The following is a 288358-nucleotide window of genomic DNA, read 5'->3' on the forward strand; positions in this document are numbered from 1 at the left end:
TCCATCAGTGTTTGTTGTACATGCATGAGTACTTGGATTGGAATCAGATTCCCAGAACTCATATAAAAAACTACATATGACAGTATATGTCTGTGATACCAATGTTGTGAAGACAGAGTAGGCAGATCTCAGTAGCTCTCTTGCTAGTCAATGTAGCCAAGTCAATGGCCTACAGGATGAGTGAGAGACCATGTCTAAAAAAAAAATCAAGAAAAACAGGAAAGGCCTTTGGTCCTGTGAAGGTTTAACTGCCCCAGTATAGGGAAATGTCAGGGCAGGAAGAAAGGAGTGGATTGAGATAGGGGGTTTCTAGAAGGGAAACCAGGAAAGGGGATAACATTTGAAATGTGAATAAAATATCCAATAAAAAAACTTTGCTTAAATTTCTAGATGGTATTTCTTTCCTAAAGTGAAATTGAGCCAATTAACAATACTTTAAAATCAAAAAAAAGAAGAGGAGGAGGAGGAGGAGGAGGAGGAAGAGGAGGAAGAGGAGGAAGAGGAAGAGGAGGAAGAGGAAGAGGAGGAAGAGGAGGAGGGGAAAGAAAAAAAAACAGGAAAAACACTAGAGACACCTAATACTAACCTCTAGGCTTCCACAACACTCCTGAATATGCATGTTTACAAGCATGCACATGCACAAACTACTGAACATGTGTATATGCATCTACACGCAAGCCACATGCATGCACATACACACACACACACACACACACACACAGACCAAACAAAAAACCTTGTGTGCTGCTGAATTGAGCACTGCACAACACATAGTTACAGGGGAAAAGGGCAGAATGTTTGCCATGTGTGCAATATCAAGCTTTTGTAATAAAATGGGAGGAGAATTTTTGTGCTTTCCTTTGTGTTGTCAGATCAACTGCTAAAAGTATGGGTACTGATAATTTAATTTTGTCCCAAATAAGAAGTTCCACTCAGCTCTTTCTCATGTTCATTACCATTCCATCACTTTCAACATATGTATAATTTCCTATACATATTCAGAATGTTTCCTTCATCAGAACTGTTTCTCCATCCTCTAACATCTAGAGAATGTTCATTCTTTATAGCTCTTTGGTAAAGATAGTTTATTGCTTCATAATATAACCTCTATTTACCTAATGAACGTTTGTTGCTGCACTTGTTACTTTCTGCCTTTCTCTGTAGACTGTTTTCCTTACAACTAGGAGGTTTTAAGGAAATCTGGTGTCTGCCATATTGCTGATATTTCATGAACTCTTACTATGTGGTGGTTTAAAACGAATGGTACTTCCTGATACCAGCATAATTGGTTTATGAACTTACCAGGCAAAGTATGGTAAACTTACATGCATGCAGTGGGTAGAGTGCTAGTGTTCAGATAGGGCTTCTCTATCTAGTATTCTTGTACTGCCTTGGTCCCCAGGATAGCATATGGAAGTAGTAAAATCTTTTAAGAGATGGGGCCCAGTGGGAGATGACCAGGTCTTAAGAGGGATTGATGCCTTTGTCATGAGTGTATATGCTTCCTCTCACAGGGAGCTGACAAGAAAGCAGGTACTCCTATTTCTTTATGGTGCTGCTGGTCAATCTTGAATGTTCTTCCACCAATTTTATGCTATCTACTGTGATACTCCCTAGAAGCAAGTAAAGGCCAATCATACTCTTGAGTTTCCTTAAGTGTGATCTAAATAAAACTTTTTTATAAAGTACTCTCTGCCTTGTGTATTTTATTATAGCAACACAGATGAACTAAGAGGACAGTATTTTTTATTCAACATGCAGGCTTCATTCAGTTTGAGTAACCCTTCAAATTGTTATAGATCTAGTTTTTAGTTTGTTTCATTTTTCTTTTTTTCCCTTAGTGCAAAGTACTTTTAATTATACTCTTATAAGGATTAACAACTGCTTGGATAGGGATTGTCTCACATTTTTTAGCAATAGAAAATCTCCCATACAATGTAAATTGGTTTGGTTGGTAAATTGGTCTCAGCAAAAATATTCACTTTTGGAAATCTAGACCTTAAAACACAAAATTTGAAAACAAAAAAGCAGAGACTTCTACATAGGTATTGTTTTATTTTCCAGACTTGTGTGAAAGTTCCTTAAAGGGGAAGAAAATTATATCTCTTCAACAACAGAGAGGAATGCATACACTTGTGATAGCCAGTGAATGATTAAGATGTGTCATTAGAAATTGAATAAAGATTTAATTTTTAATGTTTGCATATAACCTACACATGTTGTGTACAGTTCAATCTCTGACTTCTAATATCTACTGTAATGTAAATGTAAATAATTGTTAAACAGTTTGGAGCTAATGACAAGGACATTATATTTTCCACATCACATGACTTTGAAAGCATTCTGACCCATGGTTGCTTGAATCAATGAATGTAAAAAATAAGGATATAGAGGGCTGACCATTCTTTATGCACCAGTATATAACAGATATTGTTATATATGTAACATTGTTGTCTTAGTTGGGGCTTCTAGTACTGCAACAAAGTACCATGACCAGAAAGCAAATTGAGGAGGAAAGGGTTTATTCTACATTTCTAATCATCACTGAAGGAAGTCAGGACAGGAATTCAAACGAGAGAAAACAGGAGGCAGAAGTTGAAGCAGAGGCTATGGAGGAATGCTGCTTTCTGGCTTGCTTCCCATAGCTTTCTCACCCTGCTTTCTTATAGAACCAAGGACCATCAGCCCTAGAATGTAACTACCCACAGTACACTGGGCCCTCCCCCATCAATCACTAAGAAGATGCCTTACAACTGGATCCCATGGAGACATTTTCTCAATTAAGATTCTCTCCTTTTAGATAAGTCTAGTTTTTGTGCCACGTTAACATAAGACTAGCCAGCACAACTGCAAAGTGAAAATTTATAAAAATTATACTTGTATTTATTTCTTTGGGTTGGGGGATATAAGCCCTGGTGTGTGTGTGTGTGTGTGTGTGTGTGTGTGTGTGTGTGTGTAAGTCAGAGAACAATGTTTGGAAGTCAGTTCTCTTCTTACACCTGTGGATTTCAGAGACTGACCTCAGGTCATTATGCTTGGTGACAAGTACCCTAACCCACTGAGCCATCTCATTTACAGGTAAAATTTAATAGAACACAGTCAGTAGATAAACATTATTTCATCTGTGGTAGTTTGAATGAGAATGTCCTACACAGGTTCATATATTTGAGTGTTTGATTCCCAGTTAATGGAACTATTTGAGTAGAATTAGGAAGTGTGGCCCTATTGAAAAAGGTGTGCTGGTTTCAAATGCCCACATCTCTCTCTCTCTCTCTCTCTCTCTCTCTCTCTCTCTCTCTCTCTCTCTCTCTCTCTCTCTCTCTCCCCATATTGCCAATCAGATGTGATCTCTTAACTACTTCTGTAGCAACATGCCTGCCTACCTCAACAGCCATCATGTTTATAATGGACTAACTCTTTGAAACTATAAGCAAGTTCCAAACTAAATACTTTCTTTTAAAGGCTGACTTGGTAAGGTCACCTCACAGCAATAGAACAGTAGCTAAGACATTGCCTATGTCAAAACATATTTCTATAAAAGAGGTATTTTGGGTGAAATGCCATAACTTGATCTTCTGTGCTAGAGAAAACAAGTAAAATAAACATACCATTGTAGGTTTGATTGTGGGATCTCATGTCTGCTCCGCCACAGGGCTCAGGCCACTCGGGGAGGCTGGACACAGGAAGTTTGACCATGGCTTACCCCATGCCACCACTGGTTGGGCTGTGGGAAACCATGGGACACCATTCTGGATTCATGAGACCCCAGCATTCATCCTACAAATGGTGCCTAATGTGGGGCAAACTCAACTAAAGAGTACCCCAGCTGGGTGCCTTTCACTGTCCTACACACCATTTTTATTTCATAATGGTAAAAGAATAAATTCATCAAGAGAATACTAAGTGTGAATTACCTAATAATTTGGCCTCAAAACAGATGAAGAAAAACAAATTCTTTAAATAAATGGACAATCCATGATTATGAAAGTTTATGAAGGTTATGAAATCTCTCTCAAGGCAAAGAACAAGTAGACAGAAAAACAGTAGTGTTGTAAGAACTAGAAAATAATCTCCCCTTAATAACCTAGAGCACTACAATAAACAGCAGGCTACATAAAGAACACTTACCAAGATAGGCAGACACTGAGCTATAAAACAAGATTAAATAAACTTATAGTATCAAATCAGACATCAAGATGAATCACCGGGTAAAAGCATTTGCTGTGTAAGTCTAATAACCTTAGTCTTGATCTCCAGAACCTATGTATAGACAGACAGAAAGTACAGATACCTCTACATGTGCTTGATGACACCCATGTTCATAGCTTAGCAGATCAAGAAGCAGAGAAAGGAAGGCACTGGCCTGCAGATGACTTCCTTTTTATTATTTAGTCCAAGTTCCAACCCCTCAAGATGGTATCATCACTTTGCTTCTTTCTTTCATAGACATCCTCACAGACACACCCAAAGGTGTGCTTCACTACTGCCCAAGGTGCTTTTTTTTTAATTCATTCAGTCATTTAAGATTTATTGATTTGTACTTGTGGTACATGGATGCTTTGCCTACATGTATGTCTATGTACCACATGTGTGCCTTGTGCCTAAGGGGGTCAGGAAAAAACATCAGATTCTCTGGAGTTATAGACCATTATAAACTGCAATGTGAGTACTGGGAATTAAAAACCACTGAGCTCCCCAGCCTGTTGTTGTTGTTGCTGCTGCTGCTACTGCTGTTGCTGCTGCTACTGCTGCTGCTCTTCTTCTTCTTCTTCTTCTTCTTCTTCTTCTTCTTCTTCTTCTTCTTCTTCTTCTTCTTCTTCTTCTTCTTCTTCTTCTTCTTCTTCTTCTTCTCCTTCTCCTTCCTCCTCGTCCTCCTCCTCGTCCTCGTCCTCGTCCTCGTCCTCGTCCTCGTCCTCGTCCTCCTCCTCCTCCTCCTCCTCCTCCTCCTCTTCTTCTTCTTCTTCTTCTTCTCTTCTTCTTTCTTCTTCCTTGTTCTTCCTCCTCCCCTCTCTCCTCGTGGTCCCTACCAGAGACCCCAGTCCATTAACTGAAACCCCACTGTCGTAGTTAGGGTTTTATTGCTGTGAACAGACACCATGATCAATGCAAGCTTTACAAAGGACACCATTTAGAGTTGGGGCTGGCTTACAGGTTCAAAGGTTCAATCCATTATCATCAAGGCAGGAGCATGGCAGCATCCAGGCAGGCATGGTGCAGGAGGAACTGAGTTCTACATCTTCATCTGAAGGAAACCAGGAACAGCCTCAGCATCCTAGTGGGACCTAGGAGGAGGGTCTCCAAGCCCACCCCCTAGTGACACATCCTCCAACAAGGCCACTCCCTGGACCAAACATATGCAAACTATCACACCCACCTATCTGTATTCTCCCCAGTAATTGACTGTAGACACTTTTATGTTGGGGATTTGATTTGTGCTTACATGAGAATTTGCACATCTGCTGCAGGTCCCTGTCAGTAGTTTGTTTTTTGACAGGTCAAAAAAGAACCAACAGCCAATGGCTGGGCAGGGTGACAGAGGCAGGACTTTTAAGATACTCAAGCAAGAAAAGCAGGAGAGGGAAGAAGAGGGCCTGCCATGAGAGGGGCATAAGATGGACCTTGTTGTTAAGGAGCAGGAAGGGGAAGCAGCTAAAATGTAGGTGCAAAAGGAAAGTGGCCCCATGGGAGGGCCACCCAGAAGGAACCAGGACAGCAAGGACAAAATATAGATTTTAGAAAGAATTAACTCAGAAATATCAGAGGTGAGTGTGCTGGCCTCAGAGAGGTTTGAAAGTGTCCAGTCATTGAGCTAGTTAAGGCATATAAAAATATAAAGGTTGCATGTACGTGAATCCAGAGCTCTTGAGTGGGTGCAGAGGAAGCATGTGCACCCACCAGGAACATAGAACAGACTTTTAACAGTTTACCAGTAGACTTTTATATATCCAATAGTTTTAAATTGGGGAGCAAGATTTACATAACTTCACTTGTTGTATGTGAGGATCTGCTCATAGGCACAACTAGATCTTGGGGGCCAGTATTTAACATTTGGATATGTAGGAGAATCAGGCCAATGCCTGACATGCCCTCTTGTTTGAAAAATTTGTGTTTTGTCTCTGGCTTTTGAAAGATAAAAGCAACACCTTTTGATAATCCTAAGGAGCCCTTTGCCTACCACATCTGAGTCTGAAAGTCCTTAATCATGGCATAGGTTTCCAAGCGAATCAAACACATGATTCCAGAGGGTCAGAACTTTTAATCTGCCTTGAGATCTTGGAAAGGAAAAAGGATGAGAGTGATTTTAGTCAACTGTGGCCAGTAACTTTATCATTTGAGCTCACCTGATTAAGCCTCCATAAAACTCCAACTTGAGGAGTTTGAATAGCTTTCAAATTGGGGACCATGATCATCTAGACATGGAGAGATGTACTAAGACAGCTCCTGGAATTTCTGGTACATGTACTTTAATCTGTTTCCCCCACACTTGGATCTTCTGGATGGTAGCCTATGTAGTAAACATCTAAGCACAAGTAAGAGTCCTCCTGAATTCTATAGTCCATTCTAGCAAAGTAGCAAATCAGAGGGATGAATCATAGAAGCAGTAAGAGTCAACACAGGAGATGTGGGCTTTTGAGCTATATCTGATATGGGTCATGTCTTAATGGGACTGTATGCTGAGACTACAAAATCTATTGCTACCTTCAGATATATACTTTCAGATAGCAATATACTGTGAGAGATCCTATTGGTGTCTACACAGAACTGGGGGATAGTATGCATACACATTTGGTGTCTGTGTTACAGTTTTTATTGCTGTAAAATGACACCATGACCATGGCAACTTTTATAAAGGAGAAAAGTTAATTAGGGCTGACTTACAGATTCAGAAGTTTAGTCTATTATCATCATAGCAGTAAGCATGGCAGTATGCAAACAGACATGGTACTAGAGAGGTAGCTGAGAATACTAGAGCTAGACAGATAGCAGTAAAAGGGAGACACTGGGCCTGGCTTGAGTATTTGAAACCTCAAAGCCCAGTCACTTTCCCACTTCCTCCAATAAGGCCTCACATAAACAAGGCCATACTTTCTAATATTGTTATTCTTTGGTAATCAAGCATTCAAATCTATGGACCATTCTTATTCAAACCACCACAGTGTCAGAGGTTATATATGTGAAAGCATCAGAATTATCTTTCCTCACTTTTTACTTCTGTGAGGTGATATGTGCAAGTTGTTGACAAGGCCTATCAGTTCTTCATTCCCATGGCCAAGCAAAGTGCTAGTGTCCCTTGTTGTCAAGAAACTCAAAAATGCTAATAAATGGCCTTTGAATCCAGCACCAATTCAAAGTCCCGGGCTTCAGTGTATAGGCAGTGTCCACTACATTTACCCAAGGTTCCCTTATCATTTATTAGCATAACAGGCTGTTGTTTGGGTAACCATTAAGTTCTCTGTAAATAGAGATGTTTATAAGGAACCCTGGGAAAAATATAAGTCTTCCCTCTTGAAGAAGGTTGCTAGTGCAGCACATTCATTCCTCAGTAATAACTCCTCACTGAGCTAAGAATCCTCACACACCACACACTTCAGAGTAGGAAGAAAGCCTCTTCAGAAGTGTAGATGTTTTGTGTACCCTTCCCAGATTGCCTTTATTTTCAGAAATGTGAATGACAGGCTACATGCCAACAACAACATCTGCTTCTTATTATTCCTCCCTTCCTCCTCCTCCTCCTCTCTCCTCTCTCTCTCTCTCTCTCTCTCTCTCTCTCTCTCTCTCTCTCTCTCTCTCTCTCTCTCTCTCTCTCTCTCTCTCTCTCTCTCTCTTCTCTCTCTCTCTCTCTCTCTCACTCTCACACACACACACACACACACACACACACACACACACACACCACAAAGTTTTCTAAATGAGCCATTGTTTTAATCACCACAGCAAAGGTATTATCAGTCTTGCTTGGAGGAAATTTTATTTTCTTGCTAAGAGATGAAGTTCACCTAGACGAGGATAAAGACATTAAGGACTGTCTATTAAGATTCTTCTTTAGTTGAGATAATAATCTGGGGATAATTAAGCAAATTGTATAGACACCAATGGGCTGTGAATCCCCAGAGGGATTGCCTGAGATGTAGAAGACTTTTAATGCTGAAAACTTTAAACGCTGAAAGAACAAATCAGAGTTAGTCGGCAGTTACCTTTTGAGTTTCCTGGCATTGCAGTGAAATGGTAGGTGCAGCAATGCCTATCACTCTAGTCATTCAGCTCAATGCCAGCTTGGGTAACTTAATAATATACTATCTCAAAATAAGGCTTGAGCTTGTGTAGGAGATCAGTGGTGGAAAGATTGCCTACCATGGGGGCCTGAACCATAGATGGAAGCAGAGAGAACAAACTCAAAATGGTAAGACTCTTTGGAAACCTTGAAGCCCACCCCCAGTGGCATACTTTCTTCACTGGGAGGGCCATACCTCCCAGTACTCCCCAAACAGCCACCAACTAGGGGCCAATCACTCAAGTGTACAAGACTTAATGGAGGGATATTTTATTCAAGTGCCACATTGCATTCACTGGTCCCTGTAGCCAGTGTTTGTGGATTCTTCTTTCTTCCACCCTTCTCCAACCCTTTACTTCCACCCTTTAAAGCTCCAAGACTAGATAAGAGGGAAAAAAGGACTTGGGAGAAAGGAAAAAACTCCCTGAAAAAAAGTCAGGAGTCAGAAAGGGGGCAACAATGCCATCATTAGAGTACTTCTTGCTGATTGGGGGCATCAAGTTCCTTAGGGGAAAGTTTGATCTTCACCATCATTTCTTCTTGTTGTTGTTTCTTCTTGGTGCACTATTACTTAACAAACCACAGCCAACAGCAACCAACAAACAACCCACCTAGCACTTACACACCCTCTGAAAAGTCCCCAGAATTCCAAATGTCATAAAAATCATGAAAATTATCTGCAGCTGTCAAGACCATGCCTCTGCTACAGCACAAGGACATTCACAGTCAGCTGCTGTGGACAGTCTGAAACAACCCTGTATCCCACACCTGGGATTAAAACAAAAATCAATTCTTATAATATCTCTGTGTTTTTTAAATAAATGAAAATTCCAAAATTGTCATTCCAAGTTTCAACGGTCTTGTAGCCACATTACCATGTTAAATGCATTTAGTCCAGCCTCTCAAAAGTCCCATAGTCTTTCACAGTCTCAAAGGTGTTTGAAAGCCTAATGTCTCTTCAAAGACTCCAGGTGACCTCTTAATTATAATGTTGTAAAGTCAAAAGCAGATCAAATATTTCCAGCGTGCAATGCCACATAATATACATTGCCATTCCAAACAGGGGGAATTGGGGCATAATGAGAAAATACCAAAGCAAGACCAAAACTCCAGCAAGATAAATTCCAAACCTTGTTGCTCCAAATCCAATATCAAAGGGCATATCAAGATGGCTCTGCCCCTCTGGCTTTGTTGCGTGCAAGACACAAATCTCTCTTTCCTGGGTTGATTCTAAACCCTGTGTGCAATGGTTCTTGGTAGATGTCTCCTGATTCTGAAACCTTTAACATCTAGGAGTCTCTAAAGCAATCCATCTTTCACTCTCACAACTTCACGCGATGGCCTCTCAGGGTCTCCATGCAGGGACTTCACAGGCATACACCTGAACTCAATGGCTCTCCATAACCGTGGAGGAAGATTCCATGATCCCTTTACCTGTATATCCTTCCTGACTCCAAAGCTAGCACCCTGTTGAAAATGCTGTTAAATATGGTTACCAACATGGGGTGAACACTGCCCCCTTTTAATCCCATTTCTATCAGCTTTTATTTGCTATACCTTTCTAGGAACAGAAAGTTCCTTAAGCCTTTTTCTTTTACAAGTTGTAAACTTAGGTGTGTTTGCAGGGGTGTACTGAAGAAACCCTTTCCAATTATTCCTTCTGTATAATTTACCTTCTGCATAATGAACTAATCATATAATATAATATAATATAATATAATATAATATAATATAATATAATATTCCTTAGCAATCACAGCCTCTTTTCCAGCACAAACCTTAACAGTAACATTAAGCTTTCTAGAGTCCTTTTCCTCTCCAAACTACATGTTGCTTTTCTTTCTGCCTCACTGACTCTTTTTCATCATAGACCTGCAAAGAAGTAATTATTAACAACAGCACAGCACACCAAATATTAGGCTGTCTTGAAATATCCTTCATCAAAAAGAAATGTCTATTGCCTTCTAACTTAGCTTCAGGCAAATTATTACATCAAGGGAAGAAAGCAGCCATGTTTTTCCCCAAAATATCACAAGAATGTTCTCTAGTCTAATTGTTAATATTGTTGCCTCCTGAAATCTCTTGAGCTAGAACTTCACAAACCCTGTTGCTCTAGGCACTAGTGTCTTCTAAGTTTTCTTTCTGGGCCATTGAGCTCTGCTTATGCCATTCAACCATCTTTCTAGTCTAACATTCCAAAACCTTAGACATTCCTCCGAAAAACCAATATGGTCAGATTTTTCATAGCCATAGTCCATTTCCTGATACCAATGTCTATGTTTTTTTACTTTTTCTATTGATGTGACAAAACACCCTGGCCAAGGCAACTTATATAAGACAGAATTCATTTGGGACTTATGGTTCCAGAGAATTAAACTCCATGATGGAACAGAAGTAGGAGGTGGCAGGCAGCTGAAGAAACAGCTCTATCTTAAACCACAAGCAGGAAGTAAAGAGGTTACAAATCTACTGAAATCTCAAAGCCTGCCCTTTTAGTAACATACTTTCTCCAGTAAGGCCATACTTCCTAACTCTGCCAAAATAGGGAAGATAGCTCAGTGGTTAAAGGAAATTGCTGCTCTTCCAGAGGACCCAATTTCAATACCCAGCAGCCAGGTCAGACAGCTCTATGGCTCACAATTACCTGTAATTCCAGCTCCATGGAAGCTGACGAAACCTAGCATATACATATAATCATAAATAAAATTAATCTCTGTCTCCGTCTCTCTGCCCGAGTCTGTTTCTCTGTCTCTCAAGAAGAGAATTCATGCTAAAAAGTCTGTTATAAATTGATGCCTAACTCTACCCTGAGCTCCTGGCAACCACAGTGCATGAAATCTGAGTCCTAGAATGTTAATGTAATGGATACAGAAAATGTGGTATATTTACACAGTGGAGCACTACTCAGCTATTAAAAGCAATGAATTCATGAAATTCATAGGCAAAAGAATGGAACTAGAAAATGTAATCCTGAGTGAGGTAACACAATCACAGAAAAACACACGTGGTATGCACTCACTGATAAGTGGATATTAGCCCAAAAGCTCAGATTACCAAAGAAACAATCCACAGACCACATGGAACTCAAAGTGCGGATGCTTGAGACCTTCTTAAAAGGGGGGAAAATATTTATAGGAGGAGATATGGAGACAAAGTTTGGAGCACAGACTGAAGGAATGGCCATTCGGTGCCTGCCACACCTGGGGATCCAGTCCATATGCATACAGCCACCAAACCCAGACAATATTGCTGATGTCAAGAAGTGCATGCTGACAGGAGCCTGATATAGCTGTCTCCTGAGAGACTCTGCCAGAACTCGACATACACAGAGGCGAATGCTAGCAGCCAACCATTGGACTGAGAATGGGGTCCCCATTGGAGGAGTTAGAGAAAGGATTGAAGGAGCTGAAGGGGTATGCAACCCTATAAGAACAACAATATCAACCAACAAGAGCTCCCAGGGACCAAACCACTATCCAAAGACTACACATCAACAGACCCATGGCTCTAGCTGCATGTGTAGCAGAGAATCGCCTTGTTGGGCACCAATGGGAGGAGAAGCCCTTGGTCCTGCCAAGGCTGGATGTCACACTGTAGGGGAATGTCAGGGCTGGGAGGCGGGAAGGGGTGGATGGTTAGGGAGGGAGACACCCTCATACAAGAAGAGGGAGAGGGGATGGGATAGGGGCTTTATGGAGGGGAAACCAGGTAAGGGGATAACATTTGAAATGTAAATAAAAAATCCAATAAAAAATATTTTTGTTGCTATGTCACAATTGTAATTTCATCACTGTTGGGAGTTGTGATGTAAATATCTGGGTGGAGTTTTTGGGGTTTTGGGGGGGTTGATTAAAAAAATAAACTATTTGTCTAGGTTATACATAATAGGCCACACGACAAAGAACATTTTCTTTGAAGCAGAGAAATAACAGCTTCCAATGCAGATTTGTCAGCTCCAGAATTTTAAGGCAGTCATCTTAATCTTGCTTTTATCCTATTCACCTGTAAAAAGAGAAAAGATGCTTAGCTTCTAGCATTCCAGTAAGGCTTGCTGAAAAAACATGGGGGAAGACTTGCAGCCAATAGTGCCCAACACCACCTCACCCCTTCTACTTAAGAAGTTTTCAAGGAGAACATTAAGAATAAATACACTGTGGTTCTTTCTCTAGTGAGTAAAGAACTGGATGGCCTACAGTGAGCTCTGTTTTCTGATGAGAAAGCCAACACACAGCCTGAAGTTGCAATAAACCCATTGCTAGGTTTAGGAAGCATTTGGAATGGCATGAGATACTTTTCCAGGGTAAGTTTGTGCTGTTTCTGTATTTTCTACAGATGAGTCAGGAGGCTGAACTTTCTGTGGCATTGTGGGAATCACTGTGCTAACCTGTTAGAATGTGTGTGTGTACACATGTGTGTTTGTGAGTAAAGAGGATACATGCTTGAGGGTCTATGCCCTAAGTTTGCAGTGAGCATGGGCAAAGTACTGATCTCTCTGAAACTAATTCAGATTCCACAGGGTATATCAGGAGACGTAGTTAGTGTTTTTCATGGAGCCCTCATCTATATGATTCATGTTATGTAAGAATAAAAGACTGTTTGGAGGGTAAGATTATTACTTCTGGTTAAGATTGAATCATCCATTTTTAATCAATATTCACTGAACATCTACCATATGCCAACCACTATAGTAAACCTTGGGGTGCAGAAATACAAAACCCTTCTTTTCAGAGGGGACCAACACAAATGAGAGCATACGGTGTCATTCCAGTTATATGGACACTCACATCTTCAACATGAAGCAGGAAACATTTCTACTGGGAAGCTTTTAGAAGTGAGGAAAATGTTTTTCTGTTTATGCTGAAATAATAATACCTAGTTAGATTTAAGCTAGTTAAGTAGACTAGAAAACATCATGGCTGGGGAATGTGGCTCAGTTGGTAGAATGCTTGTTTAACATGTATAAAGCACTAGCTTATAAACTCCAGCATCATATAAATTGGCTAATTACATAAATTTCTAGTCCTAGCACACAGGATGCAGAGGCAGGATGATCAAAAGATTATGGTTATTTTTGGACTTATTCATTTGAAGCTATCCTGGGATACATGAAAACATTGTCTCACAAAAAGAAAAATCAACTATGATATGATAGTTCACATCAAGAAATCTTAGCAACGAGGTGGTAGAGACCAGAGGATTGCCATGACTTCTACTCTAGCCATTATTATATAGAGAGTTCCAAGTCAGAATGGGCTTCCCTGTCTGAAAGAAAACTTTACTCCCTTATTTGCAAGGAGAGTCTTGCATATTCCACTTGATATGTGTAGCTAGCTGATAAGTATTTTATTGGGCACCATAGATTTAGATTATTTCTCTGTTCCCTCAAAGTTTTGTCAGGGAATGCCATGAGATTGGGGCACTGGCTCCATAGATGTAAGATTTCTGGAAGTAAAATAGATTCAAAATGAAGTCAGTATGCTGAAGCTCACAGTATAACATAAAAACTAAGAGCCATTATGAAAGTCATAAGGTAAGTTTAAGCCAGATGAGACATTGTATACCTATAATCATAGCATTGGAGAGCTGAGGCACGTGGGTTCAAGACCAGTCTGTCAATAAAGCAAGTAAATCTCCAAACATAAAACAAAAGACAAAAAAACAAAAAAACAGAGAGAGAATTGTTTTAGGAGATGACTCATTGGGAAAAGTACTGGCAGTAAATGCTTTTGGACCTGAGTTCAGATCCATAACCCCTATGTAAAGGCTGGGTATGTTGGTTCATTATAACTACATTATCAAGAGAAGGGAGGCTTGAAGGTAGGCAGATCTTGGGCAGTACTAACTAATCAATCCAGCTGAGACTGTTGGCTTCAGAAAGCCTGCCTTAAAATATAAGATACAGAACAATAGAAGACAACTGACATCAACCCCTAACTGTATAGGTGGGCATGCATCCATACACACCCATGCAAACACTACATATATATATATATATATAATGTGTGTGTGTGTGTGTGTGTGTAATATATATCAAACACACACCTACACACACAACCTCAGAGAATTATGAAGCCCTTATGAGATCCTAAAACAATCTCTTAAACTACATTCACAGGGCTGGGTATATGTGTAACATGTATAAGGCCCTAGGTCCAATCATTTGCACCAAGCAGATCTCAAATCTAACTGGGAGAATGCTAGGAAATTCACAGTATAAGAACTCCCTAAAGCTGTGTTCCCCAAGCAAAGAATCCCTGGCTTGTGAAACAGAGTCCACACTAATGTTCATTCTCCACTTATCTGTGGGCTCTAAGGATCTGTTCAAGATGAAGACCGCAGGGTGCCAGGTGCTGTATCAGACAGAGAGGCAAGTGTTTGAGAAGGCAGAGAAGTCTGATGTTTACCACTTTGTGGCAGGAGGCACTGTAGCTTTCCCAAGTTAGGATTATTTTCTACTGAGTCACTGGGTAAGGGGCAGGTAACATTTACCATCCACTCTTACAACTCATAAGACTTTATGTAGTTCTTTTAATCTGCAAAATGTCCCACTACTATTTGAATAATTAAATAAAGAGCTAGGGATCATGATTTAAAGACTCTGTGGAATTTTGGGATAATTTCTTTAGTAACCTTTGGCTTTCTTACAGCCATCTGATAGTTTTAGATATCCTAAGATCTGCCCCATCAGGTTGCCTTCTCGCATATCTGTGCCTCTCTATGGTCTAAGAAATTCACAAGTATTAGTTTTTGAAGAACAAGAAGGAATAACACTCGAAATGTATATAAGAAATACTCAAGTTAATAAAAAAAAAAAAAAGAGAGAGAGAGAAAGAAAAACACAGTGCAGTCCCTGTCTAAAAAAAAAAAAAAGAATTGAGGCTCAAGATCATGACCTTGCTGCACAACTTTGACAAAATTAGTTCATAGGTCAGACAGAGACTCATTTGTCTTATCCCTATAAGAATGGTAGCAAATTTGTCTTATAGCTAGTTGGGGGAAGCACCAAGTGATGGAGAACAAAGCTAAGTGTTATGGTTCAAGACTGCAATTATGAGGCAGAAGGACTGCAAGTTCAAGGTCTGTAAAAGCTACTCAATGAGTTCAAGGACACTCTGGGCAAATTAATGATCTCGCCACCCCCTTCTCTCTCTCTCTCTCTCTCTCTCTCTCTCTCTCTCTCTCTCTCTCTCTCTCTCTCAAAATACAAAAGCTCCTCCCCCCATGTTTAATACTCTAGCACATATCCCTTATTGCCTTCCGCATACATCCACAGTGACACATAAAAGACGGGCTTCATAAGTAAAGTTCTGTAATTGTACTCACAGTGGAGGTTTTCTTTTCCTTCTCCAGGTCTCAGTGAGATACTAGCATCAATTCGGTATGTGCAGGTTTCCCTTTATGGGACATAGAGCTTATTCACAAAACTTTTCACAACACCTGAATCACAAGGACTTGATTTATATCCTGAAGTTTATTATTATTTTGCTTATATCAATTAAGTAAAGATTTTTATCACTTGTGTATAACTGTACATTTAAAGCAGTGCTTGAGGTTCAAACTTCAGCTTCTCTGCTTAGCTGCTTATGTGGTGCTTAAGAGGAAAACTCTTATGTGAGTGTACAGAGAAGAAGTAAAACTCAGAGATATGTATGTAGCTTTACTACCCCTCCTAAGCTCTGGGAATGGGCCACCCTACTATCTCCCATCCAGCTTCCCTTGAATCCATGGATAAAAGACGTAGATGTACATGGTTGTTTAATTTTAACTTGTCTTTTGGTGCTACCTATCTCCTGCCTGGAAAAAACTTCCCCCATCAATATTCTCAGCTCCACAACCTTTCACCTGTCCTAAACTTTAGTTGCTCTGGTATATCTAGTCTCTGCTAAACATCCTTGATGACCCTGGGGAGCAGCCTATATGGCCATTCTGTTCCAGATCTCACACGGCTGATCATTTTTTCTCCATCAAAAGCATAGCAAGCTCTGTGCTCCTCCCTTGTGTCTATCTGCTTGCCTCCAGGGACCCAAAAATCCCATCTATGCCACATAGCAATTAGCTCATGGCTTCTTTACTGACAGATCAAGAACCAATTGGGAAACAGGACCTTAACATCAGAGCCACCCCTATACAAAGAAGTGGGGCCAGTATGCTGCTTTAACAAAAGAAAGGGGAACTGGCTTTCAGAAGATTGTAAAGCATAGGGAATTAACTAGGCAATATGTGGGCAAACTGGAAAGAGTAATACCTTCATAGAGGGATGTTTTTGGTTTGATTTTAAGTGGAAAGAGGAAAGACAGATAATTCTTTCTGTGTCTTACAGATCTGATTTGCTTTCAGTTCCAAGTGATCCTTAAGCAAAACGGCATATTTGATGTTCCCATGTTCAATGGCAGGTCAAATGCATTTCTTCTCTGAACTTGTAAACTAAAAAGTTGGTACATAACCAGTTCTTCATAGGGCTATTGTGAGGTTTCAATGCACTTGGCTCATGATTTCGTGCATTCAAAGAGCTCAAGCCATGGTAGTTCATTTCAGTTATTCAAGGAATTTCTCTGTTGAAGGGGCCTGATAATTTGATAAAATGCATTTAGTACACCAGTAAAAAACAAAACAAAATACAAAAGCTCAATAAGTTTAATTGGTTAGTTGGTTAATTGGTTTCACTGTTTGTTTGTCACCTCAACACAAACTAGTCATTGGAGGCGAAAGAGTATTCATTAAGGAACTGCTTCGATCAGATTGGATTATAGGCAAGTCTGTTGAGTTTTTTCTTGATTAATGCAAAATTATTGTAGAAAAGTCCAATGCGGGTGATACTACCCACTAGGCAGCTTCAAGTACTGGGTTATAAAGGAAAGCAGGGCCTTCCTGTCTCCATCTGTGCCACAAATGGAGTTAAGTCTGTCTCATATCCCTCCGTACCTAAATCCTGCCCAAAGAGAGATGATCTCCTAGAAGTACTCTCACTCCTAAGACCACAGGTGAGACCCCAATTATGCTCCGATAACTGCGCAAAGACGGACCCGCTAGGAGCACACAGGTCACAGAAACCAAGGAACAGCCTGGGACACGATTCTTCCATGCTCCTTCTATTCCCAGAGCTAAGGCTGTCCCACAGCCCTTCATACCCAAATCCCTCAAGGAGAGAGCTAGTCTCACAGGAGTGCTCTCACTCTTAAGATGACAGGCTCATGGGCCCACAGGAGGGACAAACTCCAGTCAGAGATAGCAAGACCAACTAACACTAGAGATCATCAGAAGTCGAGAGTCAAGCACAAGAACCTAAGCAACAGAAAGCAAGACTACTTGGCATCATCAGAACCCAGTTCTCCCACCACAGTAAGTCCTGAGTACCCCAACACATGGAAAAAGCAAGAGTTGGATTTAAAAATCACATCTCATGATGACGATAGAGGACTTTAAGAAGCACATAAATAACTCCCTTAAAGAAATACAGCAGAACACAGATAAATAAGTAGAAGTCCTAAAGGAGTAAACATAAAAATCCCTTAAAGAATGACAGGAAAATACAACTAAACAGGTGAAGGAATTGAACAAAACCATTCAGGATCTAAAAATGGAAATAGAAGTAATAAAGAAATCACAAAGGAAGACAACCCTGGAGATAGAAAACCTAGGGAAGAGATCAGGAGTCATAGATACAAGCATCACCAAGAGAATACAAGAGAAAGAAAAGAGAATCTCAGGTGAAGAAGATACCAAAGAAAACATTGACACAATTTTCAAAGAAAATGCAAAAAGCAAAAAGCTCCTACCCCAAAACAACCAGGAAATCGAAGAAACAATGAGAAGACCGAACCAAGGAATAATAGGTATAGAAGAGAGTGAAGACGTCCAACTTAAAGGGACAAAATACCTTCAAACTTCTTCTAAAGAAAGAGATGCCCCTGAACATACAAGAAGCCTAGAGAACTACAAACAGATTGGACCAGAGAAGAAATTCCTCCTGTCACATAATAGTCAAAACAACAAATGCACAAAACAAAGAAAGAATATTAAAGGCAGTAAGGGAAAAAGGTCAAGTAACATATAAAGGCAGACATATCAGAATTACACCAGACTTCACACCAGAAGCTATGAAAGCCAGAAGATCTGGGGCAGATGTCATACAGACCCTAAGAGAACACAAACACCAGCCCAGGTTACTGTATCCAGCATAGCTCTCAATTAACATAGATGGAGAAACCAAGATATTCCACGACCAGACCAAGTTTACACAATATCTTTATACAAATACAGCCCTACCAAGGATAATAGATGGAGAACTCCAACACAAGGAGTGAAACTACACCCTAGAAAAAGCAATGAAGTAATCCTCTTGCAACAAACCCAAAAGAAGAGACACACATAAACATAATTCCACCTCTAACAACAAAAATAACAGGAAACAACAATTACTATTCCTTAATATCCTTAATGTCAACGGACTCAATTCCCCAATAAGAAGACATAGACTAACAGACTGGATACATAAACAGGACCCACCATTTTGGTGCATACAGGAAACGCACCTTAATGACAAAGACAGACACTACCTCACAGTAAAAAGCTGGAAAAATATCCAAGCAAATCGTTACAAGAAACAAGCTGGAGTAGCCATTCTAATATCAAATAAAGTCCATTTTCATCCAGAAGTTATCAAAAAACATAAGGAAGGACATGTCATACTCACCAAAGGAAAAAAAATCTACCAAATTGAACTCTCAATTTTGAACATCTATAATCCAAATGCAAGGGCACCCAAATTCATAAAAGAAACTCTTCTAAAACTCAAAGCATATATTGTACCACACCCTATAATAGTGGGAGACTTCAACATCCCACTCTCAACAATGGACAGATTATAAAAACCTGTGGGGCCAAATGAAACTAACCATAATTTATCTCTAATTAGTATTTCTTCCCATAGCTCTCTGTTAGTTTTGAAATCTCTGATTCCAGCTACCCAGTAAAATCAGGACTCAGAAGTCCATCATGGTCTGGACTATCACACCTCCCCACCAGAGCCACTACTCACACTCCCAACAACCCAGTGACATCCTGACTCAATAAACTGTAATTTATCAATCAGATTTATATGTTAAATTTTCAATCCACAATACATTCTCACAATGAACTCACAACCAATTGATAAGGATATAAACCGCCCACCTAGATAAGATAAATTTGTCTACAGAAATCCATCCCAATTACCTTGGCAGTTCAAGACCACCCAGATCTGGATCATCATTCCTCATCTCCATCTTGATTCTCCTCCTTCCTCTTCTCTTCTGCCTTGCAAAAGCTTTGTCCCCGCCTTATTTTTTTTAACTATTCAATGTAACTGTTTCAATGTAACTGTTTCAACTGTCTTGACCTAACTTGTGCCAGCCCTTACCTGCATTTAGACATCAACCTAAAGTAGAAACAAAAAGAACTATACAAAGAATCAACAAAACCAGGAGCAGGTTCTTTGAGAAAAGCAACAAGATAAATAAACCCTTAACCAGACTAACCAGAAGGTAGAGACAGTATCTAAAATAACAAAATAAGAAATGAAAAGGGAAACATAACAACAGAACCTGAGGAAATTCAAGAAATTACCAGATCCTCCTACAAAAGTCTCTACTCAACAAAACTGGAAAACCTGGAGGAAATGGACAATTTTCTAGACAGATACCAGGTACCAAATTAAATCAGGATCAGATAAACTTCTAAACAGTCCCATAAACCCTAAAGAAATAGAAGCAGTCATTGAAAGTTTTTCAAACAAACAAAGCCGAGGACCAGATGGGTTTAGTGCAGAATTCTATAAGACCTTTAAAGAAGACCTAATACCAATACTCTTCAAACTATTCCACAAAATAGAAACAGAAGGAATACTACCCAATTTGTTCTTTGAAGCCACAATTACACTAAACCACACAAAAATCCTACAAAGACAACTTCAGACCAATTTCCCTTATGAATATTGATGCAAAAATATGAAAAAATTCTCACAAATGGAATCCAAGAATACATCAAAATGATCACTCACCATGGCCAAGTAGGCTTTTTCCCAGGGATGGAGGGATGGTTCAATATATGGAAATCCATCAACATAATCCACTATATAAAGAAACTCAGAAAAAAACCACATGATCATCTCATTAGATACTGAGAAAGCTTTTGACAAAATTCAACATCCCTGCGTGATAAAATTCCTGGAAAATCAGGAATTCAAGGCCCATACCTAAATATAGTAAAAGCAATATACAGCAAATCAGTAGCCAACATCAAACTAAATGGAGAGAAACTTGAAGCAATCCCACCAAAATCAGGGACTAGTCAAGGCTGTGCACTCTCTCCCTACTTATTCAATATAGTACTTGAAATCCTAGCTAGAGGAATTAGACAACAAAAAGAGGTCAAAGGGATACAAATTGGAAAGCAAGAAGTTAAAGTTTTTGCAGATGATATGATAATATACTTAAGTGACCCTCAAATTACACCATAGAACTACAGCTGGTAAACAATTTCAGCAAAGTGGCTGGATATAAAATTAACTCAAATAAATCAGTAGCTTTCCTCTACTCAAAGGATAAACAGACTGAGAAAGAAACTAGGGAAATGACACCCTTCACACGAGCCACAAATAGTATAAAATACCTTGGTGTGACTCTAACCAAGCAAGTGAAAGATGACAAGAACTTCTTTTCTGAAGAAAGAAATTGAAGATCTCAGGAGATGAAAAGATCTCCCATGCTTATAGGTTGGCAGGATCAATATAGTAAACATGACCATCTTGCTGAAAGTAATCTACAGGTTCAATGCAATCCTGATCAAAATCTCAAGTTAATTCTTCACAGAGTTAGAAAGAGCAATTTGATAATTCATTTGGAAAAAACAAAAAACATAGGATAGCAGAAAACTATTCTCAACAATAAAAGAACTTCACATCCCTAATATCCAGCTGTATTACAGAACAATCATGATAAAAAAAATAAAAACCTGCATGGTATGTTACAGAGAATGGCAGATAGACCAGTGGAATAGAATTGAAGACCCAGAAATGAACCTATACACCTATGGTCACTTGATCTTTGACAAAGGAGCTAAAACCATCCAGTGAAAAATAGACAGCATTTTCAACAAATGGTGCTGATTCAACTGGTAGTCATCTTGTAGAAGAATGCAAATTTAAATTCTTATCATCTTGTACACAGCTCAAGTTCAAGTGGATCTTGGACCTCCACATAAAATCAGATACACTGAAGCTAATAGAAGAGAAAGTGAGGAAGAGCCTGGAACACATAGGCACAGGAGAAAAATTCTTGAACAGAACACCAATGGCTTATGCTCTAAGATCAAGAGTCAACCAACAGATTTCATAAAATTGCAAAGCTTCTGGAAGACAAAGACACTGTCAACAGGACAAAATGGCAACCAACAGATTGGGGAAAGATGTTTACTAATCCTACATCTGATAGAGGGCTAATATCTAATATATACAAAGAACTCAAGCAGTTATACTCCAGAGAACCAAATAATCCTATTAAAAATGTGGTACAGAACTAAACAAAGAATTCTCAACTGAGGAATATTGAATGGCTAAGAAGCCACTAAAGAAACATTCAACATTCTTAGTCATTAAGGAAATACAAATCAAAACAACTCTGAGATTCCACCTCACACCAGTCAGAATGGTTAAGACAAAAAAAAAAAAAAGAAAAAAAGAAAAAAAGAAAAAAAAAGAAAAGAAATCTCATGTGACAGCAGATGCTGGCAAGGATGTGGAAAAAGAGGAACATTCCTCCACTGTTGGTGGGATTGCAAGCTCGTACAACCACTCTGGAAATCAGTCTGGTTGTTCCCCAGAAAATTGGACATAGTGCTACTTGAGGACCCACCTATACCACTCCTGGGCATATACCCAAAAAGTGCTCCAATATTTAATAAGGACACATGCTTCACTATGTTCATAGCAGTCTTATTTATAATAGTCAGAAACTGGAAAGAACCCAGATGCGCTTCAACAGAGGAATGGATACAGAAAGTGTGGTATATCTACATAATGGGGTACTACTCAGCTATTAAAAACAATGGCTTCATGAACTTCTTAGGTAAATGGATGTAACTAGTAAATATCATCCTGAGTAAGGTAATCCAGTCACAATAGAATTTACATGGTATGCACTCACTGATAAATAGATATTAGCCCCAAAGCTCAGAGTACCCAAGATACAATGTACAGATCACATGAAGTTCAAGAAGCAGTAAGACCAAAGTGTGGATGCTTCATTTCTCCTTAGAAGGGGGAACAAAATATTCACAGGAGGAAATATGAGTGTAGCAGGGACTGAAGGAAAGGCAATCCAGAGACTACCCCACCTAGGGATCCCTTCTATATGAAGTCACCAAACCCTGTCCACTATTGTTGATGCAAAGAAGTGCTTGATGACAAGAGCCTGATATGGATGACTCTTGAGAGTCTCCTCCAGAGCCTTACTGATACAGATGAGGATGCTTGTAGCTAACCATCAGACTGACCATAGGGACCCCAATGGACAAGTTAGAGAACGGACTGAAAGAGCTGAAGTGGTTTGTAACCCCATAGGAAGAACAACAATTTCAACCAACCAGACCCCCCAGATCTCCCAGCAAATAAACCACCAACTAAAGAATACATACCCAGGGACCCATGGCTCCAGTGTCATATGTAGCAGAGGATGGCATTGTCTGGCATCAATAGGAGGACAAGCCCTTGGTCTTATAAAGGCTCATTTCCCCAATGTAGGGGAATGTCAGGCTGTTGAGGTGGGAGTGGGTGGGTGGGAGGGGGAGCACCCAGGATGTAAAAGGGGGGAACCAGGAAAGAGGATTACATTTGAAATGTAAATACATAAAATATCCAATAATAATTAAAAAAAAGAAAGCAGGATGAGCAAGCTGGTAAGTATCCTTTTACTGTCCTCTCTGACTTTCTGACCTGATTTGCCTCAATCATAGTCTATGATGAGGACCTATATACTAAATAAATCCTTTATGGCCCCAAGTTGGGTCATAGTGTTTATCTCAGGAATGGAAAGCAAACTTGGACATAAGCAAGTCTAATGTCATACTATATATATGCTTTTTCAATAATCTATATCCAGTTCCTCATAATGGAGTATTTCTTATTCATATTCCCACTTTTCAATTTTATTTTAAATTAACATAATAATTTTATACCTAAGTGTGATATTTCAGTACATGTGCTGAAGATGAACTAATCAAATGAGACATACAGCATTTTCTGTTCTTTATTTCTTTTTGTTCAGATACTTAGAGTTTCTATCTTCTGGTTCTTTTCAATTATATTACAAGTCATCGAGAAGTATAATCACCCTCCTCATCTCATCTTCAGAAGAGACCAAAAGAGACCAATTTAACAAACTGACCCTGAACACGTACTGTGTGCATAGCCTTGGGCTTGATGTTGGGTTTATTATAGTGCTGATAAACCACAGTACTGTGAAGGGAAAGTGGGTGGTAATTGGAAACTCTCTCTCAATAAGAACTATGGATGTTCACGTCTAGCTAGGAAGTGTTCTAGAGAATAAGAAGGCAGATGGGTATTCAAGAAATACTTCTGACCTCTGGACAAAACAGACTGTTTTTAATCTCAGCACAGCCAGAGGTTAGAAGAGAAGCTTGGCCAGATCAGGGCAATTTGTGCAACAAGACAGCTAATAATAACAATTGATTTGAATACATAAAATGAACCAAGTGTATGTAAGTCCTTACTAATGAAAATAGTATAATAAGTAAATGGTTATGAAGGGGTGCACATGCTGTGCCATGGTGTGCATATGGAGGCCATAGGACAACCCTGCTTGTCTGTTTCTCTTTCCATTTGAGACAAGATCCCTCCTCCCTCCCCTCCCCTCTCCCCCTCTCCCCTCTCCCTCTCCCTCTCCCCTCCCCTCCCCTCCCCTCTCCCCCTCTCCCTCCCTCTCCCTCTCCCTCCCCCTCCCCTCTCCCTCTCTCTCCCTCTTCTGTAGTGTAACTTTGCAGGGTATTCTCTCTGTCTCCAACCTCTGCAGATAAGCACTGGGATTACAAATGCTTGCTACTGACTCTGGATTTTATATGGACTCAACTCAGGTCTTAGCTTGTATGGCAAGTGCTTTACTCAACACCCCAGGCCTGTAGTATCATTGGGTAAGGTTGAGGTACCAATGATAAAATTACAAGGAAATTTGAAAAAAAAAAAAACAGATTATATAATCGCAAGTAGTTCTTCTTAATATTCTTATTAATTACAAGAAACAAATCACCAATTTTATTATAAAGAACATGGCATAGCAATGAATATCCTAGTAAGAGCACCAGTGGAAGGGGAAGCCCTGGGTCCTGCTAAGACTGAACCCCCAGTGAACTAGACTGTCGGGGAGGCGGCAATGGGGGAGGGTGGGAGGAACACCCATAAGGAAGGGGGGAGGAAGGATGTTTGCCGAAACCGGAAAGGGAATAACACCCTAAAATGTACATAAGAAATACTCAAGTTAATAAAAAAAAAAAAAAAGAACATGGCATTAGATATTAGAGTAGCTATCCCAGTTAGCAAAATACACCAACATCATGTGTCTCTTCTGCACCCTGAGAAGGGCATAGCATATCATTTTTGTAATATTTCTGTTTAAAATGCATCATCTATATTCAATCATGAAAAAAATCTCAGAAACATGATTGAAGAATATTCTAGAAAATACCTGGAGTAAACCTTTAGGAAGTATTGATACCATGAAAAATAAATATCAGTGACTAGAGGTGAGAAAGTAGATGTGACACTAAATGCAATTTATCACCCTGGATCCATTCAAGAACCTATAGAAGGAAATTAATGAGCAATTGCGTACTTTATAGTTCGGTGTGTAGTAAATTGAATTGTGTCAATGAAATTGCTTTTGCTGTTATTTTTGATAGCAGGTATGTTATGGTTTTATAAGATGTGAATATTTTAGGGAGCTGAGTAAAGGTAAACATGAAGAATTCTCTCTCTCTTTCTCTCTCTCTCTCTCTCTCTCTCTCTCTCTCTCTCACACACACACACACACACACACACACACACACACACTGATCTCTGTCACTATGTAGCCCATGTTGCATGATCCTCCCACTTCAGTCTCCTGAGTGTTTGGATTACAGGGGAATACTCCCATCATACTACTTTTACAATATTTTTCTAAGTCTGAAACTGTTCCTAATGAAAACCTAAGAAGTGAAATTTGGTCTTTGACAAATATCTTTCTTCCTTTCAGAATCTAGTTTGCTTTTTTAAAAGTCTGTTCACAGTGAAAGAAAGGTGCTTGAGATAATCAACTCATAAAGATGAAAGGTGTATTTTGAATCATCATTGCTTCTGAAGACCTGCCTTCCCTAAAGTAGGCTCTATCTTTTTAAGATCCCACGATCTTCCAGTTGGGAGGTAAAGAGGATCTGGTTGTGGCTTCTGTCACTCAGTTCATTAGCAGGGTTAATCTGGCTGATCTGGCTGGCTAGACTGATGCCTCTTCTTTTCTCACTGCTTGATGTGTGTCCTTCCAGAAGCTGCAGGCTTGTTTGAAGATGACAATCTTAACTGATGAAGAAGCATTATTCTTCTATCAAGGGCATGTGAAAAGTTGCGTTCTGCTTCTAGAACCCATTAACAAGCTCTCATGGTCCACCATTTCCTAATAGTGTCACAGGCGTTGTGACCAATCTTTGATGAATGGAACCTTGAATCTAAACTATAGAGTTTCTCATCTCCATGATGTGTGTGTGTGTGTGTGTGTGTGTGTGTGTGTGTGTGTCTGGGGGAGGGGGGTTGGTGGGGGTGGGGAGGCACTGATCCTAACCTGCTTACCAGTGTCAGGAAATAAAAGATAGACAAACATAAAGAGCAATGTGAGTGCTTTAACTTGTACAAAGCGATTCATGCTGTTAGTGATCGCGACTTTACTGTTTGGAGCTGCTACAACTTCAGTGGATTCCTGCCAAATCAAAAGCATGTGGATACAAACCACTTCCAGCCATGCAGAATGCCCTCTTCCAAGGAAGTAATAATGCTGTCTTTGTGGCTGGATGGCTGTTGTCAAGGAGATGGCTCCAGATAGCCCAAACAGCTGATGGGAGTGATGTCACTTTTAGGCTTGGCAGAAAGAAATACCACAGTGAGAAAAACAGGGCAATGGCCTCTCTGTCTCTAATCATGAATATGCTACAGTAGCAGGAAGAACAACTTCCGATATAGTTTTTCCTTTGTGTAATTGACTCTATTTTCAGTTTCCAGGTTCACCAGGGGTTAAGCTCATAATTCACAAACATGGCCTCTCTGAATAAGGCAAGGGATTAACTTTCTATAGATTCTCTGTAGTTCTCTACTTCATTTTGAAAATGGGAAATCCGAGTAGGAAAACAGAGGTGGTCACAGGATAAGCTGTAGTTAGGATCTAGGCATCCTCACTGCTTGCCCTGCAATCCTGTCCACACCTTGAGGTATTTGCTTTAATAATGGGATCTGGTGGTTTTTGCATTTAAGTACTCTTTTAGACATTCTGTCTTCTTTTGATTTCTGTTTTTGTTTTACAGTTCACACATATATACAATGTGTTATAGTCATATTCATCACCTCCCATTACACTCTCTTGTCCCCATGCACCCCTGCTTTCATGTTCTTTTCCTCCCCACTGAGTTTAATTAGGGTTGTTTAAATGAACATGGATTGGGGTTATTCAGTGGTCCTCCTCCCCAGCAATCACAGATCTCATGTCTGAACTGTAAGTTTTAAGTTGGAAAAAGAACGGAACACTTGGGGTTAATAGTCTGTGTGCCCCATTTAGTCGTTATTGCCAGTTTGTAAAGAAATAAAGAGTGTTTAGGGTTGTGGGGAAACGAGAATTACTATTGAGAGAATCCCTAAAGTTATCTCAGGTCATCCTTACAACACCTTATAGGATAGGTACTAGCTTTTTTTTTTTTTTTTTAAGATGGAGCAACAATTGAGCTTGTCAGTCATGGACACCCACTTGTTCCCCTAGGATCTCAGAACATAGCAGGCAAAGGTCTGAAGCTAGTGATGTCTGGCCCAAAGTGCCCAGTCAAAGGGTCATGACAGAAGAACTGTTTTACTACCAGGGACAACTGTTCTACATCCAAGCATCCTTCAGTTCCCTCCCCCCCCCACCCCGGTCTCCTCTCCCCTCCCTTCTTGCCTCCCCTTATTCCTGTGTAGATTAAAGAAAAGTGAAGAAGTCCTGAGAGTGGGAGGGGTTTCAAGGCAGGAATAGCTGAAATCCCAATTTAGTCAGGACCTTTGTTGGGAAGGGAACAACTGTCTCTTCTTAAAACATATTCCCTGGCCAAGAAGTTTAAAACATGGTTCCAAAGTGCTAAGATGTTGATACCAGGAGCTAAGGATCTGGTTTTAACGGATAGTAAACTTATTACTTTGAGCAAGTCATTTCATCTCTCTAGGTCGCAGTTTACTGATTGTTCATGTACGAGTCCTAATAGTGACAAAATTCCCATGAAGTATGGATGATACATCTATAGGCATGCGGCTTCAAACTCAAGTCTGTAAACCACTGCTTGTAATAGCGCTTCACAGGTGGTACTTTTCTAAATCGAGGCATAACTCAATTATCTGCGTTTCAACTAAAGGAAGAAGCCTTTTGGGTACAAAGAGTCAAGGCGCGATTGCGGGGTCATGTGTCTGGAATGGCAGCAAAGAGACTGGTACTCTGAACTGTCTGACCTCCCGCTTAAATTAACTGATTCGGGCGGACTTTTACCCTCAACAAATATGGCGCTCTCCTTGGCTTCGGCCCGATTGTCCTCACACACAAAACATGGTTGCCGCTTCTTTTCTCCTGGTATTGCAGGCTCAAGAGCACAGGTTCTGCCCTGAGTTAAGATGGCGCCCACTCAAACTCTCCCTGCCCGGTTTTGGATCTGTGCTAAGAAGCTTCACCGTGCGTGCCTGGGTGACCCCGCCTTGTTTCCGTAGGAAGAAGCGCCGGGAAAGATGGCGGCGGCTGCGGTTTGAATTCCAGCGGCGCCGCTTGACTGAGAACAAGAGCTGGGTTGGAGGGGGCGGGACCTGGGGAACCGAGCGCGCCGCGACTGCGGGGGAACCAGTGGCGCTGCTGCTGCAGACACCGGTGCCACCACTTTGTGTTCATGATGGACTCAGGGATGGAAGAGGACGTCACCCTGCCTGGGACCCTCAGCGGCTGCAGGTGTGGCCCTGGTTTTGGGATTCGTGGTAACTGGGTGGGGGTTTCTATAGTGGGTCACACCCTGGAGGCCTTCCGTTTGCTTGGGGACAGTCTCTGCTGCCACCCGAGTGTGGTGGGACCTGGGTGTGGAGCCAGCACTCTGTTCGACTATATGTTGTGTGTTCTGGAGTACACTTTGAAGAGGGTGTGTAGGATAGTAAGGGGCTTTTTTGAAAGAGTGGAGGAGATGGGACTAATTAGTAGGGGGTGGTTGGAACTGGACCTTAGAGCACTTGGTGGGTGATTGATTCTTGTTTGGGGCTTTGCATTCATTATGTGGAGTGTAGTTATTTTAGACTTTTACGGGGTCACTCAGTAGCCAACCAGTGCCTTGGTTGGAGATGGACAGAATTTATCAAATCCAGCCTGGGAAATTGACTTCTGCTTTGAAAACAAGATGAGAATGAAAAGCCAGTTCTCTGGGCTGGTGTACTGGCTGACATACACCAGTGTTGAAAAGGATGATACTATGCTAATCTACCGTTGCTACTGCTACTACAAGTTGTGTCTTCTATTCAGATCCCTTGGGACCAGAAATTGGATTATTTTGGACATTTAGAATGGGTTGTGGGCATGAGAACTAAACCAACCCAAGTCTAACTTAGTAGATCTGCTAATACTCTCCTTTCCTTTCTCTCTCAGCCTTGACTGGACAGATGCTGCATTCACTCCTGGTCATTCATCTCTTAACCTGCCCTAGGCCCTCCAGGTGCCTTGCCATCTTCAGGATGAAGTTCTGTACTGTGGCTTCCAAGTTTCTCTCTAATCGGCTGCATCTGTTCTCTAGCCTCACCCCCACCCCCTCTATGGTTCCCAACTCTGGGTCTTCTCCAAGCCCTCTGCCCTGTGCCTGACTGCCAAGCTCTGTCAGGAATGATCTTACCGAATTGTTTCTTGCTGCCAGGCTATGTACGTGCTGTTCTTGCTGTGTCAGTTGCCCTTCCTATGCCTTTTGCCTTATTGATATACAGGTTCCACTGCTAGGAAATCCACACTGACATTCTCACCCTTGCTTGGGCCTTCTGTAATGTTCTAGCTACCCTTACCTGTCAGTGTCCTAACCTGGTTGACCGTGACCAGCGTAGAGATACAACCTATGGTGTATATTTAATTAAAAACTTTCTTGTGAACTGGATGTGGTAGTATATGCCTTTAATCCCGGCATTCGCGAAGTGGAGGCAGGTGGATCTCAGACTTTAAGGCCAGCCTGGTCTATAGAGGGAGTTCCAGGATAACCAAGAAACCTTACACAGAGAAACCCTGTCTCGAAAAACCAAAGCAACAACACTAAAAACTTTCTGGTAGTCACAATTTAAAAAAACTAAGAAAAGAAACAAGTGAAATTCCTTTCTTTGTGGTGCTGGAGGTTGTACCAGGGCCTCTCACACCTCCTCAGCTAGTGCTTTACTACTGAGCAGCAGCACCATTGGAAGCAGGTGAAATAATGGCGTATGCTATTTAGCTTAATATTTCCATATATGAGTTTAGCAAAATCCATAGGAAAACTTGTGATAAGATATTTTTATCTTTTAATCTTCCTTAGTCTTTGAATCTGGTGTGAGTTTTTACACTTAGATTGCTTCTCACTTTGGGCAAACTTCATTTCAATATATACCTAATGGTTGTGTGTTGGGGGGTGGAGGTATTGGTTGTTAACATACGCTCACCAGATGAGCTAGAGTCCTGGTTTAGAACAGGAACTAGATTTTGTTTGTAACCCAGTTCTTAGCCTAATGTCTGGGGCAGAATAGGAGCAGAGTGGCATTTGTCAAATCACTGAGTGAAAAGTGATTCTTTGAGGGGCTGCTTCTCTCCCCCTGTTACATGTGGGACCCTGAAGCTCAGCTGAAATGAATGGTCTTGGGTCACAGAAAAGTCTGTGATAAATCAGACTTAACTCCAAGCTTCCTGAATCCAAAGTCTGTTCTGCCTTCTGACTAGTCTGAACTAATTGAACTGAGTATCCAAGGGGCTCTTGCAGAGTTTCTGGCATTGAACTGGCCCTTCAAGAGCTATTCTGGGCTGGATGAGTCCTCATTAGGTGACCACAGTAGGAGACGATAGTTCCTATGATGAAATCATACTTTTCATTTTAATATACTGCTTTCTGAGCACCCTTCTCGGGGGAATTTGCAAGCCTCATGTTTATAGCCTAAACTGAGCACAGTTTGTCCTTGAATTTTTGTTGCATTAGGTCAGGGTGTACCTGACCCAAGCTTATTGAATATCGAGTTGCTGTAGCACATGGCCGATAAGTGCTTGCTGCTGTGTTAGGAGCAGACTGGAAGTACATGTTTAGCCATAAGCATAGTTTGATTTTCACCATCATGGATGCCAGAGGAAACAGTCTGAAGAGAGGATGGAAGGGTGAAATCAGATGAAGGTTTAATGGTAGGGAGAGGGCTAAGTTGGATCCAAGGTATTCTTATACTGGGAGGCTTTAGGAGAACCATGAGTCCTTAGTTAGGAAAGTATTTGCCTTGTAAAAGACCTGAGTTTGACCCTCAGAACCCACAAAAAAGTGCTAGACATGGTGATGCATGCTAGAGAAGCTGAGATCAGAGAATCCCTGGGTCTGGCTAGTTAGCCAGCTGAGCCTAAATCTGAGAAACCAAGGGCCCCGAAACAAGACAAGACAAAACAGCCAAGGCAGATGGCTCCTGAGGAGTGACTCCAGGTTAACCTCCCGGGTCCAGATGTGTGAACATCCTTGGACGTGTGCCCACACTCAAATGTGCCCCTGACCTGAATGTGCACACATATTTGAAGATGTATGTGCCTCTGACCTGAATGTTCTCACATATTTGAAGATGTAGTTTCTATGCCATGAAGCTTGTCCATTCAGTGTGAACTGCTGTATGTAAATAAGCTGTTTACAGCTGTGTGCCAGGATCACTGTCATCCAGTTTAGCACATTTCTGTTATTTGAAGAGAAACCTTGTATCCACCAGCAGTCCTTCCTCATTTGTCACCCCAACGCCAACTCAGGCACACTTGCCCACAGTATTTTTTATTCTGTAGATTTATCTATTCCCATGCACCTTATAATGCACATTCTTTTGTGTGATCCAGTTGCAGCATGAGTCACGACTTCTTTCTTTTCGTTAAGTAATATTTCATTGTACCCTTGTGCTACACTTTGTGCATGTTAATGGATGTTTCTATTTTTTTGTCCATCGTGAACATTGCTATGAAGCTTCATTTGTATATGAGTTTTGTGTGGACTTGAGTTCTCAGTGGTCTTTGGTTCAGCCCACGAGTAGAACTCCCAGGCTACCTGGGAACTCTGCTTATTATTTGGAGGACTGTCAAGCACAGCTCAAAAGGGGCACCACTTGTCTCTCACCAGCAGTGTCCCTAAGGTTCTGGGTTTTTACACTTCACCAGCAGTTTTCATTGTCTGGGTTTTTCACTCAGGCCATCCTTGAGAGGTGATATGATATGTCATTGTGGAATTGATTGTGTACTGCTTGATGACAATACATAACTTTTCATGTGCTTTTTAGTCATTTGTATTTTCTTTGGTGACATGTCAGATTTTTTTTGCCCAGTTTTAAAAATGTGAATTATTTCAGCTCTGCAATTTAATTTCTTAGTATCTGCCCTCAAGGCATCCTCAATGAGACCAGTGTACAATATTCATATAGTGTAGTTTTTAAAAGAATGACTTGAAAACAGGTTGAGTTTTAGCAGGGGACCAGGTGAATACACATCCCTTCAAAAGTATCTTTCAGACCTTTGCAACACACTGCTGGCTCTTGAAAGTCAGCTTCCTAGGTTACAGCAGAGCCTTTTAAACGTAGGCTAGAACAGAGTTTCAGGCATGAAGGGATTCTTTTATGGATCATTGCCAGTGACATTCAAAAATGACTGCTGTAGAATGTGTAGTGGCATTGCAATTGTGGACACAGAGACCAAATCTTCAGGACCAGTTTGTAGTCAGAAGAAAGGTGGGTACAGAGTCACACAGTTTGATTGCATGGTGTGTGTGTGCGCGTGTGTGTATGGTGTGTGCATATATGTGTATGTGTGTGCACCATAGTGTGTTTGTCTGTGTGTATGTGTCCGTGTGTGTGTGCGTGTGTACACCGTAGTGCGTTTATCTGTGTATGTGTGTATGTTGTATGTGTATGTGTGTGTAGGTGTATGCATCATAGTGTGTTTATCTGTGTGTATGTTGTATGTGTGTGTATGTTGTATGTATATGTATGTGTGTGTTGTATGTGTATGTGTGTGTGTGCACTTGAATGTGTCCGTCCATTTGTGTCCTGTCATGCATTTTGCTTTAGTTACTGCTCACCACCTTTACATTTGGGGTCCTTTTAAAATTCATTTTATTTATTATTATTTTTTAATTATAGAAAACAAAAGCAATATTTAAAAAGTTAAACCCACTCAGAAAGTGGTGGCTGAACTTGATTTTAGTTTTTAAAATTCAGTTTTGAAAATGGAGTTTGTCTTGTTAGTGATGCTTATGGGAAGAAATAGAAAATTAAGATGAGGAAAATATGTCTCTCTGCAAGTAATACCTTTGGATCTTTGTAATATTTTCTTGCTGTTAATGCTTTGTAGCTCATCAAATTTTTTAAAAAGATGTACAGTGTCTTTATATGTGTTTTTTTTCTATGATTGAAGACATGTTCTACTTAGGTTTCCCCCATTACTTTTATAGCTGACCTACTTTAAGTGCTCATTTCTTGATGTTGGATTTTTGTATTTTCAAGTTTTTCTTGGTGTCCTGATTCTGAAGGTCTTGTTTCTCTTCAAAGTTGATCAAGAGTTGTCTGAGAGAGAACATTTTTATGGAGTTAGAGGCAATAATAGAAAGTTGCCCTGGAGTTATGCCGAGCTTCCTTTAAATCTTATTTTCAAATTATTTTAATCAGAGTAACTATTGTGATGAAACATCATAACAAAAGCAATTGGGGAGGAAAGGAATTATTTTATTTACACTCTCAAGTAACTGTCCATCAGTGAGGAAAATCAGGGCAAGAGCTCAAAACAGGGTGGGAACTTGGAACAGAAGCCGATGCAGGGGTCATGGAGGGGTGGTGCTTTCTTGCTTCTCATGGCTTGCTCAGTTTGCTTATAGAATCCGGAACCACCAGCCTGTGGATGGCACAGCCTACAGTGGGCCGGGTCCTCCCCCATCAGTCCCTAATTAAAAAAAAAAGTTATAGCGGGGTCTTATGGAGGCATTTTTTTTTTTTCATTGAAGTTCCCTCTTTCAGATAAGTCTAGCTTGAGTCAAGCTGACATGAAACTAGCTAGCACAGACATAAAAGGCCCGGATGCTAGGCTCGGTCTGTTACTTTGCTGCCATCTGACTGGAAGAGACACTAAAATTATCCAGGCCTCAGAGCCTTTCTTTAGCAAATGCATGCTCCTTCAGGGAGTTGGCTTTTGGAACAAGTGTAAATATTTTATAACTTGTAAAGCACTTAGGAGTGAGGATGACAGTGATGCCCTGCTCCTGTTTGTGAAGCATCCTCGTATGCCAGGCATCTTGCTGGGCACCCTCTGCCTTTTTTAAAAAAACAGAGACTGTTTCTCTGTGAAGTAACTGGTATTCTGCTGGAGTGGAAGGCCGTGAGACTGGGAAAGATGCAAGCAGGACTTACAACAGACTGCAGAGGAATGTCTGTTGTAGTTTAGATTTCTGTCACTGTTCACACATACTCACTGACCCCTTAGACAATGACAGTGTCTTAGGTCAGTAACTTCTACATTTTTGATGTTCCCCAAAGTCTGATTTTGTGCCTGTATTAATTACTTTTCTGTCGTTGTGATAAGAGACTATGGCCAAGGCAACTTATAGAAAAGTTTATTAGGGGCTCACGGTTTTAGAAGGTTAGAGTCTGTGCCCATCATGGGGAGCATGGCAACAGGCAGATAGACATGGCACTGGAGCAGTAGCTGAGAGCTCATGTCATAAGACACAGTCACTGGACAGAGAGAGGGAGATGAGGAATGATGTGAGCTGTTGAAGCCATAGAGCCTTCTCCCAGTGACATATCTCCAGTAAGGTCACACCTGCTAGTCCTTCCCAAGCAGTTTCACTGACTGGGGACCAAGAATTTAAGTATGTGAGCCTATAGGGGTCATTCTTATTCAAACCAGCACAGTTTCTAATTCCCAGAAGTTTAACTTTTGATGCGATGACCAGTTGATGATGTCTAACAGTTAAAGTCAGACTCAACCCCAGTGGTTTATAACTGTCATAGTGCCTCCACTTAGTACATACTTCTAGAGTGAACAGCGAAATGACTGTCCCCCATGAATGTCCCTCAGCTGTGAGAGCTGGAAGGCAGTTCTAAAGCTAGAGCTCCAAAGCCTAACTTCAACGCTTCCTGTCTGCTGGGCAGCTCAGTGCCTTGTCCTTCTTAGCCACGGCCCAATAACTGTTCCATGAGGTTCAGACCGCCCTACAGGGCCCTTTTGTTCAAGTGCTAGTTCAACTTTCATCCCACTGTGTTCTTTCCTAGTGGCCTTCACCCTGTTCTACCAAGTGATCTGGATGTCATCAGTGACACTACTGGCTTGGGAAATGGAGGTAAGTGTACATGCCCAGAAGTAAAGGGGAGCAGGCTGAGACCATGAGCATCTGTGACCTGACGCAGTATATTGTCCTGGGGCCTAGGGCCTACCTGGCCTGACACCCAGTGGGCACTCAGCATCTTGTACACGTTGTGTCCTAATTGGCTCTCAACCTTCTTCATGTTTAAACTGGAATGTGGGAGATTGCACTCTGGATTCTGCATTCTTCATCATTTTCATTCTGAAAGAAGTACATGCTATCCGAAGTAAGTGGGGAGTGCTGATAGTTTGCCTTGTTGAATTATCTTTGAGATATTTTCACTTGTGCTTTTTTTCTCTTCTCTAAAATTATGAGATACAAACAAACAGGAGCTTCGGAGAAGACAGACAGAATGAGAAGGTTTATTTCTAGGAAGCGCTATTACTTAATAGGCCATCCCCAGGTTTTCCTCTGGGACCGGGTAATTTTTACTTGAAACAATGTGTCCAATGAATAGAAAGTTCTGAGGCCTACCCTTAATTCAGCCCATGTTGTACTTGCACTTCTTGCCAGACTCTGGTTAAGCATTGGGATTCAACATGGAATGTCAGTGCCTTCAGACGGAGAACAGAGAGACAAGAAGTTTCTCTGATAAATCCATTGATGCAGGTTAGGAACAGAGAAGAGTTAGGTGCTGTGAGAGGAATGGGAGAGTAAGGGAGTCAGGTGAGCATTTCCCAAGAGACTGGTCACTGGAGCTGAGACTTGGCACTGAACTGAGGTAGGGGAAGGACGGGATGAAAGTCCCTGACACAGGTGACTGAGCACCGACTGAGGACAGAAAACAAACCTCTGTGCTCCTCAGCCAGACGTACAGGGCTCTGCACACTCTCTCTGCTCCCAGTTGGCCTGTGCCTGGGGCCTTCTCTTTTCTGCCTGCAGCTGCCTGCTGAGTTGAGAACTCAGCTCAAAGCACACCACCTTCTTTGCCTCTCCCTGGTTACTTAGCGTCCTCTCTCCTCTGAGCATTATATATATTCACTTTTCTTATTCCTTTTAGCCCCTGTCTTAGGGTTTTACTGCTGTAAACAGAGACCATGACTAAGGAAAGTCTTATAAAGGACAACATTTAATTGGGGCTGGCTTACAGGTTCAGAGGTTCAGTCCAGTATCATCATGGCAGCATCCAGGCAGGCATGGTACAGGAGGAGCTGAGAGTTCTGCATCTTCATCTGAAGACTGACTTCCAGGCAGCTAGAGTGAGGGTCTTAGCCCACGCCTATGACACACCTACTCCAACAGGGCCACACATTCTAATAGTGACGTTCCCTTGACTGAGCATATACAAACCTTGACAACATCTATACAAGTATACAGAAGCAAACATGTTCTCACCCATCTGTACTCTTTCCATCCCGGCCAAAGACCAGGGCCTGGTTTTGGCCTGGGTTATCCCAGTGTCATCGCAGCTGTTCCCATTGTTCCTCTCCTGAACGCCTCAGTGTCTGTTCTCAGAGAGGCAGCCAGAGGGAGCCTCAATCTGTTCACATTGCTTTCAGTCCTCCAGACAGCAGTGCAGCACTTAGCCGAGCCTGCAAGGCCGGCCCTCCTGCTTTAGTTTTCTCCATCCCAAATCACCTTTCAGCCTAGCACATGATCACGCAGTTGTTTTGTTTCTTTCCTCCCTCTAGAATAGATCTATTTGTTTCTTGGTGTAGGTAGATCCAGAAAGTCTTGGCAGGAAGCAGCTTCTCAGTGCAGCTTTGCCGGAGAGTGAATGTTCGGTCACTTGATACACACTAACCAGCGTCATGACATTTGTTTTCTTCTGCTTTGCCCACTTGCCTGGGAAGCTGGTGCAGGTGCACTGTCCCCTCACTATTGTTTCCCAGAGTGCAGACTGGTGCTCAGGGCAGGGCAGGGCGGGTGTGTGGTAAATGTTTAATGAATTAAAGAAGCTCTGCAGAGACTGGGTCCCAGCAGGGCCTGTGGTCAGCAGGGTTGGAGTTTCCCACCATTGCCTGCTTTTGTAAGAACAAACTTTTCTTGGAACATATGCTCTGTGTTTATGATTCACTTTATGAGGCTGTTGTCCTCGTGTGGCAGTAGAGGTTGTAGAGACATGACGGATTTTCGGCTGTGCGTGTGGCCTACAAAGCCTGGAATAGTCATTGGTGTTTTATGAAAGCGTTGGCTAACTCTGCTGTCAAGTCAGTCAGGCTGCCTCAGTTCCTGACGTGTGAGGAGGAATGACATGCTTTGTCACATGTCCCATATAAGTTTTGGGTTTATCCCTTGACATATGTGGTTACATCAGAGCCAATGTAAATACTTTGTCAATATTGAGAATAATTTAACTTAGAGCATTTGGACTCACATCAAGCAAGCAGGAAGTTGCCCACAAGGCTACTCTGACTCTCTTCTGGGCTCTCAGCCCCAGTAGGAATGCCATACAGCCTGCTTGTTTGATGATTTCCTCTGTGTGTTCTATCTTTCTCTAGTGCTCCCAATCATGTCAGAAGAAAAGGTCTCTCCCACCAGAGCCCGGAACATGAAGGACTTTGAAAACGTAAGTGAAGACACCAACTCATTATCCCTTTCTAAAAAGTCATGTCTGCTCCCGCCATGTAGCCAGGCCTGGGAGAGAGGTGTTTCTTGAGAACTGTTTGAGTAATGTCAGAGGCAAAGGGATGCCATATTGTGGGGCTTGATGGCCCAAGGGTGTTTTCTGTGAGGCTTTTACATGCACACACAAGTTGTTTCATACACGTTTTGGTAGGTTCTCCCTGGTAATTGGCTTGTTTCTGCTGTATTGTAGATGAGAGGGTTGCTATATTGTGTAGTGAAGTAGAGCTGACAATATCATAGACACAGGATTCATAAGCCCTCATTGGTCCTGGCTGCAACTCTGAGGTATTTTATATTGGCCCCATTTTACAAAGGGGTTGTCAAAGTAGGGGAGACTGATTTATGGTCAGATACTAAATACGTAAAAGACAGAAGTGGGATTCAAATTCACTTTTTAGAAATGAATATTTTTGTTGGTTGGTTTGTTTTTGAGGCAAGCTTTCTCTGTGTATCCCTGGCTGTCCTGGAACAAGCTCTGTTGATTAGACTGGCCTCAAACTTGGAGATCTGCCTGCTTTTGCCTCTTAAGTGCTGGGATTAAAGATGTGAGCCACCATCGCCTGTCTGAAAATGATTTTTCTTTTGAGATTTTTCTTAATTCATTTTTTGAATGTGTGGTATGTGTATGTTTTTTATGTATGTGTGTGTATGCATATGAGTGTGCAGGTGTTATGTTTGTGGGTATATGTAATGGCCAGAGAGAGAGGGCAGGTATTTCCCTCTGTCACTGACTGTCTTAGTCCCTTGGAGACAGGATTGCTCACTGAATCAGAAGCTTGCCTTTCCACCTAGGCTGAGTAGCAAGACCCCAGGATCTGTCAATCCTGACAACGCAATGATTAAGAGCATCTCAGTCTCTCCCAGGGCTGGGCTTACAGGCATGCATAGCCCTGCCTAGTTTTATTTATTTTTAAGCTCCAAAGTTGATTTTAGTAGAGGAATTTACAATACCTGTATCCAAGTTCCTGTATTAAGATAGGCTTTTATCCACTAAAACCTTCTTTAGATATAATAGTACTCACACAACAATGGTTTTCATTAATGACTTGAGTGAAAATTTCCATTCTCCATTTTGGCTGGCTGGCTTCCTCCTCCTCCCTCCCTCCCTCCTCCCCCTCCTCCTTCCCTTCCTCCGTCCTGTCTCCACTCCTTTCCTGATTATATGGGAACTTTACTGAGCACAATCACTTCCCAGTCCTTCCAGTTCTGACTCCCGCCCCTTGGGAACCACACACCCCGCCCCCCTAGAAGAAAGAAAAAAGAAAAACCAACCAACAAACCAATAGGTTCAATTTGTGTTATCAGTCAGTGGAACATGCTCAAACTTTTAGTGGCCTGTCCTTTAAAGAAAACTGAGTCCTTCCCTGTTGCACCCCCAACAGATGTCTCTATACCTTGGAGAGCTACACTTCAGCATCCTTATCCCAATTTTTAAGAGTTCTCTTCAGTCCTACTCAGTCTTTTTAAGTGGGTACTGGGGATGCAGTGGTGTCCTAGCCACACAGTAAAGCTGCCTCCCTGCCCCCCAGTTCACTCAAACATTATAGCTCTGCTACACTGCGCCTCCCCTTGCGTTTTGTCAACTTTGTGGCTGGTGAGTGGCGTGCGAGTAACCTGTACCCAGCGTTGTATTGTAATTGTCAGAGAATGGACTACTGGTGACAGATTTGACTTTGAAGCTCAGGCATTGTGCTTTTCATTTGTTAGCAGAGGGGTTTGTTGTCAAGTAACAGGAAAATAAGGTTATTTTCCAAATTCCAATTCTCTTTAACAAGTTACCTGCTCAACGCTCTCATTTATCATGAGAAGAATTAGAGCCTTCTTCATCTGTAACCAAATGAAATCCACACCGTGCAGGACACAGGAGATACTTATCAGAGAGAAGATGGAGGACACGGAGGGAAGGACGCCTACAATTATGCCTCTCTTCCCCCAGTTGTCTTTGCAGAACAGAGTGCTGCTGTCTCTGGATTTAATTTAGAATACTCATTACTGCTAATAGTTATCTGCAAACCACCAGTGACCAATTGAAGAAATGACTTGTCAGATCTCTAATGGAAACAAGTAATTTTTGAGCTCTGAGTTGTTATAATTTCAACTGTACATGCGCTGTTATGCTGTGGGGTCCAGGGCCTGAACTGAATGAGATTTGATTGTTCCACATCGTGTATAATTAAAATATGCTCTGCTGTTAAATGCTTGTTCCTGTTTGATCATACGAGTAATAATAGGTGCTGTTTATTAGGCTCTGGCTCTGAGCAGGGCGCTTTAAGTTTGAAACTCTTCATAGATGTTTCTTTAATATTAAAGCAGCTTTGTAAGAACAAGAGTTATTATTTATTGTCAAAGAACACAGTTTTAAATTGCATTACCAGATTAGGAAATTTTACAGCATTGCATAGTTTTGGATTCACATCTGACTTTTGAACCCTAGTGAATCCTAAATCCTGCTCTGTTTAAGATTTATAAAAGACTGAGGCTTGGGCATGTGATGTGGCAAAGGTGATCTCAGAGGACCTTAGTAGTAACCACAATTTCTCTGGATGGACTGTATGTTGATCCCCCTTTGCTGGCGACTTTTGGCCAGCTGCTTAACCTCTCTGTGTGTCCCCTCCTTTCCAATAGGCTGTTAGGAGGATGAAGCCTCTGTCCTGGTGTCAAGTACACCCATGTGTCAGCTGGCCCTCCTTCTCCTTACTGTCCAATTATTGCCGTTTTTCTCAGCTCTGCTGTGTGATTGAAGTTTCTCTTGCTCAGACTGTTCTTGATGGCCAAAATCTCATTTTTCTTGAAGGTGAGGGAGAGCTTTCTATGCCAATATGTTTTAGGATTTATGTTTTTTTCTTTATGGCTGTGGTCCTTTGGCTGCTGTTAGGTTTTTATGGCATTAATATTTTTTATTGTAGCATTTTTGAGAGCAAATTCTGCAGCTGAAATTGAAATGACCACACTGTTCTCACTGTCTCCCTTTCAGGTTTTTATAAGTCACTGAAATTTTTCATTTGGCCTGAGCTACATTTTGTGGCTCAGGCCTGCAATCTCTGTGGCGATATTCTGAGCTTCCTGGGAGATGCTTATCGGAAAGAACCTGGCATCTAAAGTGGGTTTTAGAGGGGCATGAATGTTAAAGGGAGGCAGAATTCTTTTGAGTTAAAGGGGAACCACCTGCTTTTCTTGTTCTAGTCTTGGGTGAGTACTGTGTGAATGTCAGCATTTAATAAGTTTAGTAAGACATTGATATTGATCCCGTTGTGGTTTTGCCCAGAGTTTATCTGTTCAATAAATGGTTTTACATGGACAAGCCAGGCTGTCTCCTGGGGGCTGGGGAATCTTCAGTGGGTTCTGCCTAGGTAATTTTTTCTGTCATGGTCTGATTGGGAAGATGGCTAGGAAGACAGTGCAGTGATGTAGTGCATGAGTAAACACTTCCTTGGATGTTAGGGAGAGACAGAGCTTGGAGAACACTGCGTACGAAAACTCACATTGCAGAATTGTGAGAACATGCTAATCAAATCAGGAAACTGGGAATGTTTTGCTCAGAATGGGAGCATCTCAAGGAAATGAAGCCTGGAAGTAGGTGGGGCTGTTAGTTCTTGACTGGTACACTACTGATTGTTGATTTGAAGAGGAAAGAGGGCCAGTGATAGATGGGGAAGTAAATAACCAGAAATTATGTTTTCAAAAGATTATTCGTCTATGAATGTGAGGAGGAAAGTTTTAAGGGGAACGAGGCTGGGGACAAGGTTAGTGGGGATCTGACGTCTAGTATAGAAGGAGCAGGTCCAGACCCTAGGGCATGGAAGAGATAAAAGTAGAGTGTGGTCCAAGCATAGAGGCAAGGGATGCAGAGGGTAGGGTGAGAGCATGAGCTGAGAGACATGAGGAGTGGAGTCAGAATATGGGGTGAGAAAGGGGACTGGAGAGTGAGGTCTTATAGATGCAGAGAGTGGGTTAGAGCATGAAGAGAAAGCTGCAGAGAATGGTGTCACAGCCTAAGAAGAGAGATGTGAGTGGGGTCAGAGCATGAGGAGACAGATGCAGACGGGGTTCAGAACAGACGTGTGGAGACGAGTCACAGCTGCAGAGCTGGAGGAGCTCTGATCATTTGACAAGCCAGGGGCTGGAAGCCTAGAGGGCTGGGCCCTCACGCAGACTTTAAACCCAGGCTATTGACACAAGTGCTTCCTTGTGGCTTCACGGTGTTATGTGGACACTGACATGAACACCAGGCACCTTCCTTTCATTATTGAAATGGGTACCTTGTTATCCACTGTCTGCATTAGCTGATGATAAAGTCAGCTCTGTATATAGAAGATCTTAGGTAGGAAGATCTTAGGTTAGTAAAGCTATTTGGCTCACTAGGAGCCTGGCTTTTGGCCTTTTTGGGTGTTAGTGTAGTGAGGGCTTTGGACCAAATGGGGCTTGGTGAAGGAGGCATTTTGTGAAGGCCTGTGTTTATCTGCTGGGACCTGGATTAGACACTGACATCTCTCCCTTTAAAAAATGATTGTGGATGAGCGAGGAACATCTCACACTGGTGTGACTAGAATAGTTCAACTCTGGCTTTTGATAGGAAGCATCATGAGTACTTTTCATTTCAGTTGGTCCTCATGGAAGTATCCTTGAGGGACTTGTGTTCACATGGGTGTGTTAGACCATATTTTTCTCCTGTGAGAGCTTCAGGTTTCTTATTTCTCATAGTTAAGTATGAGACTGTGGTACGTATCCTTGTGCATATTGTATAAGTCTTTGTGGGGTGGTAAATAACTGGAAAGCGAAGTTGTGGATGCCCTAAGCTTTAAACCAAAATCTCAAGGAGCTAACCATAGACCCTAGAGAAGAACTGACTTCCTACTGGGATCTTTGTCAAGGAATTAGGAGAAATCTAGGTAGGCAAGGCTGAAAAGCTAGTTTGTATTTTGTCCAGAGGCACCAGAGTTCTTATGTAAAGACCCTTATCCCAAGGTGTTAAAGCTTGGCCCAGCTGAGGCAGGTGGTCAGATTTGAGTGTCTAATGTCATTGGCAAAGAGGCTCCTATCATGAAATTTGCTCAGTAACACCTGTGGTGTGGATCGTTTGCTACCAGAAAGCAGCCTCCTTTTCTTCCACCCCGTACTTAACAGCCCGTTAAGAATTGCTATGATGTGTGATCAGCATGGACTTGAAGGTGATAAAACCTGGGTTTTAGGTATGACTTGTGTTAGTAATTAGTGGCCTTGTATGGGTGGTTTCTAGAACCTCCTGTGAAAGTGAAGCTAATGGAGTCTTTCAGAGTTAACAGTTTTTGAGACTTGGTATAGAGAAAACCTAGCATGAAGTCTGGCCTGTGAAGAGTACACAAGAAAGCCTAAAGCCTGCCCTCTGGTGAAGGTCTCTAGCCACTGCCCTTAGTTTTGCCTGTCAGTCTGGATTTTTTGCTGGTTGTTTTGCATTTCCTTGACCTTGGAATACAATTTCGAATTTCTTGTTATGGTCCACAAGGTCCTACCCGATGTCGTTGGTCGGCGGCTCCCTGTTGCTTGGTGCTCACCATGTTTCTATCTCCATGACACCAAGTGCTCCACACATAGACTGCATTTCTCCACCATACCAGCTTCTTTGTGGTGAATGTCTTCACAGTTGCCCCACTCTGGCCTGGGACACTGTGTCCCTTTCCTTGTCTGTCTGGATCTTCGTGTCTTAATTTTAGTTGACCTTGTTAGAAAGGCTATCTATCCCTAATGCTGTGTCCTGATCCATTATTCTGTCCTTTAGCAATTACTCAGCACTCAGTCTCTTCAGTCAGGCTCTTACAACTGGTTGTCATTAAGTATGTATTTGTATACTTGCCTAATGTGTCACTGTTGCTACCCAACACTGAACCTAATAAAATAGTAGACTTTTAACAAGCACATGTTGTTTGACTGAGTTACTGCATGACATACTGAACCACTACGTTTTGATTGCTTCCTCTGTAAAATGGGAAACATAATATTTATCTCGTAAGCTTGTGGTGAGACAGTGAAGCATATAAGTTCTTCAAGAGATAGGTTGCTCTATGGTAGTTGTTAATAAAATGAATGGAGATAACACAGGGAGAGGGAGACAGATTATAATAGGATGGGCCTGCAGAACCAGAGTCACAGGAGGAAAAGCAGAATTGCAGACACGGAGGGGCTAAGAGTGGGAGCTCAGGAAAGAGTTTGGGGTGTAGGAGAGGAAGAAGAGTCTGGGCGAATACAGACGAGTGGAAGTGGCCAACCCAGAGCTGTAAAATGATAGTTACAGCCACTCTCTGTGGAGTTACCTGGACGATATGGTGTCTTTGCAGTGTCTGAGAGTCAAGTTTGGGTTTCGAGTGCTAATTTTTGGGCACAGGGGTTTGTGGAGTGACAAAGCCTGGATTGAGCCTTTGGAGTTTCCATACTTCTGCATGTCCTGGCCATGCCCTCCAAAAACCTGGCCAGATGGTTGGCTGGGCAGTGTAAATTTTTACAATCTTTTTGAAGGCCATTTGGAAAGAGATTTTGATGGTAATAAAAATAAAATTACTCTTGAGCCCAATAATCCATTTTGGGGGAATTTATCCTAAACAACCAACCCACTGGCAGGGAAAGAAAAAAAAAATCTCTGTTCATGAAGGTATTTGTTGCCACATTGTGTATAATTGTGAAAAATTGGGAACAAGGGAAATTACATTTTACATTTGTCGTCTCCTTGACTCTTTGAAGCATGCTTGTTTTGAGGCTATTTCATAAATGAGGAAATGGAGGTTGCAAAGTTGAAATGACTTGCCTGTGAGGCTGGTTTCAATTTAGACCTTATCTCTTAGGTTCTGAAGGCTGTACACTTCTTACCACAGTGCAATGAAACGAGTGAACGCTCAGTAGAGTAATGCTGAGTAATTGACTCTCACTCAAGTCAGTGAGACTCCATGTAGTCTTCGTGTGTGTGCATGAGTGTGCTTATGTGTGTAAGTAGAGGTCAGAGGTCAACATGAAATATCATTTTCAATCTGCACCATCTGTTTTGAAAGAGAACTCTCACTTATCTTGGAGCTTACTGATACAGCTAGCAAGTGCTAGGAATTCTCCAGTCTTTACCTTCTTAGTCCTAGGATTGTTGACTTACACTGCCACCCTTGGCTTTTGAAAATGGGTGCTGGAATCAGACTTTCCATTTGCATGACAAGCAAGCATTTTGCTGACTGAGTTATCTCCCCAGTCATAGTTTAGTCTTTTAAAGTGATAATTAGCACACATGTAGTACACAGACACATATGTAGGCAAAATATCTATATACAGTCTTAAAGTGATAATAATGTTTAGCTTCGCAGCAACATAAGCCATACCTCAGGTGTTCTATAATGTGAAAGCAATAACATCTACAAACTCAACTGTTGTGATGCTGTCAGTGTTTGTTTAAGATCAGAGGCAGAGAACTGTCTGCTGGGGTGGTTGTGTTCCAGATCCTATCCAGTTATTTTATCCAGCTTCTTATTTAGATATAATTTTATTTAAATTGTATTTGTATGTATATGTGTCTGTGTGTAGGGATAGGAACATGTGGGTATGTACTCAAAGAGGCCAGAGGTATGGGATCCTTCCTGAGTTGGAGTCATCTGTGAGCTGCCTCATGCGGGTGCCAGGAATCAAACACAGATCTTTTCGAAGAACAGTGCATGTCCCTAACCACTGAGCCATCTCTTTGGCCCTCAATTTTTTTTTTTTTTTTTTTTTTTTTTTGTTTTGAGACAGGTTTTTTTCTTTTCCCTCTGTAGTCCCACAGCTGGCCTTGGACTCAGTATGTTGCCCAAACTGGCTTTTAGCTCACTGTGATCATCTAGCGTCAGATGCCCACGTACTGGGGCTGTTGGCGTGAGCTACCATACTCGGCTAGAATCCAGCTTTAAAATGATATTACTGCTGCAGTTTTGTTTGTGAATAAATAGCGTTTGCCGAGGAAAGTGTTCTTGATGGTTTGAAGACTCCAGGGAGTGTATTGGCATCGGAAACAAATTCCAAAGCATCCCCCTCATTTCACTAACTCATTTGGCTGCTGTTGGCAGAACATTCTTATACACACTATTGCTCACCAGAGATGAAGTTTGGGAGGCAAGAGTGCATGGGCTTCGTTATGTCTTGGTGAGGTATGACAGTATTTAGACATGCAAAGAGGGTAAAAAAAAAATGATAACCCAAAGCTGTGCTTATGGAGGGCTGCAGTGAGAAATGGCTCCTTTAAAAGCTCTGCACTGTTTACCGATTGCTAAGTGCTAGGCTTTGCCAGGTGCTTAGCTCATTTAGTTGTCACAACATCCCTTCAAGGTAATTGATTTTATCCTCATTTTATAGATGAGCCAACAGTGACTCAAAGATGTTAAAAAATCTTCCCAAGGTCACACAAGTCAGACACAGCAGCAGAGTGCTTTCTGTGACCCCGGAGCCCTTGTCTTGGAAGAATGACATTTTAGAGTGAGCTTTTGCTTGGGAGGCCTGGCAGGCCAGGAAGCAGTGAGAAGAGGAGATATACTTTGCTTAGGTTTCTGCTGAGGTGGGCCTTGTAGTGGTCGTCCTTGTCGTTCCTGCTCATCATCCTAATCATCAACATCACCATTATTTCTGTGCAGTGGCTTTTGTTTTTCTTTTCCTTTGGGTGGGGCTTGCAGCCAGCCAAGGCTTTTGATGGGGAATGGGAGCAGGTGGGAGCCAGTGTCTCCCAGAGGCAGATCTTGCAAATGGGAACCTCTCATTTCAGATGACTGCAGTTCCTAGCAATGTGAGCTGAAGGCTTCGAAGGGCTGGAACGCCGCAGACACAGTCCTGGTGTTAGATTACTTTTGAGCACTATGTTTCTATGTCATATTTGGTGGGTTTTATATTTGGGAGTGTTTATTCCTCTTGCGTGGTAAGCAGTTTTCAGTTCTTCCACATCCAGGTTTTACTTTTCCTCCTTGAATTTGTTTATCATAGAGAGGAAAATATGCACAGGGAAAACATTAATGTACTTTGAATTCTTTCCTGTAAAATCTCTTTCCCTCTCTTTGTATATTTGATGTGTGCACGTATGAGAGCAAGTGTGCATATATTATATGTGTATGCAAGTGTGTCTGTGCAAATGTGTGTGTGTGTGTGTGTGTGAGAGTGAGTGTTCATGACTATAGGCATTTGTGCACCATGGTGTGTGTACATGAAAGTCAAATTAACCTAAGTGTTGCCTCGCCTCTTTACCTTGTTTACCGTGTTGTTGTTGGTGGGTTTTTTTTTTGTTTTTTGTTTTTTGTTGTTGTTGTTTTTCACTGTTTATTCCAGACTACCTGGCCTAGGAACTTCCTGGGCTTCTTCTGTTTCCATCTCCTTCTCAATCATATGGGTGTACATAGGTTCTACTGAATCTGGATTTACATGAATTCTAGGGTCTTCTATAACAAGCATTTTTACTCATTGAGCCATCTCGCAGCCCCTAATGTGTTTAAATTCCTACACTATGGTAAGTTCTTATATTTCTTATACTGGCCCATTTTTAGAGATGGAAGAACCGAGACTCACAGGCAGAATAAACATTTGTTTATTAATTTATTTATTCACTTAAATGCTGGTTGAGTGCCTACTTGTTCTTGACACAGTGCTTAAATCTGAGGAATTGATTAGGTCCTGGTCCACAGAAGTGGATTAAATTTGCATAATGAACATGAAGAAGAAACATGTGAATAAGTAAGATGAATGTAGATTGTGAAGAGTTCTCGCTGTGGCAGAATATGACTTGGTGGCTCGATGAGATGAGGCCACTTGAGGTCTTACCCTTTGACCATGATGCTGAAGCTCAGGTGGAAAGGATGAGACAGAAGAGCTCTGAGGGTTGAGGACCAGAAAGGAGGCCAATGAGGCTGGGCCATTGTGAACAGGGCAGATGATGATCCCAGATGTGTCATGAGCGAGATTATATAGCACTTTGGGAGTGTACTTATGATGGGAAAACCAAAGACAGACACCACCACCACCATCACCCCCACCAACAAAACAATGAAGGGTTTAGGCAGAAGAGTGGCATGAGCGGATCTTTCTAACTGAAGAGGTCTTTCCTTGACACAAGCATTTGCCCAGTGTTCCCTCTTCTGTTCATACAAATATGCATGAGATGTTTTCTCTCCCAACAGAGGTAAGGTGGATGACTAGTGGTCAGTGCAGTGTTGCTAAGGAGAACAGAGGGGGTACGAAAGCACCACGAGAGTCATCAGTCCAGCCCGAGAAAACTTGCGGGAAGTGAAGCTAGACAGAGAACTGACTGGCCATCTGGCCAGCTGGCTGGAAAGATGGTGTTGTGTCAAATTTTATTCATTTGGGTCTTTTTTGACATTTGCATGACCTTACAAAGGCATATTTGCTTTTCTCTTTGCTTTTTAAAAACATTTCTTTATAAATAGGACAAGTATTCTTTCAACTGTTGTTAAGAATTTTAGTTTTATGTACAATGTGAGCATTCTCAGCAACTGCCATAAATATTTTATTGTAGCAGAGTAATAGAATAAGGTTTCTCTTTATAGGAAGCATCTGGCACGATAGACTTTTGTTTGAATAAATGTTTTACGTGTTACTTTCTTAAAACATTTAAAAGGAGCTTTAATGAACCTTCCAATTGTTTCTTACGCTATTCTTGTTAGCCACAAAATTGAAGCCCTAAGTATTATTAACAAGAGAACAAGGGTAGAAATTTTAAAAACTATATAGAATATACTTTTCATTTATCCAACCCTAAAACTATATTTGTTAGAAAGAATAGCATATGTGGGGTATGGAGATTGCTCAGTGGGCGATAACATTTACTGACAGTCATGAGAACCAGAGTTTGTACCTATATAACTAGGTGTCTTATACATGCCTGTAACCCAGGTGAGCAGAAATAGGAACATCATTGTGGCTTGCTGGGTTTTGTTCTGTCTGAGTCCAGGTTTAGGGAGAGACCCTTCTCAAAAGAATAGGCAGAGTAGTAGAAATATATGGTGCCCTCTTCAGTCTCTGTGTACATGCATGCATAGTGACATGTATATGTATACACATGTAATATTCATATACAAACACTACTCACATAAAAAAAGAATAGTATACCACAGCATTTTTTCCCTGTAGTCCTGGCTGGCCTGGAATTCACAATATAGACAAGGCCTACCTTATTCAACTTCATTGAAATGTAATGTATATAAAATAAATGTGACCAGTTTTAAGTGTTGGGTGGATTTTGACTTATGTTTCTGAAACTAATACTGAAAACTAAGATATATGTGATTATAGGTTTTTTAATGTTTGTGTATGTTTCTAAGTGTATAGTTCTAAGCTTTAGTAACCATCACCACAGTTAGCATGTACAACAGTTCCATAGTAAAAGAAAAAAAAAATCCCCTGTGTTGTCTCTGTGGTCAAGCACTCTCTCTGCCACAAAGCTCTGACAACGAATGTTCTGTTTTCTACATTCCTATAATTTTGCTTTTCCTGGAATATTGCATACATGGAAGCATGTATTAATGTACTGTTTGGGAAAGGCTTCTTTCTGGTGGCCTGTCCTTGAAAGCCACTCATGGTCTGCGTACTGAAGCTGCTGATGCTGTTTTGGTTATTGCTGTATTTTTCGTCCATTAGGGTTTTGAAGGACGTTTGACCTCTTCCCAGCTTTTGATGCTTAAAAATAAAGCTCCAGTAACCCCTTGTTTTCAGGTTTTGTTGTGAGCATAGGTTTTCACTTCTTTAGAGGGAATAGGCATGAATGCAGTCATTGGTAAATGTCGGGTTTGGTCAGAAACTGCCAAACTCTTAATTGGTGTAACTGTTCCATTTTGCATCCCACAAATAGAGTGACAATAATGCTTGCTTCTCATTTCCGTCTGCATTTGCTGTTGTCAATTAAAAAATAGTTTTAGCCCTTGCAATAGATGTGCTTCTCGTTATAGTTTTATTTTGTATTTCCCTAAAAGCTAAGGATGTTGAAATTTTTGTGTGTGTGTGCCTATTTACCATCTGCATATCTTCTGCTGTGAACTTTCTGCTCAAATCTTATGCCTATTTTTCCTCCAAGAAAAATTGGGTTTTTGGTTGTTTTCTTACAATTACATTTGGAGAACTATTATGTATTCTGGATATAATTCCTATATAGATACATGATATGCAAATATTTTCTCCCAGAGTGCAGCTTGTCTTTTCATTCTCAGCACTGCTTTTCAGAGCAAGTATTAAATTTTCATGAAGCCCAATTTATTGATTTTTTTTTTCTGTTGTGGATCACGCCTTCAGTGTTATATCTAAAGAACTGTTTCCCTTGTTCTAGGGCCCAACAATTTTCTTTTATGTTTTTTCTAAAAAAAAGAAAATCACATCATTTTATGTGTTTCAGTTAGATCTGTGGGCTAACTTAAATCGACTACTGTTTAAGGTGTAATTTAGGTCAAGGCAAGTTTTTTCATAAAAGGATATTCAGCTTTTATACACTTTGTTAAAAGGAACTTTCTCCTTTTCACACATTCATCTATCTATCTATCTATCTATCTATCTATCTATCTATCTATCCATCCATCCATCCATCCATCCATCCATCCATCCATCCATCCATCCACCCGTTGTATGTGCATGGGGAGTGTGCACCCTAGTGCATGTGTGGAGGTCAGAGGATTCTGACAGTTTTTTCCTTCTATTGTCTGGGTTCTAGGGAATAAACTTGGGTTGTGAGCCTTGGTGGCAGACATGCTTAGCTGCTGAGCCATCTCAGCAGCTGCCTTTATCCTGTAATTGTTGTCACTTACATGAGAGAACTCAGGTGGCCATGTTTAGAAGGGATGAGAGAACTCAGGTGGCCATGTTTGGAAAGGATGAGAGAACTCAGGTGGCCATGTTTAGAAGGGATGAGAGAACTCAGGTGGCCATGTTTGGAAAGGATGAGAGAACTCAGGTGGCCATGTTTGGAAAGGATGAGAGAACTCAGGTGGCCATGTATAGAAGGGATGAGAGAACTCAGGTGGCCATGTTTAGAAGGGATGAGAGAACTCATGTGGCCATGTTTGGAAGGATGAGAGAACTCAGGTGGCCATGTTTGAAGGATGAGAGAACTCAGGTGGCCATGTTTGAAGGACTTCTTTCAGTATTTCCTGCCATCTTCTCATAGAATTCTTCTCTTTCAAGAGGGCTTCAATTCATCTGTTTCAAGGAAACTTTATAATCAACTTGCTTGGTTTTACAAAAATCTCCCTAGTATTTTCATTGGATTTGTGTTAAATCTTTAAGTAAATTTCAAGAGAATTGATACTTTGTTAAACAGAATCTTATAATCCCGGAATTTGTTAAAAGTCTTCACTTAAGTTGATTACCTCTGCCACAAATGGCAGTTGGGTTTTTTTTTGTTTTTTTCCTGCATGTGCTGATATGATTGATGTGATGATATTGTTTTTGATTCTTTGGTTTGTTAGTGTGGCAGCTTATGTGGACTGACAGGAACAGTGACTCAGCCTGCATTGGTGGGGTCATTGTAACGATGTAGCAATATTTGCACTCATTCAGTGTCTTATCTTCAGCGAAGTATTACAGCTTTTTGCTAATGAAGGATTTAGACTGTAGTTTTTCTGTAACTTTTCTGTCTGCTTTTGGAAGAGTAGTTTGTTCTTACAAAGTCAGGTGGGAAAGATCTGCAACCTGCCATTCCTAGAAGAAGTTGAAAAGAGCTGGTTTTGCTGGTATTGCTTTTCATTTAATTATTTGTCACTACTGAAATTATCAACAGTTGTATTTATTCATTTTCTCCCCCTGCCCTTCTCCCTCTCCCTCTCTCTTTGAGGCAGGGTCTTTCATAGCCCAAGGTTGGCCCAGAACCTACCATGTACTAAAGAGTGATTCTGAAGTTGTGGTCTTCCTGCCTTTGCCTCTAGAGGGTTGGCATTAAGTTCTGGGCCATCATGCCTGGTTTATTTGGTACAAGGGACTGAACCCAGGTGTTCATGCATGTGAGGCAAGCACTCTACCAATGGACTTAACCTCCTCAGCCCGTGTGTGGCTTCAAGAACAAATCCAGTTTTGAAGACAGGTATATCATTGTTTTCCTTTGGTGAGTTTGTTGGGCTTGCTCTCTGCTGTCTGGGCAGAGAGTTGCAGATGGACATGTTATCCTTTTAATGATTGTAGAGTCTGTGTGATTTGCTGTAGTTTATCCTTTTTCCTTTTTCTTTTTCTCCTTTGAGGACTGGGGAGTAAACCTTGGGGCTGATGCATGCTAACCTAACGGGTTCTGGACTACACTCCCCCCCAGGCTCTTTCGTGCTTTACGTTGGTTTGTGTTTTATTTTTCTCCAATTTTATTTCTAGAGATTTGTAAGTTTCATTGGTAATTTGAAAGAAGTAGATTTTAAGCTCGTTTTCTCCCCTTTCTATCTCACTGATTTCTAGCCTTGTATCTATGCTGTCCTTAACTTTCTTTCTTTGGGTTTATTTGCTCCTCTTCTGACTTCTGAGGTAGTGGCCTCGGTTGATGACCTCAGACCTTTCTTTGCTAAGGTTTTTGACAACAGAGTTTCCTTCCTCAGTATTGATGTCACTGTGTTCAGCTTTTAAATACATCATATTTGTGTGTTTGTTTAATTCAGAGTATCTTCTAATTTCCCCAGAAGCTTCCTCTTTGATCCATGCATGGACTGCTTAGAAGTGTGTTGCTTAATGTCTAAGCATTTAAGAATTTTTCACTGCCCTTTTTAGTTCCTGACATTTGTTGTAATTGCACTATGGTCACAGAGTGTGGCTTGGCTTTGGTGTGCTTCTAAGTGTGTTAACGTTTGTTTTGTTACCTAGAATATCTTGACAAAAATCCCTGCTTACTTGAGTGTCTAGGTAGCATCTTTTGAATGTAAGTTAGACCTTTCTGGTTGATAGTATTGTTCAAAGTTCCTCTGCATTTTTCCTGACTTTTGTTCTATTTTTTTTTCTTCTGGATTAATGAGATGGGAGCATTGATATCTCCAGTTGTAACTGATTTGTGCATTTCTCCTTCCATTCAACAATGAATCTGACACTGCAGTGCTGAGCTTGGGATTTTTTTTCTTTAATCACCTTTAGCATTTGTCTTGTTCTTGACTGAGTCTTTGCTTTGAGATTATATTAGCTTTCTTGTATTTAGGGTTCACATACTGTATTTTCTTCTCTCTTAAAATTTTTTTAAGATTTATTTATTTATTATATATGTATAAGTACAGTATAGCTGTCTTCAGACACACCAGAAGAGGGCATTAGATCTTATTATAGATTGTTGTGAGGCACCATGTGGTTGCTGGGATTTGAGGACCTCTGTAAGAGCAGTCAGTGCTCTTAACCACTGAGACATCTCTCCAGCCCTCTTAAAAATTTTTTAACTTTTACTTTTATGTTATGCATCTGAGTGTTCTGCCTGATTGTATATCTGTGCATCATGTGCATACAGTGTTTGTGGAAGCCAGAAGAAGGAATTGAATCCCTTGGAACTGGAATTAGAGGTGGTTTGGAGCCAGCATGTGAGTGTTGGGAATCAAACTTGCTCCTCAAGAACAGCCAGTGTTCTTCACCTATGAATTGTCTCTGCAGTTCCTCTCATCTACATTTAACTTACTTCTCTCCTTAGGTGTGTAGTATAACTTTCTTGTATATAGCACACAACTAGTATTTTTAAAAATTACATTTACTCTGTGTGTGTGTGTGTGTGTGTGTGTGTGTGTGTGTGTGTGTCTGTGTGCGCGCGTGCGCGCGCTATAGGCATGGGTATGGAGTTCTGAAGGAAACTAGCAGTTGTTTATCTTCTTCTATGTGTGTCCTAGGGTTGGACTCATTGTCTGGCTTGTTAGCCATGTCACCAGCTTCATAATTGTCTTTCAAATGTGTTCTAATAGTCTCTGTATTTTAACTGGTATATATTCATTCAGTTTACATTTAATTTTTTACATAAAATTAAAAAAAATATTTTTCTAAACTTCCTTTTATAGCATTTAAGTACTTTACATAGTTCATTTAAATATATTTGATTATATTTTAAAAAGATCTCTGCATAGTTTGTCTTCAAATCTGACATTTTAGTGGTTGCTTTGGATGTGACTTTTCTCTTCCTCTTTCCCCTCCCTCTCTTTCCCTTTCCTTCTCTTCCCTCTCTCCCTCCATTTTCTCTTATGTCTCATCCCTCTTTCCCTTTCCATGTCGTTGTAAGGAAGATGTGAAAAGTGTCCCTATTGTCTTTCTCTCAAATCTTTTATATTGACATACTTGGACATGTCTCTCCAGCCTATGTTGTGATTTTGCTTCAGCTGTCACATATATTTTGAACAGTTTGTGGGTTTTCATTTCAATAATTTCTCTAATGGAATATGCAGGTATTAACACTTTACATTTCCTTTTCTTCCACTTCCAGGGTTCTACACTTCCTTTGGTATCCTTTCCTTTCAATCTGAAGAACTTCCTCTGTCGCTCCCTTTAGAGAGGTCTGTGACTGATTAATGTCATCATTTCCGTACATTTGAGAGTGCCTTGTTTTACCTTCATTCCCCAGTGTGGTTCCTGGATGTCGTCTTGCATGACAGCTTCCTTCAGCCTTGTAATGTTTACCATGCCCCTGGCCTCTTTAGATAGGATAGATCTGTCACCATTTGAATCCTTGCCCCAAGCCCTCACCTCCACCTCCATATGTAATATGTCAAATTTCTCAGGCTTTCAATCATTGCTTTTGTCTCTGGTGTTCACCATTGTCTGGATGTGAGGTTCTGTGCTATTATCCAAATACAATGAATGTTTTAAATTATTTCTTTGGGTATTTTTTCTGAAACATACGCTTTCCCTTATTTATCTTTTAATATTTTAGAAACTTTGATGAACATTGGAGTTTTGGATGTTGTCTCAGGTTATATTAATGATTTTCAGGTTTTCATTTTGCTGTTTTTTCCTGTTGGATTTCTGTTGGTTTGAGTTTAGGTTTGTCTGTTTTGAGCCCATTTGGCTGTTGTTCTTTTTTGACTATTGCAGTTTCCATTTTACAACTTTGGTTCTCTTTTAAAACATTATTTCTATGCTGATTCTTTTTCTGACTCATTTCAAGGCACATGGTGTTACATTTTTTTATTGGAAGTGGTTTGAGACAGTGTCACCATGTTGTTCAGGGTGCCAGTCCTTACTATCCTCCTTCATTAACTTCCTGAATGGGGGGATTGCAAGTGTGGCCCACTACGCCAGGCCCAGGTTGTATGTATTTATATAGTCAAATTTTCTCCTCAGAGAAGCCTCTGAGACTGATTTTATCCTTCCTGTGTTAGAGATAAAGAAGCAGAGGCTCAGCATCTAAGTGGAATGATGCACCCTCTCATCGTTTCTTGTTTTACTATTTTACCATCTCTCTTCCTTTGTGTACGCAATAGCCTACCATATATAATGTTGTATATCATAGCATTTCTATTTAATATCTTAGAGATATTTTATATGAGTATACCAACTGTCCTTTCTTTGTTATGTCTTTGTAATACTCCAATCAGTGGACATACCATGATTTACTTAACTGTAGACTGTTGACTTTTAAATTAAATTTAAAGTAACTACATACAATTTGACTTTATGAACTTTTTACAGGGTTCTTATGATACATAAGGTATGTGCTGCACATTTGTGAATACTTCAGTGAATTATAAAAAAATGCCTAAGTGTTATCAGTGAATGGTAAGAAACTGAGTTTAGCACTGAGGAGTCCTTCATTAGTGTTTCCAGATGCTCACTTTTCAAGTCTTTTCTGCCCGTGCTTCTGTTACTCCTGACTACAGTCCTGAGGAGAGGCATTCCCCATCCCCCAACAAGGCAAAGATTTAAAGCATGAAGCAAAGAAGCAGAATGTGAGGTTGGTGGGAGGACTTTGAAAATATTTAGCCGTTTAAGCACAGTGGTGTTGTTTTGATGTAGGAAGTTACTTAGTGTGTAGGTTAATGTCTCCTTTGAGCTAGGCTAGTCTTTTTGTTAGCCTGCTCAGAATGCTGGATCAAGGAATCAGAATGTCAGCTATTTCCCATAGTCAGTGGGGCCTACCAGGCAGATCAGATTGTTTGAGTCCCAGCAGGATAGGAGCCCAGCTATGGTACTGTTGGTGTGATCTTTGGTCTTGTAATATGTATACAGTATAGCTTAAGAGCTGAGACTCAATGCTTGTTTAGACAATAGAGTCTTAGGGAATGTTAGTAAACTGCTATTCTCACTGCTCTTTAGCCCTAGTCATTGCCTGGCCCAATTGCGCTAGATTAGGTGCTGCACATAAAGGGCCACCAGCCACCCCAGACCTCTCTACCATGTGTCTCATTCTCTTTCCCTGTCTCCTTGTCTGTCTGTCTGCATGTCTGCCTCTATTTCTCCCTCATATCCCCACTCCTAGATGACTTTCACTCTGCCCTCCCCGAGTAAAGCTCTTCCTCTAGATCTGTTTTGTGGCATAATTTCTTAGGGGTACACCTTTGCACAGGCCCACCAAAGGTATCCCATCTCTAAAGTTTTATCCTATCAGTAAATAGCATCTTATTTAATAGCCCCACCCCCTTATTTTGACAAATTTCAAAGGCAGAGAAAAGTTGTGCAATTATAGATCATAGTAGATTGACCAGTCAGTGTCTACATTTGCTGTCTCTTCCTTCCTCCCCCAGCAGTCTTACTTAGCTGCAGATACCACCATGTCGCTCCCTATGTGCTTTGGTAGGATTCTCCTTGTTAGGACAGTCTCCTAGAGAATCAAGTGTTCCTTCTCATTTTTCCTTAGTTATCATCACCATATGCCATATATTTAAACGTTTGAGAGTCCTCTGTTGTGCTCCCCAGTCTTGTTTGTGTAACCTCAGTTTGTTTAGAAGTCTTCCCCTATCATTTGTACTAGATTGTCATTAGGGCTTTTGAAGAATTTAGGTCTACTGTTTTGCATAGTCCATCAATTTAGATTCTTCTGATTGACTCCTTGATGGAATTTGGGTTAATGACTGCAAACTGGAGTCCTTTAGCTGAATTGTTTGCCCTCACTGGTTTATTTCAGGAGGCCCATGACAAAGTTTTATCTATCAGTGGTGATAATAGTTATACTTTCTTGATTAGGTTGGTATTTACTAGATTTCCATATTGTGAAGCCCCTCATTTTTTGTTACTAGTAAGACATTTGTGGGCAATCTGTTGAGTTTGAATGTTCTGCACTTTGGTGGTGTGTCCTCTGATGCCATTTAACGTGATGATGGTTCTAATCTGAAGTCATTATTACTGTAAAAGTTATGTAACAGTGACTGTTACTGTCCTATACATGTATTAATGATTTCTCTTGAAGAGTTTTTTCTCCTTTCCCTCTTCATTTCTCTCTATTCCTCTTTCCTTCCACCTAATTCTATCCCACCCCCATCCTCCTCATCCTCATTCCATTCTTCTCCCCTTCCCCATCCCCAGGCCCTTCTCCTAGTGATATGGAGTCATGCATTCTTTTTACTTGTTTATTTCTGTTATTCCGCATTCATTTTGGTGCTCAGATTGCCCTCCATGTGGTTTGTGGGAACCAGCTGCCCTGGTGGATTGGTATGATTGCAACCAAGGTAAGCTCTTGTTGACATTTGGTGCAGGTGCTGTGCTCCAGATGAATGGTCTGTGCTTGCTTTGCAGCAAATCACTGAGCTGAAGAAGGAGAACTTCAATCTAAAGCTCCGGATCTACTTCCTTGAGGAGAGGATACAGCAGGAGTTTGCTGGCCCCACAGAGCACATCTACAAGACGGTGAATAGCCACTTTTGGCTTCTGTTTTTGCTCACAGTTTTTCCCGGAAGACAATTGACTGGTATTTGTTCTCAGCGTTAGCGTGAACAGCTGGAGCTGTTGTCGTTTAATTTGGATTGATTATGGGAAACAACATGATACTAGGGCAGCCCTCAGTAAACAGGTGTATGATTTAAAGGCAGTCTTTTAATCTTTTTGACATCAGATTTCTGACTCACAGTCTTGGTCTCAGTTGTCTTTTTATAATTAGGCTGTTTTTGTAATGGTAGAATAGCTTTAGAATTTAAAGCTAGTGGTACCAAACAGTGGGGTAACTTTTAGCCACTCACCCTGGCTCTGGGCTTGTTTCCACAGTGAAGTGCTGTTTAGATGTAACCTGGGTGACAGGTGTAAATGGTGACAGGTACAAATTGGAGTAAAGGGGAGCAGTAAAGTACAAATTGCTCCAGCAAGCAATCACTGGATAGTCCCCATCACTGGCTTATATATAGACTCTGGTCTCCAAGAGTTAGGCTGGTCAGATTTGCTGCAGTTTGACTGTTATATCTTTGTGTATTTGCTTAAAACTGTCGGAAAAAGTTTCTTCCTTAACCTGGAGGTCTATGTCTATAACCAGACTTTGTTTCAAAAGGTTGCAAGAAGAATTTGGCCTTCTAGATAGGCCGTGAATCCAAATAGATTACAGGTGCCCATTTCTTAGCTTTTGCTGGTAGATTAGCCCCTGGCTTGGGAATTTTTCCATCTTCTCTCCTCTGATGTTTGTACTGGTGCAAACTTTTGAAGAGAGGAAAGGATCTCTCGTGGAATGTCAGTAGTGGGGAATGGAGTGTGCCGCATAGGTTTTCTTAAAAAGGGATCATACCATTCTTCTGGGCCCCTTTCAGCCCCACAGGAGCTGATAAAGCTCCTTTGTCACTGAAGGCAGTTTCTTCCTACACTGTCAGGGCAGAAAGACAAAGAGGATAGCCTCTCTTTGGAGGCAGTAGTGATGCAATCAGAATTTCAAGGGAAACCAATAGTTAAAGCACACAGTGTATACTGTAGACAAGCATCTGAGGACTTTAGGTGGCAGAATGTCAGACTGCATTGGTCATTTTACTTTGATTCTCAAGACAGTCCCAGGCAGTAGAGATTTTCTTGGTCTTATAGTGAGGAAATGGAGGCTTGGGGAATGTCATGGTGCTACACAATGGGTTTGAGCCTGATCTGCCCACTTCAATGTATTCTTTCCTCTCCTCCTCTTCACGGACTGGGTGGCCTAGTTTAATTATCTCCCTCCCTCATCAAGCTTTTGTGTCCTTGTGTATACTTCAGGTTCAGAATGTAGAAACCCTAAAATTTGTGTATTGAGAAGATGCTCTACTCTGAACCCTGGATCCCTGGATCTAACCAGTTTTATCAATGGCCTGTAAAGAAGGATTTTTATGTAAAACTTTACATAAATCTCTGTGTATAACCCCCTTTTGCATAAGTCTCAGTATGTTCTGTTCTGCATTTTGCAAATGATTTCATGAATGTCTTTTCCAAAAGTAGTTTAAGAGCTGTTTGAATCTTTTATAGCTTTATAATAGTCCATTTTGTGTGTTGAAGACATTCTAATTCTTGGTTTGAAAATGACTGTCATCATACAAACAAGTATAGAGCTTGAGATACTGTGACTGGGCAACTTACACATGCTAGCTAGCCATCCTTAATGCTTGGTTTATGCACAAGCCCCACTCCTAGAACACACTGTGTCAGCTCCCACTTCCACTCTACTCTGTGGGAGCTGGTGGAGGAACCCAAGGCTTGGGGGGTATTTCTCACAGAGGCACACATGAAGACATCGTGCATTAGCACTCAGGGTCTTCACCATTACCCAAAAGAACCTTTATTCTAGAGAGCCCATCTGCCTTACAGAGAGACTTCTTCAGGTGCCGTCTGACAGTGCAGCAAGCAGCACAGGTTCCTCTAGTGCTTATGTGTTTCTCCCGTCCCCATATCATGGAGTCCCCTTGGTCCTGCTTCACAGTGTTGGATCTGACAGTCACAGCTCTGTTGTCTTATCCCTGTGCCATGCCATCCAAGGACAGGCGTAGGGTCACACTGCCAGTTGCTTTATTCTCATGATGGCAGAGCCTGGGTCTGTCATGTTGACTTCAGTGTCCTTAGTTCTAGAGTCTGTTACCAGCACTCAAGTGTTTGACATAATAAATGAGTGTACATTGACTTGCTGCTATCTCCTCCTGGGAAGGGGCCATGTTCCTCAGATCCCACATCCCAGGCCTCTCTGTGTGGGCTGCACCACTGACTGGAGTGTTCCTTCTCCAGGGCTACTTGGCATGAGGGAATGAGTCTGTTTTTTGAATTGTGAATTTTATGAAAATGTTATTTTTAAAACACTAGTGTGATAGGGAAAATTATTTAAAAACTGAGAGAATTCAGAGAAATTGTGGGTCAATAGCAGTCCCTTGCAGGCTTTACCCAAGTCTCCACCACATGAATTCTTTGTGCATTCTGTCTGGACTACATTTGTGGCTAAGTCAGAAGCCTGTCATTACTCTGCTGCCTCCCACTGGCTGCCACCTGCCAAAGATTGTCATTTTGTTTTCATGAGTGAGTTCTGAGCCCAAAGCCATGTGTAACTTCCTTTGTTCCCAAATCTTAAGGAAAAAATGGTTGATGCTGTGATGGCCCTTCAAGACAATTCCCCACATAAGCTGGGCTTTTTGTGAATGTACTGAAATCAAACCGAAATAAGACAGGCTATGCTGCAGCCTCCCATTTATCCATTCACAAGTTTTATTTTATTTTAGTTTTTAAGTCTGCAGCACGTTTCCACTGTAACAACACATGCATGATTGTAAACAGCTAGAAGTAATTGCCTTCGAATGGGAAAAGCAAACTGTAAATTTGCCTGGCGGAGGGCAAACAATTTTTAAATCAGCCGTACTTGTATGACATTTATGTCTAGATATTTGAATGCTCTGGCTGTTAGACACTTGGAACATTTACATAATTGTTCCAAGTCTCTAGGAATCCAGGGCTTTCTTTTGAGACCACCAGTACTTAATAATTCTCCTTTCTCTGTGCCTCAGGACTAATGACGGTATTGTTCCTAGCATCTGCTATTCTAAGTGTGGCATAGCCAGTCCAGGCCAGAAGTAGGTTGCCTACCAGCAACGCTCGCTACTCCTGCACCTTACACTGTATCTTTTCTTACCTTATTGTCTTTGGAAGAACATTGAACTCAAGGTGGAAGTGGAAAGTCTGAAGCGTGAGCTCCAGGAGAGAGATCAGTTGCTCGTCAAAGCCTCGTGAGTACCTGTTACCCCAGGAGCTTGCCCATCGGGTCCTGCATGTGGGTATTGGGCTGGGCAGTGAAACACAGGGAGCCACTTTTCTAAGCTACATGTACTCTGACTGACTTCTGAGGACCCCAAGTAGTTGTAGTTTTTATTTAATTATTTGTTTTTCAACTGTTTTAAAAGCATAATGTAGTTCTAAGAAAATGAACCACACTTAAGGGTACAGCATGATAGATTTTTTTTATGAAGCAAGCACATATGTGGAACTCTTGTCAGAACTAGAGAGGACACATCATCAAGCTTCCAGAAAGCCCCTTCCTTTCATGTTTTTGGAGCTACCCCTTTCCTCCCCAGATTTCCACTGTTCTTAACATAATTGGTTTGTTCTACCTATTTTTGAACTTCATATAAATGGAATTATACAGTAAGTCCTCTATTATATTTGTGAGAGTCAAGTCACCTGTGTTGTTAAGTGTATTGCTGTTAAGGGAGTTCATTTGTTCTCACTGATGAAAATCCCTAGGAGTAGAAGGGCTTCTGGTAGATGGATACTTATCCTATGTCACTGCTGGGCGGGTGGTGGGCTTCAGGGAAACATCAAGACACTGCTTCTGAGGTAGACAAATGAAGTCTGAGATATGGGAAAGCCAAAGCTGGGGTTCCCAAATCCTGGGGCACCCAGCTATCCCTGGGATGCTGAACAGAGGAGTGGGGAGTGAAGGATCAGGGCAGGCCAGGACTGGAGGCTCCCAAACTCCTGGACATCTAGGTGTCCCTGAGTCTGGAGGATTTGCAAGTGGAGTCAGGGGCCTGCAGTTGAGGACAGCATCTAGCCTGGGGAAATGGGGGAGCTCCAGCTTAGCGCAGTGGTGATTGTGGCTGGAAGAGCAGAGAAGCCTTCTACAGGAGAATTAAACTGCAGCTTGGTAGTCGAAGGCCGTCTCCGTGGCCTACCACAGTGGATCTTGATAAAAGAGATGGTTCTAAACTGTTGAATTTGACTGTTCATCATGGAAAGTGGATGCATACCAACTTCTCAGCATGGAGCTGAGATTAAATACCTTTTGCTGGGAGGAATGTCTGGGAAGGGAAGCTTATTGGCTAAACCCTCAGGGTCTCTAGTTACCTCATTAGCATGGAGAACTCTGCTGTGGGCCTAGGTGACCACAGGTCACATTTCCTTATGTGGTAAGTATGGTACACGTTCCAGGCACCTACTGTCTTAGGGCACATGCCTCTAGGGTCTCAGGCCCTCTCTACCTTACCAAGCTTCATGGCATGGTTTTACTGTCCCACAGGATAGAATCCATCATGGCAGGGAAGCTGTGTAAGGAATAGGAAGCTGGCTGGTCACAGTTTTACCCAGAGCCAGGGAGCAGAAAGCAGAAGCAAGATGTAGCATCAGTCTTGGAAACCTCAAAGTCTCCCTCCTGTCCCTCCATTGGAGTTCTCTAACTTTCTCCACCAGTGCCACCAGTGGGGGACCACGTGTTTAAGTGCAAGAGCCTGTGGGGACATTTGGAGATAATCTCGGGGATAAGGTTTTAATTCCTGTTGACGGGTGTTCATATTCACTTGCCCATTTCAGCTTCCTTTCTCCCACCTCTGTCCCCAGCACATCTTACAGGTTTCACAGATGTTCTTGTTTTACTTCTCTAGCTTCTTCTGAACAGATGTCTTCCCTTCTTAACCCTCCCTGCCCAGTGCCTTCCTATCCGGAAGGCTCAGACTGGGATCCTTGTTCCTTCTTGTAGCCGGCACTGGCCTCTTCCATAGACCTCTCTGGCATATAGTGTCCATCTCACATGAGTAGCTCTTTTCCATGTTTTCACACCCACGCACAGTACATCATTATTCAGGTAGATCACAAAGAGTGTCCTTTTACAGAGGAGGGAATCAGGTCTGGTGAAGAGAAAGGCTGTGGTCTTGGACAGAATGGTCACAACCTGGGTTAAAGATCAACTCTCAGTTGTCTCATTGGGTGCTAGGTTTCACAATATCTCTAAGTGGCTTTTAGTATCTACCTGTTAGCTGTGATGGGGCTCTCCCTTTTGCCTCTGACTACCCAGAACCCAGCCGTGTGTCCTGGGTAGATGTTGATGTAAATGCTGTCAGTTCTTTTTCTGAGTTTGATTTTCTTTGGGGAAGGGATAGGACATGGGCTCTGCCACAGCAAAAGGAAAACTCGAATTCAAATGGAAATAACCTAAAGGAAACTATGACAGTTAAGAATAGTAAATGAGAAGAGTGTTTATGAAGGGTCTCTCACATTGAGTGGACAGCTGGTGTAGACCTCTGAGGCCTGATCTATACCTGTAGCCCAGATTTTAAAAAACAAAAACAAAAACAAAAAACAGAACAAAGGGTGGGGGAAGAGAATTAACATTGGTTCAGTTCGGCTTAATCCTAAACTTGTATGTGCAGTGACTGACAATTGTCTGAGGCTGCCAGTGTTCCCATTTGAGTGAAGAGAAAGCTGAGATCCAGAGAATTAACAGGTTGGTTTTGGAGCAGCTCCTGAGCTCACTCTGCCTTGCAAACATATCTATGTGCTACTTTTCCATTGTTCTGTGTATCAGTTACAATAAGGGGACATTAAAACCAAAAACAGTCATATTGTTGGGAGTAAATTTTTATCTCTGTAACTTTAAAACATAAACAAAAAATAATAATTCCATTAGCAGAAGAAAATTGCACCATACTGCTGAGTATAAATTTTATTGCTACAGTAACTGTAAAATACAAAGATGATAAATGAAAAGTTGGAACATTTATTATTGTGAATATATTTTATTGGTATAACTAAAACACAAACAAACTGAATAATGCTAGTAGTTGTTAAAAATTGTACAGCCTCTTGACAGCATATGTGATTCAGGCTGTGAAATAGCAAGATTAGATCTGAACTGATGTGAGGGAAACCAGAGTGCAGCAGAGTGAAAGGCCATACAGGGGACTCTGTAAAGCCCCAGGGTAGAAGAAATCCAAGACTAGAAACATCTCTATAGGGGCTTAGTGCTTAAGTGTTTGTTGTACAAGCACAGGGACACAAATTTGAATTTGCAGCACCTGTATCAAATCAAGATAAGGTGTTTTTAACCCTAATGTTGATGGTGGGCTGACAGGGGAGATGGAGTTTGCTGTTTAGGGAGCTGCAGAATCAGGGAAAAGCCCTGTTTCAAACTGAATGAATGAATGACTGAATGGGGTGGAGAGCAATAGAAAACAGTGTCACCTTTTGTCCTCCATTACACATATATGTGTGGATATCCACTCATGTGTGCATATACCACACATCACATGCAGAGAAAGATAAGTCTCTATCTACAGCTTACAAAAGAGAGGAGACCAGTTTAGAACTCTTTTTGTCATCTAATGCCTCTTAGGGAGTGACAGAAATGACTGTGAGTCATGTGAATTGGAAACAGCACTAACACCAGAAATCAGCTGAGGGAGTAGGGGCTGAGGACACTGAGGGCAGCAATCAGGAAATGAGCGTGTTGGCCTCAGTTCTGAGCTCAGAATCCAGCAGAGGGGTAGCAGGAGGCCTCTCAGCAGCACAGCAGGGCCTGTGCTGCCCTGGCCTCACAGGGGAGGCCTCACAGCAGGATGTGGGGGGCACTCATACAGAGTGCTGAGGCAGGGCTGCAGAGGACCCCGTGTGGTAGCCCATTAGTTCTAAGAGGTAATCATCTCATTTTTCACATGAGGAGACTGAGGTGTAACAGCTAATTTACTGAGGCTAGGTAATTTACCCAGAGCCACACTGCGGATGGAATAGAGTTAGAATTTAGAAGCAGATCTGTCCAGCCTGAGATGGTGTTCCTCCTTTTAGTTATTCACGCTGGATTCCATTAATGTGATATTATGATGGCTTTCTGAAACCTTGCTGAAAGGAAAACTAGGTATAAATAAAACCTTTGTTTGCAGGTGGTTTCTGTGGGAGACTTGGAAAGCCGGCACAGCCCTCTGGGTGGTACTGTTCTGCATGAATGCTTCACGTGGCCCAGTGTGTGAGCATCTATCTGGTCGCAGGGTTTGGGCTAGGGAAGTTTATATACTCCTTAGTTCAGGCTAGGGAGGAGAGGGCCGGGAGTCTGGTTTGCTTTTCTGTTGCTGTTTTTCTGAGAAGCCAGCTTTAGGTGGAGCCATTGCCTCAGTGTTCCTCTGGACACTGCAGTCCTGTAGAGTGAAGCCAGGATGGAAGACTCACGGCAGTGCAGCCATCACTGCTTTTCTTTCTGCATCAGTGGTCTTGGCCCTGGGTTTAGAGTCATGCCCACCCCTGATTGTCCCACAGAGAGAACATTCTGAGGAGCCACAGCAGAGTGCCTTGGGTGTTTAATATCACAGTAACACGAGCTACAGGAATCTTGTACCTACTCCCCTCTTCATATCCTAAGTGGTAGCCTATGTTGAATCTGTCTTTCTGTACTTAAAATGCTTGCCCTCATGCTGGTGCAGGTGAAGCATGCAAGCTCTAACCTGGAATATGTATTTGTTGCACACTGATCTTCTGCCTTGATTCCCAGGCCTCCTTACCTATACCACTGGTAGAAGAGTACTGGTGGGAAATTGGCAGTTGCAATCAAGAGTGTTAGAGTGTGCTTGGACTTAGTGATTCCCTTTCTGTGTCTCCAGGAACCATTAAACCGCACCACTGACATTGAGGGAGTGGTTGCTTTGTGCCAGGGACCTCTTCTCAGATTTTTATTGGTATTATCAATCAAGTGTGTTGCATCAGAAACAATTTAGGTCTTTAAAATATAGAGAATTGACTTCATAAAGTATATGCCATACAGTGAATTAATATGTAAGCTTTAAGATTTATATTTACTGACTCTAAAGGGTGTTCTCTGTATAGTAAGTGATGAAATTAGTTCACTAATATATACTAAATGGTTCTGTTTGGGTAGACAGTAACCAAAAGTCTGTGTGTTACAATGTTGATTAGTATCCTGTGGGATAAGAGTATGGATGATTTCTCTTACCAATCAACTAAGTAAGGAACTTAGTTCTGTAAATGGGAGAAATGACTGGCTAATACCCCTTGTCTTTTATGGCTGGTGAAATTGCCTTCAGGTAGGGGCTCAACCGCAACATGCCCTTTGCCTCTCTGCAGCAAAGCCGTGGAGAGCCTAGCAGAAGGGGGTGGTTCTGAAATCCAGCGGGTGAAAGAAGATGCAAGGAAGAAGGTGCAGCAGGTGGAAGAACTCCTAACTAAAAGGATACATCTTCTAGAAGAAGTAAGTCTGGAGATGTCAAGGGTCAGTCTTCGGGAGAGTGTTAGGACATTTTTTCCCCTCTGAATGTTGTGTTTAAGCAGAAATGCAGCCATTTCTGTTTTCTGGATTCTAACCTCTCTGTAGGCACTTGGTGTATGCATCTTATAGCCCTTACGATGTTGTCTTCCTTCCCGTGAGGACGTGAGATTAGTAAGAAGCACTGGCTAGCCTAGGTGGCTGCTGAGGCCCACTGGAGGAATGACTAAGCAAGCCTGGACTAAGATTAGCTATTGCCTGCCTACCCAGCTCTTTTCTTCTCTAGCCATGGTCCACTCTCTTGCCAGAACTCTCTAGATATCACTTCTTTGGTAGGTCTTGTGCTGTTCACTCTGCCGGGCAGTTCCTGTACCATAGTTGGGAGTCAGGTGCTTCCTGCCTCTGGACAGGACAGTAGAAAGTATTTTAAGCCAGTATTAAGTCCCACCGTGTAAATAGCTCTTTTCTGAAATGCCTAAGGTGCTAAGTGTTTTAGATGTGAGTTTATTATTAACTGAACATTTGGATATAACTAATGTGCTATCCTGGGGGTGGCATCCATGACAAGACAATGAATTTACTTATATTTTACATATGCATTATATGTAGTTAGGAGGGAATTTTATGAAATAATTTAATAGTGAGGTCAGGTGTGAAATTTTCTACTTGTGACATTTTGATGATAGTAGAAAGTTTAATGTTTTGAGCCTTTCAAAAGGATTGTGATGACTGAGATAAAATAATAAGTTACTATTATTATTTTTGGAGGCTGCATCTGCTAGTTAGTAAAGGTGTCTCAAATTTAGAATCCTCTTGCTTAAGCTTCCCAAACATTATGTTTACAAATATACATCACTGTCTTAGGGTTCTGTGCTGTGAGCATGGCAACTCTTGTTTGTTTGTTTGTTTGTTTGTTTTTGAGACAGGATTTCTATGTAGCCCTCATTGTCCTGGAACCTGTGGACCAGGCTGGCCTTGAACTCAGAGATCTACTTACCTCTGCCCTCCAAATGCTGTGATTAAAGGTATGTACCACCACTACCCAGCTGCCCACGGCAACTCTTATAAAGGACAACATTTAACTGGGGCTGGCTTACAGTTCAGATGTTTAATCCATTATCACCAGGGCAGGAAGCGTGCAGACATGGTGCTGGAGAGGTAGCTAAGAGTTCTGTATCTGACTTGGCAGGCAGCAGTAAGAGAGAGAGGCAGGAAGAGAGAGAGACACATTGGGTCTGACTTGAGCATTTGAAACCTCAAAGCCCACCCCCAGTGACACACTTGCCCCTCTAAGGCTATAGCTACTCCAAGCAAGATCTGCTAATGGTGTCGTTCCCTGGTGACCAAACATTCAAATCTGTGAGCCAAGTGGTGTTGAATGGGGGAGGGGAGTGCTTTTATTCAAACCATGGAAACCACTGTACCCTTAATCAAGGCAGTTGTGAAAGTTGCCATCTTTGATCCTACTCCTTTATCCCATTGTCCCCCCTGTACTTCCCCGTGGTTCTGCTCTTTTTGCTGCCTTTATCCCATCAGGTGAAGCACGTGCCTGTGTTAACTGAGCACAGCTGCACTGGCTTGTAGCACTGGCTGCAGTAAGGAGCACAAACTTAAGCTATGAGAGTTCACCACAGGGGAGGCCTCCTGCTAAGCCCAATGTGTGTATTCTTAGCTATCCTTCCAAGAAAGCTGAGAGTTAACCACTTCCATTTCCCCTTTTCTTTCTCTTTCTCTTTTTGTTTTTAAACATGCTGCAACAGACAGCACAAAGTGGCCTGGTCATTTGCCTTGGATCACACAGGTGTTAGGTTATCTGACTGCATTTTACATTGCAGTATTCTAATGTCCCACTCCACATCACTTTCCGGTTATGTCAGGATCAAGTATGACATAAGACTGCTTGCTCCATGCCTGGCATTTAGTATTGCTCTCTAAGAAATGTGAAGTAACAGGCAGCCCTCCAAGGCAGACAGTGTTACTGTAGGGACTAAGAGGGGAAGAGAAGGCCACTGTTTTTAGCTTCTGGGACTATAGGAGTCTCACAGCAGCTTTTTAATGGATTGGTGGGTCCCCTGTTTCCTAGAATAAGAACCCTGGGCTCAGAGATTAAATGACAAGCTCATACAGCAAGTAAGCAGGAGAGGTGACATTTGAACCCAGTTCTGTTTGACTTTTATGTTTGCAGTGTAATCTGAGGCTGTGCTCTGTGTGGTTGGAGACACAGGCCTACTCCGGATCACCCTGTGAGCACCAGGCCATTCCCCTAACAGACATGGCCGGCGTGGTTTAGGAGATATTTTCCATGGTGGCTTCTCTGAGTACTCAGGAGGAGCATCCAGTTTTTCACCACCTAAATCACCTTGGAGATACAGAAATGTATTTTAGAATTGTATAGTCATTATCTTAAAAAGCAACAGTGAGGGGTGGAGGACTGTGGGATGAATTTGCATGGAGATTAGGGTGACTCTGGAATTTACACACATTTAGAATCAAGGAGCACATTTCTCCTTGTTCTCATTGAAGGTGTAAATATTGATCTGATTTTTCAAAACCAAAAGTACAGTTCTTGTAGAGTTGAGTCTTTTCCATTGGAAGTGCCCATTACTCTTCTGATACAAGAGGGAAAAATGGCTGGCAAATGTATTTATTACTGATTCGTTCCATGTATAGTACATCCAGGGAGGGGAAATGTGCCGGAGAAAAAGTCATAAATATTTATATTTTAATCCAATTTCCTTTCAAAATGTTCCCAATTGTATTGAAAAATTGCATCAAATGCATTTAATTTAACTGTAGGATGTGAAAGCCGCCCAAGCAGAACTGGAGAAGGCCTTTGCAGGGACAGAAACAGAGAAGGCTCTTCGGCTCAGCTTAGAAAGCAAGCTCTCGGCGATGAAGAAGATGCAGGAGGGGGACCTGGAGATGACTCTGGCTCTGGAAGAGAAGGACAGGTCTGGCTCTGATCACTGCGAAGCTCTAACATCTCATTATGTGGAATGGGAGAGGATCTCCCCCTCTCCTTCCTTCCCCCTTCCCTCCCTCCTGTCATTGTTCTTCACTAGATTGGAATGACTTACTGGAATGTAGCCAGTACAGCAAGACAAAAAACTGGCGATCAGAGTCCGGCAGACAGAAAAGGAAAGGCATAGTAGTGGGTGAGAGATGGTCAGCAGACAAGTTCATGTTGTGAAGGAATACGCAGATCCATTTACACATGTCTAGTGTTTACTTTTGGCTGTAACTTCCTGGTAGCCAATGGAAAAACAATCTTGTGGACCTGAGATTCACATTACCCATGAGGTAAAACAAGCCATGCATTCAGGAGAAGCTCAGTTTTGCTTGGCACTATCGGAGGGAAATTTGTGGTTCTTTCTACCAGGATCAGTAAGTGGTTCGTCCCCACCATAATTACTAGTGAATTTTGTGTGACCCATTTTCTACCACATTGTTTAGTGCTGGCTGGAGGCCCAAATTAAGCAGTGCAATACGCCAAAGAAGAACATTGTAGACCAAATACAGAGTTCTTCAGTGCTAATGAGTAAAACGTAGCTGTTGGTTTAGAGAAATGGATGGGCAGTAGAACTGTTAGGCCATCTTTAATGACCACTGTGGCTCAAAACGTTATTAAGAGTAAGTTGAAATTTTCTTCTGACATTTGGATTCTCTTATCCTATTTGTTGGTCTCTAAGTGGGAGGTGGGGTTACAATCATGGAGACTAACATAGGTGGCTGGAGAGCCACACCTATTTACGTTTGGACGAGATGGCTCCAAAGCCTCTGGTCTTGCCAGAGGATTGTGCCTGTGGTTTCTTCTCTCAGCTGCTCGGTGCTCTGTGAAGTGGTGTGCACCACTCCATTGTTTAGTTAGTTAAGGCCACTGTGGCAGAGGCTGGCCTTGAATTCCTGATGTACCTGCTGCCCTCCTCACGTGCAGAGTACAGGAACATGTAACCCAGGCCAGCTGATTAGGGCCCCTGCCCAGCTCTTTTGCCTTTACCTGTGACTCACTGCCCCAGTATAGTCTTTAGGTCTGCCACTTTGTTTTCAGTTATGGCTTGAACATCAGCTGAACAAACCTGGGATTCTGTGAGAGAGGGCTGAATCAGTGCTGAGGGGGCCTGTGGTCGTGGTCTCCTTATTTCAGTGCCTACAAATCAGGTCCTCAGACGGCTGGCATTTATTGTCCATACCGCAGCCTTTTTTTTTTTTTTTCTTTTCAATTTTCTTTTGGCTCATTATTTTAGAAACTTTTTTTGGTTTAATTTTTATAGTGTGTGTGTGTGTGTGTGTACCTGCCTGGAGGTCAGAGGCTAGCCCCCTTAGTTTTGTTCTGTGAAATGGATGTGTTTGAAACACTGAATCCCCTAGATCTTGGTGGGGTGAATGAGTTCTCTCCATGTATCCCTTTTTGATCCAGTATTTGTCTAGGACCATGTTACCAGGAGAGGGGTTCCCTTTGCTGGCTTCTCTGCCTAGGTGCCATTCATGAACAGTCAAGAGCTACCACACCGAGATATTCATAGATCATTGTTGTGTTCAGCAATTTCTCTCCCTGTTGTTTGACAGTGAAGTCCTTAGAAGGCGTATAGCTTGTCTCTCTGGGAGAATTTTATATTCTACAAGCTAAATTAGGAACAAGGAGCCAAGAGATGGATTACATTGGAGTAGAATGTCTGAGGAACTGTCTTAGGTTTCCATTGCTGTGAAAAGACACCAACCATGGCAACTCTTACAAAGGAAAGCATTTAATTGAGCCTGGCTTACAGTTTCAGAGGTTTAGTCAGTTGTTGTCATGGCGGCATACAGGCACACATGGTACTGGAGAAGGAACTGAGAGTTCTAATCATGATATGCAGGCAGCAGAAGTAAATCTATGTGTTCTACTCAGTGTAGCTTGAGCACATAAGAGCACCTCAAAGCCTGCCCCCACAGTGAGACACTTCCTCCAACATGGCCAAAGTCTGTAGTAAGTAAAATATGCGAACGTGGTCTCTTTTGTAAAGTAGTGTGCCAGGCTCACCTTTCTTATGGTGATGTTAGATGATGTGGTACTGTGAAGTCAGGTGAGTGACAAAGGCATGACACACTGTCAGGTGACTGTGTACGTGTAATTCGATTGTAAGCATCATGAAACAGTTCTGACAGTCACAATGGCTACTGATCGATTAGCAGGAAGGTAGCATATGCAATGTGGGGATGCTGGATAGGTCACTGGTCCTAGGGAAGAATCTGGACTTTATCTGAATGGCATGGGGGAATCCATTGAGAAGTTAGTGGGGAGCTTGAAGAAATGAGATGATTAGTTTGAAATTTAGAGCAGTTCTTTGCTTGCCTTGGGGATGCACTGCCACTGGGCGTTCATGCTGATGCAGATACCTCTAGGTAAGTGATAGCAACCAAGACTGAAGGCCTGGACCAAGATGCAGCCAAACAGGTGGGGATAGAAGGGGAAGTGGGCACAGTGGGCTTGAAAGGCTTTGGTAGCCAAGGAAAACACAGACTGATACCCCTCTTTCAGCTTTGCGAATGAGTGACTGAGGGGAGGTAGTGCAGTTTACTCAGTTTGGAGATAAGCAACAAGAAGGCGATTTTAGGGAGGAGTGGGATGATGATGTTTGCAGTTAGGACTGGAGTTGAGGGCACCTATGTGTGGAGGTATGGAGGAGTGGGTTTCTAGAGTCAAACTGGCATTGGAGGAAATGAAGATTCATGCTGTAAGCAGTGCTAAGCATGGTTGGGCATGTATACGGAACTACAGAGACAACAGTGGTTCTGGTTGTAGAGAGTGGCTAGATAGATCCCAATAAATGTTTTGGTAGAGATGAGTTTCCGGACTGTGTGAGATTCCGTTAGAGGGAGTCCTAGAAGTTGCACGTGCAGAGAGATGGTATGTGCAAGGGCCCGAAGTGTGCATACATTGTGTACAAAGCCTGCACGTGTAGATCATCAGGATATATTGCTTTGTTTGGGAAGAGGACATTTGGGAGGAGGGGTGTGAACTGGTCCAAGTGGTGGCTTCTCCATGGATATAGATGATTAAGTTGGGATCCTGCTATAGGCTGCATTTTTCTGGCATTTGCACAGAGTTGGCTTGACAGGTAGAAAGTTGGCTTGTCAGCTCCACATATATGTCAGACTCAGGGATGAAGGTGTTCCAGTTAAACTTCCAGAGACCAGCAGCCAGCTGCTACCTCTGTTTCCCTTAGGAGATGCCTCTCTGGTAAATCTTCAGGAACTAAATCTTCTTGCTGATTTCCCATAGCTCTTTCTAAGTCAAAGTTAGAAGTTTTGTCCAGCAGGGGTAGGTGGTTACATCCAGATGAAATGGATCTGGATTGGCCACCCAGAGGAACCTGCTGTTGTCGAATCTGGTCTGGCTCCCACCTGCAGACACTCTCTCAAGTGTGTTTTTGGATTCCTGTCACCTTTTTCTCTAGTTTCTTCAGTCTGGGTTTTGAGCCGTTCTGCATCTGAAGGTGATCATGTTGGAGAGCCCTATAGGTTGGCTATAAGTAATAGGTATGTTTTCTTCACACTAAATAGAGTTTTTAAAAGTTTGACTTTCTTGTTGGCATTTAAAGCATTGAATTTCAGGGAAGAGTGAATTCTTATTTTTCTTGAAAGTCCAGAAATGTGGTGCCTTCTTATTGTCTCAAGACTGCTGCTCTGTAATGGGCTGGGCCTTCAGCAGCTTTTAGTTGTTCTGCTTCTGGCCCCCATCTCTCCATTTTAAATCTATATTTGGTGACTTTTAGCTCTCTATTTTCCTACTGATTATATCAGAGCCGAACCCCTAGAGGGCAGTATTGCACCTCCAGCTTCCTAGGCTATCATGCAATCCCATTTGTGAGCTCTGATGCACTGCACTGCTAGGTGTTTTTGCTGCCCATGTCTCCCTCCTGGCCTTTGACAGGGAAGCTAGGTGCTTTACGAGGGCAGCTCTGCCAGACCTCCAGGCCTGTGTTTCTATAAAACTGGGTTGCTTTCTAGGCTTAGCCACAGAAGGGTTTTATGGAGGAGAGTCCTCAGGAAAGAAAATGTTAATTGTTGAAGATTTAAAAGGTAGTACATACAGGGCTAGCTTGGGGAGATGGCTTAGTGAGTAAAATGCTAGCTGTGTGAGCATGAGGACCCGAGTTCTGATTTTCAGCACTCATGTAAAAGCTTAGTGTGTGATGACATACATCCCAACATTTCAAGGCTGAAAGACAAGTAGATTCCTGGGGCTTGCTAGCCAGGCAGGTAGCCCAGCAAAGCCAAAATAAGGTACAGATACCATTGGAGCATTTGGACTCTGAGCTCTCACCTCTGTACACACTTGTAGAAATAAGCACCTGTATATAAAACATACATACGTGCATTGCAATGGTCATTTGTTGAGTTCATGTGTATGTCAGAAGTACTCTTTTCTTGTAAATTGTCCAAACACAGGCTGAGAGAGGTTGAATCTTAGCTTGGTCACAGAGCAGTTGATCCAAGGACATTGAGTTTCCAGTTTTCCCAAAAAGGGAAATGTTCACATTTCCTAGAAGATATTATGGTTTTAGGTGGCAAAGCTTCTGTGAGACTCAGAGATGGAAGATATAATTTAAAGAACTCCAGTGCTTCTCGGGTTTGTACAGAAGGTATTGATAGCATATGTAAAGGCATGGAGGGGCACAGGATCACTTCGGGGCAGGCTCTCTTGTGAGCTGCTCCAGGCTGATAGGGATCAGGACAAAACTGGGACTGTTATGACTTAAGAGCTGGGTGCCTGGATGCCTTATCCCGAAGTGCAGCTTTTAGCTTGAGATGTGGTATGATTTTAAGCATTGCTTGTAAGCTGTGGAGAGATAGCCCTGCTTTTTAAATCTATACCCACCAAACCAGCTCTTGATTGTTTGTTTGCTTAGCCTTCAGGGACAGATTTCTTTTGGAGAGAGGATTTCTTACTTAAAGTAGCAATCTGCTGTTGGAGTGGAACTGGTGAAGGTCTTTGAGCAGGTGCATGGCTTGACCAGAGGTGGTGCAGCTCAAGAGCTAAATCCCTGGGCCAGGCTAGAGACAAGAGGACTCATTAATGTCACATAAATTCTGTTCCTTGCTCTCTGACCTGCAGAATGCGATTTTGTTTATGTGTATTCATTGGACACATCTACTTTGAAGATGTCTGGCCCTGTTTCCTACCTCCTCCTGCTCCACTGAGCTAAGAGAGCAGCTCAGAATTAATATTTAAATTTTGTTCTCTTTCAGACTGATTGAGGAGTTGAAGCTGTCTTTGAAGAGCAAAGAAGCTTTAATTCAGTGCCTTAAAGAGGAAAAATCTCAGATGGCATCTCCTGACGAGAACGTGTCATCTGGAGAACTCCGAGGACTTTCTGCCACTCTAAGAGAAGAAAAAGAGAGAGACGCTGAGGTGAGGCGACAGGGCACAGCGGGAGGGGGAGCACATCAGACTGCTCCATGGAAAGTGGGACACTCTTCAGTCTGCGTGGTTTGCACAGTAACTTCTACGTACCAGCTCTCAGTCAGCTGAGGAATCGGCAGGAACTGCCTTTGTTAGGGCCTGCCTTTGTTCACGTGTCCCATACCTGTGCATCTGTATTTCACCATGTGTTTATTTGCTGTCACCTCCAGGCTTCTTTTTCCATCCTTAGGGGTTTTTTAGTGTAAAATTGTGGTACATTGTTCTCGTCCATTTTTCCTTTGTGGTTAGAGGCAGGCTTGAGACCATATTTGGTGTGAAACATCAGAGGACATGGGGTAGGGGACTAACAGGCTCTGGGTATGGCAACACATACTCTCCTGCTCAGGTCTCCTGGCCTCTTGGCCAAGTAGAGATTGTTATCCCTGACTGAGTTTAGGGTCAGCCTCAGAGTGATCATATTTCTCTAGATGCCAAGAAGTGAGTTGCTAATAGTTAGGCCCAAACCTCCTGGACCCCTCTTTACTCTTGTAGCATCTAGGGCAAGTCATTCTCTTTCGGCAAAGGATGGCTGCTGCGTGGTCTGTTCACATCAGGGTAAGTTCTGGAAGCTCAAGAAAGGTCATGATTTCCTTATGGAGCAGCATTCTTGTCCTTGTCACATTAGCAGACACTTTAGCCTTATCGCTTTTCATTTGCAATGTAGTTGCCACTCTTCTTCCTTCTGTTCTGACCTCTCAGGCCCTGTCCTCTAATGGGCCCTTTACCTTTTCTTCTGAAGCACTGCCATGGGACTGGTGATCAAGCATGTGGACAGTGTCTTCATTCTTGTCCTCCATCAAACCAAGTCAGGCTATGGGTGGGGTCAACAAGGGTACACTCATGTGGATGAAGTTTGCAGCAGTAGAGGGGCGAGAGTAAATGAGATGCTCATTTTAATAGCTGTGGGGAAGCCTTTGGATGCTCCTCCTTTTTGGATGCTCCTCCTTTTTCAGCTCATTCATGAATGCCTTTTCTTAGGAACGGCAGAAGGAGAGAAACCACTTTGAAGAGAGGATCCAGGTATGTTGACTCATTTTAAGATTGTATTTAAGACTTCCTCTCTGCTTGCCTCTCATTTGATTCTGAGTGCAACAAATAACTCTTTGTACCAGTTATGCATAAGGCAACATAGAGGGAGTTGCTCAGTCCTTGCATTAGCTTTGTTCCCTGGACATTCCCATTTTACAGATGTGGTACCTGAGACTCAGAAGGTGAAGTCACTTGCCCATGATCACATAGCTGGGAGGAGGGAATTTTCCTGTTTGATTCCAGCACCCAGGCTCCCAGAGCTCTTAGTCACGACGGCTGGAATTTGTACAGTGCTTGCCAGTGTAGAAAGCACTTTCCCATCCATTATCTCATCTGATCCTCACAACAGCCCAGGAGGGAGGCAGTAGCGATTATCTTAAGATGTGAACTCAGGACTATAAATGTACGGCTCAGTCTCCATCAAACCAAACTCTCTCCTAGCTTTTGTAGCATTAAGGAATGAAATTAATGATCTGTTATTTCCTCCAAATAACCTGGTGCCGTTTTGAAGACTCTGATGTGACTGTATTCAGATTTTAGAAGGCAGTAGAGTCCTTCCCATAGGAATAGCTGTCAGCTGCTCAAGCGATCTGATCCCCTTCCCTTCACCCGGCCCTGTTGCCGTGAGCAGTAACACAGTAACTGGGAGCTGATGCCACGGCGTTCGGCTCGACTAGGAAACATTAATCACAGGTTGACAGGAATAAGATAGAATAACTGCATTTGAGTGTGCTCTTAAAGATATATTTACAGTGCATTTTGGTTGGAACACATCAACTTCGTGAATCTTTTTCTAATCTAATTTAGGCACTTCAGGAGGACCTGAGAGAGAAGGAAAGAGAAATTGCTACAGAGAAGAAAAATAGCTTAAAGAGGGATAAAGCCATTCAGGGTCTAACCATGGCATTAAAATCAAAGGAGAAAGAGGTATGTCTGAGGAGTGAAGTGGGATTTTTCTTTATTAGTTTCCATGGCTTGCCTGTCCTACCCTGAAGTTTTAGATCTAGACAGAAAGGCTGCAAGTACTAGGACTGTACAGCAATGGGTCCTTTAGTCAGTTAGGTATGCGCTAAACCTGAGTTAGTGCTGCCAGTAGGCAAACGAATACAATTTTCTAGTAAGCCACATTGATAGAGGTGCAAAGATGTAAGTTAATTTAAATAATACATGAACATAATCATTTCAACATGAAGTTCATGAAACAAGCAGTAGTTAGCTATGTAGCATTTTGTCCCTCAGTACCAAAGGTTTAAAGGTCAGCTGTACTTCTAACCTCTCAGTTGAGACTTTGCCAGGTGTGTTAGTGACTGCCTTAAAGGACAGTACAGATGACTCTTGAAGGGCAGCTGAAACTTGACATGAAGGAATTTAGGAGGCAGGGCTCTGGCTGGGAAGCAAAAAGCCCACCTGGCTTGTTGCCTTTAGCACCCAAGGTGGTGGCTAATGTTTTTTTTTCTTACCCCTTGTTGGTATTGAAATCTGTTATATCTCAGTGATTAACTAAGGCTCTCACTCAGCAGAGAGAACCAGCTCTACTTTGTGATGTGCATGTCAGAGTGATGGGTGTTGGGACTGAGACAAGTGCAGGGGTTGGACAGACAGATGGAAGGGTAACTGATCCTTATTAGGGTGGATGTGGGGAGTAGATGTTGCTTAGAAAAGGGGATGCTGAACTTATGCTGAGTCCTGAATGGTGAGAAGGCATAAGTGGGAAAAGAGTTGCAGATGGGAGGCCAGTTTGGAGACTGAGAACACAATGGCCAAAGCATGTGATGTGTGGCAGCACAAAAGGTCTGGGGTTCGAGGGAACAAAGTGCACAATTTCGATAAAACTGTAGATATTGGATGTGTTGCAAGGGCCCATTGGTGTTGGTACTAATCATATTATCTGCTTGCAGGGTGCGAGTAGCAGAGTAGCAGCTATGTTTTCACCTTAGAGGAGCCCCTGACTGTATTTGAAGAGAGGTTTCAGGAGGTAGAGAGTAGAGGCAAATTGGGTAGTTCAGGCAAGAGCCAAGAAAGGCTTTATTAGAACAGAGGTCACAGCAAGCAAAATGGAAGAAGAAGACTGTATCCAAGAAATAAATTTTAGAAATAATTAAAAATAGAAATAAATTTGGAAAATCTGATAATTAGTTGTAAGAATTCAGAGAAGGAACAGTCAAGGTGACTCTAGGTGTCTTGCCTTACATGATGAGGATATGTGGTGACATGGACATGGATTAGAGCATGGAGAGTATCATATGACATTGCGACAGGAGCATTGGCTTTGAGGACTGTGCAGGCCTTCCTTGTTAGGAGGCAGAGGGCTTAACACGTCTGACGTGTGGGCAGAGAGGGAAAGGCAGCTGACTTGGGAATCCTTGTTGTTAGTCATGAGTTAAGATTCTGAGAATTGACCAATATAGTCAGTGAAAGCAGAGACTGGGAAGGAAGGAGGCTAAGGATGCTACTCTAAGCCATAGTATGAATTTAGGAATGGCACAGGCGTGCGACGGAAGACAGCAGGGATGGTTACAGAGGAAGGAATTGGTGCTGAGAAGCTAACGGAGTGCAGTGTCAGCTACAATTGCGATTTGTTTTTTTTCCCCCATGGTAGCTATGATTCATATGATGCACTGGGGCCCCTGCTGGAGTAGGAGACCTCAGTATGTGGCATTAGTAGTGGAAGAGTTCCAAGGTATAGAGGTGGGAGTACATAGTGGATCGCAGGGTATAAAAGGTACAGAATTTTGGGAAAAGCCACTCAGTTATTGTGAGTTATATGAATGACCAACAGTAATAATAGTGGCGATGCTTTTTATGTTGGTGCTAATGTGCATTACCTCATTACCACTAACAACACCATAGTTAGGTGAGTGGTGTTTATCATGCATTAGTCAATTTCAAAGGCAGGATAACTTTATAGAGTTTTCTTTTACTCATTTTTTTCTGATGCTGAAAGTTCAAGATCACACACTCTCTGATGTGCTCAGCTGCGGATGAGGTCTAATGACAGGTAGCAGGTATGTAGGCAAGAGGGTCAGCTCATGTTTCAGATGAAGCCTGATAGATTGGGCTACTCTAGAACCTTCTAAGAGCATGTTCCAAGTTGACCCAAGGACCTCTCACTAGGATTCACTTCTTGAAGGTCTACTTCCTCTAAAATTGCCACATGGGGGCTCTGATACATAGGCACATGAGGGGCATACATTGACTTTGCGTGGACCATGGCAACAGGTGAGGGGATTCAGTGTCAGAGAGGTTAAGCCACCCAGTTAACAAATGGCAAAACGAGAAATCCTACTCAGAGCTTGTGTTTCTAAAGCACTACAGGTCAGGGAAGGGGAGTCCAGCTGTGGGTGGTCACCATTTGTTGTTTTCCCAGGTTGAAGAACTTAATTCCATAATCAAAGAACTCACTGCTGACTCCACCCAAAGTAGAGAGGCTCCCTTGAAAACCCAGGTCTCCGAATTCGAGGTAAAGAGTTTTCATTAGTAAAAGTGGCTCTCTCAGGTCTTCATTCCAGGAGAGGCCTGGACTTTGCAGCTGAAGGGAACCTGGGGGTTTGCAATAAGGGGAACCATAGGTGGTCTTTAGTGATAGAATTGGTTGAGTCTATATAATTAAAGGAGGCCCTCCTCCACCAGTTTTAGAAGCTTCTCAGGCCTCTTCTCAGTGGGGTGATGATGGTGATGGTGATGAAGACAGCTACTCAGTAGTTGGAACTGCTGAGTTTACTTTTAGCATTCATGTAGAATATCTCATTTAATCTTCACTGTCCTTGAGGAAAGTAATTATCATACCCTTGTGTTTTGAGGGGTTTGAGGCTCATTGAGGGAGTGCAGCATACTAGTTCTTACAGCTAGCAGATGGTAGTGTCAGGATTTAAATTCATCAGTTGTAATAGCAGATATTTGTTGAACTCTTGCTTTGTACCCAGCCATGCTACGTATTCCCTGTAGATTACCTCCTTTACCTATGTTAAATTTGAAGTAGATACTGTTCATATCCTTATTTAATTGCAAAGGAACTCCAGCAGGAAAGATATGATCTGCTAAGGGTCACAAGACTGGTGAGTGACAGGGCCAGGGTTTAACCGTAGGGACCTTGGCACTCCACAGGCTGGAGTTCTTTGCTCCTCTTCTCTGGTTGCATCTTTCTTCCTGCTACTTTCTGAATTTGTGGTCCAGGCTTTGATACCTTTGATCTCTTTTATGCCCATAACATTGTTCTTCAAGCTTCCCACCTACTCCTCATGACAATCACAATCCCTGTATTTTCCAGATTTTACTTTTGTGCTTTTAATTATTTCAATGTTTTCATCCCATGTTTCAGTTCACCTACACAATTTATGTAAGCCTATTACTGATGTGGAATCTGTGCCATCCCCAGGTTAAGTCCATACTTGCTTAAGCTCTCTTACTCCTGCACCAAGGCTGTTCTGATGGTAAAGTAGAAGATCAGACTGATTTAGGACTATGTGACTTCTAAGATTCATACCTCCTGCCTTATCTGTTGCAGAGTTTTGGCTCACAATAAGAATAATTGCAGTAATTTGGTTTAAATCACGGGATGCTTGCAGCATAGACAGATCTCTGCTTTTGAGATCTCAGACTTGCTTCTTCTACTGTTTTGACAGTAGATGATGAAATGGAACTGAGCTTACATTTTACACCATTTCCCCCTTGCTTAGAAAATAACAAGCTTTAAAGGCCAAATTCTTTGGAAAACCATCAATATTTTCCATTGCTTAAGAAAAGAAATGCTGGCAGTTGATAGCCAGAGTCCAGTCATCCTTATGAGCCTTAGTATGTTTTACTTTTCCTTGTTACATGGGAACCTGAAGGGAAGAAAGTGGCCTTAAAAAGTTAACTGTTATTCAGACATATGACATACATTTAGTGATTTAGTAACCTTGATCCTGATCAAAATGCAATACATGCAAAGTGAGGTCTCACAATAGCAGCGTGGGGCTAGGTCCTTGTCTGCAGTCCACAAAAATCCGGCATTGCTAAAACTCTCTGAGTTGTGCATCAAGTTGGCAGGTCTCAGAAATTCTTGATTTTTCATCCAAAGAGGAGGTCTGCTTTTGACCTTTTGAGGGTTTGCGGTGGCAGGACTAGAATAGCAGTCTGTGTCCAGAGTCCACGCTTTTTACTGCTCTGCTTGTGGACGAGTGTGCACTGCATCTTTATGCCGGCGAGTCGTCTGAGGCACATGGAGTTTCAGTGCTGTATAGACCTTCAGGTGTGCTGCTCTCATGTAAAAGGACCTGTTGGGCTATGGAGTGTTGAACTAATTGCCGCCTGGTTTAGAAGCCAGTGGGGGTTTGCAGCTCTTCCACAGGGCATGAGTTTGATTCTCAGCACCCAGGAAGGACAGCAAATCCCCTGGACCTGCAGCTCCAGTTCAAGGGGGATTTGACACCCTCTTTTGGCCTTGTGGACAACTTTTCCTACATGATCCTTCCAAACATATACACATATACATAATGAAAAAGAAGAAGGAGGAGGAGGGGGAGGAGGAGGAGAAAGAGGAGGAAAAGGAGGAGGAGGAGGAGGAAAAGGAGGAGGGGAAAAAAAGACAAGCCCCACAGGATTCCTTAACATGGGACTTGACAGTGAAGCAGCAGCAGGAGATATTTAAATCCCTGGAGTGGCTGCCAAGGTACAAACTCACAGACTCCACTTCAGATCGCAGGTGTGACTGTGCAGACTACGGTGTAGGCTGGCTGTTACTCCTCTTGGCCATTTAAAGTTATTTCTGGATCGAAAGTGGCATTCTCCTCCAGGTGGAAAAGTAAGAACACTTATTGAAAAAAATTGGAAATAATTTCTATCCTTAAAGTAGGAGAAAGAAGGTAATAAGAATCACCAGCAAACTCACCTCTACATTTAACTGGCTTTCAGGTTTAGTTTATTATCATAATGGCGGGAAGATGGTGCTGGACAGGTAGCTGAGTATTCTACATCTAGATGGGCAGACAGCAGGCAGATATGAGCCACTGGACCTGGCTTAAGGATTTGAAACCTCAGACTCCACCCCCCAGTGACACTTCCTCTAACATGGCCACACCTAATCCAAGAAGGCCACATAGTTTTCAAATAATATTACTACCATTGAGTCTAGTGGGGGCGGGCGGGGGCATCTAACCCCTTAAGTATCTGGGACTACAGATGTGTACTGGGCCACTGTATATTTCATGTTCTATGAAACTTCCTTTAACATTCTGGCATTGGAAGCATAGTGTAGATTTCCTCAGATTTTTAAGTTTTCATTTTGAAATAATTATCCATTCACATATAGGTTTCAGCATCTCTTTCTTCAGTCTTCCAAGGTAACATCTCCCAAGTCACATAGCTAAAACTGGTTTAGGGCATTTTGATCCTTTTATAGTGAGCAAGAATAATTTGCCTAATTTTCTATTTGGCCTTTAGTTTCTGGTCATGTGTAATTGGGCCAAATATTTGCCACTTAGGCATCATTCAGGAAAAGGTAAAGAGCACTCTAGGGGAAGTTTTTCAAAAGGCCATTTAAGGAAAATTTAATATGAAAGTGTTTTTATGAAATGAGTCGTGTGTGTGTATTTGAGTTCTTTGAAGTTGGATTTTTAAGGAAGCTTTGCCATCATTATTTGTGCAATAATCCTGTAGAACTTCTTTTTACCACTTGGTAACTGTGAACAATAACTATGTTTAACAAGCCCCAAACTGATGGCTAATTGTAGTGTCCCCTTTGAATTTAGTCGTCTTCTTTGCATTCTTGCCAGTTTATTGGTGCTAATTTGAGTCTTCTCTGGTGGGGGTAAGTGGTACCATGCCAGGGAGGAACACAGGCTGGGAATCGTTTGAATTCCAGATTTAATTATGGGCAGTCTGATGACAGAATAGTTACATAGCAACCCTAAGCATTATTTACTTATGGGTATGATTTATCCTCTGGTTGACGATGAGCATTTTCCAGGCATTGTTGGCCTTTGCTTCTTAAGTTTATTTAAGCACTAACATCAACTTCGATATCAATTTCCTTTTGTTTCCCAGGTATATACATGGTTGCAATGTTAATTTGCGTTCCTTATATATTCCTGATTCTTACAGAGTTACTAAGGAACAGTATCGTGTCAAAACAAGTTATCACCAGATAATCCCATTTAAAGAAGCATACTTTGTAACTGAAAACTTCAGTTTATCCTTTTTATTGTTGGTGTATTAGAACATTTTGTTAATTTTTTTGTGTATTACATAAACATTTTCTCAGGTGATTGTATTTAATGAAATAAAAATATTGTTGATATATTTATCCTTGAACTCTGATGACATTAGTCTTTCATAGCCCTTGAGTACCATGTTGACAGCTGGCCTCCTTTTTCTGAACATGCCTCTGAGTGTGAGTCATGCTAACAAAGAAGACCATTGCTGGTCTCGGGAACCACCACTGCTTGTCCTTTTTTTCTCCATTTTCTGATTACTATTGCTTTGCTGATTATGACATAAGGGCTTGAACTCAGGGCTTCACAAATGTTAGGCAAGTGACTTACCAACTCCACTCCAAACATCATTTTCTGCCCTTTTAAAGTTATTTAATTAAAATTGTTTTGATACCATTATAAAAGTCACATGCTCAGTTACCTTAAAATATTAGAGAATCCAGAGAAATGAAAAAGTCAGCCATATTCCCACCGCATTGAAGTTAGTTTTGTTAACAGTTTGTGTTTTTCCCTCTTGTATTTCTTGGACAGCACTATGGCCTTTCCTCTCTTACCAACAATACCACAACCTATGCTTTGTCCTGTATTTTCCCAAAATGCTACTCCTTGGGCTCTGGATACTGGATGTTGCCCATTTTATCTCCTCCCTGCCAAGTAGGCAAAACCGGAGGTCTTCTTGGTTCATTTACGACATTGAACCCAGGTCCCTGTGCTGTCCCTGTCTCCTAGGAGTCTGAGAACTGCGAGGCTGCACTGGCAGAGAAGGAAGCCCTGTTGGCCAAGCTGCACTCGGAAAACGTCACAAAGAATACTGAGAACCATAGGTTGCTCAGGAATGTTAAAAAGGTCACCCAGGAGTTGAATGACCTGAAGAAGGAGAAGCTGAGACTAGAGCGGGACCTGGAGGAAGCCCACCGAGAAGGGAACAGAGGAGCCCGAACCATCCATGTGAGTGCCTCCTACTCTCCTGACATTGTGAGTGGTGCATCAGGAATCGGGTCAGCCATGGCTACTGCTCACAGGGAGATGAACGCTGTGAGGATGTAAGGATGTAAACATAAAGACTTAAGATGGTCTTTAGAAAATCTAAAGATTTTTCTCTTATCTCCTCAGTGGAAACGACCCGGCTTGACACCCGTTCACCCCTCTCTCTCACTGTTGCCATTAAGTTGGACAATAGTGTTTGTCTTGCTGGTTAAAAGTCCACTGCTCACTCCTGCTATGCCGCTGGGTTGGGGATGTTCTTCAGATACATGTTTTGTGTCAATGTATTTAGTCCCTTGGTTGCTCTTCAGTTGACTTAACCATACTGATTTCAAGTACTGGGTATTTCCCCTTGTAACCTACACGGCACCAAATGCCCCTGTGTGTGAGTATTTATTCACTGGCTATTCTGATAGAGGTTTAATTACTGACTCAAACCCCACCAATATTTAAAAACTACTTGATAGATATCAAAGTCAACCCTCTTTCTTTTTTTTTTAAGATTTATTTATTTATTTATTTATTTATTTATTTATTTATTATATACACTGTAGCTGTCCTCAGACACACCAGAAGAGGGCAGCAGATCTCATTACAAATGGTTGTGAACCACCATGTAGTTGTTGGAATTTGAACTCAGAACATCTGGAAGAGCAATCAGTGCTCTTAATCACTGAGCCATCTCTCCATCCTGATAGATATCAAAGTGTTCTCCAGACAAATTGTCCTGTGTTTTAAGACTGCTTTATTCAATACTAGATATTAGTATATTAGTATTTAAAAATTCTTCCTAAATTTGGTATATTATTAAATTCCAGTTCTATCTAAACTTGAGTAGTCATCATGTTTTTATTGAATCTCTCCTGAGAGTCACATCTACATGTACAGCCTTGTTACATCAGGCAGGATGAGCTCGAGTGGGCATGGATTCTGTGTTATACGTCACTCTCCATAGTCTGGAATGGGAAGTTATCAGAGATAAAGCTCAGAGAAGTTAGTCATAGTTACCCCTGCCTCTTGGCGGGGTGCCAAAATCCATGTTGCCTTGCTTGTATCAACGCTAAGGAGGCAAGTGGAATACAGACATTTGTATGTTGCAATAAGTATTTCAACAAATGTTTGGAGAGCTAGAATGGGGATTTAGAGAAAAAACCATTAGCTACACTTGTACCCCCTGAGTGAAGCTACTGTCTTTCCTGTCAGCATTCCTTTCATCTCCAGTGCACCTGACCTCTCAGTCCAGTCACAGACTGATGATCACTGGCTGTGGTTTTACATCACTCACATTGCCTAGGTACCTTCCATGTCTTGTAGAACAAAGCATGGCATGGTGAGTGGCACTTGCTCTCACTGAGAGCTTTCTTACGGGTATCTAATAACTTTTTCCTTTGCTTGGACATTTTGGCTATTTAAATAATACCACAGGAAACATCTCTGTGAGAGCAGACATTGTCTCACCAAATACCTTGGATAAACTTTGAGGAGTGACAGAACTATAACACAGTGCAAACATTTTATGTTGGTTAATTGTACTTCCAGGTTGTCAGGAGTCCAGAGGGGTGTCACAGTGTGTGAGGCCACCAGAGATATTGCAATAGGCTAGTCTGATGTATCCTGATAGAAGACCTGTTTCCTATAGTTTAGATGCTGATGGGAATGGCTGGTGTGATTTCTGAAGCTTTGATTTTCTGTTGAATGCAGAAAAGGGAGAACACATATTGCACTGTTCTGTTGTGCTCCTCCTATCTGTCCAACCACACTGTGAGGTTCTGACACTCCCAGCTTGGGTCATGGACTATTTCTGTTGACAGGAGTGTGTGTATATATGGTTTCCATTATTGGCAGTCTCCTTGAGAAGTACATGTTTAGAGGGTGTTGAGCAGATACCCACAGAAAACAGTATTGTTGCAAAGGTGTGGAAGGCCAAAACAACAGTTATGTCCCTAAATGCTTATCTTGAGTGAGCTGGCTTGGAACACACAGCTTTCTGGTAATTCATTGTGAGTGTTTTTATACATTATTGTTTATATGTTTCTAATACAGTAGTCTCAGCAGTTTTATTATTTTTGCTAACATATTTCACCTCATTGCCATCACTACTTAACTCTTGGTTATAGTCTAGGAGTCTGGTTGTATCCCTCTTAAGGAGTTTTACAGTGTATCATGGACATACAGTCTGGGGAGGCATGCTGAGGTAGTAACTTTGCTTCATGGTGATAGGAGGAAACTTGCACATCTTATCAGCTTGTTGCCATTAAGTAGGTTCTTTAATTATTGAGAATGTCTCCCCCTCAACAGCTGTTATTGATATTGCTTTGGATTGACAGAGACAAAACCTAGACCTCTCAGTGGCTTTCTATTCCTGCCCTCTCAAAGAAGAAAAATCCACTTATAATTCAGCCTCATTGACTGCCTTGTGTAAACCCTCTACTAGGCATAGACACACGTCCAGAGCAGAGATTGGACCATACTGGCGGAAACACAGGATAGAAAGTGGCTTGCAGATTACAGGAGGCTAATGAAGACAATGAGTGGTTCTGTTTGTTTGGTATGAGGCAAGGCAAGCACTCTACCACCCGAGTCTCCCCCTAACCATTTTTGAGGCTGGTTTATTTTAACATACTGCTTGTTGTTGTTGTTGTTGTTGTTGTTGTTGTTGTTGTTGTTGTTCCATCCATTTCCTTGACAAAGTTACAGTTTCATTTTTCCTTAAAGCGACATAGAATACTGCCGTATTTATGTATTAGTTACCCTTCAGTTGCTGTGATAAAATACCAGGATCTAAATCAACCTAGAGGAAGGAATAAGGGGTTTATTTTGGCTTATGGTCCATTGCTGTAGGGAAGGCATAGCAACAGTTAAGCAAACTATAGTGGCAGGAGCAGGAAACTGGCTGGTCACATTTTCCATCCATACACAGGAAGCAAAGAGCAAGAACAAGAAGCTGTAAAACCTCAGAACTGGCCGCTAGTGATGTACTTCTTCCAACAAGGTTCTACCTCCTAAAGATTCCATAACCTTTCCAGAAGTACTACCAAGCAGAGCCTCCAGTTGGGGACCAAGTGATCAAATGTATGGGACATTTCTAAGTCAAACTGTCATAGAATATATGCCAGGTTTTCTTTATCTATTTAGATGATGACAGACATCCCGGCTGGTTCTGTTTCCTGGATGTCATAAATGGTACAGCACTAAGCATGGGTGAGCAAGCCTCTTTGTGCGATGTTGACTTTGAGCACTTCGGATGCATGCTTAAGAGTGGTATCGCAGAGTCATACTATAGTTCTGTTTCAGTTTTTTAGGATCCTTCATCCTGATGCCTATAGTGGTCGCACATGTTTACATTTCCACAGCAGGGAATAAGGTATCTCTTTCCCTGCATCCTCACCAGCTTTTGTTATGTTGTTAATGGTTTAGTTTTTGTTTTGTTCTTTTTATGATAACCATTATAACTCGAATGCAGTGAGGTCTCAGAGCAGTGTTAATTTGTATTTCCCTGATAACTAAGAACATTGAACACTTTCTTATGTATTTGTTGACCTATGTCTTCATTTAAGAACCCCTTTATTGGGTGGATGATTGGAATTTGGCACTTAATTTTTGCAGTTCTTTGGTGGCCTTGATGTCATTTTAGGGAGGCCTAGTACATTCAAGCCTTACTGTGAAGACAGCCCTATCCAGTGTTAGATCTTTCCTGTACACTCTCAGATTTTACTGTGTTCTGTAGACTGGAAAAGAATATTGGAAAGAAAAATATTCCGAGCTTAGGCCTCGTTCTCTGTCTACAATTTTGTTCACTCTTCAAATCCTCTCAGATAACAGAAACTGTTGTCAGAATTGATGGCAGCATGCAGGCCTGAGCCTTAGCCGGAGAGCTTACCTGTCCCTGTAGCTGGCCGCTTCATGTGTGGCCACAACCACATGTTTGGTCCCAGAGAATATTACCCTAATTTACAGATTAACTGAGCCTCGGAATTTAAATGGCTTGGTCATGGTCACCTAAACAAAGATATGCAGGTAGCAAGGATCTGGTCTGTAAATTTAGAACTTGGCCAGAGATATTATGTTGTGGTGCTGGCAAACCAGCAATAGGTAGGGATATGGTGATGGTGCATTTGGCAGAGATATTTTTATATTCTAGTTTATATTATAGTCTACAATGTTCTAGTTATTTGAAGCTTTGGAACATAATTTGTTCCTCTGAGTGTTTTTCAAACATGTGTTGTCGTTCATATAAAGTTATACAATTGAGTGAGCTTATGGATAATGGTGAAGACATCAGGATTTCAAAGGAAAAGATGGCAAGGGCTTTGAAACCATAGCACAGATAGTAAATTGTGGTATCCTCTGTGGTGCTGAAGGAGGAGACTTAAGATTCCACTGGCAGTTCCTGGCAACACGAAGAAAAAGAGAATTGAGGTTCAGGGTCTCCAGGGTTTGGAAGACGACTGTCTTAAGATAAAAGGCCAGCTTCAGCTGGGACTGAGGCCCAGGGGGAGAATTGTGTCTTGTGGGATTTTATAAAGAGAACTGAACAGTTATAAAGACTTCAACAATAGTCCATTCAGTCAAAGCAGGTCTGTGCAAGCCAGATCGATGCTGTTCAAGCCAATGGGCTTGCTTGTAAGTATTGAGGTTTTCAGTTCCTGGGACTGGACCTAGCTGTTAATCATTGTTCTGTTCTCTTGAACTTGAAAATAAGTTGGTAATACTGCAGCCCTGGTTTTACATGAACCCCAACTTAAAGTCCACACAGAGGACCCTTACAAAACAGACTTAGTTTGTTTGACATTCCCTGAATCCTGATAGCAAGCCAACTCTCGCACTCTCAGACGCCCACGCAAGGAGCATTCATTTTCTGGTCATTGTGTGTGGGGAGACAATGCCTTTAGTGGAAGCAGTTTGGATCAGAGACCCGTGGACGCGCTGTGTCTGACTGTGCGAGTGCATGAGAAGTTGGCCCATCAGGGTCAGCTCTCATGTTGGTTTTAATCGCTTTGATTACAGACAATGTGCCAGTTGACTTAGCACATGCTATAATTTGTACTTTTGTTTATTCCACACACATTTATCAAGTGCTTGCATTGGGCAGGCTTTGGTGAAAACCAGCTTTAATTTTACTGTGGGGATCTAACAGTGAGAGAGGCCAAAAATTGAGGGTGGCACATAGGTCTTCTGTATCCTGATATATGCCTCCTTGCCACCAGAGGGACCCATATCACTTAAAGCAAATTCAGAAGACAGCCCTAAGGAGGCTGAACAAGTATTCCCAGTTCAGCTGGCAGTTAACGTGACCTCTGTGGACTGTGACAGGGAGCTGACTTTGCTCTTCATTGTCCTTCCTTCCTAATTTAAATGCCCTGTTTGGCCCATAGATGTAAGACTCTTCCTCCCCATCCCCACATGTCCACCGCCACCGCTCTGTGTGTGTGTGTGTGTGTGTGTGTGTGTGTGTGTGTGTGTGTGTGTGACAAAGGATATGAGAGAGAGAGCCTTGCTTCAGATTTGATGTCTCTGGCTCAGGCTCTCAGTTTTATTCTAAGCAGATGAGGCGCAAGAGTAAGTCAAGGAGTTTTTTGTTTTTGTTGTTATTGTTGTTTTATTGTTGTTGTTTTGGTTTTTTTTGTTTTTTTGTTTGTTTGTTTGTTTTTTGTACAGCAGCCTGTGTTGGACTGTAGCTGAGCTATAGTCCCTAGACTGTCTAACAGTGCTGTATCTGTCACAGGACCTGTCATCTGCTGCCCTGACAAGTGTGTGCTTCAGTACCTGGGCACTTAACTCTGTGGGATGCATTTGCTGGCTCTAAGCCAAAACTCTAATTAAAATTGTTACTATCAAAATCCTGCGTGATCTACCAGGAATAGATTTAATTTTGGGGTAGTTCAACCTGATTCCCTCTAAATCTTATAGAACTTATTTACAGATAGCCCAAAATGACATTGGGTTGGTGTTTAGTACATCTTGAGAACCTCAACCAATACATAGTATTTGATGACAGTGCCTTGGAATGGTGGGTTAGGCTGAGGACCATAGATCCAAGAGGAGATGGTTTTACAAAGCTCAAAATGTTCCTTTGCTTTTTTTTTTATTAATCAGATGTGAAATGTTTTGAGCTGATGTGTAGCATAATGGGTAGTTTAAGTGAACTAAGTAGGATGTTGTGTCCTTGCAAATCCCAGTTACTGGGCTGGTGGGATGGCTCAAAGGGTAAAAGTGCCTTCTATACAAGCCTGACAGCCTGAGCTCCACCCTCAGAATAGAAGGAAGCATAGGAATGGAAGGGGAAAAGTGCCTCTCACAGCTATCCTCTATCTCCCGCACTGCTGTGCCACTGGTCAGCACGCACACACGCGCACACACACACACGCACACACATTCATTCATTCATTCATTCTCTCACTCTCGCTCTCACCATGCACATACCATACAAATAAATAAAGGTTAAAATGCCAGCTTTTTGTAGGAGGATGACGGACTGAGTCCTGTTCCATCCCTTGTTAGCTGTTAAACTTGCACTGTGGTGTCCATTTCTCACCTGCAGAACAGGGCTTGTTTCAAGCTTTGTGTGGGTAGATTATAGCAACTTCCATTATGTCTGTAGTGTTCTGGTGGTCACTAAGGTGTCTCTATAGAACTGAACACCAGCACTGGGTTTTGGTTGGAGCTGAGTTTTCTTAGGAATGCTTAACCTCTAAGCCACAAACTTAACTTTTTCTAAACAAACACTCACTGTGTAAAATGATATGGGGTCCTTTGTATGTTAGCTTTAAACAAGTGAGTTATGAGATATAATATGTGAGAAAAAGCATCCTGTGCTTTCTAGTTCTGAGTTATAATTGCTCTCTGTGCCTGCATTTCTTATTTTCCCCCCGTTTTCCTGTGTTTTCCAAGTGCTTGTTCTGGTGTCGAATGACAGACCACTGTCCACTGGAGTCCACTGGATCAACAGCAATCTCTGCTCTGAGGAGCATGCTTGTCTTTTTCTCCAGCTGACTGACCTCTTGGAGAAAAGAGTCAGAGTGCCCTTGGGTAGGGAGTTCTCGTGCATCCCAGTAGCACTTGCCTAAGGCTGCTGTAAAAGCTGCTTTACAAGGCCGACCTCTTCATTTTCTGATGCATTGCTGTGGTCTTCATGGGCCCCCTAGAGAGTCTTTGTTACCACTACTTATTTCATTACTCCACTGGCTCTGTGGAAACCGGATGCAGAGTCACACCAGACACACTGGCTGAAGGCGTCTCCTGGACAACTGTGATGGAAATCCAGATAGAGCTGTGTAAAATACAGTATGCTCAGTGCAGATAGCAGAGTAGACCGGAAGGAGCAGAGCATGGAGCTGGGTGGGGGGAGCTGAGGGGAAGAAGGGAGGCTTCACAGGGGTAGGGGGTAGGCCATAGGCATGGGAGAGGGAGAAATGCATTCCTGATAGAGAGAATATGTCTGCTACAGTGCTACAAACCTGCCACTGGGAAGCCTTAGTGGGGATGGAGAGGACGGGTTTGTTCCCTTGAACAAGGTGTGGCTATCTTATCTGTGCCTGGCTCGGTCATACCCAGATGTCTGCTCAGCCAAAGCCTCAGCTTCTTCAGTTCTCCACAGAGACCCTTTTAAATTTTAATTTCAAAAGACAGTGTCTTATGTAGTCCCAGTGGACCTTGAACTCACTGTGTAGACAAAATTGACTCAGAATATCTTACCCACCTGCTTTTGCTTCCCGTGTGCTAGAATTTTAGAATTTTAGAATTGTCATCTATGCAGGAATGTGTCATTCCAATGACTTCTAATGCTTTTTTTTAGATGTAGCTTTTATTTTAGTGAATGGATGGATGTTTTGCCTGCATGTGTACCATGAGCATGCCTGGTGCCCACAGAGGCAAGAAGAGGGCATTGGATTCCCTTGAACTGCTGGAGTTATAGAGAATTCTAAACCACTCTGTGGGTAGAGGGATTCGATCGTGGGTCCTTTGGAAGAACAGTCACTCTTAATTGCTAAGCCACTTCTCATGCCCCTATTATTGTTTTTAAATTATGCAAACACTTGGATATGTGCTAGGCACTGAGCTCAGGTCCTCTGGAAGACCAGAAAGTATTCTCAGCCACTGAGCCATCCCTGCAGCCCTCATTTCCTGTCTTTTATGTTTAAGATTATACATTTGCTGTTCAAATGAACTTTTATGAAAAGAAGACATGGGAGTGAAGGTGCATAGAGTCCTGTGGGCTAGGAAGCTCAGCGCCACATCTCACGCTTCCTATGACTGCTTCCACCAAACTCAGGGAGACTCCATGTGCACAGCTTCCAACTACATCTCATGCTGATTCTGGAAATTGTCCTTGCGTCGATGAATGCCTCTACCTCATTAAGATTTTGAAGAAATTGCCTTTGTATATTTAAAAGTAACCACCGAGCACTTTGACAAGCTTGCTCACAGCAAAGCCTGATAAGTTTGAAATGTGATGAATGAGAAGTCTCTCATTCTCCATCTGGCCAGAGATTAAACAGACTATCCGGATGGAGAACGGTGAGGGCCTGGATTTCATTTCTAATGTGATGTTAAGATTTGAGGGATATTTTAGTTTTAAAATAATCCTCTGTTAAAAACCAGCCTACCTGCTCCGAGAGAACCCTGATATGCAAAGGAAGCACTCGGCTGAATGTTGGCCCAGAGTGCACCTACAAATCTCAAAGGAAAATTGCCCATTAGTGCAGAAATTCAGACGCCTAGGAGACAGCATCCTACAAGTCTTGGATGCAGTGTTCACTGAGATGTAAGGAGGAACTGGTGTACGATTGAGGTTTCCACCCAACCCTGGTCTCATAGCAAATAAAGCAGCTGCACCTTGGGTGTGCTGAAGATTTCTTCTAATGGTGGCTTTGGAATTAAAAGCAAATAGAAGTTCTGTGCTCTTCTTCATCCTCACACATGCTGGATCAGTTTCTGGTGATGCACAAGAACTTGTGGGTACATGACTCCTGTAGTAGTCAGCCACGCTGAGTCGTTCTTAATCCTAGGACTTCTTGGGCTCAGTCTGAAAAACCAGTGCTGCGAGCCAGGTGTGATAGTGCCCATCTGTAAGCCCTGGACTTAGAGAGGCAGGAGAATCAGAAGTTCAGGGTCATCCTTAACTTCATAGTGAGTTTGAAGTTAGCCTAGGAGTCCATGAGAGCCTGTGTCATCGGTGTGATGAGAAGAATACAGTAGACTGGATTTTATTTATATTGAGTGCTTCACTAATTAGCTCATGCTAATTGTATACGTTCATGGAATTCATCAGGACATTTCTATACATACATACCTTATGTAGGATGTATCATGTCTATCTACTTTTCTATGATCATGTTCTTTCTAGGTCCCCACTTCACTTCCTATTTCTGAGGAATCCCTATTTGAATTCAGGTCTTTTTTGTGTGTTTGTTTCTACATATGGAGTGAACATTCAATGGCTGATCTTTCTCTGTGTGGCTTGTTTTGAATTGAAGTCCTGTTATTCTGTGACAAGCTTTTGTTCTTTGTGTGTGTGTGTGTGTGTGTGTGTGTGTGTGTGTGTGTGTGTGTGTGGTCTGGTGATGAACACTTAGGCTGATTCTGAATCTTAGCTGTTGTGAGAAGTACCCCAATAAACCTAGGCTAGCAGGTTTGTTTATATAGGAAGCAGAACTTAGAAAAAGCAGAATTGTCAATCATGTGGAAGAAAACCTGTTTTCTTCAGTGGAAGAAAAGGAATGAGCCTAATCACCTGGAACGCCAGAGTGAAAAGTGGACAATCAACCCAATATCCTGAGCTTTGTATCTCAGTGAATAGAACACAGCCCCATGAAAGGGACCCTATGTACTTTGCATCCTCCACCAATCAAGTCTATCCTGATATTAAGCTGGTGGTCCCCAACCTTCCTAATACTATGGCCCTTTGGTTTAATAAAGCTCCTCATATTATGGTGATCCCCAACCATAAAATTATTTTGTTACTGCTTCATAACTTATTTTGTTACTGCTATGAATTGTAATGTAAATATCTGATATGTGATCACCAAAGGGGTTGTAAACCACAGCTCTAGGCCCTAACCCTGAGCTCTGTTTATCATCCAATAAAATTCATTCTTAATTGTAATGGTGAGAGGCATTCCTATTTTGCAAGGGAATGGGATATCTAGATCACAGTGTAGTGGGCAGTAATCATGCTAACTTGAGTGTGATGTTATCTCATTGAGGTTTTTTAAAAGATTTTATTTGTAATATTAGAATGTTTGGTTTGTGTGTACACATGAGTGTAGTGCCCACTGAAGCCAGAAGACGTTGAATCCCCTGGAGCTGGAGTTATAGGTGCTGGGGTTCCTTTTAATTCATGTAATTTCTGAACTGTCCGGTTGGTTTCTAGGTATCTAATCTCATGTATTTCATAATTCCATTGTAACGAGAAAAGATAAAGGAAATACTTTTTTTCTTTGCAATTTTTAAAGACTAATTTTCTGATTCAATATATGGTCTCTTCTAGAGAAAGTACATGTATTAATAGAAAATATGTATCTTTTGTAGATGTTGGATAGACTGTTCTGTAAATATCTTTTAAGTTCACTTATCGATATTGTATAGTTTAACTCTGATGTTTACTTATTTATTGGTAGATGATCAGTCTATTGAGAAGGGTCTGGTATTAACCCCCTCACACACATACATACATGCTATTATTTTAGAACTATCTCCTACAATAGCTGTAATATTTTATAAAGCCAGATGTATATTAGGTACCTACACATTTCTCATTGTTTACTTTTAAAAACATTATATGTATTATTATTATTATTATTATATTTTGTATACTGTGTTAATGTTTGTGTTATATACCAGCACTCTTATAACTACACCCTGTCTGGTGATCACAAGCTCTATCAGACTTTGCTTGGTTTAGAAGATCTTTAGTTTGGTTTGTGAGGGATAGCCTTGCTTGGTCTGATAATCTTGGTTAACAGTTATTTTGTACAGGTATTAAAATATATCAGTCCATACCTTAGCAGATTTCTGGTAAGAAATTTGCTGTTAGCTTCATAGATTTACCCTTAAATATGACTTGTTATTTTTATCTTGGCAGACTTTAAGATTTTTTTCCTTTCTCCTGTGTGTTTGATGGTTTGAGTATAATATGTGTGATAAGGATTTCTTTCATCCTGTCTTTTTAGATACTGTAGGGTCATTAAATCTGGATGTCTGTGGTTTGCCCAGTATTAGGAAGTTTCCTCTCCTACCATTGGGTAGTTTTTCTGTGCCCTTTTACCTTGATTTCGTCTATGTTGGGAATGCCAGACATTTGACACAGACATTTGACCTCTTGATGGTGCCTCAAAAACCGCTCATGGTGCCTCACACTTCCTCTTTTCTGTCTGAGCGTGATATTTTAAGAACTGTCTTCAAGTTCCAGGGTTCTTCCTTTTGCTTGATCTGTTTGTTAAGGCTTTCAAAAAATATGATTTTTTAAAAAAATTTCTGATTTATTCTTTTTCAAAATTGCTCATTTATATTGTCTTCCTAATTTTAATTGTTTACCTGTATGTCCTTGAATCTCACTGACATTTTTTTAAAGAAAAAATTTGAGTGTGTGTGTGTGTGTGTGTGTGTGTGTGTGTGTGTGTGTGTTATGTTCACATGAGCGCAGTGCCCACAGACGCCAAAAGTGAATGGATCCCTCTGAATTTGGAGTTACAGGGTTTTATGAGCCATCTGACACGGTTGCTGGGAACCGAACTTGAGTCCCCTGAAAGAGACTGTCCCCTCTTACCTGCATAGCCATTATCTCTCCAGCTCTTTTATTGACACTTAATAATTTTTTTGAATTACTAGACATTTTATTCATTTTGGTAGCTTCAGAATTTATTGTAGGAGAATTATTGTTAGATTGGGTGACGGGGTTTGTTTGTTTTGATTTGTTTTGATAGACAAATCAAATTTAGTATATATAGTAACATTATTTTCAATCCTGTTACTTTTAAAGTTCTTGAGCTCTTTAGACTTCGCATCAAGGAGTGCTTTCTAGAAGTGGTAACACCAGGGTTGAACCTTGGAAGGTAGCATGCTGCATCCTTCCAGGTTTTTTTCTTGGGGGCGGAAGGCGTGACACATGTTCAGGTGGAGAAGGGTCTGGCTGGAAACAGGCAGGGCACTTGGAAAGTGTGTGAATGAAATGGTTAGGTGACAGGGACTGCTTTGAGGCAAGCTGAGGCTAAGCTCCTGCCCACCAGAAGAGCCACGAATGGGATGCTCACTCTTGAGTTGTCTTCTGCCATGATGTGGCTCCATGTGACTGGAAAAATATGTAGCTCAGTGACTTAATTGAGAAACCGCTACCCCCATTGCCCTTGTGAAAGCTCTGTTCTTAAGGAGATGCCTTGGGAGGAAGGGCTGAATTCCCCCTCATTCTGCAGTGTGAACCCTTCCTTCTTCTGCTCCTTCTCCGTGGGAGAGTTGCTCAGCAGATGAGTGTCCAGAATATTCACTTGTCCCTGTTACCTGGGGAGCAGCATGGTACCTTAAGACAAAACCCAAGTTCAGAATTCTCTGCTTTCCACTTCAGACCCATGAGCCCAACACTTGCAGAGAGGAAGGACTCCCTTATTTTTGTCTAAATCTTCCCTGCCACACCTGGCTTCTTAAAGAAGAGGATACAGTTGGTTTCATTAAGCTGGGCATGCGCTTTTCTCTTTCCAAACAGTGACAGCAACAACAAAGATACATGATAGCATAAAATTGTACTTTGACTTTCTGCTATGGTTTTGTCTGTACACATCCTAGTGAACTTGGTGCAGGACTGGTTGTCAGGGCAGGATTTGGGCATTCTTGACCACGAAGAGATTTAAGTCCAGGTTCTACATCTCTCATGTACTTTGCTAAGAGGGAAAAGATATCGGTTACGGTGCCTCAGCTGTAGCCTTTGCCCATCTTGCATCGTTTTATTTAACCTGAAAGACCAACGTTCCTTCCTGGGCTGGGAACCCCTCATGATGTAACTTTTCTGTCCAGTGTCACATACAGTTGTTTAGCTGTTGAGCAATGAGTTAAGGAAAACGCTTGTCTATTTACACAGTCCTTGAATATTGAAGGAGATTTGGGAGAACTATCAAAGGAAGCAATTTTTAGATCTGATTGTTTTGCCTCAGCAAGACATGCTATCTCCATGCCTCCCCTTAGCATTTATTATAGCACCATGGGTAGTGAGAGCATGAGTCAATTGGCTGTCTTTGTGTTGCCATGGCAGCTGTTCCTCCTCAAGGCCACCTTAGCACACACAACCTCCTATTGTCACTGGTCTCTTTGCTTTAAGCCTCCTCTCACTGCTGACCATATGAGTAGCTAGATCCTGTTCTGGCCGTCCATTTGGAGAAAGGCTGCAGATATTCAAGTCCTAGAGACATTATAAAATTGGCTTATGATTTAAAGGTATTGCCTAATGAGAGCCCATGATATGGAGTGCTTTAAAGCACTTTTGGCCTTAACAATTCGGCTGACATCATAGAATTGGGAGCCACACTAGGTTGGTTTTCATTATCAGCATTAGAAATTATATAAATCCTTGTCCATTTCTCTTAGTCTCTATGAGCATTTACGTTTCCGGGACAGTAAGAGCCTTACCATTGTAGACAGTTATTAGAGTTAGTGATATCTCACTTAACACTGACTTGGCCCATGCTCAGCTTGTAGTTGATAATGAGTTCCATTACTGATTTAATCATTCCAAAAGGAAGTGTGGATCCATGTTCCACCCCACCACTGGGCAGGGTGGGCAGGGTCACTGGAGAGACGAACACCAAATGCAGGGAATGCTTGATTGCATTTCCCCAATGCTGCTGCTGTTGGTGTTGGACTTCAAGGAAGCACCAAGCCCCCTAGGGCATGGGAAAATATAGTCTGAGATGTGGGAAAGCCAAAGCTGCTGTTTTGTTATTTCTGGGTCTCCGCTGGATAATTGTATAAAGAAGGCAGGAACAAAGTGTCAGGGGTCCCCAGGCCTGTGGTGAAACTGGGGCCATTGTGGTTCTCAGACTCTTGGACATCCAAGCACCACTGGGAGTTGTGGAAGAGCTAAGAACTGAAGAAGCTCACAAACTGAGGATGAGCCTGGGCCGGGGAGGGGGTGGGGTGTGTGTGTGTGTGTGGGGGGTGTCATGGCTTAGCTCAGTGATGATTGTCCTCAGCTTGGCCGTGGTTGTGGTTAGGAGCGCAGAGAGGCCTTCTATGGTAAAATTAAGTTGTGGCTCTGTAGGTGAAGGCCTTCTCCATGTTCCCCATGATCATGGTAGATGAGTGATAGTCCTTGCTTCCAAACTGTTTATTGGTTTTTCATTGTGGGAAATGGATGTGTACCAACTTCTCAGGGTGGAGCTGAGGTAAATACCTTTCGCAGGCAGGAATGTCTGGGAAGAGAAGCTTATTGGCTAAACCCTCAGGGCCTCTTTGGACCTGATTTCCTTGGAGAGCTCTGGGCCTACCTCACCACAGGTCACATTTCCTCATGTGGGAAGTGTGGCACATGTTCCAGACCAGGAATCTGTTAGGGAGCAGGGAGGCACCTACCGTCTCAAGAGTGTACCCCAAGTTTCTGGAAACTCAGACCTGCTCTTCCTAGCAAGTTTCCTGGCACTGTTTAGCATACCACAGAGATGCTATATTCTTGGGTTTCTTGACTTGCCTCCATGCCTTAATGATGCTGTGGGTCCCATATGCCCTGACATGTACATACAAACACACTCTGTGTCTCTGTCTCTTTTCCTTTCCCTCTTCCTCTCCGTCCCATCTTTTCTTCCTCTTCACTTCCCCGTCTTATAGTGTAGTACACACATTTTAAACTTTATGTTTGTCCCCTTAATTTTCAGTAGTAACAATACTTTTTGTCCTTTTGTAGAATTGTGGAGCAGGCCATTTTCATGTCATAGCTCAGTTTGGGGGACATGCACAAAAGTGTGGAATACTCTAGTAGTCTTTATCTGTTCTCCTAGATAGCTGAATTAAAACTCTTAAAGCAAATGATAAAAGAGAATAGAATAATTACTAGACAGAACTTGAATCATCCCTTCAAATATGGGTCTGACACGTATCTTTTAAAGGAAAGAGCTGAACATAGGGATTGGTGTGAATGGATCTGTAGTGCTATGTAACGAGAAATGCACACTTAAACAGCACCAAGTATGAATGCTTAAAGAATTACAATGCTACTTTGTACCAAATAGACTGCAAAGCAACTGTAATCCAAATATGGTACAGGCACAGGGATAACTCATCTCTCAAGTGAGTGGAAGTGGAACAACTGGACAGCCACAGAGTGAAATTGGATCTTTATCTCATTCCATATTAAAAATGAATTCAAACCAGATGTGAAACACCGCAGGTAAAGTTTTTGACAGTTGTTCTGGGCGGGCGATGGTTCTTTTTTGGTATAGGACCCTGAGAGCATGGGCTGCAAAGCTTCTGCCAAGCAAAGGAAGCAATTTAACAGAGAGAAGAGACAGCCTGTTTGCTGGGAGGAAGTGTGTTATACGCCACATATCTCAGGACCGGTGGTAAGTATCCACAACATTTAAGAATCAAAACAACATATTGTAAGAAAACAAAATGGGAAAAGGACTTGATTAAACTTTTCAGAGGAAGACATACAAATAGTTACTTAATTGAAAAAAAAGTCCCACATTCCTCTTCATCATGGAAATGCAAATTACAACCACAGCAACATATCACCTTGGCTATTACCAAGAAGATGAAAGGTAAGGAATGCTGGGGAAGAGGCAGAGAAAGGGAACTCCCGTGCACTGTTGGTGGGAATGTAAATTGGTGAAATCTTTTTGGAAGAACAGTATGAAGGTTCCTCAGAAAATGAAACTAGAATTATCTTATGATTCAGTAATTGCACTTTTGTGTATACATCTCAAAACGATTGAAGTCAGTAGGTTGAAATCTCCACTTTCATTTTTTTTAAAGATTTATTTTATTTATATGAGTACACCATAGCTGTTTTCAGACACATTAGAAGAGGGCATCGGATCCCATTACAGATGGTTGTGAGCCACCATGCGGTTGCTGGGAATTGAACTCAGGTCCTCTGGGAGAGCAATCAGTGCTCTTAACCACGGAGCCATCTCTCCGGCCCCACTTTCTTTCATTTCCTGTTCTCTGCAGCACTATTGACAGTAGTCGAGAAGGAAAGGAACCTAAACATTCATCACCTGCTGTATGAATAAGGAAAATGCACACCCAGCACCACACACACATGCATGTATGCACACACCCATACATGCACAAATATCCAGCCATAAAATGAAACTGTCATTTATAACAAATATACTGGCATGTAAACAAGCAGACCCTACAGAAGTAGAGAGTAGAATGGTGCTTTGTGGGAGTGGGGAATGTGTAGAGAAGTAGAGTGGTGTTTATCCGAGGGACAGAATTTCAGACAAGAGGGATAAGCTCTCCAGACCTAGCATGGTGAATATAATATATTTAAATTTTTAATTTTGCTAAAAGAACAAATTCTAAATGTCACAACAGATATTAAAGTGACAAACTTGTTAATTAGCTTGATATAGTTGTTCCAAGGTATATCTATGTATTAAAACAAGTTATTTTACCCACAAATATGATTATTTACTAATTAAAGGAATACCATAAAACAATATTTACAACTAAAATAAAATTCTAAAGAAAGCACACTCTTCCTAAAGTAGTTTGCAGATTTCTTATGACTTTACTTTGTGTGTGCATTTATTATGATTTTATTTTGTGTGTGTGGTATATTTATGTGTTCACAGGGATCATGTGCACATGTGCACCAGTGCATATGCCAAAAGGCCAGAGGTTAATGCCAGGTATCTTTTTGCTACTTACCACCTTATTTTTTGAGATACAGTTTCTCACTGAACCTGGACCTCCCTGATTCCCCCAGGCTGGCGAGTGCACTCTAGGGATTCACTTGTCTCTGTGCTAGCTCTGGGGTTATAGGCTGCCTGCATTTAACTTTTGCACACATACTAGTGACCAAACTCAAGTCTTTCTCTCTAGTTCCATTGTGATTTGAAAGAAATGTAGTTAAGTGACTATTTTAACATTAAGATCTCCATTGCAATTTGTTTTTTGAGTGGTTCTTCAGAGTGGTGTGTTGGGTGGGTTTAATTAAATGGATTGGGATCATTGCATTATTACAAAAAATACCCAAACCTGTGCTTTGGTGTAGATGTGAACTGAGAGAGTTGGGAACCAGGTATCAGCCAGATGTTGTACCTTATTCACTGTGGTCACAGGTAAATTAGCTTCTCCCAGGTTTTATTACTGAAGAGATCATGACCATGGCAACTATTATAAAAGGAGACATTTAATGGGAGCTGGCATATAATTTCAGAGATTTAGTCTATTATCATCATGGCTGGAAGCAGGGTGGCAGGCAGTCAGACATGGTAACTAGAGAAGGAGCTGAGAGTTCCACATCTGGATCCACAGGCAACAGGAAGAGAGTGCCACATTAGATGTGGCTTGAGTACCTGGGACCTCAAAGCCTGCCCCTGTGACATAGTTCCTCTAACAAGGCCATACCTCCTAGTAGTGCCACTCCCTAATGACCTATGGGGACCTTTTTTATGCAGTCCACCACAGCCTCTTACTCATTAAATGGCAATAGGGCTGGCGTGTCCTTAGTAGTAGAACACCATAAGACCCCAAATTCTGTCTTGTATCAATACTTAATTTACTATTAAATTACTTAATTTATTTATTAAATTACTCTTTACTTCATTTATCCAATTTATTGATATTTATTGAGTGTTGTTTGATTATCTATTGCTGTACAATAGAGTACTCCACAGTTGGTATCTAAAATAAGAACTTTGTTATATTTTTTTAGCCAAGAATTTGGGCAGTGCTCATCTGAATGGTTTTCTACTCTACTTGGCTCCTACTCATGGTTCTCATTTGATAGGTGGGCTGGTTTCAAGGGCAAATGACTTTATGGTTGGTACCTTGTTAGAGATAGGTGGAAAATTAAGCTGAGGTTATCAGCTGGAGTTCCTAAATTTAGCATCACCAGTGTAGGATTATGATGGCTGTGCCTCTTAGGTGTAGAGCATTCAGGTTGCCAAGAGAGTGCCCAAAGAGCAGGGATTAGAAACTTCCGGGCCTAGGCCAGAAATGGCCCGGTTCTTTAGGTTGCAGTGGCCACTACATTTCTAAGCTGTAAAAAGTAGAGACATAGACTCCCTATCTCTCCATGGGGGAAGTCAAAGAGTTTATGGCTCTATTTAATCTGCTACAGTACCTTCTGTGTCTGATTGATGCCTTTATAAGGGTTAGAGTTGGAGAAGTAAACAAAATATGACCTGTCCTTAGGGGACTGAAAAAATTCACATTGTATTAGCAAGTGCTATAGGAAGAGATAGTGGAGGGAAATGGTGTGGAGGAGGTAAAGGGAGAGAGGTTATGAAGATTGGAGTGAGGTGATAAACCTGCAGGGGGTGAGGGACAGCTCTGAACTGCAGATGTTGGGAACAGCAAGCATGAAGGTTATGGTTTGAGTACATACCCTCTATGTAATAGTCACAGCAGGACAGTCCATGGTCAGAGCAGAACTAGTGGGGTGAGCAGCAAGCAGAGAGCAGCGAGGGAGCCAGGGTTCTACTGGAAGTCAGATGAGGCTCAATACCTTTGATTTTGAGAGCCAGGGAGCTCACTACAGAGCCTTGGCTGGGACTTACTATGTATTTCAGGCTAGCTTCAAATTCAGAGTTTTGCCTGCCTCTACCTCCCAGCTTCTGGAATTAAAGACCTGTCCCACCACACCTCCGTCATAAGTTTTAAGGATTAGATAGATTACCTGTTCAAAGTCTGGCACATGGTCTGAGTCATGGTAAGTGCAGGCCACAATCGCTTGTGCTCCATTGATCCTGAGTGTGGGACCATCCCAGGTCTCCTTATTGTACTGCCATTTCTCAGTCACAGTTGCTTCTCTGGCTCCAGAATGTGTGCTTGCCCTGGCTAGAAACAGCAGCAGGATCCCAAAAGAGAGATATGATGACGTCCTGTCTATTGGACAGGTGACTCCTACCTCTTCTGTAATAGCTGTAGCAAGGCTGATGCACTTTGCCCTGGTAAGCACTCTGATGTGGAAGAATGAAATCTGAGCTTTTAAGTGTACACCTTGGGTTCCTTTTTTTTTTTAATTTTAATTTATTTTTTATGTATACGTATGCTTGGCGTGCACGTGTGTCTCTGTACTACTTGCATGGATGTGTCACATAGGCCAGAAAAAGGCATCTGATCTCTGGGAATTGGAATTGTGAGCTGCCATGCTAGGCATGACACCAGGGCCTCTAGAGAGCAGCCTCTCCTGTTAACTGACTGCTGGGTTGTCTTCTCTCGTTCCCCCTCTTAGATGGTTCGTAAGGGATCAGCTTTTCTGTGAACTGCTCCAGAAAGCATTGCTGTTTCCTACCTAGCTGCAACGGTTTGCAGGGGGCGGGGCAGAACAGGTAAAACTGCCCACTATATAAATGTGGGTTGTGAAGGAAATGCAGACTTAAAAAGAGTCATGAAGGAGCCTTTCCTATCCTTTCCATTAGCAAATACTGCAGAAACTAGTGCTGACGTGGCTTTGGAACAGGCCTCGAGAGCTTGATTGTTGCACTTGGTTTTTTCTTTCATCGTCGCCACTTTGGAAAAATCCTCAAAATATGTATATCCTTTGACCTGGAAAGCCCTCTCAGAGATCTTCCTGAGAACTTAACTCTAAAGCTGTAATAGAAGAAACCCACAACAATAAAAAGTAGCAATCTGTAATAACATGTCATGTGGAGGCTCACATAGCTGGAGACTGTAAAGATGCAATGCAATGAATTTTGCTATATTTGTTGAAATTGGAAAGTGAGAACATTGTGTAGAATTTGCTTGTTCTGCAGAGCAGGCTGACCAGGTGTGATTATGCCACCATGCCAGCTTTCTTTCTCTTTTCTTCTGTTTTTTAGGTTGTTCTTTGTTCGTCTTCGTTATTTAGTTGCTGTATGTTCTTTGTAGGTCATGATGTAACAGAATAAATTAAGATGGGAAAAATTCCAAACCAAAGTTAAAATATTGTAAACCTCACTGCAGGTGTAAGACGTGTAAAAGAAGCGTCCACAGCTTGAACATGGCTTCAGTTGTTGGCAGGACTAACTTATTCATTAGCATCCTGTTACTGTTGCCTTGGCGTTACAGCTGGCTCCGCGTCTGGATCCTGCATCCACACGTCTAACCAAACTTGAGTAGAAAATTATGTTGATATTCAGCACGTAGAGACTCTGGTCATTATTCCCTAACAATATTATGTAACAGATGTGTACAGCATTTGTGTTGTTATTATAGCAATCTGAGAATGTGGGGAGATTCTATGCAAATATTATACCATTGTAGGAAGGACTTGAGTGTTACTTTTTGTATCCTTCAGGATCCTGCAACCAATCCCCCAGGGACACTAAGGGACAATTTTGTGTATAGAATTAAAAACAAACATCTGACCAAAACTTCTTGACCAAAAACTCCCTCTAGAATAGAATTTTGGTTTACTGTTTAGAGAAGTTCATAATGCGTTTGTAGTCTTATTTTGGATTAAGGATCTAAAATAGCCTCATCTTAGATTTTTGATTAAGAAATGTTTTTCTTTCAAATATTTGGGTGTCTGATTTTGTGATTGTTAACAAAATGTTATTTACCTGATTTCATTATTTTTTAGTTTACCGATGAGCATCCATCCTCACTGCTAGCTATGATTGTAGAGATATCTTCTGCCATCCCTTGCATCTTCACGGCCTCTTGTAGTTATACTGAAGCTGCCTTGGTAACTCAGGATGACCTATGTCTTTTAAAATCAGCTGATGAAATAGCCTGAATTTCATCTGTTTACCTTTATTCCCTTTTGCCATTTAGGGATTGGAATGGGAACATCTCCTGAGGGCATTCTGTCAGAGCAACTAAAATTTTTTTAAAGAATTATAAAATCATTTGTTTGTGAGCTTGTGTGTTTGGGGATTGAACATGGCACCTTGTGCATACTGAGTTTCTTCCACTAGGCCATATCCCCAGCACTGGTTGTGGTATTTTGATGTATTTTAATTACTTGCTCATCCTTATGAAAATTTTATTTTCCCCTCTCAATAGTAGAAAATACTTATTCTGATTGGTTCCCTTGGATATGCTTACTGTAGTTCTTGATCCCTTTCTTTCTCTTGGATATTAAAAGATACCTGGGCTCATCCTTGCTCGCATCCCAAGTCTATAGTTAGTCATCCACTCTCCTGACATGATCTTTATATATCCCACAGTTCCCTGGAGGACCTGTTAAAGTATACAGAGCCGGGTCTACCTCTCTAGAGGTCTGCAGCATTAGTTGCGAGGATGCAGGTGATGCTGTTTTGGGGGCTGCACTTTGGTAAACATAGAAAAAGCATGTTCTTCAGGTGGGGAAGGATTGAGAACACCATGTGGATAGCAGCCAGCCCTTCTCAGTGGAAGGAAGGAAACAGCTCAGTGTAAAGACCTGGATAGCTCATACTCAGATTTCTAATGAGTTTAACTTAGTTTCTGTTTGAATTATTTTCTATTGTGTTGAAAGTCCTAGAACTAAGGAGAGTAACAGCCACTCATTGATAAATACACACATATTATGTGCATATATGCACTTCAGAATACTACTACTAACATTAGTATTTATGAGACAGTCACCTGAAACAGTTTTTCTGTTTGATTAGCTGTCAGGGCCATGCAAAGTCAGACTCACTATTGCTTTGCTTGTTCTGTTTTCAGGTTTGGGGGAATTTTAAAACAGATAATTGTGTAAAAGTTTAAATGACCACATCTGTAAATCTGGTTCTTTTTTTTTTTCTGTAAAGTTGGTTTTTTTGTTTTGTTTTGTTTTTTCTATTTCTTCTATCCAGCTCTCTTCTTTGTCTTATGGGCAACCATTTAGTTTGTGTTGTGGTGAAAGTATGTTCTCTTTCTCCCTTCCTCCACATCTACATTAGTATGTCCTGGGCCTACCCTGGTCTCTTCAGAGAGACCCATTCCTTTTTCTGTGCAGTTTGAGTATTCCTTGGTGAGACTGTGTCACAGCTTATTCCGGTTGATGCACATCTGTTTAGTTGCAGTCATTTGCTTTTCTAAACAATCGTACTCACCAAGTCACCCATACAAGCACCTGTTGTAAGCAATCTTACTGTATATTTTTTTCTGTCTAAAAATCTCTTGCCAAGTGAATTTCTGTGTTACTTTGAGTTTTTTAAATGACCTTTTCTGATTACTTGCATTATAGAATCTCAGGGGAAAAAAAGATGTAAAAAACTTGGAAAAAGGAACGACCTCTTGGAAGGCCCTGTTGTCCCTATGCTCAGGTGTTCTGTTACTGTTTGGATGTTTCTGCTCAGGGTGCTCCCTCGGAGGGCTCGGCATGCAGGAAGCAATGGGCATTGTAGTTTACACATGGCTTGAACGTCTCCACTTGTCTTTACTCATAGTGTGTTTCTAAAAATATTTTACTCTGTATTATTTTCTCTTACCCCCCCCCCATTTTAGGCAGTTTGGTTTTCTGGTTTTTCACCATTATAAATAATACCATACATATAAAAGCTTCTTTAAATTTATGATGTCATGAAAATTGGTTTTTGTAAAACTCTAAATGAGAAAGAAGTCTGTATTTGTTAAATATACTGAACAGCTTGCACTCATCATAACTTGGGAAGCGAAGCCGGTAACAAATTGTCACCTGGAACTTTTTGTCAAGTGAATTCCATTTTTCTTCTGTTTCTTACTCTAGGACCTTAGAAATGAAGTTGAGAAACTACGCAAGGAAGTGTGTGAGAGAGAGAAGGCTGTGGAGAAGCATTACAAGAGTCTTCCAGGCGAAAGCAGTACAAAGTTCCATTCTCAAGAACAAGTGGTCAAAAGTCTGATGGAAAGTGCCTGTCAGGAGGACCTGCTGCTGCAGGTACCATATCATAATTTCTTTTCCTTTCACATGTAAATCGCTTTTTAATTTAGTAGTTTATTCTGAACTCCAAGAACTTTTTCTTTGAGACAGTCTCATGTAACCTGGCTGATCTCAAACTCAGGTGTAGCTGGATTGCTTCAGTTTCTGACTCTTGCCTCCACCATTGAAATATTGGGATTCGAGGCATGGTCTGTCCCTGCCCTTGTAACAGACTTCACTGCTCTCTTTGTGGCACTTACAACTCCCTTTTATCGTATGAGCCTCAGCCAATCGTAGGGGGAACAAGGTCAGGAGGGAAATGCTTACACTGGTCTCACAATAAATGGCATATTTGTGGCTCCATTTGCTCCTGAGCCCAGCCCATTCACAGAGTGGCAAGTACCTCCTCAGTCCTCTGCCCATTTCCTTTCCTGGTTAGTGTTGGAATTCACTTCTTATTGGCCACATAGTGAATTTCTGAGATTCAACCCAGGTAGATTAAACCCAAGTATTTAACAGTGCCTCCTCCTACTGAAACCACATTAAAACAAGAGTTTGGGAATAGTGATGTATAAGCCCACGGAGCTAAGTAGGAGCACTGTGCAGCGGAAGCTGTAGTTAACAGAATTTTGGATGTTATATATACATGAGTGGGAACTGCACGGGATTCATTTTTGCTACTGTAGCACATAGTAAAGTCAATAAGAATTGAACTAACAGGCTACATCCCAAAAAAGACTCAGCAGTTATAAGATGTGGCCAATACTTTGAAAACAGGAGATTTAAATAGGATTCTAGGCAGGTATAGGTGACCCTCTTTTTGTCTCAAGCAAGAGATTTCTGGGGGATCTACAGCAGATCAGTACTGCCCTAGGCATCATTGGAGGCAGCTGAAAGCAAAAATGGCAGTGAATGGAGTGTGCACACCCCAGCCAAGAGATTCCTCCTAGAGGGAAATGGAATGAAAGATGCCGGCGGTTGATGGTTCTTCATTCAAACAGCTGGTTTTCACTTCTATATCTCTGCAGGTCCATACATGCTTCTCCCCCTAGGGTAGACAGGTTCATTGTGTACTAGACTGGATTGGAGGGAGAGAAGCTTAGCTAGGAATGGTGGGTACAGGTCAGCAAAGACACCCCCCACACACATACACACCAGGAACAGCTTCAGTTTAGATGGGGGCAGCAGAGGCTATTTAAACATTTTGGGGGGTGCATAGGTGCTGTTGGGGTGAGTTTACATCATTGTCCAGAACCAAAATGTTGGGGATGCTTTATTTGTATGAGGAGGAATTCCAGGTGCTTCTGGACATGGCCTTATGAGGGGAAAGGAAGTTTAACCCAATTACTGACAACGTAACTTCCTCTGGTGTGTTAAGGGGTAGGAAGCACAGGTCTCTGTACACCATGACATGCAGGCCTGGGGTAGTGGGGGAGCGATTCTATTCCTGCCCATCTCAGAAGGAGATTTCCTAGATTTGACCCCACTCTTGCTCATGGGCTGTTCCTGATCCCATGGCTCCCTGGCCCCACACATCTCTCAGTAAGGATACTTTTGATGTGTCCATTTCCACATTCATAGCGGTTCTGAGTACTTTTAGCATTTAAAAGATGAGTGGCCTAAGTTCAGCAAATGGGAGAGGAGTACATTGAAACGTGGTTTAGTTAGGGTTTTATTGCTCTGAAGAGACACTGTGACCAAAGCAACTCTTACAGAGTATAACATTTCATTGCTGATGGCTTATAGTTTCAGAAATTCACTCCATTATCATAATGACAGGAAGCATTGCTAGGTGCTGGCTGATATGGTGATGGAGAATGGGCTAAGAGTTCTGCATCTTAATCTAAAGGCAGCAGGAGAAGGCTGTCTTGATCACACTGACCAAACTTAAACATATAAATGAGACCTCAAAGCCCTGCTTCCATAGTGACACCCTTCCCCCTAACAAGGCTACACCTTATTGGAGACAATAAGGCCACACATCCTAATAGTGCCACTTTCTATGGGCCAAACATAAGCAAACCACCACAAAGAGGCAAGATAAAACCTTAAAGAGAATGAAGGGTACACAGAAATCGGGCCAGAAGGCTCATGAACATAATCTTACCACTTAGAAGGCTGAGAAAGGTGAACCATTGGTGTAAGGCTAGCCTGGAATGCACAGAGAGTGCCAGGCTAGCCTGGGCTCTAGAATGAGACGCTGTCTATCTATCTGTCTGTTTTTCTTTTAACATATGTAGAAAAAATGGCAACAATAAAAATTATATAGCTTTTTACAACTAAAAATTTGATATTAAAGCATAAGATATAAGATCAGGACCCATGAGGTGGCTCAGTGGGCATAAGTGCTTGTTGCATGAGCCAGATGACCTGAATTTGATCACCAGAACCCACAAAGCGATGGAAGGAGAGATATGACTCCACATAGTTATTCTCTGACCTCAACTAGTGCTGTGGGACACATGCTGTGACGTCACACACACACACACACACACACACACACACACACACACACACACACACAGATGAATAAATAAGATTCGAATTTAATAAAAATAATATCTAGGAAAGAAAAGTGGCATATTGGAAGTTGAATGTATAATTGCCGACTTAAAACATTTACAGTGGAAGAGTTAGAAATTTGAAGATAAAAGTTGTATAAGTTTTCCAGAAAACAGAATTAAAGAAAAAGATAGGGAGAAGGTAAAGATAAGAAAATTAGAGGCATGGTTGAAGAGGTCTAAAATATGACTAATAGGAGCTCCAGGAAGCAGAGCCGGCAGAGCAGTTCCAGGTATCAGGACACCGTGTCCCAGAATGGAAGGGTGAAGAAAGTTCTATATTAAAGAGAGCATCTGAAAGACTTCAGAGAGAGGAGTAACATAGACCATGTAAGAAGAACTGGGCTCAGGATGATACCAGAATTCCCAGCAGCTGCTTTAGACACTGGGATACGGGAGTGATGCTTTCAGACTTTGAGGAAAAAGTGATTTCCAGCCTAGCGTTCTGGCCTCAGCTAGTCTCTGAGCTAGTGTGAGTATAGAGCAAGGTCTTTTTAGATTGGTGGTGCTTAAATTGTCTGTATTGCTTGCACTCTGCAGAAAGTTCTTGGTAGGAAAGCTATATAACCAAGGGAATGACCCAGAAGACACAAAGGGTCCAGAAAATAGGGGTGCCCTAGATGTGCTGAAGGGAAGTCTCGATTAACAGCTGAACTGCTAAGTAGAGTGCCCAAGTTTGGAACTTTGAGGAAGGGTATCATCTAGGATGCTATAGGAAACAGAGAAAATTAATTATTGATGGCTTTGACTATTGGGAGGGACTTTTCTTTATTTTTTTTTTCTGAGAATTTGGAGAAAATTTATACTTTGTAATAATTTTATGAATGAAGTAGGCAAGTAGAACAAAATAGTTACTAACTTCAAGAGTTCAAAGAACGGAACATGGATGGCAGTGTAATCATGATTGCTGTATTACTTGGCTACAATGTAATGTAAAACTCTTTCAACCAGTAATGATATAATTGTTAGGAGAGATCTTGAGGTGTGGAGATAAGTGAGTCAAAAGCTAAATCCTCTGATTGGAGCCAGTTGATAAAATTGAAATGTAAGAAATCAAGAAGCACAAGGAGACTGTCATGGTAACATCTGAATTCAGAACAGAGGTAGTGCCTAAGGAATTACAAGTTGGTTTTGCCTGGGATTGAGACTTTGATGTGAAAACTGGGAAGGGAGTGGGCTACTATTTTCTTGTTAAGCTTTACTGTATGGTTTGCTAGGTCAAAACATGGCAATGATGAAGGTACAGTTGTACCAACACAATTCTAGAGCGGCAGTGTTGGCAGATTTCTAGTTCTTCATTTTAGAGTTCAGTGGGATCTTACAGAGAGCTGCCCATTTCTCCCTTGTGGGTACCAAATTCCTTCTAAATGATTGGCATGTTAAATAAATTCTGATCCATGCACAGGACATAGATGTGGATCTTAACCCTTGCTTTCCCACCAAAAAGTGAAAACTCTGGTTTAGGAATCTCTAGGTTGGGAATAGATTCTGAACTTGAACTTGGCCAGACCAGAGATGTAGTCTCCCATACGGTTGTTTTATTGGATCTAGGCTGGTGAGGGGCCACAAGAAGAGTTGTATATCATGGAGAAGGAGCATCATATATGAACATACCCTAATGTGTATATGCAGTCGCAGCCTTTTCTCCCTTGTGCTTATGGATGGATGAAGTTTGTAGTTTCAAAGGAGACTAAGACTTTATTAGACTTAAATATGAAAGCCCTCTACTTGCCCATCATGTTGACTGTAGGAAATGACCCAGGGGTCATTCAGTGAGCAGGGTGGTCCCAGGGATGAAAACAGTTCACTTAATGACAGTCACTGCAGTAAGTAACATCAGTTCATGAACAGCCACCATCCTCTGCCACCTTGTTGGCATTCCGCTTGCTCTCACAGTAATAACCAGCAGATTGTGACATTGCATCACAGCTGGGTTAGTTGACTAATATTTTGGGATGATGGAATTATTTAGGGGACATAAGGACTTTGTGACAAAATAAGATACCTCCCCTAAAAGAGTTTAAGAAAAAATCTGTTAATATTCTTTTCTTGATGAAAACTTTCTTGTGATTTGTTTCATTTCCTTAGAAATCCAATGAAAAAGATTTGGAAGCAATACAGCAGAACTGTTATTTAATGACTGCAGAGGAGCTCAAGTTTGGGAGCGATGGCTTAATAACAGAAAAGTGTTCTCAGCAGTCACCAGACAGCAAACTCATCTTCTCCAAGGCAAGCTCGACTGAAATTGGTGTTCACATGTGAATGTATTCATCTTCTTTTCCGAAACTTGTTTGATAAGTTTCTTTGATGTAGAGACTCTCCAGTGCCTTCTTGCTAATAATTGAGCTTGCAACAAGTGGGAGGGAGAGGGTTTGTCTAGCAGCTCTGCAAATTAGTATCCTTTGTCTGAGCATTCCTGTTTGCTGTGCACTTGAAACTGAGAAATCCCACCTTGCTGGGAGAGTAGCCTGATATCTGCTCCATTAAAGGTCATCTCCTGAGAAATGTTGGGTTGTAAGCAGTAAGGAAGTTGTCCTGCAGAAATGCTGGCACTTCCTTATCTTGCCCCACATTGGTAGTCTAATCTACCTTAACTGTCTTTGTCCACCCTTGCTTTGAATAAGGACATAGGACATTATTGTATTAACTATGAGCTTTGGACATTGTAGCTGGCCAGGTTCTTAGTTCTTCTCACCCGACAATATTGACTCGGTTTACATTCTGCTCCGTGGCCTGTTACCTCCCGTCTTAATCTCATCCTGGTACCTGCTTCTTCTTCCATGTCCAGATGGCCTCTGACTTCCAGCTCCCACCTCACTACTCTTCCAGGCTAGCTCCAGCCGAGCTGTACTACCAAAATCTCATAAAAAATATGTCTCTGTGTTCTTCTTCAGAGCCAAGGGTGGGTATAGACAGTTATAGTAACTGTCTCCATTGCTCTAAATGCACTGGGGAGCTTACTAGCTCCTGAAAGCACTGTCGTCTCAGTGTGCCTTTGCTTATGTCTGCCTATCTGCCTTGGTGGGATTTTGTTTATCTTTTAACCCCTGAGTATCCTTGCAGACCCCTGCCTAGCGGTGACTTTCTCTAATCTTACAGGGTTGTCCTTGGCCCCTCTTTTATAGCACACTCCTCCTCTAGTTGCTCTTATTGGCTTCATCTTTCTGCTTCTCCCCTGGGCCAGATGCAGCACCACGGGCAGGCACTCCAGGGGTCAAAACTGGTGCTTATCTCTAAATCCAGTGCTCAGCCCTATACTTGGCCCTGGAAATATGCATTGAGTGATTATATAAATGATGCAGTGCGGCAGCCTGAGTGCAAAAGAAGAGATGTTAACCATAGGTCAGGTTCTTTAAACCTTTTAAAAATTAGGCAAATTAGTTCTCTTATTCATAGTTGATTGTGACTTATTGTTTTGTGAAAGGTGTTTCTCAAAATAATGAAAAAACTGGAGAGCATGGGCCTCATCCATCAGTGCAGATGTAGACCTTAGGTTGGCACAGAGCTAGAGGCTGCCCTTGTGCCCTTGTGCCATACCATTCTGTATTTATCCACTTGTGGAGTGGACAGTTAAAGGCCCATGGGGAGGAACCAGAGTGGCTGTGGTGGTTGTAGTGGATGGGTAGGCTGTGATTTGTTTTCTAGTGGGCACAGAAATATTTTTGCAGACAGTACCTTCTTGGAGCTGAAGTAAAATACCTGGTCCTGAGCATGGCTGGATGTAGAGAGTGAAGCCCCAGTTGGCTCTGAGCATTTTGTGTCTTGGTTCCTGGAGGATCCTCATGAGAATGTGAGCATGGTTGAGAAGATCTCTTCAGCTGCCCGGGAATCTGAGCCTGGGCTTTATTCCTGTTTCTGTCAGCCCATTTAGGGCAAGTCCAAAAACTGTCTCAGCCACTGTTTATTGTTTGTTTGTTTTTTAATTTGGACCACAGTTCGCGGAACTTTGAGATGCACAAGACTTGTAAAAGGTAGCCTGTTTTGAAAGCAAACAGTTTAGATCAGGTAGTGTCCTGGCTAATTTTATATTAACCTGACATAGGCTAGAGTCACTTGAAAGGAGGGAGCCTGAATTGAGAAAAAAATGCCTCCATAAGGTCCAGCTGTGGGATATTTTCTTAATTAGTCATTGGTGGGGGAGGACCCAGCCATTCTGGGTGGGACTATCCCTGGGTTGCTGGTCCTAGGTTCTATAAGAAAGCAGGCTGAATAAGCCGTGGAGAGCAAGCCAGTAAGAAGCACCCCTTCATGGCTTCTCCATCACCTCTTGCCTCCAGCTCCCTGCCCTGCTTAAATTCTTGGCCTTACTTCCTCCTATAATGAACTATGAATGTAAGCCAAAAGGGGGTGTAAGCCCTTTCCTCCCCAACTTGCTTTTAGTCATAGTGTTTCATTGCAACAATAGGAATCCAACTAAAACAGATAGTTTAGAGGAATAGATCTTCACTGACTTACATCATGTACTTATACTTTGCTTTTGGAATATCATTTTAGGTTCTGTATAGTTCATTGAATAGAATGTTTATAATCTTATGAAACAGGTTGAATAGTTTAATATTTTATGTATGTATGTATGTATGTATGTATGTATGTATGTATGTATGTATGTATGTATGTATTTTATCCTGAGTAATGTCTGTCCCTCATATAACCATGGGTACCAGGACATTACATGGACATTTAGTGTATCCACATCTTGGCAGTTTTTAAATTACTGGGCAAAATGCTGAAGTATTTGACAAAGGATTTAATTCTGTTGTGCAGGGCTAATTGCAAATTGCAGATAAGGAATTGTAAATTACACTTCAGAATTGTAAATTTCTGGGTGTCAATTTAAGAACTCCTGGCTGTTACAGCCTTACTGTATCTGCTCTATTCCCTTAAGAAAAGTTTGCTTTTCAAATGGTTGTTCTTTCTGTGTAGAAAATGTGGATTTCTTCTGCTATGCCCTTGGCCATTTTGTGTTGATTTAGGATTTATCCTCTGCCCATTTTTACAAAGAGCTCAAGGCTATGGTGGTGTTTCTGTTCCTGTTAAGCATGTGTGATCCTGAGAATTAATGCTTAGGCGATCAGGGAACTGAAGAAGAGGGCGTGAAGTTCTCTGGCTATATGTGACTTGCCACAGGCGTGATTTCTAACTTTGTTGTTGACCTGGTTGGGATATGCGGCTGCATTTGTGAGTATTAAAATAAATGTCTTTGTTGCAGGGTTGTGACACAGCTGCTGAAATAGGCCCGGTCCATCTACTAGGTCACCAAATTGCCCTGATTAGCAGGAAGTGATGTATTAAGCCTTCTCTTTACTGGTCTGCTGTCTCTTCAGATTGTGTTCTGTACTGTACACGTGTTTTCCTGAAGTCATTCTGAACTGGTGGCAGAGCAGAAAGTACCCCTACCCTTGTTGGGTATGATGTCAGTCATGCTACTTGAGATCTTTGGCCTTTGTCAAATCACCAGAGCTTTCGAAAATGTGCCTTCCTAGTCTTTAGAGATAATAGAGAAATGCTAGTAAATTTGCTCTGGGTTGAGTACTCCAGAAGCTAGCATAGGACAGTTTGAGGACAGCTATGAAGAGTGACTTTGATTGTGAACAAACTGAAGGTTCTCATAGGTACCATGTCGGAGATTCTGGGAAAACTTGAGGGAGTGCCAAGGACTTTCAGGTCAAAACACTTTGACTTAGTGTAGACCCTGCCATTCCTAAATGGGTATGAGATGTCTCTGTCTGAATCTTAGAATCCCCAAGAGACAGTTGTGCTGGTTTAACAAGAGCCCAGGGCCTTGTGCAGAGGAGCAGTATCTTCCTATGGACTGCTGTTATGTTTCTAGCACATTCTCATGAGGCAAAATATTGATGAGTGGGTATTTACTCCCAGGGCTGTGGAGGATGCACTGCAGAGCCACACGTGAAGATGTGTGCCAAGTGTCTGTGCCGAGAGACCTCCTGTTGAGCTGTTCCTGATTGGAGATGCTGGTGGAGAGGTTGATGGCACCTGCTCAGCGGGTGTCTCACTGCCCACCATCCCTAGGCAGCCTAGCTCTCCTCTGTGCCAAGGAAATCTACTGGCTGTCAGCTCTGCTGAGGGAGCCAAATGACTTCATTCTAATGGGGCATGAGTCAGCGCAGGGGAATAGGTGATTGATGAAATGGGACGCAAATGGCTCCGAAGAGTTCATTTATTTAACATGGGTGAGCAATTTGCTTCTAGGAAGACATTGACTCACTCTGACTTCCATTATGCAAAATATCCACAGGAATCTCTGCTCTTAAGATTCATATCAGTCCCTGTGTTCCCCTCTTACCTATTTAATCATCAGTTCAGCGAGTGTTTATGGCAGGATTTGATTTGTGCCAGACACCAGGCCTGGTTTAGGATAACTGCTGTATGCATTGCTTAGACTGAACAGGTGGTTGGCACAGAAGCTCTGGGTGCAAGTGAATGGGTGCTTCAGGACCAGATGAGGGCACCTTTCTTGGCTAGAGAAGAGTCCCTGTGAGGCTGATCTGGAGAAGAGCCTATGAGGTTTACTGGAGTGTCGCTGGAGAGTGGTAAGCAATGTCTCTCCATCTCTAAGGTCTCTGAGGGTCTTTGAGGCGTGGGGAGGGAAGTCTAAGATGGAAGGCAGGAAAAAGAATGAAGACAGAAGCTAAGGAGTGTGGTGGTGGGCTGAAGAGTTGGTGCCACTGCCAGGAAAAAGAGGAGAGGAGAGCGGGCCTGGGAATTGGGGCCTTGACATGGCAGTGCCTTCTCTGTGGCTCAGTGCCTGGTCTATTGAGATTCTCTCCACTAGAATTCCATATTTTTCACTCTATCTTTTGACCTTTGGTTAACTTTGACATCACATACAAGTCTATATGCTGACTACTGATTATTAGTTAAGTGGACTGACTCAGTTACAACTGAGCAGATTGATATATAATAGCTGTACGGGATTTCTATGAAGTAACTATAACTAGCACAACTCCAGAACATTGGAATGGTACTTAGGACTGACACCAAGTGTCCGCTCCATTCCAGGCACCATATCAATTGACTCACTTAAGTTTTTAGCCTCCTGAGACAGGTATGGATGTGCTGAGGAGCCCATGCAGTACTTCATGATCCTGATATTGACCACCCTCCTTGTGTCTTCATTTCTAGCACTGGGGGAAGGGTGTCTGTCATCTCTATACCCAGCTGTATTCAGATTCAATAAGAGACTACTTGGAGAGTATCTAGCATAATACGCCTATAAAGTCAGCATAGCTAGTAACGGGACAGGCAGAAATGGCGTACTATGAGACAGGATACAATGATTACACCAAAGATTTGGTGTCTCTCCTTGTCCTGATGTCCTTTCAGGTGTTTATTTGCAGGCAAGCACTGAGAGAGCCCCATGGGACACTGGTCTATGCAGAAGCATTTAGGAGTACTTGGGCCAGTGGCTTGTGGTATGATTTACAGAAGTGCCAGATTATCTACCTGAGTGTTAGCATCTAAGACCTAGCTCAGTGGTTTGTTTTTCAACTCTGAATCAGCCTAGGGCTGATTTGCTGGGGTTGGAAGAACAGCCCTGTTCTCCTTGGTCAGGGTGCTTAGCCTTTTGCCCACTGCATTTCTTTGGCAGTCCAGAGTAAGCCAAAAGACCCATATTCTAGAAAAAATTCTTTAAATGCACAGAATTTATATATGCATTGGCTTATGAAGTGAACCAATATATTGAAATTCAGCTATAAAAGTATAGAAAATTTTCTAGAGAAATGATATTTTTAATTAATATATTTAAATAACAAGATTTAACAGTGAGGGTAGTGACCACAGTATCTTTGAAGTAGTAAGAAGAATGAATGTTCTGAAATATCTTTGGCACTTACAAATAACCGCCTTTAGCTGCCAGGGTCATAGAGCTGGTAGCCTTAATGTTCATGTGGAACTGCAACAGAAGAGATTGGTGGTTTCCCTTAGAGGTTAGTGAGTGGTGTTCTCTGGTCACATTTGTGTGAGTGCCCTCTGTGTCAGCGAGGTTGAGAAGGATGTGAGCAGCAGCCTTCACTTTTCCACGGACTGGGTGTTCTCCTAACATTTGGGCAGCAGACATTCGCCTTGCTACCACAGCAGGAAATGAGCACAGACTCCTCGGTGCCTTCTAGTTCTCAGGCTTATTCACAGTTTATCGGCTGTCTCAGGGACCCTTTGCACAAAGGTCTGACTTGGGATCCCATCTTGAGATTTCCAGTCTTGATTCTTTAGTCCATGGCCCTGGTCGTTTGAAGTGTGCAGAATGGTGACTGTGCTCTTCTTGCTGCTGGCTGTGTTTGGTGATTTGGTTTAGTTGGTGCATCTTTTGTGGAGGTACCAGAGTGGTGATGCTGTGTTCACAGTCTCTCTTCTTTTACGCTACGAAGTCTGTGTGTTTACTTGTTAGCTGTGCTGGCTTTGAAGACTGCGTCTTCAGGCTCTTCACCCTCCAGTTACCCTGTCTTTCTGTGTAGTAAGGACTAATTTAGGGGTAGTGTCTGTAAATAGCCTAATATTCTAAGACTCACCCTACAGTTTTAGCATCCCTTCGTGCCTGTTGGCTGAATTGTTTATTACCAAGATGGGTGCCAAATGGATATGCTTTCTGATCCCGTCATTCTTCTTACCAATATTAACCACTTTACTATAAAGCAAAGCCTCTTCTCATGTATCCATTTGTATTAATTTTGGACTTTGTAATTTAATTATTTTGGTGTTCTAATTGTCTCATGTTTGGCAAATAAGAGCTTTAAAGTGACTTTTGTAACTTCTAGACAGCTTTTCATCATTATTTAGACATCTACCTCTCTATTAGCTTTCTTAGATTATAGTTGATAAATAATCAGGTTTTGGTGACTGGGATGTAATTTAGTGCCATATGGAAAGCTTAACTAGCATGCACAATTCTCTGGGTTCAGTCCTTAGCAGCAGTAACGCACACGCGCGCGCGCGCGCGCGCGCGCACACACACACACACACACACACACATCACATAGTATCACACATATAGATACAGACACACACTTAAATTTATACAGTTAGCTATTGTGATAATCACCATAATCAAGATAGTTAACACATTCATCACCTCACAGTGTTATCTTTCCCCATGGTGTTTAAAGATCTACCCTTTTAGCAGATGTCAAGTATGTGGGACTCAGTTGTTCACCTTGGTCATCTTGCTGTGCACCACATCTCTGGTACTTACTTGTATAACTGAGACCCTGTTTGATACCTTGCACCTTTGTTTTGTCCTCTTGCAGAGGCTCTGGCAATCACTGCCCAGATCTTAAAGCATGTACCTTTTGACACAACAGAATGCTGGAGACACATTTTGATTTTTTTCTGTTGAGTACTGAGGTTAGCCATTTCTCCAAATGTCTCTAGTCCCTTAGCATAATTTATCCTAATCTGCTCCATAATTCCAAGAAGTGGTAGTTATTGTCAATTAATTTTTAGGTGGAAATGCCCAAGCCATTAATTAGCAACTTTTCAAATCCCCAAACTGCTAAGTGGTTGCACTAGAATTTGCATTTGATGGCAAAATAATGTTTATGAATGGGGAACCGCCAAACTGTACCCCCATTTCATAACAGAGGTGCTAAGCCTCATGGGTTTGCAATCTGCTTTCCCAAGGCTATACAAATTAGCAGTGGTCCAGCCCAGCCTCTGTCATCACTGTTCTGGACACCTCTCAAATTCCACTCACTGGTCCTCTTCCACTCTCCTGTATATCTTGTGTTTCAAGTCTTACTAGGTTTTGGTTTGTGAGGTTTTCTGTGGAGCAGCAGAAAGTGTAGTGAGGCATTGCTAGAGTGTCGTGAAGTCAGAGGCAGTGGCTCTAACAGCTTTTGGGTGTTGGGATCATGGCTCTACTTTGTGTTGAGTATTAGTTAGCTTCATAGAAACACACAAGATAACTTATAAAGGGAAAAGGCTTGGTTTAGCTTACAGTTTTGGAGGTTGCAGCCCAGGATTGGGCTGTTAGGTTGTGTTGGGAAGGCAATGAAGGGGAACATCTGGTAGAAGAACTGCTCATTTCAGGTCTAGGAAGCAAAAGTGAGAAGGGGTGAGGTCCTACAGTTCCTTTAAGGGTGCATCCTCAATTACCCTAGGACTTTCCACCATACTCCATGTCTCAAAACTTTTATCACCTCCCAATCGAAACACCTATGATGGCCTTCTGGGAAGTATGGAGACTGTCATTCCCCTCTCCTCCTGCAGGTGGTGCTGTGTTACTATGACCTGAACTTGAGTCTGGCTCAAAGCCTGCAGTCTGTGGTTTTAAAAATCCAGAGCTAGCCACATGTGTTTGCATAATGGCAAGCCATCTTCCTTGGCTTCTGCCCCTAATGTCAGATGCCCATTGTCTTTTCCAGGAAAAGCAACAATCAGAGTATGAAAGGCTGACTGGAGACTTAAAGACAGAAAAGAACGTCTATGCCCATCTGGCAAAGAATCTGCAGGACACAGACAGGTAAGTGATTCTCTTCAGACACCACAGCTACACATACTTCCTGATTAGTGCTGCTGGTTTCTGAGCAAGAAAAGCCCCACCTGACTTAGCAATCCTTCAAAGAAGTTAGCTAGTGAACATCTCTTTTAATGGTCAGCTATATCAATTTTCAATCAAGAGTTGCCTATGAGAACAATAAAATAAAAAAGAATATTTGCTCAGAGTTTCAGTTCTTCATTGTGTATTTAGGAGGTTGTTTTATGTGTCTACTCTTAGATGTTCCTTATAGCTGTTGCATGGGGAAAATACTAATGAAACCAAGAAAGGTTAGGTGACTTGTCCAGTATCACACAGGCATTAGCAGAGCCCTGGGACCTAGCCACATCTCCATGTCTTTGAATGACTCATGTCTGTAGAATTGCTAAAATGATTTATTGTCTTTGAAGGGTGGTGAGGACTGTCAGCTGAAGCCAGTGGTATTCCTGTTAGCCTCCTGCCCTAGCTCCACCTCTGTGTCCCCAGTGGGTAGCCTGTCCTGTTTGCACATCTGTAGTAATCGGTCTTTACTCAGGATCGTTATAATTGAAAGACAATGGTATCTAGTATTCATTTCAAAACAGTAGAGAAACAGAAGTGGGTGGTGATTATGATGTAACAAGATTGGCCACAGTTTCCTGATTATGCATCAGTGGAATAGAGAGGTGGAAAAAGGACTCATTATTTTAGTTTGCCTTTTTCTGAATATACCCCAAAATTTCCATAGTTAAAAGCATGACCCTTCTTTTTCTTTTACCTATGCCTTTGCCCTTGCCACACTGGGCCCTTAAATATTCCCTGGGCTATGTGCACCTGCCTTCATCATGCCCTGCTGTTTCCTGCCCTACTAGCCCAGTGTTTCCCTGCTCTGTCTTAAATACCCCTTCATAACAAGCCCAAGTGTCTCTCTGTTAGGAGGCTCATCCACTCCCCAAGCCTGTTGCCTCTCTGTGTCCCCACCTTTTCTCCTGGGGCAGGATTATATGCAGGGACCAGTTCCTTAAGCAAGGCAGAGCAGGTGCTCTATTTAGGAATGCCTCCTCCAGCACTGATCTTCCTGGTTATAAAGTAATTTTCAGACTTTAAATCTGAAATGAGTTTAGAGAAGGCAGAAAATATGCTAATGGAGCTAGGCTATGTGGACATCTCAGGAAGCCTGGCTGTTTTACTGTGGGGAAGACATGGAAGCTCAATGGGGAGAGACATTTTTCTTCCATTGTATAACATCTCTGACAGGATCCTGAGTAGACTCTGGGCTCAGGGAGGCTTTAAGGTGGGATGTAGTTGCTCTCAAGGACTCTCAGCATCTGAATGGCTCCTAGTTTCATAAGCTTTTTCCTAATGAATAAAAACATGAATGAGACTCAAGAGGGCCAAAGCTGTAGCTAATGAACAAGGATGCTTAAAAGGTTTCATATTCATCTGCAGACCTGGATTCACATCCCAGCTCCAGCACTGAGCAGGTCCAAGCCTGTGCTTCTGTCTCTCACCTTGAGTCTCAGTACGTGTGTTTGTAATGCGGAGATGGGCTGGCCTGCCTACCTCCTTAGCTAATCATTGCCTATTTTCTAACTCATTCCTGAGCTTTCTTACTTCCTCCCTCCTTCCTTCCTTATCGTCCTTCCAATTTATCTGCCTCCAAACCTACTTACCTGTCTACTTCTCTATCCACCTCCTGTCTTCCAGCTTAATAACATTGTTATATAACATGAAATAGTTTAAATGAGGAGGCCTGTGTGGGCTTATATATTTGAATACTCGGTCCCTGTTGCTGGAGCTATTTTGGAAAGATTAGGAGGTACATCGTTGCATGTGGAGTTTGAGGTTTCAAAAGCCCACACCATTCACCATTAGCTCCATGACATGTGTGTGCTTGTATATTAAGAAATAAGCTCTGGAAATGCCCCAGTGCTATGCCTTCTTGCCTGTTGCCATTCTCCCTGCCAAGATAATTATGGACTCTCATTCTCTGAATCTGTAAGCCACAATGAACTCTTCTATATCCTGTCTGGCAGTCATGAAGCTCTCAATAACTAGCAACATTTATTAGTTTTAATATCAAAAGCCCACTCTCCCTGTCCTAGCTGCAAATACATAGCTATGGGATTTTGGATGCTCAGACCTTGGTGAAAACAGAAGACAAAATTACGGATGAGAGCCAGTTGAGTTCTTCTTTGTTGTTTAACATTGCTCACTGTGGAAATGTAGTAAAGGTAGTGTCCTGTAAGGACATACTTGAGATTAAAGTGGGAAAGGAAAGGGAAGCCACCATGAGCCTGGCCACTATAACTTGGCAGTACTCAGAAGTTGGTGACTTTAGTTCCATATTGCATTGAAGACTGATCGGAGCGTAGACCTTCTAGGATCTATACTGACGCCCCTGTTGAGAGATACTCTTTGCCAGAGGTGGCTTCAGTCGTTGCTCAGCCTCAGCAGTATGGAAATATTTGGGGCTAGATGTATATAGTCTACAGGGGCTGTCCTATGTTCTGTAGGACGTTCTAATATCCCTAGTTCTGCCTGCTGGCTGGTGCCACACTGTTCCATCTAGGTGTAGTTGTGGCAACCACAGATGTCTCCAGCTATTCCCAGATATCTTCAATGGGTGCAAAATCTTCTCTGATGAGAATATCTTTTGTAATTCCCCAGAGGGGAAAACTTTGGTACATCACATGAATAAGGTAATGATGTTTGTTGAGTGTATACCAAGCTTTCTCATGTAATATCTCATTTAAGCCCCCGAAACAACTCACAGGGAAGTTGTACTTATCTCATTCCGTAACTGAGACGCTTGCTGGACTTGCCTAGTGCTGTAGAGCTTAGTGGCATATCCTCCTTTGAACTTCGTATTTCTCCTGGCCAGTCTGCTCTCCGCCTTGTTCCAAGAAGAAGGCACAGTACTCGTTTTTCCCTGAGCAAGCCCACTTTTGTTCTGCTGGTTTCTCACACCTCGCAGAGACTCTGGAGTTGGGAAAACAGAAGTGAGAGATCTGAAGCATCAGCTGTGCACTTCTCACCCCGTCAGAAAACAGAAGCATTGTGCAGTAGGCAGCCTGCCCCAGCCCAATGGGAGGAGCTTCCCTGGTTAAGTGGCTTGGCAGCATGCCCCGTGCAAGCCTGTGCTGTACTGTGCTGTGACACCCATGGAAGGATTTGCATCTGCCAAACAAATTGACCCTTATGATTGTTTTGAAAGGGAGGTAGGTTTCCCATAGGCCCTCCCCTCACATGAAGTCTGCTTCACAACACACTGTCCATAGCATCCAAGCAGGGAATAGTAAACAGAAAGACTTATTTCCTCCAGTGTATGTTAATTTGTGTGTACGTTTCCATGGATGGAGCTGCAGGAGAAGTGGAACTTGAGTCTGTTTCACACACAAACCCAGCAACAGCTCCCAACCACTCTAGGAAAATCTGATATAAAAGCTTATGAGCTCTTTTCCTAGAAAATCCACATATTTATACATTTTTACAGATAGTTACAGAGCAGTGATGAACCCTGTCAGGAAACTATGTCAGACGCTGGAAGAGAGTGATATATTTCTTAGTGTATAAGAAGGAACCTTCTGATTTGCTTTAAAAAATGTTTCTATGCTTTGATCCACTGCATAGCTGAGTATCCTTAAGGAAGTGACCCAAATGGCAAACTACATAGTAGGCTCAAAGCTCTACAGTAGGGACTGTATCTGAGGTCAGGTGTCAGCTCGCTCTCCATGCTCCTCTGAGAGCTGAGTGTGTGTCATTCAGATCATGTGTCGCTTGCACATGGAAGTAAGTCCAAATCCTTTCCATGGCTCTGCACTGTCTAGTAAGTAGAACAGCTATTAGGTATACGATTACTCAAACTTGCACTTACTTTCAATTTAATACCATTAAACATTCAGTTCCGTGGTACATTAAGCCCCCTTTCAGATGTTGAGTAGGCACATTAGCTAGTGGCTGCTGTGTTAGACAGTGGATAGAACATGCCCATCACTGAAGGAACGTCTTTGGGAAGTTTCTCATAATGAATACAGCTCTAAGAGGCAGAGCCTTTTCATGTCCTCACTGGGTTCTGGGCTTTTTGTACTGTGTTGACCAACATGTGAACCTCAATATCCATTCTTACAGAACAATCCATACTGTGCATTTTTCAGTTTGGTTGAGTTACTACAATAGAGTTCTACTGGCCATGAATTGGTCTGCTTCTGTCTTGCTGTGGAACTTACTTTTCCTTAGTTTTTCCTTCCTCCTGACCCTCACCTCAGTATAATCTTTTTGAGCTGATCCCTCTCGTCTGAAGCCTGGGTGCTGGGTGAGAGAGCCTCTTCTTATACACTCAAGGCTCCTCAAGGCATTAGTCTAAGCAATGAGCGAGCGTTCTAGAGAATTACATGCTTTCCACCTGCTAGGCCTGTAGTAGACACTAGTAAGGAGTGAGTTTAAGTATATGGAGAACTGTCACCTGATCTCATACGATGTGCTCATTAAAAGCGTTACCAGAAACCTTTACAAGTGTGGGTGATATTTAAGCAAGGGACACACAGTTCTACCTTGCACACCCAATGGCATTTAAACTTTGTGGAAATACTTGTGGAGAAAAAGATTCAGGAGCGATAGCATGTATTGATCAGTGAGGGTATCATAGCAATTTTTATTTTCTCTATAGTTATCTTTTTCTGTAATAAACACTTTTTTTATAACCAGAAAAAAAAAAAGCCACCTACTTGTTACATAAAAACCACAGCTTTGCTGGACTTTGTATCTTAAATCATAAATCGGTCTGTCTTACAATCTCTGGTATCTTGTTTTACCAAATGTCAGCAAACTGCAGGCTGAACTGAAAAGGGTTCTTGCCCTCCGGAAGCAGCTGGAGCAGGATGTGCTTGCCTATCGGAATCTGCAGACGGCCCTGCAGGAGCAGCTCAATGAGATTCGGAAGCGGGAAGGTACAGGCTCCTCTCTCTGGTTTTCCCATCAAGGGTCTTAGCTGAATGAAAAGAAACCCTAGAGCAGAGGTCCAATGTCTCCAGGATCCTCTCTACTGACTGAGTGTGCATCTGCCTGGCTTCAGCCTTCCTAATGGAAGGGCCCATTAAGAGTGTGTTCATTCTGGAGAGGATCGGTATGTAGCTGGGTTGTCTCCTGCCCACCTTTGTGCATTCTTTGCTATTCTGGCTCCAGATAACCTGGGGGACTGGTAATCGATCCTCATTGAGTGCACTTTTCCTGCCTTAGCTCCACTGAGCAGGACCACACAGACATTGAGCAAGGTTGCTGTTTTAGAATCGTGTAGGGAGGGCACCAGCACCAGAAGCTATGGGATAGGATAGTACAGCAGTACCCATCACAGTGCGTCTGCTCTCTCTGTCTTGCTGCACACTGGGCTTTTTATATTCTGGTTAGTGTCTCGTTCTTCTCTGCGTCTCCAGCCCCAGTGCTTGGCAAGTGTGGTAGAAAGAAGTTGTTGCAGTGGTGGGTTGACTATGTTGGAGCCTATGTTGGGGTATAAGGTGCATGGCTTTAGGCTCTTCCCTTTCCGTCTCTTCTCTTCACCGTCATCTAGTTTGTCAGAGAAGGTGCTAACTTTGCTCTGTAGACGAAGGAGCTGAGCTGAGCTGAGCTGCCATGGAGTCATTGACTTGCATTATCTGCCCCAGGATGTAATAATTGGAGGTCCAGTGCTCTGTTCTTGGAACACCACCAATGGCGTGTATATTAAACAAGACTGTTTATGATGGTACTTCATTCAGTGAATGTCCGCTGGCCCTGATTCTTCCCACAGAATTAGAATGTAATGTGTAATGTGGGCAGCAGACCCCAACACACTGATAACTGATATCCTTTTGTATTCTCACTGGCAGACAGGTTTTATATTTGGTGTATGTTCTCTTCCTGGAACTCTGGGACCAGGAAAGTGTAACAGCCACTTTTATGTACCTTGAGGTCTGCACTTGGGACCTCGTCTAAATTTTGTGTATTCATCCCTAAGCAGTACTACTCTTATTTGAACTGAAATTATCATTTACTTGTGCCATTGAGAGTGGTCTCCAGGTATAGCACTTGATAGGCAAATTAAAATTCAGGATTGGCTACAGTAACAGCCTACAGACGAGAGGAAACCACACACTGAGACATCACCTTGTTGAGCAGGCAAAATTACTTTTGCTCGAAGATTGTGCTTTATTTCCTCTGTGTTTCAGCTCCTTACCCCATCCCCTGTGATTGCTTTGGGTGAAGAGCATGGGGATGAGCCTTGGGAGGATTTGTTTCTAATAGTCTTTCTCCTCTCCCCTGCCCCATTTATTTATGTATTTATGTATTTATCTATTTACTTCTACCAATTTATTATTTATTTATTTATTTTATACAGAAGAGCCGTTTTCATTTTATAGCGATCAAACATCATATCTAAGTATTTGCCTTGAAGAGCACAGTCAGTTTCAATTGGAGCATTTTTCTCAAGAAGAAATCAAGAAAAAGGTATTGCCCTGACCTGTTTACTTTTCGGGCCTGTTCGTATCTCTTGGTTCCTGATATCAGAGCTTTGCAGGTCTTGAGCCTCCTTCCTCTCCTGCCTGCTGGATCTTTCCTGAATTGCTGCATGGTTCTTCGTATGCATGGTGCTGGCAGGTGCTCCCCAGGATCGATTCTCATGTCCAGGCCGATACCTTAGCCCAGGCCCACTTTCCTGAGAAACTGCTTGGCCCATCCCCTACAGTGAGCAAGTCACTTTCTCAACTCATTCACTTCCTTGTACCTTATCCTGCTTGGTTTCCCTCCCAAACTGATTGGTGGCTGTTTGGTTACTTGTGTCTAGATGACTGGAGGGTGAGCCTCTGAAATGTAGTTTTAATGTTATTTTTACTTGGCTCATGTAGTAGGAACTCATAGATTTGAACAAATGTATTTTCAAGTGTGATCATTGCATCTATCTTTCTTAAATACAGCGTTTTCAGTCTGTACATATGTGACATGGTTATAGTGACATAAGATTTCAAAGGATCATTGTTAGGAATAGGGTGTGTGTCCGTGTGCATGCGTGTGTGCGTGAGTGTGTGCGTGAATGTGTACGTGAGTGTGTGTGTGTGTGTGTCTGTTTGAAGGCCAAAGATTAGTATTGGGTGTCTTCCTCTATTACTCTCCACCTTATTTTTTCTGCAGGGTCTTTTACTGAACCTGGAGCTCATGCGTTTAACTGGATTGCTGGACAACTAGTTCTAAGAATTTGCTTGTCTTTCCCGCCTCTCCTACAGCACTATACTTAGCCATGTGCTTTTATGTGGGTGCTGGATACCTGAATTCAGACTCTCACGCTTGTGCGGCAGACACTTTACTGACTGGCTGTCTTCTACCTGGTGGATCTGGGTTTTATTTCCCTTTTGTGTCTTATATATCTACATGCATAGACAAGGTAGATTTTTTTTTCCTTAATTTTCTTTAAAGGTTAAAAACCTTTTGAAAAATTAGACACTGGCATTTGGAGCTCATTGGAAACAAAGTGAGTCTGCTCAATTGCCTGTGCACTTGGCCTAGCAAGGCCTGGGCTTGGATTTGGAGTACTAGGCTGAGCATGGGCACTGAGTGCTGTTTTCATGAGTCTGCTGCTCTGTCCCATGTTGGCGCTTTGATTCTTGTTATGTCTTACACAGTTTTCCAGATGTGGCAGCTGTGGCAGCCCGAACAGTGAACTTTTTTGTGTCCACTGGTTCCTCATTATGAGAGCCTCTCCATGTTCTCAGGAGTTTGCTGAGAATGGTTGACTAAACCTTATAGGGTATGTGTGTATTGCTTTAAGGACAGCACAGTACAACTGTCACTGCTAACTGTGTATAGAGAGAAGGAAGTCTCTGCGATCAAGGATAATCTGACATAGTTGGAGAAACTTGAGCTCTGGGGACTCTTTCCTCCAGAATGCTGTGTCACAAGACAGGAGCATGTTAGTTGCCATTGACCAAAGCCTTTACTCTTCTGTGGCTGTGATTCTGGCAAGCTCTCATTCTGTAGACACAGAAGCCGAGGATAGCTCAGATAGCAGGTAGCCTTCTCACAAGTCATACGCCTCTGCCTTGAAGCGAGTGCCTATGTGTTTGCTCTTTCTTCCAGGTCATTGACCTCATACAGCTTGTGAAGGACCTGCATGCAGACAACCAGCACCTGAAGAAAACCATTTTTGATCTCTCTTGCATGGGTGTCCAGGGAAATGACAGACTTGAGGCAACAAAACAAGCAGAGGTGAGAAGCATCTTGCTCGTTGCCGTGTGCTAATTGCAGAGAGGAACACACACACACACACACACACACACACACACACACACACACACACACACACACACACACACACACACACACGGCACTCCCTAAACCCTTCCTCCAGTTTTTAAGACTGTCTATCTGAGGGAGGTCTTTGAAATTCGCTTTGCTAGAGTGGAGCCTTGGCCCTGTTGGTCATTGGGTCTCTCCGTGGCCTTCTTCCAACTCAGGCCATGTCTTATATGTTTAAGATCCTGTAATGTTACTATGGCCTGGCTCTGGGTATTTGCTGCAGATGGCACATCTGATGAGTGATGTCTTCTTAGAGCTATTTGGAGGATGGCCATGGCTCCAGAGAGCGTACGTGGTATGGATCCAGCCTTGGAATATCCATAACTTAAAGGAAGATGTCTACACATACCCGGCCTGGCCCCCACCCCGTGGTCACTTCTGACATTTGTCCCTTTTCTTATGTTTGTAACCATGCTGTGCAGGGAAGGGCCCTGATGCTTTGTTGGGAGCATGATATGTTGAGTTCCTCTAGACCTTGGGTATTTTCTCTCTCCAATGAAAAACCTGACCCCATGTGTGAAGTAGCATCATTTCTGAAGCCAGGCTGTTTTCACATGAATGCAAAGGATCTTTCCTTACAGAAGTCTCTCAGGATCAAAACTGGCATTTTCCAGGGTGGACTTAACTCAGCCTGGACTACCAGGCATATACAGGCCTCACATCTATGGCCATACCATTTCTTTGGAGAGGTTTTATGGGCTGTCTTCCCACTTTCCGTGGGAACTGCTCAGAGGTACTATATTTCTGCTGTGCTTTGGCCGTCTGCTTTCTCTGAGACAGGGATTATTATTGATCTTGGCCTCCAGGGCTCCAGATAATTTTGAAAACTAAGAGCAACGGCAAGCCACTTACGGGAGAAACAAGTCTCCCAGCTTACTTCCTCTGAGGCCGAGTTTTTAATAAGCAGCTCCTTCTTCACCAGCTCCATTTGAGCTGTAAATGCCGAGTTTTGTTTGTTCATTTGCCCTTTGAAAAAAATCTGTTAAATGTCCCATTATGTCCTTTGGAGAATAGAGGCCTTTTCCTCTGCCCACTCTAAGATCTTAATACCAGCCGATTCGGATTTGAGTCATTTGTCAGATTGTTCTTCAATTTGATGTTCCCTGTGAAAAGCCTTTTCCCTTAGCACAGTTCCCCTGGCTTCCCCCAGAATGAGATGGGAATACATGCATGGCAAGATGGTTATAATTTGGAACTGAGGAAGGAGAGAGAGCCCTTGTAATGGGAAAGAGGGGAGACTGCTGTTCTCCAGGAAGGAGTGTCAGTCTCCTTCACAAGAAACAAGGCAGGAACAGCTGGAAATGGCCATGTAGTCCACTGCTTTCTCTAAGCAGCAGGACTTACTGGGGTGGGGTTTGGGGGTGTTGGGTAGTGGGCAGAGCATCATGTCTGTTCCCTTGGAGGCTGTAAATCAGAAAAAGAGAGTTGGGGATGGGAGAGGAGAAGAGAAGAAAGTGAGATCTTAGAATATGGAGAAAGGACCCCAATCCTGTTGCTTTAAAACAGCATAATTGAGATTTCCAAGCTCTCCCTTCTGATGGTGCCACTTACACTGAAATGCAGTTTTCTCTCTTGTTGTGTTTTCTAATTGTCATGAAGTCATTGCATCATTTCCATCTTACCAAGGAACTGCAGCTTTAATGGCCTAACTCCTTGTTGGACTCATGTATTGCTTCAAGTGGGTGTTGCAAATTGTCTGTGCACGGGTCTTTCCCTGCTTTAGGCTTTCTGTCTTCAGACTGTATTCCCAGATTTGTAATTACTAATGCATACTGATATGCAGTAAGCATACAGTTTGTTTTCGGTTACCTTCCCCTAACAAGTCTTAATTGGTAAGGGTGGGAATAGTTTGGAGGCCTAACAGAGTTTTTCTTGTTTTTATTTATTTTTTTTTTTTTGCAAAGTGACTGCTCTTAATCAGAACCATCCTATCAGGACTTGAGGATGCACATTTCCCGATTATGGGTAGTTTATGTAGAAATCATCCAGATGACCAACAGCTATACCCTGTTTTAATGAGCTTAATTATAAAAGTCTCTGTGGGGTACACCTGTGTTCTTATGTGTGTTTGTCAGCTATTACTTGATGCTACAGGAGTCACCCTCGTACGGGGTAATTCCAGTAGGACATAGTCAGGGTAGTGAATGTTGAAACCCATGACTGCAGCTTGTGGAATTGGCATCTCTACTTGGGGACGTGTGAGAAAGGAGGATGCTGGCAAGGTGCAGTACTCAGGAGGGTTTGTAGTTGCTGTCACTTTCTTGGTTTTTGTTTTTGTTTTTGGTCATTTGGTCATTCTGGTTGTGGTTAGAAAGCTGAGCTCAGGTGTTATAAGGCTGTCACATTGATTTTAGAAATGGACCTTGGGTGAATCTCAAGCAATGTCTTGTAAATTTTTCCACCTAGCAACCCCTTCTCCCCTGAGGAGTTTCTATACAGTCTTAGCCATCTAACTATGCACAGTGCACAGTTTCTGGTAATAAATCATAAAGCAATGGGATTTAAAGCAAGTCTTTGATGTACATATAGTTTTACCATTTTTTAAAGATAGAAGCAAATTTAAATGCTAATGAAAGGGATGTGCTTGTTTATTTTTATTTAAAGGCTTAAATCTTGGCTGAATATTTATCATGTAGGGTGTATAGGATCTGCAGCATTTCTCCGAGTTGATTGACATTTTGATTTTATAATATCAAGTCTATGAATTTGCTTCATATAAATATGTTATACAGAAAAGCAGAAGTGTGTTTAGGGACCATTTCATGAATTGCTGAACAGGGATGGAGAAATGGCTCGGCAGTTAAGGGTGCTTGGTCCACTATAATGAAGACTAGATTTGGGGATCCTAGTACCTACGTAAAAAGCTGTGAGTCTTCAGATACCTATAACATTACTGGCCTCTTCGTGCACACAGTTGCACACACGTGCATAAAAATACTCGTGTATACAGAGAGACACACAGATTAATACACAAAATGAAATAAGATATAAAGAATTATTGGCAATTCTGACTTAATCTCAAGCCACACTTCATTTAACAATTTTTTAATGAAATTTTGCCACCAACTCAAATAGCAGTTTTTCAAACTGTAATACAAAAGTGAACCAATTTGATGCTTACACATTGAGAGATGATAAGAAAGTACTAAATGTATTTTCTGTACTTAATGCATGTGTCTATAAGAGCAGTAATGTGTGTACAGTAATTGATAGCATTCGGTCATCTCAGTATGAGCCAAGGTGGTTGGTATTACATGGTGTGCTGGCATGCACACTGCAGGGTGCACATGTTAGGGTTTTAGAGGAAAAGCTGTGTTCAAGTTGTCTGCTGCAGTATGGGCAATTGATACCAGAAACCCATTAGAGTTTGAAGGTATTTTTAGTTGTCATGTGTTCAGAAACCTTTTACTGTTGTCAGTGTTGTTGTGACCCTCACATTCAGTTATGTGACTCTATGGGCAGTGCAAAAACCAGGCATGGTGGTAAGGACCTGTAGGTTAGCACTGGAAAAGTGGTTCTAGGAGGATGAGAAGGATCACCTCAACTATGTAACGAGTTTCAAGTGAGCTTGGGCTACGTGAGACCCTGTCTCACAACAGAAACCAAGCAGTAATAACAAAATGACAGTATATCCAGTTTTTCTGTCTAAATATATCCATTAAATGTAAATACCACTTATAAAATATTTAAGGTCATTAGGACTTTAAGCCATGTATTATCCATTTTTTAAAAAATAAGCATATTTTTCTTTTCTAAGTTGATTTTCTGTTGTTTAGAAAAATGTAAGTAACAAACATAATTGCCATCTTGAAAATAATTACAGATCTTAGTGGAGTATTGTGTGATATTTGGATACATATGTGTACTGTGTAATATTTAAGCCAAGGCAAATATATTTTGCTCATAAGCATTTTGTCATTTAGGATAATTCTTTCTGCTGGTTTCATGATTTGCATGTTATTTTATCTCTAGGCATCTTCTGTGCAGCAGCTCACATGTCGCTCCTGTCTAACCACTCACTGTAGACCTCTCCCAGCCCTCCCTTCTGTCTGCTCACCCTCACCAGCCTCCAGTAACACTGCTTTCTACAAGACCGACTTGTTTACATTCCACTTGAATGAGATCACGTGATACTTACTTGTTACCATTTACCATTTAACATTTCTTACTTCTCTGTCATCGTTTTGTCTTGTCTTTTCAATGATTTCAATGGAAATTGTAAGAATCACTGTATTTGTCTAAAGTATTTAAGTCTGTAAATATTTAACTAGCATATGTATTTTAACTACAGATTTTACTGGATTTATTTATTTATTTATTTAGAAAGAGAGAGTGTGTTCTTTCATGTGTACATGTGCCACAGCACACATGTTGAGATCAGAGGACACTTTGAAGGAGTTAGTTCTCCCTTTCTTCCACAGAGGGGCGGAACTCAGATTGTAGGCTTGATGGCAAGTGCCTTTACCCACTGAACCATCTCCCCCACCCTTAACCAGTGTATATTTTATAGTTACTTTGTTTTTTAATGGAAGGCTGTAAGCCAATATCTGATAGGTTCCCAAGAATATGTGTCTGTAAATGGAACCTAAACGCCTTTCAAGATCCCTCATGTTCCTTTGTGTCTATCTCCTACCCCACCTACTCCTCTACTTTGTCTGCTGTGTTTTATTTAATTCTTTGTTCGACTTTCCAATAGCTGGAATCATAGTGTGTTGATTCTTTGCTCAGCATAATCATTTTGAAATTCATTTGTGTTGTTATTTGAGCGAATAGTTTCTTGTATCCCATTGTTTGAATGTTTTAGTGTTTGTTCATTATGCTGTTAGTGGACACAAGATGATAGGAACATTCATGCCCCAGTTTTTGAGGACCTTTTTTTTTTTCTTAGTAAGTAACTAGGAGTAAGTTTAATATTTTTAGGCTCCTACAAACAAGTTAAGTACCCTTGTTTGGTCATTATCTCTCAAGTACATCTGCAGGGTATATTAGCACCCACTTGTAATCCCAACACTAGAAGGCAAAGGCAAGGAGACCATACAAATTTGAGGCCGGAATGGTCTGGTTAGTAAGTTCAGGCCAGTCAGGGATATATAGCAAAACTTAATCCTTCTCCCCCTTCTAAGGATACAAGAAAAGGGCCAAGCTAATGGAATGAGGGTACCTCACTAGTTTATAAGCAAGTTTGTTTATATCAGCTTGATTTATGCTTTTTATCATTCATCGTAGGATGTGGTTTGTGTTCAGCAGATCCTTTGATATTTACTCTTGTTCAGATGTAGTAGGTCAGAGTGATCTGGCCATGATAACTTCTTATAAAGTGACATTCCTCAGTCAGTTTGGTTTGGTTTGCATTTCTTCTGACAGAACAAGTTTCTTCCTCTTGAGGAAGATAACAAAGATTTCAGCTGAGCAGAGAGAGTTAAGATTGCATTTGACTCATACAGTAAAACTCGGGGTGGAACCACAGGTATCCCTTTATATACATAGCTGTCTAACAGGGGACCCTGAGTTCAGTGGCTTTCCTACTTCCAGCTAAGTGCTGCATCAGCAACATGAGCTTTGATGTGATTTTTGGGATAGCTTTGATTGTTACACGTATTGGCCATGGCTGTCTTGTGCTTCTTACTTTGTAGTTGTGTATCTTATTCGTGTGTCTTACAATCAGAAGTTTGATTGTTTTGAAAGATGAGCTCTGGCGTTCTTGAAAACTTTGTACTGTGCATTCTAAAGACACAGAGTGCAGCAACACTGGGACTATGTAACTTTTAGGCATTTCAGATTTATGTGGTATTCATAAGTACTTCATTTTCAAAAGTGTAAAGTATAAACCATCAGGCAACATGACATTTTTCTCAGAAAAATGATAGTGTTACTGAGATTGTCCACCTCATAAGCGTGACGTTCTAACAAGAGGTTTATACCCTGTGCTAAATAGGAGATGTGATGAGTAATTTGGGTACACCATAAATTTCATTATTGGTTTTTTTTATTTTGTTGTTGTTCTTTGCTATTTTCAGTTCCATCAATAGCTAATTTCTAAAATCTTGTTACCTTTCTGCAATCCAAAAGTGGGTTTAGCATAGGCAGAATGGCCATGGCTGTAGAGAACATCCTCAGCTTATAGCCTCACAGGAACAGGGAGACCATGCAGGCCCATGGAAAGGCCTCCAGTTAATTTGGGGAGGTGGAGGGGAAGAAATGCAGTGTTGGGGGAGCAGTGCCGTTCTCCACAGCCAGTAGCTCTAAGTTCAACTGATTATTTCCTCATGGCTTTGCCATTTGTTTCTTTGTGTTTTCTTGTTGTCGTTGTTGTTGTTGTTGTTGTTTACTGTTTGGAATTTTTAAGACAAGACACCACTGACTTCTTCATACATCTTCATGCTGGACACTTTTTTGTTGTTGTTGCAATTCTTATACCAATCCATGCTCCCTATAGCTTGTGGCTAGCAAGGAGGATGAGGACACACTCAAATTCGAAGCAGATGATGAGAATCATTTCCAGAGTGACCAGCATTTGGAGCAGAGTAGTGAGGTAGGAACTTAGATTATTTCTTACTCTGGTTCATCCTGTGTCCAAGTCAGTCTGCAATCTGGGGTATATGTGGCCAATTTTCTCTTAATTCTGCCTGCATTGTATGTCTGTTCTGTGCCAGGGGGGCAACAGAGGAACTGCTCTCGTTTTTATCAGAAGTTATGAAGTAGGTGATTAAGCCAGTCATGAAACATAGCTGGATAGGGACTAGGTAATTGTAGAACAATAAGAATCGACTCTAGGATCAGGATAGATATTCAAAGATCTAATCCACACTGTTTGTTTTATGTACTGGAAACAGACCTGTGAGAGGAGACAAATTATCTAAGGCATAGATTATGTCAGGGATGGAGGTAAGATATGAATCCTTGCGTATGGACTCTCAGTTCATCTGATTGAAGTGCAAGGGGACCCTGATGAAACCGAGTACCTCTCTGCAATCTCTTGGCTCCTATAATGCAGCTTGGTATTGTATGGAATCTTCTAGTCACATTGCGACTGAACAGTTGGGCTAGAAGAAACTTGAACATTGAGTGAGACATGGTGTGATATGCGTGGCGCAGGTTCGATTGAGACGTAGTAAGAGATGGATGCTATAGGTATGACACTGTAGATCTCTAAGGTATCTACATTCACCGAGCCATGAGTGAGCCATAGCTGATATGGATAGTTTTGGAATACAAAGCAATGGGAATGGGTGGTTTGGAATCCCATAAACATGGTTTTGAGCCTTGGCTATGTCACTCCTGCCTCTCCCTTCCTTGCTTGCCTTCTAAGCTTTAATTTCCACTGCTCTTCTGTATACGGTATCTCCATACTGAAACCAAATGGCATTTTGTAAGTCCTCAACACATAGTAATAATTTCTACTTTTATTACTATGTACTAGATTTTTCCCCGTTTTGTAGATTGCTTATTTGAAGGATTTAATAACTGAATTGGTGACAAACAAGAACCTATAAATAACAGCTCATTTGTGTGACTCTTATCTTCCATTTAAAAAATCTTAATCATTTTTCCAGTGTGGATAGATGGAGTGATGGCTAATGTGTGTATCACTAACAGTAATGAAGTCAAAGAGGAGTTATTTATAGACTGGTTGAGGAAATTTGCAGCTTGGAAAGGGACGAGTGGATGCTAATTGAACTATCTCAGGACATGCCCAAAACAGGTTTTAACTGGAAGTCTTTGTGGTAGTGCTCCTCTGGGAAACCCAATGACCCAGGAAGGTGGATCTGTAAATAACATCTTCATGGGAATTAAGAACTTTCTACCTTCCTAACGAGATACATCAAAGCCCAGTTAATTAATACTAGTCAGTAGAGTATAATAATAGATGTCTGTGGTATAAGTAATGTTATATAAAATATATAACTATACAAAGCATGGTTGAAGACATGAAATTCTTAGGAAGAATTTGCAAGGGGTGATCTGTGGGATGTTTGAATATACATCCGGAGGGCATTTGTAGTGAGTTGGACAATTATCCTAACTTGGGCAGCTCATTATATTTTCTGAACCATAGCAGGGGAATGGTACCACTCAAGAGTAAACTGAGGGTCAGGAAAGTGACACAGATGCCTCCTGCCTTACCATGGGAGGACTCGCATGCTTACCTCCTCCCCTTTCCTCTTTAGCCTTGGCTATGGATCAGTTCTCACTTCTCTGTATCCTTTCTTCTCCACCTGTCCCTTCTGTTCTCCATGCGCCTCTACCTGACCAAGCACTTTCACTTGCAGATCATGGAAGACTATGCTGAGGGTGGCGGCAAAGATGGATATGTAAGGCACATGGATTCCAATATTTTAGACCATGATGGGGCCCACACACCTGATACCTCTGAAGACCATAGCCTAGAGGATGAGCTCCTGAGCCTACTCGCCACTTTCTTCAGTAAGAAGGCCACACCATCGCTGGAATCCAGGTAGACATGGGCCTGGGTACCTCTTTACCTCTCCTTTGAGGAGCAAACATGCTCGTTTTGCTAAATGGACTCTGATGGTACTGTGCAGTGTACCTGAGAGCTCCTGAAATGGCTGGAAGGAATCTTGCCAGTCGTGCATTTAAGTAATTAGGCTTCGTGCTGGTGGCTGTGCGGGGACTTGAACAGAGCTACATGCAGGCTCATTACAAAAAGGCAAGAGAAAGCTCTCCCCAGAATTATTCCTGGGAGTCCCAGAAAGGGCTGCCTGGATGTTGGCAGTGAGAGGAGTCGGCCCTCTTGGCTCTCCTCTGGTTTTGGCATCAGCTTAAAAACACCATTTCAGTTTGCGTTGCCGCTGTTTTATGTTGCGCTTGAACTAAATTCTCTTCTCACTGTATCTGCTGGGAGTTGTTCCTGTGTGGGCAATACTACAGGTTGTTCTCCTGATACAGAGAAGGAGAAACATTAGGTGCGTCTGTATTTTGTAAACTAGCCCTTTATGAGCCATCTCCCCTTTCATATGTCTCCTAGGCCATTCATGGCAGCTGCTTAGGCTTTAGAGTCAGGAAGAGCTGTGCTGTTTTTTTCTCAATGCCTCAGTTTCTCTGACTTCTCAGGTGTGAACTAAGAAAAAATATTGAAAAAATTGGCTTGTATGTAGTACATTTCAATAATAGCTCTCAGTTATGATACAGGCAGAAAAACACAAATTGCTATTGCTTTGACCCTTGACAAGAGCCAGACACCTTAGTCTTCCTTAAAACTCACTGCTGCACTTAAGCCCTTGTGACCCTTCTGCTGAAAAGAAGGCAGGAACATTCTGTTTTAGCAAGCTTAGCAAGGCCAACCCTCCTAATCCCTTACACCTAACACTTTCCTAGCTTGTGTCTACCCCAGGAACATACCCAGTTCATCTTCAAAGGAACTTGAACAATCATAGTTGACACTAAAGACTAGAAAGTTTGTGGAGCCTCAATATTTCCCCAGCCTTGTAAAGTTTGAGGTAAATGCTACCACTGCCTCTTACCACGTAGGACCACATGGGGGTGTTCTTAGATGCTATGGGCTGGTGATACATAGACCATGGTGAGATCGAGGTGGGTCAGGAAATGTCAGCTCTCTTATAGTGCACAGGCTTTGGTACTTCAGCTAGTTGTCAGGGAAGTGTGTGAGTGTGAGCTCTCATTGTGTGTCTTCTAACTTGGTATTCTTAATATCTTGAGTTGTAAAATTCCCAATCTATTCATGGTTTTAGAGAAAGTCCTTTATGAGCCATCAGTGAAAGCAAATCTATGATTTTTTACTTGGGTTCTTGCTTTTTCTTAGAGTTGCCTGTCCTATAGACTTCCTAGTCAGTAGTGGCCATAGCTAGTGTTAGAAAAGCCAGCCTAACTCTGCCTTATCTTCATTTCTGAGCACTGTTCTTGCCCTTGTGCTCCTGAACCCATCCATGTGTTTAGGTCATGGTTCCAAGGTCCTACTGAAGGCCTTACCTGTGTACAAACTCTGGACCAGGTCGTGGTTGGCTAATTTACAGGTTCAGTTTTACATACTGTGGCTGGTAATCTGTTTACAAAGATGGGGGGGGGGGTGATACTTGAGAACCCAGCATTCCCTTAGCTATTAGAGAACTGGAGTATTATCTGGGGTTTGGAGAGTGGGAGATATTCGGTATTCTCATTAGTCATGGAAATACTAACTTTATATGTAAAAATTCCTTCTAATATGTGAGATGTTTCTGTTGCTCTGGAAAAAAAAAAAAAAAACAACTAAAAACAGTCTATCAACATAGGTCCTGTCTAGCTCTGCCATTCTTATTTGACCCCACTTTAATTTCTTTATCCCTAGAGTGAGAAATGATAGTACTTATTCCCTAGGAATTTTAAGAAGATTAAATAAAATGGTGGATTCTGAATATAGGTCTACATCAGCACTAAGTAAAGTTTTTGTGTTATCACTGATTTTAAGGCTTTCCTTGTAAGGAAGAGTGTGACAGTGAGTTTGATGACTGCCTGGGCTTCATAGGAAGACCTTGTTTAAAAAAATACCTTGCCAATTAATTCTACCCTTTGCCACTCAGCCCAGGTAAGATGATATGAATGTCATATGCAGGTACAGCAGCCAACTAATGATGTGTGTCTTTATTCATTACTGAGCCAGTATGTGAGGACTCAAGTGTAAAACTTTGATAGACTTAGGCCTAAGACTTCCCTCATAGCTTTTGAGACTTTGTACTTTCTAGCCATCCACCAAGAGGGACTGTCATAAAGGAAAGACTCCAGAGTGACTGACTGACTCCACCTGTCTTCTAGAAAGAACAGGAAATGGTTCATTACTTCTCTTGCCCTCACCATTCCAAAGAGTTCACTGCTAATGATGAAGTGAGAAGGCCAGGGCAGCCTGCCTTATGAAATGGGCCATGCTCCCTGTTCCTTGGCATTCACCTTGTGTGGATTCCTGGCCCTCTGTTGCCATGATTCCAGGCCAGCCTCTAGAGGCATGATTTAGAATCTCTTCATCAAAACTTTTTGGTCTCTGTAGCTCAATGTTAAATGATATTTGTTAGCTGAGAAATTATAAAAATATGAAAGAGGAGTAGGCTGACCAACTGATGGTAGAAGATGGGCTAATCCCTAAAGAAGGACCGTTTCTCTAGCTGTGAGCATGCATAGTTGAACAATAGGTGTAGAGCCACCAGAATGAGAGGCTGGCAGGAGGTCTAAAGATAGTGTTAGAGAAGTGGATGAAAGGTACTGGGCAAGGTTTAGGTTCCCAGGGAGAAGACTTGGCGAGTGTTTGGAAGTAGGTTTTACAGTTCAGAGTTAATAAACACATTGGGGTTCTTCTAGACCCTGGAAGCCCAGGGATCTTCCTTATGTTCCTATCTTTACCTTCAAAACCCAGGCTGTTTCTTCTCTAACCCTAGCATCCATCATTATCCTCAGAGTCACTTCAGCAACTGCCTGGCTGGTACTGCAAGCCTGCAGTTCCTCTCATGTAGGTACCACATTGCTCTTGGCAGCCATTAAAAAATATAATGTGTTATTCACCTAGCTATGTGTCTGGGTAGCCCACTTCTTAGCTGTTTGTGCTGTTCTTGCCTTGGCTTCTCTCTTTTGGGCACACTGCCTGCCTTGGTACTGAGAACAAGTTCAGGGATCAGTCACATGCTGGTTCCCTTACACTTTTTTCTTTCTATTTTCCAAGACCTAGGTTAACCCTAGACCTCTGATGTACCCAGCCTTGACCAGCTGCTCGTATTATCTGAGTTTCTAGAACCAGCGTGCCTAGCATTCAGTGTGGCATGGCAATGAACTATTTTGCACGTTCTTTTCTTTCTACCCCACTAGCTGATAACCCTACTTCATTTATCACTGAACAGAAAGAAACAATGACATTTGATTCACTGTTCAACTGTTAACTGCAAACTCTGTCTTCCCTATGGTAGAGTAGAAATGTCCCTGCTCTATCTAAAAACTGCTGATCTCCCAACTCCCCATCTCTCCTGAATCATTAATCCCCACCCCCTCTTTTCTGAGTCATTTTCATAAGCTTAAGACATTCTTGGTGTTTGCGAAGAGTGTCCCTTTCCCCTCTGATTTCACATCCATTTCGGCTGCTGTCCATTTCTTTACTCCCATTCAAGGCAAAATTTCATAAGAGAATTGCTGATATCTACCACTTCCACCCTTTCCCATTCTCTACCCCATAAGAGCCTTCATAGCCTTTACCCATTTATCAAGTCAGCAACAATTTCTAAACCGTGAAATCCATTGACCCACCTTTCAGCAGCAGCTGACCTTTCTCCCTGGCCTCTGTTCCTTTTCACCTCTCTGCCTTCGCCCTCTCTGCCTTTGTTAAAAGATGCTAGAGGATCCCAGAGCCAAGTTCTTAGCCCCTTTCTGTCTCTGTTCATCTACTCCTTCTTGCCTTTGGAATGTGCTGTATGGCTCCAATTTCTGCCTAATGATCCTATCAGCAAGTTCTTTGCTGGACATCTCCTTCTGCATATCAATCAGACATCTGAGTGCTGACCTAAGACCCACTCGTACCAGCCTACTGCTTTTCTACACTTTGTCATATTAGGTTAACCCGAGTGCTCTGTTGTACCTGCATTGCCTGACAGCTATAGCCCGAAGTGCAAGCTTCTCAATCTCCAAAGCTCATAGTGAGTCTTTCCCGGGTCCTTGCATAGCCCTAATTCAGTCCCTTCTCATCTCCGGTCTTACCTTCTGGGTTTAAGCTGCCACCGTCTCCTGTTTGGACTCTTGTAGTTATGCAGGTACTTTATTTACCCTCCTGTTCCCATGTCTGCCTCTCCATAGTCCATCTACTGTAGACTAGCCAGGTTCTCTTTAAGACCAAGATCAGGTAACTTTTCTTCTATGTACACCTTCCAGTGGATTCCCACTGTCATAAGATCAGAACTTCTTGACCCAGCCTCTGCCATTTCTTCATCTTCTTCATCCATGTCTTGTGCTTAACTGGGCCTCAGCCACACTGACCAAGTTTGTTCTTACCAGAGGACTTCCCCTAGCTAGAACTCCTCTACTTTGATAGACTCATGCAAACATACAATCGGTGCCTCAGTGAGTGGTGAGCTCTGTAGAGAGGCCTTTTCTGACCACTTGATTTAAAGAGAAGCCCATTTGTATGCTTTCTCTCTGGGTTCTTTCTCTCCTCTCCTTTCATTGCTAGTACAACGTTACACTGCATTGATTTAGCTCTCAGTGTACGCATGGCTGTGTGTCCGTCCTCACCTTAATGGTGTGTCTGTTCCATCTTTGGAAGAATGGCAAGCACTCTGACCCGTTTGAATGAACATCAAGAGAGTCAGACATTCCACAGTGCAGCCAAAGGTTAAGTTTGGGAGATCAGAAAGAGTTAGCACTCTCTTGGAGTCAGAAAGGTCTGGGTTTTAATCTTTGTTCTGCCCCCTGGCTGGGAGTTTGTTTCTGTCTGAGCCTGTTTCTTCCTCTGCTCTCACACCCTGTGAGGATGTTATGTGTTTAGAGGACCTGACACATGGCGATCGCTTAGTAAACGTCAGTGCCTTCTCTTACATCTTCTGCTTGGCACACATGCTCAGGAGGGATGTAGAAACACCACTAATCTTCTGATGAGACCTTGGACCACCCCTTTCCACAGGTCCTGATTACAGAAACATCTCAATGTATTGCTGTTCCCATTTCAGCTAAGCAGCACTTGAAGTGTTTGACTTAATAGCCACCACTTTAGTATATTGCTGTGGCCTCCTTTGCCACTGTTTACTCTGCATTTGTAAAGTCTTTCAGATTTTATTGTGTTTTGTTTGGTGGTGAATGATGGTCCTCCTTTGGCTAGCTGAATAGCAATTGCCATTATTTCTTACCCAAATTAAGAAAGGAAAGGAAAGGAATAAAAATTTAGTTCTGGAACCTAGAATGTCAGAAATATTTTTGAAGTCCAGGTTTAAAGTAGTTTTAGGTGGTCTGTAGTCTAAATGATTTTCACACTTAAAATGAGTGATGCAGCATGCATTTTGCTATTAATATTTAAAATTTGAATTAAGTTGGCTTCCCTGACGTAGACCATGGCACTCTGGACATGACACAGGCCTTACTGCCGTCTGCAGAGCACATTGAGAAGTTAGGTGTGAGTACTGCCATTTCCAGTGGTACCTGACAGCACAGGGAGGGGAGGCTGCAGGACATCAGCCTCACAGGCTTTCTTGAAGTGAAGGAGGAAGGAGAAACTGAGTGGAAAAGGCCAGAAAAATAACAGAGAGCGCCTCTGCTTGTTGACTCTCTGTGACTTTATGACCTCCTCTATACCTGAGGAGCCCTTCTTCTAAGAGGCAGCCAGAGCCCTTAGACCAACCCTTGTCTGGAGCACTTTCTCTCAGTTCTCTAGCTCTGTTTCCCTTCTGCTTCACCATTTTGTTTTCTTTCTTTATTTTGTTAGTGATTTAAAGTTTATTTGGGTGGCTGGACAGTTGGCTCAGAAGTTAAGAGCGCACATGCTGCTCTTAGAGAAGACCCAGGTTTGGTTCCCAACACCCACATGACAGTTCAAAATTGCCTGCAACTACAGTTCGACAGGATCTGACATGTTCTGGCCTCTGCAGGGATTGAAGGCACTTGCTGCACAGATATAGACTAAAAATACACACACACACACACACACACACACACACACACACACACACACACACACAATAAAAATAAATGAATCGTAAACCCTTTTCTAACCTCTTCAATGAATTGCTTTCTATTTGCTTGCATATGAATTTTCTAATTTCTTAGGTTGTCATTTTTATGTGTATTCATATGTATGTGTGTGTGGTGTGTGGTATGTGGTGCATGTATGTGTACAGGTGTGTGTGCCTGTATGCACACGTGTGGAGAACAGAGTAAATCTGCCTTACTGCTCAGAGACAAAGGCTTCTCACTGAACTGGAAGCTCACCTCTTCAGTTAGTGTGTGGCAATGCGCTCTCAGTGTGCATGTGTTTCTCCAGTGCTTGTACTGCAGGCTCATACATCCATACCTGGGTATTTACATTGGTACAGGAACAAGCTGTCATGTGTACTAAGCCATTTTGCTTGCCCCATACCCTTACTCTCCTAGGGTAAGAATGCTGAAGTTGCCTTAGTTTGGCAACTTGGCCTTCACATTGTAGCTGCTCATCTCTCTGCAGCCCGTGTGTAAGCAGGCCTGACCTTTTCTCTGTATGTTGTGACACGTGCCACCCTTCCTGTGTCTGCCGTCTACTTCCCAGCCTTACTTTCTTCTTCCCCACATATAGGCATGGCTGCAACATTGCATTCCCCCTGTTTCTCCCTTTGCCTTATAGATTAATACTCATATACATACCCTTTTCTATCATCCATTAATATCCTTGCTGTAGCCCTTGTGCCAGTATAGTGACCAGCACACAAAGGAGTCATCCAGCATGTGCCATACCAGCACTGTCCTGGGTGTTCTCCCGAGCCATAGACTTGTGTCTACAGGAGCAGGAAGCCAGTGAAGGTAGTCCTGGCAGCTGGGCACACTGTGGTGGGCAGTGTAGCCTGGGCTTTCCCCCTTCTCTGAATGGAAGCTAGGACATTCATACCATAACTTCCAGCCCAGAGATCTCAGCTGTGTCACTATTCTACCCTATCATGATGGCTGGCTCACCTTGGAAAGAAGCCAGGGCAGTAGAGAAGCACAGAGTGCTTGAGGCGGGATTCACTGTGTCTACAGGAACTGCCCACACAGCTGCAGCTACTGTCAGAGATGGGCACATGGCAAGGGGCATTGCAGAGCAATCTGCTGTCAGGAGGCTCCCTCTCTTACTACTCATTGCTCCTTTAGTCTTCATGTTCTGTGGAAGAAGATTTACATCCCTGTCACATAGCGTGTGGAGCCATTGCATTTCTTTGTTTACTTATTCATTTATTTAGTTGAATTCATTTTACTTTTCGTGCTGAAAATGGGCGGAACTGAGAGCTTTGCACATGCTAAGGAAATGCTCTCTTGAGCAACACTACCAACCCGTGAAGCCATTTCTACATGACTTTGTTCCAGGTTGCTTGCTATTGCTATTAAAAAAAGACCATGTCCAAAAGCAACTTGGGAAGGTTGGCTTATACTTATAGTTATTCCATCATCAGAGAAAGCCAAAGAAGGAAATGAAGCAGAAACCATGGAGTCATGCTGCTTCCTCACTTGTGCAAACTGCTTTCTTATACACCAGGATGACCTAACCCGGGATGGCACTGCTCACAGTGGACTGGGTTACCACATACCAGTCAATCAAGAAAATGTCCCTCAGGTTTTAACAATCTAAAGGAACATATTCTCATTTGAGAGTGCGTCTTCACAGATGACCCTAGGTTGTCTTAATTTGACAAACAAACAGAACAAATACAGCCTAGCACAGCTTGTAACGCGGTGTAGTGTGCCCTATCTGCATGCTTGTTATTGAAGCATCTCTTCATTAGCATCTGTTATTCAGTACCTGTTATACAGCAAAATGGATCAGATCACCCATGGACCAGCAAGGTTGGCACAGTTCATTCAAAGACATACTTGTATACTGAACATACAAATGGAGCCAGTTTTGTGAGGTGGGGGACCCTATAATTGCCATGGGCACCCTGTTATCTCCTTTGCTCCTTCCTAAACCAATGCCAGTTCATATATCCATATGGTCCACTTAACTGTCTGTGTATCAGTCTGACATTACCCATGAACTCAACAGGATATTAGTGAGATTGCATGAGGTTAAGTATGTCATGGTTCCTGGTGTTTTTGGGAACCATTGTATTTAATGCAGACAGGATTGGTGGCAGAAAACTTGGAGGGCTGGGTCAGCGACAAGGCTGCAGCAGGAGGCTGATTCTCCTACTGTCTTCCTTTGGAGAAACAGGCCGGATCTGCTGAAAGCACTTGGTGCCCTGCTTTTGGAACGGATATGCTTGGCAGAACAGGGAAGTCCTGGAGATCACTCTGATAGTAAAGCTGAGAAGGCACTTGAGCAAGTAGCTGTTCAGTTGAGAGATGAACTTGGCCATTCCTGCCTAGCCAACTCATTCTCCAAGTCACACAGTGAGCTCAAGTCACCGTGGGGGACCTGGCTAGTAAAGACAGGTGATGAAGCCAAGGTGGAGCTGAAGAGTGTCTCAGTGCAGACCATGACCATAGAGGACACCACCCGTGGATTCAAACCTGAGAGGAAGAGAGAAGCTTGGACAGGGAAACCAGAAGAGGCCGTTTTCAGCACTGAGCTTGACTCAGAGGCGTTGGGTGAGATGCCAGGGCTACAGGCCACTCACTTCTCATTCCCCAGTGCCATCGACAAGGTAAGCTTTTCTATATGTTAGATATGTCATTGCATTGTCTGTTCTGTCAAGACCAAGTCTGTCTGGAGACTCCCTCTGCCTGTTTTGTCCCCAGCCTTCATCTCCATGCCTCTCCTCCTTTCTGCCCTCCTCTTCCTCCACTCCCACTTTCTACCCTGACCCCAGCCCTATCTCATTTACCAGGATACTTTGGTATTTTCACAAGGAAAAGCACACATGGAGTTCAGTTTGTTCATCTGTCTACAGTTTTCTCTTTGGTTTTATGAACTACGATGTTTCCCCCATGGTGGCTGCTTAAGACTCCATTGGACCAAAGTTTATACAGTTCTTATCCATTGAAGAGCATTTCCTGTTTCAGGTTGCAGTAAAATTGTAACAACCTGACTTTAGATGAGGATGAGAGCCTGGCTTCTGTTTTAGGAGGACTTGGTGTGGAAGAGGCAGGATTCTGAGATCTTTAGTTCTATTGGATCCCAGATTCTGAGTAAGTCAATATTCACCAGACTAAAGTAAAGAGCCAAGGCTGGGGCACCCACCGTGTCTGCCTGCAAAGACCACTCCTGGTCCCTGCCTAACTGCTCTCCAGCCACAGTAGCCCAAAATGGAGAGGTTTGGTTTTGCTGAGTGAATGTCTGTGTGCTGGTTTTCTCTCTAAACTTCTCTGTAACCTGTAAGCACAGTCACACAGAATCGGACTTTCTCAGTAGTGTCTTGTTGGACCTGTTTCCCATCCTTTGAGAGAAGGGATTGGAATTGAGAATCCCTGTAGCAGAGATGTGCTCTGGTAGAGAAGCAAAGAAGTCATGATTCTGATAACTTCACTGGAGGCTGTCGGATGCTTGGTTCTGATGGCTGTTTTGTAGCAGAGAAATAACTGTACACACTGCTTCATAGCATCAGAATGGAGAATTAAGTTTATTTTCTGACCACTAAATTACTGCTTTTGTGCCTTCCAAACAGAATTAGATATATCATTAGCAAAATTGCTTTTGATTGTTTTAAATTATACACCAAAACTGTAATTTCTAGAAAAGGGTTTTCTAAAGATATCAGTAGAGACTAAAACAAAATATACATATATGCTGCCATTATATTAATGGTACTCAAAATGCAAATTTGTGCAATTTGGCTAGAATAGAACTGCTCTTCTGTGCCCCAGCTCCTTCACTTGGTACCTGTGTATTGGGAAAACTGGGGAGGCTTATTTTTTGTCTTTGTTTTTATGTTTGTTTCTTCTATTGTGTGGGAGAATCCATCCTGTGTTCAGGAAATTGGATAATTGAATGGACTTAATTTTTCTAAATATATTCATTTTATTTTTTAAATAAAAATTATCTTTGCCATGTTTTTAAATGAGAGATTTTCTGTTCTATGTATGAAGGACTTGCCGAGTTTCCTCTATCATCTTACTTAATTTGTTCAACAAATATATGCAGGTATTATAATCATTGTACGTAGGAAGAAACATGGTGCCACAAGGCTTAGAGAACTGTCCTGAGTTGGTGAGTCATGGTGAGAGGATAGTTGCTTGCTTGGTTTCAGGAAAAGGTGGACATTTGCTTCCTTTGTAGGTTTTGTAGTAGCAGAATTGGTAATCCAATTCTTAAGCTAAAACTCTGATATCCATTGCAGAATAAGGGTAAGTCACAGAGCAGATAGCCTGCTGGTTATGTGATTATGGAGACTTTATACTTGGCTTGCTTTAGACCTGGCCTTAGTACCTTGAATGGGATCAGTGCAAACCAGACTCCTAGGCTATTTGGAGGCATAGTGAGGTAAGAATGCAAGCTCCTAGAGCAGTAGGATATGTGGCAGGAGCTCAGAACATGTGAGATCTGTTCCTAAGAAAGGGCTTCCAGTATGCATCATTAATATGATGGAAGTGGGGACTTCTCCAGTCCATACGGCAGCGTTTTGTGCGGTGTTATTTCAGAACTTGTGTTAGGCTGACTGACGGCAGTCTTCCAGCTTCAAATAGTCTTTGGCATTTGTGCACTTCAGATCTCTTCTCTGCTGCCATATGACACAGATTTGTATCCAAGAATAAAGGTTGGTGGAGACCCAGAACCAGAAAATTGTTGATTACTTCCCAATCTTCTGCTGAGGCACCCGCCTCCCGCAGAATGGTTCCCCTCACTTTCTTCAGACTGCCCTTGCCCTTGAAGATTTTCTTTCCTCTTCCTTGGAACTTCAGAACAGAACACATCTTGCTTTTCCTAACAGCCTTGGAATCTGAAGAGCTGGTTTGACCCTTGAACCTTCTTACTATGTGATAACGGAATAGCTAGCTGTTTAACATCTTGGTTCTTTGAGAACAAACATAATCCCCCTAAGGAATACCCATTCTCCTTAACAGCCAAACCCATTTCCTACCTACCCATGTAAAGTTCTAAGCAGCTACTAATCTACGTATTGGTTCTGGACATTTTCTATAAATGGACTCTTATGACATGTGACTAGACTTGCCACTTCACTTAATGCTTTCAGAGTTCATTCATGTTGTAGCAGCATGAGATAGTTCTTTCTCTTTATCAACACATGGCATGCTAGGGTAGGTAGGGCTATTGGACATTATATTTTGGATATTATGCATTTTATTGCTACTCACAGATGTTTGTGTGGACAGTGTTTTTACTTCTCTTGAGTAAAAACAGGAGTAAAGATGATGGGCCACGTGGTTACTCACTGTCAGCCATTTTGAGGAGCTTCAGACTTACTGCCTCTACCATTTACCTTTCCTCCCAGCAATGTAAGAGGCTGCCAATTTCTCTGCCTCCCACCTATATTTGGCGCCATAATGCCGTAGCTGCCCTAGTGAGGATGAAGAGGCAAAGATGTGTTCTGATGAGATTCAGTCTGAGGGATGGTGATGCTAAATATCCTCCCTTATAATTGTTAGTTCTGTGCTTTCTACACCAGAAATGTGTGTGCCTGGTCTGTTTCCTATTTTTTAATTGAACCATTATATTTTATTATTATTGAATTGTAATACATTATATTCTAGGTTTGAATTCCACTCCTCATTTTTTGAGTATGTTTAAAATTCACCACTTGAAAGATACCTTCATCTGGCTTCTAGATGTCTACTCTATACATTGGTTGAAACCTATTATACAGTATGATAAGATATGCAGAGGCCCAAACCGTGGGCCTTGCATTCAAGTGTGGAGGACAATCAGCAAATATAGATTTTTCTCAGGCATTATAGTAATACTGATGTCCTCTGGGGAAAATGGCATGGGACATTGAGTATATAACAGGGACCCTTGGCTTCCATTTGGTCCAAGTCAAGGGCTTGCTCTCAGAAGGATCCGCATTTGAACTATCTTGGTGAGTGGCATAGTAGAAAAGTGGTGGAGGTAAGTAAGAATGAGTGTTCTAGACAGAGCTTATGATAAAGCCCCTAAGCATAAAAGCATGGCATTTTATGGAATGTATAGAAGACTAGTCTGACCAGAGAATAAGCTAAAGTTGGTACAGGCATTAACTGATATACTTGGTAGGCTATGGTGTGGACATTGTCCTTCGGCTTACAGTAGCCAGGAAGCAGATACAGTTTTTAGCAACAAGGGACAGTCAGTTTGCTTTTTGCTGCAGCATTGAGTGGATTAGAGAGACTCAGAGTAAATACTATACTGCCTATGAGGCTGCGCAGGTGAGGGCTAGGTGTCTGCATTGGGGTGGGTACCAGAAGAAGATGAGGAGAGTTGGAAGAACTGAGAGGCACCCTACTAGGACTTGTACTTACTGCTGCTTGGTGAGTAATGAAATGGAGTGAGGAACATAAGGGGAGTTTCAAAGACTCTTGGCTTTCTGTGAGAAAGGCACAGTGAGAGATGGATGGGAACCTGCATGCTGGGATGTGGCATGATGGACTCAAGGGCTCAATAGCCCATAAAGCTTTCATTTAGGCCAGCAAGCTGGAATCTCTGAGGTAGCAGCACAGTCAGTATCTGCTTAAGGAAGGAACAAGCAAGAATGTAAAACAGATGGGTCCACACTAGGAATGGTGGGAAATGAGGAAACAGATAAAAACAAAAACAAAAACATTTCCTAGAAGAGTGTGTTAAAGATGGAATGGCCATATTTAGAATGTTTGCATTATCCAATGAAACCATAAGCCAGGGCCCCAGAGAGTGTCAAGGAAGACCCTTGACTGTCAGTTTGTGTGTGTGTGTGTGTGTGTGTGTGTGTGTGTGTGTGTGTGTGTGTGTGTGCGCGCGCGCGCGCGCGTGTGTGTTTTCCAGGGTGGAGGGGGATGTTCCAAAGGGCCCCAGAGAGTGTCAAGGAAGACCTTTGACTGTCTGTGTGTGTGTGTCTATGTGTTCCAGGGTGGAAGGAGATGTTCCAAAATCTATATCCTTTCTTAGGGATAGGCATAGATTCTATTTATCAGACTAGAGGTATGGGTGAATAGTTTGAAACCTATTTTAATAACACAAAAGAACATGAAGCAAAAGAAAGTTTGTTTTAAGCATACTCAGTGCTGTACATATCTGTCTCCAGGATGACCAGAAGACAGGCCTGCTGATCCAATTAAAAACACCTGAGTTATTGGAAAATTTGTATAATCTTCCTGCCTCCCAAGAGGTGGTGGCTCAACTCCAGGGCCACGTTCTAGAGCTGCAGAAAGAGCTGAAAGAGTGTAAGATCCGCAACAAGCAACTCCTTGATAAGCTAATTCTGGCAGAGGCAATGATGGAGGGGATGGCAGTGCCCAACTCTGCTCCGGTAAACGGTAAGCATCAAGAAAACGTGTTCTCTGTGAGTTGGGTGAGCAGCCGACAAGGCTGCCTAAATGCTATTACTGTTGTTCAGAATTGCAGTAAGTTTGTATATAAATTCCGTGAACTGCAGTGATTAATCTTAACAACTGAAAAATGCACAGTGGAAGAATATAAGAAGGGAAACAAATCAGTTGATTTCTGTTTATCCTGGAGTCTGGACTAGTGTGTAAGAATTGTCATGTTCTCAGGTTCTGGAGGATGGGTCTCTGCTGCATTCCTTTGACATCGTGTATGGGTGCCTAGGGTAGTGTTGTTGTTGCTATTGTTTTGTTGTTTTAGAACTTTTTTTAAAGTTTATTCTTCTTTCATATATTACATCCCAAACAGTGTCGGTACCTTCCTTCCCTCCCAGTCTCTCCTGATTCTTCCACCACGTTTATTTCTCCTGTTTCAGAAAAGGGCAGATCTCCCATGGATATAGGTGCTTCTGTTTTAATCTGGGGGGCTTTTTTGGGCCTAGTTCCCAAGCTTATGAGAGCCTTAGCAGGTGGCAATATAGTTTGTAAGTGATGGTCCTTTTTGCAGAGTTCTCTGGCTAACCTGAGGCTGATCTCAAATGCTGCTGACTCTCTCTATTCTGTACAAGTAACCTACTTTCCTACTCATGGCTCTTCTGAGACCTGTAGAGAATCCAGACATTTAAACAAAACATCTCAGGTGGTATCTCCTAGTCCAGGACAGTAGTACTTCAAAATTGCAGACCACCAACCTTCTGAGAATCTGGCGAGTGTAGAGAACCTCGTGTCAGCATGTCAGCACAAAGTAGCATTTATATCTATCTCAAAGGTTCATGATCCTACAAGTGTCCCTATGTTAACACTTGATTTTGATCTCCCACTATAAGCAAATAATAGGCATATGAGCAACTTTTATTCATAATGAGAAGGTTTATTAAACCCTGTGTGCCAAGGTCTGTTTTAGGCTCTCTGGTGATAGGAGCATCCCAGATAAGCTTCCTTTGTACTGTGTTGGAAGGATGAAGTTGCCTTGTAAGAGGGTAGGAAAGTCCCCAGGAGAGGCTGGCTTGGGGGATGTTTGATTTCTGGTTAAGAGTTTGTTGTACATCTTAGTAGAGACTTTATGAAGGCAGCTGGGGACATGTGAGCTTGGTGTCTAGAAGAGGCAGATAAGCTTGAAAAGAAACCAGGGAACAGCCATGTATACCAGTATTTGATATTGTGCAGCTCAAAGCCATAGTTATGAGATTTAGGAGTTCTAGAGGTTAGAAGTTGAACTGAGGAGGAACAGCCAGTGAGGTGGGACACAAAGTACAGGTGACCTCTCAACTCAGAAGCTGAGTTACATCGATAGTCAGATATTGATGGTAAGGTGAGGCTTGAGGATCTGTCTTGGTATTTACTGAGGCCTTTAAGAAGAAAAGCTTTTGTGGGATTCCCATGGTTTCCACAGAGAGACCATGAAGATGAGAAAGTGGAGACAGCATCGATAGACACCTAAGGAATGGCACTGTTGGAATATATGAAGAGGTAGGGCCACCAGGTTCCATGTTGCCAATGAATCTATAGAAACCAAGTAAAGCGGGGACTGGGATGACTGAGAGAAGGAAGGTTGATCAATCAGTAGGCAGTCTGCTGCAGGAGCTGCACAGTTGGGCTATCTGGAGGAAAAGGGGAACGCACATGGTAGCAAGGAGCAATAGACCCCCTAGGCTTAGAATACATCCATCTAGGCATTTAGTTACTCTGTTGGTACACATTATCTGACTACCTGCTATGTCTCCAGCTAGCTCAGGGACTAGGAGTACCTTCTCAGAGCTCCCTGTCTCATATACGGCGGGGCACATAATTAAAGAACTGTTGGTGGGGTGTGACATAAGACGGGAAAGCACTATGACATAGGTGACTCGGCCCAGCAGAGGGACAGACATTTGTCTAGGACTTGCCATCTGCTCGTACACTTGCTGAGACTCTGGAGTGCATCATCCAGGTATTACTCTGGCCGTCACCCAGGAGCCTCTGGGCTTCTCTCTTTTTGCAGAAGTGGGCCTGGGTTGATGGAATTCATTTTATCACTCAGTTTTTTTGAGAACTTGGACTTAAACCATTTCAGACAAGCTGCACTATATTTATGCCTTTATGTCCTGTTATGGCAGCTCGATAGATTAATTTTATCTTATAAATTGCAGTTTGCCTCCCCTGTGTTTTTATTCTCCCGGTTGTATCTTTGTGTTCTTCTCTGTAGCTTGGCTAAATTTCAATCTACAGTTTTATTTTTCTTTCTCTTTGCCAGTGCCTGCAGCCCAGGCTGTTGTGAGAACAGCCTTCCAGGACAAGCCAGGCGAGCAAGAAGGACCTGAAACCACACATTCTGCCGGAAGAGACAAGGAAGTGGACAGTGACCAATATACAAGCTTTGAGATTGGTTAGTATTCAACTGCCTATTACTGAGTACTAGACATTGTTCAGGACTGTTTTCTATCAGTGTCCTTGCTAGGCCCTAAAAGGCCCTTTTGTGGGCCTTAATGATCATTCTCATATAACACCTAGGACTGGTGAGTTTAGTTTGAAAATGACTGACATAGGGTCACACAGCTGGTAAAGAACCAGAAGAGTCAGGGAACAACATAACGTCTTTGGGACTTACCGATCTATCATTAGACTGTTCTTCAAGGTAGAGTGTGGGTTTAGGTTGTTTGGTATAACACAGTCATCTCTCAGCATCTCACACATTGTAGACAGGATTGTAGCAGTCTAGTAGGACCCAGCTTAGTGTTAGCTGATGTTGAATTTGTCTCCATCCATCCAGGAGGAGTAGATCAGAGGAAAGTCTGCTGCTGAGACCAAGATTGTGAGCTTTCCCAATAGTCAGTGGGGATGATACAGAGATGAGCAGGACCTCAGGCAAATTGTATCACCTCCCTTTAATTATGAAGTATTAAAAGCACACAGATATACACAAAGGACAGTGCACCAACTATCCACATTCCTGTTTATTCAAGATGAGCAAATGCTTATGCTTATTCTCATTTCCTTAGATGTTTTAGCCTTTCATTAAAAACAAAATCTCTATTGTTTTGGATTGTATTCACTTTGTAAAAAGTTGTGTTCATTGGAAATTCTAAATCTGTGACAGGATGGCCAGGGAATAATCAGCCTCTGGGAAAAGACTGAGCTGTGGCCACAGGACCTCTGCTGTGTGTTCTCCCCAGCCTGGAAGATTGCATGGCCTTGTGCTTCTTTGGAGTGTTCTGGGCTTTCAGACAAAGGCTGCTTTACCAGGCAACAAAGTAGTGGTTAGTTCAACTGTGGGTTATGGTTTTGCATGTGAAATGCCTCTCACAGGTTCATGTGTTTGAACATTTGGTCCCTAGTGGTGGTGCTGTTTTAGAGGCCATGGAACCTGGTCCTTGTTCGTGGCTAATGAATAGTGGAGGTCTCTGGATGCTTCCTTCTCTCAGTAACCACTTGTCACTGAACTGTATTTATCTTTCTGAGTATGCATCCAGTGTAATACACATGTGGCGGCTTCTGCTTGAATTCTCCCTTCCTGCCTCACGGAAGCTCATTCTGAGGTCTCCAGCCTTGTTGTATCTTTTGTGGGTATACCTTTTGAATATCCTAGGACGTGAGCACTGGTGTTGACTTAATTTCATCAGTGACTGCCTGGCCGAGGGCTGCATGCCATGGGTAACATCTTAGCTTTGGCTCCATTTCCAAGAACACCTCAGTAAGTGCTTGGGTAGTGAATGGAAGGCATGAGTTACACAGGTCCCATCGACCTTACTCTTGAGGTTTCAGAGCTGTCTCTACGCAAGCTTTTGACACAGGAGACCCTAATCACAGGAGAGGTTTGGCAGAGAGCATCATTTGCAGTGTTTGTTTTTTTACTTTGGACAAATCCTCCATTTCTTAAAGCCTTCAGTGACACAGACAACTCAGGCGAGGTGCTGGGCACATAGGCTGCTTTTGGTACATGCATGGTCTTCAGTCCAAGGCCTGCCAGGCTGCAAGTTCAGACATGTACATACACACACATGTACACGTACACATATACATATACTCCTTTCCCACGGCATTCATACAGTTTTAACCGAACACCACAACATTCATACAGTTTTAGCGAAACAGTGGAAGTAGTTTCTTCAGACCTTCCTCTTGGACTGCTGAGGAGAGAATAGCAAAGTCACATTGCTTTACTAGTGCAGGCCACAGGACTTGCTATATGTTGGCCTTGGAGCTAAGAAGTCAAATCCCTGCCTCTGCTGAATCACAAACTATGGTAGACTGTCGACTTTTGAGGGTACTTCTTTTTAGGACAGCTGTGGTGTTGGTGTTGGTGTTGTTGATGTTGTTTTCCTTTTACTGAAAATGGATTTTTTTTCTCTCACATAATGTATCCTGATTATGGTTTCCCCTGGCTCTGCTATACCCTGTACCTCCTCACCTGCACACCTATCAATATCTCCTTTCTGTTTCTAATTTGAAAATAAACAGGCTTCCAATGGATAATAATACAGTAACATCATATTGATAACAATATATCATAAGGTAAGACAGAAACTATCACATTGGAGTTGGACAAGACAAACCAACAGAAGGAAAATATCCCAAGAGAAGGCACAGAAACAGACTGTTGATTTGCACTTTCAGGAATCCCATAACATCGCTACCCTGAACGCCATAATATATACTTGAAGGACCTGGGTCCTGCAACTATATAGTCCTATAACTACTGTTTCAGTCTCTGTGAGTTCATGAGAACTTTAATTACGTTGAAAGGACCAAAGGACCTTATTTTCATGGCGTCCTCCATCCTCTTTGGCTCTTACACTCTTTCCTTCTCCTTGTCTGAAGATTTCTATGAACTCTGCAGGAAAGAATTTGATGGAGACATCCCATTTAAGGCTGTGTGTTCTAAGGTCTTTCATTCTTTGCATTATGTCTGGCTGTGGGTCTCCTCTGCTGCAGGATGATATTTTTCTGCTGATGGCTGGGCAAGGCACTGATCTGAGTATAACAGAATGTCATTAGATGTCATTTTATTACTAGGGGTTTTTTTGTTTTTGTTTTTTGTTTTTTGTTTTTTTGTTTTTTGTTTTTTTTTTTTTTTAGAATAATAGTATATGTGTTTACTCTATGTCCCTGGGCTATCTAATCTCTGGTTGCCGGTCACTTAAACTGTGTCGGGTATAGGTTCCATCACATGGAGTCATCCTTAAGTCAAATCAGATATTGATTGGTTATTCCCCAAATTTTTGTGTCACAGTTGCCCTAGAAATTCTTGCAGGCAGAACACCATTGCAGAGTAAAGGTTTTGTGTCTGACTTGGTGTTTACATTTCACTTTTGGTAGCATGTAGAATACTGTCCTATACCTATAAAGACACTAGAACCTAGGACATAGGAATGAGGACAGTTCATACCAGCTGGACTTCTCCATGCTTTCTTCAGTAATAGAGCCTTGCTGTCAGTTTGTGAGAGTAACCGTTCGTGTTGGCAATAGCTTGGGTTGTTTGGAGATTCCTATGGGACCCTTTTGGTCAACAATTCAATTAAGTATAGCCCATTCCCAGTACTGAAAGCTCCATTTGGTGACAAGACGAACAACTGGGACTCTGTCTCCCCTATTTGGCATGTCATTTAGATCACTTTCATATATGTATATATTTAGGAAGCTTCTACTTATATTATGTTTCCATACTACCTTGAGGGTTTGTTATGCTTGTTGCTTTGTTCGGAGCAGAGTTTTATGTGGAGATGTAAGTTCCCCACTCCCCCTAGAACTCTCCGTGCTGAATATCCAAATATTAGGGCCAATCACAGTCAGTCTCAAAGTGACATTTAGGTAGGAGTTGTATTTTTCTTTGCTTTATGATTATTTAACAAAATGCATCAAGATCAGTCTTTAGTTCTTTGAGGAAAGAAAGATTTCTTCTTTCTTCTTGCTATCAAATGCAGGCCATGGAATGAGACTTCTGTGTTCACAGGGCTGTTCCATCCTTTGATGTTGCAGCATGACATTGTAGTCTAGATGTGGTAAGCTGTATCCTTAGCTTTCCGGGGTATGCGTAACTTATAGGGCTTGGTATATATTTCCTCTTCTTGAAGGATGACTCTGTAGAAGAAAATCTTGCTGAGTGATTAGTTGTTTTGTCTTTCTACTTCTTAACCCAATTTGAGCCATAGTAGTTATTACGTTCATTTTCCATCACCCATCTTGTGCCAGATACTAAAGAAACATATGAACAGCATGGTTTCTAGTTAATGACATATTGTACACTGTAGAAATGCTTTATTGGGAATACTTCTATTAAGACAAGTACCCACTGTTGCCCAAAAATCAAATGATGATGTTGACATTGTTAACAGAGATAAGAGTGGCCTTGTAACTGTGAGGAAGAAATGGTAGAACCTGTGACTCTACACACTGTCTTTCTGAAAGCCATCCTAGATCATCTAGTCTAGCTCATATTGTTGTCTTTAAAACCTTTTCCTGAGCCAGCCTTTGCTTTGATGCCTTCCATGATGACATCTTCCATCATTGACGAATTGGTTCTAGAGAAGTAAAAAGCATTTCTGTTCTCTTGGTTGATTTACCTCTGAGTGTATTATTTAGGGTACTCTTTTTCTGATATTGTTTAATATAATCCCAACAAACAACTACTGCTGTTTCTTCTCCTGAGTGTGTTTTTGCTACTTTGCAAGTAAAATTCTGGAGGGTCAGAGTGGCCCATTAATTTGCTAAAGTAGGGTTATTTAAAACAAAGTAGCAGAGCCAGTGTTAGAGAATAGGTCTTTTGATTTTAAGGAAGAGATTTTTCAGGCCTAGATAGATGTCTCAGTGGATAAGAACACCCACTTACAAAGGAAACTCTTTCCTGACCTGCATGCGTACCTCCAGGCATATGATACATAGACAAGCAGGCACATAATTGTACACAGAGAAGTGCACAGTCGAAAGGTGAGCTCATAGAAGGAAAATTAGTCCTGAGTAGCGAAGGACAAATAGTCATTGAGGAGATAGTACATGCAAAAGCATGGAACTGTGAAACAGTATGATGTGGGCAGAAGGGTCTGGTGACTTTGGGGGGACACACGCTGGATGATGTATGTAGCTGTGGTGCTTCCAACATGAGAAAGAGGATGGATTAAGTAGTAAAATAGTATGCTAGTCAGCTTTCTAGAACATGATAACATTTCTAAGGCTATTAACTTGAAAGAACAAAGTATTTTAGTTCATAGGTCCAGTCCATGACTGCCTGGACTTGTCACTCTGAGCCTTTGGTGACGGATAATATCATGGTGGGGGCATGTGATAAAGTATAGCTGTTCACCTTATAGTGTCTATGAACCATTTAGGAACCAGGGTTTTGGTGATAGGGTCTTAAGGTCCTCTTTAGTGGTGATTTTTTTCTACAAGGCCCCACCTCCTAAACACAGCCCAATTTTCCAGTAGTTCTATAAACCAGGCTTTTAATATATAGACTTTGGGGACATTTAAGATTCAGAATTCAACTGTGGGAAACTCTAGAGTTAAAAAGTTGATTGCATCAAAGGAGTCACTGACAAAGATTAGTATTTGATTTTCAGATTCTGAAATCTGTCCACCTGATGACCTTGCCTTATTACCAGCATGCAAAGAGAACCATGAAGACTTCTTAGGCCCACCCTCCATAGCCACTTACCTGGATTCCAAGAGTCAGCTCTCTGTTAAAGTCAGTGTGGTTGGAACTGACCAGTCTGAGAATATCAATCTCCCTGATGATACAGAAGCCTTAAAACAGAAAATCCACGACTTGCAAACTGAGCTGGAAGGCTACCAGAACATCATTGTCCAGCTACAGAAGCATTCTCAGTGCAGTGAGGCTATTATTACAGTTTTGTGTGGGACAGAAGGGGCCCAAGATGGCCTGAACAAGCCTAAGGGCCACATTGATGAAGAAGAGATGACATTTTCAAGTTTGCACCAAGTAAGATATGTGAAGCACATGAAAATCCTCCGTCCACTAACCCCAGAAATGATTGATGGCAAGATGCTAGAGAGCCTCAAGCAGCAGCTGGTAGAACAGGAGCAGGAGCTACAGAAGGAGCAGGATTTGAACTTGGAACTTTTCGGTGAAATCCATAACCTGCAGAACAAGTTCCGAGACCTCTCGCCATCAAGGTACATCCTATTCCTGCTTCAGCCCGCCTCATTAGGCTTGTAGGTTTCCCAGGTTGTTGCTAGGTAGGAGGCCAGAAGCTGCTGAAGGAATGCTGCTCCATGGGTGGGTAGTGTACCCTGGGGACAACTCCCAGGGGCTCCAGGCAGCCGGGATCAGAGTGGAAGGCTAGGCTGCACAGCATCACTCTGTCCATATGCGCATTAGGGGCTGGGCAGCTTCTGAGATGGGCAGGACAGGTGTTGCCCTGCTTGGGCTGAGGACTCAGCATAGAACTCCACAGCAATCAGTCAGGGATTGCAGTGTGTTTACTGAGCTGCCTGCCGTGTTTATTTTTGAACTCTATTATTGGCTTTTGCCATGTTGTGGAAATAAAATGGATGTCCTAAGCAGGTTAGGAGGAATATAAATGCTTTCCATATCTTTACCCTTTAAGGTCATCTTAGAGAAATAAGCCTGTGTTGAAAGCAAGAAATTCTTGGGTCATGAAGATAATGCTTTATGGTTATAAATATGTACATTGGCTTCATGAGATATGGCAAAAAATGGGATAGTCTGTAAATTTGACCTTCATTCGTTACTAATTTGAGAAAAGCACTGTTCTGAATTGTCAAGAGCTAGAATGATTTTTTTTTTCAAGGCTACCCAAGCAGCAAGACTGAGGGAAAGTTATTTATTGATGGGCTGTTGTATCAGCCCCCAGGCTCGGAAGTGTTTGTTTCATTTCGTTTTGAGATGGAGTTTCACCACGTAGTTCAAGCTGCCCTCAATTCATAATCTCTCTGCCTCTGCCTCCTAAGTGCTGGGATTGCAAGCATGTACCACCCCACTGGGAAGGAACTGACTATTTAACTCCAGACACACTGAGCAGGAGCATTCTCAACTTGTTTTTGTTAGACAGAGAAACTGAGACTCAAAGATTTCTGTGACTTGCCCATGGTCAGAGCCACTGCCAGGGTTCAAGCCCATACTGTTCCCCACCTTTTAGATGGCTGTCATGTGATTTGCTTGTAGGTTATTGGTATTAACAGTGCTCATGGTGAACAGAAGTGCCTGTCAGGCCACTCTAGATCCAGCTTGCTGTTTGCTTTTCCTCCTTGATTTGCTCTTAACAACTCCTGGGCCTGCATAGAGAAGAGTGGCACCTGGTGGTGAGGGGGCAGTATTGTATAATAGATCTTCACAAGCTGTGTGTTTAAGAAGCAAAGCTTTACCTCTAAATACCTTTGAGAAAGATTTCCTTTTCTTTTTTTTTTTTTTTTTCGTGAATCCATTTGTTAGAAGCCTGGGAGAACCAGATGACCTAAGATAACTTGTTCCCATGATGGGACCTAGTCAGTCAGTAAGGTGGTAGCCGGGAGTCCGACTCTCTCAGTTGGAGGCAAGCAGCCCTATTTTTTTACCCTTGGTATATACATATTTGTACTTGGTGAGAATTTTCAGTGGGTCCCTGACCCTTGTGGCAATTGTTTCTACAATTCAGAATAGTGTCTTTGAAGAGTGTATGGAAACTAATTGTTCTCCTGAGTCCTTGCCAATCTATGCTTTAATTGGGGGCTTTCTAAGGTTACAAATATTGCAGCAGAATCTCTGTTTAAGCATTTGTTGGCTGTTTGAACTCAAAGAAGGAGTGACCTTGTACAGTTTCAATTTTTCTAAAGTATATATGCTTGTACAGCTGCGGGCTTCCAGAAATTATGCTCTGTCATTTTTCCAATTAGTGTTAAGGTCACAAAAATTCAATTCTAAAATGACACACACATTTTCCTTCCCTCTTTTATCAGATACGATTCATTGGTTCAGTCCCAAGCCAGGGAGCTCTCTCTTCAGCGGCAGCAAATTAAGGATAGCCATGATATCTGTGTCGTTTGCCATCAACACATGAGCACCATGATCAAGGCATTTGAGGAACTTCTGCAGGCCAGTGATGTGGACAGTTGTGTGGCTGAGGGCTTCCGGGAGCAGCTAACACAGTGTGCTGGACTGCTAGAGCAACTGGAGAAGCTGTTTCTCCATGGTAAGTAGGTGGAGGCACTCAGTGTGACTCTCTGTGACTTCTTCAGTGGACACCAGGAGATTTGACTCCTTGCCTTTGCTGTACATACTGACCTGGCTGTTCTGCCATTAAGCCCAAACAGCCTTCTTTCTCATAGTCTTTGCACTTTGCTTCTCTTGTTTCTCCTTGCTTTTCCCAGCCACCCATTGGGTAAGAACTGGACAGGACAATTGTAAGACAGCAATAGTCCTGTCACTCATTGACATCACTGTCCCATTCTCCTGCTCCCTTTTTCTCTGTTCTCATAGGGAGAAAGAGAGTGAGTAGATCCAGTTTTATGGTGTGAAGAATGTGGTCTGTGAGAGAAAGTACCTTATCTGTGATCATGTTGGGAATGAATGGTCATGCTGGGGTTTTACAACTGATCTCTTAGCATAAGTCTGTTCCCTCTAGATCTATTTGTGTTCTTGATGTTGTAGATATTATTTGGTTGAAGCATCACAGTGCCCTTAAAATTGGACAATAACTCAGTGTCATAGTCACTGTCCTATTGCTATGAAGAGACACCATGACCAAGGCAGCTCTGTTGGAAAACAAAAAACATGTATTTGGAGTTTGCTTACAGTTTCAGAGGTTTAGTCCATTGTCATCATGGTGGGGAACATGGCAGAATACAGACAGTAGCTGAGAACTACATCATTATTTATAGGGAGTAGGGAGCATGACATTGGCCTTGCATGGGCTTTTGAAACCTCCAATACCAGTGACACATTTCCTCCAACACGTCCACACCTTTTAATCCTATAATGCACTCAAATAGTGCCACTTCTTGGTGGCTAAGTATTCAAATCTATGAGCCTCTGGGAGCCATTCTGATTCAAACCACCACACTTGGTTTTGTTAGGTCTTGGCTTTGTGAGTGACATGTGGTTCTCATGACCAAGTACTTCTGATCAGATGTGTTAATGGTAAATTGAGGCTAAACCGTAAGAACTATGCTTTTACAGGTTAGGAACCTGGCCTTACCCGAGGAAGTAGTTTCCCACAGACACAGGGCACTTGGTAATGCCAAGTTTAACTACTCTTCTGCCTCCGTACACAGAGAACAGATAGTTCACCTTGGTCCCAGAATGCACAGTTTAATTCCAGGATAAACACAGGGTAGTTCACCCATCTGGTAGCCATTAGTGGTTTTCCTAAAGACCTTGTAGACTGGTGTCCTGGCATTTGTCCTTAAGAGCTTTGAGACCAGCGTATCGGCACACTAGCCTATGTGCAGCTTTATCAAGGCTGTTCTCTCTGGCCCATGTGTTCTAAATAAGCTTGCTCGCACTTACTAGTGCAGAAGTAACTGGATGGCAAACAGATAAAACTGGATTGACCAAGCCCATAATGTTTTGTTGTATTTTCTTTAGACGGCCCTGGTCTTGGCCAGGGAGGTAAGGGGAGCGTGCCTGTCGCACCAGCTGTTCTCTCTCTTCAGCTGGCTGCTCACTGACTTCTCTCTGAGCCAGAGTCTGACAAACATCCCACTTGTTGTTTCCTCTGGAGGTAGGAACGTTTCAGAGCTAGCAGATGGCACACGTGTAGAACCTCATTTTCTTCGAGGCATAAAGGCCACAGGAACCTCACTGCAGCTTCCTCCCTACATAGGGAATAAAAGGAGGCACAGAAACTGATATTTCTTGGTTGCTGTGTAAGGGGTCTGGCTCTTGAGTTATAAACTGGGTTTACAGTAAAGTAATTGGTATGTAAAGCAGTTGTGTGGCACAAGTTGTCAAACATTTAAATACAGACCGTAAAAAATAATACCAACCATGTTTACTGTGGAATGATAGATAGGCAGATACTACTTTGATTATATCATTTGTGTAGCCATGCACAGGCAGCCTTGAGTTCCTGTGCCTGGACCCTTTTGGAACGCGTGTTTCTTATAGCAACAGGACTCTTTGCAACCTTTTCCTTGGCTCAGTGATTGATAACACACATTAAGCTTTAGAGGCTGCAGAACATTTTCTGTATATATGTCCCTTGCCTTATTTGATGATTCTCAGGGGATGGATGATTAGGTTGTGTCCATTTGGGGACTGTTATGAAGAACACTGACTTGGAATCTCAGTGCATGCTTGCTATTTCTATTTGGTTGGCAGAATCTAAGAAGCATGGTAGGTAGTAATGTGCTTTCTTGACACTTGCTAAGGGCAGAGCTGGGAACTTAGGGTCCCAGGAAGGGTCTGGAATTTGAAGAGATGCTATGGAGTATGCATTTTTCTGGAGTGAAGATTTGTAGCTTTCAGATCTCCCACAGGGCCAGACACAGAGTACACCTGTAGCTGGAGTTGCAGTCAGGTCTCCCAGCATAGCCTTATTGTAGTGTCTTCAAAGACAAGTTGCATGCAAGGAACGCCAGTAATTGAGCAAAGTGCTAGAATTGGTGCAGAGACAATTGGGAGATAGCCCCTCAATGAACTCAGTATGGCTGTCAAGGTTTAGCCACTTAAATAGAAGCCAGTCACTAAGGATCCTTTGCCTTGACACTTTAGCTCATTTTTTCTCAAGACTTCCCCTGATCTGTTAGAAAAAGCAGTGCAGGGGTGCAGAAGGCGGCTTTCACTGTATGTTACTGTGCACAGGAAGAAATATGCATTCTCCTTATTTTCTATCAGGACATATTGGTTAGCTCACTTGGACGAGGTCACACAGGAGATGCAGAGTCTGAACTGCAGGTTTTCTTCCACAGCCTGTTCTAACCCCTTCGATACATGTGTCCCTGTCTCATTCCTGTCGGGCTGGGTGTGCTGACCAACTGTTCCTGATACATGTCCCATTCTGTGACTGCTCAGACCAGTGCCTTTCTACACAGGCTGCACTCACTCTTTATAGAAATTGTGTTGATCCTCTCAAAGCTTTCTTTGTTCACCCCAAGTTGAAGGAGCTTGTTCCTGTTTTTCACTCTGGGTTATCTGCAACTCACACATGACAGTCTGACTTTGTGGTACAGGCTATCAGAAGGATGCTGGAGTTGCCTTTAGAGTCAGAAATTGGAGTTAATACCCTGGTTGATGGGCCATTCGACTTCAAAGGCCAGATATCATCTATGGAAGTATAACACCTACCTACTTTAACCGAGTTGTTTGTAAGGATTAAGTGAGATTATTTTAAGTGTCTTGTGTTGCCCTTGGAAACATTGGGAGTTCAGGAGGTGACAGAAGTGATTGCAGGAGGTACCTAGTCTGACTACAACTTGATATTGCCATGGTTGGTTGATACCCATGGGAGGCCTGCCCTTTTCTGAAGAGAAACCAAGAAAAAGTGAATTGGGATGTGGGGTAGAGGGGAGGTCGACAAAGGGAAGGCGTGAGAGAAAAGGGAAAACTTTGGACAGGGTGTGAAAGAAAGAAAAGGAAGGAAGAGAGAAAGAAAATAATTAAGTTTTGGTTACAACAGTGGTCCAGGCTGTCAAACAAAGGGTTCTGATTCCTGTCACTGTGGAGTCACTTCCCCTATATAATGTAGTCTTTGCTTCAAAGATGTAGCTGGGATGCCAAGCATGGTAGTACAAGTTTATCATTGCAATCAGGCTTGATGAAAGAAGATTGTGGGTTTGTGGCTAGCCTGGGATACATAGAAGATCCTGTCTTAAATGCAAACAAATGAACCGGCAGGGCAGTGTTGGGAGGCACAAAGCTCCCCCACTCTCCCTCCTCTAATTTCCCCTCTGGCTGATGCTGGACTATGTTTGCCTTCTCTGGATTTATCACCACCACCATGCTGCCCCTCATCACCATACCCTGTAACCAGCTTCTTGGAGGTGAGCTCACCAAGGGCAGAGAGGACAGCTCTGCATCCATCCTTATATCCTTGGTGTATGCCAGGCTCCTGGGAAGAGCCTTGGTGGACAGGAAGGAAGAAGCATGGGTGTGAGTTGGAGATGCCAGACACTTGGGTTTGAGTGTGAGGAACACATGGAGTCTGGGTGAGGAAGAAGAGGCTTCTGAAGAGCGGCAGGGGACAACCTGGTTCAGCCATTCATAAGTCATTTTCTCATTGTGATCTTCTTGTTTGTCACCCAAGAAAGGGAGAGCTGGCTTTCTTTCTTTTCTAATGTCTGTTTTAAAACATGATACTCCCTCACTGCAAGAGCTCACAGTTCTTAGGTTTGCCAGAGAGATGGAAACCGTGCTTTCATGCCATGCATCCCAAGCTCCTGCAATAGCTGACAGATGGTCTGCTGCTACCTATGTGGAGGCAGTTTCCACCAAGAAACTCAGTTTATCAGTTGTTACGATCCCCTCATGAATCCTCCAATGACAGACATTTGTCACTTCACTTTAAAAGGACCCTATTGTGATGGGGGAATGGATGTAATACAAGCTACTCAAAAGATCTTTTATTTAACATTGAGGGAACCCACTCTGCTGGTGGCACGGAGGCACGTCCTTCTGTGGGCATGAGGCCAGATCTTTGATTGTTTTAAGGTGGGATCATGGTTGGGAGGATCAGGATACTTTCAGCTATCCCAGACCAAAGACATCTGCTATGTGCATGAAGGAGATGACTCTCAGTGCAGTGATATCCATGGAGCAGGTGACCATCTTGTGTTTGCTTGGATAGCTTCTAGCTGTTGCCATGGCTGGCTGGTGGCATGTCTTGAGTTCTGAAGCTGGAGGCTTTTAATCAGCTGAAGGCTGGTGGGCAGCCCCAGTGCCAACTAGGCTGCTCTTTCACAAGATAGGTGTCTGACCTATCAGGGACCGTCCTTTACTCTGGGACTTTGAGATCTGGCTCAGCCGTGACTTTCTCCTTTTGAGGAGGAGTATGGAGGCAGACATAGGCACTAGAGACTCTAGAGCATCCAGCAGGCTGGCGGGCTGCCAACCTCTAGAAGCCACAGAGTCTCCCTAGGACGGGAAAGGTAAGACCAAGGAAATCCAGGCATAGATCATTGACAATACCTGCCATGGCTGCTGGCTTCTGAACTGTAACCTGCAGAGAAATGAGAGTGGAGCACAGCCTTGTACTTGTACTTCCTGCAGGGAAATGGAGGCAAATGCTGGCACTCCAGGATTACAGTGAGCCCAAGGCAGAGAGTACATTCCAATGGAATGGTACTGGGGGACTGGAGCGTCCTCACTGGGGCATGTGTCTTTTTCTGTGGGTAACAGCGCTGTACAGGATCAGGTAGGGATCTTACTGCTAGGGAAGAGACGGAGCCTGCCTGCCTGCCGCGCAGTCCTGCCTGTGAAACCGTAAGCTGAATCACGATATAAAACAGGCCCGCTTGCTCCAGTGCTCTTTCTCCTCACGGGTGATGTTTGGGGACTTTGCCTTCAGGAGTTTAGAGCACTGTGGGTGAAGTCTAATTATAGTCTCGTTTTTCAAGGCAACGATAGAAGGGCTCTTTTTTTTTTTTTCTTTAGCCATGCATCAGTTTCTTCAAAGAGCTTATCCTGGTCTGCAATTTCCAGAGTTTTGAAGTATTTTTAAAATAAAGTTGTTAGTTGCTTTGAAATCTGGGCCTGTGCATCCTTTCAAACGATGACACGCAAGAACAGAGCACAGCGTCTTTTTCCCAACAGCATCCTGTGCTTTATTTTGTTTTCTTTTGTTGTTTCTGTTAGTCATTTCCCCTGCTGTTGACAGTGGCCTTTTCAACTGCACTCAACTGCACTTTTCAATACTGCTTTCCCACTAATCCCAGTTCTGAGAGTCTTTCCTAGGGAAATAATTTAAATGCAGATAAAGCCGTGTGCACAGATATATTTGTGTCATTTATTTACTAAAATGAAAATTTGGAGATGACCTAAATACCCGCTAGGGAACTGCAAGATACAGTCCATGTGTGCCTGCCATAGAATGTTAGCATGATCTTCACAGTGGAGATTTCTAAAGCCAACTTAGTAGGAGAAATGCATATACTAAAATGGGTTGTTCAGAAATGAAGTCCGCATCGTCTCTACCCACATGCATGGGAGAGAGAACAGAAAGCAGTTCAAGATCGTGCCAGCTTCGGGGAGGGGCAGGAAAAAGGAGGCTTTCTGACTCTATTACTCACTCTCCATGATGAGCAGAGACTTTGCTAGAGTCACAGGGTATTTGTGTTATGTTCTATGGTACAGGGGTGGAACCCAGAACTTCACATATGCTGTACTGCACTCGACCACTATGCTCAGTCTCTAACTCTCCTTTATTTATACAAGTGTTTGTGCAGGTGTGTGTGTGTGTGTGTGTGTGTGTGTGTGTGTGTGTGTGTGTGTTGAGGTAGCAGCTGCTGGAGTAGAGGGCAGAGGTGGATGTTACATGTCTTTCCTATTTTCCATATCATCCATCTTGGGGGTCACTGATTTTTCTAGACTGCCTGTCCAAGAAGCCCTGGGGATCTTCTGACGCTGCCTCCACAGTGCTGGAGTTAAAGGCATAAACTGCTGCTTAAAAAAAAATATATTGGTATGTGCTAGGGTCAAACTCTGGTCCTCGTGTTTGTTTGGCACTTTACAGACTAAGGTGTCTCCCTAGACCTGGCAGCCCATCTTGTGTTTTTTTATTATGAAACAGTCTTACTAAGTTGCTTAAACTGGCTTGAATTTAGGATCCTCCTGCCTTGCCTCCTAAGTAGCTAGGATGACAGGCCTTTGCAACTAGGCCCTGCTGTTATCCGTGTTGAGAGGTAGGAAGGAGCGGCATCCAGAGAAACCATTGTGGCAGCTTTCTCGGTTCAGTCCTGTCATCTGGACCCAGTGCCTGAGCTAGTATGAGAAAACTGAACTCTGTGGTCCCATACCCCAGGTCTAATTGCTTTCAGTAGCTTTAAATAGACATGTCCCTGGCTCTGCAAATACCTGAACAAGGAAGTACCAGCAAACCATTTTGAAAACTGTTGTCATCCTCTGATGTTCTCTCTGCTTCCAGGAAAGTCAGCCAGAGTGGAACCACATCCCCAGACTGAACTGCTAAGGAGGTGAGTGTGTAGCAGTTACTAAGAAACCCCCAGGACTGTCCAGCTTCGCTTTCCTTGCCAGTTCTTTTAACTTAAGGCTCCCTTTCTTTCTGTAACTTTGCTGCTTCATGTAAATGAGGTGCCAATACCCACAGAACCAACAGTGGCCGTACAACAAACAACCAGAGTCCACCACTGTAGATACTGCAGCTTCACATCGGGCTCAGGTGACTTCTGGTATTTCTGTCAGTGACTGCAAGCAGATCTTCCTATAGGTACCTGATGGATGGTCCCACTGTTGTCCTATGCCTGGCTGTTAAGCACGTGTCAGCTGATTATTTCCCTTTCCCTCACCTCCTACCATCTTCCTGCTCCATGGCTCCTTATTCTCCTGACTATGGCTCTGCGTAGCTCTGTACTCGGCCACCCTCTCTGAGCAGCAGGAAAGCCATTCCTCAGAGGCAGCTGGAGCAGAAATGACGAGGTACTTTGCCAACACTATGTCTCTCTCTGATCCAGGATCATAACTATTCTTGCCATGCCACTTGACATAGTTACATGAGGCAGTGACATGGTTTGTACTACTTTCCCATTTAGCTCACCCTTCTTCAAAGAGAACAGCGTTGTCTAGCACCAACTGGGTTTTGCCCTTGTTGCTCTGACACCACAAGGCAAACTGTTCCTGAGGAGGAGGCTGTGGGTCAGAGCTACACACCAGCAACTGAGTGGCAGCGCTAGGACTAGAACTCAAGTCTGTCTTGCCCTGGCACCAGTTTTTCTGTGCTGCCTTTTCAGGATAAGAAAAACAAAACAAAAAAAAACCATGGATTGTATACTTTCTTTTGGACAACTGGCTGTGCTAAGGACTTCCTAGTTCTGTCCAACTGTTCTGATGCTCCAAATGCTATGGGACACCTTCTTTCATGTGCGTGGCTGTTGGAGGTCCTGGCAGTTAAATGAAGAAATAGGTGGTCTGGGATGCAGAAGCATAGATTTCATTGGTATCACAGAGGCCACCAGCATCATTACAGAGAGTAGGCAAGGAGGTGTCCCTATCAAGGCATCTGTAGTCATAGAAGAAGTACTCTTCCTTCTGCAGTATCACCAAAGATCCCTCCTGGTCCAACCTAGGGATCCATTTTTATTTCACTCATGCTGGCAGCTATGGGGATGGAAAGGCATCCTTCATTGTGTAGTGCTGGTCCCACTTAGTCATGGGATCTGAAAAATCAAAGCAGCGGTATAGGGACCTCCCTGGATTATGTCTATGGCAGATGCAAAGGAGACGTGGCTGGAGGGGTAAGGTGGGCCCGCTGAGTGGTCCACAGAAGCGGTGTTAGGAATTCTCAGCCCAGTACAACTAACAGGGGCCTCTGAAGCTAAAGATGCCACTTCAGTGGTCGGGAGACAAGGAGTCTCTTTCTATCCTCTTCAACTGGGTGTGCCTCCTTTCCATCTCTGGCAGCTTTGCTTTTCTTTCTCCTCCATTTTCAGCTGTAGACTCAACACTCAGGTCTAATGAGCTAATGAAGTGGGTGCTCGGCCCTGCTGTACATTCACAAGGGCAACAGCAAGCCTGGCGTCCATCACACTCTCTGGGCACAGCTACACTAGTGTTTACCAGCTAATGTGTGCACTGCAGCTTCAGAGTCCTTTGCTCTTGTCTAAGTCCATGAATAATGAGATTGGCCACTGACTAGAAGTACTAGGGAACGGGGGCAGTGCAAAGAACTTAAATTAAGGAGTTTATTTATAAGGGAGATTCACATGGGCTTTTCACAGTCTTCAGGTGGGTTTTCCTAGTGGCTTAGCCAGTCCTTGCAAATACAGCTTACTAACCAAATGATTGCCAAAATGATGATGTGATGTCTGCGGGGGGATCATGAAAACTTTCAGATTTTTAAGTCTACAGCCATCCCATAGATTTGGATGGACTCTCACATCTTCCTGAGTCTGTGGGGCCAGATAGGCCATAGGTCAGATCTGAGTGATGCCACTTATGAGCTGAGATGGCCCCTGGTTCATGATGAGCTTTGACTGCCTCAGTTGTCAAGAGCAATGGTGAGTTCTTCCTTAGAGGGTGTCTGTGAGGACGAATAAAGACCTAGAACAGACAGAGGTACCACAGATGTGTGTGTCCTGATTCAAGCCTGTTCTGTTTTCAGAATGTCACTGCTTAATGTTATAAGGAAACAAATGGGCGGGCTGAAGTTGCATGGATAGCCAGTCACAAAAAAATAGCCCTAAGTGTTTAAATATGTGGTAAACCTTGGGATCAGAATATGACATTTCATTTTTAAATTCTAAAAATTAATTTATTTTTATTAATTATTTGAGAATTTCATATGAGTACTCTATTTATATCATAGCTTCTTCCTTTTAATTCCTCCATGTTCCCTCCCTTCTCACAGTCACAGCCTCTTACTCTTTTCTTATAATTGTTACGCATATATTTGTATATCAATTTATAAATATAGTCTACACTAGATAGTCTCAGCAGGCAGTATTTGGAAATGACTTGTCTTGCAACCTTGAAGGTTAAGAACTGAAGAAGACAACTTGCCTTACCAACATCTCCTGCCTGAATCTCCTGAGCCTTCTGCCTCTCATGCTCTGTCAGATGATGAAATGTCTGAGAAGTCCTTCCTGTCCAGAGAACCGAAGCCAGACAGTGAGACTGAGAAGTACCCAACAATAGCGAGCCGTTTTCCTCAAGGTAAGTGAAAGGTTGCTAAGCACCTGAGGCATAGCCAGGCTGTCTTACCCTGGTGAGAATATTGGGCTGATGTCTGACCATTTTTACCAATGAAGGGAGAGCCTTTGAGGACCAGAGCTGCTTATGGTAGATGATTTATCACTAGAAGAACCCATGGTGTGAAAAGTGGGGGTGGCAGTGAAGAAGTCTTGATTGCTTTTTAATTGACGACTTGTATGGTTTCCCATTCTGCTCTTCTCACAGACTGTGTTGTCGCTGTTGCCTTCTTTGGTTTCTATACATCCTGAAACATGTTCCTTAAGGTGTGACTCTTGACTATAGGGTCAGGCCCTTTGTTTGTGTCCACTCAGGCTGCTGCAGGTGAATCCTGGGGACTGCAGGCAACACAAACCATTCCTCGCCTCGCACTTCTGGTGTGTGAAAAGCAGAACTCAGGGTACCTTATAGGCAATGTTGTTGAGTTCTAGGGAGGATCCTATTCCCACTTGAATCCTTGAGAGGTCAGGGGAACTCCGTGTGGTCTATGACACAAGGACATTAATCCTTTAATAAGTTATTGCATCCTTATAATCCAGTGCTTCCATCCCCTGATACCATCACATCTGTGCTGAGGTCTTCAATGTAGGACTTTAGAGACACACATGTTCTGCCTTGCTCTTCCTCTGTATATGGACTGAACTGGCCAAATCAGCTTCGCAGAGATTGTCCCCGGTCTCCTTTCACCTTACCATCGATCTCAGTTTCTTCTGTTTGGGTAGGAAGTTAGACTTAGTGCTTGTCATTCCATATATTTCAAACATTCAAAGGACCATAGAGGCAAAGCAGATGTGCTAAATAAATTTTTCTACCAAAGAGCTAAATAGTGAATATCTGTAGCTGTGTAAGGTGTGTCTTCCTCCATTTGCACAGCTCTGCTGTGAAGCACAAAGATGATGAGTGTGATCCGGACATCTCTCAATGGTCTCTGATCTCCTGCTTATTCCAGCGCCCCCCCCACCTCCCCAAAGCATCACTGTGGATTCTGCTGCACAAACTGAACACTGAAAAAAAATTTTTGTTGATCCTAAACTACATAAACCATTGCTTTCAGAAATATTTGAAGCTTTTGGTTTACACAGCTAGATTTCTTTTGGTTGGAGATGTCCTACCAATATATCAATGAGACTAGAGTCAGACCTTTAGCCCATGGTGTCCTGAATCTCCTCTGAACACTCCTGTTCCACATCTTAGACATACTTAGAATATGACATTCTTGATAGAACTGAGGGACCAGCTAGGTCTTCCACTAGCCAGCCACTAGCCGGTCACATGGACCTAGTTTCCTGGGAGTTCTGGAGTATCTGTCAGATTTTTGTGAACTTGTGAGTTCTTGTTTTCTCTGTTACTTCTGGTTGTGCGTTCTGCCCTCATCTACTTTAGGTTGGATTATTTTCCACCCTTTGTGCCATGTTCACTGTGACATTCAGTCTTTTTCCAATATAGTGAGACTGCTTCATGAGGCTCAGTCACTTGGGTAGAATATATGCTCCCCAATATGATTGAGTGCTGGAATACAGTACTCATTATGACAAAGCCACTGTATCATTCAGAGGGAATGTGATCCCTCGTTTTCTGTGTCCTTGGGCAGAGCTCTCTTCAGCCTCTCACTGTATTGTGTTTTTAATATGGTAATAGGTATAAGATAAAATAGATAATAGATAAAAATTTTATTTTTTTCCAAGTTTTCTAGGAGTTCAGGCCTGGCTCCTGGCTTTGTTCTGCATAGGATATGCTGGGCTGCCTCTGCTGCTCATGCGTATTTCCAGCTCTGTTCTTGAGTAGGAGCCCAGCTCTCTAGAGCCGTCCAAGTACATCCACTGTTTCCTTTGTTTGGTTTGTTTCTCTTCTGCCTTTTTGTCTTTGCATCTGTTTTTCCTTTTAGAGAGACAATTTAGCATTTTTTTTCTTTGCTCACTTTACATTCTATCATAGACTTTCTGACATGTTAGATAATGTCACTTTTAGTGGCTTTAGAATAGTCTTTTGAATGACTGAACTGTAGTTTTCCTTCTGTCCTTAGGGCTCAGCATTTAAGTCATTTCTAGAAGTTCAAAATTATAAACAGTGCTGCAGGGGCGTCTTCAACACAAAGCCTTCTTATTTGAGAGCATTTTCTTAATATAGATTCTGCAAATTTGAACTACCTGGCTGAAGACACATTTTTTCCTGTTCATTCATTTTTGTGCCTGGTAGCTCTTTATGAGATTTATGGGTTTTATGAGTTAACACTTTGGAAGAGTTTACTATTAAGACAGGTAGATCCATTTCTCCCATTTTGGAAAGGCTGGTATAGTGTTTCTTTCTTCTCAGGATGGCTGCATAATTAATACATAGTATCTAATTCCACTGGGAGTGTACCCTCCAGCTCATGTGAGAATTCTCACTCCCAGCCAGACTCTGAAAGATGGCTCGTTTGGAGCAACATCACCCTACAGCCTGCACTGTGTGACTCATGTAAACCAGCAAGGAAGGGTGCAGTTCAAACCAGTGAGCTCCTGGTTGACTCTGGGCTGAAGGGCTTCTGGAAGAAGGTTGGCAGGGGCCTCAAGGCTGGGCCGGGAGGGCCAGTGATGGGTACACCACGAGTGTTCACAGACAACCTTCCCTGCAGTGCTGCAGTAGGAGGCAGACATTCCACCAAATGACTTGCCACACTTCTGGCATTAATAGGAGATAGCTGAAGGACTGGGAATTAAGTCATCTCATAAACATTCAAATTCATGGCAAAATTACTATTTAATTAGGAAAAGATCTGTAACATTGTGCTACTTTTAAATGAAAGCCATTTTGGAGGAATTAAAACTGGGTCATAACATTAGTATAATGTTTTAAAACAAACATTACTAAGACATACTGAGTGTACCCTAATTGATGAATTAAAGACATTAGTTTTGCCTTTGGATACTTAATGTGATTATGTTTTAAACACTGACTCTAGAAATCTACCTCTAGAGTGAAACTGTGTTCCCTCTTTCTTTGCTGAAATGAGATGTACAGAGAGTAAAAAAAAATGATGCATGTTCATCCTAGGAAATTTGGAAAAAAATAAGTTTGTATATATTATGTGATGTGTTAAAATGTCTAATGGGGGTTTTGAAAGACCTGAAATCTATCACCCTGAAGTAAATGCAATTAATAGCTCTTTGTATTTGCTTCTTTGGGATATTTGCTTCTGCTATCCTTACGTTCTTACATAGAGAGCTGCGATTATGTTGTAACCTATTTCATATCTTTTAAAATTTAACACAATAATACATTTCCATGGTATTTATAGTTTTTGTACCATAATTTAATAGCTGTGTAATTCCTCATCATAGCTAATGGACCTGAGTTCAGTGAACAATTTGAGTTGTTAGTTTCCTGTCACACTTAAAGCTCTGACTCATACTTTCATGCATTCTGGCCATACCTGTGAGCATTTCACATGAGCTCCTTAAATAGGGTTCTGAAAGTAGAGCTATTTGGGAAATGACATTGGAGAACTTTCCTAAACCTAACGATATAAATAGCCCCAGAAGGTCACCGCATGCACATCACGTTTATATGTACACAGCGGGTGATCTCAAAAACACACTTTATATTACCTTGCTCACTAGCATTCTTTTAAGTCTAGAAATTAATGAGTGATAGGTAAAGAATAACATATTCCTTGCCAAAAAGAAAAAAACTAGTCTTGAAAAATATCTGGATTCATTATGAAGGTAGTTTAATCCACTCTCAGGCAGTTCAGGCTGACTTGAAAGTAATCTGTTAGTTTTACCATAAGGAAGATTTTAAATTAATATTTGATATTGAAAAGAATAAAAGACTACATTACAGTTAGCATTAAAATTGTATGGAGCATAATTTTTGCGTGTGATGTAGTTGCTTCCTCGTGGAGGGCTGCAGAGAGCCATTACGGAGATGTGGCTGGTGGGGAAGAGCTTGGCCTCCCCCAAGCTTGGGAAAGAATTGCCAGCTACCGACTCTCTCCATATATCCAGTACTGTTGAAATTTCAAGATCTCTGCATAATCTATAAATTATTCAATTTGTTGGGGGCTTCATACTTCAAATTTAAAATGTTCTTCCTTCCTACAGACTTACTAATGGAACACATACAGGAAATTCGAACTTTGAGAAAGCATTTGGAAGAATCTATTAAAACAAATGAGAAGCTCCGGAAACAGCTGGAACGGCAGGGATGTGAGACTGACCAAGGTGAGGAGGGGCCGTGTCCAGGGTAAGGAGTTGGGTGGGTGGGGTTGGGGGGCTTGCCACACTGTGTTTGTCTAAAGAGGCTCTCTGTGCACCAGGTGGGCTGAAGAGGTCTGCAAGCCTCTGGGGTCCTAAGCTGTTCCTGGGTCCTCACCCTAGAGGTATAAATAGGGATTCTAAAAGAGAATAGAACCATGTTTTGCCTTTTCATCAATAATGGACCAAAACCTCTCAGCATATAGCAGTCTGGCAAATCTTTCATGGCAAAGGTGGCAAACAGTATTCCCATATAACAACAGTTTGCTCTTCCTTGAAAACTGAATACCTATAAGACACTCATTTACAAAGTTTAGAAACTAACAGTTCCACTGTGTGCTTTTTAACCCTTTCCTTCCTTTTTTCCTCCTCACTTTCATTGTGTTAAGTTGGTTGGATTAACCTGTGTGTGGATGTAGCTCTTCTGTAGATTGGTTTTGTGATGTTGAGCAATCTAGTCTTAGTTGTTTTCTGACATAGAATAGTAAATGAGGCAGTGCCAGGAACAGCGTGCTCAGTGCTCTCTCAATAAACAGTTGTTGTTGGTTTTTTTTTTTTTTTTTTTTTATCACTGTGACTTATTTCATTAACATGGCCCAATGATCTGCAATGGATGAAGACCCTGATGCCATTTTGGAAATGTATCACTGAGTTCTAGAAAGGCCGTACACTGGTCCACTTCTCATTGCTTTCTAGTCCACACATAAGGCAGCTTCCAGGGTTCTGTGAGGTCTGCAGTTTCTGCAACAGTTTTCAAGAAGCTTCCCGCTCTTGTACTGTGCTTCCACTTGTCCCATGCATCCATCATCCTTCTCCTTCCTCTCTAGGGAATTTGATTAATCAGAGTTACTAGTTATGTCAAACATGAGAAAGGAATACATGCCTAGGCCTTTCATGTTCACTCTTGGTAATGCCTGTGTTAGATTCATTCCGTTTTACATTTTCCCCAGCAAATCTAATTATAGAATTATTTGGGGGTTCAAATGGCCACTGGCTACAATGGAGCCCAAATTGCTCTGGAGAGTAATTTCCTCTGACAGGGAAGTTTACAAAAAGGCATTCATAAAGTATTTATGTGCATGGGAAGACGTGCTGTTCTCACCATGTTGTTTCAGTCTCTGGAAAGACAAAAATAAAAGCAGTTGTGCCTCCATGTAAGGTGAAATGTTCATCTTGGGAGTAGGTCTGAAAGAGACAGGACTCCTTATGATGTGGTGCAGAGAAGTTGCCAAAAAACATTAGCTCATGCCTTAGGGCCCCCAGCTCACTGCCAGTTGTCTGGATTCACTGCAGAGGTGGTATGCCAAGGAAGTCTTGTTTCATAGCATTCCAGAGGTGGTCCTCACTATGCCACTTGGGCCTACTTATGTTTGAGGAATCAGGGCTATTTTATGACCTATTATTTATTTTCTAGTAACTACCCTGATGTTGATCAGTGTAGTTATTAGAATTTCTGCTGCTTAGTCTGATTAGTCTTTGTTCTCTTGTGGCCTCACTCACCATTCCCCTAGGTACTAGCACAGATGATAACCATGGAATAACAGCATATGCACTTTTATGTTGCTAACCATGACTGGGGGAAGTTATGGAAGTTGCCTCATGCAAGGGATAGGCTAGTGACGAGTAGGGGGAGATGGTGTAAAGAGACATTTGTAAATAAAAATTAATTCGACTTCATTTGGCATGACTCACTCACAAGTGAAAAAGGTTCTGTAGAGCAGGAAGAATATTTCTAGAAGAGCTAACTGCCCCTTCCTTATAGGGGTGTGGACACCACAGGCAATCTGTTTGCATACCAGGATGCTTTCAGGTGCTGACAGCTCAAAAGCAGTGTGAGGAGGAAGCAGTGAAACGGGTGTTTGCTTATCCTTCTGCTGGTTGCAAGAACCCCAGAGGGCGATAGCCCTGACACAGGGATGGCCTGATATCTATGGTGACTATTTGGTGTCACCATCCCACCCTCCCAGGACAGTGTCCAAAGCATGGGAAGGTAGAGCCTGGGCTTCTCTCTTCTATAATGGAGAATCTCCTTGAAGCCCTCAGCAGACTTCACTTAGGTCTCGCTGGTTGCCAGAGGCCTCTGATCATGCTCACCTGATGGCTGGGAACACAGAGATCTGGCATGTTGGTTGTGGCGAACTAAATCAGCACAGAAGCCAGGAGGAAGTATCTGCCTGCCACATGGAGAAGACATGGGGCACACTGTAGATGCTTGGAGGGCAGCTGTGAATGGAGGACCATCAAGGTGCAAACAAGAAAGCTGTGCAGAGGGAAGTGCTGAGGTTTGAGGCCAAGGAGATGCCCAGCAAGAGACATCCTCTAGGCTGACTGCCATACAGCGGTAAATTCTCAGTAGATAGGCAGCAGCTTGGTGACAGGGATGTAACCTCCATCTGTTTAATTCTAGACCCCAATCTCTACACTGTGCATTCAGGAAAGGCACATTAAGCCAGGAATTGAAAGAGTATGATTTAGGAGGGGAAAGGAATGTGGAGAGCCCAAACTCATCTGGTTACCTGCATGTTCTGGGCACTGGGGTCAGAGTGCAGAAAGAACAGAATATACTGTGGCACTGGAGCAGAACCATGGAGGGTCTTGAATTTGAGACTAAAAAGTTAGACCTTTTGTTTCATTTGATTCATCTTTTGCAGTGGCAGGGCACCAAGAAAGGATTGTGCTGCAGATGATAACTTTATTGGTAAAACAGCAGGAAAATGAAGCCAGGCAACGTGCTAAGGCCTAGGTGATAGTTGAGAGTCTGCCTTAGGCTGAGGCATTCTCAGGAAAAATCAGCAATTGTGATTGCTTGCTTTCAAAGGGAAAAGGGAAGTTTAGGACAGCTCCCAGATGCTGGTCAGGGATTGGAGTGTGTCCTATTCTAAGGCAGGGACAGAGTAAGAAAGACCAGGGAGAGCTACCTCAGAGACAAGGTCAAAGGCCTTAGAGGCACTTGTCTAAGATGGTGCCACTGTCCTCTCTTACCCTGCTATGGTTTGGCACTCACCTTTGTTTATCTTTGGGGCAGTTGGAATATGGAGGCCTCCTCTTGCCTCCCCTTTAAGATCATTGTCCTTACCCTTTAGGCTCCAGCTGTATGGTTCACATGGTTCACAGGGATGGCTTTTATTACATGCTGTATTTCTTCATTATTTGAATGTATTTCCTTGGAAGACTCTATAAATCACTGTTCATGTGTGTTCCTACAGGCTCTACAAATGTTTCTGCTTACAGCTCAGAACTGCACAATTCTCTGACATCAGAAATACAGTTCCTGAGGAAACAGAATGAGACCCTCAGTACGATGCTCGAGAAGGGGTCCAAAGGTAAGGAATCACAGGCCACCAGCAGCCTAAGCCCCTACACCCTTGTTTTAAAGTATTGCTGGAACTGACATCTTTTTTTACTTGGATATTTTTTTATTTACATTTTAAATGCTATCCCCTTTCTGATTTCCTCTCCAGAAACCTGCTATTCCATTTCCCCTCCCCCTGCTTCTGTGAGGGTGCTCCCTCACCCACCCACCCAGCCACCCACTCCCTCCTGCCTGCCCACCCTGACATTCCCCTACACTGGGGCATCAAGCCTTGACAGGACCTTTCCTCTCATTGTTGCCCGACAAGCCCATTCTCTGCTATATATGTGGCTGGAACCATAGGTCCATCCCTGCGTACTCTTGGGACGGTGGTGTAGTCCCTGGGAGATCTGGGGGGTCTGGTTGGTTGATATTATTGTTCTTCTTATGGGGGTGCAAACCCCTTGAGCTCCTTCAGTCCTTAATGGAGTAGTTCTGACAGCTTTCTACCTTTAGCTGTATATTAGTTGTACAGAGCATTCCCGTTTTATAGCTAAGAAACTGGTACAGAAAGGATTCCTATGTCTTACCTAGCTTTTGGGAAAAGTTGGGTAGAAAGCCCCTAGCAGTGTTTCTACTACCAGGGTCTCAGTACATGTTACTCTGTTTTCTTGTCCCATCATCACTGAGGAAGAGAAGCACTGGAAATTTAATACTGCCAAATCTCAGCCCAAGATTTTCTCCTATCAGTAAAGTTTATCCAGCATTCCATATAAAGATCCTTCCTTCTCTTAATTCCTTCTCTTGGAGCTTAGCTGCCAGAGAGCTTTTACTTATGTTATCACCCATACTTAGAATGACTGTAGAGTGTGGGGTTAGTTGCTCTGTTTCTCAGGTAGCATTTCACAGCCTAAGCAATTACCCTGCTGTGGTCTCTGAGCCAGAGGTGCTAGAGCTGTGGGCCAGCTTAACCCGTGGTCCTGAGGGAAGGGATACTGATTTTGCCTTAATTGTCAAAAATGGGCCTTATGTAGCTCATTCATTCATTCATTCATTCATTCATTCATTCAGCAACCTTTTTCTATCCTGACCTACAGGGAAACTGGATAGATAAATAAATTAGGCTTTGTATTGTGTATCGGAAGACTGTCGTCTGGTAGATGAGATGGGTAAACCTACAACAAGCAGGACTGAGGCTGCTGTGATAAAGATATGCTGGAGAGCGGCAAGCCCTCAGTTCAGAGATCCTGCTCCTCAAGGGTTAAGTCTAGACAGGAAATGGAGGATTACCCAAGGTGACTCAGGATCAGAGGAGGTTAGCAGACCAGGCCCAGGTTACAGGTGAGGAGAGTGGACCAGCCAGGAATGATTAGCTGTGCCAAGGTCGTGTAGACCCAGAGGAGCCTCAGGTTGCGTGGAAATATTTGAATCCTGGTCAAGAGTAGATCCACATCTAGTCTATGCCCCTTCCATGTGTATGGCCAAAGGGAAGCCTTAACCCTACTACTCCTTTGTTTCTCATTTGGAAGATGAGGAAATTCACAGTACCTGCCTTGGCAGTATGCTGCAAAGATGCAGGACAGTGAGACAAGTGATAGCTTACTATAGTGGCTGTACAGTTAGTGTTGGGACTTACCATCATTACCATTCCTGCTCTCAAGGTCTGTACACAGAGTAACTTCAACTTTGCCCTTGCCCAGGAGCACTGAGGAGTGAGAAGCATCACTTAGGGTCACTGTCAGCAAGTGGAGAAGCCACACTAGAAATCAGTTACACCATCTCTTACTTCCAGCTCTAGGCCTTATTATTTTCTGAGCCTCCAGGATTATTTTATTCCTCTGCAGAGGTCATGGCCTCCTGTGTGGGCCTCTACAGGAAACTTGTTGCTCTCCACACTTACTGACATCTGGGTTCCTGCCTGTTGCTCTATCCACTGTGTATACTCTCTAAGGCAGAGAGTAACAAGGTTTTCAAGGCCCATTATGTAACAGAAAGTTAAACAGGCTCCTTTCATTTCAGTGATGTTTAATCTGCAGCCTTGATGTTGACAGATTTATCTGCCTAAAATGCATAAGATAATTGGAATGCCAGAACCATCAATGCCAGATTAAATCTCATTCTTTTCTGTATTCTTGTAGTGCTTGAGCTGAAGCACTGTACTAGTGTAATAAGGTTGGAAAAAACAAATGGTATCCCTTCTCATTTTGGTATTTACAGAAAAACAGAAAGAGAATGAAAAATTGCGTGAGTCCCTGGCCAGGAAGACTGAGAGTCTTGAGCACCTTCAGCTAGAGTATGCCAGTGTAAGGGAAGAAAATGAAAGACTGCGGAGAGACATCGGTGAGAAGGAGAGACAAAACCAGCAGCTGACTCAGGAGGTCTGCAGCAGCCTCCAAGAGCTGAGCAGGTAGGCTTGACCCAGCTGTTTCTGGTAGCCTAAGCCTGTGATCATAGAAGTGTGGATGGTCCTCTCAAGGAGGAGGAGAATGATGGAGGCTGGGTGTTGTTTTCTCCTGGGATGGTCAAGGACAGGCTTTCTGAAAAGACCTCTTTTGAGTACATAGTGAGCATGTAAGAGCTGAAACTATCTGGAGATGGCCATGGTTATCAGAAGGCACATAGGCCCTAAGACAATGTTGCTGTGATGAATCAGAGATGGTACTGAACCTGGCCACAGTAGGAGAGGAAGAGAGGAAGGTGGGTCCTTAATCCTTCTGGACCCCTGTCCTGTAAAGACTCCAATTTTGCTCCAAGTCGTATAAACTACTGGGAGTCTTTGAGTGAGCCATGAAGACTCTTTCTCTTAGACTCTGTCTTCATCCATCTGTCAACACATAGGACTGCCTCTTTGTCTGAGCAGCACACCCATCTTCCCTTCCTAGGTGTGCTACCAGACATCCGTGAGCAGAGGTCTTGACTCTTCCCCAGCTCTGAACCTCTGGAAAGAGATAGCCTTTTGGGTTCCATTCCTAGTGTATCTTATAGGAATTGGAGGGCACTTTCCTTTAGAGTGTCCATGAAGGTTACTTGAAAGGTCTATTAAATGTGAGGCTTAAGACACCCGGGAACTAGTGGCTAGGATAGAACTCTTAGCCGTGCATGTCCCTGCACATTTTGTCCATACTCTGACTAAGATGGCCTGGACCTGTCCTGTGGGAATTGAATAAGCCTCCATGAGAGAGAATTAACCCCTCTTCCCATGCTGGGATCGTTTCAGGGTACAGGAAGAGGCAAAGTCAAGACAGCAGCTGCTCTTTCAGAAAGACGAGCTGCTTCAGTCCCTCCAAATGGAACTTAAGGTGTATGAGAAGCTGGCCGAGGAGCATCAGAAGCTACAGCAAGGTACTGTGTTCAGGGCAAGGCCTGAAACATCTCATGGCCGTGAGCTCACCCTAGCAGCTGGGCAGTGGGCATGGGAATCCATGACTCTTGCTTTTTCCTGTACTATCAATAAACTCACAGTGGCTTGTATGCAGACCAGGTGTATTTAGAAGCAAACTCTTTGGCCCAGTCTTGTTTTTGAGGCAGGGTCTTGCTATAAAGCACAGACAAGCCTTAAACTCAAAATTCTCCTGCCTTAGCTTTATAGGTATACATCACCATTCTTGACTTTTGGCCAAGCTGTAGTCTGGACTCTTCATTCCCTTCAACTCAGCTTATTCTTATATTACTAGTAACTGGATCAGTTACTGCCTCCATAAGCAAGTCTGGCAGCACCTACTGTGTGATGCTGTCTTAGTTAAATGGGGCCATTTATTAAAACATCTTAGCCATGTTCCTGGCACGTAGTAGGCATCCAAGCAATAACTTTTGTCATAGTTTTTCCTTCATTCATCCAGCAGACATTTCTGTGCCACATGTTAGACATTGCACTGAGGTGCTTGTTAGCCTTGGTTCACTCTGCTTCCAGAGAATGTAGATCTGAGCACCTCAAATCTAGGGTCTAATGTTTGAGAATCAATTCTGAGGCACAGTGGGGAGCTTTCTAAAACTAATTTTCCAGATGGTTTCTCCCTATTGAAAGTTTATCTAGAAAGGGTCATCTCGTAGCTTTTGCTTCTTCTCATGTTGCTTCTCTTAGTCTTGCTATTGTGCCTGCCTTATTAATATACTGTAGTCCTTAAAATCATCCCCTTTCATTCTATAATTCTGGTCCAAATAGATTTTATTACTACTAGACATAATTTCGGGGTTTGGTGTGCAATTTGCTAGGCTTTTATGGCCAGAAGTGAAATTAATTTCCAGCTCTTACTTAGCCTGTGGAATAGCAGCAATTAAGTCAGCCAATATTTTTGTTTTTAAAGTCGAGTTGTTTTTTTAAAATTGTACCTAGTTTTCAGGAGGGAGCTAGATGGTGATGGTGGTTTGAAATGCCCTTGAGTCCTTTTGATGGTTGACCTTTGATGTTCTGAGATATCAAGGCTTCCTTTTACGTATGTCTACAGAGGCCCGAGGTGAGACATGTGGAGGGGGCCAGAAGGGGCAGAATCTTTTCAGCAACCTGCATGGTCTCCTGACAGAGATACAGGTTCTCCGAGACCAGGCAGAAATGAGCAGTTAAACTAACAACACACTGAAGAGCAAGCTGGAGAAGCAGCTATCACAGGGGTCAAAGCAGGCCCAGGAAGGGGCCCTCACTTTGGCTGTTCAGGCCCTGTCTGTCACTGAGTGGTCCCTTCAGTTGGACAAACACGGTAGGGAACCTGCCTCTTTTTGCTGTGTGGCAGTGCAGCTATATGGGTCCATTTTCTGTGTGCCCTCAGTTCTCATCCCTACACAGTGCATAGTCTCTGACTGACTGGACACTGGGTTCTCCAGGAGTGGCGTTTGGGCTTTCAGCCACCCATGCTGCTTTCATTGTTGCTATGCTTATCTGTTTTCTTTTCCCCACAGCTCACCAAGGCCAAAGAGCTTTTTCATTCTCTTGCCTTGGGTTTTTTGTTTGCTTTTTGATCGAGGGTTTTTTGGTAAAACTTTGGCTGTCTTGAAACTCACTCTGTAGACCAGGCTGGCTTCTTAACTCAAAGATCTGCCTGCCTCTGCCTTCCAGTGCTGGATTCAAAGTGTGTACCACAACACTGGTTCTCTTATTGCCCTTAAGTGAGAACCCCGACTTCTTTGCCTTTTAGCATCTTGTATAGCCTAGGAAGCCTCCTGGAAACAGGTGGGTCTGTTTTGCATTTGATTGTGGACTTGTATAAATCCGGAAATATTGGGGAAGGAGCAGAGGTCAAGTCATCAAATCATCCTTGCCACACACCCAACAAGGACTGGAACAAGCCAGCAAGCTGTCATAATGGTCCTCTGTTTACTCATGGGCTTTCTACTGAATGGATTGTTGTTTGTCACCTGACCATTCCCCTGTTAATTTGGAGTTTTAGTTTTTAAAGAATGGTAGCATGGCTTTTGCTGTTATGCAACATTATTAGGATAAACCCACTAGGGGAGTCTCCGAGGCTGGGGAAATGTCTTATCAAAACATCTCTGCTGGAGTACCATTGCTCCACACCACTCGTGGGGCATGGGAAGAAACTTGCATGGCGTATCCCAACATCTGAACTTACTCATTGCTCTGCCATTGGCATACTGGGTTATCTCTGTCTCTTGGTCTTCTTTAACAAACAGATTATAGCCTTGTTCTGCCCACTATGCTCTTGAGAGTTCAGTAGCTTCTCAAGTGTGAAAGTGCTTCCTGTATTACATAGCATCACATAGACCCCCAGTAAAGTGTTTCAGAGGCATTACCCCCAAGTCCTTTGGCAGGTCATTTTCCTCTCATGTTCAGCTCACTATAGCAGCTTCCACACTAACTCATCCAGCCTAAAACAACAACTTGGTCTGACATCGCACCACCTTGAGTGGTCACTTAGCCTTCGGGTACAAGCCCTGCCTCTTGCAATGTCCTTCCCTGTTCCCAGGCCTCAGCTACAGGAACTCTGTCTTCTCCCTGAATGATGACTCATTCCTGTGTCCTTGCATCTGCCCAGTACTCGGCTTTTCTTTCCCTCCTTACCATGGGGCACTAAAAAGTCTTAACAGATAACTCAGGAGTGAGCTCCTGGGGAGCCACTCTGGGGCCAGCCCCTCACCTGAATGCCCCATCTCAGTTCTTCCCGCCCTTCTCCCTGACCCTGAGATGAGGTTAACTATTTACTGTTTGACAGAAGGGTTCTTAGAAAGCTCTGGGCTTGTCAGCTCTGTTACCTGGTATCTGCACAAGGTACCAGGCAGGGAGTGAATAGAATATACACAGTACTGCTGCAGGGCTGGTATGCAGAAAAGGTGTGAGTGAGTAAATGTCATATTCCTGAAATGGATGGATGCCTGTGAGACACTCTCCTGTATTTCTCATTCCATCCTTTTCTAGTGCTGGTGATGGTAAAGCTCAAATTTTCCTCTCTTGCTTTGTTTTTTGTAGATGTCAACAAATATCCTGCGGCCAGCGATAATTCATTTGATCTATTTGAATCTACCCAGGCAATGGCACCTAAATCAGGTACAAACTGGGCAACTGCATTGGTGTTGGGTATGACATTAGGGTTTTCAAAATAGAAAGCGTGTCCCTGGCATCCTTGACTGCTTGACCATGGTTTTCGACTTAGATTTGTATCTCTAGAAGATCATCTCTGAGCCACTGAGTCCAGCCCAGGTGTTAACCAAGCACGACTTCAGAGGACGGAATTTAAATTGTTGAACTGAAACCACCTCAGTGTGCATTGCAAGGACTCTGGGCTCCAGCTTCAGCAGTGCTGTCCAGTCTCGTCCCTCTGCAGTGGGGCAACCACACGGTGTGCCATACCCTCTAGACTGTGCTTGAAAATGCTCACACTTCTAATTTTCCCCAGTCTAGGCCCTCCTACTTCCTCAAGACTCAAGGATATAGACTTCTCTGTAAAATACCTTTCTAGCCACCCTTCAAAATCAACGAACTTAAAAAGCAACAGGATTTTCTATCTGCATATGGCTTCCTGATGGTCCAGCTCGGGTCACATCTTCCAGGAAGCTTCCTGGACTTACCTGTTTTTGCTCCGACTATTGTTTTCTCTTGCGCTCTGGCTGACTTTCACTGTCTCACTATATTTCCTGCAGCCTCATTAGACCCTGAGCTATTGGCTTGCAGGTGACAACATGGCTTATCTTGGCAATCTAGGGTCTACTACAGAGTAAGTGCTCAATAAACATTGATTAAATTGACTTGAATCTTTGCCCAGCATGGGATAACACATAGCTGGAGGCACAGAGCCAGGCCCCTTTGCTGCTATGAACACAGGTGCAAGCCCAAGAAGACCTAACATTTTGTCTTTTCTTTTGTAGCTTCTGAGACTCCTGTCCTTTCTGGAACTGATGTCGATTCCCTCTCCTGTGACAGTACCAGTTCTGCCACCAGCCCTTCTTGCATGCCCTGCCTGGTTGCTAGCCGCCACCTGTGGGCCAGCAAGAGTGGCCACCACATGCTGTGCCTGATTGAGGACTATGATGCCCTCTATAAGCAGATCAGCTGGGGCCAGACACTGCTTGCCAAGATGGATATTCAAACCCAAGAGGCTCTGAGCCCCACAAGTCAGAAGCTGGGACCAAAGGTAACTGACTGCCAGTCTTGGGGAGGGAGATGCTTCCTCCTGGCTCAGTAAGCAGAAGGGTTGGTCAAATTCTTTGGAAGGTACGCAGTGCCCTGGACTTCAGTAAGACCCTAAATGGGAGGTGCTGGGAAGTGTTGCATAGGAAAGCTGCAGTTTGTTACTGATCAATGGACAGCTTGTTGAGATTGTACCTGGGTTACCATGGCTACTGCTCAGTGACATGCTGTACTGATGTGTGACTTCTCATTTCTTTCCAGTGTCTTAGCACTCTTTGTTCCTCTGTCCTCTTGTATCTAGTCATTCTACCCACCCACCACCTGGGGCAGACCTGCCTGTTGGCTCTGGGATTGCTTGGGTCAGTTAGAAGTCCTGCCCTTCATACACTGTATTGAGCCCCACCAGCCTGAACAGTAGCACATCTGACTGCCATGCTGTAATTTCTACATCTAACTCAAGGTCATCTTCCTCCAAAGGAGTGTGTGTGTGTGTGTGTGTGTGTGTGTGTGTGTGTGTGTGTGTACATATATTTTTTCCCTCCTTAGAACTTCCCTGGAGAAGGAGGTGATACTACTCCATTGTAGAAATGCTGAAAGCTAACTGTTCTCAGTCTACAATCTACTCTCTGCTGTGACAGTGATGACCACCTGACTTCACTTCTCTCTGGGCAGCAACTCTGAGGGCTTCTGTCTGCTGGGATCACTTCAGTCAGTCTACCCATCATCAGATACTTCTTCCCTGACACCCTCCACTTTGACCAGGCAGGGCCACAGGCTGTGATCCCTTTTTCCATATTTGTTTTCAGCCTGATTCTCTTGACTCTGCTGGCTTAGCATTCCCCATCCTTTACTTCCTTCTTCCCTCTGCCTCATCTTCCTGGAATCCTCATCTCAAGTTACAGACTTATGTACCTGACAGACACAACTTACCATGTGTTTGACAGCTACCAGTTATGTAATTCCTCCAAGGCACTGGCTGAGATCCACCAGCTCTAGATGGTACTAGACCTTTCTGCTCCTAATCATAGCTTCTGTACCTTACTTTTAAGGCTTCCTTTCCTTTGCCTGTATATGCATGTGTGGTGTTCATACATATACGGTGTCACATACTACATGTGTGCAGGTGCATATATGTGTGGAGGTCTGATGTCGACATTCAATCTATTGCTCTCTGCATTATTTATTTTTCAGTTTCTCAATTGAACCCAGAGCTCACTGATCACTGGTGTAGCTATCAAGTTTGGCTCAGGGATCCCCTGACTCTCCATCCTTATCTTGCTGGGATCATAGATGGCCACCACACTTACCCAGCTTTTACATGGTTCTAGATCCAACTCCTGTCTACATGCTCAGTCAGCAAGCACTTCATTTACTGAATCATTACCCCAGTTGCTCTTGGGCTTTTACTGAAGACAGTTGAGTTTCTTGTACTATTTGCTTCGGCTTTGTGGGTGGCTTCGGTTGTTTTGTATTACTATATTTAACAATCAGATTTGCATTTTATCTTCTATGAGATGATAGGCTTCATGAAAAAAGGGATAATGTTTTTGCTGAACATTAAATAACCAATATTTAGTCCCCTAAGGACTGATAAATAATATTGAATAAATTAACATTTATAAGATTCCTGTTCTTTTCTGATTAAAATCTTTCCTTTGAAAGCTAGAAATTGTAAAAAAAGCCAAAAAACAAAACATCTCTTCAAATACCACTTTACAGGTCAGCACTTACAAGTATTTATATATACCTGGGTGTGTGTGTATGTGTATAAAACACAAATATAAATACACACTTTTGGAACATTCATAAAGTTTATCAAATGATCAGAAATATGAAGTTTATCTATTTCAGCTACCTATATTAATACTTTCCCTTTCGAGTACTTGTCTTTCAGTGGCTGCCAGTGAGCTGCTTGGACATAGCATGGGCTATTCTCTTTCACTGTTTGTGAACATATGAATTTCGTGTGTCATCTTTATGTATGAATCTCTGACCATATTTTGATTATGTGTGAAGTGGGTTTCCCAGTTCAAAGGCTGTGAACATTTTAGGACTTTTGATAGCTGTGAGCCTGTTACATTACTCCCTATAGAGCCTGTGCGTATGGTTTTAAGCAACGCTTACCTCAAGACACCTTTGTCTTTTTTGAATAATTTTCATACTTTTTGTCACTTTGCTATTTACACAGATCTCTACCTTTACATTTATCAGTTACAATGAGAAATGCTTTCACTTTCCTCTTCCTCCTCTTTTTGTTTCTCTCCTCCTCTGCACCACATTCTTTCTTTTTTCTTGTCTTTGACACCTCTCCCCACCTGACGATACCTCCAGCACAGGGAGGGAGAGAGGTTTCACGAGGCCCCTGATACCATCCATCCTCAGTAAGCTGTCCTTGGCTAATGTGTCAAGAATTGTACTCTGGGCTGTATTTGTACCATTTGCTCTGTGCTAGACTGGAGAGCGCTACTATAGGCTCTCGTCTTGGTCTAGTAACAATAGGTAATACTAGTGCTTAAAAATTATGGTTGATGATTGGGTTCAACTTGCCATTATTTTCTAATATAGCTCACCAGTGTCGTGTAATCCCCTCCTGCTTCTGAGACAGGAGCCCTAGTCTGAAGCCTTTTTCTCATTGGACATTCGTGCTGGCCTGTGGGTGATCCCTGTCAAGGCAGACTGTGATGGCCTTGTTATCTTTTGTAGGCTTCATTCTCTGTGCCTCTGAGCAAGTTTCTCTCCAGCATGAACACAGCCAAGCTGATCCTGGAAAAAGCCTCCAGGTTGCTGAAGCTCTTCTGGAGGGTCTCAGTCCCCACCAACGGCCAGTGTTCCCTTCACTGTGACCAGGTAGGTGATCACATATCCATGGAGGCTAAAGTACACCAGAGAGTCCTGCATCTCTGTTCATTCTAGGTCCAGTTGAGGAGTGGCCCATAGAAAATGTGCCCCACTTAGGGGTATGTCAGAGGGCATCACACCAGGATGTTGGGCCACGCTAAGTCGTTAAATAATCCCAAGCCTGTCATTATTGAATGCTATCCTGCTCATATTTTATACATAGGGAAAATGGCTCAGGGCCTGGACTGAGGAGCTGGTTTAAAAGCTTATGTATATGGACTCTGGGTTTGTTCTTAGCTTTACAGATTCACACATCAGCTTGTCCTTGTGGACCACCTCATCCACCTCATTCATTTTCTTAACAGTACCTTGCATGTTAGCTATCTCTGTCTAGACCTTCTGATCTGTTGGTGGCATCTGGATTTTATTGAAAAACTGTTTTAAGAAGTTGAGAGAAAAGTCAGGAACCAGGCATGTGGAGTCTTGTCTTTTATCAGTAGGGCTCATGTGTGTCCTTCCATATTGTACAACATCCTGGCTAATCACAAGCCTCCCCGAGAAAGGAAGTTATAGCTCTGCCTTGAAGTCCGAGGAATATTTCCTACTTTGTATTACTGGATAGACAAGTGTTTTCCAAAGGTGAGCAGGGAGGCAGGAAGGAAGTTTGCATTTCAGGTCACCACCATTAGTTTTGGCAGGTCTCAGAACCTGCCAATGAGGTTTTTGTACTGAACATTCTCATGAGGAGTGTGTCCTGGGGAGGAACTAGCAGAGGATGTTCATAATCATTTGTGTGGCATGTGGTAGGCTTTCTGAGCCCACTTTTAGCTGGCTGGACACTGGCTGAGAAATGAATTCTGATAGGAGCCCTTGAGCTCTAGCCTCCCTGGCTTTGCTTTCTCTTAACACACAGACTCTTTTTCCATTGGAGGCTTACATGAGACCTTCTACCTTCTGTGTATGTCCTGTGCCTCCCTGCTGGCTCCCTCTTACCCTCAAGTCTTACATGTTACATAAATAAAGAGGGCTCCTGGGTCATGCAAACGTAGCAACATCTTCAATTTCATAAAAGCCCTTATCATACGTTGTAATTACATATTTGTTTGCTTAATGCGTGTCTCTGTTTTCCTTCAGGGGCTGTGTCTGTTTTGTTCATGTTTTCTAATGAATGAATGACTAGATGGATGAATGAATAATCTCTTTCCACTCTCCAAAATCAGTGCTTGCTTTAAATTATTTTAAAGGTAACATGTTTGTGCTAAACCCTCTACCCTCAGTGCAGTGGATTTCTGCCCTTAGCAGATAGAAGCAGCTGTTTAAGTAGACAGAACCAGTTTGTGTCTAATACATGTATGCACGTGTGCTCACATGTGTGTAAATACACTGACAAACATACACACTCACAGACATACTCATAGATACTCTGACTCACAAACACACATAAAGACACACAACACAAATATACACTAAATTTATAAGCTGTTGATCTTCCACTTGCAGATCAGTCTAGAGACTGTCAGTCTGTACGATGATTCACTCTTCTTCCTGAAGGTGTCTCAGGTAATTGAATATGTTCATGGCAGTGTCATAGAATTTCAGAGCAGAGGAGGACCTCAGAAATGCATTGATGTGGTTGCTGGTAAAGTGGTAGGAAGTTGCTTCTGGGCACATTTCTTTCTCTGCCTGTTTTTCATGTAGCACCTTTTGCTTGGTGTTTGTAAAACGGACTTCCAGATTTACAGCAGCGAGCCTCAGCACATGACAGCCTCCCCTCCCCTTTTCTCTGTTATTTATTTGCCATTTATATTTAATCCACCTCCCCCTTCTGCTCCTAACACTGCTCTGGGGAGTGGGCATCAGTTTATATGAGAAATACATATGAAGGGTTACCAATATGTAGACAAATTCCAAAAGCAGGAGACTCACAGGACTATGAGGGAAAGCTTAGAGGGTCAGGGGTAGAGGATGATTTTCCTAATCAACCCTGTTGTGTAGGTTTGACTTTTGGAGCCATATAAAACTTTCCATAATTATGAATAGAAGTCATCAAGATGGGAGGAGAGTAGCAATGTCTAAAAGTTCTTAGCAATGGGATATCAGCCAGTCATACTTTGTATCACTGGAGATGTGGCCATAGAGACAAGCACATCAGTGATGCACTGCACTGGTTTGACCTGACTCCCCAGAAGAGAGACACTAAGGGCAAAAAGACTTCCCAAAGCACAGAGCTTTCAACTGTTTTCAGTGGCAGTATTCACAGACACTGATGTTAAGAAGTTGGTACATTCATGTGATAAGATAGCCTATACATTCTTTTCTTTTGCATTTATTTCTTTTTTGTGTGGTGGTGCATGCTTGAGCACCAACTTGGCTTGTAGGAGTCCATTCACTGTTTCTATCATGTGGAGTTTGGGACTCAACCTTAGATTAGCAGGATTGGTAGCAGTTGCCTTTACCTGCTGAGTCCCATGTTATAAAATAAAAAATGCATATTATCATTAGAAACTGAGAGTTTTACTGAAAGAAGAATAAATATGAAATTACAAATGCAAACCACATCCTGAATTTGAATTGTAAACATGAAAATGAACTCATGATGAATTTTCTGTTTTAAAACTGACTGAATAGCTCCACATAATAGATTGTGAAAATAAATAAAATCAGATTCCGAGCAGCAAACCCACGACATACCCCAAGACTGATTCTGAGGCCTCTGCCTAGAGGGGTCAGGGCTGCTTTGGAAATGGCTTATTTCAGGTTCTCAGATGAGTTTAGAACCTATACCATCCTACTGAGGAAGAAGGAGGGTAGATCCTATCCTGCAGCACAGCATGCCCTGGAAGTCTCTGAGAAGTGCAGCTGCCAAGTGCCTCATTTCTGCCAGCCTGGAGCAGCCCTGGCAGCTGTTTGTCAACACTCCAGGGAATTTGGAGAGCCATAGATTAAAAAATAGTAGCTGTTACAATGTATCCAATTCTTGTTTGGGTGCTGAGTCAAATGAATTATATTAATAAAGAAGAAGAGGTGGAGGAGGAAGAAAAGAAATTTCTGACCTTGGTTATTTTTCAGGGTTTGATAGACGATTTTTACACTGAGCTTCCCTGATACTGCCGCTTTAAAAGTCTGGGATTGGGACTTGGTGTTTTCAGATTAGGCATGCTCAGATGGGACCAAGGAGTCATCTTCACTTTCTAGGTGTGCTAGTGCTATCCCAGGTTAAAAAAAAAATCTTTTTAACAGATGTATACTAAAATATTTTATAAATGAAATGACATGCTTAGTTTCAAAATAATCTTGGAAGGAGACTAAACTGGTACAGTCTTGAATTGATAGTTGCTGGTTCTGGGTGGGTTCCTTTAGGTTCCTATCCAATTCTGTTGATTTTTTTTTTCTATTTGAGAAGGAAAAGAATAGCCAGGAATACCTAAGAAAACCCAGAAACCAAGCCAAGCACTAATGACATGTGTGGCCTCTGTGAGGAGTGTCTTCTGTTTCTTGGTTCTAAATACCTACTTGGTACGACTTACTGTGCTTATAAACTTACCCATCATTGTGTCCTCAGGGAGTTAGGTAATTTGCCTTTTCTCTTTTCATTCACAAATGGAATCCATTGAATTATTAGGTCAAGATGTCGTTACACATTTTTAAAATTTCAATGTGTTTTATATTGGCACAGTTATAAATTTTTATGGGACATACTGTGAGGTTCCAAAACATGTGTATCATGTGTAATGGTAAGATCAGAGTGATTAACATACCTACCTGGGTTGGAATCATCCACTCTCTTCCTAGCTAGCAGAGTTGCACTTTCTAACCCCCATTTTCCCGAAGTAGGAGCCAACTGTTCAGAAAGTTATATGACTTGCCTCAGAATTGTGCAGCCATATTGTGGCAGAGCTAGGCTCTGGAACCTTGTTGTCTTAGTATACATTCTTCATGATGTGAACAAGAAGATGTAAATCCACTTTAACAGTAGACATAAATATTTAAAATTCCTTGTTTTAAGTGCTTGCTTGAAGTTGTACAATTTTAGAGTAGTGGTAGTAAGAAAGAACCTGTAAACTCATGACTGACAGCTGCTCTTGGACAGCACCGGTGCTCAGAGAGAAGAAAGGAGTTCTTTGCTGCTTGGGGTCATTGCTGCTGTCCGTCATGATATGGCTTCCTGAGCACCCAGTAGGGAAGGAGTGTTAGTTGAAGCATAAAATCAGTATTACAGCTTTAAAGAGTAGATGAATCCGACAGGGAGATGGCTCAGACGGGCAAGTACTGCAGAGCATGAGGCCCTGAGCACCCCTGTCATTCTGGGCCTAGACGTTCATGACTATGACTACAGCACTGAGGGAAGGGGTAGTGGCAAAATTGGCCAGTCATTCAACTAAGTCAGTGAACATCAGGTTCAACATAGGCTGCCTCAGAGTAAAAAGATGGAGAGAAGGAACAGGACACACAATGTTCTCTGGTCTATATGTGTTCACACAGGTACGAGCACATGTGCACATACGTACGTATTTGAATATGTATAACACAAAGCTTTTTTCAAATAGCTTGAAATCCTATCCCATGGTAATATCCTCATTAATGCGTTATGCCATGTTAGTATATACATTTTTGTCCATATGTGTATTCAGTTTTATGAAGTTACCGTTTTGGGTTCTTTTATTACTAATAATAGTCATATATCACTAAATCCTCCAAAGCATCATTTTAGCCACAGAATTATTTCTTATACTGTAAACCATATGCCATTGTCTGTAGAAAGATCAATGGGGTGAACCAGGAAGCTAGGAAAGGACCTTCTCCCTCTAAGACCACCATCTTGGCTTTCACTGTATCCTTTGAATCTCAGTTCTCTAGCATATGAAAGGTGAGCCATGGATTGCTATTTCAGTGTCACAGATGCAGAACTATAGGGTAACATTGTCCTAGGCTAGGTGGCCTGTGAAATCGTGACTAGAAGACAAGTGTTCCTGGGCTCCTGGCCTGTACTAGAAAATCAAAGCAAATCTAATGATGAAATTAGCATCTGTTTTAGAGAAGCAGTGAAGTCTTTGTACCTGACATGATTGGTTAATCTTCAAAAGAGGTTAAGGCAGGGAATCAAAAAATGATACATACCTTAAACATTTTAGTTTAGCTTAAACCAGACAAATGTACATTCATTTGCTATTCTTTTGATGTAGGGCCAGGCCTTTTCTTTGAATATGGATCTGCTGATTGGAGTTTCCCATCTTCTTTCTTTCATAAACCACATCCATAATGTATTTCTGTCACTAACAATTTCTGGGTTTTTTTAAGATGAAGAGGAAACTTAAGGCACTTGCAGAGCAATCTGAATATAGGAGAATTCTTATAGACCATTCCTCCTACGTCTTTTTACAGTTGTCTCGCCCACACCTAATTTACCAGCCAAGTGTTTTGCAGTGGCTTGCCTTCATCTGGTCTCCAGTGAGGCATATGGTAGTTTCCATACAGCCAGCTTTCTGTCCATACATGTGGCTCACGGGTCAAATTAATGTGTAATTAGATCCTGTTATTTTCTTGAAAGCACAGATACCATAAACAAGTTTGGAAACAAACTAGAAAGGACATTACATGAACTGCCAACTTACCCTGTCCCTTCTTGGTAGCAGATGTGGTTCAGTGTAGACAAGAGGAACAGGGTCCCCTTTTATGGCCTTGGAGCCAGTTAAGGGAGTCTGCTGAGCCACTGCCCAGGATGCTGGACTTGGCACCATACTCAACTCTGACCAACATCAAAATCGGTCCTGCCTGGTGTTCTATACTTGCCGAGGACTGTCTTGGAACACTAAGAACATTGAATTGGCATTATAGCTTCTGTTAACAAAAAAGAAACTACAGTGGGCGGACAGTTGGCTCAACAGTTAAGAGCACTGGTTGCTCTTCCAGAGGTCCTGAGTTCAATTCCCAGCCCCCACATAATGTTTCTCTATAAAGAGACTCGGATGTCCTCTTTTGGCATACAGGTATACATGCAGCAAATAACTCATACTTGAAATAAATAGTAAATAAAATAAAAATAAATTTGAAAAGAAACTACAAAACTTTTAAACTCACCATTGATGTTTGGTTACCACATTGATTTATGTTTATTGATGTGGAGAGCTGGTTTCCTTTTATGAAACAGAAGTGCCTCCGATGTGCCTTCAGTCTGGTGATTTGGGCTCTTTCTTTCACTAATTATAATCATCTTTTGAAATCAATAAATAGAGCTCAACGGCATCCTTTTTAATAGCCGCACGGTTCTTCCTTTCAATGTAAGTACCACAGCTTATTTATTCAGATTCACGGGAAACAAATCAGTTTGCTTATTGTTCTTGCCACTGGCAGTACCAAGGCGAGTGCCTGTGGAGAAAGGCATCTACTTGTGCTGATGTGATTACTCCGAGGGGTAGATGTGATGCAGAATTGCAGGTCAGAGGGATACATGCATTTATAATTCAGTACGCCATGCGTCCTTACCGCACCGCAACCATCCCAAGCCCCACCATGGTCCTGACGGTTTTCCTCCACCCAGGATTCTGTCCAGTTTTGCTAATGTAATGTGCAAAAGGGGCTTCTAGCTTATTCAGATATTTTGCTACTGAGGTTGAACATCTTTTGATGTTATTTTTAGTTCCTCCTGTGTAATCTGGTATTTTGTGTTATTATATTTTTCTAATTCTTTTCTTCTTTAGATTGGAGAAATGAAGGCAGAGATCACCAAACTACACAAAAAATTGTTTGAACAAGAAAAGAAGCTGCAGAACACAGCAAAACTTCTGCAGCAGAGCAAGCACCAGGAGAAAATCATCTTTGATCAGTGTAAGTGAGAGGCAGGGGTGCGTGAGGGGTGGGTTGCTGCCCCAGCTGGCTCCTGCCTGCCTCTGTGGGCTGACAGTAGAGCCCTACCTCTCATTCTCTGGAGCCCAGACTTTGAGAGCATGCCTCCTATCTGACGGTGTTTTGCTGCTTTTGTCGGTGGTGATGTTTTTTCCTGCTCCATTTTTTTCGACCCACACAGTCAACTTGGGCAGAACTGTCCTCTCATGGAGTGAGATTGCGCATTATAGGAACATGGTAATTAGGAGTCTGCTGGGAATGTGTCTGTCCTTAGAGGTGGGTGCTGTAGAGGAAGGGCCCTCTGAGCTGATTCTGCAAGGAGTAGACACTGTCACCTCGACATGGAAGGACAGGACAGGGCCCGCACAAGCAGAGGTGAGGAGTAGGCCTTATGTGTGAGAATCCAGAATTGTCTTGCTGATAGAATAACAGCTGGCTGGTAGGCTGAGGCAGGGAGGGGAATCTGGGAGAAAAGACCTACAGGGGAGATCAATGTGGCTCCCTCCTACTGCTGCAGAGGATCAGCCTGCCATGTTTCATATGAAAGCTCTGCATGGTATTCCTACAATGGCCTTCAGTAGAGGAGGAAGAAAGGCTAAGGTCAGTGCTGGTTCTAACCCAGCCATAGCAGAGGCTATCAACAGCTGTGTGCTTTGTGTTCGACCCTGCAACACTCACCGGTGTGTGGAGCCAAGCAGCTTCCACCAGGTTCTCCAGCAGCTCAGCCTGGCCTTGCCCATGCAGGCAGCCAGTCAGACTACCTGTCTTGGGGGAGTCACCAATTATACCTCCTCTTTCCACTACCACAGCCCAGGAATGCTCTCTGGGCAGCATTTCTGAGAGGCGCCGAACATAAGATTATTGCTAAGTAGGCAGTCTCTTTAACTGCCCCCCTGGGAACCTTCTGAAAAGACTATGAGATTAGTACAGTTTGAACTGCAAATGAATGAAATTCAGTTACGGCCAGGCCATAGACTCCTGTCCAGTGTCCTATTCACAGGCTCTGAGGAAAGAGGAACAATAGTTTATGTTGTTAAGGAGCTTAGACTTACGAAAGGATGAGGGGGCATAAAGCTTCAGGGTTATGAACTGAGGGCCTACTTATAACCACCTACTTAGGACCTGAAAAGTGGTGAGGCTTTGATTCAAGGTTAAATCTGATTGGCTCTAAGGGATGTCAGTCAGACAGCAGACAAGCAGGAACAGGACTCCTGAAGAATCTTGAGATTCTCCAGAAGCAAGAGAGCAGTGAGTGTTCCAGGCATGCTGAAGATATACCAAAGCGTTCACTTGAGCAACAGTGCATTGGCTGGATTTCTTGCCATGGGATATAACCCCTGACAATAGCAACCTAAAGAAGTTTGTTTCAGCTTGCAGTTTAGAGTATGAAACTAACCATGGTAGGGGCATGGTGGTGGGACCAGTTCCTGTGTGTGGGAATAGTAACATGAAGTGGCAGACAGAAGGCAGACAGAATTAGATGGACCAAGCTATCATTCTCAAGGCCTAGTCCCAGAGGCCTATTCATATCAGCAAGGCCTCACTTTCTGACCTCTCCAAATAGTCCCAACCATTGGGAACTGAGTGTTCAAAAACAGGAGTCCATAGGGGACATTTCATGTTCAAGCCATAACAGAGGTAAAGTGGAACAAAGAACCTTTGGGCTGGGATCAAAGGAGCAGCAGAGTGTGGCATGGTCCATGTGTGTATCAGAATATCAAATGGCAGAGCATGGAGAGATCAGGAAGCTTAGGAGAGCTCCTCTACCCACTCCAGCAGGCAGGACTGTCGAGGAAGGATGGATTTGAAAGACAGGTGGTTGTTCAAGAGACTGGATATTGTGGGGCTGGCTGAGGTACTTATGTTACCTATGGGGAAGAGGATCCCTCAGAGATGTGGGTGACAGTGGCAGTTGTAGGCATGCTCAGGTGCTGTGGAACATTTGGGCCAGACTCCTGGGCAAGCAAGGGTAAGAGGTAGTGCTTCACACAGCCTGAGTTCAGGAAATAGTCTAGCACAGGTTTCCCCCTGATCCTTCTGCTGATACTGGTTTCGGTTGAGGAATTTCAGAGGCCAACAGGATTCAGTTCAGTTTATGACCTTAAACTGTGGTAGATCAGAAAACAAGACCCAAGCTCTGCCACGTCCTGGGCCAGTATATGAAGACTGAAAATGTGCCCAGGTCTCAGCTTTGCCCTCCTCTGTGACATACATTAAGTGGCTCGAATTCTGAGGAATAGGCTCCTCCTCTAAACAGGGACAGTCATTTTAAACAAAGTTGGCCACCAGGCTCTTGGTACTAGTTATAATCACATCTATAGATTTAGGAGAGTGATGCCACCAACATGGGGGACAGAACAGCTTCCCTGTACGTGGTGCTTTCCCCCTTTTCAGTCATTTGGACATAGTGCTGCTTATGGAAATGGTCAGCACGTCACTATTGTTGTCTCCTAGGCCAGGTCTGGAGCTAACCTGACCAAGGGCAGGTGAGGGTTAGCTAGCATGGGTCTGCCCTATAACTCCTTGGTACTAGGCCCTACTTCTTGTCTTGAAGAACAATAAGTCCCACAATATCCTAAGCTCTTCAATCAGCCAAGTCTGTTCTAGGTTTTGAAGTAACAGTAACATTGACATGGTATCCCCTGCCCTAACTTCTTCTCATGGAGATAAGGATGAGAAAAACTAGAGCTGGGAAAGGGTGAGGCATAGGAACCTGGAACCCTACCACTCTTGAGGCCCATGGCCTGGCACTGTCCACTTCACTTCTGTGCCTCAGATCCTGCTTTGCCAAGTAAGAGTAGTGATCCTATCTTACAGATAGGCCTTCAATGAGTCAGTACCTGATGTGGGGCTCAGTGGGTCCTCCAGTAGGCATTTTCCTTTCCAGTCTCTGGGGGGGGTGGGAGAGGCCTGGGCTGAGCTAGGTGGCTCAGGTGTTTGCTTGTCTCTCCACTGAAGTCAGTCTGACTTGGAATGCATTCTTACCCTCTCTGAACCTTGTCTTCTCATCACAACAGGGATTCCGAGTGTGGGAATGTGGGTGGTGTACCTGTTTAGATGTAAGAGGGACTTCAAAACTTGAGCTAACTGCTGCTTAGTGCTTATGTTGAGCATGACTCACTGGGAACACCCAGTGGTCTTTCAAGATTATTTTTAGCCTCCATGCCATGACAACCTTTTCTGGGTCACAGACCCTTGATGGATCTTGAGAAAGTGAAGGTCTCTTCCCAGAAAAATTCAAAACTTCCAGTCCTCACTAGAGTTGTATCCTGCCTCAGATATATGGGGCTTCCTAGGACACATCGTGAACCCTGCAGCCACGAATAGGATGGAGACATAGAAAGGCAGGGAACACCTGGAAAATTCTTTACACAGATAAAAATGAAGCATGCTCTGTCTGTAGACTTGTACAAATGGAAGTTTTATGAAGAAAAAATAATTTCCTCCAGGCAACCATAGAACAGTTATTCTGAGTAAGCGGGCAGTGGGCCATGTGCTAGGGTGAGTCACAGGTAACCTCAGCAAGCAAAAACCAAGGACCTGAATTCTAAGGAGCAGTGTACTTCTCGACCCTCACCAGGTCCTAACTAGAATGGATTCTTTTTTTGTTTTTCCCCTCTTTGAGCCCAAGCTGGCCTCAAACTCATGGGAGTTCTCTTGCCTTTCAGCCTCCTAAGTTCTGCCTTTAGATTCCCAATCAGACCCAGACATTTGGTATTTGTGTCACTGTTTTAGTCTGTGCTGAACAAGAAGGGACTATGGAAGGAAGCTCTTTTTGTATGGTTGCTCTTGTGTGGTAACTGATACAGGTCAAGTGTCAGTGAGCAGGAGCCTCTGAACTTACCGATTAGCCACTCCTCCTTAGACAGAACAAGCTTGCCCTGGGGAACCGTGCTGAGCTGTTATACCAGCTGAAGGGCTGGAAGAGACAAAATCCCCTGAGTTCTTTTTCTCCCAGGATACCAAGAGCATGCTTGAAGAAAGGCCGTGTAAAACTGCTTTCACAGGAGTTCCCTGGCACTTGGCATGAGCCTTCAAGTGTAGGCTTGTTTCCCACACTGCTTCCCAGAGGTCACAAGACACCAGAGGACGCTGACCAGATCCTCCCCTCTACATGGCCCAGCACTATGGTTCTTCCCCAGCTACAGAAGAGGAGTCAGGTGGCCATGGAGCCTGGCATTGCCTCTAAAAATAGAATGCATACTTTTCTCCTTGGGTCCCTGTGAGGACTTGAAGGAATCCTGAGAGAAGCAACTTGGAGGAGGAATCTCTTTTGGTTCTTGGTTTGGGGGGATATGATCCATCGTGGTGGGGAAGGCATACCGGAGCAGCACAATCTTCAGTGGTGGAAGCTTATTCGTGTCTTGGTAGATCAAAAAAATCTAGAATGTGGGCCAGAACCAGAAGTGTACATAGCCTTTCAAGGCTTGGCTCCAGCAGCCAACTCTCGTTAGCTCGATCTCAGTCCCAAGGTTCTTAGGAGGATCCTCACTAATTGTTAATGTGCCATAACCTAAAATCACCTGAGAAGAGAGTCTCAGTGAGGGATGGGGTACACTGGGCTGGCCTGTTGCAAGTCTTTAGGGCGTTGTCTTGCTAATCATTGATGCAGGAAGACTCAGTCATTCTCTCGGCAGGGGAACGTTTGAGCTAGTAGAGTAGAGAAATTGAGCAGCACACAAGCAAGCAAGAGGCATGCGTGCTTCCATGTTCTTGACAGAGTTCTTGTTGATCGATTCAGGCTCCTGCTGCCGTGATGTGTACAGGGATGAACTGGAACCTAGACTTGTGACCTAAAATAAACCCTTCTCTGCCTTGCTTTTTGCCAGAATACTTTACCTCAGCAACATAGATGACACTAGGGTACTTTCAAAACCAGCACTACCAGTTGAGGGTCACGTCGTGTTCAAGCATGAGCCTGTTGAGGCTGCTTCAGAAGTTGTCCAGTCGTCTGGGTCCAGGCTTCCTGCTCACTGTTGTGTTTTCATTCTTCTCCTCTAGTATCTGTGACTCTAATTATTCTGTTTGTTGCTTTCTCCTCAGTGGTCATCACCCACCAAGTCCTTCGGAAAGCCAGGGGAAACCTGGAGGTAATGATAATTGAGTTGTTTGCACTGAGCGCTTTTGGGCACCAGGGGTTAGGGATGTCTTTTGCGTCCACAACCAGCTGTAAGTTCTGTCCGAAGAGTGTGAGAAGTTCCAGGTTCTCACAGATATCCTCAGTGGACGCTCTGATCCCTGCTCCACCAGTGAGAAGTTCAGCAAACAAAGCCTACACAGAGGCATATGTCTAGTCCTTGGGAATTAATGAATGAGGGAGTGAGTGAATAAGTGAATGCAGTGTGCTCATGGTCACTTTGTTCTGATGTTTACTAACCAAACTGTCTTTGAAAGAAGTCTTAAAACAGCACCTTGCTTTTAACTTTGTCAGGGATCTTACTTTGAAACTCCATGATTTCATATTGTCTCTCTTTTTTCCCTCTTCCCCTTTTCCTAGCTCAGGCCTAGAGCTGCCCATCCAGGAACATCCAGTCCCAGCAGACCGGGCTCATGAGAAGAGCTTTCAGCTAATAAAGCTTGTGACCCTGAGATCACCTGTCTCTGTCCTCACTGTGGCTCCTGGTGGCGAGGGAAGCAAAGGCTGCTGGCCAGAGGAAGTGTGGTGTTGTGTAGTGATTTTTGTCTGAAAATGGGCTTGAGGCTATTATCTTAAAGGGTTCATTGCTCTGCAGTCAGGCACCAGAAAAACCTTGAGCTCTGGATGCTGTGATTGATCTGGAACACCCTGCCCACTGGTGGGCTTCACATTCACCCTCAGGTCTGAGAACTCAGCTTTCAGCCTGCACTGCAGTTGGAAGATTCTTCCATTTCAAATGCGTCATTCACGTATTCTGGGTGGGCCTCAAAGCCCAGGTCCTGAACTCCCTTGCAAGTTGCAGCACTATCTTGGGAGCCACGTGGCCCTCAGGTCTGACATATCTCTAAGCCCACTCCAGGGTCTAAGGAGAGGTGAGGTCATGTGGAGTTGGCGCCATGCGTCCCCAGACAGTCACAGCCCACCCTAGAGCCATCTTCCAGATGGAAGTGGTTTCAGGTATATGACACAGACTGGAACCTGAAGGTGGATCTCAGCTTTTGCTGGTCTCCTGTCTGCTCAACTGTCTGTGTTGCTGACTAGTACACTGCTTGCTGCAGCTCTCCCACTGACTTTCATATTTAACTGTTCGTAGCCTTGTCCTGAGCTGCATGGGTCCCTGAGCATTAAACAAAGCTGGCTTAGCCCTGGTTGCAGCTGTGTTCTTTCTGCTGGAGTCCATCATGCTGACGTGTTGTTTCTTATCATCTCCTGTCCTTCCACCTTGCCTACTACTTTTCTGTGCTGAGCTCTTTGTCCTTTTTCTTCTCTCATCCCTCTGCCTTTCCCCAACTCCAGGCTCCTTTCTAGTCTTTGGTTCCTTTTTTTTTTTTTTTTTTTTTGAGTCTTCTCCCTCCTTTCCCTAAAGCAGCCAAGGTGTAGAGGCCAGTCGTGCATGTGATCAGGCCTGCTGATGTTGGCAGCTTCCCATTGTTTTCTGGTTCCAGGCCAGGCAGGGATCGCACAGCGACTACCACTTTCCCCTCTTCTCCTGCTTCCTTGTTTCCAACTGACTGTCTCAGCCTAAGACGCCCCTGCTGTTCTTCTCAGCCTCAGCCAGGGCACTGCCTTTCTCTGCCTTTTCTTTCCTAGCCAGCATTGAGTAGTCCTTAGGAAAAATCTTCCCATGCAGAAATCTCAGACTCCTGATTCTGGACATTGACTTTCTCTCTGCCCACCTCCCAGTCCCTGATCGAGCGCTTCGTGTTTGCTAATCCTCTCTGAGCTCTTAGAGAGCAACTTGTGTCCATTCTGAATGCCATGCTTGCTTGTGTGTGTGTGTGTGTGTGTGTGTGTGTGTGTGTGTGTGTGTGTGTGTGTGTGTGAGAGAGAGAGAGAGAGAGAGAGAGAGAGAGAGAGAGAGAGAGAGGGTTACTTGCTGTCTATGCTGACAGTTAGAATTACCCATCTTCCTATCCCTTCTCCCAGACTCTGGGCTGGCTTTCCTTGCTGTCCCATGGCTACCCAACAAGGCAGCAGTCAGGGCCCTGAGCTGCTTGGCCAGAGCGTTGAAACCCAGGTGCCAGCTCTCTGCCTCTGTCTGCTCAGCCAGGACAACCTCTTCTTCCTGGGTGGGCTCCTGTCATCTGCTCTCTTTTCTGTACATTTTTTGATGTGCCAGTATGTGAAAAGCAGATCTAGATACTGCTTCATGTGAGGTTTCTTTCTCCACAAGTCACCCCTTTTTTCTGAGAAGCTTGCCTGCTGAGGGAGGGTAGCAGCTCTGGCTTCTAGTCCCTAGTCACATGCATCTGTCCTCAGTTTCCACACCTATTCAGTGGGCATTATCTTCCTGCCTAACCCTGATGTCTTAAGCTGTAAAAATTGAAGCTAGCTGAATAAGGTTCTTGTCCGAAATCATCATCTTTTCTTCATTATCTCTCAGTGACTAACCTCACCAGTTTTGGACGTGCCCTCTGGAGTGTCTATTATATGTGCACAAGAGTGTGTGTGCAGTACTGTGGTACAGGATCATGAGGAACACCCAGACTCAGTTGGATGATAAACCTGGATTCAGGTGTATCTATGGTATACACCAGTGTCCCCTTACCTGGCACATGCTTAGCACATTGCTCATTGTCGTGGGCGTAAGCCGAGGTTTTGAAACCTCTGGGTCACTAAACCTGGGGTGCCTGGGGCAGGCCCTGCAGCGCTGAACCTCTGGGAGTTCAGGGTTACCTCACTTCAGGTCTCCCACCATCTTTCAGCAACACAGTCATGCAAAGCAACTGTGATGTTATCCTCTAGCCTAAAAAGCCCAGACTTGGGCTAGGGGAGGCCCTCCCTCGTCTGGGAGTCGGGAGAGCATTCTGGTTTGTTTTGGCTGGATGAGGGCCAAGAACAAACTGCAAATAAGGACAGTTTGGACCTTGGAAAATGCTCCATTGTCCCTGGTGAGTTAATTTTACCAGCAGCTGAATTCAGGAGGCTCTGAAGCAGTAATCAGAAAAAAGCACGTCAATTTCCCGTTGGTGAAATTTAATCACCACGTGTGCCTGAGCAGCTGCACCTGAGACACCCAGCTGCAGAGGCTAAATATATAGCGACCAGAGGGATGGGCTGGGTCTCCTACCCTCTCTACCTTGGGAGTGGCCTTCAGGGTCTTTCTCCCACGCACATGCTATCCCACCAGGAAGCCCAAAGTGCAGTAGCTCTCTGCAGAGACTTCTTTAAATGTACCCCTGCACATTTCATCACAGAGTAAACTGAGTCTTCAGAACCTGCCAGATTTTTCTTCAAAGACTGTTGTCTTTGAAAAGAAAAGTAGCCATTTTTCTGTGGTATGAGTCTTTCTCCCCAACACTTTCAGGCACAATGTCCTGGATCTGGATGGCCAAGGCAGGGGCTCAGAGATCTACAATTGAATTCCTTGACACAGCAGCCCCAAGAACTGCTTGTAAATGACCCATGAAAGGAGAAAGAGTGATCTTGTTAATAAGGTCTCAGTATTGTAGAGTCCAAGAAGCCTGCCTTCGGGAACCTGGCCCTGCCAGATTGCCTCTTCAATCTTGGCTGTATTTTAAGTCTAAGTAAAAAATTCAATTATCACAATGACTCATCGTGTCTCCTGAGAAACCCAGGCTCAGCCTCAGCAGCAAGGCAGCTTTCTCCTCACCACAGACAGGTCCTCCCTACCTGTGCTGTCAGGTGCCAGGTAGGTGGCCATGGACAAACCCTGGGAGGCAGTATCTTTCTGTAGGCCTGAGGGCTCTTGGTTGGAGCAAGCCTGTTTCCTCATCAGCAGACGTAATGGGTACTGTACAGCCAGATGGTAACTAAGGAATGATAGCCAAGATTGTCTATGACCTCCATGAATGTGCACACCATGTACACCCACACAAACATTCACATAAACCTGGACATGAGGCCTTTCAGAGGGCAGCTGAAGGCCTTGGAACATCAGCAAGAAGCCAACTCTACCCACGAGGACCCAGCATTTCTGATCCAGGTTGTAGCTGCAAGACATGCTAAGCTAGCAGGAGAGTGAGCCATGCAGCAGGCCGCTTCAACCTGAAGGTGTTTTTCAAGACTTGCCAGGCACCTGTAAATGCCATCTCTGGGCTGTGGCCTAGCGTAGCCAAGAAGCTGTTCAGGAAGGGCTGTTTTTGCCCTCAGATTCTGAATTGCCCTCGAGTAATGATCCAAATACCCCTGTAGTCAACCTTTCCTGCCCATGTTTCTTCTCACAGTGGGTGTTTCCTGTCTTCCTGTGCACTCCTGGGAAAGACATCCCTGGCTTGTTTCTCTTAAAAGCCTTGGGCCTGCTTTCTCCCTTGGCTTCTTTCTATGCTTCACTCACCTCTCCTCTCTATCCCTGCCCATCCTTAGCAGATCATTACAACATGCAGATGGTTGGGCACCTCTAGTATAGAAGAAAGCAACAGTCTGGGTCTTTTTATCTCCAGCTCCTACCTGGTTTCTGCAGAGTCAGGGTGAGCTCCACTACAAGCTACTGAAGCTTCTAGTACAGACATCATAGTCCCTTGATACTTAGCCCTCCAGTGTGACACAGCTTCGTCTCACATCCATGTGGTACAAGTCTCACCATCCTCTTCACAGACTCTGGAATCACCTGCAACTCATGGCTGCATATGCATCACTCCTGGTCTAAAATGGTCATCTCCCAAGTCTCCAGCCCAACTACTGCAAACACCGAAAAGCTCTCCTGAGCATCATCTCTAGGCATCTATTTAAATCACAGTTTTCCCCTAGTAAATGCATCAGAATTAGGATTTCACTATGAGCAGCTAAGTTGGTTGAGACCAAATAATGGATCTAAGTGGGTAATGGGTAAAGTGGGTTATATATCAGTTTACTGAATTTGTCTTTTCACCCATATATGCCAGAAACTACATCTTATATTATCATTTTTAATTTGAGTACTAATATGAACTTTTTACGTGTGTTTTTCCTGCACGGCATAACATAGGCATCATGTGTATGCAGTTCTGTAGAGACCAGAAGATGGCATCAGAACCCCTAGGACTAGTTACAAATGGTTGTCGACCACTATGTGGGTGCTTTTAACCCCTGAGCCCTCTCTCGAGCCATGATATTATGACCTTTTAATAGATGAAGAGGAAGTCACAGGCTCTTTGGTATTATAAACCGAATTGTATTGTGGCAAGCAGAACAGTGGCCCCTTAAGATGCCTACACCTGCCACCTTCCATTTCTCTGAAATTGGAAATGTGCTTCTTCATTTGCAAACAGACATGTATGGAGGTTATCCACATTCCAGATCTTGTCGTAGAGAGTTTCTGTTTCACTCAGGTGGACCCAGTCTAACCAGAGTCCTTAGAGAAGAGAACCACCTTTCCTTGGTCAAAGGGCAATGACATTTTCAGAAAGAACAAGGAGCACGGTTGTAGTGGAGGTCTGTGCCAGGAGTCCAGGAACGCAGGTGACCTTGAGAAGTTGGGAAGGGCTGCAAACCAATCCTCCCCTGGATTTGCTGCTTTCTTATTAGTGTTACAAAATGAGAGGGAAATGCTAGGGAAAGTGTACTGGATGTGTGGTCTGAGAGGGTGCAGTTCAGAAGGAGGCATGGTAGCTGGAGAAGCCATCAGTAATGGCAGGAGCCTGTGCTATCAACTTGTATACATGGTGCAGACTCGAAGCAGAAGAAACCCATGGATCCGTCAAGGCTGCCTTCTAATGATCAATTGGCCAGCTATACCCGAGTGCACAAAGACCTCTTGAAATAACTGCACCAGCTGGGGACCAAGCATTCAAACCCTTGAACCTGTGGGGCACACTGCACGTTAAAACCATGACATCACTGCACTCCTGGAGGGGGAAAACCCATCTTTGTGCTCAATGAAGCCCATTCCAGTCATCTGCTTGACGATCTGTTAGGACAACGAGGTCAGCTATTCATCAGATCTGTGTGATGATCTCTGGTGACAGCAATGGAAAACTAATTTATGCCTTAGTGAACATGAATGCAATTTTAGAGGCCATGTATTATTTTCCTGTAGCAGTGTCGGTATGTTGAATACCTGGCCTGGGAAATCACAAGCTGCTGTCATTGAAAAGGAGATCCAGAGGTTGTGAGTATGATGAGAATACTGACTGGGTGAGCTGATGCTGGGGCACTGGGCCTTCTGTGAAGAGCCTCCAGAGATGATAGCCAGGAGCCATGTGCCCAGGGCTGAGGGAGCATGGTTCTCCCACTCCCCGTTCTCCACCACCACCTTCAGCATCCTCCCCTCAGGCAAGTTGTTATGTATGGTTATGTGACTCCATTACTTCAGAATGTGTCTATGTAATTTGTTGAAGGAATTATTGAAATGTATAATTACAGTGTGCATTGTAATATAAAACAAGTCTATTATATTCATTTGATGGAACCATGTGCCATAATGTCTATTCTAATATAAGTAATCCTACCATTAGAGTGTTATATTGTATGTGGTGGTAATTGTTTCTCCACAGACCTTAGCTACCCTCCTTATCCAGTTGGTTTTCATACTTCTTCAAGGCATTTCTGCTGCCACAATACAGGGATACCTGAGCTTCCCAGGTATGAAAGTATTGGGACTGGGGACACTTTAATCCCATTAGACAGGTGAGTAAGTGAAGCCCAGAGGGGCGAGGCTGTCTGGCCAAGACCCAGAGCTGGTGAGGCTCCTGCCTCCTGGGTCTTAGCCAGTGTTCAGTTCAATGTTTTCTGGTTGCCTCTGGGAATTGGAACCCTATGTTTAAAAGAGTGTAAAGACAGATCGAGGTTGGCATCCAGGAGCCTGATGACTTGAGAGTCCAATAGGCTTCCTTTCCTGCCCTGAGACCCCTTGAGAAACACTAGGGATCCAAGAGATATGCTTTGAAACTAGTGACCCAAGCAAGTCCCTTTTTGTCCAGATGAGAAACTAAGTATTTTGAATGGAATGAGAATGTGTGTGTTCTAGTTTCTTTCGGTTTCCATAACAAAATACATGACATAAAACAACTTAAGGGTAAAAGGGTTGATTTTAGCTCAGAACTCCAGAATACATTCCGTTATTAAGAAGTCAGAGCAGAAACTTGAAGCAGCTATTCACACTCATAGTCAAGACCATAGAGACATGAATACATACATGTTTAGTACTCAGCTTTCTCTTGTCTCAGAGTCCATCACATCAGACCAGAGAGCCGTGAGCTGACTTTCAAGCTAGGTCTTCTCACATCAATTAATCCAATAAAGCAATCTCTTCCAGGCATGCCCACAGGCCAGCCTCATCCGGACAATGCCTGCTTGAGACTTCGCAAATGATTCTAGATTGTGTCAACTCTCACACTGAGATCTCCAAATTGTGAGAAGAGCTAGGTCAACATTCATGGCCCCTGAACTTTCATCCTTTCATGGTTCTTAAGCTCTACTGTCTAGCAACATTGATTCCTGGGGACTTACTAATCTCAGAGTCAGGGACCTAGGCATATCATGGTATAGCAGGTTCAGGAAACTATTTTAGATGGACATCCAGCAGCTCAGAACCTCTCCCTCCAGCTCAGTTTCCTGCACTGGCCTTTCTGGGGCCTCAGTAGGACAAGCCGCCTCCCAAACAATAGCCATGCACCTAGCCCTTACGGCCCATCTGTGCACAGTGTAAAAGCCTCCTTGGCTTCCAGCAGGAGTGCAAGAACATTACTGATATATCTGGGGACTCCTCAGCTAGAGGAGAACCAATGATGGAGGGAGAGCCTTGAGATGAGACCTGGAGGAGTATAAAGTGAGCAGGATGGGAGTGAGCAGGTGAGTGGGTCCTGGGCCAAAAGAGCAGCAGCTGGAGCGAGGAACCTAGATCACTCCAGATGAACAACTGTTCATGTTGCTGCTTTACCAGGATGAGAAGCAACAAAAGGCAAACTTGAGGGACCTGGGAGTTTTGTGCCAGTGACTGTGGAGGGGTTGTGCAAACCTTGCGGGCGACAGCTCTGCTTCAAGTTTACTAGATCACCTTGGCCCTCAGGGCTGAGATCCTAGCCCTTCAGGCTGAGGAGCCACCAGATTGACTACTTTTAATACATGGCCAGGGTCCCTTTTTTTCCCAGTCTTGTGATGTTTTCATCATCTTAGTTGCCTGAGCCCCAGTTTCACAGTGTTTAACCTTCTCAGCTCCTTTATCTCCCTCATTTATTCCTTGAGAGGTATGGAACTCTACTTGTCCTGGGTACTTGTCCCCGCTGCTTCTGGAAGGAATTTCAAGTGACAGTCAGGCATCCTGGGGCCTTTTTTATTTTAGCCATGAGAAGTGGAAGTTCCTAGCCAGGTGCTCTTTTGCCTTGTGATCTGGAGAGCCTCACAGTCATGGTATCATGTTGTGACTCTGAGATCTCCGAAGGGGCTCGAGCAGCCCCAAACTTGGCAAACAGGGCTCTGGCAGGCCTTGCCCTTCCCCCCATTCCCTTTTCCTCACTAAAACCTGTTAGATTACATTCTTTAAGATAGCAATCAAAAGCCCCCCTTTTGGTTGCCCTAAGTAACCTGTCCAGTCAAAATTACTCACCTCGTCTCAACACAGGGTTTCACCCTTTGACCTACAGACTGCATCTATCTCCTTTCTAGACACAGTCCTTTGTCCTTTTGAGGCAAATACCTCCCTACCTCCTCTCCCCTACCCTATGTCCCTTCAGCCCCTCTCCCCCATTCTCTATCTCTCTTTGTCTTTTATTCCCTGTTCTTTGTATGGAGAACTTGATCTTGGGGTCCAGATACCAGTCCTTCCAGCTCTCCTCCAGGTGCCAATGGTCCCAAAGGTCTCTCTCCTTCTTCCAGGAGACAGTAGTGAACAGAGAATGGGGTTTCTGGTGGTATGTACGCTGGACGCAGGCGTGTACTGAGTTTATGATGAAGGAGTAGGAGTGGTCTTTTGCTGGGAATAGAAAAACTGAAAACATTTCCCACTCACCCATTTTGTTCTCTGTCTTGTCACTAGGTCCAGAATCAGCTATTCTTAAGATGTGGTTTCAAGGACCCTCCACCTATCTATAACTTTGAGGTTCATAGAAGTTAGACCTAGGGACTTAGGCCTGGCTGTGGCATGCGCAGACCCTGACTCCACAAGGCTTTCTCTCTCACAAGCACCTTTCCCCTTAAACCTTCCCAGCCACATGATGAACCCATTTGGGCTGTATCCCTAGTTCCTTAGAAAGGTTCAACGCTGATAATATGTGATTGTTGGATTTCTTCCTTTTCCAGAAGAGGAAGTGGAGCCCAGAAATGGTAGTGCTCCTGTTCAGTCACATGCCCAGGGATCTTGAGCTGACCATTAAGTATGACCTGACCAGCTCCCCTGCACCTCATCTCCAAGCTAACTGGATGAACTGGCTTAGCCATACACAGCATGTGTTTCAAGTACAGCTTGCTCCTCTTTTACACTGACTATCTCAAATGCTACCCAGGAGCATAAACTACATCTTCCTTTGTGTGTTTGAAAAAGTTCCTATCTCAAAGCGGTTACATGTATGCAAAGACCACAGGGAGTCAGGAGGCGCTAATCCAGCAGCCAGCAACAGAGCTAAGTAGAGGAAGGTCATCTTTTGAAATGGCACAGAAGTGCTGTTTCCTCACTAAGGCAGCAGGGCTTAACTTAGGTGGCTCCAACTGGGCTGCAAATTTTAATTCAGTCTCTGCAGCTGCTAATGTGCTTCTTGTGCAGAGAATAGATACTACTTGACAAGCAACAAAATAAATAATGTAACATGAAAGCAAACACAAGCTTTAAAGGAGGGGAAAACAGCAAAAGAATGAAATTATGGGGGATGGAATGGTAGTTTCCACATTCTATGAAATTGACATCAAAACACTTTTTAAAATATTTGATTTAGAGTGAAGATAGAGTTTAGAATCTTCTAGGCTTCTGTCATCATGTCTCTGTGATGAGCATCAGAGGTTCTCCAAAAAGGACTGGAGAGCTGCAGGAAGTGCCTGATAGAAGATTAGCTAAGCCCACTATTACAGGGTGGCATACTGGGTCCCAGAGAGACAATGGGTCAAGTCACCAGGAAGCTAAGCTCTGGCATGGGTTGGGATGTGTAGCCTCCAAAAAATATGTTACAATTTCAACCCCTTGTTCCCTCAGCCGTGGCTTCATTTGGAAATTGGATCATTGCAGGCACAATTGGTTAAGGTCATACTGGAGTAGGGTGGGTTCCCCAATCCAATATTATTAGTGACCTAATAGGAAGCGGAAAGCAAGGGAGATAAATGAAAAGTCAAACAACACAAAAAGGCAGATAAAGGAACAAGTGGCTTGAGATAGGCGTGTGTGTGTGTGTGTGTGTGTGTGTGTGTGTAGGGGGGGGTGGGGGTGTGTGTTGGGGCAGGGGGATCTGTAAAGGGGTCTCTTTAAGAAATGCCATCTGTGCCCCAATACAGCGCTTTGAGTTGGTCCACCCCAACATATATTCCATCTAAGCTGCTGCAGCATATAGAGGAGCTGCAGAAGCAGTCATTATTACTGAGTAGGGCCAATCCTAGACCTAATACCCAGCCCCATCATGGACCCACAGCTATTTCAGCTTTCACTGATTGCCAGGGGAGGGAGAGTGCAGGGTAGTAGCCCTGCCCATAGGCTACAAGTACAAAGGTCAAGCCTGGTCGGGCAGCAGATTTCAAAGCCAGGAAGGTGTGCAGCAGCCAAGAACTTGCACGGAACCTGTGCACGGAACATGTCACATTGGCACGACCAACTGCAGCATCAACATCACCTGAACTCTGAGCAACAGCAAGGTATCCAAGATGAGTCTCAAACAATGGCTCCGTGTTTGTGGGGCTTCAAAAACCAATCACCTGCACAGAGCAATGACTCAGGTCGATGTGGATGTTCATGGTCTAGACTGCCACTAGAGGCCATTGGATGTCTGGGGCACATGGTACTGCTGGAGGTCAGATGAACTTACATAGTCTGAGGTATGGTAGAAGGCCATATTATTATTCATAGTGCAGGTTGCCACCGGAGGCCATGTTGATGTCTATCATCTGTGCTATCACCAAGTGCTATGTCTCAGTTCATGGTCCTGCTTCAGCATGGGACTGTATTGATGTCCATGGCCCATGTTACCACTGAAAGCCACACAGACATCCATTGTTTATATAGCACCAGAGGCTATGCTGATGTTCATGGCAGTGCCGCTGGCTACAGCCATGTTTGGCTCTATGGTCCTACTATAACCAGCAGCTGTATTCATGTTTGTGGCCAGCATTACCACTGATAGCTATGTGGATGTCCAAGGAGGTCCTTGCTGTCACCAGAAGTCATGTAGAAGCCCATGATCTGTGCTTCTGCTTACTATAAAGAGCAAAGAACCAACTTTTGCAATGGTATCAATGACTGAAAACTCACAGTTAAGAAAAAGATTCTTCCAACCTTACTCCCTCCCCCAAAAAGTAACAGACTGGACAAAAAAACATTTGAGAGAACTCTTAAAGCACTGAGCCAGTCAACCACATATGCTCCATCTACAAGCTGCTGCACTTAGTGGAGGAACCAGTCCTGCAGCACTAGATGCCATTACCGAATAGGGCTGGTTCTAGATTCCCAGGCTGGCCTCCAGCCTGGAGTTGTGGCTGAAGCCCAGCCTGCTTGTTCGGCTGGGAGACTGAGTACAGAACAGTGGTACTGCCTGCAGCCTACAAACACAAAAGTTGATACTGGAGAGCCTCAGGGCAGCCTACACAGAGGGCAGAGATGTGTACTGCAGCCTGAACTCTCACAGAACCTATCCCATGATGCTCTGCCTAGCTACAAGATCACCCTGATTCTGGGAAACAGCAGGATAGCTAAGATGTGTCTCAGTGATGGTCCAGTATTTATGGTGTGTCAAAGGCCAGAAGCCTTGAACCAGATTAACAACATGTTGCAAGGAATATTTGCATGTATACTGCAAAGTATACTCTGTGACACATTGCAATTCACAATGACACCAGGATGAATGAGTAGGAGATGGAGAGGTGGACAAGATGAAGGAACTGAGGTCCTTCACATGCTGATGCTGGAGATCATGTAGATGTTCATGGTCTGCATTGTCACCAGAAGCCATGTGTAACAAGATCCATGTTCCCGCTGACTCTTGCTACTTTTGCCATGGTATTGTGAAAGGGACAAAGAAGGCTTCTGTGACAACCCCTACCCTCACCCTAGCCCCCTCAAAAAAGTAACAGCCCAGACAGAAAGCCACTGAGGAGAACTCTTTAAAATTGAGATAAGGATTCATGAAGTGTAGCTTCCCACAACTGATGACTTCTGGCAGGGGTGCAAGCAGAGAAGAGCTTTAAGAGGCCGGCCACTAGGGGTTTGACAATGCTCAAGTGGGAAACATAAATTGGGGTTGATGGGGTTTTTTGTTTGCTTTGTTTTGCTTTGGCTTTGCCACTGTTTCTTTTTCTTCTTTTTGGGGGGGTGGTCTAAAGGTGGGGGTGGATCTGGGAGGAATAGGAAGTGAGGGTCCTGGGGGATCATGTTTTGAAATTCCCAAGTAATAAATATGAAAAAATGCTGCTAAGTATGCTTGTCTTAGTTAGGATTTTACTGCTGTGGGCAGACACTATGACCAAGGCAAATCTTATAAAGGACAACATTTAATTGGGGCTGGCTTACAGGTTCAGAGATTCAGCCTCAAGATGGGAGCGTGGCAGCATCTAGGCAGGCACGGTGCAGGCAGAGCTGAGAGTTCTATGTCTTCATCTGAAGACTTCTAACAGAATAGTGCCTTCCAGGCAGCTAAGGGTGAGGCTCTTAAAGCCCACACCCACAGTGAGACATCTACTCCAACAATGCCATACCTCCCAATAGTGCCACTCCCAGGGCCAAGCCATCACAATGCTGAAGTATACTCTCCACACTGAAGGCTTTTGGCAGGGGTACAGGAGGGGAAAGGCTCAGTTTTCTTTAAGGGGCTAACCCACTGGGAGCTTGAGTGTGCTCCAGTGAGTATATGGGCAATACAAGTTGAACATGGTGTTTTCATTTTTCTCTTTCTTTCTTTCTTTCTTTCTTTCTTTCTTTCTTTCTTTCTTTCTTTCTTTCTTTCTCTTTCTTTCTTTCTTTCTTCTTTCTTTCTTTCTTCCTTTCTTTCTTTCTTCTTCCTTCTTTCTTTCTTTCTTTCTTTCTTTCTTTCTTTCTTTCTTTCTTTCTATTTATTCTGTTTGTTTTGGAAGAGGTCACAAGGGTGGTGGGTGAACCTGGGAGGACTGGAAAGGGAGTGTGATTAGAGTACATGATGTGAAATTCCCAAATAATCAATAAAAATATTGTGCTTGAAAGAAAAAATAATCAGAACCTGTCCAGTTACAAGTTGAGGTAGTTAGTTACAGGGCAGAAAAAGAGAGCAGGAAGTGAGGATGAAAGAAAAATGTGCAGTGAGTTTGGCTGTTGCTAGGAGTGACTAGTGAGCAATCAGTTAAAGAATGTCAGATAAATTGATAAACATCTCAGATGGCCAGCCCACAGGAAGCAGGGGTGACAGGGAAGTAGGAAGACAGCCTGGGATACTGTTCACTGTGGTTGGTTTCAGGAAACTGCTACCACTCAATCATAATGGAGACCCTTTTCAAACTGTGTAGCATGCCTAATGACAAACTCCATATAGAGAAATTGATGGGTGGGAGTGAAATGGTTGCAGGTCAACAAATGCCAAAAACTAGTCACCAGCAGAACTAAGAAAGTGGTGTAGAGGGACTCAACCCAAGATTTTCCTGGACTCAGATTTCTAACCTACAATAGATGGTTGTTCTGAGCCAACCAGTTGGTGGTTCTTTATTGCAACAGCTCTGGGAACCAGATTGAACCTCAGTGTCCACAGTTGGTCAGCCCATTATGGATGTGAGTCTTACATCCTAGCCCAAGATGCTGCTTCTTGAGGATAGCAACCACTGACTTGCAGCCAGTTATTCTCTGACCAAGATATAGCTGTGAAATGTTGTGTTAGCTGGTGTATTATGTATGTAGTTATTGCTCCCTAGATGTGGGGGTTAATCTTGTCAGTTTGAATGGATTTAGAATCATGTGAAAAACACATTTGTAGACATGTTAGTGCAGATGTTCTCAGGTTTAACTGAGAATAGAAGTCCGACCCTAAAAGTGGATGCCATCATTTCATGATATTGGGCCCTAGACTGAGTGAGGAGATAATACTGGAACACCAGTGTCTAGTTATTTTCTATTGCTGTGACAAAGCACTATGACCAAGGCAACTTAAAAAGTATCTAATTGGGCTTACAGATCCAGAGGATTAGAGTTCAAGATGGTAAAGCCAAGTCATCGTATCAGGAACAGCTGGGAGCTCACATCTCAAAGGGCAACCAGGAAGCAGAGGCTACACTGAGAATGACATGAAATCTTGAAACCCCAAACCTGCCCCCAATTGCATTCTCCATCAAAACCACACTCCCTAATTCTTCCCAAATAGTTCCCCCAATGAGGGACCAGGACTGAAACATGTGAGTCTATGGGGACCATTCTCATCCAAACCACCACAAGCAGTATTCACCTGTCTCGGCTTTCTGATTGTGGATGTCATGTGACCAGCCACCTCACTCTTCTGCCATCATGCCTTTGCACCACCATTCGCTGTGTCCTTACAAACCAGAAGGTAAAGTGATCCCTCTGCTCCTACATTGCCTTCCATCCAATGGGTGGTTACAGCCACAAAAAGAGTCATTATTCACTGGACTATGAGGGATCATCTCAAAGTTCAGGTTGGCATATCCTACAGGAAAGCACTGCTTGAGCCTTCTAACCAGATATTCCTTCACCCAGTCACTCTATCCCATGTATCCCTTCCCTGTTTGGCACCATCTTGGCTTCCCTTACTTTCCTCCTATATTCCTCCTCAGAGCTCTACTGCACTTTGAGTTTCAAACATTAGCTCTGCGATGTCACCTTTTCAGATCCCACATGTATAGTCATCACCTGTGTCACACATGCCTGATTGTACTTTGCTGCTGTGATGCCGTGTCATTTTTGCACGTGTAATGTTTATTGTTTAATCATTTCCTTCACCTCCACGGCCTGTAAGTACCACAAGACCAAAGATGCCATCTGCCTTACCTAACGTATTGTCTGAATCTATTGTCTGAACCTAGTAACTACTGGGCAAATCTCCCTTGACAAATGATGCTTTCCCTGTGCTGCATTCATGTCCAGGTAGGGAGAGGAGCCCCTATGTTCTTATATAGCTCCAGACTCATAAGGACCCACTATAAGCACACATTGCTGGGAGCAACAGAGCAGTGAGAAGGGAAGGGTTTTCAGAAGTGAGTGGTTAGAGGTCCTTCAAAGGAGGAGTGACCGGAACTGAGTGGACAGATTGTGGTAGGAGGCCTGGCCAAAGCCCAATGTGCAGAAGCACACAAGTAAAAATCGGAGGCAATTTGATTTTCCCATGCTGCTGCTGCTGTAAGGGAATTGAGAAGGACAGGTGCAAAGATGGGGTTGGGAAAGAAGCTAGAACAAGGGCAAAGTCTGAGTTCCTGAGCTGTGTGCCTTGGATGGCAATATTCTTCCTGGAGACTCCAAGGGGAAGGGCTGAACTGGCAGGGGTCATTAGACTAACTAAAAAGTTGATGAACAGGACACAGCGTTCAGCTCTCTGCCGATTAGTATGCACCCTAATGCCATGTTTTTCCTTTCCAGGTAGATCATGTGCTCTCAAACTAGTCAAACCCTCCCTGTTTTTAGTTGCTTCTTATCATGTGGACCCACAGAGTCCCTTAGTTGGAGGTCATCCTAGGGAACAGCAGGCAGAATCCCACTTCCTTCAAACCCTGTCAGCCCAGCCATACCAGTTAGAACCCTTGTTAGAAAAGTGTCAGAAGCATCTCAAGCCAGTTCAGTCCATGAGGGAGATTTGATGTAATGGACTGAATGCGTGAGACTGGGGAGGTCTGGGAGAAAGATGGAACCAGGGTCTCTTCACTCTTCCTCTGTCCTTCAGTTGATTCCCTCTCTCCCAAGAGTGCTGTCAGTTGATGGGGAGGTAGGGTAGGGCATGGTCAGAGGTAGAAGGGACAGGATGTTCTAGAAACCAGGGTGCTTCCAGTCTCATAGCCTCTCAACAATGTAAGAGAGAGCAAGAAGAGCTCCGCAGCTTCAGTGTATTTGCGTAGTCAGAAGATTTTTGCTGGGAAAGATCTGAGTAGAGAGCCCTGAAGCAGCTCCAACCACAGGCTACAGCACTGTGATCTTCATGTAAAGAGAAAGGGAGCAACCCACGGAATAGGTGGGGAATGGGCAGGTAGGAAGACATCTTTCATTCTTTAGAGACCCCCAGTATCTTTCCTGCTTCTCTGAGGCAGCCCCTTGAAGTAAGAGCTAATGTGACAAATTGGTGGTAAGGTGGGCACCCAGCATAAAATGAAAATGCTTATCAGAGAAACAATACTAAAAGTAAAATAAATTAGACTTCGCACCGACATCGTAATTTTAGAAATTAATTAAGAATAAAAAGAAGATGCATCTCAAAGGAAGGGAGAAGTCTAATTTCGACAGACAGTAATTAATTCCTCTGTTCAGGGATTCATTAACACGCCTAAAGCACAAATTGCTCTTTTGCTGGCCCTGTAATACCCTAGGGACTCATCTAATATATTTTTGGTATCTGAACGCCCCTGGCCAGGAAGATATATCTGAGGACCAGGGAACAGGACTTCCTGTTGGCTGTACCACTTGGATGTTTTGTTCCTTGGCAGTGTGGCTGTGGGCATCCTGCCCCTACACATTATCTAGGTAAGGCCCTGGGCCCTTGGATCGGAACACCTACTACTCCGATGGTCTCTGTCTGGGTACTGAGAGGTTCACCCTTGCCTTCAATGGCTCACAGTCAGATGGGAAAGGCAGTCCTACTTTCAATGCACTCACCCAACACTACTGTGGCTAAGAAAAGGCACGGCCTAGGTTGCAGAGAGGAGCCGAGTCCTGAGGGAAGTCTGAGAACCATGAGGCATTGTTTGAGGAAGAAGCTGAGCTGCCAAGTGCCCAGCTGGAGCCTGGACTTTATCCTCAGGCCAGAGGACTCAACAAAGACAAAGGCACAGTGTGGCTGATGTCTTAAGAATGGCACTGCAGCATCTTGGAATCCCACACTGGTGTTCATTTTATACATAGTCCCCTCCTTCCTGCCAACAGAAGTTATTTGTTGATTTTTCTTCATTTTACTAAACATAGTTTAACATAAAAACCTAAAAATTATTCATAGCGGTTGGGTACCAGTTGATGCTTTTGATACGTGTATACTGTATCCCATTTAAATCAGATTAAATATGTCCATCTTCTCAGACATCTATCTAGTCTTCATAGTGAATTCTTCCAAGCCCTTTCCTTTCTCTTTATGAAATGTGCAGTATAAAACAACTCCCTACTTCATAGCAACCACAGAGTGGTCTACTCCTGTCAATCCATAGCTGAGTCCAAGTGATTAGTCAACTATTCCTGGTCCCACCAAGTCTCCAACCCGAATGTATTTCTTTTTAAATAAGCATCTTCCCTGGGAATCAATCCTAGATGTACAGAAAGTTTCAGACAGGGGATGAAGGGCTTTGGTTTGATCCATCTGACAATAGCATCCTCCGGAATCCTTTCGTATCACTGGTTCGAATAGCTTTCCCCTGCCTGTCATCAGTAGCAGTTACCCTCCACCACAGAACTTTCTGATGCCAATGGTTCAATGCAACATCTGCTATCTCCAAGGCTCAGTTATTTGGTTGCTCATGCTTGATGAGTTCATGTGTGAGCAGTGAGGAGAGGTGGAGTGCCTGGGGAGGCAGGAGGCAAGAGAGGGAGAGAAGGGGTAAGATAGAGGGGGTAGAAAAAGAAAGAGAAATAGAGAGAGGAAAAGAGAGAGTTCCTGAAACCTATTTTCAGAAGAGATGTTCTGTGTCTGCCACCATATTTTCACATGAGAAGGGATACTTCGTGTTCACCTCAGAGGTGGCTGTCACAATCAAGAACATACTACCCCATCATATGATTCCTTATACCCACCCATGTTTCCTATGGTGTCCCACACGTCCTTCTTAGGAAAAGGATCAGGGGATCAGGGACCATGCTATCTTTTTCTTAAATTTTTAGCGTGGTATGCATGTGTGTGTGTGTGTGTGTGTGTGTGTGTAATTCATATCTGTTGTGTGCAAAGACCTTTCTGTATGGTGAAGACAAGTTTTGCTGTCAGTACTCACCTTCTCCTTGTTTGAGACAGGGTCTCCTTCACTGTGGTGTATGCCTGGCTAACTGGGCAGAGTTTCTAGAGACCCTCCCCTCTTTACCTCCCATCTCATCTTTTTTTTAAACTTTTTTCATTGAATATTTTGTGTTGACATTTCAAATGTTATCCCCTTTCTCCCCTCTCCTATCCTCCTCTCCCTGTCTCTATGAAGATGTTCCCACTCCCACCCACCCACTCCCACCTCAACACTGGGGAAATGAGCCTTCACAGAGCCAAGGGCTTCTTCTCCTGATGCTGTCATCCTTATTGATGCCAGACAATGTCATCCTTTGCTACACATGCAGTTGGAGCCATGAGCCCCTCCATGTGTATGCTTTGGTTGGTGGTTTACACCTTGGGAGCTCTGGTGGGTCTGGTTGGTTGATATTGTTGTTCTTCCTATGGGGTTGCAAACTCCTTCAGCTCCTTCAGTCCTTTCTCTAACTCCTCCATTGGGGTCCCTGAGCTCAGTCCAATGGTTAGCTGCAAGTATCCTCATCTGTATCTGTAGGACTCTGGCAGAGCCTCTCAGGAGACATCCATATCAGACTCCTGTCAGAAAGCATTTCTTGGCATCAGCGATAGTGACTGGGTTTAGTAGCTGCAGATGGAATGGATCCCCACGTGGGACAGTCTCTGGATGGCCTTTTCTTCAGTCCAGGCTCCATTCTTTGTCCCTGTGTTTCCTCCTATGAGCATTTTGTTCCCCTTTCTAAGAAGGACTGAAGCATCCACATTTTGGCCTTCCTTCTTTTTGAGCTTCATATGGTCTGTGAATTGTTTCTTGGGTATTCCAAACTTTTGGGCTAGTATTCACTTATCAATGAGTGCATACCATGTGTGTTCTTTTGTGACTGGGTTACCTTACTCAGGATGATATTTTCTAGTTCCATCTATTTGCCTAAGAGGGAAATGCAAATCAAACAACTCTGAGATTCCACCTCACACCAGTCAGAATGGCTAAGATTAAAAACTCAGGTGACCCCAGTGAACTAGATTGTTGGGGGGAGGGCGGCAAGGAGGGGAGGATGGGGAGGGGAACACCCATAAAGAAGGGGACAGGGGAGGGGGATGTTTGCCCGGAAACCGGGAAAGGGAATAACACTCAAAATGTATATAAGAAATACGCAAGTTAATAAAAACAAAACAAAACAAAAAAAAACAAAACAAAAACTCAGGTGACAGCAGATGCTGGCAGGATGTGGAGAAACAGGAACACTCCTCCATTGTTGGTGGGATTTGCAAGCTGGTACAACCATTCTGGAAATCATTCTGGAGGTTCCTCAGAAAATTGGACATGGTACTACCTGAGGACCCAGCTATGCCACTCCTGAACATACACCCAAAAAATGCTCCAACATATAACAAGGACACATGATCCTCTATGTTCATAGCAGCCTTATTTATAATAACCAGAAATTGGAAAGAACCCAGATGCCCCTCAACAGAGGAATGGATACAGAAAATGTGGTATATTTATACATGAAATTCTTAGGCAAATGAATGGAACTAGAAAATTCCATATCATCATAAGAATGCTAAACTCACAGTTGCATGTGACTGCTTTTAGCTTCACATCTGAAGTTCGTATCTGATGCGAACTCCAGTCTTTATACTTGCATGGCAAGAGCTTTCCATACACAGCTATCTCCCCAGCCCTCACTCCCTTATCTTTGGAGTCCTCGAGCCTGGACTTGTTTACCAGCCTTGTCTCAGCATTCAGAGTTTTGTCCATTTGTATGTGCTTTCCAGCTATCCATTTGCTTTGTGATTAGATCTGGGCTATGCCACCTGTGCATTTCAGTAACCTCTCAGGCTGCATGGGTTTACCTATGTTGCATTATAAATAACATTCACTTGGTTGCCTGATCATGTGCCATCTGTATGGCCCTATGACTATGGAGCCATGTCTTACCCTTAGTCATTGCATGTAATTATTTGGTGGGAGTGGTGCTGCTTTAGAATGTTGTAAATATCCCATTCTTCTTCAGACCCTCAGGCACTTCTGTTGTTTATTGACATGAGCATATACTTGTATTTCCTGATTCACATAGGGATGTTGACCCAGTGCCATCAGCATGCCCATTGATAGTATCTCTGTTCAGAGAAAGCCAGAAGGAGCCTCTGAGAGCTGGCTCCCTGGCTTCCTGCCTAGGACTTTCTACCTTTGTAAACACTTTTGCTTCTACATTCTCACAGAGCTCTCACACCCCATGACTATGGCTCTCACCATCTGTTTCAAGACATGGAGAGATCCTTCACTTTCCTCTGTGGCCTCAAGCTGCCCCTTTGCCAGATGTTTGCACCTGACACCCAGAGGGCCCTGGTGGGAAGACAAAAGAAGAGCTGCAATGTGTTGCTCAGCTCACCCTGTACTCTCTGTGGCCTAGAAAAAGGGATGCTTCCCTGTTCAGCACTGCTACATCATTATAGATATCATATCCTATTAGGCTCAGGTGGACCTCTGAACACATCCGCTGCTGACAGGCCAGAGAGGGGAAGACACTTGTCCAGTAGCACACAGCATGTTAATAACAGAGGTATGCTAAGATCTCAACTACTTCATCAGGCCAGACGCTGGAATCCTGTGAATGTGTTAGGCATGTTGGACTGGATAGAATAGAAGTTGTGGGAGGAGGGGTAAATGCAAAAGACCTTTGCCCCTTCCCACAAGAGTTCCAGACCCTTGAGCGAATACCCTCATCTCAGAAGGCACCTCCTGACCTCCCTTTCCTTCTCCTACCCCTGGTATCTATGCCCTTTGTAGGAAGGGAGATGGGGAGGTGTCCTATTAAGCAGGTGTTCCCAAGTGTCCAGGGCAAAGGTGGAAGACCAGATTTTCAGACTTTAGAAGATGTACATATAAGATAGTCATAATGACACATTCCTGTCACCCCAGCACTCAGGAAGGTGAGATAGAAAGAAGTTGCCAGCTCGGCCTACAGAGTGAGACCAAGGCCATATCTAAAAAAGAAAAGAAAGATATAAACAAGAAAATACAAATATAATAACTACACTTTGCTTTCCAGGGCTGGGGGATTGGAGGTTATCCAGAGTCTTGGAAGGACATGACTAAGACGACAGAATATGATGCCAAGATATAACCATGGGAAGATGGGACTTCAGTATGACCTTCAGTAAGGACCAGAGACAAGAAATAACTCCATCTCTGGAAATGGCATTGCTTTTCTTGGGGATGTACCATGTAGGTGTAGTCATCACTTGGACTAAGCCACATGAAGCCCTGCATATATTTATTGCTGTCAACCAAGAGATCCACAAGGCAAACTGTATCCAGTCATCAAAAATTCCTACTAAATGGACGAAAGAAAAACTGTTGAACGGTCAGCTATGAAAAATCAGGTTGCTGGCTGAAGTCGATTCCAGTACCCTGGGGTGTGATGCTGTCCAAAAAAGTAATCTTAAAGAATTTCTAGTGAACTGCTGGAGATATGCTCACAATATACAGAACAAGCAGGATGCAATACAAGACCTGGGTCAAGGGATGTTTCGTGAAACAGAGGCAGAGTCCACCAATATGTTAGCAGGGCTTAAATCTGGATCGTAGGATTGTCAGAGGCTTTTATTCCCTTCCTTATCTTTCTGTGTTCTTTTCAGTAAACAATATTACTTATATTGCTTACAATAAAAATATTATAAGAAACAGTATTACTTTTATAATAAGAAAAAAGGAGCCCATAAAAGTTTACAAAAGGAATAAGGCACCATGTAATTTTTAGGTGACATGGTTCCTTCTTCCACAGAGGCTTTTCTTACAGTAGCCAAAGCCCAGACTGCTTGATTCAGAGCCTGCTTCTCTCCAAACCCACTCTGTCTCTGTATTATACTAGTGGTATTCCTAGATGTACAGTAGAGTTAATGATGAGCTAACTGGCAGCTAAGGTGCCTGCTAAGATGAGGGGGGATGGGCAAAGGAAACACTCACAATTCTGGGGTGATGATTTAAGCTACCCCCAAACCAGGTATGGTGTTCTCTAAACAATTTCAGGAAGAACCATAGTAATCCATTCAGTTTCTGACATCACCTCCATGGGAAGCGTGCACTGGTGGGTGATGGGTAGAATTAAGAGTGCAGTGCGTAGCCAGAACACAGCTTCAGATTACTGACCAGGGAGTGAACTAATCATTATAGGAAAAAAAATATGGGCTGGAGATAAAGATGGTTCAGTGATTAAGAGCCTTGACTGCTCTTCCGGAGGTCCTGAGTTCAATTCCCAGCAACCACATGGTAGCTCACAACCATCTGTAATGGGATCCGATGCCCTCTTCTGGTGTGTCTGAAGACAGCTACATCTTGCATATAAATAAAATAAATAAATCTTAAAGTAAAAATATTGGTGTTACTATTAAGCTTAAAAGAAAAGGAAAGGAAAGAAAATGCAGTGGTACTTATAGGCATGGTGTGGTCATTGCACACATGAAATCATAGCAGGTATAGTTACCTGCACCAAAGACTGGGACTGTGAACAGTCCATTGTAAGCAAGGGAGGAAACATGGGTGGCTAATAGTTGCTGGGGAGAGGCAGTCATGTTTTCCAGTTGTGTGACCATTGTTACCTGCGTATACTCTAGTCAACTCATGGTAATGTAAGCAAATCTCATTAAACTTGATAAGACATGCGCACGCGTGTGCGTGCTCGTGCGTGTGCGCACACACACACACACACACACACACACACAAATTTGCACACATATACACCCACACAGCTTGAGGAGTGAAAATATGAGAGGACTTGTTTAGAAGAATGAAGGCTTTCCTTTGATTGTGGAGGATCACAAGGGTAAGAAAGGGTAATGAGGGTCTATTGTATTCACACGTGAAGCTGTCAAAGAATAAAAGCATGTGAATAGTTTACCAAGAACCTTTTCATCCATCACTGCACCATCTCAATTCCCCAGGATCACGGTATTATCTTTATTTGGGTATCGAGAAAGCTAAGGTCAGACGGGCTGAACATTTTCTGTGTTGCACAGCTCTTAGATGACAGAATGCAAACTTAAGTCTGACTGTACAAATGTCAAGTTCAGGCCCTACCTTGTGATCACTGACTCCACCCACGGGCAATGTTTGAGTCACTGAAATACATCTATGTCCCAGTCCTGCAATGCAGAGTTGCCATGCCAGCTGTTTCCAACTCCCTTCAAGGCTGTGAACTTTCAAGGAGGAGACCAAGCATATCTCACATCAATGCAGCTGGTCTTCCAGAAGGCCTGGACAGCCTAGGCTGGCTTTCTGTCTGTCTTGCTCCCCAAAATGAAAAAAAAAATCACCAGACAATGTAAAACATGGAGGGCAATGTGAGCTTTTGCACCACACAGACTGGGGTTGTCGACAGGGATGTGGCCGTGCAGCTTCTGAAGAATAGACTCAGAAAGCCCCAGTCTTTCTCTTGGATTGACATCCCTGACTGACTATCAGTGTCTTCCTGAGCATGATTAAATAAACAGTCCCAGGGTTAGGCTACGTCAAATGAAGTTCCTGTGGCCCATGGGGCAGGTTGCCCTACCTTTGTCACTTTTGTCCTAGAAAAGGGGTGCTATGGCTTAGATATGAGATATCCTCCATGGGCGTATGTGCTGGAACAAACGTACCCAGCTCATGATGCTGTTTTAGAAGGATTTTGAGCCATTTGTATATGGGGGCTACTTGGGTGTTCTAAAGCCATAGATAAGTATGGGCTTTGGAGACTATAGAATGGCCCTTCTCTGGTCTAGTTCTTAGTTTCCTAGTCAATGGCATGTAAGATAGCCACTGTTTTATGTTTCTACTTTCATGGCTGTGAGACCCATTACCATACTTTGGTGCCTTCCCTGTCATGAGAGACTGTGTCTCCTGAGCAAAGCGCCATAATAAACTAGTCTTGCTTCAAGAATTGCTTTTGTTGTGTATTTGTTAGCAATAGTAAGAAAAGTAGCTAATATAGCAGGGCTCGGTCACAACACCAGGATAGACATCCCAGAATCAAGCTTTTCAATATTCTAACTCTAAACTCAAAACTAATTTCAGCTACTGCCTTTACAAGGCAGAATCTGTTGCTTACCCATTATGAGGTTGAAAAATGGAGTACTTCATTGTTATGCCCGCCTACCCATCACTGAGCTTTCCCATCAGAGGATCCTTAGACCAATTGGTTGTCTTAGTATGTTATAATGACATGCTCTGTCTCTGTTTTTGGACTTATTCCTTTTGGCATAAAAATATTGATATATAGTTTGAAAAATATGGAAATAAGGATACTTATATTTTCTTCTGTGTCTCCTGCCCATTCCCATTTCTTGTTAAATAATTATTGTTGTATTGTCAAGGTTCATAACATTTATATTCACTCTGTTACTATAATGGTCTTTTGTGATTTCTCTATGGTTTGGTTCTAAAATTTGAAACCCAATAAAAATATCATTTCTATGCTTTATATTATGTGAGTATTCACTGCAGGAGTGAGTAGGATGGTGAAGTGTGCAGGAAGGAGTATATCATAAAGTCTTCTATGCTCAAAGGAGTACTCTAGACACTGGGAGCTGTGGTTTGCTCTTTTCACCATGTTGATTCATTGCCAGAAGCCATTTCTTCCCAAGTCTAGTCTCAGAATATTTTAGAGTGTCCAGTGCAGGGTGGTTAGTATATTCATGAAACTGAGCATCCATCATCATACTTTACTTCTAGAACCTTTTTAGTTCCGTAAAAGAAAACACTGTCACTCCTCAGTCCTTCTTTCACACAGCCCTTGGCAGCTACTCACCTGCTTTCTGTCTCTGGGAATTTGTCTATTCTGGACATTTCATATAAACAAAAGCATTCAATATGTGTCTCTGGTTTTCCCACATAAGATAGGGCCTTCAAGGTTTATCTGTTTTTGCATGTTCTTCTTTCTTGTTTATAGCTGTATCGTATCCCATTGTATGGATATAACACATTTTATTTACCCATTCACTTAAATTATTTTCTCACTCTGGAGACATACCTGACAAGAAGACATTAAAGGAAGGTATTGTTTATTTTGCTCATAGTTTCAGAGGGTACTACCCACCTTGGCAGGGGAAGCAACTTGGTCCAACAACTTGATCCGCAGCTTGGTGGATCAGGAAGGAGAGACAGTGACAGAGAGAGGCAAAGAAAGATAGAGACAGAGATGAAGAGAGACCCAGACAGACAGACAGACAGACAGACAGGTTGATTAACCCTCGCTTGGAATATCATCATAGACATCCAAATGCGTTATGTTTCAATTTTTTAGGAGATTCTAAATTGGTCAAGTTGGAGTGAATTGGTTTAACCATCACTTCATCAATTATTCACAGATTTTTGTTTCCATCTATCTTAGGGTTTCTATTGCTGTGGTGAAACATCATGACCAAATCAAGTTGGGGACGAAAGGGTTTATTCCGTTTGTGCTTCCCAATCACAGTTCATCATCAAAGGATGTCAAGACAGGGATTTAAACAGCTCAGGAACCTGGATTCAAGAGTTTCTGTAGAGGCCACAGAGAAGCACTGCTTACTGGCTTGCTCTTCATGGTTTGCTTAGTCTGTTTTCTTATAGAAGCCCAGAACACCAGTCCAAGAATTACACTGCCCATAATGGGCTGGAACCTCTTCCATCAATCACTAATTAAGAAAATGTCTTAGAGGCTTACCTGCAGCCTGATCTAATGAAGGCATTTTCAAAGTTGAGGCTCTAGCTGGTATGAAGTTGATAAAACTAGCCAGTACTCAATCTTTTGACTTCTGTGAGAATTTTGTGCTCATACTTGAAGACCCTCTGAATGAAATTATTAGATCTTACAGTAAGTCTATGCTTAATTTATTGAGGAAATTCTCACCTGTTTTCCACTGTCATCACACCAGTTTATAGTTATATTGCTTGAAGGTGCCAATTTCTCTACTTCCCCTAGTGTCTCCTATAATTCTTCCATTCTTGGATCATAGACACCCTAATTTCTGTGCATATGTGTGAGTGGGTGTACATGTGGTGCACGCACATGTGTGTGTGTGTGTGTGTGTGTGTGTGTGTGTGCATACATGGCTACACAGAGACTACAACAGGTCTTTGGGTAGCCTTTTCTAACATTGTTCACCTTACTGCCTGAGGCAGGATCTCTCCTGTACCTGTGAGTTAAGTTGGCAAGAAACAAGCCCCAGTGATCTTCCTATTCGGTTCTCGTTGCACTGCAGTTATGGGTGAGCACATGATCATGTTTGACTTTTTAATGTGGACACTGGGAATTCAGATTCAAGTCGCATGCCTATGTAGCAAGCTCTCTTATCCATGGAGCCATCCTCCTAGCCCCTGTTATGTATTCTTGAGAATAAAAATCTTTTGGTCTTCCTCTCATTCATGAGAACAGTCAGAGAACATGTAATCAAATGACATATGCAGTCTAGTCCTGGCATATGATTTGGGCATGGTGTTTAGCAAATAGTTTTGACTCTATCAGTTTGGTTTCATGTTCTTTAAGAAATGGCTTGGCCGTATGTAGTGAAAACTTAAATAAATTTAAATGACAATATTGTTTGAAACTGGAAGGGTGACTAGGCCTCTAAAAAGTAGTGTTTTCTGAATCTAAAACTCAGTGTGTGGCTTCACCTAAATGCTTGTGAGAGGAAAAGTGTACCAGGATGTGGGTTATTGCTGTAACAGGACAAGTTTGTTTTGTTTTGTTTTGTTTTGTTTTTTGAGGAATGTGGATTTGGGGACATTGGATCTTGGAAGTTTGTAATGCTTTAAGTGAGGCTTAATGAACCATCCTAGTACGAATACAGAAGACATTGATGCTGAGTGTGAACCATGAAAGTTTGGCTCTAGATGTTTCAGAGAAGAGGGATTTTTATATGCTGCCTGGAGTATCATTTCTATGTTATATTGGTGAAGACTGTGGCTGCATTTTACCCTTGTCAAAAGACTCCGACTCAGGCTAAGGCTAAGATGAAGAGAAACAGATTAATTGCATTGACAAAGGAAGTCTGAGAAATATCTAGCATAGACTGCTCTCTGGTTAACTCTCATGAAGAGCATTTTGATCAAGCATATCAAGCTTAGAAAGAAAGAATACAAAAATGTATGGTTCAAATATTAATGAGGCACCAGAAAGTGCAAATCTTTAAATTTGCTAAATTTTGTGTTCTAGAATATTAAATCAAATCAAGGGAGGAGTGAACTCTGTGCAAGATCCCTCCCTAGCTTAGCTTACTGTTTATGTGTTTGCACTTCAACAAGGAATAGTTATATCATGTTAGCTGTTCTTACCTGGTTATTGTTTTTATTTAGACTTTTAACCTAGAATGAACTACAATCCAGAAATGTAGGACACACCTGTGATCCATATTTTGAGGCTGGAAATCAGAAGCTTTTGATCTGGATCTTGAGGCATAGTGGCCATGAAGAGCTTAGGCCCAGGCATGGTGGTACACACCTTTAATCCCAGGATATGGAGACAAGCAGATCTCTGAGTTCTGGGCCAGCCTAGTCAGAGAAAATTCCAAGTAGAGAAAAACTTAAATGAATTCACGGTAGACCATCCCTTTAAACGTAGCACTCAGGAGACAGGCATGCAGATCTATGAGTTCAAAGTGAATCTACAGAGCAAGGTCTAATATAGCCAAGCTCAGGCAAAGAACCAATGCACTGAAAACAGAAGTCTGCTAATAATGTCATAGTACAAGGAGGCCATGTTCTAGCCTCAGCAAGCAGTAGAACTCTACAGCTTCTGTAGAGTCAGGAATGGAAAGAGTTACTGGGACAATTGATACTAGTTAGCTGGAACTAGGAAATTGATGGTGTTTACAAAGAGACCAACATGACTGAGGTAAATTCTTCTGGGAAGTGTTTTCTGAGAGCACAAAGAAGCTCTCAGAACTAAGGTTGGGCCTCATTCTGAAACTGGATTGGTAATATGTGAGAGTCACCCAAGTGGTACTGGTTTTGAAGACATGAAAGGATCACAGAGAACAGTTAAGGCTCAGCACTGTGAGAGGCCTAGAAAGGCTATTGGTGATGGTGCATGCTCAGTTGCAGTTCACAACCCAGGATTGAGGGAGTATTGCAAAGAAGTTGAGCTTGATACCATGAAGGGAGCCAGTGAGAGGCTATTGGTGTTGTCTAGTTGCAGTGAAAGATCCCAGGGAATAGGAGATGCCAATACCATGGGTTGACCAATTAGAATTTCAACAGCACTGAAGTGGAATCAACCAGAATGCTACAAAGGGCAGAGCGGGAGAAGTGACCCAAGCCCTTTGGAGGAGGTCAGAAGGTCATGTGTAGAAACCAGACATAAGAACAAGTAGCTGTGAAGTTCAAGTTGCCTTGAAGACCCCAAGATGTTAGAGATACCAGAGCCATGGGATACCTGCTGAGGAAAGCTCCTAACAGGGAATGAAACAACCCAAGAGAATGATGTTTGTTGCTGCTGAAGGCCACATCTGCCAACAGCATTCAGCAAAGATGAAGGGGTTGGAGATCTGAAGAATGTTTTGACATTGGACAAGGACACTTGGAGACCAGCTTTCTTTGGTCCAGTATTTCCTCACTATGATGTTTTAAAATGGTGATGTATATATTGTGATGTTGGAGTTATATGATCTGATTTTTTGACAGTTAAGTGATAGGATGGATTTTAGAAGAGACTTTGAAATTTGGACTTTTAACATTGTTGAGACTGTAATAGACTATGGGGACTTTTGAAATTGGATTAAATATATTTTGCATTAGGTTGTGTTTAGGTATGCCCCGCCCCCGTGTATTTGAACAAGTTGATGGGGGCCAAGGAATGGAATGTGGTAGTTTCAATATGCTTGGTCCAGGAATAGTGGCACTATTAGGAGCTGTGGCCTTATTGGAGGAGGTATAACCTTGTTAAACGAAGTGCAGCGTCATTGTGGAGGCAGGGCTTTGAGGTCTCATATATATGTTTAAGTCTGGCCTCTATGATCCACAGTGTCTTCTCATAGTTGCCTTTGGAACAAGATATAAAACTTTCAGCTCCCCCAGTGTTATGCCCACCTGGACACTGCATGCTTCCTATCTTGATAATGGACTGAGCCTCTGAACCTGTAAGCTAGCCCCAATTAAATGTTTTCCTTTATAAGAGTTGCCTTCGTCATGATGTCTCTAGGATACAGTGATTTTGTATGAATTAAAGAATGAAGTTATGAGGAGAGAAAGGTGGGGATGGGCAGGTTGTTTGATGAATTATAAATAGCTAGGTGAGGTAAAGAAGATGGGCAAGGATTCTGACAGGCAACAGGATCATCACAGCACCTCTCCAAGTGGTAGGGAAATGGGCTATGTAAGCAATCAAATTAGTGATGTGGAGAACCACCTTAACGGCTCCTAAATGGCAGAAAACAGAGATAAAAAAGTGTCAGTGACAGGCATTAGGATGGTTTGTGTGGGAAAAAAGCCACACAGTCAGAAGCAAAGCAAAGATGAACAATGGGTTATGTGAGTCTTCTAAAACCTCCCTCCTTCCAGATGAACAGACTCATGGTTGACTAAATTCTGGACAGCATGTTAAAACCCGAGACAAAGTAAAATAAACTTGCAAAGATTCAAAGCATAAAAAAGAAGCATCTGAAATATATCCCGGGCAGGAACAGGTTAGAATTGCTTTGGACTAGACTGATACCTGCATGGACTGGGGCTTGTCTGTCCTTTCAAAGCATCAATGGGGAACATTTCTTCTTCTATCCTATGGGATAGTAGCCATTTTTCTTTGGAGGATTGTGAGAAAATTCAGTGAAATAACTTATGATATTGTCTGGACTAGAACATCTTTCAGAAGAATGAAAATATTAGGGCTGGCAAAATTGGCTTTCTCAGTAAAGTTTTCCTTTTCAAGCATGAGAACCTGATGTCAGTCCCCTGAATCCATCTAAAAACAAGGCCAAGGATTTGGTGCACACTTATACTCCTAGTGCTGGGAGGCAGAGGCAGGTGGCACCTTGAGTCCCACTGAGCAGCCAGATTGGCTTATTTGGTGAGTTCCGTGTCAATGAGACTCTATCTCATAAAACAAAATTGATAGTAGAGGAAGAATGAGAGTTGATATTGTCCTCTAGACTCCACATGCATGCTCATGTGTATTCCTACCTGAACACACATGAACACACACACACACACACACACACACACACACACACACCTACTCAGGCCACTAGAGTATGTAGACAGTACCTAGACAGGTCTTGATTAAATAAAGGCAGTCATCCAGACTGAATGAATAGAAGATGCCACCAAGTGAGTTTTTGGGAAGAGAAAAGTTAGGACCTACTATTGGGCTAAGGTGCATTGTGGGATAACAAGCACCATCAAATTGGTGTTCTCTGGGTGTTAATATCTGGGTCTCATGACTGTTGAGAAAACTGAACCCAGAGATGTCCACTGTCCTCTAGCATGTGAACTGTAAAAGCAGCACTCACACCTAGGTCTTTCTTCTGGGCCAGGTAGCTAAAGTGGGAGAGTGGGACACTGATGTAAGACCTTCCTTTGCCATCCTACCTGGTCTCTGAGGTGATAAACACACCATTCCTGTTGTTGAGTCATTTCCCTGGCAGAACATGGCCTTCATTGAAGTCTGGCCTTGGGATTATTGCTGTAGCAACAGAGTCTCCGTAGCTGACTGTCTCTGGAAACTTAATGACCTACAAATGATAACAGATAATTTGCAAATTTGACATTAATCGGTGTTGGCCAATTTTCATTCAATTATTTGTTAATAAACACCAGGACCCTCGGCTGGAGTTTTATGCTTACAAATTGGACGTGAAAAGCTCAGGTCTGAACAAAATAGGATACCTGCCTCATTTTATACTGAATATTTACAAAGCATTTGATTTTGGCAGGACCCAGGAACACCCAAGGTTTACTTGATGCTCATTTGCATTGTGAATATTTTAAAATAGTAATTATCTTCAAAAGGTCAAATATTTGCTTTATCTATCTAATTCAATTTCCCACAGGCCTTTGGGATTCAAATTAACGCCCTTGTAATATCTTCATTGAAAAAGAAGATTAATTATGCTTACATGGAACCTAATTTGGCTTATCAGACCTCTAATGTGGCAGCGATGGTGAGTGCATTTAAATTTAGGATTATGAGGGTGATCCCGGTTCCTTATTTGGGAGACTTTTAATATTTGTCATTATTTTTATGCATATCATTTTTCCCCCGCCTGCTCAGGAAAATTAAAATGTCGGTTCGGAAAGAAATAAACATTATGTATTGACATTGGCAATTATGTTTTGGTATTTAAGGATGCATAAAAAACTGCACACAGGGCTTCAAATATAAATTTGCAGTTAATGCCCTTAGACAGAAGCTTAAGCTCTCTTCTCTGACTTACTAACAGCAGGGATAGCTCTCTCTGTAGGACCATGACTTTCAGGGGTGCTCAAAGATAGCTGAAGATTTGAGAAGCTTCAGGAGATGTGGGTTGGGTCTGGGGGGATTCTCCTCATTATTGAGATGCTATGTGACCACAATCTATTAGCTTTAGCCTGTCTACCCTGTTTTCATTTTGTAATATAACCATTTCTTGAGGTATCATTCCTCAATGACAGGACCGTATCTGAATTACTTGTAAATGATCATATTGGGAAGCTCACTGTTTGATGTTAAATATGTGGGAACTTTGCTTCCTAACAAAGGCAAAATGTGTCTTAGAGAGCACAGATATTACAAGTTGAGAGTTTGCTTTCTTTTTGTATCCATTGGTTTTTGCTGCATAACAAATAATTCCCAGTGGCTTAATTTATATAAGAACTATTTTTTCTAAGAGTCTATGTGTTTTCTGATTACTTATCTTGGCTAAATTTGTTCATGTGTCTGACATCAGTAGGCAAGTGCATGGGGGTGGAGGGTGTCTGGTTTAGAATGGCCCTGAATAGGATGTCCCATGTTTATTTCTCATTGTTAAGCACACAGGCTTGAGGTTTTCATGACCAAACGAGGGCTTGCTTGGGGAAGCAGAACCATCTCAATTATTTTTCAAACTTCTCCTTGAATCTGGTTTGTAACTATCTTATTGGCTAATGTAATGATCTAGAATCAATGCAGACAGATGAAAGCAGGGATGACGGAGTCCATCTACATAATGTTTCCACATATGTCATTGAAGCCTTCCTCTTCTGAATTACCTCGACAGGGACTTCAACCTCTGTGTTCAGTCTCTTCAGCTGTCCAGTTTGGTGGGTGAAGTCTGAGGCTTCACTGGTGTAACTGTTTTCAGCTTCTTGCTTCAGGTTCATGATAGTTTCTCAGGAATGCTAAGGATGTGGGATGAATGCCCAAGGAAGCACACTGCAACTCACTTATAATAGTCAAATATCAGATGGCTCAGTTGGTAAAGTTTTCTGAGCAAGAACGAAAACCTGAGGTAGATCCCCAGAACCAATGTAAAAATCTGGGTGTGACTGCCTGCACTTGTAATTCCAGAGCTGGGGATGTGGAGACAGGTGAGTCCCTGGACCTTTCTCGCCATGATAAGCACCAAGTGCCATTAGGAGACTCGGCCTTGGGGTTGGGGATTTAGCTCAGTGGTAGAGTGCTTGCCTAGCAAGCGCAAGGCCCTGGGTTTGGTCCCGGCCTCAAAAAACAGTATATATAGCATCTGTAATTTCACCTCTGGCTTCTACTTAAATACATACATGGTCCCCCAAACATTTATTCCTGACACAAAAGACTGAAAAAGCAGAAGGTACCTAATGATCAGAAGGAACTCGGTTAGAGAAATCAGTTTTCTGTCTAACAAAATCATTTTTAGGTCAACATGTTGGCATAGAAGGAAGCTTATGCCAAATTAATGAGTAGAAAAACAAGCAAGTTTGAGTTCCACTTGCAAAACACACTATCACTGTGTATGTAGCTGACACTGTAGGTGGGAATATTGATTTCCATGTATAGAAAAATGGCTGTATCACCATGACCCAAGCCAAAAGTTTGAGCCTCCAATAATTCTAAATAGTTTAAATTTTTCTAATGAACATGTAGTATTTTGGGGATGAGGGAAAAAAAAAAGAAATAACTAGAAACAAAATTTTAGGAAAAGAATAATTAAAAACAATAGCTTTTAGTTTCTAAATTAGCCAAACAATTGCTAATAGTCTATAAAAATAAAAATGTTACTGAATATGATGTCATTGGTGGAAGACAGTGTAACATCACACATGATGTCCAACATGGACCTAGGTGGGCACTTATCTTTCATGTGAGAAACCGAGACTCAGAGTGAGAGAGGCAGTTGACCTTGATAAGAGTAGCTCTCAGTGTTGAGTAGCAGCCCTAGCTGTACTCCATGAAACCTGACACTCAAACTGAGAAGCCCAATCATGTCATTTTTATTGATTGATAAAGGAGAGTAACCCATTCTTAGCTTCCTCCAAAATTGCTAGAAAGCTTTTCTTTCAAATTCCTCAGCTAGGCCCATATCCAGGAAGCTAGTCCTTTCTGGGGTTGGGACCCAAAAATCTGTTTTAAAATGCATCCATGGGATTGTGGGGTAGTCAGAAACTGCATGCCTGAGTTACATCATCTCATTTTGTGGTTCATGTGATTTTTGCATCACTCACTGTTCCAGTATCTCATTGTGTTGATGAGGGAGCTGAGGCTCAAAGGCAGAGTTCACTTACTTAGCACCCTGGAGTTGCGAGATGGTATTGAGCACAGAGGACTGGTAGAGAAGCCGGGTTTTTGGAGGGTGACAGCTTCCTTGACTTCTGGGGTGGCTTGGCAGCTTGTGGCTATTGCTTGCTCGTTTCCTGTCCTCTATTGTTGAGGTCTTATGATATGATGATATAGTCATTGTAGATATTGTAGCAGCCATGTTGGTATGAGGGGTGGCATTCAGCCATATTCTCTTCTGAGTAGAGGACCCTTACACAATGGCAAAGAACCACTGCTCAGCCCTGAACTTTAAGAGCCGTTATTCTCCTTTTCATTGTTTTTTCTTCTCTTTTTTATTTTTCTGCTTTCTTTTTTATAACTATTTAAAACACTTTTTAAGTTTAAATTATTTTGATCTTATACTTATCTTCCCCTAAATCCTTCCAGATTCTCTTTCCCTCCCTATCTATCCAACTTTGAAAAACAAAATCCCAATAACAAAGTCCCCCAAACAAAGGAAACAAAATAAAATGCCACGCAAAACCAAAAACAAAGCAAAAACTTCTAAGTTTAACCAAATAAAAGCATACACACACATCATCCAGTGAAGTCCATTATATGTTGATAAACTACCCCTGAACATGAGCATTGCCCTGGAGTGGTTGATATACCCAGTGTCACTCCCCTAAGAGAAATGATTTTCCCTTTCTTCACAGATATAAATGACAGTTTAGCTGTTAACCTTTACTCCAGTGGCTACATATTCATTTATTTATTCATTCATTCATTCATTCATTTATTTTAGACATAACAAAATAAAATAAAGATAAAACAAATAAAATAAATAAGATAAAACAAAACTAACACACTCTCATACTCAGGGGTTCTATAAAAACACTAAACTGGAAGCCATAGTATAAGTACCAAGGACCTGTTGCAGACCCATGCAGGCCCTGTGTATGCTGCTTCAATCTCTGTGAGTTCATATGAGCTTTACTCGTGTTGATTTAGAGGGCAACATTCTCCTGGTATCCTCCATCCATTCTGCCTCTTTATTGACTACCGGGAAATGATAAGATACAAGGTAGCTATGTCCAGGGTTCTGGGCCATGTAAACCTTAGGATGTAAGCACTGGAGCAAATGCCACCTGCTGTGTGGTCTCATTTAAGAACTGCTGGGAACCACATACTGTGGACGGTAGAGCTGGGGATATCTCTTATGCCTTCAAACCTCTGATGGGGCCCTGCAATGTCCCTATTCTCTCACTGTCTCCAACTGGCCTTTTGACATTTATCAGGTTCCTGAGCATTGGTTTGTAGTTATTATATTTCTTTACAACAGTTTTCTACTTCATAATACTTTCATTATGGTGGCAGGCAGCACCACTATTCCCCACCCCTACCCCTGTCTAATATTATGGCAAGCAATACTGGCTGCAGCTGCAGCAGATCCAAACTTGGTGCTGACTGGCATACCTAGGACTGGCTTTCTTCAGTGATGATATTTGGTTCAGAAGGACCAGGTTCTTCCACACATTCCAACAGCTAGTAGATGGAGTAGATGTTGGGGTGGACTAACTCAAAGCACTGAATCTGGGCCTGGATGGCAGCAGAATGGGTCATCCCAATCCAGACTTCCTTTCAGGGCTTCTCCCACGTCACACAGTTTCATTGGGATATATTTTATACACCATGTGACCCATCTAGTTAAAGCGTATGTGTCCATAGTACAGTGGGAAGGCATCACATCAAATTACCTTATGTGAACGACTCAGAAGAAAGCTTGATACCTTTCAAGTCATCACCCTTCAAGCTCCTACTTTATCCATCTCAGCCTGAAGATGCCTCAGTGTAGTATACTGTATCTACGACAGCGTTGCCTGTCAGGGACATTTCAGGTAAAGAAGGCACCTATTTCCTGTATACAAGTTACTTTTCTTGATACTGTAACAAAATACCCAACAAAAGCAACTTAAGAGGCTTGGTTTCTGGGTATCGTCCATCATTGCCAAGAAGGCATGGAGATAAGGGAGTGAGGCAGCTGATCACACTGCAGTTGCAGCCAGGAAGCTGAGTGGGATGGATGCTAACACTCAGCTTTTTATACAGTCTGGGACCCTAGCTCATGAGATGGTGCCACCAACATTTAGGATGTGTCTTCCCACTTCAATGAATGCACTCTGTCAACTCCTTACAGATATGCCCAGAGATTTGTCTCCAAAGTGATGCTAGATCCTAGTTCATAGCATATTTTCTACATTGACCCATGTTGTGTCGTATGTGGGAACTTCATTCCTTTCTGTGGTGAAGGAACACCCCATTATTTTGATAAACATACACTTAAAGCATCTGTTTTGTTTTATAAACATATTTTTGTCTCTCCAAAGAATTGCTAATCACTTACAGAATATTAAAAGGGTATTGCCAGACTAAGGAGAAAAGTAAGAAACCGTTTTGAAGAATCTTTGTGAACAGAGTATCACACCCATTGGAAAAATGCTCACACTAGGGATTCTCCAGCTGCTTGTTTTATAATTACACAAACTGAAAAAGACCCCGAATGCATGAAGCAGGGATACGTCTAAAGAAGTGACGGTCCCCCCATAATGGAACAGTGAGTCACAGGACTAAGAGTCATTGGCAGGGAGAGCTATTCACGACAAGTAGTTGAGTCAATTATAGGCTCTCACTTTTAGAAAAGGATCCTTTTTGTCTCAGGCCCATCTGGAACTATGTTCACCAAAATGTTCCCATAGAAGGGTGGAATTTAAAGTAGTACATAAGCATTTTAACTTGGGGGAGGGAAGATAAAGAAATTGGGGTGAGAAGTAGCCAAGTATAGCAGCTTAAGATGCACATGAGAACGTTCCCATAGATGGACACAAGGAAGTCATCCACATTACATAGAAAGTCTGTTCTCTGTCACTAGGCAATGAGAAACTCAGGGACTGGGTGATCCAGTTTATTCTCTTCCCTGAGCTCGTGACAGCTTAAGTAAGATGCAAAAGGATAGGTGACACCTTGCTGAGGAGGCATACTGAATTCTGAGAGAGGCTGAAAGAGATTTCTTTTGGGTTTGGGGTATAGTTTCACCCAGCTGTGATGAATGGCATCCTTCGTTTTACATGTGAGACAAGGAGAGAAGAGCCATCAGTTGTCAAAACATGTGTAGCTGCAGAATTACAGAGAGGAGAGTTGCCAGGATTTGTTTGTCCAAATACAAGGTTTTGGGGGACCCTAACTCAGCTGAGCCTAGTAAGGGAAGGTAGAACCCTCAGGACCCTGAATACCTGGGTCCTTCAGGGATTGATATACTGAGCTCTGTGCTTGAAGGCAGCTATTCTTTCCTCCCTGAATTCTTATGTTGAGTAGCCTTGGGACTGTAATTTATACTCTCTACATCTCAGCTTCCTCCTCAGGAAAACAGGCACCATGGAAACACTCCCTTTGTTGGCTCTTGATGAGGAGGAAATGAGTGAACACCCAAGTCAGGGGCCAAGGGTAGGATCTGCCACACAGGAAACTTCATCTGCTTTGACTCTTTCCTCCCAAGCTTGCATCTGCAATGCCCATTTGTAGGACCTCTGGACCACTGGAGTGTTCCCTCTTACCTTCCCCTTCTCTGCCTGGCTACCTTCCTTTTAGAGATGCTTCAGTGACCTCCTTTCTTGCTCTCCTACTGTGCTCAGTTCTCTTCTGGCTTTCTTTACTGACACCTAATGATGAGAAACAACCTCTTTTCTTTTCTTTTTTTTTTTTCGGAGCTGGGGACCAAACCCAGGGTCTTGCGCTTGCTAGGCAAGCGCTCTACCACTGAGCTAAATCCCCAACCCCAACAACCTCTTTTCAAAGCAGTTTTCCACATCCCCAGTCCTCTTCCGCTCCTCAAGCCTCTTGTGATCCAGTGTGATGCCTCCCTTCAGATGTCCCTGGAGTAGAAATGGCAGTCACTCCAGCCTGTTCAGGACTCAAAGTGTTTGTCACCAGGAATCTGGTACATAGCTTGTAAACAATGAGAAGGCCTTGATGGGGAGGCCAGGCCAGGTTGTATGGGAATACGAATAGGGAGTATGTGGGCTGAAATGACTGCCCCATCCCAGCTGTACCTACTCTCTTTTGCTAATGTCTCCACCTGCTCCACTTATGCACCCTGATCATTATCTGGAGGCTTCCCATGGGGCTCAGTTGGAAGCTTCATGCTCTTCCTCTTTATGGCCATTTTCTCTTCCTTTCATCTATACCCCTGCCACCATGGATCTGAGGTAGCTCCTACCTGTACTCATGCTCTTTTTATTGGCCAACTCACATTAGTCATCAAGTTCCAATCAGATGTGCCCTCTTCCACAAAGCTCTTCCTGAACCCCAAAGAGGTCCAGGGTCCTGCCATTTCCTTGTCTCTACCCTGGCCCTCACTCAACAGAGCTTTGGTCCTCATGTATCAGGATCCTTAGCTAACACAGGGATCCTTATGGGTATTCAGGAACTCTCAACATCCAATACAGGTTTGGAAGTTAAAGTCCCAAGTTGGGCTCTGACACTGCTTTTCTCTGATGACTCAGTCATTCTCCATCACTACGTCTATATGACACAAGATACAACAGGATGCCAAACAGCAGACTGCAAAGTCACATACTTAGGTCTAAAGTCTCTCCACCTCTTTACATCTCAGTATTATTCACTGAGCCAGGCCACGCTGAACTATCATATCTATTCTGCATCTGAGAAAATCTAGGCTGTAGAAAGGGAGAAACTTTTTATAAACCCCAGAAGGTGCAAAGAATAGTTTGTGTTCATGGACAGACCTCTAGCTCATATTCTCTAAAGAACAGTTTTGCTTACTAGGAAGAATTGGTTATTATAATATTATATAGATAATACTATAATGTTTGATTATTAGCCTTGTACGTAGCTGTTGCTAGTTTCTAAATGCCCCCTTGCACAATTTAGAATCTCACCTGTGAAGAGAGCCTCTATTGATGACCTATCTTTATTAGGTTGGCCTCTGTGTTTGTGTGTGTGTGTGTGTGTGTGTGTGTGTGTGTGTATGTGTGTGTGTGGTAGGAGGGTATTGTCTAATTGCTCACTGACATAGGAAAATCTAGGTACTATGGGAAGCACCGTTTCCCTAGGCTGAGGTCCATAAAGTATGTAAGAGTAAAGATTTCTAGGTAAACAGAAACAAAACAAGAAAGCAAGTTGGCAGTATGTGTACATTCCCTTTTTCTACCGTCAACTGTATATGTAATGTGACCAGCTATCTCAAGTTCTGGCTTCCATGTCTTCCTTGACATGATGGCCTGTAACCTGGAATTATTAACTAAATAAACCCTTTCTTCTACATTGATTTTTGTTAGAATATTTTATCATAGCAACAGAAAGTAGATCTGGTGTTTTGAGACCATCTGAGACTTGCTGGAGGAGGCTTTAGGTAGAGAGAGAGCTTGAACTCTTATGTGGAGTAGGGGGAAGGAGGGGAGAGCTGTGGGTATAGGGATAGTTCTAAGATCTTGAAATCACTGGGCTATTCTCTGAATGAGGTGCTTCGGGATAGATCAGGAGGTTGTAGTAGTTTGAAATAAACTGGGTCCCATAGGCTTATAGGGAGTGGCACAATTAGGATGTGTGGACATGTTGGAATAGATGTGTAGCATTGCTGGTGGAAGTGTGTCACTAATGTCTCAGATGCTCAAGCCAGGCCCAGTGTTGCATTCTCTTTCCGTTGCCTGTTGATCCAGATGTAGAACTCTCAGCTCCTTTGTCAGCACTATACCTGCCTGCACACCATCATGTTTTCTTCTATGACAATCGATCATGGACTACATCTCTGAAATTGTAAGCCAGCTCCAGTTAAATATCTTCCTTTGTGAGAGTTGCTGTGGTCATGGTGTCTTTTCACAGCAATAGAAATCCTAACTAAGAAGGGATAGAGTATGGGACTCTTCTTTGTTGGCTGCTTGGGGATAGTAAAGACTTTTGAGTCAGAAGGAAGATTCACTGAAAAAGAGGATTTCTCTGTGAGAAATAGGGACATCAAGAAAGCTACAGCAATGTGTAGTCAAGGCATGGTAGGTCTCTTAATGGGTGACAGTAGGCTGGAATGAGGGCAGACCCCTGTCCCTTGTCCTCACCTGACTGGTGAGATTCTCAGGTGTATAGGCAGCTTCTCCAAGTGTTTGTGCCTTAGAGATGGCAACTGGTATATAACTTGTCTGCTATCAGGATGGGATGGGGCAGGTGGGAGCTTTAGGTAGGAGCAGTGACTACAGCCTGTGACTTTCTCAGGGGGTCAGTGTGGCCTCAAGATTCCCCCAAGCTACTTAATCCTGCAAAGCCTTGATAGAGGTGCTTGGCTTCAAAAACATGGGTCAGCTGGTTATATGTGGAACACTCAAGGAATGGCCACTCAGAGCCTGACACACATGTGGCCCATATATATACAGCCACCAAAACTAGATAAGATTGATGAAACTAAAACATGCATGCGGAAAGGGACTGAATATAGATCTCTCCTGAGAGACACATCCAGAGCATGTTCAATACAGAGGTCAATGCTAGCAGCAAACTAGGATCCCCTTGGGGGGAAATTGGAGGAAGTATTGAAAGAGTTGAAGGAGCTTGTAACCCCATAAGGTTTCAGGGACTAAACCACTACCAAAAGATGACTGACCCAGGGCTCCAACTGCATATGTAGCAGAGAATAGCCTTGTTGGGGCACCAGTGGAAGGGAAAGCCCTTGGTCTTGACAAGGTTGGACTCCCCCCACCCCAGTGCAGGGAAAAATGGGGGAGGGCAATAAGGGGGATGTATATGGGGAATACCCATATGGGGAGGAGGAGGGGAAGGAATGGGGGCTTATGGACAGGAAACTGGGAAGGGGAATGACCTTTGAAATGTCAGTAAATTTAAATATATAATAAAAAATTTAAGAAAAGAAAGAACGTACAAGGTCAGGTGGGCTAAAAGAGTCAAAGTCACTCAAGAACCAGTGTTTATTTTTGTTTTAATTCTTATTTATGTTTTTAGAATTTCAGAAGGAACTCATGCAGAAAACCAATGGCGCTGATTTGTAAATGCATGGCTACAACGTGGAAAAGGCCCACCACCTCTTTTCCAATGTCCCCTGTTGTATGAGTTTTGGGGGAAAACTATGGACAAATGTCTATTGATTTCACATAGGGCATTAATGACAGAACAAGGAAGTGTTTCTTTATTGGAGAGGTGTGTGGAGGAGAGTGGGGACTGGGGGACACCAAAGTCTTATATCCAAGGCTTGCCTCAACCTTACTGTGTACCTCAAAATGAATTGACCTTCTGTTCCTTTCTTCTGCCTATATCTCCTGAGTGATGAGAATAATGGTAAGGCCCACCATGCCTGGTGTTATGCAGTACTAGGTGTTGAACATGAACCTTGTGCACAACAGATAAACACTCTCAGTTGAGTAACATCCCCAACCTCAGATTGGTTCAGATTGAGGAACCAATGAGTTTATTGGAATTAGTTACAGGAGGATTAGTGACTTTTGCAATATATCATTTAGAAGTCACACTCCAGCATGGGTGCTCACTTGTGTAAGCTGACTTGATAGGGTTCTTTGCATAAGTTGAAGACAACTACTCCATTAAAGAGCCTTTCCTCTCTCAGTAATTGTTACTGCTTATAGTCTCAGTGAAGGGCCTAGTGAGGTTTGTAAATTCCATGAACTTCCTGAGCCTTGTGTCTTGCGCACCTTCTGTCTCTATTTAGAATGTGTTTCTTTTCACTCAGCAGAAAACAGCTATATTACAAGCCCAACAAAACAACACTTTTGTTTTCTTGAGACATCTCTGGTCTCTGTCTTCTCTCATGGGAGGGGTTGGCTTCCACCTAGAAGGGGGTTAACTATAAATGGCAGATTCTCCAGAAACTCACAAAGATTACCTAGTTATCTTGTAATCTGTTACAAGGTTGGCGAAAGGAAAGGTTGGTGATTCTGATTGACCTAATAAGTTAATGTTGGAGCTCAGTTGGAATCTTGGTTTCTGATTTCAGTGACAAAGCTTAGGCTGATGATGTTATTGTCAGCAAAGAAAACACACATAATGCCTTGACATTTATGTAGCAGTTCCCATCTACTTTTTTTTTTTTTTAGCTGAACATATTCCCAAAATCGGGCATGGCTTTCCTTATATCATGGATAACGAACAAAAAACAAAATAACTGAGACCAAGAAAAAGTGTGTGTATATGTGGAAGCTAGATTTCCTGATCTCTAATATGGGATTCCTGGGGGTCTGTCAATGGATCTCAAACCATGATCTCTGAGGAGCCTATTTGAGATCAGAGTCCTGAACCTTATTTCTGGGATCTTCATCTCTAGGTGCAGGGCAAGAACAGTGGATCTACTTTCCGAACTTGCTTCTCACAGAATTCTGAAGCAAGTCTCTGGCAAGTCCTACTTAGAGGTGGCAGCAACCTAGCCTAGAGCCTCTCAAACTTGAACCTGAATGCATGACATCCGAGCCTTGAGTTCAGATACACTATCAGAGAGAGATATGTGCTGGGATAGAGGATCCTTACTGCAGTTCTAATAAGTTTGTAGGGGATGCTGTTTTACAGGATTACAGACCACTTGATTTCTATGACTGAGTTGGTGGTCTCACCCTCTAGAGCATACATTAGGATGGATAGGCTATAAAACAAGCAAAGATGTGCTCTGTTGTCCTTTCCAGGACAGGGTAATCTGTGGTGTCATATCCCTTTCTAATCTAACCACCACTCTTGTTTGTGTTTCCTAAATCAAACAATGAGAGTCTTGAAAGCAAAAGAGGCCATCACTTGGGGAAATCTCACATGAGGGAGCTACTATTGGTAAAATAACTCCATGCTGTCCTGTGAGGTCAGGAAGGTCAGAAACTGTTGAATGCTTTGAAATGTAGAAGGTCCCACCTTTCCAAAGATGTTTTTATTCTATATGTGTTCCCCAGTACTGTCTCCAACTCCTCCTGGGTCTTGTGTCATGTTGATAGTTCCCTAAGTATTTTTAATTAGATTTCCAAAGCAAAAGAAAGTTTCCAAAGTTAATTAAAAGTTGCCTCACTGTAATTGTATAAAAGCAGCTTTTGCTTCTGAAAATTAAATTATTATAATTAAACTCCTCTATCCATTTAAAGATTTTAGTGGAATGTTTATTATTCGTTTATTATGAAGAAACCTTGGGAGGGAGGCTGCTGCTCCCACAAGCAGAAATTAGCCCAGCTGATGGGTCATGTCCTGTAATCAACTTTTCCCCCTTTTATCATCTCATGTCTTTGGGGAGGAAAGATAAATGCCATAGGATTTTAGTGCTTATCTGAAATCCAAGCTTTAAGCCCATCCCCAAATCAGGGCAGATCACATCATTACTTCTTCTCCTTATTGTACTCTAATTTCTTATTTTTTTTTTTCAGAGCTGGAGACCGAACCCAGGGCCTTGCGCTTGCTAGGCAAGCGCTCTACCACTGAGCTAAATCCCTAACCCCTATTTTCTTATTTTTTAAAAAAATTTCTTTCTCTTTTTTTGTACACGAGTGTTCACCTTCATGTATGTATGTGTACTACATGAATGTAGTACCTGTGTAGGTCAGAAAAAGGCACTAGATTCTCTGGTACTAGTTTTAGATGGTTGTTAGCTGAGATACAGGTGCTGGGAATAAAGTCCAAGTCCTCTGCAAAGAAAAGTGCTCTTAAAAGTTTTCATGCATCAGATTAACTCTGTAAAGCATGTAGTATTGCCTTGTGCTGGAGAAATAAAATTATGACTGGAGGCACCCTCTGAGTACTGTCTGGTGCTTTTCCTGAACATGGTGAGTAGTGAGGTGCTGTACCCTGTACTGACAAAGTGGGATTTGTTTTCATTAAATAATACTGAGATTTTAAAAAAAAAAACAAAAACTGTTGAGCCGTTTAGCCAGCCCATATGCTCTATTTTCATTGGACTTGGTCACATGATTTCTTCAGGCTGAGGAAATATGGAAAGAAAGTGGTATGTGCTAGTTATTTGTGCATTCCTCTTCAAATCTTATATGATCCTCTGAGCAGGAGTTTTATTCTCCTTTAATCATCTCCTTTGGCACTCGATTGGCTTTCCTGTTACTGTACTCTGTAATCCTCTTATACTCATGGCCTTTAGGCTTTCACTATCATTTAGTATATCCTAGATTGTTCATTAGAAACAAATAGTCCCCAATCCTTAGTGACAAAATAATTAATTTCTTGCCCACATGGAATAGTCATAACAGATCTGCTTAATTCTGATCCAGATCACCATGTTACAAAATGGCTAAAGATACAGCTCTTACCTGGGTGTTACGCTGGTCTCGTGGAAGGAGGAAGCACTGTCTAGAAGCTACTCACTGGCTTCAATATCATCTTCTTGAAAGAGGAGGGTGTTTGTCACATGACTATGCCAGATATTAAGGGAATGTGACATAATCTTGGACAGGTAGTATACTGAGTTTTTGAGTCATAGCATATCTTCTACAGTCTTCTCTCTTAGAAGCAAACATTTAGTCTTCTTTCTTTTCAATCCATTCTTTCTTAAAGGGACAGGTTATAAGTCTTTTTCCAACACACTATCAAGTTCTAAGGCTGAGATCATGTGATAGCTTCAGTACCAGGTCTGGTTGTTAATCTTTTGGAACTTGTGACTTGGAATTTTTCTTTATACACCTCTGATATAGGACAGAGACATTATGATAAACACTCTTTTCTGAATAGGATCAGAGGAACATACCAGTCCATGGAAATTCCCCTTTCTTACTAGAAAGATGTTACAGGGTGTTGCTGCATTGAGGACGCAACATGCTTCTTGATTGCTTTTGGAAGGACTTCTTGTCCAATGGTCTCTGTAGCTTTCTAAATACTGGGAACTTCTTCCCTTTTCATTACTTTCTCTGGGTTCTATTGGAAAAGGGATTAGGAAATCATCTTTCAACCACTTCTTTTCTTTGAAAGGTTGACCAACGTGATAATTGATCTTAATTGTAAACTTGATTGGATTTAGAAATACCAGGGGACTCATTTCTGTGTTTGTCTATGAGGATGTTTCCAGAAAGGTTTTATTAAAGAGGGAATGCTTACTTTGAATGTAGGTAGTACTACCTCATAGACTGGGGTCTTGGACTGAATAAAAGGAGAAAGAAAGTTAAGAATGGGCATTTGTCTATCTCTGTATTCTGACAATGGGTGTGATAAAGCCAGTCACCTCATTTCCCTGCCACCATGTCTCCTCTGCCATAACGGACTGTATTCCCATGAACTGGCAGCTAAAGTAAACTCTTACTCCCTCAAGTTGCTTTTTGCTACTTATTTGATCACAGAAAAGAGAAAAATATCTGTCACAGAGACTTACAGTTCATCTTACATTCTAAACAGTTGGGGGATTTTAGTGTAAACTGATAGATCTTGTTACACCAGTTGGTGGTACAATAATCTCAAAATTTTAGCTAGCCCTTTGAATTTTTAATTACAGTAAAGTTCCATTTTGGGGCACACTTCTGCCTTAGTTATAGGTACCCTGAGAATCATAGACAACTATAGATGATCTGTATCCTTTGTCTCTTTCCCCTAAGCCATTCGTTTAACAGGAAGAGACGACTGGGTGCCGTATTAGTCAACTCAGATATTCTTAATGAAAGCTGTCATTCACAGTGCTCATTTAGTTTCTACCTACAGACTCATCCTTTGTCACTTGAGGGCATTGAAAGTTTTATCTATTTTACTTACTACCGGCTGGAAATTAAAGGCACTTGCAAATGTTACAGTTTTCAGCTTCTACTTTCTTTCTCCGCTGCTTTTAATCTGGCTAAATATTTTCTGAGCTCATCTCTTTATTGAACTAATTTGTCAAGTGCCAACTAATAGCTTCCCAAGAAGGCTACTAATATTATATTCCCCAAACTGTTCACCTAAATCCAGAGGCTCATTTGGCACATTTCCTGCTCTCTAATTTATTGTAAGAAACAGCTGTAGCAAACAGTCCACCTCTCTACATTGGTGACACCTTTTTCATTCGCTGGTGAGTTTCTCCTGCTGCTCCTGTTTAGCTCTGAAATGAGTGCCATGGTGACTTAGCGTTTGCTCCTCAATGTGTATTTCTAGAACTGATTCCCTTTCCATCCAGAATCTAAACAGAGAAGCTTCCAATCTCAGTGTCTGTAGTAAACATTAGTTTACTATTTCTGTTTTCTATTCACCACAAGCCAATGCCGACTCTATCTCATAAAAATTTGATTCCAGGAGTAGGAATACATTAGGGCATTTTACTCTTAGGGAAGAGGCAAAATACATTCATGGAAGAAACACATAAGTCACAGGTGTATGCATATGTACATGGACATACATGTTTATGGGCATATATATGAAATAGAAATTTCCTCTGAATTGAAGCATTCCATCTTGGAGAGAGGCTCATCAATACTTAGAAAATAAAAAGCCTTCTAGTTTCACGAAATCCTGGAACTTGCAAGGGTCTCTCTCTCTTTCTCTCTCTTTCTCCCTCCCTCCCTCCTTCCCTCCTCCCTCTTCCTCTCTCTCCTGTCTCCCTCCCTCTTCCCTCTCACTCTTTACAGAAAATAGGTTATTCTCTCATACAATGTATGTTGACAACAGTTTACCCTTCCTGAACTCCTCCCAGGTCCTCCTCTCTACTTCCCCTCTCCCTGGATCCACTTCCTTTTGGTCTTTCTTCATAAAGAGTACGCCTATAAGAGACAACAAATACACAAAACGAAATACAATAAGACAAAAGCCCTCATATTGAGACTGGACAAGGCAACTTCACAGGAGATAAAGCATCCCATGAGTAGGGAAACAAGTAAAAGCCACACCAATTCTCACAGTTAGATTCTCACAAAACAACAAACAGCCATAACCTATATGTAAACACCTGGTACAGACTCATGCAGGCACCATGTTTGCCACTTCAGTCTCTGTGAGTCCATGTGCACCCTGTTTAATTGATTCAGTGGACTGTGTTCTTTTACTGTTCTCTGTCCACATAATTTCTACAATCTTTCCAGAAGACTCCTCTTCCATTGGATTCCCAGAGCTCTGAGGTGAGGGACCCTGTATAGATTTCCAGCTTAGAGTCTTTCTTCACATAAGTTCTGCATCTGCTCCCTTCTGTTGCCTGAGGAGGCCTCTGATAAAAACTGGACAAAGTTCCACTCTATGAGTATAGCAGAGTATCATTAGAAGTAATTTTTTTCATATTTTTTTAGATCAGTCGTGTTTTGTTTTACCCTAAGTTTCTAGGTTATCCTGTCTCTGGTTCCTGGAAATCCAACTAATGCTGGGCATGGGGAAGACTTCAAGTTAAATGAGACACTGGTTGGCCACTCTCACAAGTTCTGCTCCACTATTGCTCCAGTACATTTTGCAGACATGACAGAGTGTAAATTAATGGTTTTATGGCTGGCTTTGAGTCCAAGTTTCTCTTTTGAGAGCCTGCAGAATACCTTCCCACACCAAAGAGACCAGAAGGTAAGGGTGAAGGCTCTACGAAAATACCAGCTCAACATCTCCATGTTTGACGAGCTGTCTGGATGTTGTCCTGTAGCAACAGCCTGGGTTGTTTGGGATCTCCTTCCATCTCATCTCCCTCACAGCCTGATCTGTCCTGCTCCAGTCTGCCTCAGCCCCCATTCCACCTGCAAATGCCATCACCTAGAAAGCTGCTCTTTAATTAACCTCTCAGGATTTATAGATTATAGCTTGGTTATTTTTACTTAACTGTTAATATCTACTTTTAAGTGAATACATACCATATCTGTCTTTCTGGGTGTGGATTACCTTACTCAGGATTGTTTTCTTTTTTTTTTTTCTAGTTCCATTTGTCTACAAATTTCATGATGTCATTGTTTTTAACAGCTGAATAATATACTCCATTTTGTAAATGTACCACATTTTTTTTTAAATCTATTCTTCTATTGAGGGATATGTATGCTGCTTCCAGTTTCTGGCTATTATAAATAAAGCCCATAGTGAACATAGATAAGGAATTGCCCTTGTGGTAGGATGGAGTGTCATTTGGGTATATACCCAAGAATGGTATATCTAGTTCTTGGGATAGATGGAGTCCTAATTTTCTGAGGAACTACCGTGTTGATTTCCATAGTGAGTATAGAAGTTTGGACCTCACAAGGAAAGGAGAAGTATTCTGTTCGCTGCACAGTATGACCAGCGTGAGTGTCTGTCACTTGTGTTATTGATCTTAGCTATTCTGACAGGTATAAGATGGGATTTCTAAGTCATTTTGATTTGCATTTCCCCAATGACTAGGCTTGTTAAACATTTCCTTAGTTGTTTCTCAGGTATTTGATATTTCTCAATTGGGAATTCTCTATTTAGATCTGTACTCCATTTTTAAATTGGATTTATTGGGTTTTGTGAATTCTTTATATATTTTGGCTATTAGTCCTCATTTGGATATGGAGTTGGTAAAATTTCTTTCCCATTCTGTAGGCTGTCCAACTGATGGCGTCCTTTGCTTAACAGAAGCTTTTAAGCTTCATGAAGTCCTGCCTACCAATTTCTGATCTTAGTGCACAGGCTATTCATGTTTTTTTTTTCTTTTGAGAAGCAGGCAACATCTGTGTCAATGTGTTCAAGGCTGTTCCCAACTTTCTTTTCTATCAGGTCAGTGTATCTGACTTTATGCTGAGGTTTTTAATCAATTTGAACTTCAGTTTTGTCCAGAGTGATAAATACGGTTCTAATTGGGTTTTTTTACCTGCAGCCATCCAGTTTGAACAGCACCATTTGTTGATGTAGCTGTCTCTCCCCCCCCCCCCGTGTGTACTGTCGGCTTCTTTATAACAAAGATCAGTTGTCCATAGATTTGCGTATTTAGGTCAGGGTGTTCAATTCAATTTCATTGATCAGCAAATCTGTTTTTATGCCAAAACATTTTCTATTTAGTACAACTTGAAATTGCAGCTGGTGATACTTCGAACGGTTCTCTTATTCTTCATGATTGTTTTAACTATTCTGGGATTTTTGTTTTTCCATGTGAAATTCAGATGTCCTTTCAAGATCTGTAAAAAAAATGTGTTATTATTTTAATTGGGATTTCTAGGAATCTGTAGATTGCTCGTGATATTCATTATTTGATTATTATGTTAATTCTACCTATCCATGAGCATGGGAATCTTTCCATCTTCTGTTATCTTCTCCACTTTTATTCTTCAAGGACTTAAAGTTTTTATCATACATATTTTTCACTTTCTTGATGAGAGTTACCATAAGATACTTTACATTATTTGAGGCTATTGTGAAAGGTGCTTTTCTCCTGATTTTTTGTTCAGTTCATTTGCCATTTGTATATCCTAGGGATACTGATTTTTTTCTGTTAATCTTGTATCTAGCCACCTCACTGAAAATGGTTATCACCTGCAGCAGTTCCTAGGTGAAGTTTTTAGGGTTACTTATATATACACTATCTTGTCCTCTGCAAATAACACAACTTTGACTTCTTCCTTTTCAATTTGTACTTTCTTGATCTCCTTCAGTGGTCTTATTGCTTTAGCTAATACTTCAAGTACTATATTGAATAGATATGGAGAGAATGGACAGCCTTGTCTTAGGAAGAGTTTTCTGGAATTGCTTTGAGTTTCTCTTCATTTAATATGATGTTGGCAATTACAGAGTTGAATGATCACAACCAACCATTGGACTGAGAATGGGGTCCCAAATGGAGGAGTTAGAGAAAGTACTGAAGGAGCTAAAGGTGTTAGAAACCCTATAGGAAGAACAATAATATAAACTAACCAGACTCCCCAGAGCTCCAAGGGACTAAACCACCAACCAAAGAGTAAACATGGCGCGACTCATGGCTCCCGCTGCATATGTAGCAAAGTATGGCCTTGTTGGGCATCATTGGGAGGAGAGGCCTTTGCTTCTGTGAAGGCTCAATGCCCCAGTGTAGGGTAATTTCAGGGCAGGGAGGTGGTAGGTGGGTGGGTAAGCACCCTCATAGAAGCAGGAGGAGTGGGAATGGGATAGGGGATTTCCAGACGGGAAACCAGGAAAGGGGATAACATTTGAAATGCAAATAAAAAATATCCAATAAAGTATAGCTGTCAAAAAAGAAATTCAAATAAAGAAAATATTCAATAAAATAATAGAAAAAATATGATGTTGACTAGGATTGTTATAAATTACCTGTATTATATTTGGGTATGTCCCTCGTATCTCTAATGTCTCCAGGAATTTTATCACAAAGGAGTGTTGGATTGTGTCAAAGGGGTTTTCTTCATTGAATGAGGTGATCATGTCGTTTTTGTTTTTCATCTTGTTTACATAGTTCATTATAGTGATTGATTTTTATGTATTGAACCATACCTCTACCTCTGGGATGAAGCCTATTTGATCATGTTGCGTGATCTTTTTGATGTATTAGATTTGGTTTGCATGTATTTTATTGAATATTTCTACATGTATGTTCATAAGCAAAATAGATATGTAATTCTTTTTCTTTATTAAGTCTTTATGTGGTTTGAGTATTAAAGTAACTGAGGCCTCATGAAATGAATTTGGCAATATTCCTTCTTTTTCTATTTCATGAAATAATTTGAGGAGTATTGGCATTAACTCTTCTTTGAAAGTCTGGCAGAATTCTGTGCTAAAACCATCTGGCCCTGGGATTTTTCCATGGTAGACTCTTGATGACTGCTTTTATTTCTCCAAGGTTTATGGGTCTATTTAAATTGTTTATCTAATTGTGATATAACTTTGGTAAATTGTATGTATTGAAAATTATCTATGTTTTTTAGATTTCTGATTTTGTCAAATGTACGTTTTAAAGTATGCCTTTATGATTCTTCATGTTTTCTTGGTGTCTATTGTTATATCTCCTTTTTCATTTATGACTTTATTTGTAAATTCTCTTTTTGCCTTTTAGTTAGTTTAGATAAGGGTTTGTCTATTTTGTTAAGTGTTTTAGAGAACCAACTTTGTATCTCCTTAATTCTTTGTATTGTTTTCTTTGTATTTTATTGATTACAGCTCGTTTGATTATTGATGATGATGATGATGATGATTATTATTATTATTATTATTATTATTATCTCTTGGGGGTACTTGCTTATTTTTTTGTCTCAGAGTTCTACAGCTTTCAGGTGTTCTGCTGTTATACTTATATTTGTCATTTTTTTAAAAAATGTAAACAATTAGTGCTATGAACTTTTCTTTTAACACTGCTTTTATTGTGTCACATACATTTGGGTACATTGTGAATTTATTTTCACTGAATCCTGTAAAGTCCTTTTTTTTTCTTTCTTCTGTAGAGAAATTTCCCTTAATTATCTAATTGGCTAGTAATGATGACAAATAGAAAAGTGGGTTTTCCTGGCAAGACAGGAAGAGGAGAGAGTGGGAGGAGGAGTTGCTGGAGACAGTGAATGGAAGAGAACAGAGGGAGAACTGTTGGAAGGAAGATGAAGCAGAAGCAAATGGCCTGGAGAAACTGCAAGTAGCAGGGATTTCATAACTGGGGTAAAAAGTGGTGTAGAGGCATATCTGACAAATATAGTAGTGTAGTTTATAACTGAGTTGTGTTTTTCTTGCACGGGCTTATTTGGGTTGGAGATTTACCACAACATTCTTCCTTTCTTTTAGCTCATTTCTCATTCAATAGAGAGCTGTTAAATTTCCATGTGTTTTTAGGCTTTCTGTTGTTGATATGCAACTTTGATTCACAGTTGTCAACTAGGATACAGGCAGGGTGTTATTTCAATTTTCTTTTATCTGTTGAGATTAATTTGAGTCCAAGTATATGTTCCATGTTAGAGAAGAAGGTATATTCTTTGGTATTTGGTTGAAATGTTCTGTAAATATCAGATAGTTCCATTTGACTTAGATCTATTAGCTCTAGCACTTCTTTGTTTATTTTCTGCCTGCAAGACTTGTCCAGTGGTAAGAGTGGGATAGTGAATTCTTCCACTATCAGTGTATCATGGTCAATATGTGATTTAAGCTGTAGTAGTGTTGCTTTAACAAAAGTGGGTAAATTTGTGTTCTGGGTATAGATGTTAAGAATTCAAAAATCATCTTGGAGGATCATAGTTGAGTTTTTCTTTTCTTCTTCATCTCTTTTGATTAGTTTTGGTTTGAAGTCTATTTGTTAGCTATTAAAATGGCTACAATAACTTGCTTCTTTGGTTTATTCCTTGGAACATCTCTTTCCAAACTTTCACCTTGAGGTAATATCTATCCTTTTGTTGAGATGTGTTTCTTGGATACATCAGAAGGATGGATCCTGTTTTTACATCCATCCTGTTAATCTGTGACTTTTTATGGGGGCATGAGGACACTGATATTGGAAATTGGAAATTCCTGAAATTTTGTGATTATTGTTGGTAGTGGTGGTGGTAGTGGTGGTGGTAGTGGTGTGTGTGTGTGTGTGTGTGTGTGTGTGTGTGTGTGTGTGTGTGTGTGTGTGTGTATGTGTGTGTGCAAACTTTTGGTTTGCTGGCATGAGATTATTTATTCCTGTGTTTTTATGGGTGTAGTTAATAACCACATTAGGTTAGAGTTTTCCTTCTAACATCTTCTATAAGGCTGGATTTATAGATAGATATTGTTTAAGTCATTCCATGGTAATGTCATGGAATATCTTATTTTGTCCAAGTATATAGTGACTGAAAATTGCTGGGCCACATTGTCTGGGCTGGCATCTGTAGTCTCTTAGAATCTGCAGCACATCTGTCTATATCTTTTTGGCTTTTAGAGTCTCCATTAAGAAGTCAGGTGTTGGGCTGGAGAGATGGCTCAGCCGTTAAAGGCTAGGCTCACAACCAAAAATATAAGAAGTCAGATGTAATTCTAATAGGTAGATCTGCCTTTATATGTTACTAGGTCTTTTTCCCTTGCATCTTTTAATATACATTCTTTGTTCTATACATTTAGTGTTTTGATTATTATGTGATGAGAGGACTTTCTTTTCTTCCAATCTATTTGGTATTCTGTATGCTTCTTATACCTTAAGAAGTATCTCCTTTTTTAGATTAGGAAAATTTCCTTCTACAATTTTATAGATTGTATGAGAAGATACAGAAGAGAAGATCAGAGAGTCAGGAGAATGAATAGAATTATGTGATGGGTGGGCAATGTGAGGTACCACGATAAAGTCCCAGCTGCCAGGGAAGCGAGAGGTACCCAGGGCACAATGGGGATGACATTAGCTGAAATACCCAACAGAGGGGAGATAGAACCCAAAGAGAAGATAAGCATGGGTCCCAGTTGAGAGATGGGACCACCCACCCACCTCATAATTTTTAATGCAGAATTGTTCCTGTCTAAAGGAAACACAGGACAAGAAATGAAGCAGAGACTGAAGGGAAGGCCATCCAGAGACTGCCCCATCTTTGGATCTATCCCATCTGCAGACACCAAACCCTAACACTATTGCCAGTGTCAAGAAGTGTTCACAGACAGGAGCTGTTCTCTGATAATTTTGCTAGCATCTGACTAAGATAGATGCAGGTACTCACAGCCAATCATTGGACTGAGCTTGGGGACCCTAATGGAAGAGTTAGGGGAAGGATTAAAGGAGCTGAAGAAAATTGCAACCCCATAAGAAGAATAACAATATCAACTAGCTGGACCTCCCAGAGACTAAGCCACCAACCAAAGAGTATACATGGATGGGCCCATGACTCCAGCTACATATGTAGCAGAGGGTTGCCTTATCTTGCATCATTGGGAGGGGAGGTCCTTGGTTCTGTGCAGGCTTGATGCCCCAGAAGCATGAGGCAGGAGTAGGTGAGTGGGTCAGTGGGGGAGCACACTCATGGAGGCAAAGGGGAGGGGGAATGTGATGGGGGAGTTGTTGAGGGGAGACTGGGAAGGGAGACAACATTTGAAATGTAAATAAAAAAAGAAGAAATTATTTTCTGAGCCATTGAAGTAGGATTTTTCTCCTTATTCTATTCCTATTATCCTTAGGTTTGGTATTTTCAGAATGTCCCACAATGTCCCAGATTTTCTGGATGTTTTGTGTCATGACTTTTTTTTAAAAGAATTAACATTTTCTTTGACTCATGCATTCATTTCTTCTATCTTTTATAACTTCTGTGTCTGAAACTCTCTCTTCCATCATTTGTATTTTGTTTAAAGAAGTTAGCCTGTGTAGTTTCTGTTAGAATCCCTAAATTTTTCATTTCCAGAATTCCCAATTCCCTCAGTTTGTGTTTTCTTTATTGCTTCTACTTTCATTTTCATGTATTAAGCTGTCTTGTTCCTTTCTTTCAGCTATGTTTTCTTGGCTCTCTTTAAGGGATTTATTCATTTCCACCAATTGTTTGTGTTTTTCTGGATTTCTTTAGAATTCTGGTTTAGTAATTTCTCCTTTAAGTAGTTCTATCATTTTTTAAATTCAATGACATTTTAAAATATTTTCTAGTTCTTTATTTAAAATATATGTAAATATTTATTACTCTGAAAAAATTATTTAATCATTTTTTACAATCCAGTCTTCATCACCCTCCCAGTCTGCCTCTGAAGAATCCTCATCCTGTACTTCCTCACTCCCCACCTCCATCTCCAAGAGGATGTCCCATCCCCACTCCTCCCCCTCTGCAGACCTCCCCACTACCTGGAGCCTCAAGTCTCTGGAGGGTTAGATGCATCTTTTCTTACTGAGGCCAGAACAGGGAGTCCTTTGCTGTATGTGAGTCAGGGGTCTCATATCAGTTGGTGTATGCTGCCTGGTTGGTGGCATAGTGTCTGAGAGATCTCAAGGATCCAGGTCAGTTGAGACTATGTGGCTGTCCTCCTCCTCAGCTTTTCCCAGCTTTTTCCCAATTCAGTCACAGGGGTCCCTGGCTTCTGTCCATTGGTTGGGTGCTAGTATCTGTATTTGCTGCTTTTGGGGCCCCTTGGAAGGCAGCCATGCTATGCTCCTGTTTGCAAGCACATCACAGCAACAGTGATAATGTCAGGCCCTGGGGCCTCCCCTTGAGCTGGATCACAATTTGGGCCTGTCACTGGACCTCCTTTCTCTTATGCTCATCTCCATTTTTGTCCCTGCAGTTCTTTCAGACAGGAACAATTCAGAATCAGAGCTTTTAACTGTAGGATGGCAACCCCATCTCTCCACTTGATGTCCTGTCCCTCCACTGGAGGTGGACTCTACAAGTTCCCCCTCCCTTTGAGTCCTGATGGTCTGTCACCTCCCAGGTATCTGGTACATTCTAGAGGGTCCCCCACCCCAACCTCCTACCTCCCAAGGTTGTATGTTGTGATTCTTTCTGTTATTCCTCAGGGATAAGAGTCCTGTTCCTCACCTGATAATGTTCTCCTCTTCTCCTCCCTGACTCCTCTCTCACCCAGGTCTCTCCTGCCTTCTGCCCCTCACCCCTATGCAATTGCTTTCTTCTCCCTCCCAAGTAGGATTGAGGCATCTTCATTGGACCTTTGACTTATTAACCTTCTTGAGTTCCATGGATTGTATCCTTGGTATTCTGTAATTTTTGGTTACTATCCACTTATTAGTGAGTACATACCATGCATGTCCTTTTAGGTCTGAATTACCTTACTCAGGATGACATTTTCTAGTTCCATTCATTTGCCTGCAATACTCAGGATGTCCTCGTTCTTAATAGCTGAGTAGTATTCCATCGTGTAAATGAATCACATTTTCTGTATCCATTCTTTCATTGTGGGACATCTGGGTTATTTCTAGGTTCTGACTATCACAAATAAGGCTGCTGTGAACATAGTGGAACACATGCCCCTGTGGCATGGTGAAACAACTTTTGGGTATATGTTCAAGAGTGGTATAGCTGGGTCTTCAGGTAGATCTATTTCCAATTTTCTGAGGAACCCCCAGATTGATTTCCAGAGTGGTTGCACCAGTTTGCAATGGCTTCAGCAGTGGATGAGTGTTCTTTTTCTCCACATCCTCACCAGCATGTGTCATCACCTGAAGTTTTGATCTTATTCATTCTGACTGGTGTAAGGTGGAATCTCAGGCTCATTTTGATTTGCATTTCTGTGATCACTAAGGACTTTGAACATTTCTTTAAGTGTTTCTCAGTAGTTAGCAGAATTCTACCAGACCTTCAAATAAGAGCTAATACCAATATTCTTCAAACTATTCCATAAAATAGATTCGAAAGGAACACTACCTAATTCATTCTATGAAGCCACAATTACTCTGATACCTAAACCACACAAGGGCACAACAACAATAACAAAAGAGAACTTCAAACCAATTTTATTTATGAAGATCAATGCAAAAATACTCAATAAAATTCTTGCAAACTAAATCCAAGAACACATCAAAACCATAATTCATCAAGATCAAGTAAGCTTCATCCCAGGGATGCAAACTTGATTCAATATATGAATATCCATTAAAGTAATCCACTATATAAACAAACTCAAAGGGAAAAAACACATGATTATCTCATTACATGCTGAAAAAGCATTTGACAAAATACAACACTCCCTCATGTTAAAAGTATTGGAGAGATCAGGAATTCAAGTCCCATACCTAAATATAACAAAAGCAATATACAGCAAACCAACAGCCAGGATCAAATTAAATGAAGAAATACTTGAAAGCAATCCCACCAAAATCAGGGACAAGACAAGGATGCTCAGTCTCTCCATATCTATTCAATATAGAACTTGACCTTCTAGTTAGAGCAAAAAGAGAACAAAAGGAGGTCAAGGGGTTACAAATTGGCAAAGAAGTCAAGGTATCACTTACTGTAGATAATAGTATACATGATCAACCCCCAAAATTCTACCAGAGAACTTCTACAGATGACAAAAAACTTCAGCAAAGTGACTGGATATAAAATTAACCAGTAGCTTTCCTTTATACAAATGATAAATGGGCTGAGACAGAAATTAGAAAAACAACGCTCCTTACAATAGTCATAGATAATATAAAATATCTTGGGGTAACTCTAACTAAACAAGTGAAAAATTGGTATGACAAGTATTTCAAGTGTCTTAAGAACAAAATCAAAGACCTCAGAAAATGAAGAACTCTCCCATGCTCATGGATTGGTAGATTTAACATAGTGGAAACAACCATCCTACTAAAAGCAATTTACAGATTCAATGCAATCTCCATGAAAAAATCCCAATACAGTTCCTCCAAGATATGGAAAGAGCAATTTTCAAATTCATTTGGAAAAACAGAAAACCCAGAATAGCAAAAACAATTCTTAACAATAAAAGAACTGCTGGGGGAATCACCATCCCTGACCTCAAGCTATCCTACAGAGCAACAGTGATACAAACTGCATGGTATTGTGACAGAGACAGACAAATTGATCAATAGAATTGAAGACCTAGAAATAAAACCACACACTTATGGACACTTGGTCTTTGACAAAGAAGCCAAAAATATACAATGGAAAGCATCTTCAATAAATGATGCTGGTCTAACTAGCTGTCTGTCTGTAGAAAAATAAAGATAGAACCTTATTTGTCACCTTGCACAATGATAAAGTCTAAGTGGATAAAGGACTTCAGCATAAAACCAGATACAGTGAATCTAATAGAAGAGAAAGTGGGAAAGGGCCTCAAACTCATTGACACAGGGAGAAATTTTCTATCATCTTTATACAGGTGGTTTTAAAGAATTTCGTTGTACTTCAGATATGTTGGAATATTTATGGCCTGCTGTGATATGATAGTTGAATTCTAGTGAAGACCTGTTGTCCTGGTTGTTATTGATTTTGCTTTTATGGTGGCATTTAAGATTATGAGTTTGGCATCATTATAGGATTATCTGGGTTGGTGCTGATTTCTGAAATTTCAAATGAGGACTGTCTGTTTGACTCTCAGGAGAAGTGGAAAGGGTTCAGATGCTTCAGCTGGGAGGAGCCTAAGGGGTTGGGTCTTCTGGGGAAACAAAGAAAACAAAGAAATCTAAGGTCAGGCTACCTGGTCTGGCATGCACAGCCTGTGGTTGAGCATGGAACTGCTTGTGACACAGCAATGAGCTAGTGGAGGGAGGGCTGGAAGAGATGACCAGTGGGATATACAGGAGATATGGACATGGTCTGGAGGCTGCAGCTGGGAAAAGCCTGAGGATTTGTATCTTTGGGGGAACAGAGAGGGCAGAGAAGGTGTGCTGACAACTTACCTCACTTGCAGGGTTCTCAACTCCTTTCTTTATCATGGCTTTTATAAGCAGTTAGTACTTTTATGGGGAGGAGACTCTGACTGGCTAAGCTGCCTGTAAGTCACACATAGTGCTTCAGTGATACAGGTCTTGTTGTTTGTTGCCCACGCAGGATCACAATACTTATGTGTGCACTCACCTTTGTGTGTGTGTGTGTGTGTGTGTGTGTGTGTGTGTGTGTGTGTGTCTGTGTGTGTTTTTAAGCTATGGTCTTCCACTGGCCAGGGATGCTTCAAGAAGGTTACTTGGGCAGAACAGTGAGCCTTGGGTATCTTCCTGAATGTCTCCTCAGTGATGGGATTACATTTATTAAATAATCACACCTAGGTTTGGAAAAAAACAAATAAAACAAAACAACACAAAAAGCATGGGCTCTGGGAGATTGATCCTCATTTCTGAGGCAAGGCACGTTATGACTAGGCTTTACTCTAGTCCTTATAATAGCTTTTAAAGCTTCTCAATTGGGACTTCTTATCATATTTTATTGGAAACAGATGTGCATTTGTTTAACTTGCACTCTTGGAGGGAGGAGTAGTAACTAGTTTGAAAAGTAATTCAACCCAATATATTTTTTTTTCTCCACAGACTTGAACTATCTGGAGATCAGAAAACAAAAGTTTCCTAGTTCTTCATCTCAGAATCTAAGAAAAGAACCATGTTCAATATTCACGTTGGAAGGATGAAAGATCCATTGCTCTTGAGAAAATGATATTATATCTTCAAAGGGAGGCCTAGATGACTTGCCTGTGACACACTTATATTTCCTGAAAGTATACGTATGTTTTAAACCTTTAGTTTTGTTTTTGGATCTGAGCCTAAATGTTAGATTGAGTCCTAACACCAGTAATGGTTGAAGTAGTTCCTAGAGACTTCCACTATCATATCTTCCTTTGCAAGAACATTCCTTTCTTTGCAGTGAATTAAACCATGGTGATTCCATTGCTGTGGCTGAAGATGAGATGAATTGTTCAATGGACTACAACTCCTCCCAAGACATTACTGGGATTTAAGAGTGGAATAATTCTTTATGGTTAGTGAGTATTGGAATTATTTGTCTAATGCTGTAGATAGATGAAGAGTGAAGACTCAACACCACTACCACCAATGTCAATAGTACCCTTCTACACGAAGTATTATTATTTACAGGTTTTATGTAGTAAATTCATCCTGCATACTAGTCTGTGCTAGGTACTGCATGAAATGTTTTATAAGCAGACTACTTTTCAAACTTTTAAATAACTCTGGAGGTGTGACAGTAAGTAATAATAATACCTATTTGACAAAAAAGACTAAGGCGCAATGACTCAGGTCATGGGGCACAGATTTGAACAGGTTGGAGGCTCTTTTCTCCTTCCAACATGGTACCCCTCTTTGACTGCATGTAAGGTTTGTTTCTCATAGGAAACTTTGCAATTGTTTTAGCACAATTCTTGGCACATATATTGGAAAGAACAAAATGTCAAATTTCTGTAACACATGTAGAGGAAAAGGACCAGTGGAACCAGGAGTCACCAGGCTGAGATTCAGTGTTGAGATATATGGGTTTTGTTTGTGTGATCTTGTTGAAGTTATTTATACCTATAAGTTTTATCTTCTTAGTTTTTTAAGTGGAGATCGAGAAACCTAGCTTTTAGGTGACATTATTGAGTAAAGTGAGCTGGCCCCAAAGCTCCTGTTTGCATGTTGTCACTTGGGAAAGTATACATTGGTCCTCACACTTTCCAGAGATCATGGTGTTGGATGTCAGAGAATACTTCTGGAAGAATAGATGAGTGGATGGATTTTCTTGTTATTTTCTTTTAATACTAACATCAAAGTTCATCCATCTCATTATCTGTGCATTTGGACATCTGTTGTATGTGGTGCACCAGACAAGAAAACTGGGACATGGTGACATTACAGGCCATTATGCTATTTCTTGTTATTTCCTAGAAACCAAATAAACCTCCGACCCTGGGAAGACTTGGAAGGTCTAGGCATCTCGCTATGAACTCTCACAGGTGATGATCCTCTGTTCAGACCAGCCTCTTTGTGCTAACAAAGAGATTTTTGTTACAAGGTGCCTTGGGATGGTGGGAGAGAATTTAGGATCTGTTTCTGGGTATGATGCTGATTGTCCACTGCCTAGAGAACTTACATATATAGTGAAACAATATATTTCCCCATACCACTCTAACTAGAACTGGGGAAAGTGAGTTAGAGAGCAGATTGACAGGACACCAGTGGACATTCTGTAGGCTGGAACCTCTATTTGGCCACAAGTTATAGCTAGCATTTTTCTGTGCATCACTTCTGTCTATGATGCAGGTCCCTTGAGTTATATTTTCAACTCTCAGCTGGTGCTAGTCACAGTGTATGCGATTCTCCAGTGGGAAGCAGAATAATGTCCTACTTCTAAACGTACCTACATCAGAATCCCTGAGGAGATGTGTGATCTTATGTTAGTGTAGAACTGAAGCTTCACAAGATGGCATAAAGACAAAGAGATGTTGGATGAGCCAGTGTGATCACAGGATCCTTCAAAACTGAAGATGGAAGGTAGCAGAAGCGAGAGTTAGAGGTACTTGAACATGGTCTGATGCTCTGATGGAATCTCTCAAGGTAGAGAGGTCCTAGGCCAATGTGTGATAATGGCTCTGGAAGAGGTCAAAGGCAAAAAGAATTCTATCTGATAGACTTCATTTTTTCAAGAAAGGGGTCTTGAAAACATCTTCATTTTGGCTTATTGATGTTAAGTCCAGAGTTCTGACCACTAGAATTATAAGACAATAAATCTTTATTGTTTTCAAGTACGGAATGCATATAAATTTGTTATAGTGGGAAGAGAGCACTATTCAGAACACATATTTTTCTGCTTCTCCTTTCTGTTTGCATTTCCCTATTAAAATGTCATTGCTTAAAGTAGGATTTCTACTTTCAGGGCACTAGAGAATGGAGTACCAGCAGGTGGCTTTGATGGAGACTTTCGTCTCTCCCCTGTGGGATTTCCTCTTGGGTAAGAAAAATGTACTACTCTTCAGTTTCTCCTTTTTCATCCTTCTCTCTAGCATGGTCAAACTGATTGGTAGAATATCTCCTGAACTTTCCAACTAGTTTTTCCACCAGTCTTTTCAGTATTTTCCCATCGTTCTAAACCTTAGATTTCCCCTGGTTAATGCTTCATATTTAGCACCTTCCACCTTTTCCGTGAGTCCTTTAACACATTTTATTCTATATTAATGAGTTTGCTTCTCATTTTATTATCTTGTTTTTCCTTCCTTTCTCTTTTGGCTTATTTCCTTCCTTATCATTTATCTATCCTTATGAATAAATAATGCAACTACACCTAAAAACCCGTAATTTACTCCCATTGATGCGCTCTCCTCTCCAGGTATTGTGGGGCCTTTAGGGGACCCACTTGAGGTTTAATAATTAAGACATGGAGACTTCTCCGTTGTTTAAAGCTGTTGGCCTGTTTGCTGGGGCAATCTCTCAGCTATCTCCTAACTTAACCAGACCTCTCCATTTGTATCTCCCTATGGTTCTCCTCTACCTCCCTGCTCTGTCCCCTTCTTGCTTCTGTCCTGCCTGCTTCTCTCTTTGTCCCCATATGTCTGCACAGTTCTGTCAGTCCTTCTTCCCCAATTCCAGTCACCAGCTCTTTATTATTCAAGAAGCCAGTCATTACCCAGTTGGCATTGGGAGGTATTTAATGCTCCCTACTACAGCTTGCCTTTCTTTGGGGGCAAGCGAGGACTCCGCAAACATTTATATGTCCTGTTAGCCCAGTGTTGGTGTCCCAGCAATTAACAATAGAGACTAGAGGGGCACACTTTTCATAGCCCATAAATATAATATTTGTGAATCATCCCAACAGCTAGTCCCAGAATTCTCCCATGTAAAGGGCCTTACTGAAATATACGCTTACTGACATGACATCTATGTCAGTGTATTTTGGACTGCTGTGTCATACCCTATGTCCTCTAAATTTCATATTTTTTTACCAGTTGGTTTTTTTGGGGGGCTGGCAAGCATCTATATTGTCATTGCATTTTGGTGTACACTGGAGGATCAAGTGTAAATTATGGGGTGGGAAGAAACAGCAAAGCTAATAAAATGCTTACTGTGAAATCATGAGGACATTAGATCTATCCCCAGAACCCACATGAGAAAATCTGGGTGTTGGAGTATGTGCTTATAATATCAGTACTAGTGAGGCAGAGACAGGTGGATCCTCAGGGCTCACCAGCCAGCTAGACTAGCCTAACTGGTGAGTTCTAGGTCAATGAGAAATCCTCCTCAAAAAACAACATGATGACACCCAAGTAATTACACTCAAGGATGGCCTCTGGCCTCCATATGTGCCCACGATATATTCACATATACCAACAAACATACAAGCACACACACACACACACACACACACACACACACACACAAAGACATGTGGACACACATGCATTTGTGTGCACTGGATTCTGGAAGCCCAAATGGCCCATCACAGGGGGAAATCCACTACTGCCATTTACCCTCAGCTGAAATTTTGACAGAGCGCTAACACTCAGCATAACACATAGGCTCTTTATGTGCATAGTGAAGATAGTCAAGGTGTGGATATGCACAAATACAGATATCTTCTTTAAAATACATCTTTACTTTTTTTTGATGAAATGTAATTACTTCTGTTTTTAAAAAGTTGAAAAATGGAAGCAGGTCAGAAATTGATATTCTATATTAATTGATAGGCAATTTATATTCTATGAATATGCTGGAAAGTACAAATGGTTCAACAGTGAAATGAACTGATAATCCCAAAACATTTTCAAGTTATCCATGGACCCTTGTGTGGGTTACTTCAATTTTCCTCTCCGTTCGCAATTTTTCTTCTAAACTGTGGTAAATACATATGACATAAAATCAACCAGTTAAATCATTTTTAGTGTAAAACTCAGTGGCCTCAATTAAATTCATGATGTTGTGTTAACATTATCACTGTCTCCTTTCCAAAATGTTCTTATCATTCTAATCAGAAACTCTGCCATAAGCAATAACTCCCCACTCCCTGCCCCCTTGGCCTCAGATAATTTCTAATCTACTTTCTGTCTTTGTGAATTTGCCCATTCTAGCTATTTCATGTAAGTGAAATCATGTTATTAGTCTCTTTATGCCTGAATAATATTCCTTTATACAATGTATCATTATGTTTCATTCCTTTTATGGTCAAATGCTGACACAGACACAAACACACACATTTTGTGTATCCATTCATCTGCTGAATTGCGGCAAATAATGCTTCAAATGAATACAGGTTTACAAATATATTTGGAACTTTATTTTCAGTCCTTTTGGATACACACACACACACACACACACACACACACACACACAGGTCTTGAAATGGAACAACTGGACAGTTTTATATTTAGTGTCCATTTACATTTCTACTAGTAATGTATAAGGTAGAGCCTAAATTTTAAGGTTTTAAAAAGGTTTATTAATTTTATTTCTTATGTGAGTGTTTTGCCTGTCTGCATGTGTGAGTATCATGTGTGTGCACCATGTATGTGCTTTGTGCAATTTTTTCAAACTGGAGTTATAGATGATTGTGAGTTACCATGTAGGTACTATTGAACCCATGTACTCTACAAAAGCAACAAGTGATGTTAACCACTGAGCCATCTCTCCAGCCTAAGCCTTGTCTTTAAATATATATCTTTCCCCTTTTTATGTTTTCTTTTTACTGTAATGCTATTACCCACCCCAGTTTCTTAGAGTTCTTTACATGCATATATATTTGTAAAATAATAGTTTTGTGTTCTTATTTTTACCAAAAATATAGCACTGAAGCTAGTCAGTGTGTAATGTAGTGGGGCTTTGCCATAGGGGTACAAGCCTTGGGACTGTAAAACCCAGTTTGAGGATTACAGAAATAATAATAGTGTATTCAAGATGAGAGGAGACAGAGAAGGGGTCTAAAGATCTAGGTAGATATATTCATTAAATGTGAGGCTGGGAAAGGTGCATTTGTGGGAGATCCAGGATCTGGTCAAAAAGAAGGGATGGTATTTGAGAATGTGGGACCAGGATCACCTTTACTGGTGGTGGTGGTGGTAGTGGTGGACTTTTTGGAGTTCAAGTAGATGGTTAGTAATGGAGAAATAGGAGCTTGGGAGGAAAAAAAAGGATGTGTGTTTCCAAAGAGGCAGGTATTAGGGTTTAGACCCTTATGAATTTAGTCAAGCTCTTAATGGGGGACCCACAGATACCAATTCAACCCTTTGGATCTGTGTGGGGACTCATCATTTGAAAAAAGTTCTTTTCTGTGCCTAAAGACTTTTGAACACCCAGGAAATGTGTGTATGTGGTCTGTGTGTGTGTGTGTGTGTGTGTGTGTGTGTGTGTGTGATGTGTTCAGATTCGTGAACTCAAAGACAGCTTTTCAGCACTCCTGCTTCTAGAATATGACCTTAGTAATTCATGAAAAGAAGGGCCAGGGTCTTGACCTAAGAACTAGACTAGAAACTGGACCAAGTTCAGACAAATGGTTTCTTGCCACACCATCTGTTTTGTTGAATAGCTTCCTTTTTCCCTTCCATCCCTTCCATCCCTCCTCTTCCCAGCGGCCATTTCTTTTGTTTCTGGATTCTGCCTCAAAGATATAGGAAGATCATATATCTGCTCTCTAGGATTCCCTGGAATTAAGTGTAGAACAGGCAAAGCAGGAGACTCCTGATGTCAGAAGTTCTGGAATGAAGTTAATTCAGGACCATTTGGTGTCTCATTGAGTCCTAGAGGAAGTAGGGCTCTGGTTGCAGATTCGGAACCATCCTTGTACTCTGTCAGTATTTTCCAATTAAGTCACTTATCTTTCTGACTCCCTACCCTCTGGAAAAATTTCCAGAATGGCTGGCTTTCTTTCTGGAGAACAATGGAAAGATTCATGTATGGGATCCAGCACTGACCGAGACACCACAGCAAGAACTGGCTCAGAGCCCAGACCAGAAGAATAAAATTCATACCTGGTTAGTCTCACGGCACTTAGTTCATGGATTGCTATTCTGCACCAGTTTCACTATCATCTTCCTGAAATCAGGGTTATTCTTCATTCGGGGCTATTCTCTTCTCTCTATTTTTGGAAAATTTGAGTTAATCTTGTGTAATGTTCACAAACACTTGAAGATTTATCAGCCCCAGAAAGTTCTCTTTTTTGTTACCCTACAAAAAGGGATTACAGAACCTCATAACTTGTTTGAGAGGGAAGGAGACAATAGCAATTGCCAGAAAGGACTGTGTTTATAATCCTTTCATTGTTTCTTACTTTAAAAACAAAAGTTAACCAAGGTGAAAGTCATATAACCTAAAGTTAGTCTAGTAATGCAAGATTCAAAGGTGTTCATTTCATGTAACCTCTATCTAAGCATTGCCTTTCTCTAACTTCAAAATAGTTTCATCAGCCACAAAAGAAACCCTGTGCTGGGTGACTTTCTCTGGTGAAATGGGAATAAATGTGTATTTATATCCCAGAAAAGGAATCACAGTGATCATCTGAAAAAAAAGTCACCCAAGTCTCGCGTGGTGAACCAGTGAGCTTGTAGGTACTAGTTATGTGAACATAGTTAAGGTGTTATTTATAGAAACATGAATGACCCAAAGCCAGCTCTATCACTAAAAAGCCCGCCCCAGCATTAGCGAAGGCTCACCAAAGCTACATCCTGGTGCAGGCATCCCAGCCTGTCAAAAAGTCTCTTCTCCCCAACATTGTTACTGTTTGAATAAGGCTGAGGAAGGGACTTGGGATTCTTTAAGTTTCAGGACCTCTCTGAGCCTTGTGAGTTTTATTTACTTCCTGAACCTTTCTGGAAGAAATGGTTACACATACTCTCACCCAAAAAGCTATTGTTACTCCAGTATTTCTCTCTTACACTAGTTGTGGTGATTCAGCTTTCTCTGTCTATGGGCTTGCCTGTTCTGGGCATTGAATATGGGAGGGATCACATGTGACTGCTGTAGACTGATACCCTATAATAAAGGGTCCTAATCTCTCATATTGGATTAGGTCAATTCTAATGACCTCAATTTACCTGTAATTGTCTCTATAAAATCCCTATTAGCAAGCCTAATGCTTACTAGTGACTTAATAACAAGTCTTTATTTTTTTTTTAAGAGCTGGCTTAGGTTCATAGAAAAATAAGTGGAAGATAGAAATACTTTCCATATACCTTTTCCTAGTCTTATACCAGCCCACCTCAGGGTCATTCATAATTGTAGGATATACCAGTATTTCCTATTTCTTGTGTATGTACCTCTGTGCACATGTGTAGAGACTCAGGGGTTGGGTGGGGACAAAATCTCCAAGTATCCAGTCCTACCACTCTTTGCATAATTCCTTGAGATAGAGATCATTGTTTTTTCTACCATGCTGGTTGGTCAGAGCTCAACAATACTATTTCTCTCCAACTTCTACATCATGCAAAGCAGAGGTTATAAGCATGTTTAGCCACACCTAGCTTTTACATGGTGTGGGGATCTATACCAGGATCCTCATGCTTCTGTAGCAAATGTAATTACCCATTATTCTCCATCCTCATCTCAGTCTGTATAGTACTCCATTATATGTTAGATGAGGTTAACTGAAGTGAGAAGACTCACCCTAAATGTGGGCAGAACCATTCCATTGGCTGGGTTCTCTAACAGAATAGAACAGGAGAAAGTAAGCGGAACACCAGCATCCATCACTCTCTGCTTCCTGGCTGTGAATATAACGCCACCAGTGACAAGCCACCTCAAAGTCCCACTGCCATAACCTCCCTACTATGGTGGACTATACCTTCAAACTAGGAACCAAAATAAATCCTTCCTTCCTTAAGGTGTTTTAGTCAGACATTTTGTTACAGCAACAAGGAAGGTAACTAAGATAAACCCCAAGCTGGGCACAGAGGTGGAGTTCTGCTAACTCCATTCTAATAAAGATTCCCAATTCTCCACATGGATCACAGAAATACAAAGCATGGACAAGTTAATTGTCCAGTGGCTGTCAATGGTTCTGGGCAAAGAAGCAGAGCCAGAGAGATGAGTAGGTTCTGGGTGTGACTATTTGATCTGTACACGTTAACATCTGGAATCTTCCCAGGAACCAGTTGTCTTGGTGTCAGGTTCTAGCACTGGACCCAGTAATGGGCAATGAGGGACAGTCTTTGGGCAGAGATAGAGAGGCTGAGAGTCTTGGGTTAAGGGGATACCCAGGTCCACAGAATTCTGGATGCCATTTAACATGGGTAACTGTGGCTGAGCATGGAGCTGGAGTATTTGAAGTGAAACGCAAAACAAAGCTTTCTGGTCTCTGGGGATCTAAACTATGAGAATGACTGCCCAAGGAAAGCTTTGCAGATGCATTCCTGAAGTCCAAGCTTCAGAAGTGGCCTTGAGAGTGGCTTGTTTAACAGAGAGTCTCTCTGTAATATCTCCTTCACTTGAAATGACAGGAGGCTCATTATTGTCACCCTCTGGCCACATTTGTTCTGTTGGCCCAAGCAAGCTCCTAAGCTTCTCATTTTTATAAATAACACAGTTCATTTTCTTCCTGTCATACAAACAACAAATTCTGACCCTTGATGATGACCGCACTGCTGAAGATCATCCACATAGCCCTGAAGACACACTGGGTTCAAGTCTACCAGGTTTTGGAGGGGAGAGATCTAATGGCTTTTGGCATCTAAGCCCAGCCCTGAGATAGTCTGATCACTGCAGGCATGTCTTTTCATTAGTGCCCGTAATCAAAAATTTACCTCAAAAAGAGGGAGGGTAACTAGCTCCTCCTTCTCTTCTCCTTCTAGCTCTAGCATCTGAAGAGTAGAGCAGAAAATCACTTCTTATTCAACAACAGGAATAGAGTTTCTATCACTCCAAGTCACTGACTGTACTATCTTAAAGAACTAGGAAGCTCTGCCTCCGTTCACTTCCTTTGACTATACTTGTACCTCATGCAACCTTTCTCCTTCACAGTGGTCTAGGAGCAGGCTAGATCTCCTGATCTGCAGATTCTAGCATGTTGCAGACATCTCCTAATAACCCAGAACATCTCCTACATGACATGTGCCAGAGCAATTCTTGTACCTTTATCAGGCAGGGTGCCATCCTAGATCCGTTCCCACCAGAGCAGACACACAATGTTTCCTGCTGCCTTCTTCATTGTAGTAGTCATCAGACCCTCCTGGCTCAGCCTATCCTTGAACATTTTCCTTCCCAGTCCTACCAGAGTCTGGTTCTGAAACTATTTTGAGGCAATCCTCTTTACACAGTCCCTTCATGGCTCCCCGTTGCCTTGATAATAAGTTCTCACCTATCTCCTGCACATCTTTCTGGCCTTATTCACTCTCTCTTCTTTTTCAGTTAGGCTCTTTGTAAGTTTGAGTCCCTAACACTCACTCATTCTGGACTATGCTTCATGTTGCCTTTTCTCCAAAGAATGTTAGCCTGTCTCTGATATACTTCTTACAAACACTTAAAACTGTACTCAGATGCCTTTCCTCTGAATCTTTCTTCAATTAACATATATATTTACCACTCATTTATTTCTTCATTCAGAGTTCTAATGATTGTCCACTAAACCTTTGATCCTTACCCCCAAAAACTTAGAGTTAGGTGAGACAAACCCCCTCTCTCATGAACTATGATAGACTAATGAGGCTACACAACACATGGTGGATATGAGTTATGGATATCACTTAGCTTAGGAACTCATGCATCCCTTAACTGAATAAATGATGCTTGTGTTAAGACCCATGTGGGACTCTACCAGGGGAAAGAACACTGTAGGCAGAAATCTGAAAAGATCTGAGGTCAGAAAGGATAGTGGTACATTTAAGAATATTAGCCCACAATATGTTAATTGAGGGGAAGATGAGGTTAGATAAAGATGAGACCCCGACCATGAAGAAAGACAGGAGGGTACTAGGCTTGGGATGATGCTCTGGCTAGAGATGAGTATGCAGGAGGGGATTCTTCCAGATACCTTTGGCAAATCTGCCTCATTTGGTCTTGGGTTGGAATGAGAAGTGGGGAGGGAGGAGGTCATGCTGTGTTCACTGTGAATGGTATAATAGTACATATAGCCAGTAAGCAGAGACATGATGGTTGAATCCTGCACTGAGAGCAGAAGGGGTCTGGGATCCCTGGGAGAAGGGAGGTGACTGTGGATCTCTGACCCGCATAGTCAGTTGGCACTCTGTACTACGCTATTTTACTCTTAAAGCTATTTAAGGTTCCTCTGGCAGACACCTGAATGACCTTGATAATAAGGAAGTGCTTCCTAAATGTCACAGATGTGAGTAAGAACAGATGGGTCCCTGTGACCCAGGGAGCATTCAAAGCATACTAATTCCAGGTGACAGGAACCTTTTGCTACTTTTCACAGGCCTCTTTTAATCTCTACCTCAGTTTCTGTTTATTCTATTAACCAAGCCTCTGTCCCTTCCTAGCCATCCTATTTCCATTTGCAGCTTACAAAGATTATCTCCTGTTAGGCTTTCTAAAAAAAGCCATTTAAGCATGATTCCCCTCCCCCAATCTTCCTCAGCAGCCCTTGTTCTTTAAATACTGGGGAACTAAACTCCTCTGAGGGCTTCTGCCCGCCCTCAGCTGGTCCTAGCTCTTGCCAACCCTGTCTCCAGCTCCAAGCACTTAAAGCAACCCTTGCAGAGTCAGCAGTACCTGATCTCCCTGTGCAGGAAGCACACACTTCAGCATTTAGCTTGCGCTTGCTAATGTACTCTGCTCAGATGTAATTGTTTCCAGAGACCAGGAAGTGGGGGGTTGTGTGGTAAAGACAAACTGGGAGCTGCAAGCCAAGGATTCAGAGCCATTTCCATCCTTTTGAGAAACACAGCAATAAGAACTCACTCTGGGTCTTGAAGGCAGCTATGAAGGAGTGAAGATCATGGATGTCTGTCCTTCAGAAAAGTAGTAGAGGCAGCCATGGATCAATTGTGGTGTGTGAATAGAAGGAGTAGAAGCAGCTTAAATTCCCTGCTTCACTGAATGAAGTTCCTCCTAGCCCACTCAAGACATGCCTTCCCATAGGCCATCTTTGCAATATAGACAGTAAGTTCCTTGACAGGAATAGATCAGTAAGAAAAGGGGTAATTGCTCAGAAGAGTAGGTGTTCAGTATATGGGGTGGATCAAACTTACAGCTTTGTCCTTGGCTAGCTATTTCATTTTGGGAACGGTACATAATCTCTCTGGAACTCGGTGACCTCAACTGAAGAACGAAGATTGAAACCTCATTCTTATAAGATAATTTTTTTAATGGTCTAGTGAGTAGAACCAGATGGACACAATGCTAGCTGCACCTGCCTGCACACAGGCTATGGCCTCCTTAGACTTGATTGGACATTACTCACTGGGAATTTAATAGTTTTTCTCTATCAATATATTGTGAGAAAAGGACCTCACTCCATGCCTACATGGGCCATTCCCAGGCTCCTACAGTCTCTCTTGGGCCAGTGCTAGGTCTCTGGAATCAAAGACCGGACAGAATGTATCTTCTTGTTCTAAGATGCTATGCTGGTTCCCCTGTGTTCTTTGACTATTTGAGAGGTTAACACCCGTGTCAAGGATGCTCAAATCACTATACATAGTTTACTTGGTCCATGAGACCCTTGTGGATACTCATAATCATCTTGCTTCTCAAACTCTACTGAATCTCTTCTCCAGTTTTGGTTAAATTGAGTTTCTTTTTCTCATCTCTAAAGTGGAAATTTAAGGGTTCTTTGAAAAGGCAGTTGTGTTGGATGGTGTTTTGCTGGGGCAAACATGTGAAGGAGTGAAGGAACATTTCGCTGAAGTAGATACAGGTGAAAAGATATTTGTTAAAGCGAGCACATGAGAGGACAAGTGATGGATTCTCCACTAATGGCACTCAACTGCATAGTTGAGTTCCTTTTGTGAGGATTTCATAGAGAGAAACATGTGCTGTGGCTTCTTGCTATTTCTGTGGACTCAGGTCAATTGACAGAATGCCAGCAAATACAGACTCAGTTTAAGTTTTACTAAGTCATACTCATGTGCTGAGGCAAGGCACATGGTGAGGCAAGACCCATGGAGGACATGTGATATTTGAAGGAAGTATAAATAGGACTCTATGGACAGTAAGAGGGCTGGCCTATAGAGCTACCTATACAATGCTTGTTGGTCTTGTGTCTTTGATGACCTTGGCTTTGAGAGAGAGGCACAGCTGAAAACTTCTTCTGATGCTCCTGTTGGTCCTGGTCCCTCCTATGAACTTGTGCCAACTCAGATGAGGCCTGGCTGTCTCTGCTAGGTCATCCCACTGCTGTTGATTCATGTTTGCTATCCCAGCTCTATGAAACTAGACTGCTGGTATATCTGTGAAGTAATTGCTAGTAGATCAAGCTGGCCCTGCTGATCTGTGAACTGAACTTCTGATTCTTGACAATTCAGATGGGATGGGATTTGCTCTAAAGAAACAATTTTTAACAGGTCCACTTCCCCCATATCATTTTTCCCCCAATTACCCTGTTGGATGGTGGGCTAGGAGGAAGTTTCATACATTTAACAACCATCATTAAAAGTACACTTTGAAAAAATTTTCACTTCCTCTTTCCATTCCTTGTTCTTCCCTCCTTTTCTTGGTTTCCTTATTCTTAATATGGTGAGAGTCTGAGTGGCAGTATACAGGGTGTCACAGAAATCTCCGTGTAAATCAGCCCTTGATTGCTCTGCATTCTGGTTCCCTTTAAGACCAGAGATACTTTCTGGAGACTTATGAGCAAATCCCCCGCCCCCCAAGTGTTTTATTTAAAGAGCTTGACTTGGAGGACAAAAAAGTAAAGCTACAGCTTTTTGTCATTTATTATTAATATCCATAAGTGAGGGAAGACATGGGCTTTCTGTCCAATGGTACTGGTTCTTGGAGCAACCAGCCTTTAAAAACATTTCACTTATTGGAACTTGGACTAAAAATGGAGAAAAATGAAATCTCTCTGCAGGCAGCATGATAAAGACATAATAGGCAGCATCTTGCCACATGGGCAAGAAGGAGGGAGGCTGTTGTCCTGGAGAGTGAGAGGGAGAAAAGGCTTCACTCATTCCTTCATCCATTCATTTACCTGCTCTTTCAGATCTCAGGGAAGTTTGATATTCACTCTGACCTTTCTCCCCCCCACTGTATCCTCTTTTCCTCTCCCCTCCTTCCTCCTTTGGCCTGTGGCCTAAATTTCTGAGGGAGGCAAACAAGGAACATTGTCTCTACTTTAAAAATGAGAAGCAGGAGCCTTGCAAACTCCACACCAGGCAAAAAATGGCAGGTAGGAGTTTTCTGAAGACCATGATCTACATTAAGGCTGAAGGTATGTTGCAGGTCATCTTGGCCAATATCATTTCAAAAAGAACAACTGATATCCCTCTCTCTGTTTCTTTCTCCCTCTCTTTCTAATTCCCTCCTTGTTTGGCGGGTTCCTATGGTCACCTTTTGGGCTTTCATAACTACAGAAAGGGCAGTCTCCATTTATGTCCCTTGTTGTTTCATGGGAATGGAGAAAGAATCTCTATGGGTGGGGTCCTGCCTTGGAGAACCTCTATGGGCAGGGTCCTGCCTTAGAAGCAGAGGGAAACTTGGCAGCCCTTCCCAAAGTCAAGGGCATTAAGGATGAAGTATCTCTACTGACAGACTGAGAGGCCCATAGAACTAGCTTGCAGATACTCAATAGGTTCGATTCTGTCCTTTTCTGCTGTCTGATGGAGTCATTCTCCCTGTCCGTCCTTGTCAACTCCATTTAATTGACCTAAGATAACAATGTATATCACAATGTGATCTCTGAGGAATGTTCCAACATGAACTCATTCTGCCTAAAGAACAATCTAACATCTTGCTAGACTCTATTATCACAGATATGAAGGTAAGACATGAGAAGCCAAGGATGCCTGTTGAGTTTGCACGTGAACAGCTTAGTCTTTGACTATGTTATTGACTTAGACAAGAGCGATGGATGAAGAGGGCCATGGCAGCTAGTCTCACTTTGGAAAGGCAGAATTTGATGCTCAGGTAGGTGTCATGAAAAGTCTGAAAGCATAGGCATGGGACCCTGGAAAATGGTCTGAGCTACAGGTCAAGATTTGCTATGATTCCAGTGGTTATAAGGGGAGATCCAGAAGGGATAAAATTGGCTGATGACAGTGAATAGCATGAACCCTGGGTATGAAGATAGTCTCAAAGGTCATGATTCTCAAGAAAGAAACTGAGAAAAAGAAGTACTGTGTGCAGGAACTAGTTCTCTAGTGCCTTATTCCAATGTAGGCAGAGGTGAAATCTCATCTTGATCTTCTGAGATAGTTATCTCCAGTGTCTGTTCTACTGTAGGTGAGATTTCACTCTTAACCTTCTCTTTATCACAGGTAAACAGATAGGATGATTGCAGTGCTAAAGATCAAGATTCAGAGACACTGGATATGAATCTACCCTCAGATTGTTCATGCTAGGACCATCCAGCCAGTATTATGAGAAGTATGTGTTCAGAAGGCTGTAGATATATCCATTTGGAGACATAGAAGATGGAAGAACTCTGTGTTTGAAAGTTCTTCAATAAAAGAAAGACGTGTTCAATGTGCTGACAATATTACCTGGGTACAGGGAAATCTCCGCTCAAGATCAAATTGATAACAACAGGTTCCTTCACTGAGCCTGATTTATTTGCCAAAAGGATATCTTCTCTGTGTGACCACATTGCTACACCTGTCACCTGCTATACCGGGACTAGACAAATACCCTCTCTGGAATTCAGGTACTGCTTGGAGAATGAAACCATAACTCACTTTAGTAACCAGTAATACATATTTATATTCTGACGGGCATGGACCTGAAAGCTCTTCACTGTGCATTCCCTGGCTTTGGATGGGCGTCAATCTTCTCTGCAGTTTATTAACACAGCTGCCACTCAAGCCAGATTTACCGTCACCTGACTGACTGTACCGAGACAGTTCATCATGAGAACATTCGCTTAATTTGCCCCATCCGAATTGTTCCCTGCAAGGCGGATGTCTGATATGGCTTCATAAATGACATTTCTTTTCTGTTGGAAAAATCTTTCTGGTCCTTTTTCTTGTATCCTCCCCAGCTTCTTATTTAAAGGAAGCAATAAATGTCAAAACTATCTATAGCTCTTGTGAAGGGAAGTTGACGTACAAGGCCAAACAAAACCCATTTAAACTGCCATTGCCCTATACAGAAGAAGTCGGGTTTAATGAATGGTGATAATTTCATTTTAGGAACCTTAGAACGTTTAGTTATATAGAAAAACAAACCAACTAACTTGCTTACTATCTTATATTTTTTCTGGAGTCTAGTTTCCCACCTTTGTGCTTTCTCTCAGGGAGTTCTTTCTCTCCCCAGACTGACTCAGATATTACTTGTAAGCACTTACTTTGTGCCAGACACTGAGCTAGACATTTTCATTTACTACCCAGTTTAATGATTGGAGTTGAGTGTAATTGTTCCCACAGACTTTAAAAGGTATACAAATGTAAGGGATGGATTAAAATCACTTGGATTCTTCTAGTTGTGATCCCAGGATCTTCCACTACACATTTAACTCCAAGAACAACATCGGTCAGAATGTTGAATTTCAGGTATCATTTTATAAGCTGGGAAATGGAAGTCTGTAGATGCAGGTAGCTTGTTCAATGTTTCTTAGCTGGTGAGAGCAATGGGATACAAACTTGGGTCTCCATGGCACTGAGGGTTGTGGGTGCCCCTTTGAGTTCAAATTTATCAACTGTAACTGTAACTATTAAAACTCTGAGGGGAACAATATCCTGGCAGTCAGGAGCCAAGGAATACCACAAAGTCATATAACACAACAAACTTCACATAACAGATTTATTAGGAAAAGTCATAAGAGAGTGACTTCCTCTGTTGAGAAAAGAAACAGCAAAGAACTAAAGAAAAGCAGGTTTTATCTAAGGTTTTGTGGTAGGTGGAGCCTTCCAGGGTAGCATGGGATTGATGAAATTCTGTGGTGTGATCTTGGGCCTTTTTTCTACCTCTGTAGGAAGAGCTTGGCTATCTTCATCTTAAGGAGCTGGGCCTCTCCAGTAGTGTCTTGAGGGGCTGTGCCAGGCCACTAGAGTAGTCTGGAGGTTGGAGGCCCTCACAGGTAGGGCATGGCCATTTGTGTGGCTCAAGGGGATTTTAATTATTGGGGTTTAGGAATTGCTCACAAACCATACAAACACCCATCTCAGTCATACAGGGATAGTTTATTGAGTATACACCCCAGGATTGGTCAACCAGGGCCATGGACCAGATTCTGAAACTGAACCATGACCCTGAGTTAAGATCCTACAGGGTTTTTAAGTCTAAAATCCACAAACATCTGTGCCAAGTTATTTCTCCAGTCAGGATTTAGGGATAGCAGATTTTCTTAGGACCATGTCTATTGTGTATATTTATCCTACTCCTGTTGGTTGGGGGTATTCAGCTGTAGCAGGAAACTTGTCCAATATTCATGACCTAACTTGTCTACCAGGATGGGACTTGTCTAACATTCCTGTCTTAACTTGCCAACCAGGATGTCAATTTCCAGAGAGGTCTTGGGTACTTCAATTTTACTATACCAGTACTCAAAATAGAAGCCTTATTCTAAATAGTTTTTTATATTGGTGCAGGTGTCTCTCTTACATTAGGTTGTATCCCAAGGGCAGTTATACCATAAAACTTATACACAGGTGCAGGAAGTGCTGTTGGGTCATGGTTCAGGACCAAACTTATTGTGGATAACTATACAAAATAGTTCTATTGATTTTTATCATGATTGATTTGCAATCACATAGAACACATGTAATGAATCCGGGCATTAGAAAGTTTCCTAGGATCAGCAGAAAAATAAGAGAAGGCAGACTATCCAAGTAACTGTTAGCTATATGTTATCATTTTACCTAAGCCATAACATTTTACCTAGGCCTTAACATTCCATCTAGGCCTTAAGAAAAATAATAGGTAAGTTTAGTCAAGAGCCCTATAGGCTGAGGTCACTTCATGGCTGAAGGGAGTGTGCAGAGGGGACAGAATGGATTCATTTTAGTGGGAACATGTTCCCAGTCACTTGTAGAATTTCTGGCAGGAAAATTAAGTTTCGTTTAATTCGGATTTGTAGGAAATTCTCTAATGGGAGCTGGTCAGTTCTTGAGGGATGATATTGAGCAGGTGCATACAGGTGTGGCAGAGTTTTGGAGCTGAGCCTTCCACAGATACCAGCTGAAAAGTCCATGTAAGGAGAGAGAGGTAATAGAGCTGGTTTGACCTAGAAAGATGAACTACTCATTCTATCAAGAAACAATAAGCAGTTACTACCCTATCTCGTACTTTCTGCTCACTTTAGCCATGTGTACTAAGGATCCCTCTCCCGAGTGCATTCTGTCAGCACAAAGCATGATCTCCATAGGGAGTCCTTTCCATGGTGGTGACTCTCAAGGCTCTTTCTTATTCTACTTGGATACTTTATACTTTCTTCTAAAGGAGCTTCCTCTGTTCTCAAGGAGGTACCTCTTCCACCATATTGCCAGCCCAGCTTGTAGCTGGCTCAACTTTCCTTCTGGAAAGCCCCACTAGGTCTCACAGTGGCTTCAAAAGAACCATCCAGGCCTGAAGCTAATCTCATGATCCTATGTTCAGACTCAGTTCTTCTCTAGGCTCCTGCCTTATCAAAAGATATACTCTTATGCTGACTTACTTAGAAAGAGAATGTTCTAGGGTCCTCTCACCCAATCACTATTTCTTATTGAATCACTGTGTCCACCTTCCTGGTATCTGTCTTCTACTACACATTTAATTCTAACAGAAAACCGAAAGGAACAGTTTCTATAATGTGGATGAATGAACCAAGGCACAAGGAAAGTATGTGACTTCTCTAATAGTAGAATTTGGATATAAGTCCAATTCTCTGAAATCCATGTGCTTTTGCACGGCCACCATATAGTGTCATTGAAAAGAAGTGGAAGAGACACGGGAAAGTCAAGACTACTGCACCAGTTTCCTTTGGCGACTGTAACAAAATGTTCGATACTGCTTATTTTAATAAAGAATGGTTATTATCTCATTGCTCTGGAGGGTAGAAGTGGTACCCCAGAGTAATATACGAGTTTTTTGCTTTCTGAGGACATGGTGCCCTTGGCTTATAGCTTATAGGTGGTAAGATTGTCTTTGTGTTTGCTCTAATTATCTATATGAAGACATTGCAACCTAAACCAAATGTATGCTAAGGAATTCAGAATTAAGACTTCTGTGTGTGTGTGTGTGTGTGTGTGTGTGTGTGTGTGTGTGTGTGTGTGTGTGTGTGTATAGGATAGAAAATAACCCTCAAATCATAGAGCACATTAAAAATGATGCTAGAAATAATATGATACTGGGCACAGATGAAGCCTAGATGCTGATGCTAAAACATTTGGTAATTTAGTGTTCAGTCAAGTGGTATCTGAAACAATAGATAAATGATATTGGTTCTATTTAGTGGTAATTGGTGGTAGAGGATAGGCAGGGTATATTTCTACTTCATGTATTATGCCAAAATCGATCACAATTCAGCAAAGATTTAAATGTAAATTATGAAACTACAGAGCACTAGGCATGGTTAAGATTAAATAAAAATAGAGGCATGGCAGGATGTTCCCCTCTAAGCATTTCATAAAACCATGAAATCAAAAAATGGGAAAAGTGGACTACGATGTAGGTCACTTGGTACAATCCTTGTGTAGTATGCACCAAGTCTTAGGTTACATCCTTATGACTCCATTAAACCTCCATCTAATTAGACATTGGAGTTAGAAAGATGACTAAGAGTGCCTGTTGCTCTTGTAGAGATCTAGGTTTTGTTTCTGGTAGCTTTTTGTCATGGTAGCTTACAACTACACTTAATTTAAGTTCCAGGGGCTCCAGCATTCTCTTATGATCTCTGTGGGCAATAGGCAAACAGGTAGCACACATGCTAAAACACAGGCAAATAATCAGAGAGATAAAAATAAAATAAATATTTATAAAGTGAAATTAAAACCACTCATGGTAGCACATATCTGTAATCTCAGCACTCAGGAGGGGAAGGCAAGAAGATCATAAGTTCAGGCTCATTGTTGGCTACATAGTTAGTTCAGATCCCTCACGGGACACCTGAAGTTCTGTCTCAAAAGAAAAACCAACAAACAAGCAAACAAAACCTCACCAAATCTGGACCCCACACCTGGAAAGAAATACTTGACTCTTGAAAGTTGTCTTCTCACCGCATGTACATGTAGCCCTTCAAAGAAACAAACAAATGAAGGAAGGAAGGAAGGAGTGAACAAATGAATAAAAGTAATAATAAAAAGTTGAAAAGGGATAAGCAATTCAGGCAACTTAATAAATTTCTGCTGGCCAAAGTGCTGTAATCTGAAAAGCAGACAACGAACCAGTGAAAATGTTTCTAACAAATGGTAGGATGAACATTAACTTATCAATAAAAAGCCACTACCCAAAGACTATACATGGACTGACCCTAGACTCCAACTGCATACATAGCAATGAATAGCCTAGTAAGCGCACCAGTGGAAGGGGAAGCCCTTGGTCCTGGATGGGGAGGGGAACACCCATAGAGAAGGGGAGGGGGAGGGGTTAGGGGAATGTTGGCCAGGTAACCAGGAAGGGGAATAACAATCATCTGGAAAGGGGAATAACAATCGAAATGTAAATAAGAAGCACTCAAGTTAATAAAGATGAAAAAAAATTCTGAGACACTCTAAGGGTGGGACAAACGAAAACATAGATAAAAAGCATAAATGGCCCATTTCTATACAAAAAATTATAGTTCACAAAGCTACATATATAGTCTCATTTGTAACTAAAGAAGTAATATTTAAAATACAAATTAACATTCTCTTGAAGTACTGTACATTGATATAATTGGAGATAGAGAACTTGGAAAAGCCAATCACTGTTGCGGTGTAATGATGCAGTAATTTGTCTGAGCAATTTGGCAATGTTCAATTCAGTTAAGCCATACAGTTTCCCCTTCTCACCATACATTTTCTGACCCTCTGTCTTAATCCAGGTTTTTATTGCTGTCATAAAACACAATACCTATAAATAACTTGGAGGGAAAAGGACTTGTTTCGGCTTATATCTCTGAGATCACACTCCATTACTCAGGGTATTCAGGGCAGGAACTCATACAGGGCAGGAACCAGGAGGCAGGGGTTGATACAGAAGCCATGAAGAAATGCTGCTTACTGGTTTGCTTCTCATGGCTCTTCAGCTTGATTTCTTACAGTACCCTAAGATCACCTGCAGAGCCGTAGCCCCACCCAAAATGTTCTGGGTCCTTCTACTTAAGACAATGCCTTACAGATTTGCTTATAAGCAAATTTCCCTCCTCTTCCTTCTTTGCTTTTCTTCCTCTGTCGACCTCCCGTATCCCCTACCAAATTCTTGGTACATAGTGTTGGTCGTTTGAATGAGATGTTTATCAGAGTTTCTGGCATTTGATTAATTGATCCCCAGTTGGTGACCCTCTTTCTGCAAGTCTCAGGAGGTATGGCCTTGCTAGAGAAAGTATGCCACTGGGGTTGGGCTTTGAGAATTTAAAGACTCCCATTCCTAACCCATTCTTTCTTTTTCCTGCTTGTGGGTTCAGGTGTGATCTCTCAGATTGTCACTCTCAGGCTGGCCTCTTCTCCCAAGTTCTGGGATTACAGATGCTGCTTTCTTATAGTACCCTAAGATCACCTGCTGAGCTGTGACCCTCCACCCCCACCTCAGGTGCCCCATCATGCTGTGCTCAAGAAATTCTATTTGTAGGTATTTTATAGAGATTATCCTAGTTTAAATCCCCCTCTCTCTATTTCTCTGTCTCTATCTCTGTCTCTGTCTCTCTTTCTCTCTCTCTCTCTCTCTCTCTCTCTCTCTCTCTCTCTCTCTCTGTGTGTGTGTGTGTGTGTGTGTGTGTGTGTGTGTGTGTGTGTGTGTGTACATGAGTGCAGGTACACTGCTGAAGTCAGAAGTATTGAACCACTTGGAGCTGGAGTTACAGATTGTTGGATGTAAGTCACCAGGTATAGGTACTAGGAACCACACTAAGGTCCCTTACAAAAGCACTATGAGCTTTTGTCCCCTGAGTCATTTCCTTATGCCCAAGATTATCCTAGTTTTGTACCCAAGGGCCATAGACAACACAAAATGAGTTTCTGAAATTCATGTCCTAAGCATTTTCCCACAGTACCACATTAAAGTTCTACAAGTAGTATATACATTATTACTCTCTGTTCTCCTACACCTCTTATTGTCCAGCTATAAAATTTTTACTAATCTGACGTGCAAACAGGGCCCTTCTTTTGCTTTGCATTTCCTAACTAATATGAGATTGGTTATCTTCTGACATGCTTGTGGTGGTCATTACGGCCCCTCTCCATAGAACTGTTGGATAACACCTTTTGCCAATTTTTCTTTTGCGCTGTCTTTGACTTGTGCGAGTTCTTAATATACTTTGCATGCTAATGTTTTGTCAGTTAGATCCATTACAATGAGTCTTTTGCATCTGTGCCACATCTTTTACTTTTATTCAATACATTCTTTGTCACACATTAATTTAAAAATTTATATGCAGTCAAATCGATCAGCATTTTTGTGATTGGTATCTTTTATGTCTTAACAAATCTCTTTCTACCCAAGGTCAAAAACACACTTTCTTTTAAAACTTGAAAAATAGAGCTCATTACTATGATGAATTTAAAACATACTCAAGATTGAGAGAATAATGTTTAAAGCTTTTCCTTCATTTTAACAACAATCAACTTCAAACTATTTTTGCTTTATCTGTTTTTCCTTGTCTCTCTTAGACTTTTCTAGAACTTTAGAAAATAATCCTCAGATTTTATATCTTCAAATCAATATTTGTGTGCTATTTTATGTCAACTTGACACAAACTTTAGTCATCTGAGAGGAGAAATCTCAACTGAAAAAAATGCTTTCATGAGATTGGAATGCAAGCAAACCTGTACAGCATTGTAATTACTGATTGATGTTGATGGCCCTAGGTTCTATAAGAAAGCAGACTGAGCAAGGCATAAGAAGAAAGTCACTAAGGTAAGCAGCATTCCTCCATAGCCTTTGCATCAGTTCCTGCCTCAAGGTTCCTTTCTTGAAGTCTTTCCATGATGGACAGTGATATAGAAGCATATACCAAATTAATTCTTTCCTCCCAATGTTGCTTTTGGTCATGGTATTTTATCACAGTGATAGTAACCTAAGACAGAAATTGCTACCAGGGGTAGGGTATTGATGAACTGATCATGTTGTATTTGGAAGAAATGTTGAAGAATTTTGGAACTTTGAGCTAGAAAGACCATTGAAAGTTTGGTGTTTAAAGCCTGGTGAGATGTTTTGTGGGTACTTGGAAGATGAGAGTGTTGACAGAAACACAGATGGTGGTAGATTGGCTTGTAAAGTTCCAGAGGGAAATTTGACAGTCATTTAAAGACTATTGGGTCCATTGTGTATTTTAGTTAAGAATAAATGGTTCTGGTTAGCTGGGACTGGAGAATTTGCTGTGGTTAATAAGGTACCAGAACCACTAAAGTGAATGCTTTGCTTAACTGGGAAAAAAATCATTGCTGGTTATCTGCTGAGAAATTAGCAGTGATTAAGAAGGGATCAGCACCACTGAGGTGAGATCTTGGTTCCTCATAGTTAGCACACAGAAGGTGTGTTCCAGAAGCAACCAATTTCTACCTTGTGCTGGCAGTTGGACTTGGTAATATGAGTCATACTGCTGGTCCTGGTTTTGAAGGCATGAAGGAGTCGTGGAAAGCAGCTGAGGCTTTGCACTGTGTGGCAGTGTTGGTGTCCCTGAAGAAACTTCTAGTGAGACTATTTATTGGTGAAAGTGCAGTCTAGTTGCTTGTTGGAGATGTTTGTACAATGGGGTAACCACCAAGGACAGAAGCAGCTATGAAGTAGAGCCTGCCAAATCCTAGAAGATGTCTCAGGTGCCAGGTATGGATGTCTGTCTATGCCTTTTGCAGAAGCCCAAAAGATTATGAATGAATTCAAGACATTGGACACAGAGATGTTTACACTGTTGGAGTCTTTTTTTCCCTTTGTTCGAATTGTAACTTCCCTCTCAATGTGAGAGTGCTTAATTTACTATTTTATTTTACAGGAGCCCACAGATGAGAGACTTTGAATTTTTTAAAAGAGATTTTGTATTTTAAAGAGATTTTGGAGTTTTACAGAGACTGAATTTTAAAGTGTTCAAATTTGTAAAAGGCTGTGGGCTTTTTAAGGTTTATAAAATGTTTTATATTGTAACGTCTGATTTGAGGAATGAACAAGAAAGGATGTGTTATTGATTAATGGTCATGTATTTTATCAAGCTGGCAAGGGGTCAACTGTGTTGGCTAGGTTAATGACAACGTGACACAAGCTATAGTCATCTGCGAAGAGGAAATCTCTTGAGTAAATGCCTCTATAAGATCAGGCTGCAGGCAAGCCTATAGAATACTTTCTAAAGTAGTAATTGATGTGGAAGGAACCAGGCTGTGGGCTAGTGTTCCCGATTCTATAAGAAAGCAGGCTGAGTACCATAAGAAGTAAGTCAGTAAGCAACACTCCTTTATTGCCTCTGCATTAGTTCCTGCATCTAGGTTCCTGCCATGCTTGGGTTTCTGTCTTGACTTCAGTGATGAGCAGTGCTATGGAAGCGTAGGACAAATGAATCTTTTACTCTTCAAGTTGTTTATGGTCATGTTTGTTTTACCACAGTATTTGTAACCCTAACTAAGACTTATGAGAACTATTTTAAAACAACAAATGTGTATTTTACATCTAATAATCTATCTTATCTATTAATTGGAGAAGATTAATTATTTGAGATTCCAATACAAAATGTATGTCCATATGCTAGGGTTATTAAATTCTTTTTCTTTGTTATACAGGGAGAATTTTAAAAAGATTCTCTGTCTATGTCTCTGTGTCTGTGTCTGTGTCTGAATCTCTCTCTCTCTCTCTCTCTCTCTCTCTCTCTCTCTCTCTCTCTCTCTCTCTGTGTGTGATGTGTGTGTGTGCTCATGCCTGCTGAGACCAAAGGAGACTCTCAGACCCCTGGTAGTTGGAATTACGAGAGGTCGTGATCCACCTGAAATGGGTCCAGGAACTGAGACTAGGTCCTCTGTAAGAGTAATGTGAGCTCTACCTTCTGATTCATCTTTTCAGCCTCAAATTCTTAAAAACACATTTACATTTTGATATCTGGCTGAAATCATTATTCCCTTAAAATATTTTGAACATTCTATTAGTATGAACTTATTGAGTTCTAAAACAACAACAACAAAGGATTTAAAAATTCTGTGAAGAATTGCAATTTTTATTTTTATGGGATTTCCTGGAATCTCTAGATTTAAGGATGGCCAGGTTTTATGACATTGTACTACAAATTTCTAGACTATCTTCTGTTTCTTCATGAATTAAAATATTTCAATGGTATCAGTAACATGATATTTTAATGATAACAACCTTTATACTTTTGTCACTATTTTGTACAGTTATTTAAAATTCTACTGTCCAAGTGGGCATCATGGTGAAGCCTATAGCTTTGGCACTTGGGAGGATTAGTCAGGAAGATTACTTGAGCTGAAAAGTCTTTGACCAGCTTGGATATGAGAGGGAGGAGGTGTGCAGAGAGAGATAGGAAGAGAAAGAGACAGAGAAAGAGGGAAAAGATGAGAGTGAGAGAAAAAGGGAGGGAGGGAGAGACAGAGAGGAAAGAATGAAAGCTTAATTTTTAACATTTTGCTTTTATTGTATATGAAGTTTTTTATATTTATGTTAACTTTTTGTTTTTATGTTCAGCATATCTATAGAGCAGTAATGTTAATATTTATTTGTAGATTTCCTTGAATCGTCTGCCTAGACCAGTACCTTAATGATATATAATGACAATTTTGTTTCTTTTTCCTACCTTTTTCTTGTCTTATTGCACTGGGTATGACCTTCAGTTCAGGGTCAATAGAAGGTAAGATGGTGGCTTTTTTCTTTGGCTCTGAACTTTAAAAGAGCTCTCATGCTTCACCATTTGTAATAGTTGCTGATGTAATAGAGAGTTATTTAACAGGTTACAGAAATTTGGTTTATTTTGAGATGTTTCAGGGTTTTTTTAAATTATGAACATGTATTTTGTAAAGTACATTTCTCTCTGTTTAGCTACCCTGTAGTTTAAGTGAAAAGAGTGAACTCACTCTAATTGTCTTGCATACCTCACTGCCTTCCCCTTCATTTACCTGCCCTGCTCCTGCTAAACCCTTTAATCCTGTCTTCCCTCTTCCACTTTGTTCTATTCTCTTTCCCACTCTGCTTTTATTTTTTTCTTTCTGTTTTCATGGTCCCCTTTCTTGTTTCCAGGCCTTTACCCACATTTCCTTCATCTGTGAGAGAGGTGTACTAGATTCATCTTGTTAAGTCTGGGATATATTGCCTACTATAATGTTCTTAAGTTCTATCAATTTCCCTGAAATTTTCATTATTCATTTTTTTTCTTGATGGCTTGTTTTACTTTCTTTTCCATAAAAATACTTTGACACAGCAACTTAAGAGCTTATTTTGTATTAGAGTTAAATCTATCATAGCAGAAAAGTCAAGGCAGAGAGGCTCGAAACAACTGGTCACATCTCATTTATCAACAGAAAGCAGGAAGAAATGACTAGATATAGCTGTTTAGTTCCCTTTCTCCACTTATATAGTTTAGGATCCCATCTAGGGAATGGTACCATCCACAATGGATAGATTTTTTTTCTACCTGGATTAATATAATCAAGATAGAGTTCCAATGTTATACCCAGAGAGCCATCTCTCAGGTGATTCCAGAACCTGTCAGGTTGACAAAACTAATCTTCAACTGACAGAATAATGTTCCTTTGCACATATGTTCAGGAGTATGTAGCTGGGTCATATGGTAGTTCTATGTTTTGTTTGTTTTTTTATTATTTTTGTTTTGTTTTTGTTGTTATTATTATTATTTTGAGAAGCCTCCACACTGGTGGCTATCATAATTCACAGTGGGTAAGGATTCTCTGGTTGTCATTATTGCTTGCTGGTTTTTTTTATGTATTGTTGTTTACTTTTTTTAACCTTTATTTTATGTGTATGAGTGTTGGTACTCATAGCATCCAGAAAGAGCTGGATATTATTCAAGAAAAAAAGTTGTAGATAGTCATTAGCTGATGTGTGTGTTGGGAATTGAACTGAGTTCTCTGGAAGAATAGCAAGGACTCTCAACCATTGAGCTAGCTTTCCAGCCTGCTGTATGTTTTCTTGATGATGGCCACTTTGACATGGGTGAGAGAGAATCTCAAAGTAGTTTTAATTTACATTTCTCTAAAGTCTCAGGCTATTAAATCCTTTAGAAACTATTTATTGGCCACTTTGATTTCTTCTTTTGAGAAGTGCTTGTTCAAATCATTGCCCAGGTGTTTTGAGTGGCATCTTGCTTTGTCCTGTTTAATTTTTGTACTTCTTTTACGTATTCTAGATATAACCTCTTGTATGAAGTATAGCTGGAGGATCTCTCATTTTGAGGGCTGTCTGTTGCTTCTGTTAATATTTTCTATTGTTTTGAAGAACCATTTAATTTAGGGAATACAAATTAGTAGCAAAATTGTAAAAATTTTTAGAGATTAAGTCTTTTTTAAACCATGAGGACAAACACTGCTTGACTAAATCATGCTAAAGGGAAATTATAGTTTATCTAAAATCTTAAAATTTTAGATAATGTTGATTTTTTTCTGGTGTGTTTATATTTTATGTTTTCGTGAAATAAATTTGTAATATATGTATTTTTCAAGGATACTCTCCATTTTTCTAAATTAATGCTATAAAATATTCCTTATTTTCTAAAGTTTTTGGTTAAATCTTGATTAAGGCTATATCCTGAGGCATACCAGAGGATCCACTACACTCAGCATTTGGTAAGAAACCCCCAAAGTTCCACTGCTGCCACTGGGATTTGTGAACCTGCCATCCCCCCCAAACCCTCCAGACCACCGAATGAATACCAATCCCCTTCTGCCTGATCCTTTCTGCTGGGACACACTGTTAGCTAGTCTGCTTCCTGGAAAACACTATATCCTGAGGCATAGCAGAGAGGATCAGAACATTTGATATTATATCCTGAAGCATACCAGAAGAACCACTGCACTCAGAACATTTGATACCACATCCTGAGGCATCCCAGGAGATCCACTGCACTCAGGACACCACAGCTTGAAGGTATCCCAGGAGTTCCTCTGTACACAGGGCAACTGGGTAAATGACACCACAGTCTGAAGACCGCCCAGGGGCTCTGTGGCTTGCAGGGAAACTGACCCAAAAGACTGAAGACCTCCCTGGAGTGTGGCTGCACATGAAAACAGACACCACAGTACATTGCCACCCCTCCCCCCACCATCCGGAGAACAGCTTCACACAGGACAACTGTTTGACTGACCCAAGAGTCTGAAGGCCACCCAGGAAAACTACTGCAGCCAGGGCCATAAATCAGCAGCTTCTCTGCCCCTCTGAATGTCCTCCAGTTAGAAGGCCCCACAGGAGGTTTGCTACAGACAGGGCCACAGGCCTACCAGGAGATATGTTACAACCCAAGGACAAAAGAGGCAGACTCCAGACAGAGTCACCCAGACCAGCAAACACTAGGGATAATCAGATGGCAAGAGACCATAAGCAACAGAAGCCAATATATGTAGGCATCATCAGAACCCAATTTTCCCACCACAGCAAACCTAGAATACACCAACACACCTAAAAATCAGGAAGCTGACCTAAAATCTATCTCAGGAAAATAATAGAGCCCTTTAAGGAGGATATAAATAATTCTAAATAACTAAAAGAATACAGGAAAACACAAGTAAACACGTAGAAGCCCTTAAAGAGGAAACAAATGCATCCCTTAAAGAAATGCAGGTGAAGAAATTACATAAAGTAGTCCAAGACCTAAAAGTAGAAGTAGAAACAATAAAGAAAACCCAAATGGAGGCAAACCTAGAAATGGAAAACCTAGGAAAGAGGTCAGGAATTTCAGATGTAAGTATCACCAACAGAATACAAGAAATAGAAGAAAGAATCTCAGGTTTAGAAGATACCATACAAGAAATTGACACGACAGTCAAAGAAAATTCAAAATATAAGAAAACTCCTAATCCAAAATATCCAAGAAATTCAGGACACAATGAAAAGACCAAAACTAAGAATAATTGGAATAGAGGAGAACAAAGGTTCCCAGCTCAAAGGACCTGAAAAAGTCTTCAACAAAAGCATAAAAGAACCTAAATGAAAAGATGGCCAGAAAGGTACAAGAAGCCTATAGAACACCAGACAAATGGGACCAGAAAAGCAAATCCTCTTGTCACAAAATAATCAAATCACTAAAAGCACAGAACAAAGAAAGAGTATTAAAAGCTGCAAGGGAAAAGGGCAAAGTAACATAATAAAGCAGACCTATCAGAATTATACCAGACTTCTCAACAGAGACTATGAAAGTCAGAAGAGCCTGGTCAGAGGTCATACAGACTCTAAGAGAACACAAATGCCAGCCCAGGCTATTATACCCAGATAAACTCAATCAGTATATATGGAGAAACCAAAATACTCCAGGACAAAACCAAATTCAAACAGTATCTATCTACCAATCCAGCCCTACAGAGGATTCTAGAAGGAAAGCTCCTATATAAGAAAGATATCTACACCAAAGAAAAGATATTAAGCATCTTACAACAAATCAAAAAGGAGAAAACTACAAGCACATAAAGCTACCTAGAAAAACTGTTGGTTAACACGAACCAACAGTTATCTGTCTTTAATATCTCTCAATATTCACAGACTCAACTCACTTATAAAAAGACATAAGCTAACAGATTGGATACACAAACAAGATCCAGCATTTTGCTGCATATAAGAAACATACCTCAATAACAAAGACAGATACTATCTCAGAGTAAAATGACAGAAAAAGGTCTTTCAAGCAAATGGTCCTAAGAAACAAGCTGGAGTTGCCATTCTAATATCCAATATAATAGACTTTCAACCAAGAGTTATAAAGCCTGATGAGAACAGATATGTCATATTCATCAAAGAGAAAATACACCAAGAAAAAAATCTCAATTCTGAACATCTATGCCTCAAATGCAAGGGCACACACATTTATAAAGGAAACTTTACTAAAGCTCAAAATACATTGAACCCCACACAATAACAGTGGGAGACTTCAATACCCCACTCTCACCAATGGACAGGTCATTGAAACAGAAACTAAACAGAAATACGGTGAAACTAATAGAGTTTATGAACCAAATGGATATAACAGATATCTATAGAACATTTCACCCTAAAACAAATGAGTACACCTTTTTTTCAGCACCTCATGGTACCTTCTCCAAAGTCGACCATATAATTGGTCACAAAACAACCCTCAACTGATACAAGAAGATTGAAATAATCCCATGCAACCTATCAGACCACCATGGCCTAAAACTGGTCTTAATAACAGAAAAAGCAGCAGAAAATCCACATACATGTGGAAACTGAAGAACTCTACTCAATGGTAATTTGGTCAGGGATGAAATAAAGAAAGAAATTAAAGACTTCCTGGAATTTAATGAAAATGT

The 288358-nt window shown here is 42.3% G+C and overlaps 1 protein-coding gene across 1 annotated transcript; it reads left to right on the forward strand.

Moving 5' to 3' along the window:
- The first annotated feature begins 28343 nt into the window (after window positions 1–28343).
- On the forward strand, window positions 28344–200191 carry Cdk5rap2 (CDK5 regulatory subunit associated protein 2). The gene is made up of 37 exons (XM_032902842.1): window positions 28344–28515; window positions 35040–35107; window positions 37573–37640; window positions 57320–57430; window positions 60650–60726; window positions 65840–65963; window positions 68775–68929; window positions 74211–74373; window positions 75403–75444; window positions 76261–76380; window positions 78821–78913; window positions 83373–83591; window positions 106429–106599; window positions 111231–111371; window positions 119522–119619; window positions 124438–124562; window positions 125987–126096; window positions 127720–127848; window positions 134375–134470; window positions 136209–136393; window positions 144788–145220; window positions 149727–149958; window positions 152258–152389; window positions 157557–158130; window positions 159913–160145; window positions 167034–167082; window positions 169599–169777; window positions 173896–174015; window positions 177255–177371; window positions 179558–179747; window positions 180558–180682; window positions 183759–183836; window positions 184655–184920; window positions 187620–187763; window positions 194453–194579; window positions 199641–199687; window positions 200095–200191. Exons 1-37 carry the CDS (start codon window positions 28457–28459, stop codon window positions 200149–200151), a joined length of 5457 nt encoding a protein of 1818 aa, XP_032758733.1. The 5' UTR covers window positions 28344–28456; the 3' UTR covers window positions 200152–200191.
- The last annotated feature ends 88167 nt before the right edge of the window (window positions 200192–288358 follow it).

Source organism: Rattus rattus, chromosome 1 (assembly GCF_011064425.1).
Source record: "Rattus rattus isolate New Zealand chromosome 1, Rrattus_CSIRO_v1, whole genome shotgun sequence".
Lineage (NCBI taxonomy): Eukaryota > Metazoa > Chordata > Mammalia > Rodentia > Muridae > Rattus > Rattus rattus.

Bases quoted from the DNA above. Each gene is read 5' to 3' on its own strand.
- Cdk5rap2 (XM_032902842.1), top strand. From the start codon at position 28,457: ATGATGGACTCAGGGATGGAAGAGGACGTCACCCTGCCTGGGACCCTC. The intron at 83,592-106,428 runs GTGAGTGCCTCC...TTCTTACTCTAG, and splicing joins GAGGAGCCCGAACCATCCAT to GACCTTAGAAATGAAGTTGA. The intron at 152,390-157,556 runs GTTAGTATTCAA...TTTGATTTTCAG, and splicing joins ATATACAAGCTTTGAGATTG to ATTCTGAAATCTGTCCACCT.